General features: G+C 47.8%; 2 protein-coding genes, 2 long non-coding RNA genes, 1 other non-coding gene and 1 pseudogene across 7 annotated transcripts; 1 reads left to right on the forward strand and 5 right to left on the reverse strand.

The window, feature by feature from the left end:
- Positions 1-67,202: 67,202 nt before the first annotated feature.
- On the reverse strand, positions 67,203-69,468 carry LOC138848454 (uncharacterized). The gene is made up of 2 exons (XR_011386251.1): positions 69,350-69,468; positions 67,203-67,397 (listed from the first exon to the last, which is right to left on the reverse strand). It is a non-coding gene; the product is annotated as an uncharacterized lncRNA (long non-coding RNA).
- A 10,229-nt stretch (positions 69,469-79,697) lies between these two features.
- On the reverse strand, positions 79,698-229,675 carry DPYSL2 (dihydropyrimidinase like 2). Of its 3 annotated transcripts, none has more exons than XM_051842554.2 (14): positions 229,056-229,675; positions 151,830-151,918; positions 149,712-149,896; positions 109,588-109,752; positions 106,466-106,527; positions 105,908-105,988; positions 105,399-105,467; positions 99,867-99,987; positions 91,158-91,314; positions 90,681-90,822; positions 88,721-88,891; positions 85,232-85,411; positions 83,644-83,809; positions 79,698-82,229 (listed from the first exon to the last, which is right to left on the reverse strand). In XM_051842554.2, exons 1-14 carry the CDS (start codon positions 229,407-229,409, stop codon positions 82,138-82,140), a joined length of 2,034 nt encoding a protein of 677 aa, XP_051698514.1. In that variant the 5' UTR covers positions 229,410-229,675; the 3' UTR covers positions 79,698-82,137. The 3 variants fall into 3 exon arrangements, with proteins under 3 accessions (XP_051698514.1, XP_002709501.1, XP_069924372.1); XM_002709455.5 differs by lacking the exon at positions 229,056-229,675 and adding an exon at positions 154,973-155,383; XM_070068271.1 differs by lacking the exon at positions 229,056-229,675 and adding an exon at positions 153,752-153,963.
- LOC138848456 (uncharacterized) lies at positions 152,931-153,346 on the reverse strand. The gene is made up of 2 exons (XR_011386252.1): positions 153,222-153,346; positions 152,931-153,071 (listed from the first exon to the last, which is right to left on the reverse strand). It is a non-coding gene; the product is annotated as an uncharacterized lncRNA (long non-coding RNA).
- LOC138848455 (phosphoserine aminotransferase pseudogene) lies at positions 170,442-171,820 on the reverse strand (annotated as a pseudogene).
- LOC127490399 (U6 spliceosomal RNA) lies at positions 173,663-173,769 on the reverse strand. Its single transcript, XR_007918361.1, has one exon. It is a non-coding gene; the product is annotated as a U6 spliceosomal RNA (small nuclear RNA).
- Positions 229,676-229,740: 65 nt separating the features above from the next.
- Positions 229,741-237,707, forward strand: PNMA2 (PNMA family member 2). The gene is made up of 3 exons (XM_008249350.4): positions 229,741-229,838; positions 232,826-232,918; positions 233,556-237,707. Exon 3 carries the CDS (start codon positions 233,905-233,907, stop codon positions 234,958-234,960), a length of 1,056 nt encoding a protein of 351 aa, XP_008247572.2. The 5' UTR covers positions 229,741-229,838; positions 232,826-232,918; positions 233,556-233,904; the 3' UTR covers positions 234,961-237,707.
- Positions 237,708-278,795: the final 41,088 nt, after the last annotated feature.

Genomic DNA, 278,795 nt, shown 5'->3' on the forward strand with positions numbered 1-278,795 from the left:
GTGCAGACTGCTTGCCCCTTCCTAGACACAAGGGGAAGTATGGGCCTGGCTTCCCCTTCAACAAGAGATAAGAAGGCAAGCACTGCTTTTCCTCTACCCCCTGAGCCACAAATGTGTCAAAGCTACACCAGGAATAAAAGATTACCAACTGCCAGAAACTTCAGCAATCATCCTTACTGTCATCATCTTATTGTCTGCAGGAAGCAGCTCATCCCAAGAAACCAGAGTTGCACCGTGTGTTTTATGACCTGCTAGGATCAGTTCTCATATCGTTTTTCTTTTTTAAACACTTATGACAAATCTTCACCATTTAATCTGCCAAGTAAATTTTAGTAAAGTAGAACTGGTTTTTCATGTTCAAAGGATTTTTTTAAAAAATCATTAGTGTTTTGATTAAAATTTCATTCAATACTTAAAGCAATTTGAGGGGCTGGTGCTGTGGCGTAGCATGTTAACACCCTGGCCTGAAGCACCGGCATCCCATATGGGCGCCGGTTTGAGTCCCGGCTACTTCACTTTCAATCCAGCTCTCCGCTTTGGCCTGGGAAAGCAGTAGAAGATGGCCCAAGTCCTTGGGCCCCTGCACTCGCATGGGAGACCCGGAGGAAGCTCCTGGCTCCTGGCTTTGGATCGACACAGCTCCAGCCATTGCGGCCAATTGGGGAGTGAACCAACGGATGGAAGACCTCTCTCTCTCTCTGCCTCTCCTCTCTCTCTGTAACAATGACTTTCAAATAAATAAATAAATCTTTTAAAAAAAGCAATTGGGGGTAATCAGTATCTTTGCTATGGGTCTCCCTTCTGGAACAAGGGGACCTAAATAAACCCAAGGAGCAGATGGGAGCCAGGATGGGTGAGGATGGCGAGCAGCAGGTCCAAGCATAAGAGGTACATGTGGGGAGACCCTGGATTCGGAAGACATACTTCTGCTGTCCCAAAGGAAAGCTTTGAACCTCCAGAGAGAGTGGTTATAAAAACAACTCTCGATCGGTGCCGTGGCTCACTAGGCTAATCCTCCGCTTGTGGGGCCGGCACCCCAGGTTCTAGTCCAGGTTGGGGTGCCGGATTCTGTCCCCGTTGCTCCTCTTCCAGTCCAGCTCTCTGCTGTGGCCCGGGAAGGCAGTGGTGGATGGCCCAAGTGCTTGGGCCCTGCACTCCCATGGGAGACCAGGAGGAAGCACCTGGCTCCTGGCTTCGGATCAGTGCAGCCCACCGGCCATAGCAGCCATTTGGGGGGTGAACCAACAGACGGAAGACCTTTTTCTCTGTCTCTCTCTCTATCACTGTCTAACTCTGCCTGTCAAAAAAAAGAAAAAAAAAGCCCTCAGTCCAAAGTTAAGGGACTCCACTTCTCTTTTCAGAACAGCATATCCCAGAACAGACCGTGGTATCAACAAGAGTCCTATACCCTTAAACCACACTGGTTGCCCACACCTGGCTGAGCCAACTGGAGTTCAGTGTTGGAATGAAGACTGAGATCTATATATTAGAAGACTCAGAGAGTGGTGAGAGCTGGGGAGACTTAACTGGAGGTAAGTTGTTACCTCCAGAAAGTCAAGTGGTCACCAACTCCATCACCATGCAGACCAAGGCTGAAGGCCACCAGCCTCTGGGATGAGTGGGTGGTGGGATGCCCTGCAAGGCAGACTGATGGCATCACCCACCCTGGTGACTGCCAAGCACTGCAGCTGGCACTCCTGAAGGTGGCTAGACACTTCAAGTCTGGAGAGAACAGTCTCCCAGATTCCAGTCCCCCTTGACACTACACTCTGTTCTGTGCTAAGACCCAGGCTCACAGGATGCTCTCCTGTGCACCGACTGTCAAGATACAGCTGCCTCTGCTGGGTCTCTGAGGGATAAGCCAGGACCCAGCCCCATACTCCTGCCTCCTCGCCTTCCCAGCAATCTGTCCTATCCCCCCCAATGGTGAGTTCCCCTCTACCCAGGACTGAAGGCCAGCCAAAGTGATCAGCTAAGGCTCCCTGGGACACCCTTTTCTGTGGGATCTGTGGAAGAAACATTTCAAATGCTCAACCACACCAACCTCATCAGGAGAGAGAGTACCAGAAAGAAACAGCCCAGGCAGGACCTGGAGCCAGGGGAGCAATGGGTCCAACCCAGCTCCATCAACACTCCCTTCTTCCTTCCCAGGGAAACACCCAGCCCAACCCAGTGGCACACAGTCCGGGACTAAATCAGCACTTCTACTGCAAGGGATGGAGGAAGAGAGCAAGTGAGTGCCATTACAGGTTAGAGAGACACTTGTGGGTTGCCCTAGCCCCATAAACAGTCAACAAGAATGAAGCTGCCATTTTCATGGAGAAGAAAATCAATAGCTGCCTGGAAAATCCCACCTGAAACCTTGGTAAGGTGACTCTCCTCTTTACCAAAGGTAGCTTCTGTTCACAAAGACAAAGCTAAAATGGAAAACATAGAAAAACACCATGTAAAGGTCGTCACTGTTCACTGCAACATGGAGAGCCTCCCTACTTTTCTCCATTTACATAGATAGAGATATAATAGAGTAGAAAGTCATTCGCTCAATGCTCAACTGTTCCAGATCAATATTTTAGGAGTTTATGTATCTTATCTTTCAGTAGTTGTAGCCCAGTTTGTGTGTGCCCAAGTGCACAGCTAGCTTTCTGTATCTGTGGATTCTGCATCCACAGAGTCAAACAACCATAGATCCAGTTACTTATTTATTTGAAAATGAGATCTCCAGCCTCCAGTTCATACCCCAGATGCCCTCAGCAGCCAAGGATGGGCCAGGCCAAAGCCAGGTCCCCATGTGGTAGGAGAGACCCAACTACTTGAGCCATCATCTGCTGTCCTTAAGATGCATGTTTAGCAGGAAGCTGAGATCAGGACTTGAACCTAACATTCCAAAACACCCAGTGCAATTGAAATTGTGGAAAAGGAAGTATGGCTTTTCATTTTGACATTATTCCCTAAAAAATACACTATAACAAAGGATTACATAGCATTTACATTGTATGAAGTATTATAGCTTAGAGATCAGTGAAAGCATATGGAAGCCATACATAGGTTATATGCTAATATGATGCCACTTTGTATAAGGGACTTCGGCACCTGTTAATCGTAGTACCTGTGAGAGTCCTGGAAGCCGTCTCCCTGAGGATTTTGAAGGACGACCATGTGTAGTTCCACAAACCCCTGTGGCCCACACTTTCCCTGCCACACAGCCCATGTTGCCTCAGCATCTCTTCGTCATTCCTACTGCTCCGATCACTCTGTCCCCAGGCCCTGTAACTCTACGTGCTTCCTTTACACGGATGATCACGAACAGGATCTTTCAGAGCAATGCCTCTTCTGGCTGGTGATTAGAGTGTTGAATAAATTTTTTCTGTAAACACTAAGTATATTTTATAATACAAGCAAAATATAACTTGCTTTATTCCCTTAGCAATAGTGTAAAATCAGTTCATGTTTCTGAGACTGTTATATGTTAAATATTATTCTAATTACTCTAGTTAAACTAATAATTGCAACCAACCTATGACATAAGGACTACCATATTCCTCCAATTTACAAAGAAACCTAGCCATAGATAGGTTAAGTAACTTGCTCAAGGTCACACAGTCAGCAAGAAACAGAGACCAGGCTCCATGCCAAGTGGCTGACGCCAGAGCTTACATACCTAACCATAAACCATATATTATGAAATAATTCATAATAGCTAGAGTTTTCTGTTCTATGCTCATAGCTTGAGTTCCTTAACCAATGCCCATTGTTGGATATTTAGGGTTTTTCTAATTTTTGTCTGTTATAAGACATTTCCTTTAATAACCCGTAACTAAATCTTCGCATCTATCCACTACTACTTCCCTAGGATTAATAGACGGAAGTGGAATTTCTGGGTGAAAGCAGATGCTTGTTTTCAGTCTTTGATTCAGATGACCATGGTGCTCTCCAGAAAAACGTCACCTTGCTTTTCTGCCAGTAATGTTCAAGAGTACAGATGTCTCCTACTATGGTTTAAATATTTGCACCCCCAAACTCACACAGGAGTTTGGTCCCCAAGGTCTTTGCATTAATGGAACTAAAAGGGTGTAAATGTAATTCAATCATGGTATTTAAAGGTAAAGCCTTTGAGAAGTGGTCAAGATTAGATTAAGTCATTAGGGTGCAGCCCCCACAACCGACTCCTACTGACTTCGTGAGGACAGAGGTGCAGACAGACATGCACACACCCTGTCTCTTCCCCTGGGAGTCTCTGAACTACTTCAAGACGCTGCCATCAAGAAGGCTTTGCCAGGGTCTCGGTTTTGGACTGTGAACTTCCAGGGCTGTGAGTCAGAATCAGCTTATTCTCTCTTTTTTTAAAGCTTTATTTTATATATTTGAAAGTCTTAGTTATAGGAGGAGGGGAGGAGAGAGAGAGAGAGAGAGATCTTCCATCCGCTGCTTTCACTCCCTTAAATGACTACAAGGGCCTTGGCTGGGCCAGGCCAAAGTCAGGAGCCAGGAGCTTCTTCTGGGTCTCTCATATAGGTGACAGGGGTCCAAGCACTTGAGCCATTCTCCAATGCTTTCCCAGGCATAATAGCAGGGAGCTTGACTGGGAGCAGCCACGGCTCAAACCAGCGCCCATATGGGATGATGGTGTCGCAGGCGGCAGCTTAACCCCCTATCTCACAACACTGGTCCCCTAGTCTATTTCCTTTATAAGGCAAGCTTCCTGAAGATACTTTGTTATAGTGATGAAAAGCTGACCAATACATCTGCATACCCTTATTCCACTGTCTATTATCATTCTTTTATTTTTTGTCAATATGGTAAGCCAGAAAGGCATCTTGTTGTTTAAGTGTATTTGATTTCTGATAAAATGGAACATCACTTCATAAGTTTATCAACAGTGTATATATCTTCAATTGTTTCTACATTTTTTTGTCTCTTTTTCCACTGTGTTTCTTTTCCTTATCAAACTGTAAGAGCTCGAGTGTGGCCATTGGTGCAGTGATTAAAGTCACCACTTGGGATCCTACAACCTGCCTGGTTCAAGTCCCGGCTTCTCTGCTTCTGATCCAGCTTGCTGCTAAGCACACCTTGGGAGGCCTCAGATGATGCTCATCTACAGAGTCCCTGCCACCCCCATGGGAGACCCAACTTCAGTTCTGGGTTCCTTGCTTTCGCCTGGCCCAGTTCTGGCTATTGTGGGCATTTGGGGCATGAACCAACAGACAGAAGATCTCTGTCTTTGTATATCACCCTATCTCTCTGCTTTTCAAATAAAAGTGAAAAGAAAAAAAAATGTTCAATTGTATGAGCTTTTTATATATGCATATTATTCAACTCTATTGCATATACTGCAGGTACTTTTTGGTTTTTGCTACAAATATTTTTCAAAAGCTTTGCTTATCTTTCATTTTGTTTATATTGCATTTTGAGATAACATGCTTTTGTCTTGCTTCACTCTAAACTTTTAGGAAGTCAAATGTGCTAATATTTTCATCTAGGATTTCTGATTTGGGTTGTATTCAGACAGTCTCTTGCCACTACATATTTTTTACCTGTATTTTTCTCATTCTTTTGATTTATATTTAACTCTTTATTTCTTTATGGAATTTAGTTCGGTGTGTAATGTAAGCTTAAAGTTCTAATTTTCTTTATTTGTAAATATCCAATTATTCCAGTAAATTTATGTGTCTGCCTCTCAGTTATTGCCACTGCTTCTATAAATTCACATAGAATAAAGGGGGTAGGCATTCAGTCTTCAGAAATTTCTAGATGCCTCTTCTGTTATCCCCAGAAGTCTTAGAATCAAATTTATCCCAGTGTCAATAAATACTGAGCCAAGAACCTATGTCAAGTATTTTCCATGCCCCAATTATCATCGGTTATCTCATCCATCTGAACTCACAGAGGAATTCAGTGTGCTCCAGATATAAAACACCACATCATCCGACACAATTTTACAACTTCAGCTCACTTTTCCATCAATTCAATGGCTTGTGCTTGTAGAGAAACCAAAGTTCTGTCAAATGGACCTCACTCGATGCCCCTACTACCAGCTGCACCATGTGGATCAGAACAGCTCCCAATCTCACATTCAGTGAGTGCATGGCCCCGCAGAAGGGCCTCCCAGGTGCCTGGGCCTGGAGGCTGCTCCCTAGCAGCCAGCGCCATGCTGTCATACCCTTGAACTGACGTGGCTCCCTTAGTCCAGTCTCTCCACGACTGGAGCCAACCAGCGCCAGCACCCTATGAGTCACGCTTTTCTAAAGTTCCATATTTTCTCCAGTCTCACAATTTGGAAAAACAAAAGCAACTTTAGACCCAGACATGACCTTTGCAGCAGCTTCCAAACCAAGCACTGCCTCTCTTCAGGAGAGTTCAAGACTACCCATTTCCAGCACTGGCCATGGATTAGGTGGCCCATGGCGTTTCTTAGAACAGAAAGTAGACAGCAAATGGAGAGAGGGGAGAGGGAAAGAAGTCATGATTTCTCTGTTTCCAAGCAGTCAGCAAATTGAATTGAATTGCTGCTGTGAACTGAAATGTATTTGAGAGATATTGCACCACAAAGGGTTAATATGCACCCAGAATGGATTTTGGGGGGAGTCAAGGGAGAAGGAAAATGAATCAATCAGCTAGAGAAATTAACTCCTCTCTTGAAAAGGAGGATTTCAAATAGCAGTGATTGCTTAAAACTTGTAGTAAATTGTGGCTCTTCCGGTTCCCAGGCCATTTCTGAGGACCCTTTACTTTGTGTATTCCAGATTTGGAAAAGACTAAAACTCCACCTTCCCTCTCTGTCTTCCCCCTTATCTCTGAGTCCCTAGAAGCATAAAGCCAAGTTCAGGATAGGCTCTAATTGATGACACAGTCACCAGCTACCACTTACAAGAAGCACGCTCTAAAATGAAGGCCACCATCCCAGCCTCCTGTTCTTCATGATAGAGCTACGAGGAGTGGAGTGATTGACCTCTCGGTCATTGGCATCAGAATCCAGCTGCAATGCTTACCAGCACTGCATACTAGTCTTTCCTCATCTGTAGAATGAAGGTGATAATAACACCTACTTTGTAGGACTGTTGTCAGGATTAAATGAGACATTATATGTGAAAGGTGTAGAGACATAAGTAGCCTGACATATAACAAGACCTATATAAGTGATAGTCATCATTCCAGCTGTCCCTAAGAAGAAGAAAATCCCCAGCTTATCTAAGCTATGTGCCACTATGACCAAGGGGCCACCAAGACTGTGCCTCCCCCAGAAAATCAGACTATTCTCTGAGTTCAAGTCCTTGGATAGATATCATTAACTTGTTGGAAACATCAACATCCAGTTCTTAAAATGTTTCCAAGTAGACCTCACCTAAATCTATTTCTTACAGAGTTCCCTCTGTCTGTCCTCTGGGTTAAGGAGCAGGATGAGAAGGAGTGGAAAGACAAGGATGATCAATGCTGAGCCATTTCTGACCTTAAAAAACTGCACACTGGAGGTCTTTTTCTTTGAGCTGGGTCCACGGTGGCTGTTAGGTAGGAAGTCAGAAATGTAGCCTATGTGAGTGTGTGAGAAAGGCCTGAAGCCCAGCACCTACTGCGGGAGCTCCAGAAGCCCAGCATCTTGCACTTCAAAGTCCTGCCCAGACCCTGATATCCTCCCAGGTGGTCCCAGCCCTTCCCCAGGGAAAGCTCCCAGGAGAATTCTCTCTCCTCAGGACCAACTGGGTTACCTGACCTGAAAACACGATAAAACCTTCACAGGCCACCTAAGGGAAGCCCCTCTGCTCTGCTCTGCTCTGCTCTGCTCTGCGCTGCTCTGTTCTACCCTGCCCACTGCCAGCAAATCTGGGGAGGAATTTGCTAATTACACCCAGCTAGGACTGCGAGCTCAGCTCTCTGCGCTTTGCGGAGTCGCCCGCGTGGCCTGCCCAGGTGTATTCTCTCTTCAGCCGTGTAACTTCGCTCTCCCGGAGTCTGAGTGGGCACTCTCTCCCTATCCATTCCGTTCTGATGGATGTCCTGTCCCCAATAAAGCCTTATCACTTCACTCTCTGTCTCACGCCTGAATTCTTTCTTGCATGAAGACAAGAACCCCACGGCTTCCACGGCCTTTTCTCCAGTGGCATGGCCTTGGAATTGAGTCTCCCTTCAATTCAGGAGCAGCTCTTGTCTGCTTCACTGGGGAAACTGTCTACAGGTGAGCCATTTGTGCAGCCTCACTCTGCTCTGGTCCACAATTAATCACTGACATCCAGCAATATTGTTGTAGGCAGGCATGTAGATTAAAATCGCTCAGGTTTGTGAGCTGGAAGACCACGCCTTCACCACGCCCCTGAGTGACCTCGTGCCCCCTCCTGGCCACACCTGTGCGCCCACTGGCCAATCAGGCTAATTCACTGCTCCCCTTTGGAAGGGGATTAAAAGCCTGGGACATGGTGGGCTTGCGCTCTTTTTTTGGCTTTTTGGAGGCTTGCTGTGCCCCTGCGCCTCCAGGGCATGTGGCTTTTGGGCCACCCGCCCCGTGCTTCCTGGCCTAGATGCTCCTCTACATGGCTAATTCCTGGTACTCAGTATGAATCCTGACCCCTCTCTCTTTTTAGATAGGGCCCTCACTCTCCTCTGCATCTCTCTCACTGAATAAAAAGTTTAAGACATACCATGATGTCTCGTTCATTTATGCTGGTATTCAGAATTTTTCTCTGAATATTAGGCAAGAACCCACACAGTCTTATTAACACTGGGAATTTGTTAATAGGCACAAGGTGGCCGGCACTGCAGCTCACTAGGCTAATCCTCTGCCTGTGGAGCCTGCACACCGGGTTCTAGTCCCGGTGGGGGCGCCGGATTCTGTCCTGGTTGCCCCTCTTCCAGGACAGTTCTCTGCTGTGGCCAGGGAGTGGCCCAAGTGCTTGGGCCCTGCACCCCATGGGAGACCAGGAGAAGCACCTGGCTCCTGGCTTTGGCTCAGCGCGGTGCGCCGGCCGCGGCGGCCATTGGAGGGTGAACCAACAGCAAAGAAAGACTTTTCTCTCTGTCTCTCTCCCACTGTCCACTCTGCCTGTCAAAAAAAAAAAAAATAGGCACAAGGTGATATCGTATGGCACCCCAGATTCCGATATTGATATCAGTTCTTGCTTTCAACAAGGACCCCCTCTCTTCCCATGAGGATTCACCAGAGACAAGGGCATTTGATCACCAGCTAGCAAGAACGGAGGATCTCTCCTCGCGAATCACCTGGAATGCACTGAATTCTATCCCTGGACAGAGGCGCCAGTATCCAGCACTGCAGGTATTGGCAGGGCTCTGACAAAGGGGTAGTCAGCATCCAGAAACCTCTCGTTCTATTTTGTCCACAGTCATCCCTGCTGTGTTTCTAAGCCATTTAAGCCAAAAGGACAAGGCCAGAAAAGTGACAGCTAACCATTACAAGGATTTGGCCCAAATCCCTCGTGGGTCTTTTGCCAAATCAATCATATCTCTCCAGCTCAAAACCCTCCAATGACTTCTCATTCCTCTTAGGATAAAATCCAGAATCCTTCAGTCCTGAGCCAGACTCCCATTCCCCTCTACGCTGCTCCCCCCACCTCTGACTTTCAGCTCCTTGAACTCAGCTGCTTCCTCCTGCCTATCTGCTCCCTACTCCCCTCCCCATGCCTGCCTAACCTCTCTGTGCTCACCCCCAGATCTCAGCTTAGGCACCAGCAGCCCCTTCCCAGACCCCAAGACTTGATCAGATCCTCTTCATATACATTCTTGGAGCACACTATACTTCTTTGAAGCACTTACTAAACTGTAATTAAATGACTAATTTGCACTTATTTGGCCAAGGTCTGGCTGCCTGGCTAGACTGTGCTCCACCTAGGCAGGACCAGGTCTGCTGGAATTCCTGTTGGAACTCCTGTGACCAGTACAGTGCCTAACACACAGCAAGAACTAAAAGATGTCTGTTGACTGGGTGAATAAATTCAATGCATTCCAGCTTTAATACTAACCCTGAAATTCCAAATTCCCCCGTCCATTTGTTTTTTCTAATTTTCTCCTAAAGGGCAGTCTCAGTTCCCCTAAATGACCAGAATATTTTTCTAGGCCCTCCCTAGCCAGGACTCACACAAACAAGCATTGGGAAACAAGCAGTGAAGCCATATTATTTCAGTTCTCTCATTGTCATTCTGACACTGTTGTTTTCTGTTCCAATCTCTGCAAATCAGTGTCTCCTATTCTTCCCACAAGCCATCAGCATTGACTTTTGAAATGCTACTCTTTTTCCTAGAAAGCTCTTTGTTCTTGAAAGAATGATGGCTCACTTGGCTAATCCTCCGCCTGTGGCGCCAGCACCCCGAGTTCTAGTCCCAGTTGGGGTGCCGGAGTCTGTCCCAGTTGTCCCTCTTCCAGTCCAACTCTCTGCTGTGGCCCGGTAAGGCAGTGGTGGATGGCCCAAGTGCTTGGGCCCTGCACCTGCATGGGAGACCAGAAGAAGCACCTGGGTCCTGGCTTCGGATCAGCGCAGTGCACCAGCCATAGCAGCCATTTGGGGGGTGATCCAGTGGAGGGAAGACCTTTCTCTCTGTCTCTCTTTCACTAACTCTGCCTGTCAAGAAAAAAAAAAAAAAAAAAAAAAAACACAGAAAGAAGAATGAAAGCAATTAGCTTCTCTGTGTGTCCTAACACCTTTGCTTTGCAAAACGAAAGGGCTGTGGATAATGTCTTCACAGGCAAACCCTGGAGCCTGGTCCCAGGTCAGAGGAACGCTGCCCTAGGAGGTCTTGGTATATAAGCAAACCACACCGCTGAGCCAGATCATCTCCACCAGCACTTCCAACAGTAGGACTCCTTGATTATATGGTTGCTCATAGGGAGAGAGAGAATAGAGTAAGCTAAGAGTTAAATAAGGATTTGGTGTCTGTTGGACTTGAATTCTGGAAGTCCTGATCTTGCATGACCTTGACCAGTTCATCTCTCAAAACCTAGGGACCTCTTACTCTGTAATAAGGGGGTGAAAATCCACCTTGCAAGGCCACTGAGGGAACAATATGAAAGGTGTCTATGAATGCTTATGATCATCGCTGCTCCTCAGAAAGGTAGCTGTGGGTATCATCTGCATCAGCGTTGTCCTGATTCTTCTTCATTTAAAGGCTCAAATCTCCTTGGCCAATCCACAGTGGGACTCCTCGTACCTCACACAGGAGCTTCCGTGTTTCCTCCAGAATGATCATGGGGGCAGACCATACTGAAAGGAGTGGGAAACAAAATATGCCAGTTTCGGGTGTGTCTCTAAGGATTCATCCATTCAAAGAAATAGCTAGACCCACCAAATCTTCCAAGAGGTTTGCTCTGGCTGTAATTTGAGTGAGATGTTTTTCCAGAATCCCCTTGGAATAGGGGGACAGTTGCTTTTCCTTTAGCAGCTCCTGAAGCAGGAGCAGAGAGATGGAGAAATATTTATTATTTGTGCCAAGTAACAACACAAACATCAGCTGACATCGTATCTTCCCGGTCTGCATCCCAGATGCAGTGGGCTCTGATAATTTCTGCTTGGGAGGGACTAAGAGATCAAGCTCATAGATTCTGTAAGGAATGTTTGAGATTCCTTGAGAATCATTGAATTGATGCTAATGCACATATCTGGAAGGTCACTTTAACTCTAGTAATAAAAGCCTAATGCCCTGTGCTTTGTACATAACACACAATAAATATTGTTGGATCAGTGACTATACAATATCCATCTTTGCTTTTAGGCTCACATTGCAAAAATATTCATCTCCTATGAATGTGATATTGTATTTCATTTCATCATTTGGGAAAATTTACAGAAGGGAATGACACTTTCATACTATGATTAATACTATGAATGGAAATATACTGAAAATAAAATAAACTTTTTCAGTACAGTAATCTATCATCTGCTGCCTTGCCCCCGGGCTCTAGATAATGTCTTATCAAACATCACATTTTTTATACTTGGCTCAAAAAATTTTCCCTGTGACATCCCCCAGTGTCTTTGAATCCCATTCATTTCAGGATAATTTTATCCTGTGCCTTTACCTATGAATCTCCAACAAAAATTTAATTCATTTTAAGCAAGCACTTCTTATCCCTCTATCACACATGCCGAGCAGTGGGCTACAATTCATTGGCCTGTAAATCAAGAGTATGCCACTTAATCTCCATCTGTCAGTTTCTCAACTGGAAAATAGATATCATTCTAAATAATCCATAGGGGAATATAATACCAGGAATTGGTCTTAAGTGTGTTTTAAAGCTGAAGGGGAAAAAGAGGATGGGGAAAACTGGGAGAACAAAAGAAAGGACAGAATTTTTACCCAAATATCAGAGCGCTGCTGCCATCCCTGGCCTGGAATTCCCAATTGCACTAGGTGCTGAGGTGCTTGGGTATTGCCACTGAGGCTGGAGAAACATGCTGCCCACCTGTGCTGCTGCAAAGCTCCTCTGTGGCTTGAACCCACAGCTGTGTGCTGTCCCACAGCCACCAACTCCACTGCTCTTGCCTCAGCAGGTGTTTTCCATTCCTGCCTGCCTTTCTGGGTATGCCAAAGAGACAAGACTCTGAGCACCAACTAACACAAAATGCTGATGCTCTTGCAGCGTGTTGGGATTGAATTTGCTAGATGCAGTGGATTAGAAGAACAGGACAAATAGATAAATTTGTAACTTTATAGATAAATTATAATTTCAGATAAACAATAGTTTTTTAGCATATACCTACCATAAGTAATAAAGTCCTACGTGTGCAATTCAGAAGTTTTGTGGCTTCTGCCAGATTCCATGAAGCATTCCTTGCCAGAACCTATGAGACAGTAACATACTAACTTATTGTCTTGTAAAGAGGGTAAAAGTCAAATCCAAGATTTCATTTGGGCAGCCCTAAACACCAGAGCCCACCAGCCTTCCATGTCCAAACTTCACAGTCAAACACGCACTAAAAATTGCTGCAGCTAACCAGCCAACACACCCCATTCTCATCCCCAATTACCCAGCGCATGTCTACACATGCCCAGTCATGCCATCACCTTTAGAAGAAACTACTTCAAACAAGTTGAAACTTGAATAAACTAGTTGGTGCACCTCTCGTTCTTAAAATTACTGTTATGTTGTGGTTCAGACAAGCTTAGTGTGACAATTCCCTCAAGCTCCCAGTAGATCATTTAGGCTGGATCATTTGATGCAAGTCCAAGTAGAGTCAATACATCTTAATTGACTCAGCTGGCGCTAGACGATGTGCAGTGTAGCAGAAAAGATCCTGACTGCAAGCAACAGAAACCAACTCTCACTAACTTGCAATGTATTAAAAGGATATCAACAAGTTTGGAAAATCAGCAGGAAGGTTGGAGAACCAGGCTGAGAAAAGGAACCAGGCTGAGAAAAACACAGAAGTCCAGAGAGAAAAATAACTGGGTTCACGCCATGACATCAGTCACGTGAGGATGGTTTCTCTGCTGCCACCAACATTGGGTGTCAGTAGATGACCATCCCTGTGGCTGACTGGCAATGCCACCCTCATCACCCTGAACAATTTGTCATTTAACTCTGTATAGTCAAAGCTCCAGAATGAGTAAGCTTGGGCGTGTGTTCACATCTACCTGCCAGACACGAAGAGGAGTTTCTGACCCTTCAGCTTCCACTTGTGGGGCCCTGTCCTCCGCCAAGACTCACATAAGTAAGAAAATTGATTCAATTACTAGAGAGGCAAATATGGTGAATGGAGACAGGAAGTAGCAGTTAGGATGCCCACAGCCCACTTAGGAGTTTGGTTCCCAGCTCCCACTCCTGATTCAACTTCTTGCTAATACAGAATGTAGAAAGCAATGATGATAGCTCAAGTAGTTGGATTCTTGCCACCCATGTGTGTGACCTAGGGATTGAGATCCTGGTTCCCAGATTATACAACCTCGTCCATAGCCAACTATGGGCATTGGAGTTCCTCTCTCTCTCTCACTCTCTCTCTCTCTCTCTCTTCCTCTGTGTGTGTGTGTGTATCTGTCTCTTTAAGTATCTGTTTGTCTCTCTATAGCCATACTAAATCAAGTTTTTTAAATGTTGATGTATGACAACTGGTCACTTTGGAGCAATGCCCAAAAAATATGACATATATCTTACTCCAAAGTGATTTAACTCTAGTGCCCAAAACAAAAAGCAAACGCAATAATAATAATAATAACCTTAACCCTGGAGAACTAGGTAAAATGATCAAGAGTTATGAGAAAAGGGAGAGATGCCCTGCTGAGCCAGGGCAGCTAAGGAAGTCTCACAGGGGAACCTGGTCCTCATTCAGGATCCAGTTGCAAAAAATAAAAACCATTCATATTTTTACCACTTTAAAAATTATATCAATGCAGAAGTCATCTTTTCTCCTGACTTCCTCCTCCATCACCTCTGAACCAAAAGAAATTCCCCTTCACTACATCTCTTTGCTGACTCCAAAGTTGATATAGCTATATACACACATACTCACTCAAACGTGCATCTATGTATGCATCCACACACACATCTACATATATGTAACTATTTACAAGCATTTTTCAAGTGCAAAAGTAATCCTTCTACTCAGAACAACCTGCATCTTTCCTTTTCACTTCCTAATGTAGCTGTATTAGATTTTTAGATCAGTTATCTCCTTCAGATTATGTCTACATCAGCCACTTTTAATGGCTACGCAGTCCTCCATTCTATGCACACAATATAATTTATGCAGTGACTCCCCTATAAATACACTTGGTTGTTCCCACTGTTTTGTAGTTATGAAGAAGTACGCAATAAACTTATACATATGATATTACCTCCAAAGAATAGGTTCTTTGAAGTGATATTGCTGCATTCTAATGTAGATAGATCTATAACTGTTCATAGTTGCAAATGTGTTTGTTTGTCAGAGATATTTTCTTTTCCCTTTGGACAATTCAATATTATTTACTTTTTTAATGAACAAATAACTTTTATAATATATAAAAATGTTTACTCTTGGCTGGTGCCGCAGCTCACTTGGCTAATCCTCCTTCTGCGGGGCCAGCACACCAGGTTCTATTCCCAGTTGGGGTGCCGGATTCTGTCCCGGTTGCTCCTCTTCCAGTCCAGCTCTCTGCTGTGGCCCGGGAAGGCAGTGGAGGATGGTCCAAGTGCTTGGGCCCTGCACCCGCATGGGAGACCAAGAGGAAGCATCTGGCTCCTGGCTTTGGATCGGCGTGGCACGCTGGCCATAGCAGCCATTAGGGGGGTGAACCAATGGGAGGAAGACCTTTTTCTCTGTCTCTCTCTCTCTCACTATCTAACTCTGCCTGTCAAAAAACAATAATAATAAAAGAAAAAAAGAAAAGTGAATCTCACCAGATGTTCCAATCTGGTATTAAAAAAAAATGTTTACTCTTTTTAAAAGAAGTCCTGATACGAAAACATTTAATCCATCATTTCCAAAAGTCCTCCCACCCTCTCTCTGCTACTTAGTACTTCTCATTTGAGGCATTTTAACATGTGCATGAGTAGTATTGGTCCAGTTCTCTGAGTGATTGGTTAGTTGATTGATTGGATGATTGGTGGTTTGTCTTGTTAGGATTCAATTGTCAAAATGACCAAGAGGGGCTTCTAGAGGCATTAAGTGGGTGGAGCTAATGATGCTGTTATCTTGCCATAGTAGAGTCCTACACCCAACCCCAAAAGTGCCCATACTGAGAAATTTCAAACCTTGTTTTAGAACTTTGGGTCCATTTTTTCCTGCTCCAGCTGTTGGTTTATGTTCCTTTACCACTATCAACCATGAACATGTAAGGCTGATATACAAATGTACAGCCCTCAGAAAATAGAAGAAAACACCAAAATTTCAGACTGTTGAACTGCATGTGTATCTGCCCAAGCCTACCACTGACCATGTGGATGGCTACTCAGCCAAGGAGACGGCTGCCGTTGCCACTGCATGTGATTTGCTCTTGTTAAGATAACAGTTGATTCAATGACTGATTCACTGCCCGGCCCTTGTCCATTATGAGAACTGAAAAGTAAATGAATTAAAAATCGTCAAGTCTGAACTTCAGCACAATTAGGGACTCACACACAGAAAAAGGAGAAAATGTATACCTTAATAGGGTGGCAGTCATACAAAATAGCCCTTCGGCTTCAAATGTAAAGTCTCAGGTCAGGAAGTCAGGACCTTTCCAAACTGAATAGGCTCACAACCTTGAAACCCCTTGATGTAAACCACAATCATAATCCCAAATTTTTTACAGAACAGTGTGCATAACTTATTTCCATCAATATTTCTCAGTCTCAGTCTGCAGTCTGGCTATTTTTAGGCAAACCCAAAACTTTAATATCATTAAATCCCCTGATGCACTCTGCAAGTCCAAAAGAGGCTGTTAAATTAAATTAAGAAGCTTAATTTTCGTATTCCTGGTCTCCTAGTATTACTCAGAGAGTCCTCTACTTCCATTAGAGAATTCTCAGCTCTGAATCTTGTCCCCAAATGCATTTGCTTATGGCTCTGTGGACACTGATGAGCTCCAAGGGCTTCCTCAAAATTATCTGCCACCCAAGTCTGAATTTCAGTGCTCTTTCTGGTACTGCGTGAGGACAGGATTTGAAAGCAAGAAGGGAATTCCACTGAGGAGATGGAAAGAGAAAGGTCAAGTCAAGTGCATGAAGACAATCGTGCCCTTCCAGCCAGCTCATTATAAATGGCCATGAGGCTGTCACTCATCTGGGAGAACTCTTCCACAGGTCCCTGACACAGAAGAAAGCTGTAAGACCCCTACATTTTATCCTCCAAACTTTCTGAGATTCTTGTATAGTGAGTTTGCTTCATGACAGACAGCATCGTATTTAGAATCTTACTATCACAATAGTCCTAGGTCAATGATGACCTTACAGAAAAAGAGCCAGAAGAAGAGACAGTCTTTTGATGGGAATCCTGTTTTTGCCTAGGGTATCTGGCAGCAGTCATAAATTAACTCATTTGGACTGAATGAGTGATGTCTTGCTTGCTTCCCTGTGTGCAAACCCTCAAGTATGGCTATTAGAGGCTCTCACATGTCATCAGATAATGTTCTTTGCCAAGAAAATCTTGTTGCCTATTTTTAAGCTCTTAGAATAATACCATTTTAGGATGTTTCCTATCTGTACTAGATTTTCGATAATTTGCATCACCTGTTTTCCTTTAAAAATGATTTATCTGGAGATTTCACAAATAAGACCAGTGTAAGCAAATAATGAAGGATAGAATTAAAAGGGAGAGAACGATCCTGCGGGGGAAACAGGACACACAGCAGACTCATAGAATGGCCGCACTCCTGCCTCAGAATCAACCCTTGGGACATTAGGATCTGGCTACAAGGTCCATGAGAGTCTCACGGGCATGGAAAGCCATGACACGGTGGCAAAAAACAATCTAAATGAAAGATCCTGGTGAACAAGACCCCAGCAGAAGGATCAGGCCATCAAGGAGAGAGGCGCCTTTCTCTGAAGGGAGGAAGGAACCTCCACTGTGATACGGCCTTGACTAAACAAGTTCAGAGTTGGTGAACTCAAGGGGCTTCCATAGCCTAGACAGCTCATAGCAAGAGTCTCGGGTGATTGCTGACATCATAAATAAGAATGCCAATTGTTAAATCAACAACGGGAGTCACTGGGTACATGCTCCCCACGTAGGATCTCTGTCCTTAATGTGTTCTACTATGAAACTCAAAAACAACACTACTAGTCGAACAATACCCTATACCTTGTGCGGTTTTGTGAGTGCAGCATGTTGAAATCCTTGCTTAGTATATACTAAGTTGATCTTCAGTATATGAAGGTAATTGAAAATGAAACTCGATGAAGGGTGGGATGGGAGAGGGAGTGGGAGAGGGGAGGGCCTCGGGAGGGAGGGAGGTTGGGGGGAGGGAAGCCACAACAATACAAAAGTTGTACTTTGTAAATTCACATTTATTAAATTAAAAAAAACTATATAACAAACAAAAAAAGAAAAAGAAAAAGAAAAAAAACTTAATACTTCACCCTTTTAGTATTTTTTATGTTCTACTTAAAACTATTGGTTGAACTCTGCAATTAATACACAATTACTCTTAGGTGTTTAATTAATGCTGTAACTAGTACTCAAATAGTACTTTACGCTTTGTGTTTCTGTGTGGGTGCAAACTGTAGAAAGCTTTACTTAATATATGCTAAATTGATCTTCTGTATATAAAGATAATTGAAAATTAATCTTGATGTGAATGGAAGGGGAGAGGGAGTGGGAGAGGGGAGTGTTGTGGGTGGGAGGGAAGCTATGGGGGGGGAGCTATTGTAATCCATAAGCTGTGCTTTGGAAATTTATGTTCATGAAATAAAATAAAATATAAATATAAAAAAAAGAAAAAAATGATTTATCTGCTTTCTACGTTGAGTTGCCTTACCAGAACTCCTATTGGAATGTCCTTGGGTCCCTGTCCAATGTTTGTTCTTGTTCATTAAGAAGATCACGGTCCTCATGCTTGTTGAAGAGACGAGTGACAATGGCTCAACAGCTGCTTGGCATTGTGGTAAAGGCCCTGCTTGGGATGCCCGCATTCCATATCAGACTGGGTTTGAATCTCACTCAAACCACTCCAGATTCCAACTTCTTGCTAATGTGCACCCTGGGAATATTGGCTCAAGTGTTTAGGTCCCTGTCACCTATGTAGGAGACCCAGACTGAGCTCCCAGATCGTGGCTTTAACCTGGCCCAGCCCCGGCTATTGCAGGCATTTGAAAAGTAAAACAGAGGCTGAAAGTGTTTCTCTCTCTCTCTCTCTCCAAAAAGAAAAATGGTCAGCCCCAGAGGAATCTTTGGCATGTTGGATTTATTTAATCTGTGGGTATTAGAAGAATCTATGTGTACTCATAGAAGTAAATATACACCCAAAAAACAAATACTACTACATATATTTTACTTTAAATCCCAGTGTCCAGGCCATATATAGACTAATTAATTCAGAATTTTGGGATAGGAGTCATGTGTCCTTATTTTTCAAAGCTTCTCAGGTTTCTAGGCTTCAGTTAATGTCAATAAATGTGAGTCTACATGAGTGATGTTTGTTTGACATGGAAAATCATTGGCTTATTAGTGGCTCAGTCCCCACTTACAGAGGGCAACTCAATCAAGACCTACACCACAGTCTGGGTGGAAGGTCAGAGATTGTGTGATTTGATTCTCCAAGAGATAGTTTTCCTTAGAGGAAGTGTAGGTTTCTGTCTCTAGGGACCCTTCCTGTTGCCTATGAGACACAGAAGAGATAAGAGGGGCCAGCGCTGTGGCGTAGCAGGTAAAGCTGCCACTTGCAATGTTGGCATGCATATGGGCATCGGTTCGAGTCCTGGCTGCTCCACTTCCCATCTAGCTCTCTGCTATAGCCTGGGAAAGCAGTAGAAGATGGCTCAAGGCCTTGGGCCCCTGCACCCACGTGGGAGACCCAGAAGAAGCTCCTGGCTCCTGGCTTCGGATCAATGCAGCTCCTCCTGTTGCGGCCAATTGGGGAGTGAACCAGTGGATGGAGTGAACCAATGGAGAGAGCTCTCTCTCTCTCTTTCTGCCTCTCCTTCTCACTCTGTGTAACTCTGACTTTCAAATAAATAAATAAATCTTTAAAATAAAAAAAGAAGAAGAGGAGACAGGGACCCTGAGTTTCTGGGTCATTCTTAAGTCACTCTGCCCTCCACCGCTACCAATGCAAAAGGTAAAAGGCATTAAGAATTGGCAGACATGATCCGAGGCAGGCAGGTTTTGTGCTGGTAAATTTTGATGGGCCACCCAGTGCTCAAACATTTTTCTGGATGTTGCTTTCAGGTTGGTTTGGGATGAGATGAACATTTAACCAGTAGACTAAAAAATGGAATGTGTTTCATGGAATCACCTGAAGACCTGAATAAAACAAAAGTGCTGAGTAAGCAGAAATTCCTCCTGCCTGACTGCCTCCCAAAGGGGACATCAGCTTTTTCCTGCCTTCAGATTCATGCCAAAATGTTAGCTCTTCCAGGCCTTGAACTCTGTGGCCTTTGGAACAGAATTTACACCATCATCTCTCCTGGGTCTCCAGCTTGCTTTTCAGCCTCCATAATTTCCTGAACCAATTTCTTATAATAAATCACAAATACGCGCCCTCCCCATGTTGGTTCTCTTTCTCTGGTGAACCCTAATGCAATTATCTTACGATAAATAGCCCCTATGCCTCAGGTGTTGCATTCTAAAGGTAACAAGAAGCCACTGACCTGGGTCTTTCTAGAAGGGCTCATACACTTCCTCTATTATGCACTTCTGCTCCAAGACACCAGCTCTCATCCTTAGCACATGACCTCATTCATACCACTACCTCACAATCACAACTCCAAAAATAACAGCAGCTGGGGAAGGAGGGGGATATTTTACTGCTTTTTCCTAGAACATAACGAGTATGTTCTCTTTGGAACAAACTCAGGAAAGTTCATTCGATCAGATCTTTGATTATTGCTTCCATGTCAGTTGCTCTGTGTCCTTCCTGGGAATAGTTAAGATTCTGAGTTTAGCTCTCCCTGTGTTAAACTCAGTAGCGATTATCCACTCTCACATCATCTTGGCTAAAGGTCCTTGTACTTTTCCTCTGCATTCCAGAGATTATAACACGTGCTCTCCACTTCAGTGCCTCCATTGTTTGTGTATCCACCCTGTAGCTTACTGCCTTTGTTATGCATTGTGATTCAGCTGTTACTTTTTTTTTTAATTTTATTTATTTATTTGAAAGGCAGAGTTGCCCAGAGAGAGGAGAGGCAGAGAGAGAGAGAGGTCTTCCATCCGATGGTTCACTCCTCAATTGGTTGCAGTGGCTGGAGTTGGGCCAATCCAAAGCCAGGAGCCAGGAGCTTCCTCCAGGTCTCCCACGTGGGTGCAGGGGCCCAAAGATTCGGGCCATCTTCTACTGCTTTCCTAGGCAGTAGGAGCTGGATCGGAAGTGGAGCAGCTGGGTCTCAAACCAGTGCCCATATGGAATGCCAGCACTTCAGGCCAGGGCATTAACCCGCTGCACCACAGCGCCAGCCCTAGCTGTTACATTTTTAATCACTTTGCATTGGTTCTTGATTTACCAGTGCTTCATCTCCCCCTCTTACATTTTCATTGTAGAATGTTCTCCCACTATAAATCTCTACCCTTTTGTTACTAAAGTGGTGTCTTATTAGACTGTGCAAAACCCTCTAAAATGCAAATGATCCCCTAAAGTGTTCTACTCCTGCAGTAGGATGTTTCCACATTTACTCTCCATCTAAATCTTCCAGGTAATGTGTCCTTGCCTTTCTCTGCAGTAGGATTTCATAAGCCCCATGATGAAATGTTTTCTATTGATTTATTCAGTAAAGAGAAGATACCCATCTGGACTCAATGTTTACTAAAATTCAAGGTGTGGGGAATGTCCTTGGCCCTGAACTCTCTCCACTAAGGCACTGGCTGAATTTTAGTTTCAAGTATGTAACTGGAGAGGAGTTGATACATTCAGCTTCTACATCAATTTTCATGCATAGGAAGCTTTTATCTGATGTGATTCTGTTAAGCCAAAATGTAATCAAAATTTTCTAGTAGCTGGCTCTCTGATATTGTGAATAGATGAAGCATATACTCATGAAAAACTAGAATCCCCAAAATGTGCTGCTATGGAGGGCTTTTAGTCTCTGACTCCCACATCGAGTGTTTAATTTAGGAGTCTGGGTTGGGGCTAGGATAAGCCTGTCTCATGATGAGATGCACCCCTGCCATCTCCTTCCCTCTGCTTTTGAAGTCTGTGAGTAGAGGTAGAATAACAGGCAGTGATGGAACAAGGGTACCCAACAGCCCTCTGGTTGCCTCCAAACACAATGGCCACCCAGCACAGCACTCTTCATTCTTTCTATTACTGGGAGACACTCTAACTATATCCAAACCATAGCAGGGACCTTCAGATGAGTCCACAGCTCCTAGGACTCCAAAGTACACAGCTGGAAAACCAATAAATCTGCCCCATGAGGCATTTTTCTTTCAATATTTTTTACTGGTAGCAGATATTCATCCTCAAAGAGTGGATTTGATTTTTCAGAAACAACCAATAATCATTCAGAATGAGACTAGTTTCTAAAGGAAATGAACAAACTGGGACTAACACTTGAATTTTTTTTTACATGTTAAAAATGTAATCTAATAAGGCTCTTTTTCTTACAAGGCTTTTCACTGGTAGTTTCAAATGGTAGAAACTGAGAAAAAACTGCAAATAGTTTTATAATTTCATTTCAGAATAAAGATATAGACTTCTAAAAAAAATTGAGTGAGTGACTTCTCATATGCTGATTTAAAAAAATGAGGAAGAAGGAAGAAGGAGGAAGGGAGGGAGGGAGGGAGGTAAAGAGGGAGGGAGGAAGAAGAGGAGGAGGAGGATGTGCAGGAGGAGGAGGAGGAACAAGAAGGAGAAGAAGTGGTCCCATGGCTTAAGGAAGCAGTATCAGTGGTAGAGAAAACAAATGTCTTATTTTCAGATAGACTTGAGTTTGAAACCCAGATCTGCAACTCGATGCTTTGGTAACCTTAGGCAAGGCACTTAACCTCTTTGAGTCTAAGTTTTCTCTTGTGTAAAATGGGAGTAAATAGACATTACACATAAGAGGAAATATGCAGAGCCAATAAACACGTGGGAGTGTTCAACATCATGCTGTTCAAGGAAACATAAACTGAGATGATGATGATGGCCTTTATTGCACCAGTCTGGTGAGAAAACACTGTAAAAGTCTTAGATTGCCAGGTGATGGAGAGCATGGGAAACCTCTGAACTTCTTATAGATTACTTAGATAGATGGATAGATGGATAGATAGATAGATCTATGCAACTATTTTGAAAAACCCTTTGGTGTGTGCTTTTCCAGAATTGTACATTCATATACTCTGACTCAGAAATTCAACTCCTGGGAACATACACAAAGGAAAAAATTACCCATGTACAACAAGAGACACAGACAAGAATGTTCACAGCAATATTATAAAATCCTGGAGACTATCCAAAAGCCCATCAACTGGTAAGTGGATCAACCGTGACAGAGTCACACCATACAACATAACACAGCTGACAAAGTGCACTGTGGAAATCCAGAACAAGATGCACAAATCTTAGCAAAATACAATTGGTTATAAAAAGTTGATTTCAAAAGACACAAACTACTTTGTACACTTTTTAATAAGTTAAAATGAGTGTAAGGATACCTACAGTTGCAATAAAATGATATCAAAAGGAACATGAGGATATGATGTGCACAGGATGATGACTTGACTTGTTTGGGAGGAACCAGGGAGGAATGAAGTATAATCCACACCATTGGATGTAGTTCCTGCAGAATCCTAGCTGTTGTAATGTATAAAGAGTTAGGGTGTTCATCACATTAAGAAGCATGTGGGAGGGGCCGGCGCCGTGGCTCACTTGGTTAATCCTCCACCTGCGGCACCAGCATCCCACATGGGCTCCGGGTTCTGGTCCCGGTTGCTCCTCTTCCAGTCCAGAACTCTGTTGTGGCCCCAGAGGGCAGTGGAGGATGGCCCAAGTGCTTGGGCCCCTGTACCCACATGAGAGACCAGGAGGAGGCACCTGGCTCCTGGCTCCTGGTTTCAGATTGGCATAGCTCCGGCCATAGCGGCCATTTGGGGAGTGAACCAACGGAAGGAAGACCTGTCTCTCTGTCTCTCTCATTGTCTGTAACTCTACCTATCAAATAAATAAGTAAAAATCTTAAAAAAAAAAAAAAAGAAGAAGAAGAAGCATGTGGAAATCATGCATTACCCAATGATAAGAATTATGAATCTTGGATTATGATTAACCCAATTCTATGTACCTGAGATCCAACCAAAAAATCAATAAAATAGAATAGAATGAGGACGAACAAGACTTGGTCTACCATTGACCTCTGTATGTCTTTTAAAAAAAAAAAAAGATTTATTTATTTGAAAGACAGAGTTACAGAAAGAGGTAGAGCTAGAAAGAGAGAGAGAGAGAGGTCTTCCATATGCTGGTTCATTCCCCAAATGACTACAACAGCCAGAGCTTCGCCAATTGGAAGCCAGAAGCCAGGAGCCTGGAGCTTCGTCTGGGTCTCCCATGCTGGTGAAGGATCCCAAGGCCTTGGGCCATCTTCTAATGCTTTCTCAGGCCATAGCAGAGAGCTGGATCAGAAGTGGACCAGCCAGGACTTTAACCCGCTGCACCACAGCACCGGCTCCAGATCTCTGTATGTCTTACTAGAAATTTCCTTAATATGCAGTACACTGACATTTATCATTTAATTTGCTTACGAAGAAAAAAAAAACAGAATAGGGCTAATAAGACTTCTTTCCAATGGTTGTTGTGAAGACTTGAATGACTTAATGAAAAAAAAAGTGTGTAAGGCAACTGACACTTAGAATAAGCCCAAGTAATTCAGAGGCAGGCATTTGGTCTAGCAGTTAAGATATCATTTGGGATGCCCACACCCCATAGCAGAGTGCCCGGATTTGAGTCCTGGCTCTGCTCCCAATTCCAGATTTCTGCTAATGCACACCCTGGGAGGCACCAGGTGGTGGCTCAAGCACGTGGGTCCCTGCCTCCCTCATGGGACACCTGGATTGAGTTCCCCATTCATAGTTTCAGCCTGGCCTATCCCTGGCTGTTGGGGGCATATAGAGAGCGAGCCAGAGGGTGAATCTCTCTCTGTCTGTTTCTCTCTTCTTTATCTCTGCATCTGTCTCCTTTCTCTCTTTGCCTTTCAGTTAAATAAATTATCATTTTTAAAAAATTAATTCACTTAATACTGATTCGTTATGCCTTTTAGCAATCCATAGTGTGATGATATTTTTTCATACTTTCTTGCTAAGATACAGAGTATTAAAGGAGAAGACAGATTCAGAATTAAAAGACCTACTTTTCCTAACTGCTAGCCAGTGACCTTGGGAAAATCTTTTTAACTCAAAGAATACAGCTTACTCATAAAAAAAAAAAAAAAGGAAATTAATGTGACTAAATCCCTTGAATGTGGTACTCATATTTGGCTCTGTCCTATAATTTTTATTGCATGCAATAAATTATATTCACTACATTTTCCTCTTTATTGCTCCCAAGAATATCTAAAACAAAGAATAGGATTATTGGTTAATCTTCTTGCTGTCATTTACTCTATGGAAATTAAAATTATGTAGTAATGATAAACAACATCACAATTGCTCAGGATATAAAAAGAAACTGGAAATCTCTATTACACATAAAATTCCTATTTGTGACCATATTTTCTTTTTTGTTATTTTTAAGCTTTTATTCAGTGAGAGAAATGCATAGGTGAGAGTGAGGGCCCTATCTAAAAGAGAGATAAATCTCGATTCATACTGAGTACCAGGAACCAGCCATGTGGAGGAGCATGCAGGCCAGGAAGCATGGGGCCGGTGGCCCAAAGGCCACGCACCCTGGAGGCACAGGCTAGCATGGGCCCACGATGGCAAAAGGCCAAACATGAAAAGAAAAAGAGTCAGGCACACCACACCAGGTCCCAGGCTTTTAATCCACTTTCAAAGGGGAGTGGTTAATTAACCTGATTGGCAGTGGGCACACAGGTGTGGTCCGGTGGGGGCATGGGGTCACACAGGAGCATAGTGGAGGCATGGTCTTCCAGCTTACAAACCTCATTAATTTTATCCTGTGACCATGGTTTCTTTAAACCACTGTAACTGAAGAACTTTAGTACACAAGCAAAGTGAATTAAGCTACAGCAACTCAATTTGCTTATCAGATTAATTAATGCAGGCCAAGGCCCACAAAGAGTGGGATGCAAGCTGAATTAAAGAAGATTAAGTGGATAAAGGCAGAACCAAGAGCGTTCCAAAAATGAAAACATTCTGGGCAGGGGAGACTTGCAGGGGAGACTGAGAATTCTGACGTTGCTGTAGATGGGAACCTGGACAATCAGGAAGGGTGAAGCCATGAAGCAGAGGGCAGGAAGTAGATGAGGGACATCAGCAGATGACAACGATGCCTCAGTTTTCACTCCACAAACTGGGAATGGCTGCTCTGAGCACAGCACAGAAGTTAGTCTCCCACCCTCTCCCCCATAAACACACACACATACACTCTGTCATCTTTTTTTAATCCACAGGCAGATACAGAGGGAGGGGGAGAGAAAGCAAGCTTCCATCCTCCGGTCCATTCCCCAGATGACCACAACAGCTGAGGCTGGGAAGTAATTCGAGTTGTCCCCATTGGTGGGAGAGACTCAATTATCTGAGCCATCGCCTGTTGCCTTCCATGTTCTGAATCTGCAGAAACATGGATTCAGGTCCTCTGGTGTGGGATGCAAGTGTCTTAGCTGGAATCTTAATCCCTAGGCCAAATGCCTATCCCACATACATGCATTCTTTACACACACACACACACACACACACACACACACAACTCTCTTAGACAACCCTAGGGCAGAATAAAATCTGTCTGAAAATGTTCACTCTCTAGCACTCTGACCTCAGAATCAGCCCTTAAGGCATTCTGGTCTAGCTGAAAAGCCCATGAGAGCATTGCAGGCGTGGAAAGCCAAGACACTGTGGCAAAAAGTGCCCTACAGGAAGAACCTCTGTGGGTAAGACCCCACTGAAAAGAAGTGGAAATCAAAGAGGGATGTACTTTTCTCTGAAGGGCGGGGAGAACTTCCACTTTGCTTAAATGGCCTTGTCTAAATACTGACGGAGTTTGTGGATTCAAAAGGCTTCCATAGCCTAGACAGTTAATTTCAAGAGCCTCAGGTGATCACTGACATCATACATAAGAGTGTCAATTGTTAAATTAACAACAGGAGTCACTGTGCATTTACTCCCCATGCAGGACCTCTGTCTTCAAAGAGTTGGATTATGAGAGTTAATAGTAAAACTTGTTCTTAAAACATTTACTTCATTTTAGTGTATTAAGTAGAGGATATTCTTTTTTTTTTTTATCTTTTATTTAATTAATATAAATTTCCAAAGTACGTCTCATGGGTTACAATGGCTTCCCCCCCATACCGTCCCTCCCACCCACAACCCTCCCCTTTCCCACTCCCTCTCCCCTTCCATTCACATCAAGATTCATTTTCGATTATCTTAGTATACAGAAGATCAGCTTATTATACCTTAAGTAAGGATTTCAACAGTTTGTTCCCACACAGAAACATAAAGTGAAAAATAATAGATGATTTTTTTTAAATGATGATGAAATCAGATCAGACCTATTGTCATGTTTAATCCCAGTGAGAGTCAAGTTGGGAATTGATAGTTTCTTTTTTTTTTTTTTTTTTAACAGAAGATCAGTTTAGTGTACATTAAGTAAAGATTTCAACAGTTTGCACCCCCATAGAAACACAAAGTGAAATATACTGTTTGAGTACTCGTTATAGCATTAAGCCTCAGTGTACAGCACATTAAGGACAGAGATCCTACATGAGGAGTAAGTGCACAGTGACTCCTGTTGTTGACTTTACAAATTGACACTCCTGTTTATGGCATCAGTAATCTCCCTATGCACCAGTCATGAGTTTCCAAGGCTATGGAAGCCCCTTGAGTTCTCCGACTCTTATCTTGTTTAGACAAGGTCATAGTCAAAGTGGAGGTTCTCTCCTCCCTTCAGAGAAAGGCACCTCCCTCTTTGAAGACCTGTTCTTTCCACTGGGATCTCACTCACAGAGATCTTTTTGCCAGAGTGTCTTGGCTTTCCATGCCTGAAATACTCTCATGGGCTTTTCAGCCAGATCCGAGTGCCTTTAGGGCTGATTCTGAGGCCAGAGTGCTATTTAGGACATCCGCCATTCTATGAGTCTGCTGAGTATCTCACTTCCCATGTTGGATCACTCTCCCCTTTATTTATTCTATCGGTTAGTGTTAGCAGATACTAGACTTGTTTATGTGCTCCCTTTGACTCTTAGTCCTTTCATTATGATCAATTGTGAACTGAAATTGATCACTTGGAATAGTGAGATGGCATTGGCACATGCCACCTTGATGGGATTGAATTGGAATCCCCTAGTATGTTTCCAACTCTACCAATTGGGGCAAGTCAGCCCGAGCATGCCCCAAATTATACATCTCTTCCCTCTCTTATACCCACTTTTATGTTTAACAGGGATCACATTTCAGTTAATTTTCAACACTTAAGAATAACTGTGTGATAATTACAGAATTAAACCAGTCATATTAAGTAGAACAGACAAAAAAAAATACTATGAGGGATAATGTATTAAGTTGTCCATTAGCAGTCAGGGCTATGCTGATCAAGTCACCATTTCTCATAGTGTCCATTTCACTTCAGGAGGTTTCCTTTTTGGTGTTCAGTCAGTTGTCACCGATCAGGGAGAACATATGGTATTTGTCCCTTTGGGACTGGCTTACTTCACTCAGCATGATGTGTTCCAGATTCCTCCATTTTGTTGCAAATGACTGGATTTCGTTGTTTCTTACTGCAGTATAGTATTCTAAAGAATACATATCCCATAATTTCTTTATCCAGTCTACCATTGATGGGCATTTAGGTTGGTTCCAGGTCTTGGCTATTGTGAATTGTGCTGCAATAAACATTAGGGTGCAGACCGCTTTTTTCTTTATCAATTTAAACTCCTTTGGGTAAATTCCAAGGAGTGGGATGGCTGGGTCGAACGGTAGGGTTATATTCAGGTTTCTGAGGAATCTCCAGACTGATTTCCATAGTGGCTTGACCAGTTTGCATTCCCACCAACAGTGGGTTAGTGTCCCTTTTTCCCCACATCCTCGCCAGCATCTGTTGTTGGTAGATTTCTGTATGTGAGCCATTCTAACCGGGGTGAGGTGAAACCTCATTGCGCTTTTGATTTGCATTTCCCTGATTGCTAGTGACCTTGAACATTTTTTCATGTGCCTGTTGGCCATTTGGATTTCCAAGTAGAGGATATTCTTATATCTCATAAGTTACAGTTATGTCTAAGTGCTCGCAAAAGATGTATCATTCTTGGGTTCTTCAAAGTTAATTTTCTCAAAAACAAAGAATGCTTAAAAATAAAATAAATTAAATGTTAAAATGTTCACTTTCTCCTTAAAAAACTGATATTTTATTTCTTCAAGATATCACTTTAATGGGTACAAGAAATACTTGAGTGTCTTTCAATCCATGCTACAATATGTTTACTGATCCTCTGTTATAAAAATATCACTACTCAATTAGATGAAGTAAGGTATACAAGGAAGTAGAGTACTTGATTTGTGGTAGACAGGGTAGCAAGCCAGAGAGTAAAGAGGAGGGGAAAGAAGGAGGGAGAAGAAATCTTACATACCACCAGTGAGAAAGGAACTTGATGCAACTACTTTGGATATCATTCTGTCATTATCCGGTCGAGTTTAAAATGCATACCCTCGCAGCTCAGCAATTCCATGCCTAAGTATTATCCTCACAGAAATGCATATTGATGCACTCCAAGGTATCTTCATAGTAGCATTATAGTTAGTAACAGCTTAAACTGAAAACAGAATGCCCACGAAATGTTTGGTCAATGGGTTACCATAGAGCATGAAAATGAAGCAGCTACAACTGGATTCCTCACATGGATGAATTTTAAAAGCAAAATGTTGAGACAGGTATCTGGCACCACAGTTAAGCTACTGCTTGGGAGACCCACATGCCATATCATCAGAGATCCTGGGTTGGAGTCCTGTCCCTGCTTCTGATTCCAACTTCTTCCTAATTTTCACTCAGGGAGGCAGCAGGTGATAGCTCAAGTCACTGGACCCCTGCCACCCAAATGGGAGACCAGGGCTGAGTCCCCAGCCCTATCTGTCCCTCTCTCTCTCCTTCTCTTTCTCTCCCTTTCAATAAAAATAAGTAAACAATGCTTTGCAATGTTGAGCAAAACAAGTCAGATACAAAAATACTCATTCTGAACATTTCCATTTATATAAAGTTAAAAATTAGGAAATACTACGTTGTCGCTCCCCCTCTTGGTGGAGGAACAACACAGGACCCTGCGCTGTTCTTTTGTCTGCTCGGCCCTCCCTGGGTTTGCTGCTGGTTCTTCCCGGGTTGGCTACCGTCCCTTCCACCTCCGTGGAAGGGCGGTTCCCCCTGCCACTTTCCCCACTTCCGCGGGGGAGCGGCACACCGCCGGCCGGCTCTCTCGGGGGCTGCTCAGGTGTTCCTTCAGATGTTCCTGGTGCATGGTGTGTCTCTCCTCCTTTATAGTCCTCTTCCACCAATCCCAACTCTGCTACCCACACACCAAGTACGCTGCTCTCCTCCAATCAGAGTCAGCTCCTGCTGCTTATTGGTTGAACTGGAGGCAGCTGTGTAGAAGCTGTTTCCTCCTCTCCCAGCGCCATATTGTGGGAGAGCAGATGCATAGAATAAGTCTTAATTCCAGTAACAGTCTAGTCCGAGTTGCTCCCAGTTGCTCCCCACACTACGGTAATTATAGGGATCCATGCACAGGTGGTGAAACCATAAAGCAAAACAAAGAAAGAAGGAAAGGAATTGTTTCACATCATGGCCAGTTTTATGTGTCAACTTAGCTAAAGTTTGCACAGTTTGCAGATTTTTAGTCAAACACTAATGTAAATGTTGTTTGAGAGGCATTTTCTAGGTGTGACTCATTTAAATCAGTAGACTTCAAGTAAAGCAGAAGACTTCAAGTAAAGCAGATTACCCTGCATAATACAGGAGGGCTTCATCCCAGCAGTTAAAGGCCATAAGAGAAAAATACTGGGATCCCTAGGGGAAGAAGAAACTGCTGTGGATACTTTAGACTCAGGCTGCAAGGTCAGCTCTCACCTGGGTCTCCAGCCTCCCACCTGCCCTGTAGACTGAGATCTGCCACCCTCCATATTCACATGATGTCATGATCTCTCTCTCTCTCTCTCTCTCTCTCTCTCTCTCTCTCTCCTGTGCGTCTCTGTGTCTCTGTGTATCCTATAAATTCTGTTTCCCTGGAGAACTCTGACTAACACAACCTAGAGGCAGCATATAGAAGCCCTTGGGTTGCTAGGAATTGTCAAGGTCTTTTCCTGGGTGGTAGTTACCTAGATTTTCACCTTAAAAATCCGTTCATTCTGTATGTGTATTAACTTTACAATACCGATATTGATATTACTTTCTAGAGAAGTTCACAAATAAACATCAACTGACTGGGGAGTCAGGACAGAAAACCCAACATCACCAGGTCAAGTCATCTTCCAATGACTTGTCCTTGGCTCCTCCTATCCCCTAATAATTCTTTTTGAGCTTGTATCTGTAAAACTCACATTACTTTGCCTATACCTCCTTCTACCTTGATTCTTCAGTTCAACCCTAAGCTCTTTGAAGGAAATTTTGCATCTCTCTCATTTTTTAGCACAGCATATCATAGGAGCTCAATAATGATTTCTCAGGTGAATAAATGAACTAGTTCATTGATAAATGAGTCATACTGTTCTGAATAACAAGCCCCCCACAAGTGACTTGTCATTTTCCGAATAATAAGGGAAAAGTGTGGACAACAACAAAGGAAAGTGTCATGGAGAAGACAGGACCTGTACTGGACTCCTAAGAGTAGTCGGATTCCGGCAAGAAAGCCTAAAGGACAGGCATTTCCTTTAGAGAATTTGCAAAGACTAACATGAACATGAGAGGCTTGTGGAACAGTGGGGAAGAACGTGTGAGCTCAGAATTCGAGAAAAGCCAGTTTTAGGGGGAAAAAAGCCCACAGAAGCCAGGCAAGACGTCTGGATCAGATTCTCTAGGACAGAGTACCCAATTATTACCTTGTGACCCTGTTTGCTTTGCACAAAGACTCAGGTTTGGAAAGGGGGAAACCACAAACCCAAGTTCTGCCTGTGCTAGGACTCTTCCCAATCGGAAGAGCTAAATTTATGTCAACACAATTCTGAAGCCACTGATTGTAAGTGAAACACTTATGCATCCCCTGTGTCTTCAGTGAGAGAGAAATGCAATCAGTACTAAGGCATGAACAGGGTCCTACAAAACACAGAAACAATCCCCTCAGGAAAATGGCCTTTGGTTCCTACCTATAAGCAGAGAACACAAGTTCTTACATTGAATTATTTAGCACAGAATACAAAAGGTTAAGACTCCAAAGTGGTTGGATTGAATGTTTCCCACAGAGTCAAGTCATGTTTTTCAGTGACTTAAGTGGTTATTGTGATATCAAGTAAACTGAACCTCTAACAAATGAGACCTTTGCCTTCTGTGCTTTGTTCATTGGTTCTCATGCCTAGGACAATGAGGAACCACTGTGATGGTGCCAACAGCAGCACACAGAGATTGGCAGCCTTTGGGTAATGGGTTGAACCACGGATTCGCCTGTGCCTGCGCTCTTGTTCTCTGCACACTTCTTGTTGCTTTTCTGTTCTTCAGATATAGATGAACTCCTAAGTAAGTTTTCCTAACTCAGTAGTTTTTTGTCTTTTAGTTTATTACATTCATGAAAGAAAGATAAAGCATCCTTCCATAATTGAATCCTATTTTAACACAAGCAGAAAAAAATTAATGGAATTAAGAAAAGAAGAGAAAATTGGAGATGGGGAAAGTGTCTGAACAAATGGTTGAAATTGTGGGCAGTTTTCCAGTTTGATTTATGCTGCTCTTAATTGCCAATTCCCAGGAGCCTCTTCTGCATGTTCCTTAATAGGCAGAAGGATGAGCTATGCTTTGACCTGGAATGAACCTGCAATGATGGATGGCAGGGGCTTTAATGATTACTCTCTGCGCATGTGAAGGAACTCCCTGCCTAGGCTGAAAGCTGGATGCAGTGGGTTTGTAATCCCCTGGCTCAGTGTGGAGCTAAATACCTCAGTGTCACCCTGATAGGTAGGAAGTTAGAAATTAGCCTCCGTGTGTGAGAGGGGCCTTAGAGAAATGCAATGGCACAGAAGCTGACTTTGGAAGCAGCCCAGCATCTACACTTCAAAGCCCTCCCCAGACCCTGATAACCCTCTGGTGGTCCCAGCCCTCCACCCCCCCCCCACAGGAAACCTCTCCCCTCAGCACCAAGTGGGTTACCTGGCCTGATAACATGTAGCAATAAAAGCTCTACATTCTCCTCCAAGGCAGGCACCCTAGAGAAACACATCACCGCCACCACCCTCAGTGAGACTCCCCCGTCTGATAACATCAGTGGTAAACTTGGGAAGGAATTTTTCTTATGACACTCAGCAAACCCTTTGTCCTGTAAGAGAAGGGGGAGAGGGTAAAGGAAGATGCCCTTAACAAAGACCGCGTGTTCAGCTCTCTGCTCTCCTGCTAAACCGCCGACCTGGCCTGCCCAGGTGTATTCTCCCCATATAACCATGTAGCCTTGCTTTCCCCCAGTCTGAGTGACTGGGCACTCTCTGTCCCTTCCGTTCTGAAGGATGCCCTCTCCCCAATAAATCCTGGCTGCTTTACTCTGTCTCATGCTTGCATTCTTTCTTGCGCAAAGACAAGAACCCCACGACTTCTCTCCAGTGACAGCCCCACCTATTTTAAAGGATGGTGTTTGCTGTTAATTTTTCATCCTGGAATTCACAAAGAATGTTTCATACTCCAACACAAAACTATGGGAGAAGCACATTTGAAAGTAATCATACCATGAAAGGTGTTTTAACATGGGTTTCCCTATATAGAAGTAAAAGTTATTGTGATAAAAAATACAGGTAGGCAAGAATATAACACCTGGTCTGACTACACAGATATAAACATTGTAAACTTGAACTCAGCATTCTTTCCACATATTGTATGTGAAGATGTAGTTATTGACTGAATGTTTGTGTTCCCCCAAAATTCCTGTGTTGAAGCCCTAGTCCCCATTGTAACAATATTAGGAGATTGGAGGGGGGGTCTTTGGGAGTAATTAGATTTAGATGAGAGTACGGACTTGCACCAAACAGTAGAGTTAGAAAGGTGCCAGGCGCGGCTCACTAGGCTAATCCTCCGCCTTGCGGCGCCAGCACACCAGGTTCTAGTCCCGGTCGGGGCGCTGGATTCTCTCCCGGTTGCCCCTCTTCCAGGCCAGCTCTCTGCTGTGGCCAGGGAGTGCAGTGGAGGATGGCCCAAGTGCTTGGGCCCTGCATCCCATGGGAGACCAGGAGAAGCACCTGGCTCCTGCCATCGGATCAGCACGGTGCACCGGCCACAGCGCTCCGGCCGTGGCGGCCATTGGAGGGTGAACCAACGGCAAAGGAAGACCTTTCTCTCTGTCTCTCTCTCTCACTGTCCACTCTGCCTGTCAAAAAAAAAAATAAAAAAAAAGAAAGGTGCCAGGGGATTCCATTTCAATCCCATCAAGGCGGCATGTACCAATGCCATCTCACTAGTCAAAGTCATCAGTTTCAGTTCATAATTGATAATAATGATAGGATTAAGAGTCAAAGGGATCACATAAACATGACACATGACTAGTGTCTGCAAATACTAACCGATAGAATTAAAAAGGAGAGAACAATGCAACATGGGAAGCAGTCCACACAGCAGACTCATAGAATGGCAGATGTCCTAAACAGCACTCTGGCCTCAGCCCTTAAGCCATTTGGATCCGGTTAAAAGCCCATGAAAGTATTTCAGGCATGGAAAGCCAAGACACTGTGGCAAAAAAAAAGACCTAAATGAAAGATCTCTGTGAGTGAGATCCCAGCAGAAAGTATGGGTTATCAAAGAAGGAGGTACCTTTCTCTGAAGGGAGGAGAGAACTTCCACTTTGACTATGACCTTGTCTAAATAAGATCGGAGTTGGCAAACTCAAAAGGTTCCATAGCCTTGGCAACTCATGACAAGAGCCTAGGGAGATTACTGATGCCATAAACAAGAGTGTCAATTGTTAAGTCAACAACAGGAGTCACTGTGCACTTACTCCCCATGTAGGATCTCTGTCCTTAATGTGCTGTGCTATGTGAATTAATGGCATAACTAGTACTCAAACAGTACTTTATACTTTGTATTTCTGTGTTGGTGCAAACTGTTGAAATCTTTACTTAGTATATACTAAATTGATCTTCTGTATATAAAGATAATTGAAAATGAATCTTGATGTGAATGGGATAGGAGAGGGAGCAGGGGATGGGATGGTTGCGGGTGGGAGGGAGGTTATGGGAGGGGGAGCCACTGTAATCCAAAAGCTGTACTTTGGAAATTTATATTTATTAAATAAAAGTTACAAAAAAAAGATTTAGATGAGAGTAAAGCCCTCATCATAGGATCAGTGTCCTTGTATGAGAGCAAGAGACAGCAGGGATCCCTGTCTCGTTTCACTGCACAAAGGAGAAGTCCTGTGAATGCACAAGTAGGTGGTCATTCGGTCATTCCTAAGTCAGGAAGCAGGCTCTCACCAGGAACTGAATAGGTCAGCACCTTGGCCTTGGGCTTTGCAGCCTCCAGAACTGTGAGAAGTTTCTGTCATTTAAGCCACCCAGTCCATGGTATTTTGTTATAGCAGCCTAAACAGATAGAACCCCATCCCTCACACTCCCATCGCTCCTGTACACCTTACACAGGTGAGATGCCTTCCATATCAGAAATAGAGAGGTGTGCCTGACTGGTGCTCCTCTCTATAGCACAGTGGTTAAAAGCAGGGGGTTCAAGCTCTTCATGCTCTAATCTCCCACTTATTAGTTGCACAACATTAAATGAGCTACTTAGCCTCTCTGTGCCTCCATTTCCATAAGTAAAATGGGATTGTACAGTGTCTACCTTAAAGGGCTCTTGTAGCATTAAGTTAGTAAATAGATGCATAGCATTTAGAAAAACACCGGTCAAGTGTCATAACATATTTGTTACATATGTTCAACTCACTGTAAGAATTCGCACCTATAGGCTGACGCCGCGGCTCACTAAGCTAATCCTCCGCCTTGCGGTGCCAGCACACCGGGTTCTAGTCCTGGTCGGGGCACCGGATTCTGTCCCGGTTGCCCCTCTTCCAGGCCAGCTCTCTGCTGTGGCCCGGGAGTACAGTGGAGGATGGCCCAAGTGCTTGGGCCCTGCACCCCATGGGAGACCAGGATAAGTACCTGGCTCCTGCCATCGGATCAGTGTGGTGTGCCGGCCGCAGCACGCCAGCCGCAGTGGCCATTGGAGGGTGAACCAATGGCAAAGGAAGACCTTTCTCTCTGTCTCTCTCTCACTGTCCACTCTGCCTGTCAAAAAAAAAAAAAGAAAGAAAGAAAAAAGAATTCGCACCTATTGTTGAGGACGCCTCAGATGGAGGACCACCAGGAAGGATCTGAAATTTGGAGAGGAGGGCAGAGAAACATGGAGGGAAGAAAGCAGCGGGAGAGAAACCAGAGAAAGAACAGACTTCCAAGCAGCTTTGGAAGATCAGCTCCAAAGAGAGAGAAAGTCTTGTCCAAAGGAGTTATTGTCCTAACTGGCACACACTCGAGGGAGCAAGGGCACCCAAGACTGCCTCCTGCACCTAGGAATCGGAAAAGACCAAAACTCCAGGTGAAAGAAAGGTTGTCCTAAGCCCAGCCTAGGCTTCAGACAAGAGCCTTTTTGTATGAAGCAATTCACCACTTATCATGAAAGGACAGTAGGAATTCGGATAAACTGCTTACACAGTTTTCAGATACACCTTAATGGAATTAAACCTTGTCCTGGGAAACCACAGCCATTCTATTGGTAAAAGGCCTAATAGTCATGTAGGCGTCTGGTGGGTACAGGGGACAATCCCAGGCTCATCTCAGTGAAATCATAATAGTGTGCTTTTGGGGCTCCCTCAAACATTTGCCAATTGTGACAATAAATTTTTTGGATAAGTATTTCCTTCTTTTTATGTATTACATAACTTTATATAAGATTAAAAAGCTATTATCTTTTACCATGCTCTTTTCCCCTAAACTGTGGCTTTCAAAAGTGAATCTTGGGGCCAGCTCTGTGGCATAGCAAATAAAGCCATAGCCTGCAGTGTCAGCATCCCATATGGATGCCAGTTCAAATCCCAGCTACTCTTCTTCTGACCTAGCTCTCTGCTATCGCCTGGGGAAGCAGTAGAAGATGGCCCAAAATCTTGGGCCCCTGCAACTGCGTGGGAGACCTGGAAGAAGCTCCTGGCTTCAGATCAGTGCATTTCTGGCCATTGGGTCATCTGGGGAGTGAACCAGCAAATGGAAGACCTCTCTCTCTCTCTCTCTCTCTCTCTCTGTCCCTGCCTCTCTGCAACTCTGCCTTCAAATAAATAAATAAATCCTGTTAATGAACAACTTAATACATTATCCCTCTTAGTAGTTTTTTTTATCTGTTCTACTTAATATGACTGATTTAGATCTGTAATTGATGCACAGTTATTCTTAAGTGTTGAAAATTAACTGAAATGTGATCCCTGTTGAACATGGTGGTGGGAATGGGAGAGGGAAGAGATGTATAATTTGGGACATGCTCAGGCTGACTTGCCCCAAGTGGTGGAGTTGGAAGCATACCAGGGGATTCCAATTCAATCCCATCGAGGTGGCATGTACCAATGCCATCTCACTGTTCCAGGTGATCAGTTTCAGTTCACAGTTGGTCATGGTGAAGGGACTGGGAGTCAAAGGGAACACATAGACAAGTCTAGTACCTGCTAATGCTAACCGATGGAGTAAATAAAGGGGAGAGTGATCCAACATGGGAAGTGAGATACTCAGCAGACTCATAGAATGGCAGATGTCCTAAATAGCACTCTGGCCTCAGAATCAGCCCTAAAGGCATTCGGAGCTGGCTGAAAAGCTCATGAGAGTATTTCAGGCATGGAAAGCCAAGACACTCTGGCAAAAGATCTCTGCGAGTGAGATCCCAGTGGAAAGAACAGGTCTTCAAAGAAGGAGGTACCTTTCTCTGAAGGGAGGAGAGAACCTCCACTTTGACTATGACCTTGTCTAAACAAGATAAGAGTCGGAGAACTCAGAGGGCTTCCATAGCCTTGGAAACTCATGACTGGAGCATAGGGAGATTACTGATGCCATAGACAGGAATGTCAATTGGTAAAGTCAACAACAGGAGTCACTGTGCACTTACTCCTCATGTAGGATCTCTATCCTTAATGTGCTGTACATTGAGATTTAATGCTATAACGAGTACTCAAACAATATATTTCACTTTGTGTTTCTATGGGGGTGCAAACTGTTGAAATCCTTACTTAATGCATACTAAACTGATCCTCTGTAAAAAAAAAAAAAAAAAAAGAAAAAAAAAAAAGAAATTATCAATTCCCAACTTGACTCTCACTGGGATTAAACATGACAATAGGTCTGCTCTGATTTCATCATCATTTAAAAAAATCATCTATTATTTTTCACTTTATGTTTCTGTGTGGGAGCAAACTGTTGAAATCCATACTTAATGTATACTAAGCTGATCTTCTGTATATTAAGATAATCGAAAATGAATCATGATGTGAATGGAAGGGGAGAGGGAGTGGGAAAGGGGAGGGTTGTGGGTGGGAGGGACGGTATGGGGGGGAAGCCATTGTAATCCATAAGTTGTACTTTGGAAAATTATATGCATTAAATAAAAGTTAAAAAAAAAAAAAACACACACACACACAAAAAAAAAATAAATAAAAAAAATAAATAAATAAATAAATCCTTTTTTTTTTTTAAAAAAAAAGTGAATCTTTAGATATTAAAACTTTTTCCTTTACAACAAGATTCAATTAAAACTTTAACATAGTCTTCACTAAACTTTCAGAAAATATGTTTGTTTAACAATTTGATAAGCAACAGAACGTTTACCTTGTCCCATCCTCCTAAATGTTATGGTTAAAGATTAAGATTGTTCCCAGCAAAAAACAATTAAAATTTGAAATGTAAAACACAATACCATTTACATTAGCAGGAATAAAATTAAACACTTAAGTATAAGTTTTAAAAATGTATAAGAGGGGCTGGCACTGTGGCATCCCATATGGGTGCCAGAGCAAATCCTGGCTGCCCCACTTCTGATCCAGCTCTCTGTTAATGGCCTGGGAAAGCAGTGGTGGATGGCCAAGTCCTTGGGACCCCACACGCACATGAGAGATCCATGTAGGGAATAAGCTCCTGCATCCTGGCTTCAGATCAGCCCAGCTCCAGCCATCGTGGCCATTTGGGAAGTGAACTATCAAATGGAAGACCTCTCTTTCTGGATCTCCCTCTCTTTGTCTGTTATACTGACTCTCAAATAAATAAGTAAATCTTTTTTTTTTTTTTTTTTTTGACAGGCAGAGTGGACAGTGAGAGAGAGAGAGACAGAGAGAAAGGTCTTCCTTTTCCGTTGGTTCACCCCCAAGTGGCCGCTGCGGCCGGCGTACCGTGCTGATCCAAAGCCAGGAGCCAGGTGCTTCTCCTGGTCTCCTATGTGAGTGCAGGGCCCAAGGACTTAGGCCATCCTCCAATGCACTCCCGGGCCACAGCAGAGAGCTGGACAGGAAGAGGAGCAACCGGGACAGAATCCAGAGCCCCAACCGGGACTAGAACCTGGGGTGCTGGCGCCACAGGTGGAGGATTAGCCTATTGAGCCATGGCGCCGGCCAGGAAATCTTTTTTTAAAAGTATGAGAGCTATATGAAGACACTATAAAAATTCTTAAATAAATAGAGAGATATTCCTTGTTCACAGATGAGAAGTTTCAATATTGTTAAGATGTCAGTTCTCCCCAACTTGATATATAACTTCAACGCAATCAAAATCAAAATCCCACCGTTACAGGTGAAATGGCATTGGAGAATAGATTACCTTGGTTCTTTGTCTCACATGGAAGAATTTCCAAGCAGACAAGGCAAAGAGAAAAGCAAGATAAATTTTATTATTTTTAAAGATTTATTTATTTACTTTGAAAGTCAGAGTTACACAGAGAGAGGAGAGGCAGAGAGAGAGAGCGAGAGGGGTCTTCCATCTGCTGGTTCACTCCCCAGTTGGCTGCAAAGACCAAAGCTGCGCCAATCCAAAGCCAGGAGCCAGGAGCTTCCTCTGGGTCTTCCCATGCAGGTGCAGGGTCCCTACAGCCTGGGCCATCTTCTACTGCTTTCCCAGGCCATAGCAGAGAGCTAGATAGGAAGTGGAGCAGCCAGGTCTTGAACCAGCACCCATATGGGATACCTGCACTGCAGGCAGTGGCTTTACCCACTACACCACAGTGCCAGCCCCAAGAAAATATAATTTAAAGCAAGATTTATTTAAGTCAGAGACCGCCAGCCAGAGTGGACTGGAGGGAGGCCCCAAGAGAGGCAAAATCCGAAGGGGCTGGTGGTAGTGGGATTTTAAGCACAATTTTGGGGAAGAAAAAAACTTATCAGCTTGATATCCAGTTATAAGGCAAGAACAAGACCCAACGAAAGACCTGCTCTGTACTCTTCTTTGCCAGGAGTGGGATAGGTAACTTGTTTTTACAGTAAACCGTGAGCTCAGAGGATGGAATCACTGCTCCCTTGCTATTCTCATAATAAAATTGGAAATTCCCGAGGAGTGGGGCAAGTACTTTTGACCTTGCTAAAGGTAACTTTGGGGAAGCAAGTATTCTGCACCTTCAGTTTCCACCAGGACCACCTGACTGCCTATCACCCCATCTGACTCCTCACACCACCCAGTTATCGTGTGGCCATTAACAAACTGATTACAAAGCTTATAAGAAGAAGGAACAGCCAGCACAGTATTGAAAGAGAAGAACAAGTCAGATACTACCTGATTTCAAGACTTACTAGAAGGCTACAATAGTCAATAAAGTGTGATACTGGTGAATGAATAAACAGATCAATGAGTGAGAGCAGAGAGCTTAGAAGTAGATCCATACAAATCCGGTCAACTTATCTTTGAAAAAGGATCTAAGGCAAGTCAAGAAAGAAAAGCTAGCTATAAGGATCCAGTTTGAAATGACAGTAGCTATCTTGATCATAGCAACCATCTCGCCCTTTCGCTGATCCTGACAGTCATCTCAAATTCTACAGGATAAACAAAGCCTTCAAGAAAATCTGACTCGCATTTCGTGCCAGGTACTTGTGGCTGGAATGCCTCTTACCCAGTTCCTGGAATGTTAATACTTCTTGCAAAAATCCAAACGCATTTCACTTATCTGGTCTACCATTGTCTATAAAACCCTTTTTCTCCTGCCACGTGGTGCAGATCTTCATCTTGTAGTCACCAAAATCTGCGCTTCTGCCTGTAGGTTGCACTCTGTGTGATCTTGTATCTGTCCGCCTGTCCCCAGCCTCACAGAACCTTCTGCCTTTGGTGGCCAGCTCTTGTATACTAGGTTTCTCGGAAACAAGAGACTTTTCAGCAAATTGTGCCGGAACAACTGGACATCCATACGTAACAAAAATGAGCCTAGACACAGACATTACATCTTCCTCAAAAATTAGTTCAAAGTGAGTTACAGATCTAAAAATAGAATGAAAAATGGTACAGCCACTTTGCAAAAGAGTTTGGCGGGTTCTTACAAAACAAAACATGCTCATACTACACAATCCAGTAGTTGCATTCCTTGGTATTTATCCAAATGGGTTGAAAACTTGGGCCCACACAAACACCTGTCCATTTTTAGCAGTCTTATTCATAACTGCAAAACTTGGAAGCAACCAAGATATTCTTCAATAGGTGAATGGATAAATAAACTGTGGTGTGTCTATACTAAGGACTGCTATTTTTGTTAGTAAAATGGTGCATTCTTATCTGTGGTGCGATCTATGCCTCACTCGCCATTTTAGGCCCTGCCCTCCCTCCCCCGTCTCCAGTTCTAAGCCCCATGGCCCAATCACTGGTGTCAGCTCCACCCTCACCCTAGTGGGATTTGCTGCTCCTACTTTCCCCGCCTGCCCCCTGGAAAAATTTTAAGAGAACCTGTTTCCAAACAAGTGTTCTCTCTCGATCACTCTCTCTCTTAGGCTCTCCTCCTCTCTCTTACCCTCTGCTCTCTCCCCCTGGCCTGTCAGGCTTCCCCTACCCGACAACAAACCTTCCCTCTAACTCTGGTGTTTGGTGTATTTTGTGGCAGCCTTACAATTTTGCTATTTGGTTATTGAAAGAAATAAGCTATCAATCTCCAAACAGACATGGAGGAAACCTCAATGCATATTGCTAAATGAAAATGCAAAGCCACTCTGAAAATTCTACACTCTGAATGATTCCAACTACATGACATTCTGGAAAAAGCAAACCTATGAGGACAGTAAAAAGATCACTGGTTGCCAAGAACTGAGAGAGAAGAAAGGAGAGAGGAACAGGTGTAGTGCAGGGTATCATTATGGCAGTGAAGCTATTCTGCATGCTACTGCCTTGTTGAATACATGTCACTATAAACTTGCCAGATCTATAGAATGTACAACACTAAGAGGAATTACAGACGTGAATAATAATCATCGTCATCCCAGTATTGGCCCGTCAGTTGTAACAAATGCACCACACTGAAGGTGTTAATAATAGGGGAAATGGAATGGGAGGTACATGAGTGGATGGGCACTCTCTGTGCTTTCTGCTGAAATGTCTGTAAACCACAGTGTTCTATAAATACGGTACATTAATAAAAAATACTTTTTTTTCTTTATGTCAATAAGCTTTGCCAGCACACCTTTCAGACATGTTTCCATAAATGAAATATTAAGTAGACAAAAATGGGATCATATTATCCATGTTCTTTTTTAGGCTTTATCTTTCTGAGACTATGTATTAGGAGGACTTTTCTCATTACTAAACATTCTACATTATTTTGCTGTATTGATTTCCATTTTTACATATATTCAGTTTTTATATCAATTTTCTATTGTGAGATATTCAGGCTGCCCCCAACTTTTGGTAAATGAACAGCACTATAACATGCTTTCAATTTTATCTCCTTCAGACACGAGCGGTTCTTTGGTTAGGATAAGCTCCTAAAAGCAAACTCATTTGATGTTTAATGCTTTTTATACTTATTGCCAAATTTCCCTCCAGAAACAGCTCAGTTTTCACTGATCCCAGTCTGCTCCCTCACCAACCCAGTGTGTTATCATTATACAAAATCAATGCTAACTCCATAGGCAACAAATATCTCATTAGTATTAGTTTTAATGTGCACTTTAATAATAATGAGCTTAAATATATTTTGATATGTATATTAGCCATCTAGAATTCCTTTTTATCATTTCACTGAAAGGCATTTTAAGTTGGCTAACATGTTAAAGAAAATGCTGATCAGAGACCCACTTTTATTTTCAAAATGTTTTAAAAACTAAATCTCCAAATCTATAAACCTTCATATCTAGTAATGGTAATTAATTCAATGTCTGCTTTTAAGTGTGGAAAGTAGATAACAGCAATTAATTTTCTTCCAAAAAGTTTAGAGCTATAATTTCCAATTCAGTTAATGGCAACCTACCGATTAAAAAAGCATAGCACCGGCCAGCGCCGTGGCTCACTAGGCTAATCCTCCGCCTGCAGCGCCGGCATACCAAGTTCTAGTCCCGGTCGGGGTGCTGGATTCTGTCCCAGTTGCTCCTCTTCCAGTCCTGCTTTCTGCTGTGGCCCAGAAAGGCAGTGGAGGATGGCCCAAGTCCTTGGGTCCTGCACCCGCATGGGAGACCAGGAGAAGCACCTGGCTCTTGGCTTCAGATCGGCGCAGCACACAGGCCGTAGCGGCCATTTGGGGGGTGAACCAGCAGAGGGAGGACCTTTCTCTCTGCATCTCTCTCTCTCTCACTGTTTAACTCTGCCTGTCAAAAAAAAAAAGGCATAGCACCAATGAAGCATATTTTTATTTGTTTGAAAGACAGAATTACAAAGAGAGAGAGGGAGAGACAGAGAAAGAGGTCTTCATCTGCTGATTCACTCCCCGAACAGCAGCAACTGCTGGGCCTGGGCCAGGCCAAAACCCAGGAGCCAGGAGCCTCTTCCAGGCCTCCCACATGGGTGCAGGGGCCCAAGCATATGGACTGTCCTCTGCTGCATTCACGGGCATGTTAGCAGGGAACTGGACTGGAAGTGGTGCAGCTGAGAATCGAATCAGCACCCATACTGGGTGCCAGCGCCGCAGGTAGGGCAGATTAACCCCCTATGCCACAACGCTGGCCCCCAGTGCAGCATCTTAATACCGGCTGGAGATTGTTAAATTAGGATTCTGTTAAACAGCACAGCTCATAGAAAAGGATCCATGTATAGGAAGATAACAGAAAGGAAACAAATGGTCCACTGGGGGAAAGCTGCTTCTACATGCTCCCCTCTTCGTTTGCCTGTAGCGTGGTGAGGCTGTGTTGGATGTATAATTTTTTTTAAAACTTTTATTTAATGAATATAAATTTCCAAAGTACGACTTATGGATTACAATGGCTTCCCCCCCATACCGTCCCTCCCACCCACAACCCTCCCCTTTCCCACTCCCTCTCCCCTTCCATTCACATCAAGATTTATTTTCGATTATCTTAATATACAGAAGATCAGCTTAGTATACCTTAAGTAAGGATTTCAACAGTTTGCTCCCACACAGAAACATAAAGTGAAAAATAATAGATGATTTTTTTTAATGATGATGAAATCAGAGCAGACCTATTGTCATGTTTAATCCCAGTGAGAGTCAAGTTGGGAATTGATAATTTCTTTTTTTTTTTTTACAGAAGATCAGTTTAGTATGCATTAAGTAAGGATTTCAACAGTTTGCACCCCCATAGAAACACAAAGTGAAATATATTGTTTGAGTACTCGTTATAGCATTAAATCTCAATGTACAGCACATTAAGGATAGAGATCCTACATGAGGAGTAAGTGCACAGTGACTCCTGTTGTTGACTTTACCAATTGACACTCCTGTCTATGGCATCAGTAATCTCCCTATGCTCCAGTCATGAGTTTCCAAGGCTATGGAAGCCCTCTGAGTTCTCCGACTCTTATCGTGTTTAGACAAGGTCATAGTCAAAGTGGAGGTTCTCTCCTCCCTTCAGAGAAAGGTACCTCCTTCTTTGATGACCTGTTCTTTCCACTGGGATCTCACTCGCAGAGATCTTTTGCCAGAGTGTCTTGGCTTTCCATGCCTGAAATACTCTCATGAGCTTTTCAGCCAGCTCCGAATGCCTTTAGGGCTGATTCTGAGGCCAGAGTGCTATTTAGGACATCTGCCATTCTATGAGTCTGCTGAGTATCTCACTTCCCATGTTGGATCACTCTCCCCTTTATTTACTCCATCGGTTAGCGTTAGCAGGTACTAGACTTGTCTATGTGCTCCCTTTGACTCCCAGTCCCTCCACCATGACCAACTGTGAACTGAAATTGATCACCTGGAACAGCGAGATGGCATTGGTACATGCCACCTCGATGGGATTGAATTGGAATCCCCTGGTATGCTTCCAACTCCACCACTTGGGGCAAGTCAGCCTGAGCATGTCCCAAATTATACATCTCTTCCCTCTCCCATTCCCACTCCCATGTTCAACAGGGATCACATTTCAGTTAATTTTCAACACTTAAGAATAACTGTGCATCAATTACAGAACTAAACCAGTCATATTAAGTAGAACAGATAAAAAAAACTACTAAGAGGTATAATGTATTAAGTTGTTCATTAACAGTCAGGGCTATGCTGATCAAGCCAACGTTTCCCATAGTGTCCATCATGTGTTCCAGATTCCTCCATTTTATTGCAAATGACTGGATTTCGTTGTTTCTTACTGCGGTATAGTATTCTAAAGAGTACATATCCCATAATTTCTTTATCCAGTCTATCGTTGATGGGCATTTAGATTGGTTCCAGGTCTTAGCTATTGTGAATTGAACTGCAATAAACATTAGGGTGCAGACCTCTTTTTTGTTTGCCAATTTAAATTCCTTTGGGTAAATTCCAAGGAGTGGGATGGCTGGGTCGAACGGTAGGGTTATCTTCAGGTTTCTGAGGAATCTCCAGACTGACTTCCATAGTGGCTTGACCAGTTTGCATTCCCACCAACAGTGGGTTAGTGTCCCTTTTTCCCCACATCCTCGCCAGCATCTGTTGTTGGTAGATTTCTGTATGTGAGCCATTCTAACCGGGGTGAGGTGAAACCTCATTGTGCTTTCGATTTGCATTTCCCTGATTGCTAATGACCTTGAACATTTTTTCATGTGCCTGTTGGCCATTTGGATTTCCTCTTTTGAAAAATGTCTATTGAGGTCCTTGGCCCATCTCTTAAGTGGGTTGTTGGTTTTGTTTTTGTGGAGTTTCTTGATCTCTTTGTAGATTCTGGTTATTAACCCTTTATCTGTTGCATAGTTTGCAAATATTTTTTCCCATTCTGTCGGTTGTCTCTTCACTCTCCTGACTGTTTCTTTTGCAGTACAGAAACTTCTCAATTTGATGCAATCCCAATAGTTGATTTTGGCTTTGACTGCCTGTGCCTCCCGGGTCTTTTCCAGAAATTCTTTGCCTGTGCCAATATCTTGAAGGGTTTCTCCAATGTTCTCTAGTAACTTGATGGTGTCAGGTCGTAGATTTAGGTCTTTAATCCATGTTGAGTGGATTTTTGTGTAAGGTGTAAGGTAGGGGTCTTGCTTCATGATTCTGCACGTGGAAATCCAATTTTCCCAGCACCATTTATTGAATAGACTGTCCTTGCTCCAGGAATTAGTTTTAGATCCTTGATCAAATATAAGTTGGCTGTAGATGTTTGGGTTGATTTCTGGTGTTTCAATTCTGTTCCATTGGTCTATCCATCTGTTTCTGTACCAGTACCATGCTTTTTTGATTACAACTGCCCTGTAGTATGTCCTGAAATCTGGTATTGTGATGCCTCCGGCTTTGTTTTTGTTGTACAAGATTGCTTTAGCTATTCGAGGTCTCTTGTGCCTCCATATAAATTTCAGCACCATTTTTTCCAGATCTGAGAAGAAGGTCTTCGGTATCTTGATTGGTATTGCATTGAATCTGTAAATTGCTTTTGGGAGAATGGACATTTTGATGATATTGATTCTTCCAATCCATGAGCATGGAAGATTTTTCCATTTCTTGGTATCCTCTTCTATTTCTTTCTTTATGGTTTTGTAATTTTCATCGTAGAGATCTTTAACATCTTTGGTTAAGTTTATTCCAAGGTATTTGATTGTTTTTGTAGCTATTGTGAATGGGATTGATCTTAGAAGTTCTTCCTCAGCCATGGCATTGTCTGTGTATACAAAGGCTGTTGATTTTTGTTCATTGATTTTATACCCTGCTACTTTGCCAAACTCTTCTATGAGTTCCAATAGTCTCTTAGTAGAGTTCTTTGGGTCCCCTAAATACAGAATCATGTCATCTGCAAAGAGGGATAGTTTGAGTTCTTCCTTCCCAATTTGTATCCCTTTAATTTCTTTTTCTTGCCTAATAGCTCTGGCTAGAACCTCCAGAACTATATTGAATAGCAGTGGTGAGAGTGGGCATCCCTGTCTGGTACCAGATCTCAGTGGAAATGCTTCCAACTTTTCCCCATTCAATAGGATGTTGGCTGTGGGTTTTTCATAGATTGCTTTGATTGTATTGAGGAATGTTCCTTCCAAACCCAGTTTGCTTAGAGTTTTCATCATGAACGGGTGTTGTATTTTATCAAATGCTTTCTCGGCATCTATTGAGATAATCATATGGTTTTTCTTCTGCAGTCTGTTAATGTGGTGTATCACATTGATTGTCTTGCGCACATTAAACCATCCCTGCATACCAGGGATAAATCCCACTTGGTCTGGGTGGATGATCTTTCTGATGTGTTGTTGCATTCTATTGGTGAGAATTTTATTGAGGATTTTTGCATCTATGTTCATCAGGGATATTGGTCTGTAATTCTCTTTCAGTGCTGCATCTTTCTCTGGCTTAGGAATTAAGGTGATGCTGGCTTCATAGAAAGAATTTGGGAGGACTCCCTCTTCTTCGATTGTTCTGAATAGTTTGAGAAGAATTGGCGTCAGTTCTTCTTTAAATGTCTGGTAGAATTCAGCAGTGAATCCATCTGGTCCTGGGCTTTTCTTTGTTGGGAGGGCCTTTATTACTGTTTCAATTTCTGTCTCAGTTATGGGTCTGTTTAGGTTTTTGATGTCTTCCTGGTTCAATTTAGGCAGGTTGCATGTGTCCAGGAATCTATCCATTTCTGATAGGTTTCCCTGTTTGCTGGCATACAAGTCCTTGTAGTAATTTCTGATGATTCTTTTTATTTCTGTGGTGTCTGTTGTTACGTTTCCTTTTTCATCTCTGATTTTATTGATTTGGGCCTTTTCTCTTCTTTTTTTAGTTAGTTGGGCCAATGGGGTGTCAATTTTGTTTATTTTTTCAAAAAACCAGCTCTTCGTTTGGCTGATTTTTTGTAATGTTTTTCTTGATTCAATCCTGTTGATTTCTTCTCTGATTTTAATTATTTCTCTTCTCCTACTAGATTTGGGTCTGGTTTGCTGTAGGTTTTCTAGATCCTTGAGGTGAATTGAAAGCTCATCTATTTGGTGTCTTTCCAATTTCTTGATGTAGGCACCTATTGATATAAACTTTCCTCTTAACACTGCTTTTGCTGCGTCCCATAAGGTTTGGTATGTTGTGCTGTTATCCTCATTTACTTCCAGAAAGTTTTTGATTTCTCTTTTGATTTCTTCTATGACCCATTGTTCATTCAGGAGCATGTTGTTCAATCTCCATGTGTTTGCGTATGCTCTAGGGATTCCTGAGTTGCTAATTTCCAACTTCATTCCTTTATGGTCTGAGAAGCTGCATGGTATGATTCTAATTCTTTTGAATTTGCTGAGACTTGCTTTATGGCCTAGTATGTGGTCAATCCTAGAGAAGGTTCCATGTACTGCTGAGAAGAATGTAAAATCTTTAGCTGTAGGATTGAAAGTTCTGTATATATCTGTTAGATCCATTTGGGCTATAGTGTCGTTTAAATCTACTGTATCCTTGTTGATCTTCTGACCGGATGATCTGTCTATTTCTGAGAGTGGAGTATTGAAGTCCCCCAGTACTACTGTATTGGGGTCTAAGTCTCCCTTTAAGTCCGTTAATAAATCTTTTAGATAAACTGGTGCCCTGTAGTTAGGTGCATATACATTGATAATTGTTATATCTTCCTGTTGAATTGATCCCTTAATCATGATATAGTGTCCCTCTTTGTCTCTCTTAACAGTTTTTGTGGTAAAGTTTATGTTGTCCGATATTAAGATGGCTACGCCTGCTCTTTTTTCATTTCTGTTGGCATGGTATATCTTTTTCCAGCCTTTCACTTTCAGTCTGTATGGATCTTTGTTGGAAAGATGTGTTTCTTGTAAGCAGCAAATAGATGGGTTTTGTTCCTTAACCCAATCAGCCAAACGGTGTCTTTTAACTGGACAGTTCAGGCCATTCACGTTCAAAGTGACTAATGATAAGTGGTAAGTTTGCCCTGCCATTTGCCAAAGATAAGTTCTAATATATGCTTTGAATTCCCTGTGATCTTTTGCTGTGAGGTTTCCTTCCTTGGTTTCCTTCCTTTACCTTCTTTCATATTGATGACCGTGTTTCTGTGTTTCTGTGTGTAACACATCTTTAAGCATTTTTTGCAGGGCTGGACGAGTGGCAACAAATTCTTTCAATTTCTGTTTGCAATGAAAAGTCTTTATTTCACCTTCATTCACAAATGATAGCTTTGCAGGATATAATATTCTGGGCTGGCAGTTTTTCTCTCTTAGTACCTGGGCTATATCTCACCATTCCCTCCTAGCTTTTAGAGTTTCTGATGAGAAGTCAGCTGTGAGTCTGATTGGAGATCCTCTGAGAGTAATCTGACGTTTCTCTCTTGCACATTTTAGGATCTTTTCTTTATGTTTCACTGTGGAGAGTTTAATTACAACGTGTCGTGGTGAGGATCTCTTTTGGTCGTGTTTATTAGGGGTTCTGTGAGCTTCCTGTACTAGGATTTCTCTGTCCTTCTCCAAACCTGGGAAATTTTCTGCTAATATCTCACTAAAAAGGCCTTCTAATCCTTTCTCCCTCTCCATGCCTTCAGGAACTCCTAGAACCTGAATGTTGGGTTTTTTAATAGTATCCTGAAGATTCCCGACAATATGTTTTAGATTTCTAATTTCCTCTTCTTTTCTTTGGTCTGACTGTATCCTTTCCTGTTCTCTGTCTTCTAAGTCTGATATTCTCTCTTCTGCTTCACCCATTCTGTTTGTAAGGCTCTCTATTGTGTTTTTCATTTGATCTATTGAATTCTTCACTTCAGTCACTATCACAGTTTCCTGTTGTACTAGTTGTTTCGTTTCATTTTGATTCCTCCTTAATATTTCATTTTCACGAGAGAGATTTTCTATCTTGTCCATTAAGGATTTGTGTAGTTCCAGAATTTGTTTTTGAGAACTTCTTAATGTTCTTATCAATTTTTTGAGATCTGCTTCTTGCATTTCTTCTATGTCATCATCTTCATAATCTTGAATTGGGGTGTCTTTTTCATTTGAGGGCGTCACGGTGACTTCCTTGTTTTTATTACCTCGGTTTTTGTGTTTGTTATTTGGCATATTGGAGATATTTGGTTTCTTCACTGTGGTGCTTTTTCTTGTTATACTATGACTCTAGATTAAGTGGACTATCTGTTTTTGATGGAGCCTTAGGGCTTGAGATGGGTGTGGCCTGAGAGCTCTGTTTGGTGTGCCAAAGGTGACACTCCCAGGTTAGGCGTGGTAAATCTCTCTCTCTCTCTCTTTCTTTTCTTTTTTTTTTTTTTTTTGATTCAAAAGGGAAGTAATTCTGCACAGCTGAACAAAGTTGGAGGTAGTTAGCAGGCAAATGATATACCCACAGGAGCCAGAGATCAGAAGCTCTTTCCCAAGAACCCCACAGGGAATCTGTTCGGCCCTCAGAGTGGGCTCAAATTCTCCTTCAGCCTCCCACTGGGTTGCCAAAGTTACGGAATTGTAGCGTCTCTGGAGAGTGCTCACATGAATTCCGTGAGTTCTCTCCCCCACCGTCTCTTTTTTCACAGTCTCAGTTCAGTAGCACCACAAATTTACTAGGTCCTAATCTCCTGTTAATTCGCCCCACCCAGAGTCAGGTTTTTCTGCTAGGCTCAGGGCCGGTGCAGATCTGAGGTCGCTCTGCTTATGACGTATGTCCAAGATGGCGCCTGCTCTTTGTCTTGCTCGCCCTTGAGAGGTGAGCGGAGAGAGAGAAACCCGTGTCCGTACTAGTCACCCTTTTTTTTTTTCTCTCTCTCTCTCTCTCTTCCAGTTAGCCTTGTGAACTTCCCCCCTCCGGGGGTCGTTCCCTCTAGTCTCCTCTCTCCGCTTGCCTGCCGGTGTCTCGGGCTATTGAGGTTCGGCTCACCTCGCGTTCCAGCGCTGGTGTGTTGAGTCTGCCGCTGGTGTCCCAAACTGTGGGCTCCCACGCTCTCCACGCAGGTCCGCTGTGAGTCACGCGTTCCGGAAGAGTTTCTTCTGCTGTTTCCTCCCCTACTCTTCCTTGAACCTGCAGTATCTCCACTTTTATTAAACTATCTCTCCCCAGACTATCAGTTTGCTCCCTTCCTATTCCGCCATCTTGCCGGATCTCTCTGGATGTATAATTTTTGATGTGAATCACCAGCATGTACTCCCTGAAGCCACAGAATCATCACCCAAACTACAGCAGGATGATAAATCATCTAGTTTACTTACTTTGAAACTCAGTATCCTTTTAATGGGCTTACAGTGAGACCCTTAAGGTTTTAGGAAGACAATGGATAAGATCATCAGTGTGTAAGGCATCTCCACGCATCTCTGGAAGGTGGGAAGAAATGAACAGAGTGTGCCTGACCGTGAGCCCGGCCGTGGAAGCCGCAGATCTGCTCTGCAGACTCCCCTCTCTAAAAGCAGGGAGAGCAGGGAGGTCGGAAACAGAGGCTTTCACAGAAGGGCTGCCCGTGCCAAGGTTCACCACCCACCCCTACCCAAAGCAAGCAGGGTAACTAGAAACCTGCGGTCTCTTCCCAAACACACAGTATGGAAAGACAAAAAAAAAAAAAAAAAGACACAAACTGGAGAACAGTTGCACAAGATGAACAGGCTGTTTTGCCCACAGCGGAGCAAGGCCAAGGCCAAGGCTTCAAAGGGCACTTATGGAATGAATGGTCCCCTGCCCTCCTGCCCAGATAGAGGGCCACAGCCACTCTCACAAAGCTCCAAACCAGTCCGCTTATTGCCTTATTACGCTTATGTCAAACAAGTAGTCAAAGACATTTGTCCTTTAAGGAATCCTACAACATGAGAGACCGCTTACAAGATTGCAGGAGAGGCCGGCGCCGCGGCTCACTAGGCTAATCCTCCGCCTTGCCGCGCCGGCACACCGGGTTCTAGTCCCGGTCAGGGCGCCGGATTCTGTCCCGGTTGCCCCTCTTCCAGGCCAGCTCTCTGCTGTGGCCAGGGAATGCAGTGGAGGATGGCCCAGGTGCTTGGGCCCTGTACCCCATGGGAGACCAGGAAAAGCACCTGGCTCCTGGCTCCTGCCATCGGATCAGCGCGGTGCGCCGGCCGCGGCACGCCAGCCGCGGCGGCCATTGGAGGGTGAACCAACGGCAAAGGAAGACCTTTCTCTCTGTCTCTCTCTCTCACTGTCCACTCTGCCTGTCAAAAAATAAAAAAAAATTTAAAAAAAAGATTGCAGGAGATACACAAATTCTAAAAATTCCACTGTTAATATCTCCTTTATTTCACTCACTGTGAACAATTATGCACAACTACACTTGTTTACAAATTTCAGTGGACAGCTGGTGCAGCTGCCCTAAGCATACCCAGAGAGTGAGTTTCTGCCCGTATCTGTGACTACTACACCTCGAGGGAATGTGAGGTTGCTACATACATCCATACATTTCATCCACTCTAAATTTGCATGTCATAGGCAATTTTCTGTTGCTATATCAGAATACCCAAGGCTGGGCAAATAGGTTTATTTTGGCTCACAGATCTAAAAGAAAGCCTAAGAGCATGGTGCCATTGTTCTTTTTTTATTATTATTTATTTCTTATTTTTTGACAGACAGAGTGGATAGTGAGAGAGAGAGAGACAGAGAGAAAGGTCTTCCTTTTCCATTGGTTCACCCTCCAATGGCCGCTGTGGCCGACACACCGCACTGATCCGAAGCCAGGAGCCAGGTGCTTCTCCTGGTTTCCCATGCGGGTGCAGAACCCAAGGACCTGGGCCATCCTCCACTGCAGTCCCTGGCCACAGCAAAGAGCTGGCCTGGAAGAGGAGCACCCGGGACAGAATCTGGTGCCCCAACCAGGACTAGAACCCAGTGTGCCGGCACCGCAGGTGGAAGATTAGCCTATTGAGCCGCGGCGCCAGCCTGGTGCCATTGTTCTTAACTTCTGGTGAGGGCTTCCTGGTGGAAGAGCATACAGGAGGGTGTGGAAGAGCAAAAAGGGGAGCCAAACTCCCACAATAGCTAATTCAGCCTTAGGAAAAAAAATCCATTCATGAAGGCTCTGCCCCCATGACCCCAACACCTTCCACCAAGCCCCACCTCCCAACACTGTCACATTGAGGAATTAAGTGGGGACAAAACACATTCAAAGTGTGGCATGGTGCTACTCACAAAATGTTTGTGATCTGGACTCATATTGAATAGCTGTACTCGTGCTTTGATGTTCGGGGAAGAATTAAATGCTATTATTTGAAGCCCATTGGTAAAAAACAAGAGTAATATTGGTTGCCCCTGTGTTGACTCTTGCTGTTGCACGGCAAAGCCTTTATTTCTCTTGACATAGGTCAAATGATGCTACCACTTTAGTCTCAGGGAATAAACATGGAGGAAGGTGCTGTAAGGTTCCTTCAAGTTTCAGGGAGGGAGCTGGTGTTACGGTGCAGTAGGCTAAGCCACTGCCTGCAACATTAGCATCTCATATCGAAGCCCTGGTTCAAGTCCTAGCTGCTCTACTTCCAATCTAGCTTCCTGCTCATGCACCTGGGAAAGCACAGAAGATGGCCCAAGGACTTGGACCCTGCCACCCACAAAGGAGACCCAGATGGAGTTCCTGGCTCCTGGCTTCAGCCTGGCCCAGCCCTGGCTACTGTGGCCATTTGGGAAGTGAACCAGTAAATGGAAGATTTCCCTGTCTCTCCCTCTCTCTCTGTCACTCTGCCTTTCAAATAAATAAAAAAATTTTTTAAATCAGGGTTAAAAAAAAAGTTTCAGGGAGAATTAAGCTCAGGCCCCAGGCACTGAAAGCAATGGTTGGACACATCTATCAAAGCCCATGATTTTTGAGAGACACTAGGAAATGTCTCCCTACTGATGCCTTTGATTCTTGTTTCTTTCTCCTGCTCAGGGACTTAAGCTACTGCTGTATTTTGCTTTTAAAATAGAACCTACAGCAAGTAGCTGGTGTGATTCTTTGACATTTTATTGAGAACCACCACAAACAAATGCTTGTATTTATTGCTTTTTTAAAAGATTTATTGTATTTATTTGAAAGACAGAGTTACAGAAAGAGGTAGAGACAGAGAGAGGGGTGTTATTTATAGCTTAGTACTAGATATTTTGGAGCTCTCTGTCAGTACTCAGTACAACGTTTGCTAAATTGCTTACAACTGAAAAATGAATACAATTCTAAGTCTGGTGCAAATTTCACAACTAGAATACTAATCTTTTTTTGCAGGAAGTAGACTTGAAGCAATGTGAATGAATTCTCAAAAAGAATGGAAAGACACAGTCTCCAGTGTCCTGATTCTAATCTTAGAAAGTGAAAGCACCATTTGGATTCCTCATGCTGCCTAAGCCAGGACCAAATGCAATTCACTAACAATGCCTTCCTTGTGATTGCTAAAAAGATTACAGTACAGTAATCATACTTTTAGAAAACCAAGTTGTGGTTAGCAGTGAGGGGCATAAATGGGTTATCATAAAACCTGGTTAAATTTCCCTCATCCTGTCCCTACAGCATGGACAGAGGAAGACTGCTGAAACCACATCAGTACCTACAACCACGACTTCGTGTACTTTCAACTTATTGTCAGAGAGATGCCAGAGCCTTCACCCCACACACGCCCGGAACACGCAAATCTGCCAAAGAGCAAACATGGCCCAGGCTGCCTCCTCAACGCTGATCAACCCCTACCACATGGAGAAGGCACAGAGAGAAACTCTGAACTCTTTCCACAATCGGACTGGGGAGATTATTTAAAAATAATCTGGTCCAATTCTAAAAGTGCTCTCAGAGGTGCTAAGTGTTAGTGAAGCAGCCAGCACTTCACATATCATTACACTTCAACCACAACCTTCCTCTCTAAGCACAGTAACTGCTAAACGTCAATCTCACAGCTGGTCCTCAGGCTGCAAGGACTCCATCCCTGTCACGAGGGAGACGTTGGCTTGTGACTGAGGAAGTGGAAGAGTTTCTTTGCGCGCTGCAACTTGAACTCATTCCTGATTCTCACAGTTACTCACAGAATCTTACAAAGGTTGGTCTGGATTTCCAGAACTGGAAGTTAAGTTCTAGGGACCCACGAAAGCAAACACTCCAATAGTAGCCATTTGATCTTTCTCTAAGAACAAATCAATAAACATTAGCAAACAAACTCATTGCACTTAGAATATGGCTACAGTGAACATTCTCAACAATAACTCATGTCATTGAGGACTAGAGGCAAACCTCCCGGAAATGTCTAGGAATCTACACTCCAATACCTTGTATTCTTATATTCTACCAAAATATATCACAAGACTGAATTTTCTAGGAGGGAAAATTAAAAATTATGTCTATACAATATTGAAAATATCTTCTTGAGATTTTATTACATCCAGACCAACACTCTTTAGGTTCCCTGGAAGGAGATCTGTATAAATTTTATGATTAAATGGAGTTAACTGCATTTTCCCAACTGTATCATTTTCTGAGACACAAATTTGAATTTTATTGTCTAAAATGTGAATTAAACCCTAGAGCTTGCTTGACTCGGTTCTCCCTGGAGTTCCAAGAATTCAAGACCAGAATTTCACTGAGGTTCTGATTCTCACCAACAATCTGGAGTTTGCAATAGGAACTCACTACAGGGCTCCCAAAGTATCGGCATTCATGAACTAGCACATTGCAAGCAGTGGATTATCTCAGTTCTCCTTGATATCGTGGTTCTTCCTTTCACCTATAGAGAGGTAACAAGACTGTGGATGAGCTTTTAGCAAGAAAAGATATATATTATTTGATCTTCAGCAAGTATAGAAAGAAATGTGCAAATATTATCCTCACTGTCTAAGGACTAAAATGAGAATGCTGGTACAGTAACCTTGAATTTTCACTTATACTTTAAAGCATCTACTGCACATGATCCATTTTGCTTCCCATGAGCAAAGATTATGTTGGTGTTGTTTTCCTGAGTCTCATAGCAGATGTAAGAAGAACATTAGCAACCCTAAAAAGCCAGCTTTCCGTTAGAGCCAGCCTCAAAACTCTGGAACTTCTCAGCGCCAGTATCGTGGTGTAGCAGGTAAAGCCACTGCCTGCTACACCAGCATCCCATTCGAGAGCCAGTTTGAGTTCCAGTTGCCCCACTTCTGATCCAGCTCCCTGCTAGTGGCCTGGGAAAAGCAGCAGAGGATGACCCCAGTATTTGGGCCCCTCAAACCATGTGGGAACTCAAATGAAGCTCCTAGTCCTGGCTTTGGCCTGGCCCAGCCCAGCTGTTGTGGCCATTTGAGCAGTGAAACAGCCCAAAGATCTAGCCCTCTCTTTTTCTGTAACTTTCAAATAAATAAATAAATCTTTTTTAAAAAAGCTCTGCAACTTCTCCTAAGTTTTGAAAAATATTTAACAGTTACCCTAATCAAGTCTCTTAAAAAAAAAAAAAACACAGTTTTCACATGTTGCAGTCTCTCAGATGAAGACATTGGCCTATTTTCTTTGCTCAACAGTCCTAACTCTGATAAGCCTTCTAGACATTGTTCTCACTGGCTAGGTGGGGGGAACAGGTGCAGAAATTTGCTTACTCATTTCTCAAGGGCTCACCAAGGACTGGATTCAGACTGCTCCTTGAAAGGCCACTTCTGGAAATTGACTTAGTAAAGGCAAAATATATGAGGCCATAAAATAAAAGCACTAGCAAGCTACTTTATCAGTCATCAGTCACGTATCTGGTGGACATCAGCTAAGACACCCCAGCACCATTCTCTTGGTCAAGGAACGGATTTTACACTCGGTGACTTCTATCCCCGCAGTAACCTCCAAACTTCCCTGAGTCCTGACTGGCTCCCACAGCAGACACACGGAATTACTGGTATTCATAACACATACATTGCAGATTATGAAAACCTCTAGGAAGGGAAGGAACAGGGTGGTATAAGAAACCTTGACTTGCACCATTTCATAGACCTTTGATGGAAGAGCAGACCAGGTCACTTTAAGGAGGATCCCTATGACCCTGCCACATGTATATGCTCCTCTAAGCCTTCTCTCAAAGGACTTGCAGCCCTCATAAACACTGGCTGTGCACTGGGAGAGGAGGATGGGCCTTTGGAGGACTACAAGACACCAGCTGAGAACTGATGTTTACTCTCAAGGATCCAAAACATCTCTGTGATACACTAGTCAAAAAAGGAGTTATAATAGTCGCTAGCAAGCAGGATCCAAATGACAATGGCCCCAGTATGCCTGGTGAAACTCCTTATAGTCATTCCTCCATTTTCTGTAAGTGTTATGAACAGGCACACTTGGCACCTGGCCAAGTGCCCACACTGGCTCAATGACCCATGGGGTGCGAGCTACTGTGGTGGGAAGGGTTAAGCCCGGCCTTTGCTAGCAGAGCAGACCCAAAGCCGTGCTATATCCCTGGAGGAATGTGTGGAGATCAGGGCCAACATCAAACACAAGACGGAAGAAAGAATTGTGATGCTTCTCATTTTTCTCCTTTAATGATGATTGGCCTGTCAGGAGGTGGGTGGATCTTGGACACTAGGGATTATCATAACCTTAACCAGGTGCTAACCTCCATTGCACCTGCTGCCGTAGATGTGGAAAACTTTCTGGAGAAAATTAGCACAACTCATTGCATCCGGTGTGCATCTGGATGTGGCAGATGCTTGATTTTTCTATCAGTTTCCAAGGAGCACTGGAAGCAATTTCTTTCAGCTGACAGGGCCAACAGCATACCTTCAAGTTTCAACTTGATGGTCTCGACTTCCCACAAAAATCACAGGAGTCTACTCCATACAATAGTATGGAGATCGGATCTGATTCACAAGAAAGAGCAAGCCCCTTAGATGGCTCAGTGGAAAGCCAAATGCAGCCGCCAGGATGAAGAACGAGTCCTGTGGTCTGAACAGAGCTTGAGGGACTATCCTCCCCAAAGAAAAAGAAAGAGGGGGCCAGCGCTGTGGCGCAGTGGGTCAATGCCCTGGCCTGAAGTGCCAGCATCCCATATGGGCGCGGGTTCGAGACATGGCTGCTCCACTTCCTGTCCAGCTCTCTGCTATGGCCCGGGATAGCAGTAAAAGATGGCCCAAGTCCTTGGGCCCCTGCACCCACATGGGAGACCAGGAAGAAGCTCCTGGCTCCTGGCTTCGGATCGGCGCAGCTCCGGCCATTGCAGCCAATTGGGGAGTGAACCATCAGATGGAAGACCTCTCTCTCTCTCTACTCTACTCTCTCTGTGTAACTCTAACTTTCAAATAAATAAATAAATCTTTAAAAGAGAGAGAGAGAGAGATTGCACCTCACACCTCTTATGACTGGGAAAAAAAGAGAGATCCTACTTAATGGATTTTTTAGAGGGAATATATCACATTAAATGTGCTATTCTGCCCTGTTCACCCAGCAGGCTTCCAGTTTTAAGTAGCGAGCAGAGAACAAAAGGGTGACTGAAGCAGTCCCCAACTCCAAAGCAAACTGCTCTGTCACTTGGGCCTCATGACCCAGAAGATCCACGATGCTTGAAGTCTCTATGGTAACAAGCAGTGCAGTATGAAGTCTTTGAGAAGCTGGAGCGGCTTACGGGGCCTGATGGGGACTGAACACCTAAACATGGGACAGCTTGTGCTAATGGGGCCCGGGTTCCCATCATGAACAGGTCTGACACAGTGACTCAAAGGCTTGGGCTCACACCAGGTCAGAACTGCACATTCACAAGCAGGAACACCATGAGGAAGCTGATTCCAGCAGGACCAGAGGTGCAGGTGAGATGCATGAGCAGGTGTCTGAGAATGCCCTACCCCTGCTCTCCTCCACACCCTCTCCCTCAGTCCACTTGGACGGACAGCCTTGTGGGGAATTCCCTCTGGCTCCTAGTTGAAGAGAGAGAAAAGCCCTGAACCTGAAATGGACATCTGCTTGTTATAGCTCACTCAGGAGTGCCCCTGAAACACAGGGGAAGGGTGTCTATCCCCACATTTGTTGTCCTGGTAATCAGAGGTACAGTGTTATGCTGGTGCTTAAAGAGTAGCTCACGGTTTGGCAGATGGTCAGGGACTAGGAAACACAAGAATTGGAAGATTACTGATCAGAGGATCTGTGAAAGATCTCTGAGAATCAGCAGAAGGTGTGAAGATCTGTGTGCCCATCTGAGAGCTCACTAGTGCAGCAGCAGAGACTCGTGACAATTAGGTGAGTACAAGCCTCCTCCCCAGAAATCAGATGGAGATCCAGGCTGGGTAGTGAACCACTGGCTGAGAGTCCTCTCCACCTTTCAAATAAATATAATTAGGGGCCAGTGCTGTGGTGCAGCAGGTTAAAATTCTGGCCTGCAGTGCTGGCATCCCATTTGGGTGCCAGTTCGAGTCCCCGCTGCTCCACTTCCAATCCAGCTCCCTGCTAATGCAGCTGGGAAAGCAGCGGAGGATGGCCCAAGTCCTTCCCTGCACCCACATGGAAGACCTGGAGGAAGCTCCTGGCTCCTGGCTTCAGATCGATTCAGCTCCAGCCACTGTGGCCATTTGGGGAGTGAACCAGTGGATGGAAGACTTCTCTCCCTCTCTCTGTAATTCTGTCTTTCAAATAAATAAAGTAAATCCTTAAAAAATAAAAATTAAAAATACATATGATTAATTGATGAATTAATTTTGAAAGAGAGTCCTAGCCCCACTAAGTACCTCCACCAAACTGCTAGTTTCCAGTAATCTCACCAGCTTTCTGCTTGTCCAGCTCTCCAATCCCTGGTTAGCTGGTCCCCCATATTAAATTTTCTCTGTCAAAAGAACTACTTCAATTTCTGTTTCCTGCCTAACTTTCCCAAATATTGAAGTAAAACATATAAGCATGCCATTAAAAAGTAACAAGCAGTATGCAACTTGAACACACTTGTTTTGGTGTGGCGAGTTTTTTGGGTGCTTCTTTATCTCTCTTCAAATAGTTCTAAAGTCCTGTGATGATGCGGTTTCGTAAGCCGTCCTTTCCAGAGAACAGCGTGTACCCGGGACGAGCTACTCCCGTGAGCCACCATAGGTAAGGAGGCCAATTTAGGTAACGTGCTGTGATTGCCAGGTGGGAGGGGACCGAAAGCAAGTGCTGGGAGAAAAGTGAAGACAGTACTGAGACAGATGCTATCTAATAGAGGGAAAATGTTTTCCAGTAACAGAAAAGCAATGCCAGGGTTCAAAGAGAGCAACATTTTATTACATTATGAGTTCTATCTCTCTTTTCTCTCTCCCTGCCATTTGGAGGCAGATGTGGCGCACAAGTAACCAGCACATCTCTGGGAGGAACAAGCTGTGCTCCGGCAAGCACTGGGCAAGGTAGGCTGGAGTGGCCTGGGAGCTGCAGGGTGAGCATCAGCTCTCCCTGGTGGTCAGGCCGCTGGAGGCAAGGCCAGAGGACCAAGAAAGACCACGTGGAGAAGCAGGCCGCAGGTGGCCTCAGGAGAGACCAGCCCTGCCGCAGCCTGCTCCCGGGCTTCCGGTCTCCGGACCTGGGGGAAACAGGTCTGTTGCGGAAGCACCGAGTCTGCGATACTGCATCCGGCGCCCTCCCTGACGAATGTCCTGAGTCCTTAGTCACGTTGGCCACAGCCTCTCTCACTCAAACCCCTCTGCTGTGGTGAAGCGGGCGGGACCGTGGCTGGGAAGGACTGAGCACCAGGCTGGTCCAGGAGGGAGGCGCCGAAGGCTGTGAGCGTAAGGGCGGGCACCGGCTTTGTCTTCAGGCAGATGCTGTTTCAACCCCAGCCTTCTGCCTAACGTGAGCACACCAGTATCTGCTGCACTGTCACAGACTTGTCCAGAACTTGATGCTGAAACCCTGACTCCCAGAGTTGCTGTATTTGGAGATGAGGAATCGAAGGAATTAGCCTGAGTGAGGTCATGAGCGGGGGTAGGCGTTGAGACAGGATTCATGCCCTTAAAGAAGACGCCCCAGAGATGGGTTTCCCTCTCTGCAAGGACGCACCCAGAGAAAGCTGTGAGGACAGGGTCTCTCGGATGCGTAAATCATCTGGAAACTGTAATTCCTTTATGCACGTCCAAGTACCTTCAACTTTTGCCAAACATAGACAACTATCTGTGTGAAGTTGACTACTGTCATCTGTAGATCATCTCACAGACTGTTAGAACCTCGGAGGAGATGAGAACCATGAACTTGAAGGCTTTCTGAGGCGCCCTCTGGTGGACAAAGAGAATACTGCCTCTTGGTCTTTGCAACGAGTAAAAGCAAAAAAAAATTTGGATCTAAATACAGTTAATGACTAACGAAGTTAAGTATACTTTTCTCTTTTCCAATGTTTATTAGTAAGTTTACTTAATGTTATCAAAGTAGTATAGTGTCTGGGAATGCAGGATTTAAAAACAGCCTGACTTCACTTCCATCAAAGCCACTTTCTAGTTGTATAAATTCAGATTCTATGTTTCTTTTTCCTAACCTATAAAATAATCCATGTAGTATTATGTTCATTAAACGAAAAAATCCATTCAAAGTGCTTAGAATAGTGTCTAACACTAAATAAATGCTAATTCTTTATATTAAAAGACACTGAGAAGTCAGGTGTCTGATTGAGTCATCTTTATAAGAAGCCCACCTTGATCAACCTAACAAGTTTTGATCAATCCTACAATGAGGCAGATTCCTGCTTCTGAAACTGACACAGTCTCTGAGTCAACCCTGCACCAAACTGCACGTTCAGCAATGCCCCTGAATTTGGGACTAGTCGAGCTGGGCCATGCTACCAATCCCATGATAATAACCTCACTCTCTTCATTTTTATCTTATCTCATCTTATCTTGGATATTCCTGATTAGTACAGTGCCCAATCATTTTTTAATTATTTACTAACAACAATTGTACACATTTGTGCACTACAGGGGGGGGGCATTTCAACGTGTGCGTACAATGTGTCCTGATCAAATCGGAATAATCAACATTTCTCCTTCTTTGGAGCCTTGGGGCTCCTGTCCTCTATTTGCTCATAAAATATCCAATAGGTTCCTGTGAACTCCCATCTCCCCACTGTACTGTGTAACCTAGGAATGTGCTCCTTCATCTAACTCTGATTTGCTGCCTGTATCCAAACTCCCTCCTTGCCTACAATAATCAGAGCTCTGTGTTCAGATTGGAGGGGTGGGGGGTTAGCGCCCGCATGTGAGAGACAACATGCGGTGTTTGTCTTTCTGTCTGGCTTATTACACTGAACATGATGTCCTCCAGTTCTTTCCATTTTGCACAATGGCTGTATATATGCCATTGTGTGCATACATCCTAGTTTCTTTTTCCGTTTGTCAGATTATGGACACCTTGGTTGATTCACGATCTTGGCTACTGTGGACAGTGCTGTAATGAACGCTGTGGGGCAGGTGCCCTTTAACATAAAGATTTCATGTCTTTTGGATACACAGCCAGTTAGAGGGATTGGAGTTCTATTTCTAGCTTTCTAAGGAACCTTTATGGTTTTTTTTTTTTTATTTGACAGATAGAGTTAGACAGTGAGAGAGAGACAGAGAGAAAGGTCTTTCTTCCATTGGTTCACCCCTCAAATGGCCACCATGGCCAGAGCTACGCAGATCCGAAGCCAGGAGCCAGGTGCTTCCTCCCGGTCTCCCACATGCAGAGGCCCAAGCAATTGGGGCATCCTCCACTGCCCTCCCAGGCCACAGCAGAGAGCTGGACTGGAAGAAGAGCAGCCAGGACTAGAACCTGGCACCCATATGGGCTGCCAGTGCCGCAGGCAGAGGATTAACCAAGTGAGCCACGGCGCCAGCCCCAGGAACCTTTATGTTGTTTTCCGCAGTGTCTGTACTAATTTTCATTCCCACCAACAATGTGTAGGAGTTGCCTTTGCCACATCCTCACAAGCGCTTGTTGCTCTCTGTCTTTGGGTGATAGCCATGCTAACAGGGATGAGGTGATAACTCACTGTGGTTTCGCTCTGCGTTTTCCTGATGGCTAGTGATGCTGAGCATTTTTCCTTATATTTGAGGCCCACTTGTATTTATTTTCTGGAAACTGTCTATTTAGGTCCTTTGCCCATTTTTTTTAAGATTTATTTATTTACTTGAAAGATTTATTTATTTACTTGGGCTCCTGCACCCACATGGGAGACCCGAAAGAAGCTCCTGGCTCCTGGCTTCAGATCGGCGCAGCCCCGGCCATTGCGGCCAGCTGGGGAGTGAACCAGCGGACGGAAGACCTCTCCCTTTCTCTCTGTCTCTCACTGTTTATAACTCTACCTCTCAAATAAATAAATAAAGTCTTAAAAAAAAAAAGACCCTCTGTGAAATGGTATAAAGTGCTTAGTTTTTTATTTTTGTTTTGTGACTGGATGAGAAGGTTTTTACTTTTCCACTGTCACAGAACAAAAAGAAAAATTTGCAAAGAAACATAAGTGTCTTACGTGGCCAGCACCGCGGCTCACTAGGCTAATCCTCCGCCTTGCGGCGCCAGCACACCGGGTTCCAGTCCCGGTCGGGGCGCAGGATTCTGTCCCGGTTGCCCCTCTTCCAGGCCAGCTCTCTGCTGTGGCCCGGGAGTGCAGTGGAGGATGGCCCAAGTCCTTGGGCCCTGCACCCCATGGGAGACCAGGATAAGTACCTGGCTCCTGGCTTCGGATCAGCGCGGTGCACTGGCCACAGCACGCCAGCCACGGCGGCCATTGGAGGGTGAACCAACGGCAAAGGAAGACCTTTCTCTCTGTCTCTCTCTCTCTCACTGTCCACTCTGCCTGTCAAAAAAAATAATAAAATAGAATAAAATAAAGTTTCCCAACAACAAATGAGAGATATGAAGTTAGCAAGTTTGTGTGTCAAGGTTACAGCAACATGTTTTATACCTACATCCGGGAAGGCACGGGGCCATGGGGAAATGGAGAGCAGGTCTGAGAGCCCGCCCAGCACGCTGCACTGCTGTACAACACGCTTGCTCATCTCGGGGGAAATTCAGAGAACAACATGATGTATGAGGAGCATACTACAGGTTATAGGTCATAAGTTTTGAAAACTCCAAACTCAATCCGAACTGCCTTAGAGTGAATATTCTATAAACAACTGAAATTTATTTCTTACCGTTCTAGAGGCTGGCAGGTTCAAGGTCAAGGCACCGGCAGATTCAGTGTCTGGTCAGAGCTTGCCCTCTGCTTCAAAGATTACTCATTCTCACTGCAGGACAGCAAAAGGGCACCCTCAAGCCTTCAATGAGGGCGCCAATCCCATCCATGTGGGTGGAGTTCTCAAGGCCTCATCACCTCCCGCGGGCCGCGCCTCCTACCACCACCACCTCTGAGATGCATATGCCTTACACGGATTCAGACCTTCATAACACAGCACACACACCATCCCTGGTCACGGAAGGCAGCACCGCGTGGACACCTGAGCACCCAGGGTCCGGAAAAGGCCTCAACATTTAGGATTAGGGACACAGGGTCAGAGTTGCAGTCAGAAGGGAATGGAGAGCCGGCGCCGTGGCTCAATAGGCTAATCCTCCACCTTGCGGCGCCGGCACACCGGGTTCTAGTCCCGGTCAGGGCGCCGGATTCTGTCCCGGTTGCCCCTCTTCCAGGCCAGCTCTCTGCTATGGCCAGGGAGTGCAGTGGAGGATGGCCCAGGTGCTTGGGCCCTGCACCCCATGGGAGACCAGGAAAAGCACCTGGCTCCTGGCTCCTGCCATCGGATCAGCGCGGTGCGCCGGCTGCAGCGGCGGCCATTGGAGGGTGAACCAACGGCAAAGGAAGACCTTTCACTCTCTCTCTCTCTCTCTCTCTCTGTCCACTCTGCCTGTCAAAAATTAAAAAAAAAAAAAAAAAAAAAAAAAAAGAAGGGAATGGAGCCATCGGGTCGTGGGAAGTGGAGGGCTGTGTGAGACCAAGCCAAAGCCACCGGCAACCCAAGGTGTAAGAGAAGCCCCAGAGGAAACCCCACTTCCCGGAGGAGAAAAGCCGGCCTGTGGGGACAGCCACCGATCCCCGAGAGCCCGCTTCCCACACACCCCAGCTGTGTCTCATTGCCTCAGAGGGAGTGCCCAAGAGAGCAAGAATGCTAGTGAATCTGACTCCCCTTCCTCGTGGGTTGCCTACCCCATCCCCCTCTAAAACCAGGACACATGCTCAGGAGAGGGGCTCAGAGAGACCGGATGCCCCTGTAAGGAGAGGACTGGCTCTCCCTGCCTGGATACTTGCTCCTGGCGAAGAAATAGCTCTCGCAGCGGATGCCTATCAGCTGGCACAAAGCAGCGCAGGGTGAGTGAGTTGCTGCAGAGACTTGAAGAGCTACAGGAAATGTGCATACTTCTTGCCTAAAAATCTCTGCTCTGGGAGGCTGCTTGGAGCAGTCCACAGCTGCAAGATTCAGGAGACGCTGGCAGGGCCCAGGGGTGTGTGAGCTTCCCTAGGTCCCATGGGCCCCACAGAGGGCTCCAGCCTGGCAGGGGGCCAGCTGGTATGAGCCACGCCAGCCAGAGACTGGGGGGCACTCTGCAGAGCACAGGGCGGGGGAGTGCCAGGTGCCAGAAGGGCTGTGCCTCCCTCATGTCAGGGACCTGGGCAGCTGTCTTTCCTTGCGGCCACTTCACAGTCTCTGCAGAAGCCACACCTACAGCCCCAGCCACAAGCCGGAATGTAAATGTCAGCCGCCATGTAAGCCAGAGTCAGCCAAGAAAAACTATAGCACTTACGTTGAAAACAAAAATATTCTTTGAGGGGCCGGTGCTTTGTGGAGTAGGTTAAGCCTCCACCTGAGGCACTGGCATCCCAAATGGTTCTAATCCTGGCTGCTCCACTTCCGATCCAGCTCCCTGCTGATGGCCTGGGAAAGCAGCAAAAGATGGCCCAAGTGCTTGGGCCCCTACACTCATGTGGGAGACCCAGAAGAAGCTCCTGGTTCCTGGTTCCTGGCTTCAGATCAGCCCAGCTCCGGCCGTTATGGCCATTTAGGGAGTGAACCAGCAGATGGAAGACATTCTTTCTCTCTTTCTCTCTCTCTTTCTATAACTCTGCCTCTCAAATAAACAAATAAATATTTTAAAGAATATATTCTTTGATCCTTTCCTATAACCTCCCTCTCCCTCCTCTGACTCTGAAAGCAAAAGGCAAAAGAGAAGTGGGAGAAGAAAGAAGAAATAAAGAAAGTGGCCATGCCCCTTGCCTTGCCTTGGGCCCCTGCTAAGGACTGAAAATCCCTATGTTGAAGTGCTACCCCCCAGTGCCCTGGAATGTGACTGTCTTTGGAAAGACAGCCTTTAAGGAGGTCATTAGGGTGGGCGCTAATCCGATACATCTGGTGTCCTTGTAAGGGAGATCTGGATGCACACACTGATGCCATCTGAAGACCCGGGAGAAGCTGCCACCCACACGCCAAGGAGCGAGGCCTCCCAGGAAACCAAGCCTTGCCAACACTTGGATTTCCACTTCTAGCCCCCAGTACTGAAGAACACAAATTTCTGTGTTTCAAACCACACAGCCCCGGAATTTTGTTATGGCAGCCTAACAAATCGTATCAGTCCCCAAGGAAAGCTAGAACTACCAGTTGGATATGGAGTCTGGGCTGGTGCTTTTCCTCGGTGATAGCACGTCGTAACCACCAAACTGAGACTTGTTCTCATTACTGGCAGCAGCCTAAGTGCTACAGGTTCTGGTAGGAGATGCCATCCAAGAGTGGGAAGGAGATCAGTTCCCTGGTTGGAAGGCAGTCATTGGAGGAAATGCAAAGTCATCTCCCGTTTGGGCTCCTCGGAGGGCAGACTGTTGAGCAAGCCTGTTCCACTTAGAGCAGTTTAGCCTCCTTCTTTTGGCCTCTTCCGAGGTTTCTCCTCTCATCATATATTTTTACAAATCCTTTTGCTCAATTTTTCAGCTTCTCAGAATTCTTTAAAAGAGAAAGAATTATTGGAAACATCATAACTTCATAAATATATATATGTATATATATATTTACATCAATTCTGAATGTGTAGGGAGTGCTCCTTACAGGGGAAGTAAAACTTCACATCTCAACAAATTTTTTTATGAGTAATAACTTATAGCAGCGCACTTTTCCTTGATTGAAAGCCATGGTTTATTGAAGCACACATTCAGTTTACAGAGCCACTTCAGGAGTAAATCACATGAATATTAATCCGGACGCAGTACACTCTCACCCACAAAGCAACAACGCTGCTGCTCCCCAGTATCCAGTCTCAGTGATACTCCCCGGGGAAAACGTAACCCAGGCTGCATCGTGGAGGCTCTTCTGCTGTGAGAGACAGAAAGACTAAGTCAGACAAATCCACTGGCACACTCCCTAGATGTCCTGCAAAAGCTGAGGTTGGGCCGGGACAAAGCCCAGAACCCCCTCCAGCTCTTCCATGTGGGTGGCATGGTCCCAGCCTCTTGGCCATCACCTGCCGCCTCTCAAGGTGTGCATTAGCAGGAAGCTGGAATCAGAAGGGCTGGATTCTCTCTCTGCCTCTATGTAACTCTGCCTTTCAAGTAAATAAATAAATCTTTAAAACAAACATACACAAACAGTGTGTGGAGGATGAGGAGTGTGAATTTGATGGATTCAAATCAGAAGGCACTGAGATATGGGGGGCACATGTAGATGTCCCAGGTAGCATCTACACTGCTGTGTCAAACGCTGGCCCTCTGGTTAACTTTTTAAAGGGGGATGGGGAGAAGTTTGTTGGGAATCATTGAGTAACTCTCAAAATCAAAAGAAAAACTAAGGGGCTAAACCTTAGGGAAGATCAACTTCAGAGGCATCAGAAGTAGGCATAGACCGAATCCTTTAGCATGTGCTTTATTATTGTGACTCGGCCCCAACAGCGTTCAGGCTGTTCGCCTCTCTATTCAGGTTTCAAAGGTCTTAGAAAGAGTCTGATGTTTTTTCCTAGTCTTTCTATCACTACATGACTGGAGATCATTGTAGGTAGAAATCTGTTCATCTGAAGAAAGAGATGGAGCAAATGTCCAAGAAACATATGAAAAGACACCAACATAATTAACAATTAGTGAAATACAACTCAAAACCTCAGTAGATACCAGCATCTGTTAGAATGGTTATTATTTAAACACACACACACACACGGAAAGTAGCAAGTGTTGAAAAAGATGTGGAGAAACTAGAACATCTGTGCATTGCTAGTGGGGATGTAAAATGGTGCAGCTGCCATGGAAAACCCTACAGTGATTCCTCAAAAAATTAACCATAGAATTACCATATGAGCCAGCAATTCCATTCATGGGTGTCTGCCCAAAGGAATGACTCAGAGATTCAAACAAATATCTGTACATACGTGTTCATGGCAACACCATTCACAACAACAAAATGGGGAAGCAACCCAATAGTCTGTTGATGAATGAGTGGATAAAGAAAACACAGTATATGCCTACAGCAAAATAATATTCAGGGTCTGGCGCTGTGGCATAGCAGGTGAAGCCACCCACCTGCAGTGATGGCATCCATATGGGTGCTGGTTCTAGTCCCAGCTGCTCCTCTCTCAATCTAGCTCTCTGCTATGGCCTGCGAAAGCAGTAGAAGATGGCCCAAGTAGCCTCTGTACCACTTGGGAGACCCAGAAGAAGCTCCTGGCTCCTGGCTTTGGATTGACGCAGCTCCGGCTGTTGTGGCCAATTGGGGAGTGAACCAGCGGATGGAAGACCTCTCTTTCTCTCTCTCTCTCTCTCTCTGCCTCTCCTTCTATCTCTGTGTAACTCTGACTTTCAAATAAATAAATAAATCTTAAAAAAAAAAAAAGACCCCAGGTTTGGGGGCAGAGGCCGTGTCGCAGTGGGATAATCCTCCCCCTGATGAGCCGGTATCCTACATGGGTGCCAGTTCAAGTGCTGGCTGCTCCTCTTTCAATCCAGCTCTCTGCTATGGCCCGGGAGGGCGGTGAAGGATGGCCCAAGTCCTTGGGCCCCTGTACCCACATGGGAGACCTGGAAGAAGCTCCTGGCTTCGGATCAGCGCAGCTCTGGCCACTGCAGCCATCTGGGGAGTGAACCAGCAGAAGGAAGACCTTTGTCTCTCCCTCTCATTGTCTGTAACTCTACTTCTCAACTAAATAAATTAAAATCTTAAAAACAAAAACAGGTTCAAGTTTCCATTATCAAATACACAAAGGGAACTCTAAGAAACAGGCAACAAGAATCGACTGCCAACGGAGAAGACAGTTGTGATGTTGGGGATGACCAGGCGCTTACCTGGGCAGGCGACCCAGGGACTTGCCGCGGCCTGCTGTCCTCCCCTCAGGCTTTCGGTTTCCGCAGTTCTGGAACCCGCTCTTGCACGGCTCGTACACTGCTGCCATCTAATGGGGAACCTGTGCAATCGGCCAGAGCTAAGGTTTTTACAAGCTTCGATCCAAATTCCTCCACCAAGGTTTTGTCAACTGAGACCCTCAGCAGGTCTTACACCTGTCATCCAGGAGGCACAGGGTGAGGGCAGGCAAGAGCCCTGATTAAAGTGGAAGCAGTCTTTCCAGGCAACCAGGCCAAAGGATACTCTTCTAAGACCCCAAAGGACAGGATGCCCATTTGGAAATAGATGGAAGCTTTCTGGCAGTGTAGGGGCAAAAAAGAAGACAGAGTACTGGGAGGAAGAGTGGTAAGAATGCCAACGAGGTCATCTTTTGTGATATTATGATATTATAACATATCCGGAGCCAGTTTTGGTGCAGCAGGTTAAGTGCCACTTGCAACACCAGCACCCCACAGCCAAGTGCTGGTTTGAGTTCTGGCTGCCCTGCTTCCACTCCAACTTCCTATGAATGCACCTGGGAAGGCAATGGATGATGGCCCAAGTACTTGTTCACCTGTCACCCACTTGAGAGACCCGTATGGAGTTCCTGGCTCCTGGCTCCTGGCTTTTGCCTGGCCAAAACCCCAGCTGTTGCAGGCATTTGGGAAGTGAACTAGTGAGTAGAAGTGTTCTCTCTCTCTCTCTCTCTCTCTCTCTCTCTCTCTCTTTCTCTCTCTCTCCTCTCCCTCTGTTGCTCTGCCTTTCAACTAAATACATAAATATTTTTTTAAAATTATAACATTTGCATACATGACCTACATCAGATGTGCAAATGAGTCACTAGAAACTGACAGGAACTTTTTGAAGAATAAACAGCAAGATCTAAGAAATAGGATGTCTGCTTGTCACTGTAGTCCTAAGACAATTTATGGGAAAAGTTTCAATTTGAGGATGAGTTCAGTGCCCTTGGAAATTCACTTGGGTCACTTCTCTGTGGGACCAGACTTCCTCATCTTTATTACTCTACTTTTATTCTTTAAGGCTCGGTGATTCTTTGTGAAGTCTCTCCCGTCCAGTTGTCTACACCCCGCTCCCCCCACCCCCCCGCTTGGGCCCCTTGTGCTTTGTAGTTCATTACAACATTGATCACAATTATCCATTTGCAAGTCTGCCTTCTCCTCTAGAAACAGACCTCGTTTGACCCATTTGCTATCGTATTGGATGTGCCCCCAGCACTGGGCTTGGCAAGGGCCACCTCTTCATAGACACTCAGCCGAGAGAGGTTCAGGGAGGTGTGAGTGTACACACGCTCCTGTCTTGTGCTATCTGCCAAGTGAACCCCAGGGAAAGGAATATGTGAATGACCCACTGAAGACAATCATGCCAGAAACTGAAGCTATGACCAGGAGAACTCTGGGATGCAGCTGGAAGTCTGGCATACAACACCACAACACTTGGAGGACACATTTTGCTTTTACTTTTTAAAAAATGTTTATCTATATGGATGGCAGAGAAATAAAAAAGAGAGAGGAAGATAGAGAGAGACAGAGATCCTCCACCCACTGTTTTCACTCTCCAATTACCCACCACAGCTGGGGCTGGGCCAGGGTGAAGCTAGGAGCCAGGAACCTCACCCAAGTTTCCCAAGTAGGTGACAGGATCAAAGTACTTGAGTCATCAGTTACCACCTCCCAGGGTGCACATTAGCAGGAAGCTGGGACTGGAAGCAGAGCTGGGACTTGAACCCAGGCACTGTGATATGGAATGTGGGCATTCCCGAGAGGCATCTTAGCTGCTGCACCAAATGCTCAACCCAGGGACCCATTTTTCCTCCTATGGAAGTGATAACGTTATCCTCTAATGAGGGGACATTTGGGTCCTGTACACAGTCTTGCAGGTAATCTGGGGGTATTGGCATCCAGACTGTTTTCCTGCCCAGTATCCCCATTTCCAGTTCTATCGCAGATCCAGTGCTCCGTCCTCCTGAGAGCACAGCGAGGCCTGTATCTCCCAAGCTGTTTGCATGTTGCTGGGCCAGGAGCTTCCTTCTGGTCAATAGAAGCTGAGCAAACCAGGCTTGACCTAAATTGTCCTTTCTCTTCCTCTTCTGACACTGCTGGAGGCCATGCACTGAGGATGGTGGTGTCTGAGAATGGAAGGAGCCAGGGTCACGGGTAACGCCCAGAAGCAAGACACACAGGAGAGCCTGCTGATCTGGGACAGCAACACTGGAGTTTGCATTGTAGAAAGATAAACTGTTGCTGTGTCAGACACTGAGCATTGGAAGTTGTTTGTTCCAAGAGCTTACAATCAGCTAGGGAAGATGAGACCGGCATATTAAAAAGATAAGAACAATAACAGCAAGCCAGTGCTTGTGCGTTCCTGCTGATGGGCCAGTCACTTCACACCTAATCGTTTATCTAATCCTCACTAGGAATTTGTCAAATGGAAAATATTGACAATTCCTATTGTTTAGAGGAAGCACAGAGAGCTTAGTCACTGACTCCAGAGCAAACAGCCCCTAAGAAGACAGGTCTGGGATCTAAGCCCAGATTAGTCAGGCCCAATATCATTCTGTATGCAACGCAGCTTAGTGGACATTTAAGCAGCATGTATTTGGTCAAGAAACTGCTAAATGCTATGGCTGGGGTGGGGGACTTGTATGTGGCATAGCCAGGTTCAGCTACCACCACCTGCAAGGCCATCACCCCATATGAATGCCAGTTCAAGTCCTGGCTGTTCCATTTCCAATCCAGTTTCCCACTAATGCACCTGGGAAAGCAGTGAACATGGTCCAAGTGCCTAGGCCCCTGCTACCCGTGCAGGAGACCCAGATGGAGTTCCCAGCTCCTGACTTCAGCCCGGCCCAGCCCAGCCATTACAGTCATTTGGAGAGTAAACCAATGGACTGAAGAGCTCGAGCTCTCTCTCTCTCTCTCTCTCTCTCTCTGCCTTTCAAATAAATACACTTTAAAAAATTAAAAAAAGAAAAGAGTTGGAGTTGGCATTGTGGCACAGAAGTAGGTTAATCCTCCACCTGCGGCACCAGCATCCCATATGAGAGCCAGTTCTAGTCCCCGCTGCTCCACTTCTGATCTAGCTCTCTGCTGTGGCCTGGGAAAGCAGTGGAGGATGGCCCAAGTGCTTGGGTCCCTGCACCCACATGGGAGACCCAGAAGAAGCTCCTAGCTCCTGACTTCAGATCTGCTCAGCTCTGGTCATTGTGGTCATTTGGGGAGTGGAGCAACAGAAGGAAGACTTTCTCTCTCTCTTCCTCTCTCTCTCTCTCTCTCCCCCTCTCCCTCCCCCCCCCAATTGTCTGTAACTCTACCTCTCAAATAAATAAATAAAAATCTTAAAAAAATAAAAGAGTAAATGTGAGATATAAAAATAAGTCCAGTGACTGTAGACACTTCATCTAGGAAAACTGGTTCCTAAGAGGAGAAGAAAATAGAGTGTATCAGAATAGATGTGTTGAGTCACAAGAAGGCTTTTTAAAAACAAAAGAAATATATGATCCTTGAATATATTTGTGCTCATTAAATCTAATGTCTGCACAAATGATTTTAGAATATAGTACCCAGGAAGAAGAAACATCCCAGGGAGTGGAGAGCTGAGAGAGAGTAGAGTGTGAAATACAAAATTGAAAGTTTGGAACAAAGGTACTGTTGCAAGAGTCTGCGGTAACTACAGCTCTGTTTCCCTGCTGGGCCCCCGAAGAGTGGGGAGCACAGACAAGGAGGAGTGTGTAACGCAGAAGTGGGTTACTGAAAGAGAACTTACAGCAAAAAGGAAAGGGAAAAAAAAGCTCCCGGCAGTGCTTAGAGGGGTCCCTGCAGGAGAGAGCAGTTGAGGGCTGATTGTCTAGGGGTTTTTATACTCTGTAAAAAGGGGAAGTTCTCGTGACTGGTCGGGCAGAGGGGCAGTTTTGATGGGTTCCAATCCAGACTCAACAGAAAACACATTAAACTTCCCCAAAGACACACAGAATTTGCATTCCCTAGACCAGTTACATCAGCACAGAGAAGCCTCAGTTACAGACACTGGCACATGACACCAGCATCCTTCATGGAGGCTGCCTCCTTGCCTTATCTCAGATCCCTGGAGACCCCTCTACAGGTGGTGGGGGAGGGCCCCTGTCCCCGGCTACCTAGCCAGGAGTCTATCTGTCTATCAGTACCTCAAATGCTCATGGGAAAATGAGCATGAAATACACATCTAGGGGCAGGCATTCAATTCAGCACAGAGTTGAGGTCACCACCTGAGAAGCCTGCATCCCATATCAGAGGGCCTGGGTTCAAGTCTTGATTCTGCCTCTGGTTCCAACTTCCTGCTAATGCACACCCTGGGAGGCAGCAGGGGATGGCTCAAGTACTTGGGTCCCTGACACCCTCATGGGAGACCCAGAGAGAGTTCCAGGTCTCCTGGCTTTGGCCTGGACCAGCCCTGGTTGTTGTGGGCATTTGGGGCGGGAACCATCAGATGGAAGATCTCTCTATGTCTGTCTGTCTGCCTGCCTTTCAAATCAAATGAAAATAAAATTAAGATGTTTATTTCGGTGCAAATAGCTCTGAAATCCATACATAATTTTTTCATAATTTGCATTTCCCATGAACTTTTTTAAACCCCCTCCTCCACACAGATGTTGACGTAACACCAGTTGCTAACGGGACTTGTGATACCGAGGGGTCTTGTTCTGTCTTCTGTTGTTATGCAAAATCCCTGAGACTGAGTAATTTACAAGGAATGAAGTAGTGCAGTTAGCTCCGGGTCCTGTAGACCGGTCCATCCAAGAACAGGACCCCAGCATCTGTTGAGAGCCTTATGTCCAGAAGGCAAGAGGGCACAGCAAGAAGAGACCTCCGCTCAGGTTCTCTGGGGAGAGGAAGCAATCCCAGACCGGATTCTGCCCGGTTCTACAAGATGAAAGACACACGCCGGCCTCCAGCAGAGGGAGCCCCAGGCACAGAGAAGCGGAGCCGAGCGGCCTCCTGCCCCACCCTGCATCCCCGGGGACCCGCGGACCCACAGGCTGGGAAGCCTCCTCCGGAGCCGAGGGCTAAGTACCTGAACCTTTGGAATGATGAGAGACCAAGGGGAAGGCCGATCAGTCGGCAGCGGGAAGCCTCAGAAGGGCCTGACCCCGATGAGCAGTGAGCTCTCTCCTCCCTGCTCCCACGCCCAGGTTCTGTGCAGGGTGCCTGGGTCTCCGAAGCCGCAAGATAAACCTGACAACAGTTGGTCCCGGACCAGGCCGTTACTGGAGCCTAACAGGGCCCTGTCCTCCGCCCTTCACCCTGTCCCCCTCCGTGCACCAGGCAGGCCGAGGGATCTGTGTGGCAGAGAGATTTGGCTAGAACGAGGACAGTTGTGTAACTCCCAGATAAGGCCTAGCTGCCAAAACTAATCACGCCAAGAATCTCAACGCAATTAAATCATTGTGGCCATAGAACCTTCCAAGCCCCAGTGTTCATCTTCAGCGACTCTTCCAGCATGCCTTCCTACTTCTCTGAGTAGAACCCAAGATTCTAAAATCCGCCACAAGACCACCGCTGCTAGGGCGCACCCTGGCTGTCACCCCCCTGCTTGCACGAGCGCTCTCTGGTCTCAAATCTTGGTCAAATACTGTAAGGTCTTGCTGTCCCTCTCCAAATATTATCATAAGTATTATTTACTCCTGAGATTCGTATCAAAATCATGTGTTCAAAGAGACTTCAAAAAGTTTGAGGAAAGTAGAATTAAAGGTGTAGTTTGTTTTGGTGCAGTTTTTTAAATCTATGCATAGTTTATTTTTTGTTTTGTTTTGTTTTGGTTTTTGCTTGTTTGTTTGTTTTTTGTTTTGTTTTGTTTTTGACAGGCAGAGTGGACAGTGAGAGAGAGAGAGACAGAGAGAAAGGTCTTCCTTTGCCGTTGGTTCACCCTCCAATGGCCACCGCGGCCGGCGCACCGCGCTGATCCGATGGCAGGAGCCAGGTGCTTCTCCTGGTCTCCCATGGGGTGCAGGGACCAAGCACTTGGGCCATCCTCCACTGCACTCCCTGGCCACAGCAGAGAGCTGGGCTGGAAGAGGGGCAACCGGGACAGAATCTGGCGCCCCGACTGGGACTAGAACCCTGGGTGCTGGCGCCACAAGGCGGAGGATTAGCCTAGTGAGCCACGGCGCCGGCCCACAGTTTTTTCATAATACTCATTTTCCATGAACTGTTTCCCCCAAGTCTTCTCTGTAAAACTACATCACTCACATAGTTACCGTCATGCTTCTTGTCCTCCTCTAGGCCATGTACTTCCCGCTGGCCTTGTGCGTCCTGCAGGCTTCCTCCTCCTTACTGAGAGCCCACGTGTCTCTTCTGAGGTCATCACTCTCTGTAGCTAAACTCTAAGTTGTCCACATTTCCCACCCTGGGCCCACTGCCTACCTGCTCAGTTTTCCCCTCCTCCCTTCTCTCTCCTTCCTCCTCCCTCCCTCCTCCTCCTCCTTCTCTTCTTTCTCATTCATTCAAGAGACACACAAAGGGAAACAGCTCCAGTCCACTGGTTCACTCCCCAAATGCCTGCTACTGGGCAGGGCTGAAGTTAGGAGCCCTGAACTCAGCCCAGGTGGCAGGGAGCCGATCCCTTGAGCCCCCACCACTGCCTCCCAGGGTCTGCAGAAGCAGGACTCTGGAGTCAGGAGCTGGAACTGAGAAGCGGCCCCAGGCGCTCTGACCTGGTAACATGGGCATCTTAACCATCGCTAGGCTCAAGTCTTCTCTTCCACACCCACACCCATGGAAACAGGAGCTTTCTTACAAGAGGCAGCAGAATCATAGCGTCGGTTCTGTTAAGTAATTTGTCCTCTTCTTACTTAAGTGGTAGGTAGGAAGGTAGAGATGGAGATGCACCTCCTGGATCTATTCTGGATTCTCAGTTCTTTTCCATGATCTACTTTATTTATATTGCTGTCATTAGGGCTGATTTAATGATCACAGTTTTATATCTCCTTGCTATCTGGGAGGTCAGGTTTCCTTTTTTGTTTTTCTTTCCTCAAAATATTTTCTGGCTGCTCCCAGGCATTCATGTTCTCAGGTCATTTTTTCTAATTTCCCAAAAAAATTACTTTGCAGTTGTGACTCTGTGTTTATGACAAATACCATTTTGTGATACTAAGTCCTCGTTTAGAAGCAAGAAAAAAAATACCCACTGCAAGAACTGAAAGCCTGGTCTGAGCAAGTTATTTAACTCTCTGTGTTCTGTACAATAGCAAAGGCAAGGTAACTTTTTCATGGGTGAAAAAAGGGCCAATTGGTGTAAGCCCTTAGAACAGTGCCTGGCACACAGTCATGAATGTTAGCTGTGGGGCCGGCGCTGTGGCATAGCAGGTAAAACTGCCACCTTCGGTGCTGGCATCCCATGTGGGTGCTGGTTCGAGTCCCGGCTGCTCTTCTTCTGATCCAGCTCTCTGCTATGGCCTGGGAAAGCAGTAGAAGAAGGCCCAAGTCCTTGGGCACCTGTACCCACATGGGAGGCCTGGAGGAAGCTCCTGGCTCCTGGCCTCGGATCGGTGGAGCTCCGGCCATTGCGGCCAATTGGGGAGTGAACCAACGGATAGAAGACCTCTCTCTCTCTCTCTCTCTCTCTCTCTGTGTAACTCTGAATTTCAAATAAATAAATAAATCTTAAAAAAAAAAAAAAAGTGTTAGCTCTTGTTCCTGTGACTTTCAGTGAGATTGCTCTGTTCAGTGATTGGTGCCACTTCTGATGTCCCACGGTCTGATGGTCTCAACTGAAGACCCCAGCAGTCACCATCAGTCTTCAGCGTTCCGTGTTTCTGGCTGAAAGAGAGTCAGAACCCTGTTTCCAACAGTTTTCTACCGTTCCTGTGCAATCCGCTCCTCTGCCCACATTCCAAGGAAACCCGGGAATAAACCTGTGAACTAAGGTGCGAAGCTCCAGTTAGACCCGGTGGATACCACCATCTCTAGCTTGCAGAGATTAGACAGCTTTCTGACGATACCCATTCTATTAACTTTCCATTAACAGGTGAAATACCTGGGCGGAGCTTCTTACCTTGGAAACTCACACTCCAAGAGGGAGTGACTCCATTGGTTTAGGCACCTGGTGAGGCTGGAGGATGGGGGGGGGGGGGACAATCAATCACACGGCAAGGCAGGCAGCAGACAGAAAGTAGACCCTATTTATGAAACCACCTCTCTCCAGAACTACCTTCCAAGGTCAAGTCCACTAACCTAAAGACTGCCTACCTCCCAGACTCCACATTTAGACCAAGTTGGCACCTATCAAGCATTAACTTTAATCTATTAACCATTAACATAAGACTTTGATGTTTTAATGTCTGCATGAGTTGGGGAAGCCAAATTCTGTTGAAATCATTACACATACCTACTCAGTAGCACTGTCGGGTCTTATCCTCAGCTCAGTCGGTGGGAGAAGCAATAGATCTGCCTTTTCTTACAGAATGTGTGCTAGAGAAACCTGGCACAGAACATAGCTTTCAGTTGTTGACAGTCCTCTTCCCGAAAGATATGCATGGCACTTTTTCTAAATGCTTGAAATTTGTCTCTGGAGTAACTCACACCAACAAGGGGTTCGACAGTTGTCATTGCTGCTTAGCCTGATGGCACTAACTGCCCTGGCCCATCTTCATAGAGACCCACTCTCCGGCTCCCTCCTCCCGCCTGCCCCTGGCCAGAGAACGAGGCGCTCCCAAGGGCCGTGACAGCTCCCAACCAGAGCCTGGACGGCTCCTCTCAAGCCATCTTTGGCCCTGGCTCCCTGCAATCACCTGCTCAAATGAGTCCAAGTCTACTCCTGGCGCTCCCTGGAGCTCCCTGGTGGGTAGGGCCCCACAGCTGCTGTAGGCACCCCCTGGGAGCAGCTGTTTTCTAGGGGTTGGGCAGAAGGTGGACATGTGGGCTTGGGGGCGGGGAGTCCTGCAGGCATGAGCACAAGCCCCGTCTGGGTGCAGGACCAAGTCAAGGGACAGCGGGATGGGCAGCGGGCCTAGGTCCCCATGTTACCTCTTATCACGGATCCCATATTAAAGAGCATCCTCGCCCCCTCTCCTGGGCAGGCAGGGTGGAGGGGGGGGAGGTGCTCTGCCATCAGCAGGGTAAGAGCCAGCCCAAGACAGCAGCACCGTGCTTACTGCTTACCAGGAGGCCACAGGGCCTGCCTGGGGGCTGAGGATCGGGACCCACCAGCTTTCTTCTGGAGGAGGAATTTGTTCTCGCACTCCTGGTCACTGTAAACGCTGTCCCTCTCCCACACGTGCTGGGGAACGTTGAGCTCCCTCACGGCGCACAGCCTGCTGCAAGGTGTTCTGCACAAGCTGTGCTAGGCCCTTACCTTACTCTTCCCCCTCTTATTTTCCCTTCACCCAAACATTCTTGGTTTGTAAAATCTTGGTATCATGGATACACTTTTGTATCCTGTTTGGACAGGGCTGAAAGAGTGGAGGAAAGGAAAGAAAAGGGCCAGTGCCGCGGCTCACTAGGCTAATCCTCCGCCTGTGGCGCTCACACACCAGGTTCTAGTCCCGGTCGGGGCGCCAGATTCTGTCCCGGTTGCTCCTCTTCCAGTCCAGCTCTCTGCTGTGGCCCGGGAGTGCAGTGGAGGATGGCCCAAGTCCTTGGGCCCTGCACCCCATGGGAGACCAGGGGAGGCACCTGGCTCCTGCCTTCAGATTGGCACAGCGCACCGGTCGTAGCAACCATTTGGGGGGTCAATCAACAGAAGGAAGACCTTTCTCTCTGTCTGTCTCTCTCACTGTCTAACTCTGCCTGTAAAAAAAAAAAAAAAAAAAAAAAATCCCACCTGCTGGGGTGGCCAGGCTCTCCGTTGTGCAGCCTTGACACGTGGCTAAGGGTGAAGTCCACATGCTTTATATCCTGAATTCATGCCAGTTGCATGTATGCAATAGGTGCAAGTCAACATTCTTATTCCCTTATCTTTCATGCACCATGGTAGCGTGAGGGTTTCCCCAGGAAAATAAGCTGGAAGGAAGGCAAGAGCTCAGAGGGGTCCCCTCCCAATATGGCCCCACTCCACTGTCACTTCCAACCCGAGGGTGCATCCTGACTCTTCTTGCAGCATCTGTGGCTTCTATGGCTTTCTGGCCTCAGCTTGCCTTGTAGCCTCAGGCTGGGCTCTGCTTGGGATTATACCACAGGCCGTGGCCTGGACACAGCAGCCATGACAAGGACATAGCCCCCAAAACGAGGCCCATGGTTCCCACGGGCGATACCAGAGGGGAGGTTTTGTTGGAGAGCCAGGCCAAGAGCTGCCGCCGGAACATCTCACACAGACACACCCTGAAACAACCACGTTTTGCTTTATTAGGCGTTCCATGGTAATATAACACAGAGTTCTTAAGGAATCATAAACACGAGACTTGTATTTTACCATAATTATTTTGCCATTAAGACAGTGGTTACAAAAAAAAAAAGTACTCTTCGGGCTACACACATTATCAGCGTTAGCACTGAAAGTTCCTCCACTCAGGGGTCACATCACAATTTCAATTTCAAGGATTAAAAACCATCTATTATTCAATCCTACACTGTTTTAGAGCATCAAGTCACTGCAGTTAATCAGTTCTGAGACACTGTCAGTTTATTTTAGCATTTACATATGACATTCATTGAACACACACACAAAGCAAGCCAACAAGTAAACATGCTTACACAGCCTGGGGAATTTTCAGGTTTTAAATCGTTTCTTAAGAAAACCATTGAACAACCAAAATTGCCATGATCTGGTACAGGAAAAAAAAAATAGGAAGACTCAAGTGAATACTGAAGAGCTGCAAGTGTTTCTTAGAATTGAAACAAACTTTTTTTCCAACTTGTTCAAATTTTCTCTAAGTGCAGGTGAGGAAAAAGAGAAGCAAATATATTAAGTCAACCAATTATTTTTTTTAAAGTGCAATTTACCTTTAAAATAACAAATAAAACAACAACAACAAAGTTCCAAACCCCAACCATAACCCCAAAGGCATAACGTGAGGAGAGGCGAGTGGATGGTGTGATGGCCTACTTTTGGATGTTACGCTTTAGGACAGCGGGTCTGGCTTTACAGAAGCCTGCGAGCCCAGCATTGTTCCTAACAACCCGCGGACACAGCTGGAAGGCCCTGCCACACAAGTCAGCAAGGACAGGACTGGACACGGAGGAGGGAGCCGGTGGGAAAGCGTCACTGAGACAAGGAGCCGGGGTCACCCTAGGTCTCTGAGGGGCACACACGTCTAACTGGTAACGTTTTCTCCCCAAAACAGAGCCGATGTGACGTAGTAGCAGTGCTAAAACTGACTTTTCCTCTTGCAAAGTAAAACGAATTTAGGTCAAAATTTCCAAGGGTTTTCTGAATTTATAAGGCCTCCCTATATTGCATTATGTCTTTAGAAATAATTGGACAAAACAAAACAAAACAAAAAAAACTTTTTGTTCTCCCCAAGGTGAGGAGCCTCAGTGTGGTCTAGATACATGCCCAGGAAACTGCAGGACGGGGGAGCCAGACCCCTGCTGGCTTAGCACTCTAAGCAGCTAGTCGCCAGTGGCCGTTGGCTCAACTGGGTTACAAGGCTGGACCTACGGGTCTTGACTTCAACCAATCAGCATTGCCCAGAGGAAACCCGCGCAAGGTGTGCAGCCTCCAACTTCTGCATCCCGGCGCTGTTTGCGGTTCCATTCTAGGCCCATGTGCGATCGCGTGGGCAGCGCAACCCAGCCTGGCCCTGCGCCTGACCCTGCGCCTGACCAGGGTCTCGGATTCAAACGCGTCGCCTCGCGATGGCAGAGGGTAGCACCAGTCTTACATGGACTAGGATGACAGATTACCATGGCGACAGTGGCAAAACTGGAGTCCTTCCGGGCAGGTCCTGGGACCACCGTAAAATGGGAGACTGGGTGAGGTGGAAAGACAGCCAGAGAAGAAGGGACATCCACTGTCTCAGAGACGAGGGCCAGAGAAAACACAACAAGAAGAGAGACGTGAAAATGTTCATGAATGAAAAAGCTAGAGACAGAGAGAGAATGCAGTGCACACACACAAGAAAATGGTGGAGAGAGAAGAGAATCCTCAGAAGATTCGGTACGCAGCAAAATCTAGGCCAAAAAAAGAACACCTGCCCGTTGAACACATCTGATCCAGAAAATGATGGCAGTGGCCGTGTGGAGGCCCCACGCGACCCCTCTGCCAACCCCCTGACTCAGCACGATGGTTATGTAATTGTATCATTAGGATGTCCAGTTCAAACCCCTTGTGTTAATATTAAATTAGACTTTCCAATGGACTATTAAAAAAAAAAAAAGATAACTCTCCCACTCCCAGAACCTCCCCAGCCCCACAAAGAAAACTTTTAATTAAAATAATTTTTTTAAAAAAAAGAAAAGCAGAAGGCAGCTCTGGGCAGTTCACTTTCTCTTCCCTCAGTGAAAAGCAGATGCTACGGAGTACAGCAGAGGTTCGCGATGCAGACCCCTCTTGGTGATTTGCTTTGTGGTGCATGTCTGAGTGTTGGATGCGGTTCTGTGTACGGGTGGGTGGATGCCTAGGGAAGCGGTGAGCGACACCGGGAGCTCCGCGTGGCGGCGGAGCAGGGCCCCACAGGGCGCCCCATGAACTGGCTGCCCCACAGTAACTATCACAGGCTCTTAAAAAAAAAAAAAAAAGGAAAGAAAAGGAAGGAAGGAAGTCTCAGAATGTCCTCAGGTGTCCCATCCCCGTCCCCAGGCAGCCGGTGGGGCCAGGAGCTCTAGCCCAGGCTGGTGATGTTGGCACGGCCGCCGGGGGGCGCCACGATGCGCTGGGTGGTGCGGCGGGGAATGTTGTCATCGATCTGTGCGCCTGGAGAGGGCGGGAGAGGAGAGAGGAAGTGAGGCTTGGGGCGCCCGCCCCTGCTGCAAACTCAGCGCCAGGGCGCGGGAGCAAGGGCGCCGGCACTCTGTGTCCTCCCACAGCCCCACTGCAAGTTCAAATGGGAGAGGGGCCAGGGGTAGCCCCCAAACCAGCCGCGGCCCAGGGCCACCCTTACTGAAGCCGGCTGCGTGGATCATTGGGAGATGTGCAACCACACAGGATCCAGCACTAGGGCTCCGTCGGCCTCCGTCCCCATCCGTCCCCAGGCGCCCTGGTCCACTGGCCTGAGCGCACCCTTTCTGAAGACACACAGCCCCCTCTCTGGCACTCCCTAACCTTGCAGACAATCAAAAGCAGGAGGAACCATGGGCCAGGCTGAGCATCCCTCATCCGGGAAACCCAAAACCCAAATGCTCCAAATCTGAAAGTCTCAGAACGCCGACACAACGCCTCTGGTGGAAAATTCTACACCCAACTTCGCAGGATGGGCTGCAGCCCAAATCCAAGTGCACTAAAAATACTGCATAAAACTAGATTCAGAACACGAGTCTCAGGTACACATGGAGCACACAGGCATTGCGTTTAAACCTGTACCATACTATGCATATGCAAATAGTCCAAAATAAAAAAAAAATCCCAAATAGCCCTGGGCTCAAGCCTTTTGGATCAGTCTTGACCTGTGCCTTCTGTCTGGCCCGGGAGATAAGAAAGCAGCCATCACTAAGCCCATTGCACTTCATGGCCAAAGTAAGGTTTGACATTTCTAGATTCCTTTAAAAATGAATAACCCCTATATGGCACAGATGGTAACTTTCTCAAAATCAGGCATCTGACAAGAAAGAAAAAAAAAAAAAACACCCTCTGATTAACTATTTCTTTTCTAAGCCATTGGAATCAGGATACCCGTCTGTAGCCCAGGAAGCCAGATGAGGAGAGGATTCTCATAGGGGCCATATGAAACATACGAAGTTCCAGGTCAGGAAAGTGTAGAGTCTGGGCCCTTGGCTCTCACCAAGCAGGTGGCTAACAGCTATCAAACGGCTCTGTTCGCAGCACTTTCCATAAATATGAACTCAGTTACTCCTCACAGCAACCCCACGAGCTATCGCTGTGACCCCGGTCTCACAGAGGAGGAGACTGCGCGGGAGGTTAGCCGGCGCTGGAAGGGACGGGCCCTCTTTTCACCAGATGCCGTGCGCGGAGGAGACCGCCCTCCTAACTGCATTGCACGGGCGCCACAGCATTCGCGATGGAAATTCACCTCAAGATTCTGAAACCCCAGGGGTCATTTATTCTGAAAATGCATCTCGGCGGATACTAGGCTTCCCACTTTGGGAGGGATGGGACTGTCATTCCCTTCCACTTCTGCCCCCTTTTCCAATGCACCAAGCTAGGAGCGTACCGGACAAGCTGAATCCAGACTGGTGCAGGTTGCGGACAGGCGGGGCCTGCTGCTTGGCGGGCGACGTCTTGGCCGAGGAGGCGGGAGTGACCGTCTTGGGCGTCACGGACACCTCGCACACGGGTCCGTCGTACAGGCCGCGGGGCACGCCTCTTAGCTCCGCCAGCTGTAAGCACAAGAGCGCCCCCCTCAGGCCACATGTGCAGAGCACACCGCCCTGACAGCCCTCCTGACCCAGAAGGAACAGAGCCCAACACTGGTCTGTTAGACTGGGAACAGGGGCATGGCCAGCCCACCCAGCTGGAGCCCGGTAACCGTTACTCAGCAGGAACTGAAGTTTCTCACCATTTTCCCCTCACGGCCCTTGAACTCTAAACCCCCTAAGAATGCCCTCATAATGCTGTGAAGAGGACCTGCGGTCAGGGTCAAGATCCAGTCCAGACCTTCCTCTCTAATCCCACTCTCCTGTTAACCTCCTCTCAGCCCCTCCTGCCTCCCCCTCCCCAAGCCCCAGCACTGCAGGCCGTTCACCATACCCCAATACGCTATGGGTGCCAAGCTCCTGGTATCCTGCCCACCTACTTCCTGTCTCTCGACTCTGACTTGATAAATTCCTACTCAATATCAAAACCCAATTCAAGGCCAGCACCATGGCTCACTAGGCTAATCCTCCGCCTGCGGCACTGGCTCCCCAGGTTCTAGTCCCGGTAGGGGCACTGGATTCTGTCCCGGTTGCTCCTCTTCCAGTCCAGCTCCCTGCTGTGGCCCGGGAAGGCAGTGGAGGATGGGCCAAGTGCTTGGGCCCTGCACCCGCATGGGAGACCAGGAGAAGCACCTGGTTCCTGGCTTCGGATCGGTGCAGCGCGCCGGCCGTAGCAGCCATTTGGGGGGTGAACCAACGGAAGGAAGACCTTTCTCTCTGTCTCTCTCTGTCTAACTCTGCCTGTCAAAAAAATTAAATTAAATAAATTAAAAAAAAAAAAAAAAACAATTCAAGGGGCCGGCACTGTGGCACAGTGGGCTAAGCCTGCTGCACTGGCATCCCATATGGGAGCTGGTTCCTGTCTTGGCTGCTCCTTTTACGATCCAGCTCCCTGCTTATGGCCTGGGAAAGCAGTGGAAGATGGCTTAAGTGCTTGGGCCCTTGCACCCGCATGGGAGACCCAGAAGAAGCTCCTGGCTCCTTGCTTCGGATTGGTGCAGTTCTGTGCATTGCGGCCATTTGCGGAGTGAACCAGCAGATGGAAGACCTCTCTCTCTGTCCGTGACTTTACCCCTCAAATAAAAAAAAAAAATGAAAATGAAAATGCCCTCTGCCCATGACCCTTTCCCCAGCTATGGTTTCATCTCCTGGGCCCTCACCAGAGACTCCTCATCGTAGCATATACCGTAGCCTCCCTTTGCTCCGGCTGGCTGGGGACACACCCAACTGCCCCCTCAAAACGTCACCTTCCATTCATAGAGTCCAGGTTCCCCTCGTCCCGGCCACCCTCTCTACTCATCTTGTTATTCTGACTCCACCTGCTTCACAATAGGGACCTGAGCTTATCCCATGTTAAAAACAGTCGAAAAGAACAAAGCCACTCACCCTGCTCCTGGCCTTGATACGCTTGTAAACAAAGTCAGGGAAGGGCTTCCGGGGGATGTAGCGCCCAGAGCCTTCGGTGACATGAAGCGTGCCGTCCTCCAGGACGATCTTCCCCTGGCTGATGACCACCAGCGGAGAGCCGCGGCACTCCATGCCTTCGAAGATGTTGTACTCCAGAGACTGCAGGAAGAGAGCGCAGGGAACCTCAGAGTGGGCCCTGCCGCCGGGGCAGGACCCCAGCCGTGCGGCGGCATCCACTGCCCCGATGCCAGACGCCGGGGCTGGTCCCAGCACCCGCCGCCCCAGCAGGCAACTTCATCTGTCCTCCCTGTCTAGAATACAGGATCAGCCTTCCCACCTCTCCCGGTCTGGAAGGAAAATGATGGAACAGAACAACTGCAGTGTGTGTGTGTGTGTGTGCGCGCACATGTGCGCGCAAACATGACACAAACACAAAAAGATATCTCCTATTAGCAGCGAATTCTTCCCACCAGCTCAAGGTCCATTCAGGCTGAGTTCCAGAGGCCTCCTCTGACCAAGTTCTAAACGTGAAGAGGTTTTAACACCGGCTTGCCTGGTTTTCCCATCTGTTTGGGGTGTGGCTAAATTGCTACTCCGTGGAAGCCAGCTGCCCAGGGATTCGCACCCCAGGTCTGCCACTCACCAGCAAGTCCCTGATGCTCCTCTGAGCCTCGCCTTCCTCCCCCAGAGGAGGCCGGGCACGGCCCCCTCTGCAGGACTGATGCCAGGACCCAATGAACCAAACAAACAGAAGCAGCTCGCATGCTACTCGGCACAAAGTAGGCACTTAGGACATGTTCACTCATTCACTGCCTGGCGTACTGCACTTCGCCATCCACAGCGCAAGCCTGCTGGTGTCCAGGACATCATGCAGTGCCTACATCGAGTCCAGCTGTCCATAAAGGAGCGCCTAGAAGAGTTTTGGGGCTCTCGCTCCTGGCGAAAAGCCGGAAGCAGCAGCTTCAGGACTGTAAATGATTTAACAGCGACACACCCAAGGGTCGCATCACAGCTCAGCATGCGCAGAGCCTACCCTGCCAGCTGTGAGGCAGGAGCGCTCCATCACTCATCAGCTGCAGACAGTACTGACCTACATCAACGTGGGTGCCCTGGAACCACCTCTCTGGCTGCATGCCTGGAAAATCCACGCGCAGGCCCAGTGGCAGGCCTGCCAGTGCCAGTTAGCAAGACACTCCCATCACAGCTCATCATTCCTTGTGGGAGGAAACACTGTAGCACCCAGGGCGGGGGGGGGGGGGGGCCTCCTGTAAGCTCCCAGCTGATTCATGCTGCATGGGCATCCTGGGTGCTGGCTCGTCAACAGGTGAGGACAGCAAAGAGGCCCCGTGAAGGTGTTACCTGCAGGGCAGGGCCATCGCTCTGGAGGGGTCTGGGTGACACGTCTGCAGGGCATAGACTCTGTTCCCGAATCTGTTCTCCCTCCACATTCTCTCTTCTTCCAGGCCAAGAGCTCCAAACGCAAGCGCCCACCCCAGCGGGGTCATCTGCAACTTCAACAGTGAGCCCCGCCTGCCTCTTTACCTTAACCTCTGGGGGAAGGGTCACTGGAAGGGGGAAGCACTGTGTCCATGTAACGCTGATGAGAGGCTGCACACAGGCTAGCAGGGAAAAGCTGAACAATTTTGGGTTCTAATTCTGGCTCAACCACAAAATCACCATGTAATATTAGACTGGTCACTTAAGCTCACTAAGCCTCCGTTTATTTATCTTCCCCATTGGGATAATAATCTCAGCCCCTTTATTGAGGAGCCCAGATGAAAGAGCAATTGGGAATGTGGCAGGAAATGCATGCTGAATGGGTAGGGTCCCTGGCCAGGGCCCTAGAGCCCCTGGAAGAAGCCACTGGGGACTCCCAAAAGCTTGGGAGCTAAGTTCCACACAAGTGCAACTGTAAGGCGGCCCGTGGAGGAGGAGGAGGGAACGAAGCCAGCTATAACTACGGAATTCAGCAGCCTTCCAAGAAGCACCTGCCACCCACGCACCCACAGGTGCAGAAGCTGGAGAGGAGCCCACACTCACCCAGCATCTCTGTCCAAATGAGAGAGGAATGGGATATGGCAAGGGCCCAGGGCTGTCCTGCAGAACTGCCAGAAACCTGCCCTGAGCTGTCATGGCACGTGGGGGACGTGTCAGTCACCGGCCCAGGCCGTGTAACGTGGGCAGTCTGGAATCATCTCCCCTACGGAGCCAATTTTCAGTTTGGAATTTCACCTAGAATAGCCTCTCCACTCATTCAGAACTCACTTCAAGATTCCAATGTGTTCCTTCTACCCGTCACCCATTTCTCCTCCAAAGCCTCTACAAAGTCCACGTTCTTCCAGTTTTATACTTACAGTCATACCTCGGTATCCACAGGCGACTGGTTCCAGAAACCCATCCCACCACCCCCAAATCCATAGATGCTCAAATCCCTTATATAAAAGGGTGTAGCCTGCCCACCTCCTCCATTTACGCTTAAAGTCACCTCTACTTCATTCGCAAAGCCTAATAGAAATGTAAATGTTGTACAAACAGTTGTAATACTACCTTGCTTAGGGAATAATAACAAGAAAACATCTGTGCATGGTCAGGATGGCCACAGCTGGAGTGGACCTAACTACATCATACACATCAATAACAACTTCACATTTTCAACCCATAGTTGGCTGAATCCATGGATGTGGAATCCACAGAGAGAGGCTGGATTGCGTGGAATTTTGTGAGGGATCCCTGGAACCTAAAAGCTATGTTTCCAGTCCACTGACCACACAGGTCAGAATCACAGAACACACAGAGTCCTTGGCTGAAACCGCCCCACGCTCGGCTGAGGGGCCTCAGATATTATTCAGTTGCTCAGGGTTCCATTCATTCCCAAGCTCTGAAGCCTAGACAAAGAGGCAAGAGATGCCCCAAACCTGCAGATCCTTAATGCCATGATCAAGTGGCTGGGCAATGTTTCGTTTATTTAGGGAGAAGTCAAAATCGACGCATGCCTTTGGACAGTAAGAGCAGCTGTCATTCATGTTTCTGGACAGCAACACTGGCATGAGAAAACAGTGGCTTAAGGGAGTGTGAGTGCCCAGTAGGAGTAGACCCTGGCCTATTTCATTTAGGTCCCCTGTGCCAAGCACCATCACGCGAGGTGTTGCACCAAACCATGAAAATGCAATGCTGCCTGACTTCCAGAAGCTTCTTCTGTGCTGAGCCACTCTAAAGACTCTGAGGGTCTAAGGACAGGAAAGCCATGGTAACTCAAAACAAGGATGAGGGCTCACAGATCTCACTGATGCTAATGAAATAGCTATCTGTATTTCTTCCTCAGTGACCTGCAGCTTGTATCTTGGGAAAAGTCCATTCTTATCCCATCAAGTTCTTTTTGCAGCTCCCAGGACCTGCCCTGCCCTGCCTCCATCTCTTTCTGGGACTGTGATTCCTTGGGATGGGGTCTGCCCCGTTAACAGGTCTTACACTGTTGTGTGTCTTGGCAGAGATGGTTTTAATGCTGTCGGGGTCCCAGATGACCAGGTCTGCGTCGGATCCCACAGCAATGCGGCCTTTCCGAGGGTAAAGGTTGAAGACTTTGGCTGCATTGGTGCTGGTCACAGCCACGAACTGGTTCTCATCCATTTTCCCAGTGACCTGAAGAACACAGCACATATACACAGGCACATAAGTGCCACAAAAGCAGGTGGAAAGGATGAAAGAGAGAACACTACTCAGCAATAAAGGAACAAACAATCGACGCACAAAGTAGCTGGATGTCCTCTACAACGAAGTACAGGCACAGACCCAGGCTTCTAGTCATCTCAGCTGCAGGTTGCAGCCCCACGACTGGCTTTTCCTGGCACTTCATGGGTGCCAGTCACAGTTCCCTTCCCTACCCTTCTATAAATTCAGTAGAAAAATAGGCAAAGGAAATGAGTGGACATCAAGAGCCAGGAGGGCCAGCATTGTGGCATAGTGGGTAAAGCCACCGCCTGCGGTGCTGGCATTCCATATGGGCGGTGGTTCAAGTTCCAGCTGCTCCACTTCTGATGCAGCTCTCTGCGGTGGCCTGGGAAAGCAGTAGAAGATGGCTCAAGTCCTTGGGCCCCTGCACCTGCATGGGAGACCTGGAAGAAACTCCTGGTCCTGGCTTTGGATTGGCACACCTCTGACCATTGCGGCCAACTGAGGAGTGAACCATCAGATGGAGGACCTCACTCTCTTTCTCTGCCTCTCCTCTCTCTGTTTAACTCCGACATTCAAATAAATAAATAAATCTTTAAAAAGAAAAAAGAACCAGGAAAAATACAAATGGTCTATATGCATATGAAAAAATATTCACTACAAATGAATTAAATTTAGCATGAAAATGGAAGTCTGCTCTTCAAAACCAAACCAAGTTTTTCAAGTATATTTAAGGATGTGGAAACTTTTTTGTGATCTATTAAATTTTAAAAAAAGAAGCTACAAAACAGTATGTGGGATACCAGTGTTACTTACATATCTTGTGCAGTCATGCCCTAGCAAAATGATCATTGTGATATGTGGAACATGGTGATGGTTTAGTTCTGGAATAAGGATATATTATTTATATAATCTGAAAAAATCATTTTAAAAAATGGAAAACCTTTTCTGCTATTATATTTTTAAATATAAAAACAAAAAGGTCCAAAGATTTCCTAAAAGTCAGTACACAGTTGTTGGCATTATGGCGTAATAGATAAAGCCACCGCCTAGGACGCTAGCTAGCACCCCATGGAGAAGCCGGTTCAAGTCCCAGCTGCTCTACTTCCAATCCAGCTCCCTGCTAATGGCCTGGGAAAGCTGCAGAAGATGACCCAAGTGTTTGGACCCACGTGGGAGACCTGGATGAAGCTCCTGGTTCCTGTCTTTGGCCTGGCCCAGCCCTGGCCACTGTGGCTATCTGGGAGGTGAACCAGCAAATGTAAAATCTCTCTTTCTCTGTCTCTCCCTCTCTCTCTCTCTCTGTATCTCTGATTTTCAAAATAAATCAATAAATTTTTTTTTTAAAAAGTCAGTACATGTTCAAAGCAGGACTATAAAAGCCAGTGGTGGGTCAAAATGCTAAATATCCAGAAACCCCCAAAAGACACTTTTAAGGAAACTGATCAAGATTCCCAAGGGGAAAAAATGAACTGTGAAAGCCATCAGGTTGCTAAGTAAGCTTTTATCTGACTAACCAGAGAATCATATAAAGACTGTACATTTGTAGTCTTTACTGTTCCATATCACAATGAGCAATACGCATGTAATATTTAGGAGGAAATGTCTTATGAGAAGTGGGCTTAGATTTCCAAACCTAAGACAGATTGTCACTTAAGATTCAGATTCTAGAATGTTCTCAATTGTTCCTTTCAAGGCCTCAGATGAGGAGGAAGAAGAACACTGAGGTCCACCCATGGGTGAGGCCACTGCTCCTTACCACAGCCTTATCCCAGATGACGGACATCCGCTCCTCAGTGCCGTTGGTCCCCTCGGGAATCAGCGTGAAGTTGTCCTTTCCTACAGCCTTCTGGGCAGTGTTGAAAGTACAGTGGGCACTGCCAGTGACCTGGAGGTCGCCACTGGAAGGAAACGTACAACCCAATACTGAAGCACCATTATAACGCTGGGTACCCCACTCTGTTCCATGGGTGACACTGCACCAACCACAGGGGAGTCCTTCTGATGCCACATTCATCCCCTTGGACTTTCCAGGGGCCCAACTGTTTCATATGGAATTCTCTCCCAGAATGCTGCCAGAGTGCTAATTCCTCATTCACGTCTGGCAATTCTAGAGTGGTGAACAAAGGTCTATGTTGGCAAGCCTTCTCTCAACCACCACGTTGTCACCTACTGGCCCAGTAAGTGTGAGCAAAAGCTTAAGAATGTAAAATATGAACAAGTCATCAGAACTCACCAGGACAGCAAGGAGTTGAGAAAGTCTGGAGTGGTTGGATCTGGGCTCAGGGGTGGGGAAGTGACAAAGGCAGCAGCCTTGGCCCAGTTCTTGCTCCAGTAGTGGGAGCCATCAGTTCCCAAGCTGGCGGTGATGGGCTCGCCATACACCACGGTTCCTGACGAACAGAACACACAAGGCTCAGTCTCACACAATGAGGAGGGCAGGAAACCAGCCTTTCTGGGAGTCGCCACCTGCCTGGTGCATGACAAGCATGACAAGGGTGTCACCATCCCTTCACAGGAGATGCCAGCCTAGTCTCACAGAAGAGGAAGCTGATCAGGTAGCCCCGCTGGCTGGCCAGAGTTGCTCATCAGTCGCATGCACCCTACACTTCACCTTCTGTTCTACAACTCAACACACACTCCCTAGGTGATCCTGCAAGCTGCTGAAGGCTTCCGCATCCTACACTGTTGCTCGTCAGCCCTGTAGCACCATGTATCCAGTGCCAGGTGCTGTCTAGACTCTTCTTCCTGAATGATCGGTAGCACTTTGAACTTGACCTCGCTGTCCAGCAAACACTCTCTCTGCTCACACTTCCCAGCCCCCTTGCAGTGCCTAGTTGTGGCTCAAGGTCTGTGAGAGGAAATCACATGTGACATCGCCAAGTTGAAGTACTGGAGAGCAAATACACAGCCCTCAGACCAACCCCAGAGACAGCCGGGGTCCCCGAGTCACCACCTGAGACAGGAGCTGCCCTGGACAGCCACCGGGGCCACAGCTGACTTTGAAAGAGAGAAAAACTAACTTTGCACAGTGATGCTACTGAGATTTCAGAGTTTCTGGAAGTCTAGTCTAATTTGATGAATACAATATCCAAAAATATTAACTCTCTGACGCCCAGACGTAAGCCAGGGAGTTGGAAATCATGTATATCCCTTGATGGCCAAGGCTTCCGTGCCTGCTCTAAATTATCTTCTGAAATGGGCCTTCAGCAAGTCTCCCCAGAGTTTTGCGAAAGAATGTCAGATTCATTTGTTTTCCCAATCCCTCCCTACATCACCATTCCTTCTCCAAGACACTTCCATGGGGGATATTTATGGAAACCTATCTTTCCATGCTATTCTCTTGCACAAAATCTTCCGAAGCAGCCTCTCTGAATTCAAGGATTAAAGCAACCTCCCCACGGACACATCCTTCCTCTCCAAAGCCCATCTCTTCACCATTACCCAAAATTCTATTCAGGAGGCCAGTCTCCACTCCAGTAAATGCCAATCTTTCTATTTTTTTTTTCCTTTCCTCTTGATGGAAACACCTTGTAGCTAACTTAGCTGCCTGCACTCAATAAATTAAATTCATTAAATAACCCAGTGTCTTATTAATTAAAGGCATCTGAGCTTGAACTTGATCTCAGGTCAGCCAAGTTTGCTCGCCCCCACCTCATGCTAACTCTCACCCCACATCAACCCAGCCAAGCTCCCCTCTTCTGCAAACACAGGGCTCTCAAAGGCAAACACGTGTCAGTGAGGAATGTGTTTCCCTTCCTCTCCACAGCCTTTGCAAAGCCTTATCACTTGATAATACAGCACAGCACCCTCTTGGCCAGCCACTGGAGGGCTGGCTCCACACAGCTGCCCTCTCCTGCCTCAGGAATTTCACAAAGGGGTCCCTGTTCAGTCAGCGAGTGCTGGGGGCCACAGAAGGCAGCTCACTCCAGGCCATCAGTAGTAGACCCCACACAGGAGGGGAGAGCTCCAAAGCCAGGGGACCCATGGCCCAGAAAGAAGACCCAGGAAAAAAAAAAAAAGAGTCAAGTTCAGAATGCCCAGAGGGGTCCCGGGTTCCTGATCCACTCAGGGCCTTCCCAGGCAGAAGGCAGTGCAGGGGCCAGCTGGGTGGCTGCCAAAACTGCTCCCACCCATTTCCAAATGGAAAGCACTACATACTGAGGAGGCTTTGCCCCTGCAAGGATCTTCACGAAATGCCAAAGAACAGCCTGGGATTCTCCCAGGATCTCCGGCTCCCGGCGTTTGACTGGAACGTCAGACTGCTCTGGTCAAGTGTAACTCTCCTGACCCAGCCAGGTCTGCGGGTCCCACAGGCCACCATCTGTCTGAGCACAGAGGTGAAGTTTGTCTAAATCATACAAAAACAGAGGCTGCGCAACCTTACAGATATGCTGGCTTTGTCCCCGTGAAAATGTTCAGGAGACCAAAGGTGCCTGGAGGAAAACAATGGCTGTGTGGTCCCTGAAAATCCTTGGACGAGTGCACACATTTCTGAGTGTCCTGAAACTTGCTAGTGCTTGTCCTCTTGCTCAATCTGCCCCTCAATGGGGCTGCGGGTGCGCACGTACGGCAGGGACTGGTGCTTGGGAAGTGGCCTGAAGCCACGGGCGTGGAAGCTGAGGATGCCGGGCCTCACCTCTCCCCGCAAAACACAACCGGGACTGGGGTTGGGGGGCACGGAGCTGACCGACAAGGGGCTATGTGCACAGGAGCACGCATCTCGCCAGGGAATAAACTTGACCTTCAGCCTCTGGAAAAAACAGAACCAGGTCAGAGCTTCCAAGGCCACAGCTGACCAGAGTCTACCTCCTTAAACTCTTGGATCAGGGCCAGGCCTAGACAGGCGCACGCAGGGGCAGAAGAAGTGGGCTCCAGGGCAGAGGCGTCTGGTGGCTCATTTCTGCTTTGCTTTGTTCCAATTCTCTGAGGGGTCCAGAGGTCCTTCCTGTCTTTTGGTCTCATTCCTTTTCTTCAGCACGGGAGTTAATCCATCATGTTCAAGGCCTCTACCCCCAGGGGTGGTTGGATCCATACACAGGGGGTCATGGAGCGTCTCCCAGGGCTCCTCTCCCCATTCTGTAAACACTGTGCACCAGGGAGCCCAGCAGGGGCTGCCAGAGTTCGATCTGGCCACAGACACCGCTGAACTGTGCGCCAGAAATAATTACCACTAATAATAATAAACCACAGAACGGCTTAATTGCCCTTCCTGCACTTCTCTAAACACATTGCTGATGCTTTCTTGGCATCCGTTAGAGCTTCGTGATTTATTTTTTTTTTTTCTCCAGGAAAAGTCTAAACTGAAGGATGTGACCCCAAAGCAGGCTCTGGCAGGGGACTCTGCAGTGATGTTTATTCACAACCAGCCTGGGCCTGCGTGCATTCATGGGGAATAAATGGAAGGCCGGGGTTTAGAAACGCGTGACAGCTCCTAGCTCTGACAGTTAGTCATCTCCCATGGACGAGAACCAGGATGATAGATCTTATGTGCAGCTTAGAATGCAGCCACAAATGCAGAGCGAAAAACCAACTGGGTGGACAAAGCCACGGACACACACACCTCCACTCTCTTTCTTTTCAGAGAACCCGCGCCGGACCCCATGAGCCTAGGACCCACACTGTCCAATTTTGTCACTGAGGATGGTTCTGGAACAACAAAACCTTGTGGAGGAGTTTTCTGAATTGGTGCTGGGGTTTTGGGAATCAGCTCTCTAATGTGATTCAACTTAAAGGCATGAAAGAGGATATTTCCAGTAGTAAAGAGAGCACTGGTAGTCCACGGCCTGATGGTGCAATAAAGATACACAAATATCAATCCTGCACACTCCAAATACATGTAAGAGGCAAGGTTCTGAGATCCCGTGGATTTGACATCTTAGAACATTTTTGTCAGGACCCAGCATTGTAGCGTAGCAGTAAAAGTCGCACCCCACATGGATGCCAGTTTATATGCCGGCTCCTCTACTTCCAATCCAGCTCCCTGCTAATGGCCTGGGAAAAGCAGTGGAAGATGACCCAAGTGCCTGGGCCGCTGCCACTCATGTGGGAGACTGGGATAAAGCTCCTTTCTTCCGCCTGGCCCAGCTCTCGCTGTTGTGGCCATCTGGGGAGTGAACCAGCCGTTGGAAGAGCTCTCTCTATCTCTCCCTGTCTCTGTGTAACTCTTTCAAATAAATAAATAAATCTGTTTTTTAAAAAAAGCACTTTTGTCAAATCAATGAGTATAACAGTATTAGTTGGTTGGCCCTAATTGTGCTGCACAAAGTAAGGAAAGAATGAGCTCAGGGACCCCATAAATACGTCAAGAACCCCATAAAAGACCCAAAATGTCTATGTCTGCCCTAAAGAGTGCCTTCCTACAGGTGCAGAGCCGTGATGGCTGTAAACAAAACCCAGGATCTCATCCACAAGTAGCTGAATTAGAGTACAAAGGAAATCCTCAACCTCAGGCAATCTGCTGTTAAAGTGAAGCATTGATGGGACAGAATCCGGCCTCCACACAGCCTTCAGCTTCTGGCGGCCACATCACCCTCCCAGGTCTCCAACCTGGTCCACCCTGCAGATTTCACACCTGTCAGCCCTACAAACAGGCAGGCCAATTCTAGGGGGAAAAAAACTCTCTACAACCAATTGATCAATTGATCAATCGATCAATCTTTCTCCCCCACCTACACCTCTCCCTCCCTCCCTCTCTTTGCTTCTGTTTCTCTGGATCGCCTTGACTAATACAGTATTTGGTGAGACTTCATGACATTCGCAACCCAACCCACCTGCTACTCTCAATCCGAATTCTAGGCTCAAGAGTACTATGCGGTGCATGAGCTGAACACTAAGGTCCGTCCTCAGGTTGGAGTGGTCCTCAGAGGCCCTTCTCAAGGTGCCCAAGCCATTCCAACTGGCCCACAGAACATAGGACATCTCATCTGGAACTGGGGCTTCCAGCGCTTAATGGCCCTCAGCTGTCGCTACAACTGTTCTGAATATTTCTGCATCTAGTGTGCAGGGGTGGGGTGGGGTGTGGTAAGGAGGAGGATGAAGATGTCCACCAGATGAGGTCACTAAGCACTGCCCACGGGCTACCATTCACACATGGAAGGCATCGTCGGCCATGCTAGATCTCACACGTGGACCAGATGCAGGCTAAGGGAGCCCAGCCGAGAGGAGAAACTCCCACAGGAGATTCTCAGTGCAAAGACAGCTGACCGAGAGCCTGGAGTCGTGATTCTGTTTCCCACAGGCCGGATGACCAGGGGCCAGAGGCTCGACTTCTGCATTTCCATTTCTCTTCCATGAGATGAGCCTACTAACCCAATGGATGGCGAAGTCTTTTTCAAGAGTACCATCTGGTGCTGGCTGTGTTTTCATTTCCTTATCTGCAAGCGGGGTTGAAGCCAGGAGAGGTGGAGGTGGCGGACCTCTGGGGAGACAGGTGTGCCTGTGACCACAGTGCTTCCTGCTGCAGTGTCTGGGTGGGGAGGCAGCCAGGGATCACTAGGCATTGCCATCCCGTCGTTGTCCCGCCATCGGCAGGATTCTGACTCACAACAGCTAGCAGTTACTGAGGGAGACTGAGGGCTCCCCGGAAGCTGGGGCTGACACTTCTCTGACAGCATGGGTTCCCTCCCCAGCGAGTGAAGGTACAAAGGCCTACAGCATCACCTAGGCAAAGTCCACTGACGAAATGAAGAACCTCCCCACTTCACAGATGAAGAAGTGGGGTGCCAGGAGGCTGGCAGTGCCTCCCATTCGCCTCTGGGGGCCATCAGAACCCACCCGCAGGAGACAGACAAACCTTAGCCAACAGTTCTTAGCCCAGGTCAGCAGGCTTCTGCTCTGCTTGTCTAACAAGCTCAAGGTCATGGCAGGCTGTGGGGAGCAACTCGGACTAGACTAAGTTACTGGAATTAAGACTTATTCTATGCATCTGCTCTCCCACAATATGGCGCTGGGAGAGGAGTAAACAACTTCTACGCAGCTGCCTCTCGCCAGTTTGACTGATGAGCTGCAGGAGCTGATCCTGCTCCTGATTGGAGGAGAGCAGCGTGCTCGGCGTGTGGGTAGCAGAGTTGGGATTGGTGGAAGAGGACTATAAAGGAAGAGAGAGACAACATGCACCAGGAACATCCGGATAACATCTGAGCGGCCCCTGAGAGAGCCGGCCGGCGGTATGCCGCTCCCCCGCGGAAGTGGGTAAAGTGGCAGGGGGAGCCGCCCCTCCACGGAGGTGGAGGGGTCGGCAGCCAACCCGGGAAGAACCAGCAGCAAACCCGGGAAGGGCCGAGCAGACAAAAGAACAGCGCAGGGTCCTGTGTCGTTCCTCCACGAATGGGGAAGCGACAGCAGGCCTTCATTCTTTTATCATGATCATAATTTGTTAACAGTGACTACACGCATCTTCACCAGCATTATCTCATTTAAATAGCATTATGCTGGGAGTGAGCCACCCCTGGGAGACGGGAAACTGAGAGTAGAGATGATACGGAAGCAGCTCCACATCACGAGGTTTGGTGCACAGGGAAGCTAGGGTTTGACCTGCGACAAGATATTGATCTCAGGCAGTAAAACCTTAACACAACCTGGCACTGTTCTCTTGGTCATTTGGGGATCCTTGCTTCGGCATTAGCCAGGCCTCCACTGAGTGTTGGGCTCCAGTTTCTCCCAGGTCTGCTGAGAAAGTAAACCCCGGCAGACACAGCTCCCACGGATTCCCCATATGAAAATACTCTCAAACCACGAGGTCAGACACCAACAGGGCTACCTGGGCCTGAACTCAACGCCCAGCGAGCCAGCCCCAGTTCCACCTTTCACCAGCTCTGAGCTTCCGTTTACTCAGCTGCAAAGAAGAACAAAATGGAAAACCCCTGCCTGGGCTGCCTCCCAACAGGACGAGAGCGAGCCTCATGTGCCGGGGAACTTAGCCCGTTCTTGCTTGTCCACACCGGAATGCACCGGAATTCCTTTCCGGCAGCTCAGGTTTGTGTCGAGCTAAGACTCTCAAGGACTAAAGGGCGACAGTCTGGATGCAGAAGCCACTCTGGGAATCAGGGCGTGAGCACGGTGGGGCTCACACCCGGAAGGTGCTAGGCCAGAACAGAGTGCAGGCGTCCCCTCCTGGTGCTCGGCCTCCAGGACACACCCAGGCTCCAAAGTTCCAAAGACAACAGAGAGGGCACTGGCACCGAGTCGGAGTGCCGGAGCGGAAGTAGATGCTGCAATAGCATCCCCCAGCTGCACACACAGGAGAAAGGGCTCTGGTGTCGCTGGCAGGGCAGCTCCTCGGCTCCACCTGTCCCAGCCGAGGTCTGGTGAGAGGCTGGACCCCTCTGCCCACCAGTTTGGACAGCTAAGTGGGCAACTGAACGTACAGTAAACTCTCCCTCAACAAGGGCAAAATTGCGTTACAATGCTTGGTTTCTTCTTCTCATCTGGGTACAGCATGGCTGGTAAAATCCACAAAATAAGCCACCCCTCCTGACCCCTTTCACACTGCCAACCGTCCCTACGCTACCCAGAAGCAGCAGTGCTGTGACAGCCATCAGTGAAGAGGAGGATCCCTCATACGCCCAGCTGCCTTGCAAATGAGAGCCTGGGTGACACAGAGCTACGGACGGGACGCCGTCAGCATCATAATGTCCCCAGAAAGACAAGGGCAAAGCCGGCTCTCAGTAGATGGCTGGTTTGAGATGAAGGCAATTCCTCCGGCGGCCAGGAGAGGGCAGGTGTCCAAGAAGTCGGTAACACAGGAACCCTTCTCTACAAAGCACAGAGGCCTCTGGAGAGATTCAAAGAAAGGGCTATGAACTGCTGGGTCCGCCTGGAAGCCATCATCTCTCGGGACAAGATGACTCAGTGGTCATTGAGCAATCTGTTCCAGGGCTTGCACCGAGCCACCCGCCAGCCTTCCTCGATCCATGTGGATGACATCCCATGGAGAAGCAGAGACAGTCACAGAGGTCAAATCGCTCCCTTGCTTAGGGACAAAGAAAGAGCCTGAGAGAAATTAGGAGGCTAGGACAGAGTCTAAAGAATGAGAACAGCACACAAACGCAGGGGGAAGAGGCAGAGAGCTGGAGACACAGTGACGACAGGCACAGAGAGGCCAAGCGGTGCGGGACATCACAGGGAGAATGAAAAGAAAGGGGTCATTTAGACAAAGTGCGTTTCAGATCCGGCAAGCTAAGATCCACCCCCAAAGTCAACCGCATGCTCTCGGGCTCTCTGTGCATGGACTGACCACAAGCATGCAACAAGAGGTGGGACGACCCAAATTCATGGTCAGGGGCAGGTGACAGCAGGGCTCCGCCGCTTTCACCAGGTATAAGGTACTCCACGGAACGGCCCTAGGGGACGCACTGGGAGTTGCACTTAGCGAATCAGTTTCCAAGAACATTCTCAATGGACTCCCTGGTAATTAACAGAGAAGCGACTGCAGCCCAGGTAGGGACAGAGCTTATGGACAGGGTGTAAGCTGAGCACCAGAAAACTGCCCGGGACAGTGTCTGGGCCCAGAGCCGCCCCACTCCCCACAGGGCTCTCCTACCTACCTGGGAGGAAAGCACCAGCACACAAGGGGTTCACAAAACCATGCTCCCCACAAGGGTACTAATGCAGACGGAAATGGACGTCATCTGTGTGTGTGTGTGTTTATTTAGGCTGCGTCCAGCTAACCCAACTACTCTATGGGGCGGGGGCGGGGGGCCTGCCCACCCAGCCTTTGCTGTGCGCGTGGCTTTAAATAGCTAGGAACAAGGCCACAGTGGAACAAAGGAAGGAAACAGGAGCTCCCTGCCTCGCCCGGCTGTAATTAGGTTAATGCTGGAACGTGATGAAAGAGGCCCACTTGGCGTGAGGGTCTGGAACAGGAGCCCTCGCCTGGTGCCCTGCGGATTCCCCCCACCCCCGCCCCACCCCACAGCCAGAGAGCCGGGCCCAGAGCGCTCACCCTTTTTCCGGGCCTGGGCGATGACTTCAGCAGCACTCTTGCTCATCACCTTGGTGATGTACAGGGGGCAGTTGGTCTGGTTGGCAATGGTGATGGAACGGTTCACCGCTTCAGCCTCCACCTACAGAACAGCAGAGCAAGCATGAGAACCCAGCCCACCCCGCCTTTATCCCCACCCAGCAAGAGAGAAACCGCTGTGTCCCCGAGGCTCTGTCCCAAGAGGCACTGCAGGGTGGGTGACACTGACTCAGCCATCACCCCCTATTCCGTAGCAGCAACGACCAGGCTGACTTTGTCCTGATCCTTCTCCAAGTGTGGTCAGCGAGCCTGCAGCATCAGGATCAGCCTGGAGTCTCTAAGAAATGCAGATTCCCAGGCCCTGCCCAGGCTCACAGACCAGAATCCCCAGGGGCAGCACCTAACACCGCGGCTGTCGACAGTCTCCGTGATTTTATGTTTGCTAACATTTGAGACCCACCACGCATGCACAGCCACTGGCTTTTGCTTTCGGCATCCCTAGTCTCGAGGCAAGACATTCAGTGATGGGATCTGGGGGACAGGGCTTCCGTCAGATGCTCACCAAAATGCCAGCCAGAGTCAGCCCCCGAGACAACGCGACCTCACAGGGCTCTGAGAAGGCAGTGAGCCCCCTGTGTGTGAAACATGACCCTGGCTGGCCAGCCCCAGCTGGGTACGACCTTGGGCACGAGATAGGAGAACGGTTCTAAACAATTATCTGGTTCTCTAAACCTAATGCTTCAGTCATGGACTTTTCAAAAACCCCAAACACCTAATTAGGCAAGACTCCCAGGACCGAGTCGTGTCGTATGTAGAGATTCAGCAGTGTGTATGACGGGCAGAGGAGAGGATGGTACAGTATCACAAAAAGCCCCTGGTGGCTGGCGCTGTGGTGCAGCGGGTTGAGCCACCACTTGGGAGGTGAGTACGGGAGTGCCAGGTCGAGTCCCGGCTACCCTGCTTCTGACCCGTCTTCCTGCTAGTGCATCTGGGGAGGCAGCAGGTGACAGCTCAAGGCCTTGGGGCCTGCCACCCACGCGTGAGAGCCAGATAGAGACCTGGGCTCCTGGTTTTGGTCTGGCACAACCTTGGGGAGTGAACCAGTAGATGGGAGATATCGCTCGCTTTCTCTTCAAGTAGATGAAAATAAACATCTTTCAAAAGTCATTGGTGGCATGCGCGTGTGGTACAGTGAATGGGTCACACCTGGGACCCCATACTCCATATCAAAGTGCTTCACAAAGTCCTGGACACTCTGTTCCCGATCCAGCTTCTTGCTGGAGCACACCCGGGGTGGCAGCAGATGACGCCTCAAGTACTTGGGTCCCTGCAACTCATACGGGAGGCCTGGGTTGAGTTCCAGGCTCCAGGCTTCCACTTGGCCTGGCTCTGGCTGTTGTGGGCATCTGGGAGGTAGACCTGGAGACAGACAGTCTCCTCTCTCTGCCTTTCAGGTAAAAAAATAAAAATAACGCCACTGGTTTCCTCCCGAGTCCTGGCCAAACTCCGTGATTTGAACTCTGAAGGGAGAAGCTGGGTCTGACTCTTGGTACCTTCCAAGCCCCACCCCAGGAGTTCCCACTGTGGCTCCTGGTTCACAGCAAGTGCTCAAAACTGCTTGCTGAGCAAACAAATGATTTCATTTTATGTTAATGGCACTAAAACTGGGCGGTTCCGCCCAGAGCTGTTATTTTTCACAAAAAATAACTGAGCTCCTGCCTAAATTAACTTAGCTAGGCTATGGAGATTGATCTATAGCTCCCTGCATTAACAAGTAACCTGATCTAGTATAACATAAACTAAGACAAGCTCACTCAACTGCCTTTGGCCTGCTGGGCTCCATGAAGACAGATGTCTAGAAATCCACAGGCCGTGCCAATGGCCCTTGACAAAGCTCACAGAACACCCAAGCTGTTTCCAATTCCTGGAATAGCTGAGGACGGGCCCTCCCTCTCCTTGGCCCCAGCGCCGGGCGGAGTCTCAGCGGGGTGAAGTGTGCCGGGGGCTCAGCCAGAATCCCCAGCACTTTGCAGCCATGCCGGTGATGAGCCGACAGCTTGTCCCAGGACTGACACTTGTGAAGGTGAAAAGACACACTATTAATAACTGTGCATGAGCCACAGGCACACGCCAGGACTGTCAGGCACACTAACTAGGGTGTGTCATGGTACTAACTAGGGGTACAACAAGCAAGGCACTGCTTACACCAGGGCCCTGCCCTTGAGACTGGCTGCCAGGAAGACTGGTCTCCTTGGTGGGACGACTCCGGCTACTGGGATCCCATTTGCTCAGATTCAGCTGGGAGTTCAATTCAGATTCCACTCCCACCCCAAGAGGTAAGAGGCCCAGCACTGGGCAAAGTGGATCCAAAATGCAGCTCATTGGAAGAGAAGGTCCTTTAAACTCTACTCCCCAGAACATCTGACCCTTCTGTGTTTGTGTGTGTATGCCTCAGATACAAGACATACACTATTTTATACAACACTGAACTCTGATCTAAATAATAGCACTTGGAAATTATGAAAATAGTGTGATGGGGCAGGTGTGCCAAAGAGTTACAGTAAGCCATCACTTGCAACAGCAGAATCCCTATGGTGGAGGCCATGTCAATCAGGGCTGCTCTGCTTCCAATCCAGCTCCCTGCTAATGCACCTGCTAGGCCTAGCATGTGGGAGACCCTGATGGAGTTCCTGGCTCCTGCATTTAGTGTGTGTGTGTGTGTGTGTGTGCGTGTATGTGTGTGCGCACACACAGCCATTTGGGGAGTGAACCAGCAGATGAAAGAAAGATCTCTTTCTCTCTCTCTCTCTCTCTCACTGCCTTTCAAATAAATAAATAAATCTTTAAAAAAGTAAACCAGTATGGTAGTTTAAAATAAAATCTCTGCCTTATTACAGAGCTCTCAGGATTCTGCTTTTAAAGATGAGACCACCCAAAGCCCAGAGCGGAAAACGACCTGCCCAGGGAACACAGCAGTACCAGCACGCCACATGCCCCCGAGAGCCCTGCCCCTCTCCACCCCCTGCATCCTCCTTCTGTGAGGCCCCATTGGGAGGTCCCCTCTCCTGTGAAGGACTCTTCAGGACCCCACCTGGAGTCCCCGCTCTCTTCCCAGCCACCAGGGTCTCACAACCATTACCCGCTCCCAGCCGCATCAGGTTCCATCCTGCACACTTCCTACCTGCCTCTCTCCCCCCAGCTCACCTCGAGTCCCTTTCAGAAAGGATGGCTTCTCATTCGCCCCGCTGCACCCATGGGACCTGGCTCTGCCTGGATCAGAAACATGCTCACCCATTCACTCCATCACGGCCAAGCCTGGTGACTAATTCCCACCTTCTCCACCCTCTCCTCTCCCAGCTTCTCAGAGCAACCCAGGGAAAACCCTACCAGGCAGTCTCACAGGGTGGGCTGGGAGGAAAAGCCTACAAGGGCAGGACCAGGCTCCGGAAAGTTCAGATTCAAGTCATCCACCACGATGCCCGTGCTGGACAGGATAGAGGAGTTGCTGTGGCCCATGCCGCCCACGACCACTTCACGTGCATTAGCACAATCTCCCTCACTGAACTGGAAAGCTCACAGTCACTCGGAGTGCTTCCACGTTTCACTCTTTATGGTGCCCGCAGGGGGTTAACACACACAGATTCCCTCTTGACAAACTGAAAAATAATCGCCAGCAGCCGAGGAGAAGTGCCAACGGTGCCTGGGGGTGCCAGTTCTAATCTGGCTCAGCCTCTAAAACTCCCCACTACTCTCCTCATCTCCCAGGGCTACCGTCAGGAGGAAATGACTCAGGCTGCCACAGGTGACTGGTGCCTCCGGATCAGCTGGGAAACAGACTCCCCGATGGAGCCTCCCCGCAAGTGCCCACTCCGGGATTGGTACGCTCCCCCAACTGCCCGCTCTCCAAGGAGCTTCTCCGATTGGCTGCCAGGGAGCTGTCATTTTCAGTGCAGCAATTGCCAGAAGTGAAACGTCCTGATCTGAACCAGGTAAAAGTGGTTTTCATTTTTCTGGTCAAAGCAGCCACCAGAACACCACCTCTCCGAGAGCTTTCTCCTTTCCGGAAACCCCAGGGTGGGCTTTCTTCCTGCTTTTGTGTTCTGCTCTGCAGACAGCAGAAGAAAAAGGGAAGCCAGCCCTGGGACACTCACGCAGGCGGAAGAAGCCTCACGTAGCCGGGTACGCAGCTTTGCTCTTCTCAGACAGCAGCTTCGTCTCCCCTAACTGTGCCATCAGCGCCGCGGGTACAGGCCTCCATCAGTACACTGGACAAAGCCGAGAGTACACTCCCTGATGAGGCCCAGCTGAGCTTGGGCTGGTGTGCTTGTATGTGCGTGTGTGTGTGAGTGGACACCCATGTACATGCACGCACAAGCATGCACTGTGGGAACAGGCACGCAACAGGCTGGACACTGCACTCTCCAGCTCTGCTTAGGTAACCGGGCAGACGCTAAACTTCACCCTCTGCCATCTCCTCACTTGAGGATGGAGGTGAGAGTCCCACCACAGTGCAGCCCCAGCAGCCCCCATGCAGGGCCGGCAGAGGCACATGGTGCAGGCCGAGGGACGGGAGCACTCTGGGGCTGTGTGCAGGAGCTGCAGAGCTGTGTCCCAGATCCCACACGGGACAGCAGGGGAGCTGAAATGGGAACATCAGCACAGTGCCCAGCACAGGCAAGGGGGCTGTGAAAGCTGGCACCATGGAACCCTGCCAGCCCTCTGCCCCCCGAGTCCTTGAGCTCTGATGCCTGATCCCTAAACTGGTCCAAGGCCGAACACAGGACCAACTACTGGGAGGTCTGGACTGAGGGTGCCTATGATTTTCTGCCACCCTGTGCCTAAACATCCTCAGGAGGTTGACTCTGAGAACAGGTGGCTAAAGCAGTCACAGAAGCCAGGCTGGCAGCGGCATGGAAGCCACAGACAGGATCCCCTGGGGTGGGACGTGAGCACCCTCCTCACTGAACCATCAGGGACTCCGCTCTGCATTTTCCTTCCACGATCTTAAACCATTTGCCAACCAAACCTGCTCATTACGTTCTATCCCACACAGGCTTGCCACGAAAAAACGGGTAATTCCCTTAGGCGTCACAGACATTTCAGATCCCCTTCCCGGGTTGTGGTGCTGGTAAGACTGTTGAGGCAGAAAGGCATGAGCCAGCACTCTTCTGCCAGCTTTGCCTCAGACACCCCAGAAAGGGCCTGGAGAAGTAGAGACAGGAACGAGAGTCTTGGGCTGAATGAGCCATCCTGGTCAGTCGAGCACTGCACTTCACCCATGCACACACATACACACGCACACATGCACATGCACACAAATACACACACATACACATCCATGCACACACATACCTACACATACACACACACACACACACACACACACTCACACACAACCCACGGCTTCTCAGAGACACCAAGGTCAACAACACAGGAGCCCTGTTCTCCAAAGGCGCAAGGCTCGGCACAGCGCCCACGGGCACCACGGCACACATCCTGCTCTTGGACATTCACCTCCTCCGGCCGGCTGAGCACGTGTCCTTCAGGGCCGGTGATGCCCAGATCCAGGATCCTCTGCTGCTCCTGGAAGGATTAAAGAAAGCCAGGCGTCAGGGAGAGTCGGGCTCCCATGGGCTCCGACAGCTACAGACCTAGGCCCAGGGCAGCCCTGGCAAGGTGGGAAAATGGCACTGCTGGCCACTCGGCCCTTCTCTGCCCTGTTCCCGGTCCTGTCTGAGCATCAGTTATGGCCCTGCAAAACCACTCGGCTGATGCCCTGGGTGCTGAAAGCTGCTGTCTTCCCCACCCGCAGCCACAGCAAGGGAGGCGTGTGGGGGTTGTTCCAGCTCCCACCCAAGGCAGCTGCAGAAACAGTCCCCCTGTGGAACAGGAATCGGCACAGTCCACCCAACAGGCAGGTGCATATGGTGCCAGCATTCATAGCACGGGAACACTCAGCTGCCTCTGGCTGTCTTGTGCCTGCCACTCGCCCCCCCGCCCCGGGTGATGAAGAAAGCCCATACCTCTGCGATGATGTCACCATTTTCCGCGTGGACTTGGGCGATGGCACCGATATCCCGGATCACACTCAGGACCTCATATATCTGAGAGACAGGAGCACAGGGGTCAGAGACCGGGACAACCAGCTCCCCACCATGCTGGTGAGCTAAGAGACGGTGCCCCTTAGTTGCTTCTGTGAAGCCAGACTTTTTGACGACCTGAGGGTGACATTTCTGGCCACGTCGGGCAGAGGAGGATCCTCTGTTACTCATGGAGGCAATGCAGGTAAAAGGATGTGGGTGAGGAGTGAGAAGCTCAAGGATGAGCCCCCGACATGCACCATGTGTTAGGGGAGGCTTGCCCGGCTGCACTGTGCCATGGTTGGCCCTACCAAGGCTCAGGTCCAGAGCCGGTGGAGCACCAGCCCCAGGGCCAAGGGCACCGGGCTCACACTCCCCTAATGGCTAAATGATATCAGCAACTCAATCCACCAGCCACTGCCCGAGGAGATAAGGGATGTGCCTGCATCAGACACTGCCTCCCACATGACAGCCATGGCCCCAGTGTGCCCACTGTCTTACCTGGGAGTCGGTTAGCTGAAAGCGATCTTTGAAAGCCATGTACACAAGGAAGGAATTTACCCCTGGAGGACAAACAACACAGAGAGGCTAGGTCATGATGTTTAAGAGCAAAACCACCACCCAACACAATCTGGGAAGGAATAAGAAATTTTAACAGTCGTGCAGCACTTAATGGCAAGAATACGTTTGAGAAATGCGTCGCAGGGAGATTTTGTCACTGTGGGAGCACCATGGAGTGAGGCACACGACCCTAGGTGGTGCAGTTATTCTACTCCAGGCTATACGGCATAGCCCACTGCGGCTAGACCACAACCTTGTATGGCTTCCTACTAGGCTCAACACCGCAGCCAACCACAACACAACAGAAGTGTTTGTGGGCCTACGCATAGGAAAGGTACAGGAAAAACACTAAGCTGTAGGAATTTCTCAGCTCCACTATACTCTTACAGAGAGCCATAGTACAGAGAGCCATCGTGAGCCACAGCACTGTTCTACAGCACGTGACTGCACTGTGCATGTGTGTGCACGTCTGTGACTTTGCGAAGGTGGGCAAGGAGGGAGGGCAGCAGAGTGTGGAGAGCAGGGGATGGAGACAGAGAGATCCAGCCAGGGGTAAACACGAAAACCAGTGAATCTGGGGATAGGGTGAAGAGAATTCATTATAGTATGCTTATCATTTGCTATGAGTTAAAACTATATAAAAGTTAAAATGTGCCAGTGCTTATACACCCACGTTCATGGCAGTATTGTTCACAGCCAAAAGGTGGGAGCAACCCACAGATGGATGGACTGCCAGAGTGTGGACCATACGAACCATGGCACACTAGCCAGCCTGAGAAAGGAGGGACGCTCTGACTCGTGCCACAGCCACGTTTAAGTGATCTGTCCAAGGCCACCTTGAGGACAACAGACGAAGTGAAATAAGCCAACCCCAAAAGGCCATAGTATTTATAAAATCTTCCCAATTCTATGTTATGTGTATTTTAACAATTTTGAGAAATAAAAGAAAAACACTCTCTGACCCCAAACTGAGCCTGTTGCACAAGAAAATGAATTAGATATTTCTGTCTATGAAGACAGATCACTAATAAATGTCTTTCCTTGGGCTAACAGACTGCCCTCCATGTTGATTTTTAAGAAACATTTTTTTCAATATGAAAAAACCCATCAGCTTGACAAGCAGATGGCGCAATGCTCATTCTGGCATCTTGAAGTTCTCGCCTCCCGAGGCACCAGACCAAACATCCCTGCCTGACATCCATCACAATTTTAAACAATTGTCCTGACAACCTCAAAGCCTGGGGACTTATTCAAGCCACTGGGGGTCGGGGGAGGAGGCCTGGCAGCTGCCTGGGCTAAGAGCCCCTGGACATCCTGGCCCTTCTCTCCTTGCTAGGCAACAGTAGTCATGGTAACCATGCAGCCTGATTTGGAGTCAACTCTTAAGTATCCAGAGTAAAAATCTCTTGGAGATTCAGTATTCTCAAAAGTAAAAGAGGCCAAAGCTTATCTACTTCCTTTTATGTATTGTCTTCAAGCTGGAAAGAATCTCAGAGGACATCCACTCCAATACCGTCAGGGGAGACACATACATACAATACCCTCAGGGAACGGTGGTCAGCCTAGCAGTTAAGATGCACACATTCGGCAGGTGCTGCAGCGGGCGCTACAGAGCTGGCATCCCTTGTGGTCACCTGTTAACTCCCGGCTGCTCTACTTTCAATCCAGCTCCCTGCTAATGCACCTGGGAAAGCAGTGGAGGATGGCCAAAGTGCTCGGGCCCCTGCAACCAAGTGGGAGACCCAGAAGAAGCTCCTGGCTTCAGATCGGCTCAGCTCCAGCCATTGCGGCCATCTGGGGAGTGAACCAGCAGATGGAAGCCCTCTCTCTGTCTATCTGTCTCTACTCCTGTCTGTAACTCTGTTTTTCAATAAATCTTTAAAAAAAAAAAAAAAAAAGATGCCCACATTCTACGTTGGAGCACCTGGACTCCAGCTTCCTGCGAATGCAGACCTGGGAGGCAGCAGTGCCGATGCAAATTAATTGAGTTCCTGCCTCCCATGAGAGAGACCTGGATTGAGTTCCTGGCTCCCAGCTTCGGTCTCAACCCAGCCTCGGCCACTGGAGGCATTTGAGGAGTGAATCAGCAAACAGGAGCTCTGTTTCTCTCTGCCTCTCAAATAAATTAAAATAAAAACAAGTAAGTGAGACTCACAGCATGTAAGTAATTTGCCCGAAGTCTCACAGCTAGTCTGTCTCAGAGCAGAGAAAGAAACCCAAGATCTAGCTCTCTATTCTGGGGCTTTTTCTACCCTATCTTCAAATCCCTGCCACCCATGTCCACAGATTCCCCTGTGCCATCTCATCACAGCACAAGATCCTTCCGGGCCTAGAAACCCCAGAATCCCAAAGCAGCAGGTGCTTCCCTAAAGGGCAAGACCCCAGCGGTCAGCAAGGGACCCAGCAATCTAGTGTCCCCAGGCAGGACCAGGATGTCCTTGGGCTCCACCACCTGAACCCCCAAGGTTCTCACTGACAAAAAAGCCCTTGAGGTCACCCTCAGGTAATGAAGATTCCTCCAACCTCCCTGTGACCCTTCCCAATCCCTGGAGTCTCCCTTCCCAAAACACTTCTGTGGAACAGTGACGAGTCCCCAGCTGTCTCAGGCTTGCAGCATCTCATCCCCGTCACATGCTTCTGCATTCTTGCGGGTTTGTGCGCTGCCCTGTGAACCCTCTCTGGGACATACACTCTCTGGGACATACACTTGTTATCCTTTGAGGGTGAAGCGCTCTTGCCGCAGCTTCAACTCCCCAGCCTGGCATGAGAACACAGAACCCTCACGCCAATAAGCTGCGAGCAGCTGCGACATGAAGAGCGGGTCCCAGTAGGAAGGCTATGTTCTCTTATGAGCAAAGGCTAATGTTGCTGCACAGGGCTAGGCAGGAGCTTCCACCAAAGCCCTCGCTCCTTGCTAGGGATTCGCCTGAGCATGAGACGCCAGTGGGATCTGTGAGCATTGTTCTCAGAGCTCACCCCACCCCACCCCACCTCACCCCCCACCCCCGCCAACCCAGAATTGTGGAAACAGCCGCAGAGAGTGCTGGGCCGGCACAACCTACCGTGGTCCTTCACCAGGGCTTCCATCTCCTCCTGGATGCCCTTGTGCCACTCGGTGATGTCCACGTGCAGGGAGTAGTCACAGCAAGACTTGCTGTCAGCCCATTCCCTCCACTGGTCGAAGGCAGCCAGCAGGCTGGTCCCGGGCTCGGGAACCACGTGGTCGACTAGAAAGGAAAGGGCACATTGGTCATCCACATGAGCTGCACGGGCCAGGGGCCAGCGAGTGTGTTCCCATCGAACCCATGAATAAGGCTTCTTGGGTTCCAAATCTAGACAGTGATCTCTACAACCAGCTTCTAAGAATACACTTAAGCAAGCTGACTACCCAAAGGGGACAAAGCCGAAAGCAGAAACTTGGCACTGGAGGATGGCGCTGGGGAAACCATGCATGAAATGCCCAGATCTGATTCCCACTCCCAGTCCCTGAATGCACAAACCTGGGGCACGACTCACAGACAACGAGTCCTTAGGGACAATGGCGGTGTCAAGCGACCGGCAGGGGCAGCCAACCTCCCCGCGTGTGAGACGTCCCCTTCCAGAAAGCAAGGGGCCCGAAGGCGCTGGAGCAGGGCCACGAGGACTGAGCCTCTCCAAGGCTCCCGGGCACGCCCGCGCTCTCATGGCCGCTCGGATTTCTGCAGCATAATGCCACTTTGTCATTTACGGGAAATCTTTCATCTTAAGAGCTCAAAGCATTTTAAAACTGTTATATTATTATTGAGGTAGGGTGATATGGAGGACAGATGACACTGGACTCAGGGTGACCTCAGTTTGCTTCTTGGCGCCACCATTTACCTGCAAGGTGCCCTTGGGTAAACTACTTAATCTCCATTGCCCTATGATGTGTCTGTGCTGGTTTAAAATGGGGATAATATTACCTGGCACATACATTTGTTATGAGGATTAATGAAACAGCATGGCTATCAATGTTAGGTCAGTCTTCTATTTAAATCTCCCAATGGCCTCCCCTGGCTCTTCACAGAAAGATTAAAGTCCTCTACAAGGCCAACCAGAGCCTGCCCAGCTCTGTCCTGGCCTACTTCTAGGACATGATCCTGGACCACCTCTCCCTGGCCTCACTCTGCTCTCCAACTATACAGGCTGTCTCTCAGCTACCACAATACCAGCCTGATCCCTCCTACTCCAGGGCCTTTGCGTGTGCTTTTATCACTCCCAGGTTTTGGAGAGGTTTCCTCCATGACAGGAGGCTTCTCAGACTATTATTACCCATCTTCTGCTCAGGGGCACTAGCATACACACTGAAATGATCTGTCTTGGCCAAATCAACTTTGTGCAACAGTAAGGTAGGCAACTGACACAGAAGTTAAGACATTGCTGGGGATGCCTGCACCCCACATCACAGTGCTGGCTTCAAGACCTGGCTCCACTCCCAATTTCAGCTTCCTGCTAAAGTGCATTCTGGGAAGCAGCAGGTGACACCTTTAGCACTTGGCTCTTGAGGGGAGACACCCACATGGGAGACAGGGATTGAATTCAGTCTGGCTTCAGCCTGATCCACCCCAAGCTATCAGAAGCATTTGAGGGGTGAAACAGTAAATGAAGGAGCTCAATGTCTTTCTGCCTTTCAAATAAATTTTAAAAAGAAATAAAAAATTTTAAAATAAGATAAAACCCAATACTCCTGAAGCCTAAAGTGATGAATCATTCTTCATAAATAAAATATTAGCTTTTCAACTCCCAGGTAAGCAGTTCTGAGCTAAGAAAATGCCAGCTCAGGCAATGCTAGTGAGCTCAGATTTCTGAAATGGATCAAATCTTGCGAGTGCTGCTAAATCACTCCGCTGGACTTGGCTTTGTACACATCAGAAGCAAGAGAAATAAGTCCATCTATGCTGAATTATCTTTTGGCAAAAATTTACTTTTTAGAGTATGTATTAACATATGCAATTAAATGGATACACATAAACCTGGTATCTCCAATATAACATTATCTAATGAAAGCAAAAATGATACACCTCTTAAACGCAATGGATGAAATATTAACATAAAAGCCCTGTCAAAACACTTTCAAATTTTCTTCTTACATTGTATCCCTTTCCCCAAAATAAACATAAAATCATCATTGTAGCAACTGGTTTGGACAAAATCTCCCCAGCCAGGAGTGTATACATGTATAGACAGCTGTGTATGTATGTGTGCACAGGTGCACAGGTGTGTGTTATATGTACACAGGTGTGTGTATGTGAGGGGACTGCAAAAAAAGCTCATGGGGAATAGAATTGAAAGATGTTAATTTTAATGCAAATAATTTTAAATCCCCACACAATTTTTTCTGGTAATATGCATTTTCTGTGAACTTGTTGAAGATCTCATAAGTATAGCTAGGTAAGTAACATTCTGTTTTATAGGCTGTCTAAATTTAGAGTTGTGCTCTCCAGCCAATGTAAACAAGGAAGACTTCCATGTCTGCCACATCTCTGTTTCTTTTGGGACTGATAAACAAATCACTTCTCAGGAGGAGGACAGTAACTGCTGACAGCCACTGAATAACCCTTTGCCCTGGGTCAGTTTATGGTGACTTTTACATCATATTTTGACAGGAATACTATTAGATAAAATATTTAATAATATTTTAAATGTATGCACCTCCTGTACCCAGTTCTGTTCCTGGGCTCTTTGCTCCATTCATTTGTTAGTACCAAATGCAGCAGCTTTTTAATACATTCCAGTATGTGATGATAAAGTTCCTCCTGGGGGCTGGCGCTGTGGCATAGCAGGCTGAGCCTCCGCCTGCAGCCTTGGCATTCCATATGGGGGCTGGTTTGTGTCCCAGCTGCTTCTCTGCTGATCCAGGTCTCTGCTATGGCCTGGGAAAACAGTAGAAGATGGCCCAAGTGCACCCGCATGGGAGACCTGGAAGAAGCTCCTGGCTCCTGGCTTCGGATCAGCTCAGCTCTAGCCATTGTGGCCATTTGGGGAGTGAACAAGCAGTCTCTCCCTTTCTCTGTCTGTAACTCTACCTCTCAAATAAATAACTAAAATCTTTTTAAAAGTCCCCCTTACATTCCTCTTTTTTATGGGTGAAAAAAAATCACCTTTCAAAGGCTCATTTCCTCCATAGCATTCTCTTCCCTCCCCCGACCTGGGAAATCCGAGCAGCCGGCATGCAGGAAGCCTGCTCCTCTTCCAAGCAGCTCAGGCGGCCCCCCACTGTGCTGCCTGTGCCTGCCCCAAGTCACAGTGGGGACAAGGAGAGGGCCCACGACCCTAAATCTCTGGGGACGCCACAGCACCCAGAGCTACCCTCCCTGAACTCCAGTGTGCCTGGGTTCCGGCCTCACCACGCAGTTTCTGGCTCTGTAGACCCGGCTGGGCCCTGCTGATCTGCACTTCTCATAAGTGAGTTGCAGTGCAGCCTTGGGCCACTTTGTCAACAACTGAATGCAAACTGCTTCCCTTTTACTTCTCCTCCCACCTCCAGCACTCCCTCAGCACCACGTGCAGCATCCGTCATCCCTTGTGAAAAAGCCCAGGTCCCTGGCGGCCACACCGTAGCTTCCCTCCACACCCCAAAGCCGGCCGCTGGCATGATGAACCCTCGGAGAGTCAGCTGGGCTGAGCGCTGCAGGGACATAAACACGCTCCTCCCCAGAGCTAACGACACTCAGCAACGTGTCCGGGAAGAGCCTCCACATGTTTTCCCACAGTTCTCCCTCCACAGAAGCTCTCCTGGGAAGAGCAGCTCTCAGGGAACAGGACAAAGGGTCACCCACACTTCCGGAGGGAGCAGAGCGTCCCCACTAAGGACATCGCTGCAAAGGACTTGCACGGAACTCACAGGCCTGCTTCCGGGTGACCTTCTAGGGCTTTCTGACCCCGAAAGATGGAAAACTCACTGCCCAGGAAAAGAGGAGGCACCCTGGGGCCAAGGACCTCAAACCCCGGGCTTGGTTCTTGCTGCAGTCCTCCTGTTATTACTCTCCAGGACTCCCACTTCTACTTCTTCTTCTTCTTCTTTTCAAGATTTATTATTTTATTTATTTGGAAGGCAGAGTTACAGAGAGGCAGAGAGAGAGAGAGAGAGAGAGAGAGAGAGAGAGGTCTTCCATCCACTGGTTCACTCCCCAAATGGCTGCTACAGCCAAAGCTGAGCCAATAGGAAACCAGGAACCAGGAACTTCTTCTAGATCTCCCACATAGGTGCAGGGGCCCAAGGACTTGGGCCATCTTCTACTGCTTTTCCAGGCCACAACAGAGAGCTGGATCAGAAGTGGAGCAGCTGGGAATTGAACTGGTGCCCACAGGGGATGCCGGCACTGCAGGAGGCAGCTTTACCCACTACGACATATAGCCCGCCCCTCCCTCACTTTTTTAAAGATTTATGTGTTTGAAAGGCAGACCGACTGGTCACAGGAGAAAGACAGAAACAGATCTTCCAACACTGGTTCACTCCCCAGATGGCCACAACAGCCAGGTCTGAGCCAGGCAGAAGCCAGGAGCCAGAAACTCCATCCAAGATTCCCATGTGGGTGGCAGGAACCCAAGTCCTTGGGCTATCATCTGCAGATTAACAGGGAGCTGGAGGCCGGCGCCACAGTTCACTAGGCTAATCCTCCGCCTGAGGCACCGGCACTCCGGGTTCTAGTCCTGGTTGGGGCGCCAGTTCTGTCTGGTTGCTCCTCTTCCAGTCCAGCTCTCTGCTGTGGCCTGGAAAAGCAGTGAAGGATGGCGCAAGTGCTTGGGCCCTGCACCTGCATGGGAGACCAGGAGGAAGCACCTGGCTCCTGGCTTCAGATCAGCGCAGCACCAGCCGTAGTGGCCATTTGGGAGGTGAACCAATGGAAGGAAGACCTTTCTCTATGTCTATCTCTCTCACTGTCTAATTCTGTGAAAGAAAGAAAGAAAAGACCAGTGCCGCGGCTCACTAGGCTAATCCTCCGCCTTGCGGCACCGGCACACCGGGTTCTAGTCACGGTCGGGGCACCAGATTCTGTCCCGGTTGCCCCTCTTCCAGGCCAGCTCTCTGCTGTGGCCAGGGAGTGGTGGAGGATGGCCCAAGTGCTTGGGTCCTGCACCCCATGTGAGACCAGGAGAAGTACCTGGCTCCTGCCATCGGATCAGCACGGTGCGCCAGCCGCAGCGCGCCGGCCGCGGCGGCCATTGGAGGGTGAACCAACGGCAAAAGGAAGACCTTTCTCTCTGTCTCTTTCTCTCTCACTGTCCACTCTGCCTGTCAAAAGAAAGAAAGAAAGAAAGAAAGAAAGAAAGAAAGAAAGAAAGGAAGGAAGGAAGGAAGGAAGGAAGGAAGGAAGGAAGGAAGGAAGGAAGGAAGGAAGGAAGGAAGGAAGGAAGGAAGGAAGGAAAACAGGGAGCTGGATCAGGAGCAGAGTTACCGGGACTTGAACCAGCACCTGGATATGGTGTGTGGGCACCCCGAGAGGCGGCGTAGCCCACTGTGCCACAACTTGCTCCTACACTACATTTTGTAACAGCTTTATCAAGATGCAATTCACATACTATACAATTCCCTCATTGTGCTTCTGGCTTTGAGTACATTCACAGAGCTGTACAATCATCACCACAATCTAATTTTAGAACATCACCCAAAAAAGAAACTCCACAATCATCAGTAGTCACTCCCTGTTCCCTCCAACCCCTGCTACTCCCAGCCCAAAGCAACCACTGAGCTACGCCCAGTCTCTATAGGTTTGCATGTTCTGGATACGTCATACAAATGGACTCATCTAATATGAGGTCTTTTGTGTCTGGCTGCTTTCATGACGATAATGTGTTCTGGCTCCGGCGTGCTGGGCAGGCCTCAGCACTGCCCCATGTGCTGCTGCAGGTGGTCTTAATATCCAGTTTTCATGCTTATTGGATACTGGCAAAGAGTGCATAAGCTGCTCTTCAAAAATCCAAAACAAAGATCACCTTTGTAGCTTACAGCATTTAAGACTCCAAATTTCTTCAATTATTTTATTTTTCCCATCATTGCAGACTCACGTGCAGTTGTAAGACACACAGATTAGAGGAGTGTGTGGTGAGGCAGTTACAATGCAGCCTGGGATACCCGCAACCTATACCACAGTGCCTGGGCTCGGTCCCAGCTCCACTTCTGGTTACAGTAGATGGAGGATCTCGATCTGCGTGTCTCTTGGGGCCAGCATCATGGTGCAGCAGGTTAAGCCACCACCTGCAATGCCAGCAACCCACATCAGAGCACCAGTTCAAGTCCGGGCTGCTCTGCTTCCAATCCATCTTCCGGCTAATGCACCTGGAAAAGCAGGGAAGATAGCCCAAGTGCTTGGGCCCCTGCCTCCCATATGAGAGACGTGGATGAAGTTTCTGCTCCTGGTTTAGGCTTGGCCCAGCCGCAACTGTTGTGGCCATTTGGGAGTAAACCAGCATACAGAAGACCTCTTTATCTGTATCTCTCCCTCTCGCTGTCACTCTGCCTTTCAAACAAATAAAAATAAAAAATTTAAAAACTCTGAACAGTCAAAATGATACTAAGAATAGAAATTATAAGTGAAGGAGTCTCGCAGCCTTTCCTGCTTTCCAGTGGAAACATTTTATTCATTTGAAAGTCAGAGAAGGAGGGAGAGAGAGGGGAAGGGAGAGGGAAGGGGAGAGGGAGACAGAGAAGCCAGGAGTCAGGAACTCCATCCAGGTCTCCCAAGCGGGTGGCAGGGACCCAAGCACTTGAGCTGTCACCTGCTGCCTCCCAGGGCATAATCAGTAGAGCTGGGACTCAACCCCAGGCACTCTGGTACCAGATGCAGGATTCCCAAATGATGGCATAACTGTTGTACCAATTGTTTGTCCCCTGAATTCGTTTAATTAAGACCCCAAGTTTTAAAACACTACATGTCCGTGTTTCTGGTGAGTTCTCAAAGGGCCCTTCATATTTTAAGCACAGAGACGGGGGCCAGCACCGTGGCTCACTTGTTTAATCCTCCGCCATATGGGATGCGGCACCGGCATCCCATATATGGTTGACAGATTCTAGTCCCGGTTGCTCCTCTTCCAGTCCAGCTCTCTGCTGTGGCCCGGGAGGCAGTGGAGGATGGCCCAAGTGCTTGGGCCCTGCACCCGCATGGGAGACCAGGAAGAAGCTCCTGGCTCCTGGCTTCGGATCGGTGCAGCACTGGCCATAGCGGCCATTTGGGGGGTAAACCAATGGAAGGAAGACCTTTCTCTCTGTCTCTTGCACTGTCTAGCTCTAGCTGTCAAATAAAAAAAAAAAAAATCATAAAAAAAAAAAAAACAAACACAGAGATACCAGTGTAGCCGTCCCACAGTCCATGCTCTGACTCAAGGCAGCCGAGCAGGATGCACACTCTGCAAGCTCATCAGGGGTTAGGGTGGTGCAGCACAGGGGGCGCCCCGCCCAGCCCCAAGCTCCCTGCCCCCAGGTGTACCTGTGAGTACGGAGGGGCAGCTCTCAAACCTCCTGTCTGTCATGTGCACACCTCGCCTTGCTCCTCGGGATCTCCACTCGATCAGAACAGACTCATTCTAAGTCCCCCAGCCTCATTGCCTTAGCCACCATCCCACTCCCTGCCTTTAACTGTGTGTGCGGCTGCCTCTCTCCTCCTCATCTCAGATAAATTCATCAACTTGAATTAAAAGCAAACCATCAGGGAGATGAGCACACAAACCACCGGCAGCGCAGCGGCAGCGGCAGCGGCTTATCTACGTGGCTCTCCCCAGCTGGCAGCTACTGTGCACGCTGGCTGGCGGGTGACCTCATCAGCCAGGCAGGGAATGGCTTTTGTGGGTGGAGAGATAAGAGCCTTTGTGTGCCCCGCCTGCCAGCGAGGATAACATGGTTTTGTCCTGAACAAAAAGGCAGAAAGCAAAGAGCAAGTATCTGCCCTCCCTGGGAACAGACAGGGTGCCCACAGCAGAGGGACTGGCAGAAAGGCCAGAGTCAAATACCCTACGTCCCAGCCAGCACTGCCACTTACTCAGGACATGACTCTGGGCAATGAATTCAAAGTCTTGGAGCTTCAGAGGCCTCATCTGCAAAATGGGACTAACACATTTAACTCACTGGGCTCCAGTGAGAGTATAAACGAGTGATATGGGAAAAACTGACCAAGGGCACCTGCTCCAGAGACCTGCTCAGCAAACACCAGCAGGAAGACAAGGTCATAGTCCTCTGCAAGAAGCATGCCCACGCATAAACTTGTGTGCTGTAGGGTGTTTCAAGACGTTCATGGGAAATGCAATGAAAAGGTAAGTTTGGAGGTGGCGTTGTGGCATAGTGAGTTAAGCTGCCACCGGTGACGCTGGCATCCCATGAGCACTGGATCGTGTCCCAGCTGCTCTATTTCTGAAACAGGTCCCTGATAATGCACCTGGGAAGACAGCAGGTAACAGCTGCCCAAGCACAGGCCCCTGCCACCCATGTGGGAGACACAAATGGAGCTGCAGGCTCCTGGCTTTGGCCTGGCCCAGCCCCAGACACTGCAGCCATTTGCAGATTGAATCAACAGATGGAAGATGGAAGATGGATCAATCTATCTATCTATCTATCTATCTACCTATCTTTCTTTCTTTCTCTGTAACTCTGTCTCTCAATTAAATCTTTAAAAACAAAACAAATAAGTTCATTTTGCTATGAAAACTTTTGAGTTCCAAGCATATTTTATTCAGAACACACATCTTCCATGAATTTCTTGAGGTCCCTCATATGCATGGGCTTCAAAATTCTTTTACACCAAAATAAGCATCTTTTAATCCCATTTTTCATGCACTTTTTGAGGTATTGAGGTGATTCTAAAGCACACACTGCCTTAGAGGGTGAACTAATTGCCTTTTGCAAATACATTTTCTTCTACAATGCAAAGAAGCGATTCCTTAAGAGCTAGAACTATCTAGAATGTCTGTGCTACAAAATGGCAACAATAATGTGCCACACAGCACTGTGACCATTCAGCAGGATGTCTGCAGACTACAAGAGTGCTCTCAAACATGACCAGTTATCATTCACAGTCTCTTCCCATAAAGCACCCCACGGGGCAGGGAGGGATTGGCATACAGAAGGTGCTCACTAAGCACAGGAGAGACCAAACAGCACACCTGCCTCTGGCGAGCAAGGCTCTGGCCAATCTAACACTGCAGCACTGGGGACACAGCCCTGGGAATATCCAACCCAACCTCCAACCTAAGAACCCCCCGAAGTTCCACCAAAGTCTTAGGACACAGCTTTCCTATTGGCCCATACAAACTCACTGGGGTTGCATTTTACATGTTATTACTTATGTAATTATTGTGAAAGGCATACAGTCAGAAAGAGACAGGGAGAGAAGGAGAGAAGAGTGAAATCGCTCCCATCCACTACACTCCCCAAATGCCCACAATGGCCAGAGCTGAGCCAGGCCAACACCAGGAGCCAGGAATTCAACTCAGTTCTCCCAAGTGGGCAGCAAGGACTCCATGACCTGAAGCCATTACCACGGCATCCCAGGGTCTACAACAGCAGGAAGCTGGAGTCAGGAGTCAGAGCTGGAACTCAGGAACTCCAATATGGGATGTGAGCATCTTACCCACTAAGCCAAACACTAACCGTACGGCTGGACTTTGAGCACCAGCCCTCCTGAATGCTGCTCAGGGCCCTTGCTGCCTTTGGTGAGCACAGTCAAGTGTACACTGGAAGCTGGGAGTGCCAGGAAAAGCAGCTCCTACTTCTCAAGCACCTCCCAAGCACGGTTCATCCCATTAATCCTCCCAACAGCACCCTGAGGTGGGAGACGGTGTCGGCCCCAGAAGGAACCAAGAAGCAGCGGGATGAAGTAGCATGCTCCTGTTGCTGAAGATGCACCAGGCGGAGGCCCAGCCCACAGAAGGTTTGCAACATTCATCCCACCTGTGCCTCTGCCCAGGACAGCTCTCGGGAAGATGCTCAGCCAGGCAGGCCTAGCCAGTGCAGACGCAGAACCCAAGCCCAGGACGCGTGACCTCAGAGCACCTGCTCCTCACCATCCCTGTCCAGCAGCAGACCTGATGGGCGGGTTCCCTGAGAAGTGAGATGCAGTCTCATTCATCCTTTCAGTGTTGCAACTCCAAGTGCCCTAACTCAATGGACAGATAGGGAGTGTGCCCTCGACCTAACGGCATAGGACTAGACACTCGGAACTGCAGGAGCCTTCAGCCACTTGAGCAAGTCCTCTTCTCTTTTCCCAAACTTCCTTTCACGTAATTTTGCTTTCAAAAATAAACAAGTATATTCATATAAACCAAGATGAGCCATCAGTAACCGTTCAGCATCCAGCAAGGACTGCTAAAATAATTAAGCCCCAGTCTGGTGGAAGTACGGGCAGAGGCAAGACCCAGTAAAACATATTTATAAAACAAACAAGTGACCTAACGACCCGTCAGCCTCAGAGTAAGCAAGGAGCGAGAAGATATAAACCATGTAGAGTCTAATGAGGAGGAGTGGAGGGGAGAGCACACTGACCAGTGTACCTGTGAAACGATGTTGCTCAGTCCTCGAGCTGTTCTTCCCATCTCCTCTCATCAAGCTCTGCAAAGAGCTGAAAGCTGTTGGCATCCCCCTCCCTCTCCTCCCATGCCCTTGCAGCCCCCTGCACGCCTGCCTCACCCTGCTGGGGCCCAGGCACAGGCTCCCGCTGCACCCCATGCTCCTCTCTTCTCCTCCTTGCCTACCCGGCTTCCAGACAGGACTCCTGCCAGCTTGCCTCCCTTGTGTCTGAACACTTTTCCTATGGCTCCTCTCCCTCCACCCACATTCTCAGTGCCGGTGCCACACAGCTCAGTCCTTTTCACTGGCGTCCACTCACACGGCTGGCATTTGTCCAGGAAGTCTGCAGCGGGGTTCTCAACAGCTGAACAGCAGGTGCTGCCCTGGCTGGCCTGCGTGGGGCTCCTATCTCTTGCCCTAGTCTGTCTTTTCCTCCCTTACACCTTCTTCTTCTCCCTTCATCTGCATCCAGTCTTCCTCAGCGCAGGCCTTAGCCTCAACTCCGACCAGCCAATGGACGGGATGGAGGGCACCTCCCTGCGACAACCTCCTGAGCTAGGTAGGCCCCTCTGGCAATAGCACTGCCTGGGAGGGCACCTGCTGCTCATCACAAAGGAGAGAGGAACGCCAGGAGCAGAGAGGGTGGCCCACACCCTCTGCCACCACTCTTCCTTCCTGTGGCCTGGGCTCACTGGAATGAGGCTGCCCAGCCGCTGGAAGAGGACGCTGAGAAACCAGGAGTCAGAGCCAGAGACTGAGGATGGAAAAGGAGAGATAGGAGGCAGCGTGGAGAAGGCCCGGACCCCAGCTCTGACTGGAAAGGGCTGTCTTGGATTCTCATCCTGCTCTCCCAGATGGACCACCCACTCGACCAAAGCTGCCCACTTTAGGAAGTCAGCTCCACCTCTCCTCTTCAGGAAAATCTTCAAAACTGGGACTGGGACGATGGGGCCATGGTTTAATTTCATACCATGGTTTGCATTTATGTAATAGCAACCACACCAGACTCAGATTGGTAGGGTGCTTTTAGGACTTCACAAGTGTTATTAGGTACTTTCTCTCTTGTGGTGCTCAAACTAGGTAGGCAGGGCAGGTGTAGCTCCTTGGGTCAGAGGCCCTGTGACTCCGGGGCTCGAACCTGAGCCGGCAGCATGGAGCAGCCTGGCCTGCTTCACAGCCACCTTCCTGGCATTTCTAGGAACAGCGTTCACCTCAACGTCCATTCCCAAACCCTTTCCTGCTCGGAAACACATGCAGGCTCACTGCAGTGGGCAGCTAATGGACCGCCCCCGATGGGCAGAGCGGGGGATATCCACTGCAAGGCGGGCACAGTCCACTTAGGGCATCGAGTAAAGAGCTTGTCGACTTTTCTGCACCTCGTAAAACAGCTTTCTTTGAGGTTTGGTGTACATTGCACATGGCCCCTTGCCTGCAAGATCAAAAGCCAGACTAATGAAGTCTGCGTGTGGTGACGAAGGGTCATTTATAAAGTGCGAAGCCTTTCAGAGTGACAAAGCAAACCAGGAGCAGAAATTCTCCCTCTGACTCATCACAAGCAGGCAAGGAGAGTGACACAATGGGCCCATCTGCAGGCAGTATGGGGTCAAGATCCCTCCAGAGCCAACCCCGGGGCATGGGCTGGATGTGGGGAGGAGGCCCACTGGGGCCTCCTGGGGCCTAGGCACACACTCCTGCTGTGACCCACTTCACCAGCAAGGGCTGTGCTTGGACACGGGAGAGCTCGCCGACCCTCGCTCAGAATGGGGGTGCGTGTTCTGAGTACTGTTGACAAGGAGGGTTCAGCAAACCCTGAGCCTGCAGGAGCAGCATTTAACCGGCAGAAGTCCTTAAAGGACTTTCATTGTTTGTGTACAATAAGGCTACTAATTGCCCATGACTCTAACTTGTTGATATAAGCAAGCCTGGGAAACTCTACATGAAGAAACTGAAAGTGGCCGGGATCAGGTTGATGCAGGGACACTTAGAAATTGTCCTGTCACTTTACTGATGAAGAGTCAGAGGCCCAGGAAAGTTTCTAGAGTTGCCAAAAAATACACAAACAGATGCAGCAACACCAGAATTAAATCCAGGTCTGAATCCCAAGTCTGTGCTGTTTCCTTTACTTTATTTCTTTAAATAACAGTAGAAACTATGACCTATAAGCCTACCGCCCAATAGGCACTAATCTTTTCCTACAGTATCTTCCAGATTTGTCATGTCCAAGTACTTTATGAGGGTGTAATCACAGAGCATGCTCATTTTTCAGCACAGGCTTGGTCTTCTTAATGCCATGTTGTCTTAGAGGCACCAGAACTCAATTATTAGTGAAAGCAATTCATGGGAGAATCTACTATGGAAGAAGCTACAGGTTTCTTCCAATTTTCCTCTATTATATATAATAATATTTTATAACGTATTTGTGCAAATAACTCTTCTGCAAGTTTAAATAGCTTTCTCTTGAGAGAGGCCTAGGGTTGGGATTACCAGATGGATTAGGGTTCTTAAAACAGATGAGCACGCTGCATTCCGAAAGCGTCACCACTTCACTCCACCACCAGTCATGCATCAGGATGTCGTCCCCAGCAGCACCAGTATTTCCATGTCGTTTGCTTATTATTTCACTATGCCAGGCAATCTCTGTTTCAGACTCAAGTAGGGAACTGAGCAACACACGAAACACACTGGCGTTCTGATCAACCAGCTGGACCACGCAGTGACGGACAGCAAGAACATAATTCAATGGCTACGAACACCAGCTCAGTCCTAGTCCTCCCTAACACGTTTCCCAGGTTCACCAACCTGCCCCTAACATGATCCCAGCTAAAGCTGCTTATGAAGGTGTCCCCCATCTAGGCAAGTAAACAGCAAATACGGAGTCGGCCCTGCCACCCCCCAGTCCCCGGGCGCCTGGGTACACAGAGAAGCTGTGCTTTGTCTCAGCTCCCTGTTTATGCTCACAGACAGACACTTCATAAGGAAATGCCATCCCCAAAGCAGGATGACGCAACCATGGCAAGGAGAGCCAGAGGTGAAAGCCCCAGCCAAAGCCGTCCAAATGCAAAGCTACGAACCCTGGGTGCATGCAGAATTTCTCCAAGAGATGTTGAAATTGTTGGCCAAGCGTGGGACAAGCTTTCTGTTTCCTGTAATTAGACAAGCATCCTAAAGCCAAGTCTGAACAAAAGCCACGTGTATGGCATCTCAAATCCCAGCACTGAGAAGTCCAATGCACACGTGGCTTCCGGTGGAATTCCTCTCAACATTCGAGTCTCAAGAAGGGACTTTTCCCGTCCCCACCACCAGCCGAGGCCCTCAAACACGCAGCTCAGACAGCTGGGCCGCAGCTCCACCACTCAGGAAACAAAGGGTAGAAGACCAATAACATCAGTGGCGTGTGACAGCAGCCCCAATGCCAGGACTGTCTGCACCGAACTCGCAGTGGGCGGGGACAAGCTGGAAAAACCACCAGGAACGGACTGCAGACGCTCAGGGCTGTGGCTCCAGAACCCCTCCTCTGGGCTTGGATCCTGGCTCTGCCGCTGACCACTTCCAGGGCCCTGGACAAGTTACCTAAGCCCCCAGTGCCTCGGTTTCCCCATCTCCAAAACAGGAATAGCAGCCGTGCCTACTTCACAGTGTAGGGGTTAAAAGCATGAACGCATGGAGTCTGTACCCCATCCACGAAACGGGCAATCTTAGGATCCAGTCTCCACTCTGGGCCTCAGTTTTCTTACCAATAGTACCACTCAATAAGGCTGCTATGAAATAGCATTTATAAAGGGCTCACAATAGAAGGCCCTAGATAAACTTGTGCTAAATAACTAAGCAGCAGAACAAGACTGCCTTGCAAGCCTGAAGCTGCTTGACACAATAGCTGGCATGGGATTAGTGCTCTCCAAATGTCCAGGCCCTTCTTAGGCTGCTGGTACGGAGACTGACACGGTTCTGAGAGCCAGGGGGAGGGCTCGGGGGTGGGCAGGGGAGGCTGCAGCAGGGGGTCCCAGTGAGGAACAGCAGGGCTGGGGAAGGCACTGGATGAAGGCACTACTGAGACGAGCCTGGAGGCCCTGGTGACACAAAAAAGGGCTTGGAACTGCGAGTCATTCATCCAGCAGAACAGTCATCTGCACTCAACTAAGACCCAAGGGGGCAAAACAGGTCCGTCCGGTTCAGGAAGCAAGGAGGCACTGATCACATACGAGCCAGTGCTGGTCCAAGAAGAATCCTGGAGACCCTCACCATCAGCAGCCACAGCCGTGGGCTTGCCACTTCCAGGGCACCCTGGCCCCAAACAGAAAGGATTGGGAATGAATAGCTCACGTCCTATTTTATCAGAAACCAGATACAAGTCAAACCCTCAGCCAGAGCAGATAACACAAACTAATCATCATTAACAAAATGTGTTCCCAGCAAAAGCAAAGAAACTTGATTCTACAGGCTCCTGCAGCTCCCACAAAACATCACCTGAGATCCGTCTCTAGCAGGCTTTGAAAATATTGGGGCTACTGATAACTCTGGAAGACTCCCTGAGATTACGGGGAGCCCAGGCTGGAACAGATGACCTGGCTCTTCCCTGCCCCCTTCCCCCGTGCATGTGCATGTGTGGACAGACAGGTGTGCATGCACACACGTGTGTGCCGGTGTGAGCACGGCAGGGAGGTGGGAGTGGACACTAGCTCCCCACTCTACTCCCCGGAGCCTGATGGTTATAGAAGGAAGTGGAGGAGACTTCCCATTTTCACCGTAAAGTCTACCAGAAGTAAATCCCAGGCTGAACAAACTACAGAAAGAAGGCAGAGCACTGGTGAGCAACAGTGACCATGGGGCTTGAGGACAACCGGAATGTGTTCCACACAGGACCCGGTCCACCGCTGCCCGGCCACACTGAGCTCCGAGGAGCTCCACCTCCAGAGAGGGGTGGCAGCTGGCAGTGTCGGGCCTGATGAGGTGGCTGGAGAAACATGTGAGTAATGGCGCTTCCTCTGTTTGTCTCCGCTTTGGGTTGCCAGGGGCTACAGGCCCACAGATTCAGAGCCGGCTTGCCAAAAATAAGAGATTACAGGGCTGGGAGGAACATCACGAAATACAAAAGTCACGCCACAAAGCTTCCACGTGCAAAGATTGGGTTTGACTCAGTTTTCCTTCCTGTTGGGAAGGGAATTCCACCGCAATCTTAAAGACCTTCAGTTTCTCAGACTGAAATTGACAGAAACACATGTGCTCACATATGTCACCTGCAGGACTATGTTAAAATGCTCCCCCAAAGCCCTAAGGTCATTGTCAATAATGGAGAAGAATGAGCAAATTGATGAAAAAAGGCTGAACTCCGTGCAAACAAACCCTATGATCTTACTGGAGTAAGATTTGATCCCTCCTTCTGTGCAAATGTGGACTGAAATTAACCATGAGATGCACACACCTGTATTGCAGGACATCACTGACTGACACACGCCACAGAATAAATGCATAATTTACCGCAGTGTAACATGTAACAAAGACAAAAGCACCCACTGCCAACAATACCAAGTCACGTGTGCACAGAACGCTCATGGGCAAGCGAGCAGCCATCGTCCCTTGTACAAAAGCTGCTGGGACCCGGTCTCAAGAGCGGGTCAGCTGTTGGACTGGAGCGAACCTCGGAAACAAAACAAGAGAAGTCTGGACTCCATTCTGTTTATTTCAACATTGCACAATTCTTCCTGCATCCCCTCCAAATAAAGTCCAGCAGGGAAGGAAGAGAGGGTGATGTCATATGTTGACTGGGATCGATCTAGAGCCAGCATAATTTGATGGGTGTTTTCCTCCTAGGAACCTGGACTCAATTCAAAAAAACAGCAAAAAACATAGCATGACAGTCCTCGAGTCTGAACCACAGCCACTGTACCATCGTGTGCTTGCGTCTCGGGCTGAAGGCTGATTGTTCAATGGGTCTTTTTTTGTCCCCGTGGATTAGTAAGACTCTGAATACAAGCCAGTACATCTGGATAATAACAGAGCAGTCTGATAAGGGACAGTTGTTCAAGGAGCCTTTAATTACTCTTTACAACTCAGTGGATAGTAGAGAGTCCGGGTTCCACACAGTCGCCAGCCCCACACTACCATCCCTAAACGCAAACACTCGCTCACAAGATGTTCTCTTCCCTCCCAGACACAGCCCAGCGAAGAGATAAAGACCCGGATGCAAAGAGCAGCCCCAAAGGAACTTTCCTTCCAAAAACTCCTCTGATGGAAAAGTATTTCAGTGCCCTAAACCTGGCACACCAGAGCGCTTACACACACACGATATGTGTCTTTTATGGAAGTACCATCATAGCGTCATTGTATGTGAACTGTACTTTAATAAAGCTCTTTTTTAAAAAGTGGCATCAAATTGGACATTGTGATCATGGCCTCTTTTTCCATCAATACCCTGTGGACGTGGCCGTATTAACAAATATTTCCCATAATGGTTGTTGGTAACTGTATACTACTTTTTTTCCCTAAAGATGGCCATAATTTGCTTAAGCTGTTTTGCTCATTTGTTTCTCATTATTCTTCACTATAAACAAGGTTACAATGAACATCCTTAGAACTAAATGTTTGCACACTGATCATCCTGGGTCAAAAGGTATGATTGCTTTTAAATTTTTGAAACTCTTAAATATTCTCTTATTATCCTTCAGAAAGGCCACGTCAAAGTCAACAGCTATCAGGAAGTTACCAGTGCCCATCTCACCACACCCTAGCCAACACCAACTATTACAGCTCCTTTCACTTCATTGTTTTTATTCCCTCCCTCCATGGAGAGGTTTATCAAATTTGCCTCAAAGATTATTTATACAAAAAAAAAAGCAGATTATAGTAAAACCCTCAATCACTGCTCCTTTTTTCAGTTTATTTAATATTTGAAAGTTTTGGGGCCAGCGCTGTGGTGCAGTAGGTTAGGCCTCCGCCTGCAGTGCTGGCATCCCATATGGGCGCCGGTTCTAGTCTAGCTGCTCCTCTTCCAATCCAGCTCTCTGCTGTGGCCTGGGAAAGCAGTGGAAAATGGCCCAAGCGCTTGGGCCCCTACACCCAAGTGGAAGACCTGAAAGAAGCTCCTGGCTCCTAGTTTTGGCCTGGCCCAGCGCTGGCCTTGCAGCCACTTGGGGAGTGAACCAACAGATGGAAGACCTCTATCTCCACTTCTCCCTCTCTCTATCTGTAACTCTGCCTCACAAATAAATAAATGTCTTAAAAAATTTGAAAATTTTGTAGATAAAATTTAGCTAATTGTTATTTTTATTTGTATGTTTATTTTACCACTCATTCATTTGAATATTTTTATACCTTAACATTAAAATAATATCTTTTTTACAGTTTATTTATTTGTTTTTATTTATTTGAAAAGCAGTATGGGGAGATCGTCCATCCGTTGGTTCACTCCCCAAATGCCCACTGCAGCCTGGGCTGCACTAAGCCAAAGGCCAAGAGCCAGGAACTCCATGTGGGTCTCCCACACAAGTATTTGAGCCATCACCCGATGGCGGCTAGGGTGTGCATTAGCAGGAAGCCAGACCTGAAGCAGAGGCAGGACTCAGTCCCAGATACTCCATGTGGGATGCAGGGACCCCCAAGCCGCAGCCTAACCTGCTGCTCCACGATGCCTGCCCCAGCGATTTCTTCTTGTGGAATACTCTATTCATTACTTTTTTTTCTACTAAGGGCTGTCTTTTTTCATTAAAATGTTAAATTTCAATTTTCAATACATTAACCCCTATTTATTACAAATATAATTTCTCAATTTTTGTTTTTCTTTTAACTATTTTGTTTGTAATGATGTTTTCAATTTCCATGCAATCAAGTGTCCCCTCCTTTTGTGATTTCTGCCTTTGATGAAATGCCTAAAGCATGTGTCATGTGTATTTTTGTCTGGTCACCTCGATTTTGATGTTTAAATGTAATTCTTTAATCTGTGAGGAGTATACTTTGGTAAATGAAGTGCGGTAAGGAGTTTTTTGCTTTTCAATAGTTACCTATCCCAGCATAATACTGTGAATATTGTCAAATTCATGAATGTGAAATGTGACCTTTTCCACACACCAAATCCTTAGAAACAGTTACTTCTCTTTATGGACTTTCTACTTTATCCTAGAGATACCTCCCCTGGAGCTAGTGCCACACTGCTTTCATAATATTTCATAATTACATTCCTGTCATGTGTTTCAACAGCCAGTCAGCAACGGCCTCCTAACCTTCTACATGATGAATATTTTTAATATTTTCTTGGCTGTTATCACTTGTATACTCTTCGACCTGAACTTCAGAATCATTTAGTCAAATACAAAAGCAATAAAAAAGGAAAACCCCATCTCCTGAGGTTTTGTTTTCATTAATGAATAAAGAAGTGCCTCTTCACAGTGTTAGATTGTCCCAGCCATCAGCACAGCATATCCTTCCAATTTCTTAGATCCCATTTGTAAGAACAGACACACCTTCTTGTACTTCCTGGTCATTTTATATTGTATGTTGCTATTGTGGGTGGGATTTTTAAATTATAGTTTCCTTTTGGCTGCTTTTGGAATACAAATAAGTTACTTATTTTTAATACATGTATTGAAAATAGCCATCTTAACAAATTATCTTCTTGGAGCCAAGGTTTTTTTCCATCAGTTCCTTTGAACATGTAAGATAACTACCTAAAAAAACGTACAACAGCCGGGGCCAGTGCTGTCTGAGGCACCAGCATCCCAGATGGACGCCAGTTCAAGTCCTGGCTGTTCCATTTCCAATCCATCTCCAATCCACCTGGAAAAGCAGTGGAAGATGGCCCAAGTGCTTGGGCCCCTGCACCCATGCAGCAGACCCGGATGAAGCTCCTGGCTCCAGTCTAGCCCAGCCCTGGCTGGGGCAGCCATTTGGGGAGTGAACCAGCAGATGGAACATCTCTCTCTCTCTCTCCCTCTCTCTTTCTCTCTCTCTGCCTCTGCTTTTACTTCCCTGTAACTCTTTCAAATAAATAAGTCTTAAAAGAAAAGAAAGAGTAATGATTTTACTTTTACTTTCCAGCACTTTTCCTCCGTATTTTTCTTGTCTTATTACCCCGGCTAGGGATTCGAGAACGGTTTGTTACTGACGGTGATGACAGCACGCACACAGCCCCTGTCTCATCAGGAAGGGATGTGCTGAAGCAAGTGCTGGGCCAGCCCTAGGGCTCCTGCTGGAGTCCCACGGCCCAGCGACCGGAAGCACAATGAAAGTTCAGGCAAACGGAGCCAGGAGCTCCTCCACGTTGTCCGTAACGGGACACAGTGGCTTTCAGAAGCACCCAAGATGATTCGATACTAAAGCAGAGCAAATGATGATAGTGCTAATGACTCCCCACGGCCAACACAAGACTGGGCAGGAGTGGAGGGAGCTGGCACAGCAGTTAAGCTGCCGTTGAGCAACCCTGTGCACTATAGCAGAGTACCTTGGTTTGAGTCCCAGCCCTTGCTCCCAGTGCCAGCTCCCCACCTTCGCAGACCCTGGAGGGCAGCAGTGATGGCCCAAGTCGCTGGGTTCCTGCCACTCATGTGGGAGAACTGGACTGAGCCCGCAGTTCCCAGCACTGGCCTGGCCCAGTCCCTGATGTTGTGGGCGTGTGCAGTGTGACCCAGCTATCTACCTAACTGGGTTACTCTATCTCTGTCGCTCAAATAAATAATGCATTTTTTTACAGAAAGACTTGATAAGGAGAAGGTTAGGGTGGGGACAGTTCACGGCACAATTTTTGTTAGTTGTACTACAAAGGAGTGTGCAGGGCATGGTGGCAGGGAGCCAACGAAGCGGTCAGCGGCTGATTTCCCAGCTCTGTGCATTCTCTCCTGTCTCAAGAGAAGGAACACAGGTTACCGCACACATTCCTTCACCTCCTTCTTCCCCATATGGGTCCAGTACCTCTCTTCCAGGAAGCCCTCCAGGCCTCCCCAGATGGAAACCGGCCACTAGAGCTTCAGACCTGGCAGCCTATTCACTGGCTTTCACCTCCGTCCTGGTGTGACACCTGGACATCCACATCTGGCCGTCCGACAGCCCAGCCACATGGAAACAGGGCCTGCGTTCGGTCAGAACAAGAGTGGCCAGGTTGCTCTCGGGGAGGGGCGGCTGCAGCTCTCCCTCAGAGCCCACGAGTTCCGACTTCCACACAAATGTGGGTGCTGAGATCATCCGGCCCCCATGCTGAGGGAAGACATGCCACGGGAATTTAAACCAGGCAGGGTGGGAGCCAGCGAGAGCCACTGACAGCAGGGAGAGAGGGAGAGGCCAGGAAGGGAGGAGGCAGGAGAAGGTGGAATGGAGACCAACACTGCCAACTGCCACGGACCATCTGCAGGAGCCGCTCTGAGCACCACATTTGGAAGGTGAGCACAGCGTTACACAGATTCAAAATGGTAACACGGGGGCCGGAATGGTGGTGCAGCAGGCTAGGCGGCCACTTAGGATGCCCGCAGCCCGTATCAGAGCGCCTGGTTCAAATCCGGCCACTCTGCTTCCAATCCGGCTTCCTGCCAGCGCTCACCCTAGGAGGCAGCAGACGACAACTCCAGTACGCGAGTCCCTGATGCCCACAGGGGAAGCCTGGATGGGGGTCCAGGCTCCTGGCTTTGGCCGGATCCAGCCCTAACTATTTCAGGGGAGTGAACCAGCAGATGGAAGTTCTCTCTCTCTCTCTCTCTCTCTCTCTCTCTCTCTCTGTCTCCCCCCCCTCAAACAGAAAATAAATAGTAAATACCCATTGTTTTTTTAAAAAAGGAATGCCAACTCATCAAGAAAGACATAAATTGTGCTGATTCCTTTCCCTTAAAGCCATGCACCACCCTTGAAGAGGTATTTTTCATTAAACCAGTTAAAAGTGCTTTTGTTTCGAAGGGTAATATTCCAGGCCAGGGTGGAAGGGGCCTTCCAGGAAGGGACTTCGCACTGTTCCGTGGCAGGGACACGACACGCTCAGGATTTTGCATAACCTATAATGGAAGCTGTGCTGTAATCTTGAAATTGCAATACTAATCAGAAAATCTCAGAATCACCATCCAATCCAACAATCCCACTTCTGGGCATCCATCCAAAAGAGCAGAAAGCAGAGACTCAGACATTCGTACACCCACCTTCACAAAGAGCCCGACAGGTGTCAGTGACAGACGAATGGGTAAACAAAACGCAATCGACACAGATGGCGGACTATTACTGAGCCTTCAAAAAGGAAGGAAAGTCCAATCTCGCACCACAACAGGGATGACCCTACAGGACACCATGCTGAGGGCAATCACAAGCCAGCCACAAAGACAAAAACCGTGGGATCCCACTTAGAGGAGGTTACCTAGGGCAAATTCCCAGAAAGTGAAGAGCAGCATCGGGACCCCTGGGGGCTGGGGCAGAGCAGAGGGGCCAGTCAGGGTTCCACGAGAGGGCATTCCCATGTAGGCAAGATGAGGACCCCCTGGCGCTGATGTCGCCACATGAAGTTCATGTGAATGCCACCAGACTGTACCTTTAAAAGTGGCTAACATGACACATTCTGTTACATACGTTACCATGATCTTTCTGAAAAGTAAAGGAAACTGTGCTCAGAGAAATTGGGAACAACCTGCCCAGCTGGCAGTGAGCAGTGAAGGCAAAACTCAGGCCCCTGTGGCCAAATTCCCCCCGCACTGGGCCTCCCCAGAGACTTCCCTGCCTTGTACAACACCGGTGTCCCGCCCTCCAGGAAGCCCCGCTCCAGCGGGAAGAGCCCTCCGGATCCTGGCAGCATCCACCACCAGCCTTGCCTGCGAGGCCCGGCACAAGCATCCTCTGGGAGACAAGGGGCGACTTCCTCATCAGCTTTACATGGGGCAATCTTGATGACAAACAGCAAGAGCTAGACACGGGCGAGGGAGTGAGAAAACAGGTGCCAGGGCTCACCTTCCGCGGTGCAGAACGATGAACAGCACCCTCGGGCCCGCCGACAGGACAACACCCACGGCAGCCCCTCTGCCCCACACCTCCCAACACGGCTTCCCAGCAACACTGAGGGACTTGTGAATCCTACAACACACCCAATGCTCATTTGCTGAACTCCATGCACCTCCAGGCCTCTGGCTGCACAACCCCTCCTCCTACCCTCCCTGCATGGGGCCACAGGGCAGAATCCGAACCTGCTCTCAGTGCTGGCTCACCCAGGACCTGCTGGATGAAGCCTGCACTGACACTCACCGGCAACTGTTGGAGATGTCTCTTCTCTCCCCTCAAACCTTAGTCTAGCAATTACCACACTGTACTTAAATCTTTTCTTCCTATCTTTTCTTCCTAAGTCTCTCACAACAGACTTCAAGTTCTTTGGGTATAAGGACCAAACCTTTTCTTCTAATGCCCAGATTTCTGTTCTCTCTCTCTCTCTCTCTCTCTAAGAGAGACAGAGAGGCAGAGAGAGAAAGGCCTGCCATCGCAGGTTCACTCCCCAAATGGCCACAATAGAAGGAGCTGGGCCAATCCAAAGCCAGGAGCCAGGAGCTTCTTCTGTATCTTCCATATGGGTGCAGCAGCATAAGCACTTGGGCCATCTTCTACTGCTTTCCCAAGTGCATCAGCAGGGAGCTGGATTGGAAGCAGAGCTGGAACTTGAACCGATGCCCAAATGGGACGCAAGCACCACAGGCGATGACTTTTACCCACTACTCCACATCACAGGCCCTGTGAACGTGTTTTCTTAGCTGTGGAAAACCTCAGTGCCAATTTGCATTGTTTAGGCAAAGCACTGCCTGTGACAGCTCTGTGAAGAAGCTCACGCCCCTTCCTCTTGTCATCCCCTTCACCCACCCACATCAACGCCACCTCAGCCGTCAAACCCAAGATCCTCAGTTCCTAGTGCCAGCACAGGCTGTGCTCCTCCCTATTCCGTAAGAAACATCCAGAAAGCAAGAATGGAGTCCCCCTCAAATGCAGTGCACACACTGCAAACACACTTCATTTCTGCTGTCCCCTAATGCTGCACTGCTCAGCAACACGCCACACAGGACAAGCACGGGCCAGCAGCCAGAGGACCAGGATCCAAGTCCCCACGAAGCCTCCTACGGGCTGGAGAGCCTTGGGCAAGTCCCTCGGCCTCACCATGACTCAACTTCCGCACAGACATTTTCCGTCCTCTTCATCTCACAAAATGAGGGGCGGGTTCCAGACGGCAGACGCCAGGAGCAGAGACTCTGCGAGCTACAAGTGCAGAAGGGGCTCCCATCTGAGTCAGGAATTGGCCGGCCCTGGAGATGCCCAGTGCTGCCCAAGAACCCCCGGGGCCGGCAGGCTGCAGCAAGTGTGCCGTGTCAGAAGGGAGACACTGGAGGAAGTGGATGCCGGGTGCCCTCCCCACCCACAGAGCCATCTGCCTGCCCCCCCCCCCAGCAGAAAGCAGAAAGAGGGATGGGCGCAAACTCAGCAAAACAGGCCTCACTCTGGGTCACTGGTGAGACCACAGGAGGCAGTCACTGTAGCTGCCAGAGACATGAACGCCAGAGAGGGGGCTCCCAGGCCCCCGGCTGATTTCAAGGACAGTCCCGTTGCCAGGGAGGACAGGGGCACATTCTGAGAAATGCAACCCTAGGCGATTCTGTCACTGTGCGAACATCACAGTGCACACTGACGGTAACACATGACGCCATCACTGGTGCTGTAATCTTACAGGACCCCTCCCACAGGAGACTGGTCATTGACCACAACATCTTTGTGTGGCTGTGACATATTCTGTCTCATGTCTGTGGATGTCCTTGGACTGGTCACATCAGATGTACCCAAGCAGGGTTAGGAAAAGATACTCAAAACCAAGTTCTCAAAACAGCAACCAAAAAAAGACAAGTTCTCAGGGCTGGTGTTGTGGCTCAGCAGGTTAAGCCACCTCCTGAGATGCTTTCCATATGAGCACAAGGTCAAGTCCCAGCTACTCCACTTCTGATCTAGCTCCCTGCCAGTGTGCCTGGGAAAGCAGAAGATGGTTCAAGTGCTTGGGTCCCTGCACCTGTGTGGAAGAACCAGATGGAGTACCTGGAGGAAGGGGTTTAAACTGGTAAGAAAGACTCTTACTCAGCATTCTTTCTTTAAAAAAATAGAAAACTCAGAAAGAAGCAAGAGCAGATGTCTTAGATGAACTGCCTTAAAGAACAGAGGATGGGGACTAGCATTGTGGCACAGTGGTTTAAGCTACCACCTGTGACATTGGCAGCCCATATTGAGTCTTGGCTGCTTGGCTTCCAATAGAGCTCCCTGTTCATGCACCTGCAAAGGCAGCAGATGATGGCCTAAGTACTTGAGCCCCTGCTGCCCATGTGGGAGACCAGGATTGCATTCTGGGATCCTGGCTTTGACCTGGCACAGCCCTGGCTGTTGGGGCCATTTGAGGAGTGAACCAATGGAAGGAAGATCTCTCTCTCTCTTTGCAACTCTATCTTTCAAATAAGTAAACAAATATTTAAAAAAAAAAAGAATTAAAAATAGCAGAAGACGGGAAAAGAAAGAATCAAGCTAATACATCAAGGGGAAAAGCAACCAGGAGAAATGACATCACCCGATACAATCAGAGACGGAAAACCTATCCACTGCTCCAGGGACGCTTTGAACTGGCAAGGATGCTATGGGAAGAGGTGTGCTGTCAGGGAAGCAGCAACGTGATGCAGGACAAGGCTTCTGGATCATCTGGCTTTCAGAACCAAGATGCAAAAACAGTTCAATGCACCTGCACAGAAGGCAAAGGCCCCAACAAACAGAGCTCAGTGGGAACTTGCCATCTCCTACTAAACAGTACCTATTTCTTTCCTATATATCCGCTCCGTCAGTTCCTCTTTCTTGAAAAGGCATGGCCATTTAATGTGCACCACACTTCAGCACCAAATGGATGAGAACACCTTCGTCATCTCTTCTTTAGGTACTGGAGCTGAGTTTTTGCACAATGCAAAAGCTTCCTTTATATCGTCAGCACTCACTGTGGGTGGGAGCTAAATGCACAAGCAGCACAGCACCCACAAAGATGTAAACACGCACAGAGAAGCAGCCTTGGTGCCGGAAGTCACTCCCCCTTTCTGGGCTTTAGTGTCCCCCTGCAAAATGAGGGATCCCAATAAACAAAGCCCACGTCCCAGACACAGCCCTCACCTGCAGCATGCAGCCAGGTGTCAGGCTCCCAGCCAGCCTCAAGATTGTGGTTCTGGGCCAGCGCCGCGGCTCACTAGGCTAATCCTCTGCCTGCAGCGCCGGCACCCTGGGTTCTAGTCCCGGTCGGGGTGCCGGATTCTGTCCCAGTTGCCCCTCTTCCAAGCCAGCTCTCTGCTGTGGCCCAGGAGTGCAGTGGAGGATGGCCCAAGTGCTTGGGCCCTGCACCTGCATGAGAGACCAGGAGAAGCACCGGCTCCTGGCTTCAGATCAGCGCGATGCGCCGGCTGCCGCAGCCATTTCGGGGGTGAACCAACGGAAGGAAGACCGTTCTCTCTGTCTCTCTCTCACTGTCTAACTCTGCCTGTAAAAAAAAAAAAAAAAAAAAGATTGTGGTTCTGAAGCTTCAACCTGAACTTCAAGCCAACTAGTCTTTAAAAGCATGTTTCTGTCATCTAAAGGGAGAGAGTGACCAGACACCTTGAGTCTCCCATAAACACATAAACAGGAAGCTGAGACCAGCAGAGAGGGATGCTCGCCGAGGCAACAGCACATCAGCCGCCTCCAGGTGCTTCGTCAGCCCTAGCACTCTAAAACTTGAAGTATTAAATGCATCTAAAGAGCCTCCTTTTCCAGTAAGGAAAAGGAAAAATGCTTCTGGGTTGGGGGCTGAAACTAAGGGGGCTTAAATGCAAATGCGCCCCCATTTGGAAACGTAACCCCCAAATTCCTATGTTAATGGTATTTGTAGGTGAGACCTTAGAGGGGTAATTAGGATGCGGATATGGAGCCCCGGAGGGTGGGGCTCCAGGATGGAGCTGTGGCTCTCCAGCAAGAGGAAGAGGCTGAAGCTCGCACACCTGGGCTGCATCTCTATCTCCACGGGACGCCCTCCGCCACATCACCATAGGGCAAGGAGGCCCTCAGCAGACGCAGTGCAGATGCCGGGATCACGCTGGGACTTTCCAGCCTGCAGAACGGTGATCCACATTCAAGTATTCTTAATAAATTACCTAGGCTCTGCTATGCAGCTAGAAGAGAAACACAGACCCCGACAAGCTCTCTCCAGTACGCAGAGATGGATGCTCTGAGCATGAAAAGAAATCCAGGCGACACTCAGGGAGATCATTTTGGAGAGCGGCTGACCACTTTCCTGGATTCTCAATGACAAAAGGGGGAGAGAAGAGGTGGACGACGAAACCAGGAAGCTGCAGAAGACGAGCACGGGAAACCCAAGGGAGCCCTTCAAATATTTCAGTAGCCAGGCTTCATGCTAAGTTTCAACTGTTAGGAGCAAAACTGGGCTGCAGGGTCCACTCCCCGTTACAGCCACCACCTCCCAGAATCCTTCCTGCAGCTCTTTTAGGCAAGAAAAGTGGATCTGGCTGCCGCTGACAACTGAGAAAACCAAGACAGGGCCGTGGGGCAGCCTGCCGGAGCTAATAAGCACCAGAGCTGACTTCAGAGTCAAGGTCTCCGGATTCCCAGCTCTGTGAAGATGCGTCCCCGGGAAGGTTAGGCCTCAAATTCTTTCCGTTACACCTCATGTTTCTCCTTGGATTATCTCCATCCCGGTAGGGGGCGGGGGAGCCATGCCCAGAGCAGCCATCGCAACTCAAGAGAAATTGTCTGCTTTTTCTCCCTGAATCTCTGTCCCTCTTCAAAAAATGCCATCTGCCTGAGGTGTTTCGCAGCCAAACACAGGAAGCGCTGAGCCGGATGAACCCACAGAGGCCGCTGCAGCGATCCAGAGGAGGAAGAAGAGGGATGGACAAGGCAAGGAGAACTCGAGGCGCCTGCTAGACACAGCAGCTCAACCTGGCCCTGCGTGGAAAAGGGGCCCCCAGGCTTCTGAGAAGAGACTGGGTTCTCCTGATGAAGGCATGGCATCAGCTACCCCTCTTGGTTGTTCTCCAAATCCCCGCCTGGGACCCAGGGGAATCCAGGTCACCCACCCAGGGCTTTTGTTGGGAGACCACCATCGGGTGACCAACTGCCATCACTGGAGCCAGCCTCTCACTTAGTGGCAGATACAGGCTATCTGATCACTCTCTCCCCTCAAGTTACATAAAAAGCACTTTTACATATTGGTTAGATCAAAAGGCAGGATAAAGCCTGAACTTCAAGAGCTTCCTTGACAACAAACTCAAGGTGGGGGCCACGCCAGGGACACAGAACAGCAGTGCATGAGCTGGGCACAGAACAGCAGTCATGAGCTCACTTTTTAATAGCTAAAAAGCAAACTACTCTTCGACTCTGTGACCTGCGAGTGGCACTAGCCCAGAGCCGGGGTCAGAGTGCCGACCCTCACATTCGCAAACTCCGCGACCTTACGCAAGTCTTGTGGTTTTTCTGGGCTTCCCATTTCTTCATGCGTCACATCCCTAGGGTGAGAAATGGTGTGTACAGGGCGGGTTTGGCACAGATTCCCAATGCATGGTATCGAGCATCTGCTCCCTCCAAATGGCCTGTTTCTTTTAACCATCACTCATGGAAAGGATGGAGTTGCTCCGTTCCATCCTGTGATTCCTGCCAGGACTGTGGAGCTACAAGGTCCCTGCCCTGCACAGCTCAGGTGAGGCCTCAATGTGAGCGTCTCAGAATGCAGTCAGGGGTGTGTGCACCGTTGGCCCAGAGTCATGAGCAGCGGGATACACGTGCGGATCCGTGTAGACAATCACCTGAAGGCCCAGCCTACCAACAGAGCTGAAGCCCCACTTAATTGTCTACAATGAGACAACAAACCACCAATACTGTGACCAAGCTTTCACTTTCTGTCGGGTTTCCGTCCAAAACTCTGAAGCAAAAGTTGCACTTCTTCCCAAAATATGAAGTCCCCTCTCACTGGGCTCCGAGTGGCTCTGAAATTAAGTGCCTTGGGGACAGTTTCACAATGGCTCTGTAACGCCTGCTTTCTGCCCCCTATGCTTTGTGCAGCCAACGAGCTGTGGCAAACAATACAGAAAGAACAATAAGGACTCCCTGCTGAAGGAAAGGGGGTGAGACATGCCTGTCCATCAAAACAAACTGTTTGCCTCTTCCAGAACCGGCCAGTGAGGGAGTGAGACAGTGGGTCAGTGTGTTCCCCTGCGAGAGGGCCACTTGGTCCCTTCACCTGTGTAACAGGAAAGGGCCGCTCACACGCACACTTCGCAAGCCACCTCTGACTAAATGCTTCCTTGGGTGAGATGCCGAAGCATTTGTCACCAAGGCTGGTAGAGGAAGGACCCCGGGGCCAGGCTCCACTGCCAGGCAGTGGGGCAGGGGATGTGGGTGCCGTCACTGAGGACCGCAAACCTCCTTGCAGACCTGGCCATGCATCCACCAGAACAGGGGCTTGGATGACAGTGCAACCATGAGCAAAGATAGAGTTTGCCTCATCTGAATTCCAAAAAGGCCGAAAGCTCAGACCCAGCAATCATTATTGACTTGATGAGTTATTTCGTGGTGACATCGCTTCCCATCTGCAAGGCCAGAAAATTTAGGCTCCAAATTCTCCAGGGATTATTTGGAAGGCAGAAAGAGTGAAAAGAAAGACTTTTTTTTTGTATACCCAGGTATGAGGCTTCTTATACACACTAGTTTTTCTTGCTGGTTCGAAATTTTCAGCCCTTTACCTAGGCTTAAGATGAAACAAGCCCTCAACTCAACATTCCTCTTGGTCTTAGCAAGTGATACTGAGGTGAGAAAACCCATCTAGGACCTGTTAGCATGCACTGCATCCTTTATGTAGGAGAAATGAACAGATGAGAGAGAGAGGGAGAGAGAGAGAGAAATGCAGATGCATAAGTAAATACATGATAGGTAATTAGCAGATTATACAGGTGACAAATAGATGATGATAAATGACAGATGGACTATATAGATAAGATACGATAAACAAATTAATTTTTTTAAATCTGAGAGACAAACAGAAAGAGAAAAATAAAGAGATAAATAGAGCTCCTTTCCACTGGTTCATTCTCCAAATGCCCACAGTGCTGGGTGGGAGCCAAAGTCAGGAGTTGGGAACTCGGTCCAAGTCTCCCACATGGTGGCAGAAACCCAGTGACTTGAGCCACCATAAGGTACCTCCCAGGAAGCTGGAGTCAGGAGCCAACGCCAAAGTCAGGAATCAAACCAGGCACAGTGGGAAGTCTGGTTTGGAAGTATGGGAAGCAGACATTTGCACTGCCAGGCTAAACACACGCCCCTGGATAATAAGTTAAACACATTAGAGATGATAGGTAGATAATATACCTAGATTTGATATATAGATTAAAGATTAGATATATATATATATATATATATATATGGGTAGATTTGATTGATAAATGATAGGTTAGATAAATGATAGGCAGGTAGGTAGGTGAGATGGGTAGACTATAGATGATAGCTAGAAGAAAGATTAGATATAGAGAAAAACAGCTCTATTCACACACGTACTGCTAGTGTCATGGCTCTCGTTCATAAATAATATGGCACAAAAACATTTCACATGTTACACAACCCGAAGAAGTACGAATGTATGGTCTCCATTTTACACATGTGGGAACTATGTTCCAGAAATACATCAGGAAGATCATGCTACCACAGAAAGCATTAGGACAGGAAATTAAACCTAGCTCTTCAATTCCTGAGCTCTCCCATCCCGTGCTGCTGGGAGGCTTGCAAGCCCATCGCCTGAAGTGTGGTCCAGCACTCCCACCCAGCTGCGAGACAGGGGCCGGACGGGGGATCTGCGTCCATGATTCTATGTCATTACCAGGCTCTTTTGATTTTTTCCTCACAGCTCCCCACAAGGACAGACTGCAATCCTGACCTATCATTAGAGGGAGATTAGGTCATAAACACTCCCCGTGCAACGTAGAGACAGGAGGGTTCTCTCAGGGCAGCCAGCACAGCAGGTGGCCCACGGGGGCTCCAGGCAGCAGTGTGACTCCAGCTCCACGCGGCCTTTAGGACCCCATCCTGTCCACCACCACGGCCTTCTGCTCATCACCCCTCATCCCACTCCTGTGAGTCCTCACCAGTGCCCTGTCAGGGAATTAGCCAAGCAAAACCTCTCAGGACACCAAGGACAGCCACTGAAGGGGGAGGATCTTTTCTGAGACAATGAGCTCAGCTCCACACCGCTTCCTATGCTTCGAGATGGTGGCTGGCTGTAGAACTCACCCACTATAGATCATGACAGAGGGGTCCCATCCTATGCAGAGAGGATAGGAAAGAGCAGGGAGCAGAGGGCAGCTCCGACTTCTAGAAAACCCTGGCAGACATTCAGTCCATTTCAACAGAAGCCCGACTGATGGAACGAGCTCTTAGACTCATGGTTCTTAATCTTGGCTATCACCTGGGAACTTTCTAAACTACCAATGTCAGGCCCACCTTCACCAAATAAGTCAGACGTTCCAGTCTCTGTACTTTGTTAGACTCCCCCAGGGGACTCTGATGTGCAGTCGACAATGTTAACGACTGCCCTAGCTGCCTGCAAAATTCCCATCCCTGCAGAGCAGCCTCAGCCACCGCGACCCAACCCCGGCTGCATCCTCTCTATCATTAGGGGAACATTTAGTCACATTCAAAGAAAGCTGCCTCCCAAATGGGTTAACCAGAAAGAACTCTAATTTCTACTCACTGTAACTCCCCTTTATCATTAACCATGGCAGTTAAGGCCAACGAAAAGCAAGGAATTTGAATAAATGGCTTTACCTAACAACAGCAGCAAGTCAGAGGCACAGCCCACACAATTCAAAGAAGTAATCATTTATGATTGATTTGTGTATGTGTGTGTGTGTGTGTGTGTGAGTGTGTGAGTGTGTGAGAGAGGGCGATCCCATCCTTTGGTTCACTCCCTAAATGCCTGCAAGGCCAGACCTGGGAACTCAATCCAGAGCTCCCACATGGGTGGCAAGAACCCAATTACTTGAGCCATCATCACTGCCTCCCAGGGTCTACGTGAGCAGGAAGCTGGAATCAGGAACTGGAAATGAGAATCAAACCAAGCACTCCAATATGGGCTGTGGGCATCTTAGCTGCTAAGTCAAACACCCACCTCAATAATCATTTCTTAAGAAACTGGAAGTTCTGTTTAAAGAGGAAAAGGAGGAAAGAGGGAGAAAGGGCACTTAATGGAGTTACTTAGAGCCAGAGGGCTGGACAATAAATAGGAAAATGCAAATCCCTTGGTCAACTCTTTGGTAACAGAGCCAATGTTTCCAGTCTAATACTGTGTACTGCTAATTTTTTTTTAAAGAAGGGAAGAATGATCACTTATTACAGGCTTTCATGAAAAGCAAAGCAAACTAACCCAAACCTAGGCAGGAAAAAATGAATGAGTGCTAGATCCTAGCCCCTGTGTTGAACAGGAGGGATATTCAAGAAACCCACTGAAAACGTACAGTGTGGTTAGGAGTTTTCTTAAGTGACTAAGTGGGTACATCCCTGCTTATTAAACATCGTTTTCCCTGCAACTCAACATGGAAGCGGTGCCAGCAGCAGTCTCATTGCCCAGCCTGGGAAAGCAGGTAAGCCACAGAGGAAGGGAGTGATGGAACATGGTGGTTTCCACACTGTGCTTCCCCAAGCCTGGGTTCTCCAGAAGCAGAGGGGCTGCCAAGAGGAGGAAGACAAGAAAACAGCAGCCCACCCACCGCCTGCCATTCAACCAGAATAGCTCTGCTTCATCGGTCTTACCTGTCAGGTGGAGGGCATCTGGGTAAGACCTCATGTTGCCCCAGGGTAAGGACACTGAAGCTGGTAGGAGTTGCAGCAGCAACGGTCTCGGGCTCTTATCAGACTCCTCCGGGGGCTCATCAGGCAGCCAGTATGGCCAGCCTCTACGCAGGTGGGGCTGCATACAAATGCAGAGGGCACAATCTCTGCCCTCCCAAAGTCTATGCCTCGCTCACTCATCCTTGCACCTGTGTACGTCGTGGAGGCAATGAAAAACTCTGAGACCACGGAATGCTGACCACTGAAGGCCTGTCCCCCACTTCTAAAGGTTAGAAGCCCAGCATGTCCATTCTCCCCACCACCACTCCTGGCTGGAGCGGTCACTCTGGCCAACAAGAATGACGGAACGTTCCCAACAGTCTGAGCACCCTGCACTATCAACAGAGACAGGCTCAGTGAGCATAGAGTACTGAGACTAGCCAAGCTCTGTTAGCAACACCCATAGGCAGAGCCAGCACTGGGGCCAGGGAGGGCACGTACAACTCTGGAGATGAAGGCCCACCCCTCTTCACGAGCTAGGCTGGTTTCCAAGGCTGGAACTCCCAGGTCTCAGGGCCAGAGTCCAGGCAAGATGCCCTGCTGCATTATGGTTCCCGCTGATGTTCATGAACTAGAGTCTAGAGACCCACTCAGGAATGCCTCTGCTTCTGGAAGGGACTAGTAACCCCTAAGCCCCATTAGTCACTAACGCCCCCTAGCTGGGCCAGTCAAAGTCAACCCAACAACCCCTTCACGAGAAAGGCAAAGCATTCCACAAACTGTGTGCGACTGCTGGGCAGAGCTGTGATTTCCTCAGGATGCCCCATTCCTTGCTCCTCTCTCACTCTGCTTGGTGCCATGTTTCAGGAGGTCACTCCCAGCTCTGCCAGGGAGTGGACAGACCCTCCTAGTCCAGTGATTCAAGGCTGAGATCTGCAGGACACCTGGGCAGGCCCGTGGCATCTGCTGGCAGAGGGCACTCACATCCTGTGGAGCCTGGAGAGACCAGAGGTGGAGAGCAGAGCGAGAGCCCACACGGACAGCCTATCGGATAACGTGGCTCTCTAATGGCCAGACCACGGGCAGATTCTGTGGCGACAACTTTGGTCCTGGACTTTACAGCTTAGTCTGATGTGGTTGGGTGTTTTTGTAAACACTTTCTAACCCTAGTCAAATGAAGGCTGCAAAGGGAATAATCAAAGTATCAATTACAGACACATTCATATTATAGTGTGTGTGTGTGTTCACACATGTGTGCTTCTCATAAGCAGGGAGCAAACCCAAATGCCACATGGATGAAAAAATGACAAGCAGTGGATGTACCGCAGCAATGCGCTGAGCCACGTCCCCTCAGGACAGCCCCGCACCCTTCTCCCAAGCTCCTGTCTCGCTGAAAAGAGCTGGGACAAACCCAAGGGCTTTCGGGAATGACCGCTGAGTCCACCATGGTGCCTGGGGCCACATGACTTCTAGAACAAGACGGGACCGTCCGCACTCAGAGAGCGAGCTCTCTCATTACGAGAACCAGCCTGACAGCCGCTGGCCACACCCGCCTCTGAGAACAACCCAGACAGGAGCTGTCCCCGTCCATGACCGCAGGACAACATCTGGGCTCTGAGCTTTCCCCCCTTTCTTTCTCCGCCACCGGCGGCCAGAGCGGGGGTCTGGGGCAGCACAAATTGGGGAGGAGGGCAATGTTGAGGCAGCAGCTGCTTCCGTCATGCCGAACTCAGTGAACACGGGACATACGAACCTCCCCTTCCCCAGGACACTTGGCTGTGTGGCATCCCTCAGACAAAGCAGGAAACCAAGTCTCGCTGGCATGTTCATCCACTCATTCATTCAACCACAGGCATTAACAGAGAGCCCCAGAGGAGTGACACACTGGCGGGGGAGTGGTGGGTACGAAAATGCAAGAGACAGAGAGAGGGGCCTTGACTGAACCGCAGCATAAGGCTGAAGGCCACAAGAAAGACGCAGGGCCGCCACTGTGGTGCAGTAGGATAAGCCTCCGCCCACGGCACCAGCTTCCCAGATGGGTGCCGGTTCTAGTCCCGGCTGCTCCTCTTCCTATCCAGCTCCCTGCTAATGGCCTGGGAAGGCAGTAGAAGATGGCCCAAGTGCTTGGGCTCCTGCACCCATGTGGGAGACCAGGAAGAAGTGCCTGGTTCCTGGCTTTGGATTGGCCCAGCTCTGGCCACTGCAGCCTTTTGGGGAGTAAACCAGCAAACAGAAGATGTATGTCTGTCTGTAACTCTGCCTCTCAAATAAATAAATAAAAACATTCAAAAATGAAAGGAAAGAAGGAAGGAATGGAGGAAGGGAGGAAGGGAGGAAAAGAGGGAGGGAGGGAGGGAGGGAGGAAAGGAGGGAGGGAGGGAGGGAGGAAAGGAGGGAGGGAGGGAGGGAGGAAAGGAGGGAGGGAGGGAGGGAGGGAGGAGGGGCAACAGATCACAGGGAAGGCCTTGCTGCCTAGGAGCCTGTGATGGAGAAGACACCTGTGCTGGGAAGGGCACGCCTGGCTCAGGTCACAAGCACAGGGCAGTGGAGCGGGGCCACGTCACGGAGACTGACACTTGCATTGCTTTCTCTGAGCAAGTGGGAGCCACAAAGGCTGCAGAGGAAGGAGGCAGCAGGACCAAAGCTGACCTAAAGCAAGAGGCTAGGATACCAATGAGAGGCCACTGAGGGCCAGGGCAGAACTCCAGTAAAACACAGCCAAGGTGAGAACAGTGGGGAAGAGAACGTGAGGCGCAAGATAATGAGCGTTCAACGTGGCTCCATGGGTTCGAGCCGCCATGACCAGGAGAGCAGCCCTCTTTGGGATGGGCTGCTGGAAACACAGCAGGTGTACAGAATAGGGGAAGTCTGCTGGGGGACAGGTGAAGGGAGGTACACAAGGCACGGACATGGAGCTACATCCAGGGAAGTAACAAATATCGAGGTCAGGAGAGAGGCCCCTTCTAGCCCTGCAGTGACCGCCCAGTCTCCAGCCCTGCTGTTCGATACCGCCCTGGGGTGAGGAAGGCCCCTGGCACTGTGGTACCTGGAGCCCACGCCCTCTAGGATGAGCCTTCAGGTCAGGTTAGCAGAAATGACATTCAGAACAACCCTTGAAAATCAGAGTCTGTAGATCTGGTGCAGACCCGAGAGCTACCCAGATGGCCCTCCACACCCACACGCTCCACATCTGTGGATTCAACCACCCCAGATGGAAAATATCCTAAAAGAAAAAGTTAAACTAGTACAGAACATGTACAGACTTTTCTTGTCATGAATCCCTACACAGCACAGTCCAACAACCGTTTACAAAGCATTTACACTGTATTGGGTATTACAAGTAATCCAGAAATGACTTGAAATAATGGGCAGGCATTTGGTGTAAGGGTTGAGATAAACATATCCTTCATACTTCAGAGTGCCTGGGTTCAATTCCCAGCTCTGGCTCCTGACTCCAACTTCCTTTTGAGGCAGACCCTGGGGGGGGGGGGGGGGCGGTCAACAGCGACGGCTCAAGTAATTGGGTGCCTGCTACTCATGTGGGAGACCTGGACTGGGTTCCTAGCTCCTGGCTTCCACCCAGCCTCAACCACTGAAGGCATCTGAGAAACTAACAAGTGGATGGGAACCCCTAACTGATACGTAGACAGACAGACAGATGGTATCTGTCTCTGCCTCTCAAACAAATAAATGAATAAACAGATCTACAACATATGAGAGGATGTGTGTGTGTTACATGCAAGTACTATGCCATTTTATACCAGCAGAAGGGACTGAAGCATCCACTGACATTGGTATCTGCAGGGGTCCTGGAACTGATGCCCCTGGATACCAAGGGACGGCTGTGCTTTCAAACAGCTCTCCAAGTGCCTTGGACAAGCACCAGGTGGAAATACAGACCCACAGTTCTCATGAGCTACTCCAGCAGGTTCAGTGGGATCCAGGGAGTGGGCTGTTTTAAGATACACCTGCCCAGGAGACACAGAGGCGCCCCTGGAGCTGCCCTCAGCTCATGTTCAGGCCAGATCCTCTAGCACACGCAGCCTCTTTTTTTTCTGCCTCTGCAGGGAGGGTAGAGCTCCAGAATGTAACAGAGATGGGAGGCTGGGAGGCTGCCGGAACCCAGTGCAGGATGGAATGACAACGCCGAGCACGTCTGAGAACTGACAACCAGCCAGGAGCAGTGCTGGTGCCACCACTGCCTGTGTGTTACAGACGTTGCCATGTCACAGAGGAGGCGACTGAGGCTGAGGACGGAGGTCAAGCAGCTGGCAGGTGGTGGGGCACAGCTGCAGATGTGTATCGCGGACGGGCACCTGTCCCCAAGTCGCACCCTTACTTGGAGGCTCAGCCTTCCCATCTACAAAGCGGAGATAACTGTTCCACCAGCTTCCTGAACACTCTCTAGTCCTGCCAACTCTGATGGCCATAAAGCCCCTGGGAAGTCCACCGTGGTTTCCCCAAGCAGCAGTGCCACCACCCCTGTGACCCCCTGGGCAGGTCTGCATGTGGCCTGCGGGCTCTGTCTGGATTCCCTGCCCACCCACCCCTGGATAGAAAGGGCAAAGGGCGCTCCCCTGCCCTGCCCCAAGTGCCCCTCACAAAGCCTCCATTGTGTAACTGTCAATAGCAGGCTCTGTGGGATGCCAATAATATTATTTTCTGCTACTGACATGTCAGCTCCTTTTTCAAACTGGGAATATTCGGCCACATTTTCCTCTGCACACAGCCTCTGTGGCCTGTGACCTGGGCAACACACAGCCAGCAAGGGGCCAGGTAAAGACTCGCCGGTGAGTGCAGGTGACCTGGCATGGGGAAAGTCAGAAGATGGAAGGGAAGAGGGCGCTCGCGGACTTTGAGCCAATTTACTTCGACTGCTTGTTCCAACAAGCAGCCGTGGGCACGTCAACTCTCCACTTGCATCTGTTCCAAGTACCCTAAGCATTTCTTTCTGGCTGCAATCGGCACTAAAGATAGAGTCTCACTGAAGAAGCAGGTCACAGGCAGCAACCAAGTCACATGAGCCGCGCATCTTCCTGAAGCCTCTTTCTCAGGAAAGCACATCCCAGGCACTCATGAGCTCACTCAGAGCAAGGTACAACGTGGGACCAGCAAGGAGGAAGAGGAAAATCCTCCTGCCCCACCCCCCATCAACAATACTCAGCTCTGGAAGGAAAGGTCGGCCAGCAGAAACCCTCCAGGAGTGATTCGCAAGATGTGATGGGGCCGGCGCCGCGGCTCACTAGGCTAATCCTCCGCCTTGCAGCGCCGGCACACCGGGTTCTAGTCCCGGTCGGGGCGCCGGATTCTGTCCCGGTTGCCCCTCTTCCAGGCCAGCTCTCTGCTGTGGCCAGGGAGTGCAGTGGAGGATGGCCTAAGTGCTTGGGCCCTGCACCCGCATGGGAGACCAGGAGAAGCACCTGGCTCCTGCCATCGGATCAGCAAGGTACGCCGGCCGCAGTGCACCGGCCATTGGAGGGTGAACCAACGGCAAAATGTGATGGGGCACATCCCCCCCATTCCTTCCATTCTCTGAGGTTTGCCTGTTAAATCCCCTACTCCTTAGCCTGACTGCATCAGCCCACATTAAAACGCCACCACCTCCTGTCCCAGAAAGCAGAGCAGGTAGTCCGACTTCTCAGCCCCTACTCCCGATGATCTGTAGGTAAAGCCACCTGTGACTACTCCAGGCTCCCTGGGCCAGGTCCACGGCTCATGGAGAGGTCCCTCGTGCCTGTGCAGGAAGAACCCACCTGGAGGAGTGGAAAGAAGCCCTCAGCACCGAGGCAGAAGCCAAAGAGGAAGTCAAAGCAGCGACAGGAAAGGATCTGACCCCCAGGGAGGGGGACAGAAGGCAGGAGAAGGCACGGGGCAGAGCGAGGGGCCAAAGCCTGGCGCCGGCGTGAGGAGCGGAGCAGCACTAGGACCACAGGGTAGGATGGGACAGACAGATGGGAGAGGGGAGAGTAGGGCCCTTCTGTATGGGCTGAGCAAAGTGCACCTGATGAGAGTGGCGTGAGGAACATCCAGTCCACCGGCTGTCCAAGGCCTGTGAAATCACTGGGTCTGGCCCTGCCAAGGCAAGTGGGGCTCGAAATTCTATCTATCTAGAGCAGGCTCATTTTTTAAGCTGATAATTTTGTACGGCCCACAAATGATGTTATTTCTAAGTACCCAAATGGCCACTGGCAGAAAATGGTTCCCTACCCCTGGATCAGAGGCAAAACCTCTCTGAGCTCAGCAAAGCACCAAACACGGATGCTAGAAAGGATTTCCACGGTCACCCAGTGCAAGCGCCTCACTGTGCCCACGAGCCACTCAGGTGCAGGGACACGAGGTGACCTGCCCAAGGTCACTCAGCAGGCTGGTGTGTGAAGGGGACCAGAGCTCCAGGCTCCTGACTGCCAGGAGTCTATGCCCCCAGCGATTCCCACTGGGCAACCCCTGTGATGAGTGATGTTGCTGAACACAGACCCAAGAAATACCATTCATGGCTTACAGACTCTGTGTGACCGAGGCAGGGCCCCCAGGGCCTCCACGTGAGCTCGGAGCTGAGGCAGAGTACCACCGTGACTTGGCCTTTCTGGTGGTCAGGCCAGCAGTCCATGCTCGCCCCGGCTCAGCTGTTGCTAGCAAGCGGCCCCCCACCCAATTTCTGGCTCGGACCAGGTGAGTCCTGCACTAGGGACAAAGCAGCAGGCTTCTGGACTAGCTGGGCCCTGGGGTGGGCGTGAAGGGCCCCCCTGGAGAACGGCACCCCCTAGGCCAAAAAGCAACGGGTGGAGCAAGACACAAGCAGTCCATACTCCAACAGGGAGGCTCACGACGTGGAAGTGGACACGGGAGACCTGGGTCTCTCACACCACAGAGGACAGAGAAGCCACGGGGGCGAGCAGGCGCCCACGGGGAGGAGAAGGCCGGGGAGGGCAGGGCGATGCTCCTCCAGCTCAGGGCAGTCCAAGAAGAAGCTTCCGGACAGACTCAGAAGCCACAGGTAAAAAGACTGTCGCTCTGGAAAACAACCAGCAGGCTAGGTTTATCCAAAGCAGAAACAGCTAAGTTCTTTCTCCTCGCAGAACCAACAGACAACACAGGGACTTCCACTCTTCCATCAAACCTATTTTTAACACCATGAATCTGACGAGCTCTGTGTAGCTTGCCCATCTCATCAAGAACCAAATGGCATTTGTCAAAAGGCACTCCGGAAGCTGAGCGTTCACAAGCAAAGTCTTGGCATGTGTGCTGTGCCCAGTGAACACACTTTAGATTTGGCTCAACAGAACCTGAGGAGCAAAACCCGAAGGGCGCCCAGCTGTGGATGTCGGAAATTTTCACACCTAAAGGAAACTAATCTCTGAGGGTCCTCGTCCAAGAGGGCTGCCCAGATCCCTCTTAGCCAGGCTCCAGTGAGGAAGTCTCTCTCCCCAACCTTTGGTTTTCCTACCAGTGGAACCAACTCCCAGTCCAACATTACACTTGCTGTACCCCATCCCCATTCTGCAAAAAACCACCCTTGTGAATTTTTTTTTAAATCAAATACTTGTGAATAAAGGAGAACACTGACAGTTTTGAAGATGACTCCAAATACTGTGTTTTCACAACCAAATCATACATTGTGTTCAAAAAAGGCTGAAGTCCTCAAACAGAGAAAGCAAGAAGTCATTCTGGTTCTGCCAAAACCCCCTCCAATGTCCGCTCAAGCTCAAGTGGAGAGCTCAAAGTTCAACAGAAAAATGGAGATAAGGAAGTAAGACAAATGGTTAACACCCCACCCCCTGCTCTGGCGGAACAAACACTGCTCAATTCAGCAAGCTTTAGAAGGAAAGATTCAAACAGCACAGACTCATTTTCAAATATTCTTAATTTTCTTACTGATCATGGTGGTCCCCCCAGCCAGGGCCGCCTTAGTCCCTTGGAAGAAGTCATCAGCAGATGTCATTCCTTGGTCGGGCATCTGGAACCGAGTGTGCACGTCGATTCCTCCCGGGATCACCATCCTGGAATGGGCTTCAATGGTCTTCACCCCTCCTGGCACAATCAGGTTTTCTCCTATTTGCCTAAATAAACAGGGTTGGTGACAGGGTGGTAAGTGCAACGTGGAATCAAACAGGATCAGCCAAAAACTATCTTCCAGACACAGAATAAGTGAGAAACAAAACTCAAACAGGCTTCAGAGGCTTCATTGAAAGCAGTTTAGCTACCAAGAAATGCCTAAGATGAAATGATAACAAAGGCCCCAAAATATTTATATAAAATGTCACTCAACTTTCTGCAACACACACATTCAAGCTGATTATCATATAGTAATGTTCTTCAGATCTGCCTACGCTTTCTAAACATTTATTTTCAATATAGCCTTTTCAACAGAAAATAGGAAGAGTGGAGGGAGACCAAAAGAGCTAAAAAAAAAAAGTCATGAACACTGTGAAATGTGTTGGGGTGGACCTTTGGCACGGCAGTTTAGACCCCGCTTGGGACACCTGCATCCCGTATCAGGGTGCCAGGGTTCAAGTTCTGGATCCACTTCAGATTCCAGCCAGCAGACACCCGGGAAAGCAGTAGCTGATAGCTCAATACATGGGCCACATCCACCCACGTGCGAGACCCAGATTGAGTTCCTGACTCCTGTCTTTGGATACCCAGCTCTTGAGGGCACTGAAGAGTGAACCAGTGGATGGGAGATCTCTGTCTCTCTCTGCTCTTCAAATGAATAAAAAATGAAAGAACAAATAAAAGTGTGTTTGATGTGGAAGCATGCTCCCAGCAACTCAGAGAAACAAAGGCAGAAAAACGAATATTCATTATGTTGGGGCGCATGATTCATGTCCAGTTTCTTAAAAAAAAAAATAGTGTTCATACATCTTTCTACCAATTTTCTAGAAAAGAAAATTAAGGAAGAGGGGGGTGATAAGGATCTAAGACACGTTAGTGACAACTAAAAATAGCATACAGGCCTGCTCCCTTCTAGGCCAATGTCCTGCCAGACCAGACTGTACGCTGGCTGCCTCCTAACCGAGGGGGAAATGGAACATGAAAGTCACAGCACTGGGGAGCTGGCAGCTGAGACTGTCACAAGCAACGCGAATGGAGAAGACATTAAATACCCGTATGGAAATCTTACAACCTACGTAATGTTCATAAATCGGGATGAGCTTCCAGGCAACGGTCATCTCCACTCCAGTTTTCCACTCCTCCGGACTGGCTTGCTGCTAGCCCTTGATGAATGCTGCTTATTTAAAAGATGTCATTTGCTGAATGTTTTTCTTTAAACAGATGTGCTATCTCTCCAGAGCCCTGTGAGCTGTCCCAGTAGGAAGGGCGCAGGGCACTGGTACATACTCAGCTCATTTAACCTCTGAGGCCAAAAACACCCAAATGCAGCAACTGCTGCGTTGTTTCTCCTTTGCAGCATAATACACAGTCAACACAAGGGCATTCCTGCTTGTGCTAGCTGCCTCTTAACGCATGAAACCTAGAGTGCCCCGAGGATTAGGCAGTGATTTGTGTGTGCTACTCAGTAATTAGCTTGGTGTTCTTCAGCCGCTCCAGCGTGGATTTCTGAGTGAGAAGACAGACGTGCTATCTCAATAGAAAAGGCCGTATTCCACATCTGTGCCCCAGGACGGGGCAATCCAAACAACTACATTCTAGGAAAACCTTCAGCATGTACCTGAACATGTACATGAGCCATGTATTTGAGCTGGCAACAAGAAGATATTGTGTCACTTCCACTAAAAATAGCAAATCACACAACACTCATGTATAATGCAATGGATGTGCATTCAATAATGGCTTTGAATTCCCTCAATCTGAGGTTTCCTGAGTTCACATATCCCCATCATCAAAATGGCCTTAAAGAAAATACTAAATTGGTCACTTGTTAAAGACATTTAAGCTTGAGACTCGGGGGGTGAATGGTAGCTAATGCTTATGAATGAATACTGGGACTACAGGCTGCAAACACATCTTTGCACAATGGGCTACACTTACTTGATCAACCCATCTTCCATGTATATGTCTGCATAGAAGGACTGGTCATCGTTAACAATTTTACCTCCTTTGATCAGAAGACGATCACTCTGAAACAAAGAGGGAACAAGGTCACAATGCGTAACTGACCCCTGAGAAACACAGGGCCAAAGATAAGTGAGCCCAGGGTGTATTTCACTATTCAAAAATGAGGTTCAAATGAGCCAGTGTGGGGAGGTTCAGTGACAAAGGTGAGCCGGTGTGTTGTAACCTATTCATCAGCACCTGATGAGTCACACGCTGCCAAGGCTTCCTGTAGATAAATGAACCATCTTTCTATTAGACCCTAAAAAAAAAAACCTCCTATTGAAGAACACTGAAAACATTTCAGATAAAGAAGTCAATGCTTTTTAAGTGGCTTTTGGCTAAATCTCATTTAAAAAAAAAAAATACACCCACACATAGGAAAGTCACATCTCCCTGAGATCTGTGTCCAGGAAAATCGACCAAAAGTCTGTTGTCATGGGATCCACTACACAAACATACTTGGTTCAACCACAGCAAGGTTTCAATTCACTGTGTCCTTCATTCACATTTATCTTTGAGGAAAATCATGGCAAGTGTTGTGGAGTGGGGGTGGGGCAGGGATACCACAAAAATAGACCAGTTCAACCAACCTGTTAAGAAAACAGTAAAGCTTCATGATGAGATATGAGAGAAGGCAAATCCTAACACTACTATAGGTTGCTGGTCCACTTGTGTTTTCATTGGTGATATTTGTGCAAAGCCAAGAATGTACCGACATGGGACACCATGACTCATCGCTATCCCACATGCTGTTGGTAGAACGGAATGCTAAAATCCTGTTCAGTAAATATGCACCTGCGTTATTCCAGACTGGGCTTAAACCTTACAAACTAAGCCATATATTATTCTTTTAACATGCAACATATTTCAAAAATCATTCTGCCAATTAACTCAGAAGTCAACTACAAAATAATACTCAGTAAGAGCTATTTACGTCTAGTAGCTGCCAAGAAACAAATATCATAGAGAATCCTTTTGTAAACATGTATAAGCGCCGGGAAATCAAATACGTTTGCACACAAATGCACAGGCACGTGGGTTTAGAAAGTATTTATTGTTTCTCTAACATACTGAAAGCCATCCATCGATGGTTTTAATTGTGTACACTGTGGGATTCTTCATCCTGATAGAGACCTTAGAAAGTCAAAGGGGAAGAGGCGACAGCAATTCCTGCACCTGTAGGAGGTAAACACGAAAACCTTCACAAAATCCTGTCGGGTATATTACCCCAGCACAGCTTCCAGTGAGGCAGATGGAGCCAGATTCTATTCCCCCAACACATAAGGAAACAGGTCCAGAGACGGAACGCCATTTGCCCCAAGTCACCTGAGCCAGGGTTCTTTCCTGGGTCTACAAACGTGAGCCAGATACGGCCTGGGAGCCAGGGAGGGGCCTTGCCCCTCACGGCCAGGCCCCTCAGTCACTGCCGCGCCCCAACCAGAGAGCAGCGAACACATCACAGTCTTGTTCACTCTAGAGCCTTCTAGAAGGCTTCTTACATAAGAGGCTGGAGAACGTGACGGAGGGAGGGAAACCGAGATATAGGTCCTATGAAATCGCAGCCAGATTTTTTTTTTAGGGGTGGAGGGGGCGCTCTTTTAAAGAGTGGTCTTGTCGATTGTTCGCTTCAATGTTTTTTTCCCTCCCCACCCTGTCAAAACGAAACTGCCTTGCTCATCCACGAGGACAAATTCTTGGAGCCTTGCATCTCTTCTGCTCCCATCACCCCCCTCCTCCCCCAGCTCGGGAGAGAACACAGAGCAGGGTCCCCTGCGCCCAGCCCTTTGGGGATCTCGGGTCGTTTGCCTTCAAGGAAAAAAAAGAAAAAAGAAAAAGAAAAAAAGGCAAGTACCCACCCTCGCGGTAGAACCACCCAGCTCATCCTAGGAGCCGCCGCGCACACGCCCCCTCCCCCGTGCGCTGGGTCCCACGTCTGTCTCCTGCGGATGGGTGTGCCCGGTGCGCATGGCGACCGCGCGTCCTCGAACCCAGCCCCAGGCACCTCCCGGCGAGGAGAAGGATCCTTTCCTTCTCGGCCTCAGCGCCGGGTTCTTCCCGGGAATCAGCTGGTCGGTGGCCACTGCACAGCATTATGTAACAATGAGTTTCCCCGGCGCTCCTCCCGCCCTGGGATGCAGAGAACACAGAGCAGGCGAGATGGTTCCAGGAAACGATGGGGAGAGGCTGGGAGTGAGAAGGCGCGAGCGGGCAGCGAGAGCCGGCGCTCCTCGCTGAAGCAGCGTGGATGCGTGGCACGGATGTGCCCCGTGATGTACGGAGGCACTGCCCCGGGGCCCGGGGCCGCTCGGATCATTGTCTGCGCGGCGCGGCGCACAGCGCCATTACCTCCCGGGCCCGGCTCGCGCGGCCCCCGGCTCCCACCCTCCCGCCCGCTTTGTATGCGCAGACACGGACGCCTCCCGGGCGGCGGAAGGAGCAGAAAGGGGCCGGGAAAAGGAGCCCGGAGCCCTGGCAGGGCCCCAGCCCCCAACGCGAGGGCCACAGAACGCACAGGGCCACCCCGAGGGTCCCCGGGCTCCAGAGAGGCGCTGCTTCTCCGCTCGCCCCACATCTCGCCGCGGCACCCAGCCCTTCCAGCATCCGTGCGCTGTCAGGAGCCTCGGCGCAGAGCCCGAAGCCCGAGGGAGGCTCCGGAAAGCGCTCGCCGGCGGGGGCGGGGGCGGCGGCCCCGGGGAGGACCCGTGCCCCCCGGCCCCCGGCGCCGAGTCCGCCCCGCAGCGCGCAGCCGGGAGAACAATATCCGAGCTGCAACCATGCATAGTCAATCTGGCATCCATTTGCGTACGCCCCGCGGGCCAGCGCCGCAGCATCTCGCGCTGACAATGAAAGGAGACAGCGGACCTGGCGCGCTCCCCAAGGCCACCTCCGGGCGTTCTCGCGCCCGTTTTAACGCCCTGCAAGTGTCGTGGCGTCACCCACCGCCTTCGCCACCGCCGCCCTCGTTAGCAACAGAGGGGGGCTGGAAAAAAAAAAGTTGGGTCCACGTCCCCCGCCCAGATGCTCTGTCGCACAAAGGCTGTTGGCCGATCGCACATTCCCCCAAGTCCCAAACTCACCGTGATGCGTGGAATATTCTTCTTCCCCTGGTAAGACATCTCTCTCCTGGGAAAAAATCAATTGCAAGAGGGCAGCTTTACAGCAAGAACTGCCGGGAAGGGGATTTGGTATGTGTATATATATTTATATATATAATTTTTTTGTTGCAGAATTGAAAAAGATGCAACCGCCTATGTGGTCTTGTTCGTAGCAAGTCTCAGGAAGGTAAAGGACGAATACAAGCCTCTCTCTCTCCTTCTTCCTCTCCTCCAACACAGCCCCAGCTAGGGCGGAAAAAAAGAGAGGAGAGAGAACAGGAGGGAAGGGGGTGGAAATAAACTACAGCAATAAAAGCCTCGGTTCGAGTCGGCCAGTTCGGCGCATGCGCCGCCAGCCACTCCCTTTCCTCTCAGGCTAGAGCCATCCGCTTCGAGAGAGACGAGCGCGGATTGGTCACGATCGCGGAGTATGCAAATGAGGGAGCGCGGGGAGGGGCGCGGCGCGAGCGCGCGAAATGCTGCAGTGTGCGGCCGGGGGCGGCGGCCGGTGCGTGCGCCCGAGCGGGGCGCGCGCCTTTCGCGCCCTTTCTTTGGGCCTGGCCAGCGAGAGCCAGAGCTAGCGGGAGCCCCCGACGCCAGCATCCGCAGCGCCAGGACAATGGAGGAGTGGTCGTCGCGGGCGGGGAGGGGAGGGGGCGGCACCTGGAGACCGAGGGGCTCCGGTGCAGCCCGGGCTGCACGCACACGCTCGCGCGCTCCCCGGTGCTCGCCCGCCCGCGCGCCAATCCGCGGAGGCCGCCGCTGCAGCCCCGCGTGGGGTGACTGCGCCGAGCCAATGGCTTCGCGGGCGGCGAGCGCGCGACTGTGCGGCCGGCCGGCGGCGCGCGGCCCGGGAGGGGCGCCCGGGCCCCCTCCCCACCCTCGCCCCGGAGTCGGCTGGGGAATTCAAGCGGCAGCGAGCGGAGGGGAGGGCTCGGCGCGCGGGCCACGCCCGTGCACGGCCCAGCCCCGGGGAGGGCCCGCCTGCGGCCAGCTGCGGGGGCCCGGGGGCGCGGCCCTAAGCGGGGCTGCAAAGATGCGGGCGCGCGCGGGGCTGCGAGCATCCGTGGCCCGGCAGCTTGAAGCGCGAGCCTGGAGGAAGCCCGCCCGAATCCGCGGAGGGCCGGGATGCGTCCGGGGAAGGCTGCAGCGCGCCGCGGCTGGACACCCCGCCCCGAAACGTCCTTCTGTGCCTCGCAGCCACGAGGAACCGGGGGAAGGGCGGCCGCGGCGAGTTGAGGCCCGAGCGGCCTCAGCTGGGGCCGGGTGTCCGCTGACAGCCACGCCCACCCAGACCCGCCTCGGGGCTCGCGCTGGGTGGGGGGCGGCGGCGTGTTCCGCCGGTGCGTGCAACTCCGCTGGGAAGCCGCGGGGATGACAGCGTCGAGGAGCCCCGCATCGCAGGACCCCAAGAAAGAAAACTGAATCATGAGGAAACTCAGGAAGTCTAGGCACAGAACACGGCGTTCAAGGCCTCTCCGTGGGCCCGGCCACTGAACAGGGATGTGACCCCTCAGCTTTGCTCTCCAAACCGCCCTAACTTCAGAACCCTGTGCGAGAGGAGGGGTCCAGCGGATCCCGGGCCCTCCATGGGGGCACAACCACGCTGCTACATCTGGGGTCGGGTCCGTGGCTTCGGGGTTTCTCTGAGATCAAACAATACCTAGAATCCTACATAATCTAGGCCATCAGATGGCCACGGCAAGAAGAGAGCATCCGTTTAAGTGGCTCACACCTGCTCAGCAAAGATTAGCTGTTACATAAAGAATAATCCTGTGTGCTCTATGTTCCAGTGTTTGTATGCACCTGCCCACTTTGGGGGATGGTCTGTCTGTCCACCATTTCATTCCTGTACCTATAAAATCAAAAGTCCCAGAAAGCTGTTGGGGACACAGAAAAAGCTTCACTACTGACTGGTTCAACTTAGCTTTGTATCAAAATACAAAGTGCCGCCCTCCATCTATATTTTGTTTTGTGATAAAGCTCCCAAGAGCTTTTGTTTAGTCTTAGTTCCACAGCCACTGATAGGAGTTCTCGGTCCCCGGTAATTGACATTTCCGCCTGTAAATGGCCAAAGACTGCATTGATTTGTTTAAAAGAGTACTTGGCACATAGAAGACACCAAACAAATAGTTATAATTGACCACGGCAAAGAACGGTGTGCCATCTGCATTTTTATCATACTTACCGCTCACTGCAATATGGAAAAGGCAAAGGGGGTGGGGGGAGAATTTTCCACCCACTCTGCACTGATAGACTTACTAATATAAATGATGGATTTTACACTCTCTTTAGGGGAAAAAGAAAGCAATGAAAATATACTGTAAAATTACAAATCATTATTTTTGAACCTATTCTCAGGCATGACTTCTCCAAATTCTTAAAAACTAAACACGTCTTACATGCAAAAGATTCCACATCTGAAGCCCCTTTCCCATCTCACTGCCTTCCCATACTCCTCCCCCAGCACCAGCAAAACGCAAGCTGGGGTCACGTCCCAGGCTTTCCCGGCGGCTGGGCGGAAGGACTTGCCCAGGCAGTCTGAGAGCACGAGTGTGGTGTGTTTTAAGCAGGTGCCAGTCCCGAGTGACCCCGGTCTCCCTGCGGGTGCTTACACCCACCTGCCCCACGCTCAGAGGGTGCACGCAGATACCCACACAGCTTCAGGGCAAACCTCTCAGTGCCCCTCCTCACATCTGTGCCTGGCCCCGTGCTGTCCTCTCCCTCCCTCCCCTTTCCCAGGACACTTCCCAAACTGAAATGTCCCCTCCTGTCCACCCTACTGAAATGATCTGTCCATTTCTTTCCTATTGGATCCCAACTCCTAGAAGCGGAAGAGCCTTGCATTCCTCTGCCAGTCACCAGCACATTGTGTGGTCCGTAGCAGGTGCACTCGACTTCAAGTGCTCAAATAAAACTGCTGTCATTGGTACGACAAGGACAGAACCCTCCACATCACCCACATGGCGAGTGTTGGTGTCAGAAAGCCCCCAGCCCCAGCCTTCCTCTTAGCACTGTCATTCTGCTGGACCCTCCTCAGTGACGAGCGAACGCATCGTCCCCAGGCCTCGAAAGCTGCAGGAGAGCCCTGTGACACTGCAGTTTAGTGTCTCTGCAAGGCTGCAGCTGCCTAAATGTCGAACTACGCCTCCCCTAACAAAGCTGGATGTACCATCAAGCCTGGTAAGTCAGAGAAGAGCACTCAGTCCTAGATCAAACCCCAGTTGTCATACAAGGCATTGCTATAACTGTTCCTCCATACCAAATTCTGAAAGTGCTCTGTCCTCCACCCCCTCCCCATTTTTCTTTGTACGTGCCTACACGATAGCCTTGATCATATTACACCACCTATACCTTTCAAAACCTGAGCTCACAGAGGTGGGAACTCTTCCAAAAGTCTTACTCATCCTTCCCCTTCGGATGTGGGGAGGGGCGCAGGAATGGGCACACCCGACCGGGGTTTTAACATGGCGACATCAATCATACAGCCTGCTGGAAAAGGCGGGTAGATGAGGACTGCCACTGCGACGCTGTGGGCTGCCGGCGGCTTTCAGTTCCTCAACATCTGCCTAGCATGAGTCCTGTTCCTGGTTTCACCTTCCCATTTCTGCCTCTGGGGCGCTCCGGGGGCCTCCGTGGAAATGTACTGTTCTTAACACCACAGAGCAGGGGCGCTCGGAGCCACTGACTGCTGCCGGGAAGGACTGAGCCTACAGGTGCAAAAGGGAGCATGGTCCAAAGCCGCACGCTGCTGCAGTTCCCAGCCAAGGGCTGTGGCCTCCAAGTCATCCTGCAGAGGAGGCTGAAATGAATGCGGTGGTCAGAAGGTACCAGAATCCTTCTTTGCCAAAAACGAAGGGCATCGACTAGGACACTTGAGCTGGAAGTGACGCTTTCCTCGCTGCAGATGGAATCGGGCAGTGAGGACCGTTCTCCTTGTGTGGATAACCCCAAAGGGGCAGAGGCTGCAGAGGGACAGCTGAAGGGCAATGGCTGGAGACTGCCCACCACCTTCCCCAGTGGGTGACAGGTGAGGCGCTCTAAAGCAGAAGACACTGCCTTCGCTACAACTGGAGAGATGACTGGCCACAGGCACTGGGGCTCCAGAGGGGTCCTGGAGAGTCCTCACTGCAGGAGGACAAGGACACGAGGCTGATCTGTCCACCTGCTGCCAGACATCAGGGCGCAGAGGAAAGTGTGCACGTCACAGCATCCAGAAGGCTTTCTCCTGTTGCCTCCACTTAGCACACACGCCCCCGACATCACACACACCTCACATTACACCCCAACCAAGTCACACCTTGCATCCCAAACTTGGGATGACTGCAGATTTTCCTGGGGGTCCCAGCGATAGACTCAGGGCACTCGCCCTGCCCATTGTGCCTCAGGCCTGCCCTCTGGTGGTGAAAGAGGAGTGTGCGTGTGCTCCCCACCATCCTGGTCCCCGCAGGGTAGCCTGGGGCTGGGAGCCCGCCTTGCTGGCTTGTTCTGATGTTCCCAGACTTGCCTGTCATACCCAGGAACGGTTCTTTACCTAGTGTGCCTCTGGGCACGTAGCTGCCCATCCGCCCCCCACCCCCATTTCTAGACAAGGAAGGTCTCACTCCCTGGCCAGTACCTTCTCCACTCCCTGAAGTGCACCATGGCCTGCTCTTGACCCAGGGGAGCCACGATTTACACAAGAGTGGGAAATGCTATCACCTGGGTTCTCCTGTCTGCCTTCTGGCAACAGTGCAGTCCACTGAAACTCTGTTAAGTGATCCAGGGGGAGGGAGGGGACAATTACTGTGCACCTGCTGTCATGGAGTGCTCTGAACGCATCTTCTTTCATTCCTCCTGCCCACCACGTGCTACCAGGTAAGCCTCATATCCTCCTGTCACAGCACAGAGACCCTCGTTCCAGGTCCAGCTTCACACACAGCAATACCAGGGCTCAAATCCAGGTCTCTGTGACGCCAAAGCCCACGAGTCCTTTGCCTGTCTCAGGCCCCATTCCTTAGATGCTGCCCCTGTTTCAAAATCAATTCTGCTTCTCCTTCCTTCCTCATCACCCAACAGAATGCAGTTGCACCCGGTGGCCTGGCGCCCTCCCCACACAGGACACGGAACTGACAACACCAAGATCCTAGAGACTGATGCACAGTTTAGCGTGCTACCCTCTCTACTAAGAGTTTCAGAGGACAAGGCAGGCTTCTTGTAAGTTAGTTGCAAACTGTTTATCAGCTCCGCCAGCGCCATCTGACCCCTCCCTTCCTTTCCAGCCTCGTCCTCGGCTCCCTCTTGACATCCCGCACACGCCACAGCACGCTTCACGCAGCCTTCGTTGCCATGTCCCCTCTTCACTGTGCTGTGGCCAGTTCTTTCCATCCCTGCTTCCAGGAAGCCCTCCCTGGCCACCACCTCAAGCCAGTCCACTCAGTAGTGACGATGACAGCCTGGAGTACTGTTGCGCACTGCTTACCTGTGTGTTCGCTGTCTGCCACTACCTGTCACCGGCAAGACCTACACAGCCTGTTGTCCACCACCACCACCACCCCCCTGAGGACCTCACAGCACTCACTAAACAGGAGACGAATGGACAAATGAATGGCAGAACCTTTCCAAGGACACATGGTTTCCTTGGGCTACTTCCCAGCATGGGTGACCACTATGTCACATGCTGCCGCTTCCTCCCTGGGGTGCACCTGCCACCGTCCAACCCTGACTCACCCAGATGGTGACAATGTGGCCCACTGGCTAAGCCCAGGTGGCCCAGGCTCTAGTCCCCGGTGGCCAAGCATGCAGATGTAGCTCGGGAGCATCAGGCCTGAGGGTCACATAGCCCAGCTCTGCCTGCAGTCTGGCTGCAGTCACTGCACGTGGCTTCCTCTTTCCAAGTTCACACTGAGGCTGGCGCTCCACCACACCCAGCAAACACGGCAGATCCACAGCAGCTGTGTCCTCCCTGATGTAGACTCTGTCAGTTCCCCAGGGGGCTAAGAAAAAGGCTCCCTGCTAAGGGCCTGGGGAAAACAGCAAAAGATGGCCCAGGTGGTTTTTTTGTTTGCTTCAATTTTTAAAAAATTTTATTTAAGTTATACAAGTTTCATATATTTCATATATACAGATTTAGGAACATAGTGATACTTCCCAAATATCTGAGCTCCTGCCATCCAAGTGGGAGACCTGGAAGAAGATCCTGGCTCCTGGCTTCAGCCTGGCCCAGCCCAGGCCACTGCAGTCATTTGGAGAGCGGACCAGCAGATGGAAGATCTCTATCTTTCTCTCTCTCTCCTTCCCTCCCCCCCACCCTCCCTCCCTTCCTCCCTCTCTCCTTCCCTCCCTCTCTCATTCTCTGTAACTGTGCCTTTCAAATAAATAAACAAATCTTAAAGAAATCTGAACCTGGACAGGGTAAATATTTCAGGAGCTTAAGCCTTTTAAAACCATCAGCCACAAACAGTTATGAGAACTGCCGTTACCCAAATCCATTTCATGGCTTTTGCCCATATTCGTTAACTCAGTTTCCCTACAGAGGCCTCTCTGGGGCCAGTTTGCTCCCGCAGTCTGAATTCTTGGAAGTAGTCCAGAGAGTGCAAGGATTTAGCAAAGTTCTGAATTCTCCCTGAATCAGGTCTGTTTCCCCCTCCTCCTCCCCCAGCCCGAGCCGTCTGTACAGTGTGCGAGTCTGTAACCCAGCCTGTGTGCAGAGGGCACTGGGAGGGTGCTGTGTGGGGAGGTCAGGCCTGAGGGTGCGTGGTGCTGCACACGTAGGGCTTCGCCAGCTGCAGGAAGCTGTGCTTCCAGACACCAGGGCTGGGTCTGTCTGCCCCCCCCAACCCCCACTCCTGAGAACCAGCAGTCCCAAGGCTGCTCTCCCTCCAGCTTCTGAGCACACCCAGCATCCCCCAAGAAACCAAATAGGATCCTTACCAGGACAGCCACAGACCAGAAAATCATTGACAAAATGAGCAGCCGGCGTAGCTGTGCTGTGAGCCGACTGCCAGTCTCGCCTGTGGGCCACTGAACTAAATTCCCCTCCTAGAAACAGGGAGGCCGCAGTCAGAGCAATGGATGAACCGGTGCCTGCACTCCCGCACACAGGGGGTCTTTCCATTCTGTTGGGAATGAGAGAGGAAGTAAGACTAGCAAACAGGCCCCTGTAAGGTGACTGGGCATGGACTGGAAGAACGGAACCCTGAGGGCTTGAGAGACCAGGTGGGGGCAGGGTGCATGCCCTTCACCGCTCCTCCTCTCTATCCAGGGCCAGTGGCGTCCCAGGGGCATCATCTTTGCCTTGTCCAGAGGTGTAGGGCAGCTTGTGGCCGCAGAGCCTAAGTACACACACCTGGCTTCTGTGTTCCCCCTCTGAGCCTCCCACTGTCACCTGCTCTGTGCAGCCATCCGAACCCCAGGCTGAGCTGGCCGGCCCCTCTGCCTGCCCCGGCACAGACTACAGCAGAGCACCTGAAGCAGTTTCCCATACCATTCATCACCACACAGCGCCTCCCCCTAGACAACAGCTTCTTGGGGACTTCTGGCACCCACCATGGGTTGTACATACAGTAGACACACAAACTCTCAAAGATGGATGGATGGATGGATGGATGGATCCATAGATAAAGGGATCAATCGCAGAGGATGATAGGTGGGTACATGATGGGTGAAGGGTGGATAGATAAATAAATTAATAAACTCTTTGGATAAAAGTCTCAATGACACAATAGAGGCACACTGGGACTGGAGTTCAACACACTCTTCCCAGGCACACAATGCGCAGCCAGAGCCTGTCTCAGGTCCTGTGTTTTAGTTAAAGTTCCCGGGAGGACCACAGCGACCTCCTTTCTAGTCTCCATCTCCTCATCTTTTACTCCTTGCCCTTCCTGTCAAGCTGGTGAGAGATTTGTTGTGGCCGTGGTTAGTGTCCTAAGCCTACGAACCCCCAACATCTGTCAATCACACTTGGTCCAGTTTCCAATAAAGTCCATGGGGGGCAAAGGTCACAGGGCTCTGGAGTCAGAGATTTGTTATCTGGTGGTTTTCCCCTAAGAACGACTCAGCATTTGACCACAAACAACTGGGGGGCTCTCCCAAGCTACCATTCCCCTCCTACAGAGATCCACTGGGGAGAGGGCTCTTGTGATTTCTGAGTGTACGTCCAGGCCCCTTCCAAGAGCAGGACATCAGTCGGAGCCTACCCATCCCCCTCTGAGACTCAGGTCCTGCCCAGGCCCTGGCAACCCTCGTGTTAAGTATGGCAACCCCATCCCTGACCCCAGCCCAGGGGACTCCAGGCACTGGCATATGATACACACGGGTAGACCTCCCACACAGTGCTGACCAGAGTGCCCTGCTCTTGGTTCCCCATGAGTCTCTGCACCTCAAAGCTCCCTGCCCACAGTCAGCCACTACCAATGCCACCCATTTGGCCTGGAATGCAGACAGCTGGACTGTTCAATGCACTCTACCTGCCCAACTAAACCAGCAGCCTCAACCTCCTTCAATATCCGTCCTGGCATAGAATGACCTAAGGCAGATCATGGCCCTTCCTTCCCACTGCAAGAACCCAGAGCCTTGCCTCCAGGGTGTTAAATATAATACCCCCTCCCCATACAGGGGGTGTATCTCAGCTTGTGCACTCGGACTACAGAGCCAGGCAGAATGGATGAGTGCACTCATCCAGCACTGTTAGATCTCAACAACTCAGAGCAACATCTCCCACTCGCTCCTAGACAATAGCAAACTGGGCAGGAGTCTCCCCCATGACCCCCTTCCTGGCTCAATAGACGGTCCGTGTGTGACAACACCTAATAAATCATCACAGACAGGACATAACCACATCTGTGTGTAAGAAAGGGAAACTTTTTCTTTTTTTTTTTTTTTTTTTTTTTTTTTTTGATAGGCAGAGTTAGACAATGAGAGAGAGAGAGACAGAGAGAAAGGCCTTCCTTCCATTGGTTCACCCCCCATTGGCCGCCACGGCCGGCGCTGCACCGATCCGAAGCCAGGAGCCAGGTGCTTCTCCTGGTCTCCCATGCGGGTGCAGGGCCCAAGCACTTGGGCCATCCTCCACTGCCTTCCCAGGCCACAGCAGAAAGCTGGAGTGGAAGAGGAGCAACTGGGACAGAACCGGCGCCCCAACCTGGACTAGAACCCGGGGTGCCGGCACCGCAGGCGGAGGATTAGCCTAGTGAGCCGTGGCGCCAGCTGAAAGGGAACCTTTTCTGATACCACGGAGCCTCTCTTTCAAGCCCCTTTCATTCAGGGAGCAGCACTTAATTTAATAACTCTCCATACTACCCAGCCCAAGTAGCTACTGGGTCCACACGGCTCTGGAGCACCTGAAACATGGTGAGTGCAACTGAGGAACCGAATTTTTTTTTTTTTTTTTTGACAGGCAGAGTGGACAGTGAGAGAGAGAGACAGAGAGAGAAAGGTCTTCCTTTGCCGTTGGTTCACCCTCCAATGGCCGCCGCGGCCGGCGCACTGAGGCCGGCGCACCGCGCTGATCCGATGGCAGTAGCCAGGAGCCAGGTGCTTGTCCTGGTCTCCCATGGGGTGCAGGGCCCAAGCACTTAGGCCATACTCCACTGCACTCCCTGGCCACAGCAGAGAGCTGGCCTGGAAAAGGGGCAACTGGGACAGAATCCGGCGCCCCGACCGGGACTAGAACCTGGTGTGCTGGCGCCGCAAGGCGGAGGATTAGCCTAGTGAGCCACAGCGCCGGCAAGGAACCGAATTTTTAATTGTATCTCATTTAAATTAAATTAATTTTCATTTAGAGAGCCACTCGTGGCTATGGTTGTCATAGTGCATAGCACAGATCTGCAAGCCAGGGCTATAGCTGGACCTGAATAGATGCAGAACGTGCAAGTTCTGAATGAGCCAGATCAGCCCAGAGCCATCCTGTGTCCTACACAGTGATCTTAACTGACCCTGAGTTTGTAGCCAACATTTTTTCAAAAAATGTATTTGAAAGGCAGAGTTACAGAGAAGAGAGAGAGAGAGAGATCTTCCATCTTCTGGTTCACTCCCCCAGTGCCCACAATGATGGGATGGGACTCGAACTTCTGCCTGTATAGAATGCTAGCATTGCGGGCAGTAGCTTAACCTGCTGTGCCACAGCCTCGGCTAAGCGGCCAACATTTAACAATTAGGGAACTTCACGGGAAATCTCCACACTGCCACCTTCTCCTGGAGCCACAAGCTCTCGGTGACTACACGGCACCAGGAGGCAGGAGTGGGGAGCTGCCTCTGGAGAAGGGGCTGGTGCCCCCTGCTCCATTCCCCACAACTCTGCCCAAGCTGACACGGAGACTGAGTTTCAGTTCCCTCTGTCGCTTTGTAGACCATGTGTCTACCTCCCTGACCCCTGGGGGCCTTCAGGGAGGGCCTGCTCTAGCCAATCACAGACCTCCTCCAACATTGTGCACAAAGCTCTCCATCTGCCTTTGACTTTGGGGATCCTTACATAAGTAGGCAAAGAAATGTAATTTCTATTGAAGAGCCGCCATTCTGAGAATATCCACACTCATTATCCTTCTACACTGAGGTCAGTGATATTCAGTACCATTGTACTAAGACAAAGACTAGAAGTTAAATAACCGGGCTGAGATCAGACTTCTAGAGAGTGACAGGTCCCACATTCAAAGTCGGCCTAGTCTGAGTCCTGTGTCCCTCACCTGTCCACCTCACAATGTGATCTCCAGGCCATCACAGTCCAGTCACCTCTGGCTAACGTCATCTCTCAGTCCCCAGGCCACTTGTGCACATTTATTCAGGCCCTAAGTCTTTCTCTTTATGGTTCTGTGATATGACAAAGGCTAGCTATTCATGAAACCCATGTCCTCCTCTTCTCCCAGGGCACGCACGTGGACTGCTCTTCTCGGCTTCCTTAGCAGCTACGTATGACAGAGTTCTGGCCAACCCACGGTGTCTCCTGGAGGCCTGAGACAGAGAGAACCCTGCTATGTCCTCCTCCACGTGCATTTCTCCTAGATAGATGAGAGTGGCCCAGCCAGCCTTGGAAGCTATGTGTTAAAGACGGTAGGTCCAGTCTGAGTCTCTATTTAACAGCACGGCACGGGGACCTCGTGTCCAGTCCTGGCTGCTGAATGGCAATACCCTTGGAAATAAACTCCTCCTGTGCTTGCGCCAATATACACACTGGAATCTGTTGTTGCCACAGCAATAGTCACTCAACCCAAACCCCTATCATAATCCTGTTCAAAGTCTAAGTTCTGTGACATGCACATACACACACCTCAGTTCCTTCACCTTCTTTTAAAAAAAAAATATTTCTTTATTTGAGAGAGTTACAGAGAGAGGGAGACAGAGAGAGAGGTCTCCCATCTGCTGATTCACTTCCCAAATGGCCTCAACAGCCAGAGCTGGGCCGATCCAGAGCCAAGAGCCAGGAGCTTCTTCTGGGTCTCCGACATGGGTGCAGGGGGCCCAAATACTTGGGCCATCTTCTACTAATTTCGCAGGCCATTAGCAGGGAGCTGGATTGGACGTGGAGCAGCCGGGACTCAAAGTGGTGCCCACATGGGATGCCGGTGCCGCAGGCGGAGGCTTAAACTACTACGCCACAGTGCCGGCCCCAAATTTAGGAATTCCTTCAACTTCTTGACCTTCTCAGTGGTCTTGGCCTCCCCTTATCTTCACTCATTCACTCTCAGGGCTACCCCAGCCCTCCTCTCCTCACCACATCATCAAGACAAGAGAAATCACTTTTCTGCACTCAGAGCTGGGCCCCTGGCCCATCACCAGAATGGCTGTCAACAGCAGTATCCTTCTGTTACGCACACCCTGCAACCTCCCTGTACTAGAGCAAACCTAAGATTCGCTATCGCCTTCACACACGCTGTTAGGAGCAGCAAGAGAAACCTTGGCCCACCTCAAAGGTTACCCCAGAGGAGCCTTCCCCGTGTCCCTCTCTTGGTCCTCCTCACACCGCTCAGCAGCGGTCACAGCTGCTGCCATTCTTCCTGGCTCATACTCACTCCCGCCCCGCTGCAATTCACAGTCCGGCTGGCAATGCGGGTGCTGAACAAGGAATTAAAACTAGATGGAGTAGGACGGGGAAGCAGGCCTTGGGCCCTGTGGTTAAGACCTCACTTGGATGCCTGTATCCCACTCCGGAGTGCACAGGTTAGAGTCCCCTCTCTGGTACTGATTCCAGCGTCCACTAATGCACACTCGGAAAGGTAGCAGCTGATGGCTCTCGTAGCTGGCTCCTTGCCACCTGTGCGGGAAACCTGGATTGAGTTCCTGGCTCCTGGCTTTGGGCTAGTCCAGCCTATTGGAGGCACCAGGGAGTGAACCTGAACCGGCAGATGGGAGATGTGTCTGGCTCGTGTTTCTCTGCCTTTAAAATAAATAAAACACGAATGGAATGGGTACTCCTAGGAGTGAGTCCTGCACACTGATCATTTCTCCTGGAAAAGTCTCACAGGAGCAGTCAGTCTGCTCCCGGCATATTCCCCTCTCTCTGCTGATGCTCACCTCCTCTCTCCTGGATCTCCACCTCTTCCTGTCCACTACTCACCCCTGTGAGTCTGACACCCTCCGCCAGCCTTGCCCACCCCCTCTTGGGCCCGTGTCCCCCACTAGCTGTTGTCTGGGCATCTTTTCTTCAAGCTTAAGCTTTTGGACAATGTGACCTACACCTGGGTCTCCACGTCCTCACCTTCATTTTTCTTCTCAAGTCACTGCACTTGGCCTCTCAGCCTGACTCCCCTGAAAGAGCTCTGGTGACTACTCCAGCAGACCTCCCTGTGCATCCCAACATTGTTCCTTCCACTCCCCCTCCCTTGCTTCTGGGACACTTCCCCTGGCTCCACTCACACTTTATGACTTTCTAAATGCTCGGTGTGAGCTCCTCTTACCCTACCCTAAACAGTGGCAATCCCCGAGATCCCCGCCTAAGCCTCTTTCTCTGCCATGGTTTCCACAACCACTTAGATGTTTGACTTCCCAATCTTCATTTCTGACCTTTCTAAACTCCCTTCAGCAAGATGACATTAAAAGTGTCTTTGATGAGCTAAAGAACAGAACAATGATAAGGCCGGCACCACTGCTTACTAGGCTAATCCTCCGCCTGCAGCGCCAGCACACTGGGTTCTAGTCCAGGTCAGGGCGCCGGATTCTGTCCTGGTTGCCCCTCTTCCAGGCCAGCTCTCTGCTGTGGCCCGGGAGTGCAGTGGAGGATGGCCTGGGTCCTTGGGCCCTATACCCGCATGGGAGGCCAAGAGAAGCACCTGGCTCCTGGTTTCAGATCAGCGCAGCAACCTGGCCACAGCGGACACTGTGGGGTGAACCAACAGAAAAAAGGAAGACCTTTCCCTCTGTCTCTCTCTCTCACTGTCCACTCTGCCTGTCAAAAAAAAAAAAAACAAAAAAAAAAAAAACAAAAAAAAAAAACAATGATAATAAACTACGAACACTCCTGTCTTCACGGAAGTTACCTTCTACAAGGAGTGATCATTTGATAAACAGGTCAGGAAACAAACGTACAAGGTAACTGCAGACTGCAGGAAGTGCCATCAAGGAAACTAACAGCTGACAGGTAGAGAGACAGGGTGGCCTAGGAAGGTTTCTCCAGGCAGCTGACATTGAACTGGTGATTTGGTACCAAGAGCAAATACTCGGACTCCCCCCAGGGAGGGAAACGGTGGACATGCCTCAGGCAGCTCAGGTCAGGACTCAGCCTCTGCAGGAGCCGTCAGAATGCGGGGCCTGGCGGCTGAGCTCAAGACTTCAACTCTGAGAGGAGGCACCGGGGCCCCCACGCTGGCTGCAAAGTTTCAGACTCGGTCTGTGAATAAAGAATGGAGACTTGGTCTCTGGGTTAACAGTAGGAGAGGCCAGCCCTCTGGGAGAAGGCAGTTTATATAAGAAGACACAGGAAGGGTAGACAAACTCTGAGGTTAGGATTAGGTGGGTTTTTTGGAACAGAAACGAGTCTTGGTATGGAAGGCAGCTCAAAGGCACCGCAGGCCGGTGCCACAGCTCAATAGGCTAATCCTCCACCTGCAGCGCCAGCACCCAGGGTTCTAGTACTGGTCAGAGCGCCGGATTCTGTCCCGGTTGCTCCTCTTCCAGGCCAGCTCTCTGCTGTGGCCTGGGAGTGCAGTGGAGGATGGCCCAAGTGCTTGGGCCCTGCACCCCATGGGAGACCAGGAGAAGCACCTGGCTCCTGACTTTGGATCAGCGTGGTGCGCCAGCCGCAGCGCACCAACCGCAGTGGCCGTTGGGAGATGAACCAACTGTAAAGGAAGACCTTTCTCTCTGTCTCTCTCTCTCACTGTCCACTCTGCCTGTCAAAAAAAAGGCACCGCTGCAAATCCCTGACATCCTTCTGTGGAGAGATGGATCTGGGTGTCCTCCTCTTGAATCTGGGAGGACGTGTGATGGCTCTGACCAGCACAGTGTGGCAGAAGAGAAGCGATGCCCTTCTGAGAGCAGGCACAAAAGGCACGGTCTGAGTTTTGACCCACCCCATGAATTCTCTAACCACCCCCAGACTACCATGCTGTAATGAAGCCCAAGCTACAAAGAAACTCCAGTGGCCAGTCCCAGAGGAGCCCAGCCTTTCAACCATCACCCCAAGGTGCCAGACAGGTGGATGAAGAAGGCTCCAGATGACACCACCCCTGTTGTTCAAGTCACCCAAAGTCATTCAAATTTTCCCAAATAAGTCTCTAGACTCTTGAAGCAGAGAGAATACATCCTTGCTCTCCAGTGTTGGTCCTGACCCTGGGGTCCATTAGCATAAAAAGCTGGTTGGTTTTTGCCAATCTGGGGCTGCCTGTTACCCAGCAGCACTCGTCTTCGACAACTGAAGTCAAAGCAGTGGGCAGGGACCACACGCACAAGACGTGCTAGGACACGGGAACACACTGAGGTTTTATTCTGTGTTTGGAAGGAAACCATTTAGCAGTCATCATCAGAGAGAAACTTAATCTGAGTCATACCATGTGTGTAGCATTCTGGATGCATTGTGCTGACAGGTTTGCTAGGAGGCAATCCAGGAAGAAGGTGACAGCTGAATGTGGCTAAGACTGGAGGTGAGAAGAAATGGACAGAGAGAAATGCTGTCACTTTCTCACTAAGTACTGTGCCAGGCCGTGACCTAAGCACTTTGCACCCATTAACTCTGGTTAATCCTCATCCAAACTGCATGTAATCCTCACAACCCCCCTGTGAGGTGGAAACAGAGACACTGAAGAACTTTCTCCAGGACACAAAACTCAGTAGTGGCAGAGCCAGGAATCAAGCATCTGCAGATAAATGTCTCCTCTTCCACCAGCTCTTCCTGGATGTGGGTGAATGGAAGAAAACATCAAGTAGGAATCCCAGATTTGCAGTTTGCATTGCCATGAATGGCGGTTCTCTCGAAATGCTAGAATAGTGGGGGTGTTGGACGTGGGACGCTGGTCAAGAACAGGGAGATTTTTCTCAAAAAACTTCCAGTTTAAGTCAGAATGAAGGTGGCCATTGGCCAGGGGTCCCACCAGTGCTGCTGTCTGAAGCAAGAAAAATCTATAATAAGCATATGCACTATTTGTTAAGTTGGGTGCCACTCCCCAGCTACTTTCTATTTTATTCACAGTTCAAGGGCAGGGAGTGTTCATAGCTCCTAACGGCTTCGATGGTGACAGCATTATAGAGAGACCCAGATGCCTCCTATGGACCTGGGTGCTTTCAGGGAGATCATATGGAGCTCCAGAGCTTTATTGAGGAATCATTTTTTCTAAAGCTTCGTCCCCCCTGGTGTTGCCGATATGGGATGGAATATTCATCATGCTTCCATTTCGGGGCTCCACCAGGCAGAGGTAGAATCCTTGCTAGTTATTGATAATTTCATAAATCTTTTGAGACTTGATGGTGCTGAGTTTCTTTGTGGCAGCTGCCCCACCATTGTTCTTAATCTGCTCCAGGACCAAGCTCACGACACAGATGCTAAAACACGGGGCGTGTTGTACAAGGAGTTGCTTGTGGCCTGCACTGTGTACTCCAGGACAGAGGGGCAGTCTCGGAGGGCGAACCCCAGCAGGTCATCGCGGACAATCACCACCGTGGCTCCTGCAGAGCCCACGTTCTTCTGGGCACCAGCAAAAATCACACCAAACTTGGAAACATCTGCTGGCCTGGAGAGGAAGTTTGTGGTCATGTCACAAACCAGAATGGCTCCCTTGACATCAGGCACGAAGTCAAACTCCACGCCGTGCACTGTCTCATTTGCGCAATAGTACACGTAGGAGGCATCTGGATTAAGGTTCCAGATGCTTGGACCTGGGATTTTTGTGTAACTCCACAGTTTAGGGTGGATGATAGTCACAGTCCCAAACTTCTTAGCTTCTTCTGCAGCCTTTGCTGGCCAAAGTCCTGTCACCACATAGTCAGCACACCTTCCGGTTTCAGGACAGTCAGGTTTAAGGGGACAGCACTGAACTGGCCATGGCCACCTCCTTGCAGAAAAATCACCTTGTACTTCTCTGGAACGGCTAACAATTCCCCCACATGATTCTCTGTGTTGTGAACAATCTTGACAAAATCTGAGAACCTATGACTCATTTCAAGGGTACTAATGCCAAGTCTTTTGTAGTCCAGTAATTCTTCCTGTATCTCTAACAATACCGGGCACGAAGCTTGGCGGGCCCGGCCTGAAGTTGACAATCAGCCTCAGAGAATCCATGGTGCCGCGGTGCGGGCAGTGAGTCAGCTACTGAGGAGCCACAGTGTGTCCAGCGGGTGTCCCCGGACGCGCCGCGCCAAGTGTGCGCCCAGCGCTGGCTGCCTTCCCCCTCCCTGCCCTTCTCATTTGTGGCCTCACTTCTTCCAAGGTTGCTGGGGGCAGGCAGAAGGCGACGGCAATAGTACAACATAATAACCAGGGGCCACAGCGCTCTTGCAGTAACTACTCTTCCTCTGGGAAAAACCTAGCTCAGCTCAAGTTCTCTTAAGGCCCAGAGTCTGCAAAAACATGCATCCTATAATTAATACTGCTTCTTTCCTTTCTGGTGAAAACTAAGTGGGCTCTACAAACTAACTCCAGTGGCTCGCACTTACACAGAGCATACCAAGGTCCACATGTACCTTTCCTGAGAATATAAATTATCCACAGTGCAGAAACAGAGCCTGCAAGGCCCAGAAAATCCTTACAGAAATCTCCCTGTGCCCCTAAACCTGCTTACTGTTCTGGTATTTTCAGCAAAGCACCGAGAGGTTCTCGTGGAATCTGGCCCACTGTGATCTCAGGCTGCAGAAACACTGATGTTCACCTTCAAGATCGAGTATATGGAGTTCAGACCGTCAGCCAGGCTAAGTCCACACCATCAGCAGAGGGCTGTGATCGTAAAGCTAACGGTACTCTCAAATACAGGATGAAGTGAGCAAATCCTTTGGCACAGCTCCCAGAGTTTCTTACTGCTCATTCGTACATAACCCAACTGAGGTCTGGTCTACAGGGCGGGAATACACCTGCTTTTGAGAAACTTCGGAAACACACTCTCAGGGTGGGCTAAGGTATGCCACCAAGTGTGTCAAGAATGGTCATATCAGGTCTGGCATTGAGAAGCAGCATATTAAGGCACTACCTGCAATGCCAGAATCCCATATGGGAGCCGATTCAAGTCCTGGCTGCCTCACTTCCAATCCAACCCCCTGCTAATCCATCTGGGGAAGCAGCAGAAGATAGTCCAAGTGCTTGGGCCCCTGCCACCCACATGGGAGACCCGGATGGAGTTCCAGGCTCCTGGTTTAGGACCAGCCCAGCCCATCTTGTAGCCATTTGGGGAGTGAACCAGTTGATGGAAGATCTCTTTCTCTTTCTGTCTCCCCGCCCCCCCCACCATAACTCTACCTTTCAAATAAATAAATCTTTCTAAAAATAATAAATAAATAGAATGTTCCTGTGTGCTTCTAATAATTACACTTTAAAATTTTTTTTATTTATTTGAAAAGCAGAGAGATAGAGACTAAGGCAGGGAGCGATCTCCCATCTGCCGATCTACTCGCAAATGCCTACAACAGCCAGGGCTGGGCTATGCCAAAGCCAGAAGCCAGAAACTCAATGCAGGTCTTCCACATGGGTGGCAGGAACTGAAGTACTTGAGCCATCACTTGCTGCCTCCAAAGATGTACGTTGGCAGGAAGCTGGATGAGGACTTGAACCCAACCACTCTGATGTGAGATGGAGGTTTACCCGCCATGACAAATGCTTGCCCCTACACTCTTTTGAGCTGAGCCATATCTTCATTCTTACTTTATTAACAGAGTATCTCCTACAGACAAACTATGGCAAAGCTGGAATGTGAAGCAAGGAGAAGTGGAGAAGGGGCTATTGAGAATGGGGAGGTGGTCTCCAGCCATGCTTAATAACTTCCAGTACGAGCAATGCTACTCCTGAGTCATCACAGAAGGCTGCAATCCCAGGGGGCTTCCCCTGGTGACCCCCACCCCCTGTTGGAACTTGCTCCGTGTAATTCAAGCCAGAGCTTAGAGAACTTGGGGTGGCTGGAGGATAACTAGAGAAGCATGACAGCACAGCAAGGCACCAGAAAGAAAGAAATCACTAGAGCTGATGATACGGCAAATGTAAATATCACTCTTTTCCTTTTTTTCTTTTTTTTTTTTTTTTTGAATTTTAGAGAATACAGAATTTATTAGATAGTCAATCTAAAAACTAAAAATATGGAACGCTTCACGAATTTGCGTGAAATCCTTGTGCAGGGGCCATGCTAATCTTCTCTGTATTGTTCCAATTTTAGTATATGTGCTGCCGAAGCGAGCACTAAATATCATTCTTAATATCACACATAAAATTCAAAGGCAGGTGGTAAGTCATGAACAATTATTTGGAATCCATGACAATAAAGAGTTTCTATCATTCATTAACTCTTTACAAATCATAAGTTAAGGATGAACATTCCACTACACTTAAGAAAAGGACATAAACAGGCAATTCATAAGAAATAAGACAATCAACAAATATAAGAAAATATATTTAACTTTGCTATTAATCAAAAGGGAAATTTTTAAAAATTGAGACAGTATGTTTTTAATATATTTTACTGAATTATTTTGTTTTATTTATTTATTTATTTGAAAGGTAGATTGACAGAGAGAGAGGGAGAGAGATCTTCCATACACTGATTCATTCCCCCAGGTGCCTGCAACAGCCAGGACAGGGCCAGGATGATGTCAAAATCCTAGAACACAATTCAGGTCTCCCATATGGGTGCAAGGACCCAAGTACTTGGGCCATAATCTTTTGCCTTCCCAGGTATGTTAGCAGGAAGGTGGAGTGGCTAGGACTCAAACCAGCACCCCCACATGGAATGCAGGCATCCCAAGTGGCAGGTGAACCCAATGCACCATGACACCTGTCCCAACATGTTATATTTTAGCTGTCAAGCAGGTGAAGCTTGAAAAGATGGAAATACCAAGTATGTGCCAACATGTGAATGAACTGGCCCTTTCATTTCTTTCAAGGGATGTAAATTGGTACAACCTTTATGTAGGAAAGTACTGTTAAATTCTTTAATGCAACTGCCCTTTGATACAGAAATTTTTTCCAGAAACTTATCCTAAAGAAATAAGGGATAAATATTCATATTTGGGGATGTTCTTCACAGTACTACTAGAAATAGCTTAAAAAATAAAAACAGGGGCCGGCACTGTGGAGCAGTGAGTTCAGCTCCCCTCTGTAGCACTGGCATCCGATATGGATACGGGTTCAAGTCCCAGCTGCTCGACTTCCAATCTAGCTCCCTGCTAATGTGCCTGGGAAAGCAGCAGAAGATGGCCCAGGTACTCGTGCCCCTGACCCATGGGGGAGACCCGGATGAGGCTCCTGCCTCCTGGCTGTTGTGGCCATTTGGGGAGTGAACAAGCCAATGGAAGACTTCCCTCTCTGCCTCTGCCTCTCCTTCTCCCTCTCTGTAACTCTGCCTCTCAAATAAATAAATAAATAAATATTTTAAAAACAAGTTAAAAATAATAGAAAATTATTTAAATTCATAGTACATCCAACCATATAACTATTAATTTTAATACATGTACAATTACACAGATTAATTACAAAGCAGTTTGTATATTGCAATTCTATCTTTTAAAATGAACAGACTTTATTTTTTAGTGCAGTTCTAGGTTTACAGAAAATTTGAGCAAAAACTAGCAAAAAGGTTTCCATATAAAGCCCCCCACACACAGTTTCCACCATCATTAGCATATTAACATCTTGCATCAGTGATGCTGTTGTTAAAACTGATGAGCCAATACTGATGTGTTGTTAAGTGAAGTCCATAGTTTACATTTTGTTATTTTTGGTATTATGTATTCTATGAGTTTTGAAAAGGTAGTAAATGGATCCACTCACTACAGTATCATAAAAAAGTTTCACTGCCTTAAAAATCCTCAGTGCTCCACTCACTATTACAACCGCACGCACCTTCTAAACTCTTGGCCACCACCAGCTTTTCATTGATTCCAAAATTTTGTCTTTCCCAGACTATCATATAGTTTAAGTCATACATACAGTATACAGCACTTTTTTTTTTCTCATCTGTTAACTCTCTTCTTCCCTCACAAGTACTGTGCCAATTGGAACTGTTAATTATGATATGGGAATTATGGTCTTCTTTTTTTTTAAAGATTTATTTATTTATTTATTAGAAGACAGACAAACAGAGGGAGAGACAGAGAGAAAGGTCTTCTATCTGCTGGTTCACTCCCCACACAGCCATTAACAACAAGGGCTGGGCCAGGACAAAGCAAGGAGCCAGGTTGCAGGGAAATTAGGCACATGAGGCAATTCAAAGATGGCGCCCAAAGGAAGTAAGGTGGGTGGAACCCAAAGTTGTTTACCACCACAGCTAATTGGCCACACAACATCAGGCCAGGTGACGACAACTGATGACAAGTGTATGGAGAATCCTCAGAAACCTGAATATAGCACTACCACAGGACCCAGCCATCCCACTCCTTGGAATTTACCCAAATGGAATTAAAGGGGAGAAAAAAAGAGCCATTTGCACCTCAATATTTGTTGCAGCTCAATTCACAATAGCTAAGACATGGAATCAACCTAAATGTTCATCAACGGATGACTGGATAAAGAAACTATGGGATATGTACTCTATGGAACACTATACAGCAGTAAAAAACAATGAAATCCAGGCATTTACAACAAAATGGAGGAAGCTGGAAAACATGCTGAATGAAATAAGCAGTCCAAAAGGGACAAATATCATATGTTCTCCCTGATTGACGGCAACTAAACGAGCATCTAAAATGATACCCATTGAAGTGAAATGGACACTATGAGAGACAATGACATGATCAGCCCTTGTCTAGACTGTTGAGGAACAACTTACTATTTTATTCCTTTTAGTATTTTTGTTGTTGTTGTTGTTGTTGTTGCTCTGTTTGTTCTACATAAGACCACTGGTTGAACTCTGTAATCAATGCACAATCATTCTTAGGCGTTTAAAAATTAACAGAAAAGTGATCTCTGTTAAAGATAGGAGTGGGAATAAGAGAGGGAGGAGATATATAGGTTGGCACATGCTCACTCAGACTTACCTCCAATGGTGGAACTAGAAATGTGCCAAGGGATTTCAACTCAATCTTACCAAGGAGGCAGGTACCAATGTCAGCGCACTTGGTAAAGTGATAAGTATAAATACACAACTGATCAAAAAGATTGGGTATGTGTCAATGAGATTTCACAAATAAGACCAGTGTAAGCAAATAATGAAGGATAGAATTAAAAGGGAGAGAATGATCCTGCGGGGGAAACAGGACACACAGCAGACTCATAGAATGGCAGCACTCCTGCCTCAGAATCAACCCTTGGGACATTCAGATCTGGCTAAAAGGTCCATGAGAGTCTCACAGGCATGGAAAGCCATGACATGTTGGCAAAAAACAATCTAAATGAAAGATCCTGGTGAACAAGACCCCAGCAGAAGGAACAGGCCATCAAGGAGAGAGGCGCCTTTCTCTGAAGGGAGGAAGGAACCTCCACTGTGATACGGCCTTGACTAAAGAAGTTCAGAGTCCGTGAACTCAAGGGGCTTCCATAGCCTAGACAGCTCATAGCAAGAGTCTCGGGTGATTGCTGACGTCATAAATAAGAGTGCCAAGTGTTAAATCAACAACGGGAGTCACTGGGTACATGCTCCCCACGTAGGATCTCTGTCCTTAATGTGTTCTATGAAACTTAAAAACAACACTACTAGTCGAACAATACCCTATACCTTGTGCAGTTGTGTGAGTGCAGCCTGTTGAAATCCTTGCTTAGAATATACTAAGTTGATCTTCAGTATATGAAGGTAATTGAAAATGAAACTCGATGAAGGGTGGGATGGGAGAGGGAGTGGGAGAGGGGAGGGCCACGGGAGGGAGGGAGGTTGTGGGGGGGAAGCCACAACAATACAAAAGCTGCACTTTGTAAATTCACATTTATTAAATAAAAAAAAAACTATAAAAAAAAGACAAGTGTATAGACATATGGTTGGTCCTGTTAAAAATCGCCGCCCTGTAAAATGACCTTTTAAGTAACTGGTTGGTCCTTATGTCCTGTGGTTTCGTGCTTTAAAAGGCTTTGCTACGCGCGCAATAAACGAGTTCTTGCCTGACTTGACTCCCCACTGCATCTGACTGTCTCCGGGATCAAGGGAGGCTGGGGAACGGCTGAGCAGTGCACTTACATTTCCTCGGACCCAGTCCATCCTCGTTCGGGTGGACTAAGACCCTATACCAGGTGCTTCTTCCGGTCTCCCACATGGATGCAGGGGCCCAGGAACTTGGGCCATCTTCCACTGCTTTCACAGGCCATTAGCAGGGAGCTGGATTGGAAGTGGAGCAGCCGGGACTCAAAAAGGCACTCCCATATGGGACGCTGGTGCTGCAGGCAGAGGCTTAACCTTCTAGGCCTTTGAGCCTACTCCAGTATGTAGCCTTTTGAGATTGGCTTCCTTCACTGAGCAATCAGCATTTAAGGTTTATCCACTGCTTTCCATGGCTTGATAGCTCACTTATTTTTATCACTGAAAAATATTCCATCATCTAGATGTACTACAGACTGTTTATCCATTCACCTACTGAAGGACATCTTGGTAGCTTCCAAGTTTTCACACTTAGGAAAAAAGCTGCTGCAAACATTCCTGAGCAGAATGTTGCATGGGTATGTTTTCATGTCATCTGGGAAAATGCCAAGGATGTGACTGCTGGATCATGCGGTAAAAGTCTATTCAGTTTCATGAGAAACTGCTGAACTGTTTTCCAAGATGGCTGACAATTTTTTCCCTCAGAAATATTTTATTTAAGGAATACAAACTCATACATTTCATAATTAAAATTTTAGGAACATGGTGATTCTTCCCACTGTGCCCGCCATCCCACCCACTCTCTTACTACTCTTCCTCCTCACTCTCCTATTCCCACTCTCATTTTTTACTAAGGTCTATTTTCTTTTCCTTTCTTTTCTATTCTTTTCTTTTATTTATTTGACAGGTAGAGATATAGATAGTGAGAGAGAGACAGAGAGAAAGGTCTTCCTTCCATTGGTTCACCCCCCAAATGGCCACTACGGCCAGAGCTACGCCGATCTGAAGCCAGGAGCCAGGTGGTTCTTCCTGGTCTCCCATGCAGGTGCAGGGCCCAAGCACTTGGGCCATCCTCCACTGCCTTCCCGGGCCACAGCAGAGAGCTGGACTGGAAGAGGAGCAAGCGGGACTAGAACCAGGCACCCATATGGGATGCCAGCACTGCAGGCAGAGGACCAACCAAGTAGGCCACGGGGCCAGCCCCCACTAAGGTCTATTTTCAATTAACTTTATACACATATGATTAATTCTATGTTAAGTAAATAGTTCAATGAACAGTATGGGAAAAAAAGTTTTCCTCAACAATTGAGACTTGTCAAAGTCATCACTTCTCAAGAGTGTCGATTTCATTTCTACAGATTACCTTTTCGGTGCTCTATTAGTTATCACAGATCAGGGAGAACATATGGCTAACTCATTTATATGCTGATTTCATTTCGTTTGGGTAAATTCCCAGGGGTGGGCTGGCTGGGTCATATGGCAGGTTTATATTCAGATTTCTGAGATATCTCCATATTGTCTTCCATAGTGGCTTTACCAGTTTACATTCTAACCAGTAGTGGAATAGGGTACCTTTTCCCCACATCCTCACCAGCATTTGTTGTTTGTTGATTTCTGTAGGAAAGCCATTCTAATGGGGGTGAGGTGAAACCTCATTGTGGTTTTGATTTGCATTTCCCTGATGGCTGTGATTCTGAGCGTTTCTTCATGTGTCTGTTGACCATTTGGATTCCCTCTTTTGAAAACTGCCTGTTTAAGTCCATTTCTTCACTGGGCTATTTTGTTGTTGTTGAGTTTCTTAATCTCTATATATTCTGGTTGTTAATCCTTTATCAGTTGCATAGCTTGCAAATAATCTTCCCCATTCTGTCAGTTGCCTCTTCACTTTGCTGTTTCTTTTGCAGTAGAGAAGCTTTTCAATATGATGTAATCCCATTTGTCATTTTGGCTTCGATTGCTTGTACCTCCGGGGTCTTTTACAAGAACTCTTCACCTAAGGCAATGTCTTACAGGGTTTCCTCAATGTTCTCTAATAATTTGATGCTGTCGGGTCAGTGGATTTTTGTGTAAAATGTGAGGTAGGGGTCTTGCTTCATACTTCTGGATGCTGAGATCCAGTTTTCCCAGCACCATTTGTTGAAGAGACTGTCCTTGCTCCAGGGATTGATTTAAGCTCCTCTGCCAAAGATAAGTTGGTTGTAGATGCATGGAATGATCTCTGGCGTTTCTATCCTGTTCCATTGGGGCTGACCATTTTGTATCCTTACCAGTCGCAGATGAGGGGTCCTGTTGCTCCACATCTTCAAGAACATCTGCTCTGGATCTGGGCCATTCTAATAGGTGTGCATTGGTATTTTGTTGTTGTTTTGATGACCTACAATGTGGAGCATCATGCACAGGCTTATTTCCCATCTGGGTATCTTCTTTAGTGAGGTGTCTCTTTTAGTATTAGGCACATTTTTTAATAGATTGTTTGTTTGCTTATTGTTGAGTTTTAAAAGTTATTTGCATATTTTGGATAACAGCCCTCTATCAGATGTATCTTTTTTTTGAAAACTTATTTATTTTGAAAGTCAAAGTTTCAGGGAGAGAGGGAGGGTGGGAAGGAGGGAGAGAGAGAGACAGAGAGAGATCTTCCATCTGCTGGTTCACTCCCAGGATGGCCCCAAAGACCAGTGCTAAGCTAGGCCAAAGTCAGGAGCCAGGTCCTTCATCCATGTCTCCCATGTGGGTAGCAGGGGCCCAAACACTTAGGCCCTCCTCCACTGCTTTCCTAGGCACATTATCAGGGAGCTGGATCAGAAGTGGAGCAGCTGGGACACAAAACAGTGCCCATACAGGATGCCAGCATGTCTTCACCCACTATGTCCCAACACTGGCCCCTATCCGTTGTATCTTTGACAAACATTTTCACAGCCTGCAATTTATTTTTTTGTTCTCTTGATAGTGTTCTTCACAGAGCAGATGTTTTAATTTTAATGAAGTCCAGCCTACCAGTTGTTTCTTTCATGGATCATGCCTTCAGTGCTGTATAAAAAGTCACTGCCAATCCCCAGGTCATCTAGCTTTTCTTTTATGTTATCTTCAAGATTTTACAGATTGCATTTTAATCTCAGTTTATGATCTATTTTGAGTTAACTTCTCTGAAAGGTAAAGACAATGTCTACATTTATTTTTTCCATGTGGATGTCTAGTTGTTCAGCACCCTTTGCTGAAAAAGATATACTTTCTCCTTTGAATTGCCTTTGTCCTTTTATCAAAGATAAAATGACTATGTTAGTATAGATCTATTTCTAGGCACCCTGCTCTCTTCCAATGAACCGATTTTCTATTTCACCAATTCAAAACTGTCTTACTACTGCAGCTTTATTGTAACTCTTCACTAAGGTAGTATATGACTTGCCTCATTCAATTTTGTGTCAACTGTTTTGAATCTTTTGCCTGTCCATATAAACTTCAGATTCAATTTATTGATTTCTTCAAAACAGCTTGCTGTGATTTTGACTGCAATTTTAATTGTGTTGAATGTACAGATCAAGTTGAGAATTAATGCCTTGACAATACTGAATCTCCCAATTCATGAAATGGGATTTATTTTTATTTTTTTTAAAGATTTATTTCAATTATTTGAAAGTCAGAGTTACAGAGAGAGGTAGAGACAGAGAGAGAGGTCTTCCATCTGCTGGTTCACTCCCCACATGGCCACAACAGCCAGAGCTGTGCCAATCCGAAGCCAGGAGCCAGGAGCTTCTTCCGGGTCTCCCTCACAGGTGCAGGGGCCCAAGGACTTGGGTCATCTTCTACTGCTTTCTCAGGCCATATCAGAGAGCTGGATTGAAAGAGGAGCAGCTGGGACTAGAACCAGTGCCCATATGGGATGCCGGCGTTTCAGGCCAGGGTTTTAACCTGCTGTGCCACAGCGCCGGCCCCTATTTATTTATTTATTTCATTCTTTCTTCTTTGATTTTTTTTAATCAGAAAATTGTAGCCTCCTCATATAGATCTTGCACATATTTGTTAATTTATGACTAAATATTTCATTTTGTGGGTATTGTGTTTTATTTTAATTCCACTTACTCACTGCTGGTATAAAGGTAAGTATTGAACTTCTGTGTATTATCCTGATATCTAACTGCTTATTATTCTAAGACCTTTTTTCAATTATTTTCAATTTTATGCAAAGATATTCATGTCACATGCTCATTAAGTATCAATAATATTAGCATTATGGTGTAAACTGTTTAAGGAGTTATTTTTTAATCATACACACAGTTTATTTATTGTATGTATATACACTGTGTAAAGTACATTAGAGAGCTTCCAGTTTCTGGTCTGACATGCTAGCAGCTTTCATTCTCATAACAAGAAAAAACCTTCAGAAACTGAAAAATCAACAACTTTTCTTCCCTTATGAAAAAGAAAAAAAGAAATAGAGGGGGGAATAGTGAGGACTATTGAGATGCTAGCAATATTTTGATCTTAATTTGGGTATTGGTTAAGGGTGTGCTCAGAGGACAAAAAACACATTTATCTGTACAGTTATATGAATTTCTTGATATGCACACTGTATTTCAAGAAATTTTTAAAAAAAATAAAGAAAGAAACTTCTTAGACCATCAGATAATTGAGGCTGAGGTCCCAGGACAAACCACTTTACCACAATGCGTGAGACAGGATAATACAGAGAATCAGAGCTTACTGGAGAAGCGGCCTACTGTAGAAGGAAGCACAAAGTCCCTTACAAGGCTTGCTGAAAGGCAAGAAAACACAAATTAATCATTAAATTAAATGTACCATGAACTTAAGTAATTTTCCATTGTCCTTCCCTTTCAGAGAAGTTAATTCAGAATAGATCATAAGCATTACAATCAGACCCCGATATAACAGGGATTTTGTACTGTCAAGAAATTTAAAATAATTATGATTGCTGTGAAAAATATCTAACATATATGTGATTGAATACTGGAGGGAGAATAAAGAGTGAAAGGAATAGGAGACATGTTTGCAGCCAAAATCAGAATTTCTCAAAATTAATGATGGATACTATACTGTAAGTCCTGGAAACACAAAACATCAGCCAAGGTAAATACAAAAAAAAAAAAAAAAAAGGTTTGGGCATATCATATTCAAACTACAGAAAATCAATGACAAAATTTAAATTTTGAAAGAAGTCTGGGGTAAACGACTTTACATATAAAGAAGCAACAATCAGCGTTACTCTAGTCTTTTCTTTAAACTCACAGAAGCAGAACAGAGTGGAGTGAAATATTTGAAGAGCTGAAAAAAAAACACCACCAGCCTGGGATTCTGTGGGGACACATCAACTGAACCAATAGATTCATTATGAGGCTCTCAAAATGAAATAATAGAAATAAAGACATGGGAAACTTATTTAAAGAAATAACGTCTGAAAATTTCCAAAATTATGGTAGGTTGTGATCAACCAGATTCATGAAGTTCAAAGGTCTCCAAAGAAGATGAACCCAAAGGAGTCTAACCCAAGACATATTATACTCAAATTGTCAAATGTCAAGAACAAACAGAGAATTCTGAAAGCAGGAACAGAAAAGCTACTTGCCACATAAGGGAATCTCCATAAGACTGTCAGTGGGTTTCTCAGCAGAAACAGTCATTCTATATAAGTGTAGGATAAGATGCAGGGAAACTCCAAGATGGCAGACTGGGGAACAACATACAGCAAAAAAAAAAAAAAAAAAAAAAAAAGTGTAGGGAGTACACTCTCAGGAGACAAGTGGAGGGAAAACCACACTGGAAATCCTGCAAGAGGAAAAGGAACACCATGGGCCTGTATGGAGGGTGCCGACGCGCAGCACGAGCCCAGTACAGCTGCAGCAGCTGAGAGCCAGAGCAGGCGGCAGCTTAGAGACGGAGGTGAGACTGGACCGCAGCAACCCCTGGTGACACAGCCGGAGGGAGAGCGTGGTCTGAGTCCAAACTGGACTCTTGGGGGTGGTGGTTACTGGAAGTTGCCCACAGGCTCAGTGGAAGTAGAGGGGGCACATTTATCTCACCCCAACTTCCCCACAGCAGTGCCCACTGCCTGGCAGGTGAGAAAGGGTGGGCACCATTTTGGGTTTGGGCAGGAGCTGTGGGAGAGAGACTCTGTGGCACAGCAACCGGCTGAGACAGGCCGCCATCTTCTCAGCAGTCCTGGTGGCAGTGGTGGGGAGAAACATTTGGCCAGTGGCTCTCGTGTACGTGTGTGAACCAGAGATTCTAGAGGAGGGAACAAGCCACAGGCCCCACTGACTTTGAGCCTGGCTGGGAGGTGACCGTGCAGAGGCGCCCACACCCTCCGAGGATCAAGATGCCTGGGTGGAGCTGTCTCAGGGAACATCTGCCGCTCTGTTGACTGGACAGGCTGGCAGGGCAGAGAGAAACCTCTGCACCCAATGACTGCGGGAGCCCTGTGTGCTGAGACTGTGGGGACTCAGTGGTTACGTGAGAACGTGCAGGGTGCAGCTTGCTCTCTGGGCAACCACTGAGTGCAGCTCCACACGCTTGGAGCTCCTTGGCTGCCTACAGCAGATCATTGCCGTGGAAACTGCTCACAGTGAGGACGGCACAGATCACTTGTGCAGTTCATACAGTGGCATGGAACACACTGGGGCTAGCACCCGGGCAGTGAGATCTACTGCACCCAATGTGAGTGCCACCCTGGATACTCGCCCCACCCTCGAACACTGACCAATGCTCACTGGCCACACCCACGACACACCTCTTGGTATTCACTGGAAGTGCAGACATTTCACTAAGCCACAGATGCATAGCTCAAAGATAAACACCATCAGAGAAAAACACAAAAATCAACTCCACAAATACCTAAAAACAAATGCAGTAATTCAAGACACAAGAATACAGAAGATACCACGACCCCCCTGTCAAGGAACATAACAATATTTCAATATTAGAATGCAAAGATGAAGAGACTGAGGAAATGCCAGAAATGGAATCCAAAAAATTAATCATAGGATTACTCAAAAGCAACCAGAAGCAAACCCACAAGTAAAAGAAAACCATAAATGATATGAGTGAAAATTTCTCCCATGAAATAGAGATTTTAAAGAGAAACCAAAATGAAATATTAGAAATTAAGGATCCAGGGCTGGCACCCTGGGATAATCTTCACCTGCAGTGCCAGCATCCCATATGGGCACCGGTTCAAGTCCCGGCTGCCCCTCTTCCAATCCAGCTCTCTGATATGGCCTGGGAAAGCAGCAGAAGATGGCCCAATTGCTTGGGCTCCTGCACTTGCATTAGAGACCAGGAAGAAGGACCTGGCTCCTTGCTTCAGATTGGCACAGCTCTAGCCACTGCAGCCATCTGGGGAGTGAACTAGCGGACAGAAGACCTCTCTCTCTGTCTCTCGCTCTCACTGCTTGTAACTCTACCTCTCGAATAAATCAATAAAAATCTTAAAAAAAAAAAAAAAGAAATTAAGAATCCAATAGACCAAATAAAAAGTGTGGTGGAAAGCCTAACAACAGACTTGGTGAGTCAGAAGAAAGAATATCCCAACTAGAAGACAAATCTTTGGAAATCTTACAGTCAGACCAAAAAAAATAGAAAACTTAAAAACAGTATTAGAGATTTATGGGATACTATCAAACAACACAATATACAGGTTTAGGAGTTTCTGAAGGCATGGAAAGAGGGAATGAACTAGAAGGCCTATTTAGTGAAATAATTACAGAAAACTTCCCCAGTTTGGAGAAAGAAAGGGATGTCCAAGTACAGGAAGCACATAACTCCTAACAGAAAAGACCAGAAAAGATCTTCACCACAACACATTGTAGTCAAACTTTCACACTAAAACATAAAGAAAATATTCTAAAATGTGCACAAGAGAAATGCCAGATTACTTTCAGATCTCCAATTAGACTCACAACTGACTTCTCGTCAGAAACTCTACAGGCTAGAAGGAAATGGCGAGACATAGTCCTAAACTTAAAAGAAAAAAAACTGTCAAACCAGAATACCAAACTATGCAAAGCTCTCATTTATGAATGAAGATGAAATAAAGAAATTACATAACAAACAGAAATTGAAAGAAATACCATGGAATAAATTTAACCAAGGATGTCAAAGATCTCTATGATGAAAGCTACAAAATACTAAAGAAAGAAATAGAAGAAGACATTAAAAAATGGAAAAACCTTCCATGTTCATGCATTGGAAGAATCAACATCACCAAAATGTGCATACTACCAAAAGCAATTTACAGATTCAACACGATCCCAATCAAAATATCAATGACATTCTTCACAGATCTAGAGAAACTCATTTGCTGAAACCCATTTGGAAATACAAGAGATCCCGAATAGTTAAAGCAACCATATACAACAAAAACAAAGCTCGAGGCATCACAATACCTGATTTCAAGACATACTACAGGCAGTTATACTCAAAACAGCCTGGTACTGGCACAAAAACAAACTTGTAGACCAATGGAACAGAATAGAAACTCCAGAAATCAATCCATGCATCTATAGCCAACTTATTTTTGACAAAGAAGCTAAAATCAATCCCTGGAGCAGGGGCAGTCTCTTCAACAAATGGTTCTGGGAAAACTCGATGTCCACATGCAGAAGTATGAAGCAAGACCCCTACCTTACACCTTACACAAAAATCCACTCAAAATGGATCAACGACCTACATCTACAACCCAATACCATCATATTATTAGAGAATGTTGGGGGAACTCTGCAAGACATTGGCATAGGCAAATATTTCTTAGAAAAGACCCCAGAAGTACAGGCAATCAAAGCCAAAATGAACAAATGGGATTACATCAAGCTGAGAAGCTTCTGCACTGCAAAAGAAAATACTCGGCAAAGTGAAGAGGTAACTGACAGAATGGAAGAAAATATTTGCAAACTATGCATCTGATAAAGGGTTAATTTCCAGAATCTATAAAGAGCCCAAGAAACTCAAGAAAAACAAAACAAACAACCCAGTGAAGAAATGGGCAAAGGACTTCACTTGATGTTAGCCAAAAGGCCAAGAAACAACAGGGCAAAGGACTTAAAGAGGCATTTTTCAAGAGAGGAAATTCAAATGGCTGACAATAAGTGAGAAAATGCTCAGAATCACTAGCCATCAGGGAAATGCAAATCAAAACCACCGTGAGGTGTTACTTCACTGCAGTGAGAATGACTCTCATACAGAAATCAACAAATGACAAATTCTGACAAAGACGTAGGAAAAATGGTACCCTGATCTGCTGTTGGCAGGAATGTAAATTGGTACAGCCACTGCGGAAGACAGTGAGGAGATACATCAGAAATCTGAATATAGACCTACTATAAGATCCAGCCATCTCACTCCTGGGAATTTAACCAAATCAAAAGAAATCAATATATGAAAGAATGATCTGTACCCCCATGTTCACCGCAGCACAATTCACAATAACTAAGATATGGAATCAACCCAATTATCCATTAACTCTTGACTGGAAAAAGAAATTATTGTACATATACACTATGGAGTACTACTCAGCTGTTAAAAAAAAAAAGAAATCCTGTCTTTTGCAACAAGATGGACAAATTGGAAATCATTATACTTAGTGAAATAAGCCAGTCCCAGACTGACAGATACCATATGTCTTCCCAGATCTGAGGTAACCAATAGAGCACCTGAAATGTAATGTATTGGAATGAAACAGACATTTTGAGACTCAATGATTGTTTACAGCCCCTGTTTCTTCTGTTGAGGTTTAGTGGGGTTTTTTGTTGTTGTTGTTGTTGTTGTTGTTTTGCCTTCATACTATTTACTGAACTCTTTTACTTAGTGTAAGGTTAATTGTACAATCATTAAGTAAGCTGAAAATAGATCTTTTTAAAAATTAAGAGTGGGAATGAGAGCGGGAGGATGAGGAAGGGTTAAAGCATTGGCAGGAGGGTGGGTGAGGGAGGGAGTGTCACCATGTTCCTAAATCTGTACATATGAAATACATAAAACTTGTATAACTTAAATAAAATTTTAAAAAGATTCAAAAGAGAAAGAGGGAAAACATATTGTACAAAAAAAAATCATCAAATAACAAAGGAAGAAAGAGAGCAGTGACAAAACAACTGCAAAACAAATAGAAAATTATTAACAAAGTGACAACTGTAAGTCCTCACTTATCCATAATTACCTTAAATATAAATAGATTAAATTCAACAATCAAAAGCCATAGAGTGGCTGAATAGATTTTTTTTTTTTTTTTGACAGGCAGAGTTAGACAGTGAGAGAGAGAGAGACAGAGAGAAAGGTCTTCCTTTTCTGTTGGTTCACTCCCCAAATGGCCGCTATGGCCAGTGTGCTGCGCCAATCCGAAGCCAGGGGCCAGGTGCTTCCTCCAGGTCTCCCGTGCGGATGCAGGGCCCAAGCACTTGGGCCATCCTCCACTGCCTTCCCGGGCCACAGCAGAGAGCTGGACTGGAAGAGGAGCAACGGGGACAGAATCCGGCACCCCAACCTGGACTAGAACCTGGGGTGCTGGCGCCACAGGCAGAGGATTGACCAAGTGAGCCGCAACACCAGTGGCTGAATAGATTTAAAACAAATAAACAAGAGCCAATGATATGCTGCATAAAAGAGGCAGGGTTAAAAATAAAAGGCATGGGGCCGGTGCTGTGGCACAGTAGGTTAATCCTCTGCCTGCGGCACTGGTATCCCATATGGGCGCCGATTCTAATCCCGGTTGCTCCACTTCCAGTCCAGCTCTCTGCTGTGGCCCGGGAGGGCAGTGGAGGACGGCCCAAGTGCTTGGGCCCCTGCACCTGCATGGGAGACCAGGAGGAAGCACCTGGCTCCTGGCTTCAGATCGGCGCATCTCTGGCCATTGCGGCCATCTGAGGAGTGAACCAACAGAAGGAAGACCTTTCTCTCTGTCTTGCCCTCTCATTGTCTGTAACTCTGCTTCTCAAATAAATAAATATAATCTTAAGGTAAATAAATAAATAAAAGGCATACATAGGCTGCTACTGAAGGGATGAAAAAAGATATTTCATGCAAATGATAACTAAAAGAAAGCAGGAGTGCCTATACATATTACATCAGACAAAATAAACATTTAGCCTATAATTATCTCTAGAGACAAGTCATTATATGATAATAAAATTTCAACTCAACAGGAAGATATAACAATAGTTATCAGATGCACCCAACACCAGAGCATCTAAAAACATACAGCAAATATTGAAGGGTCTGAAGTCAAAACCTGACAGCCATATATTAATGGCAGAGTACATCAATACACTACTTATGATAAGGGATAGAACACACAGAAAACCAATAAATGGCTGAAGTGAGCAATACTATAGACCAAACGGACGTAACTGACATATACCTAACTCTCCATCCCACTGCATCGGAATGCACACTGTTCTGAAGTACATATACAGTTCATTCTCTAGCAAAGATCACATTTTAGGTCACAAAATGAATTTTCACAAATTTAAGAAGTTCAAAAATCATTCCAGGAACCCTTTTTGACCACAGCGGAATGAAATGAAATCAAGAACAAATAGGACAATTAACAAACCAGTGGAAACTAAACTACACTTATTGAGCAACCAATGAGTCAAAAAGTAAATCACAAGAAAATTCAATGGGTATTTCAAGTCAACTCAAAATCAAAATATAGCATACCAAACCCTAAGGAATGCAGCAAAAGTAATTCTTAGAAGAAAATTTATAGCAATAAATGTCCACACTTAAGAAGAAGGTAGATATCAAATAAATTACCTAACTTTACATCTCATGGAACAAGAAAAAGAAAAAACTAGGCCCACAATTAGCAAAAAGCAGGAAATAATTTAAATTAGAGTAGAAACAAATAGAAAACAAAATCAATAAAAAAAAGACAGACGATACAGATATGAATATAAATCCTATCATTTTCCACAACATGGATGGACCTGCAGGATTTTATATTAAGTGAACTAAGCCAGATACAGAAAGACAAATACTGCATTATCTCACTTACATGCAGAATCTAAAATAGTCAAACTCATACAAATAGAGTGGACTAATAGTACCAGGAGGTAAAGAAACGGGGAAATGGAAAGGTTCTAGTCAAAGAGATAAATAAGTTCTGGGAATTTATTACACAATAAAGTGACTATATTAATAATATTTTATTGTATAGTTGAAATTGGCTTGGAAGATAGAACTACAAACATATACACAAACACAAAGAAAAGAAAATGGTAACTATCTGAAGTAATTATGGTGAATATTTCAAAATGTGCATTTATATTGAATCATCAAATAGTATACTTCAAATATACAAAAAAAGATTGTCAAATATACTGCAATAAAATAAATTAAATCTTGAGTTTACTAATTAGTGAGTAACTAACAATTTGTGGCATGACACTTCTAGATTATATAAACATCAGGCTCCTCATCAAACTTTAGCATCCACTCATGACTCTGATTTGAAATAAATATTATTATGACTGCCAAAAGGATACAGTTTTAAAAAGTTCATCATTCTTTCTATATTTGTTGGTTGTACCGTAAGTTAGAGAGCCTACTTTACTTCCACGCTATTCATTTATGTAAACATTAACTTATGAATTTATATTGTACTCTATGAATTGTAATTCACTACATTTATTACTTATTTTGGTGCTCAAATAGTCCCAGAATGCTCAGTGAACAAACTCAATGTTCATTTAAAACATTGTACTAAATACAAAATTGGGAACTATTTTTCATTATTTCATTATTTTATTAATATTTAATTTTAATTTTAAGTCATGATTGGGTCATGAGGCCTCTGTCCCCCATGAATGCATTAATGTCATTATCATGGGAGTGGGTTCCTTATGCCAGGGTGGCACAAAGCAGCTGGGTCTTCACCAGATGGAGACCCCTCATCCTTGGACTTCCCAACCTCCACCACTAAGAGTAATAAATCTCATATTCTGTCATAGCAGCACAAAAGAAACACTGTCTTCCTTCCCCAGGTGACCAAGGTGAGTTCCCCCCACCACGTCCACCACCTCACTCCCAATCTCCCCAACCTCCCCGCACCCAGCTGCTGCCACTCACCCTGCACTGGGACCATTCTCACAAAGACCCAGCACCCACCAGCTGACCAGCAAGGGCCTGTCAGCTCCCACCTACTTCATTTCATTCTGCCTTTGTTGAACATCCTGCACCTTCTGAAACGTCCTTCTCCCCCTAGCCTGACTTTTTAAATATTAACTAACATGACAGCCCATGGTTAAACACATACTAATACCAAGCATTGTATTCCTACCAACCCTAATCTGAATACCATGGAATAGTTCTATTTTTCTTATGCAGTGCCAGGGTCCAGGTTAGTTATAACTAAGAACTGATTCATCCCCAGCTCTAGAAGACTCCAATCAGTTCTCGTTCTACCATGCTGTCGCTTGCTTTTGCAAATGGTCCTACTCTTCTGGCAGATCCTTCATCTCTCTTCAGGCCTCTCTCCTCTTACCCACTGATTAAGGGCTACTCATTTCCCATTAGCTTATGGTTAACTCTCTTCATCTGCCCATACATTCTTCCTCAACAGTCTCATCCACCCTTGATTTTGGGTACTACCCCCATGCCAATGGCACATATCCCTACCTCCAGCCCCAAAGTCTCTTCTGAGCTCACTTCCAGCTGTGGTCGGGGGTTGGGAGACAGTCCCTGCACTATCCAGGAGTCACCGCTCGGCGTTGTGAGAACACCCAGGAGCCCTGGAGCTGCCCTTCCACGGGGATCAAGCAGGAACGCCACCATGTTCTCATCAAACGCCCAGTCTCCAACCTCCTCGACTCCTGCTGTTCCTTCTTTCCGTACTGTGGTCTGAATGTGTTCCCCAGAACTCTGTGCTGGAAATTTAATACCCAATGCAACAGGGTTGGGAGGTGGGGGCTTAGGGCAGCTATTTAGGCCTTGAAAGCTCTGTCCTTGTAAATGGGTTTGTGCTGTTATGAAAAGCACTTGCAGCAAAGGGTTGTGTCTTTCTCGCTGCTCCCCCCCCGCTTCCTTCTGCCACATAAGGACGCAGCAAGGAAGCCCTCATCACATGCAAGGGCTTTGATCTTCAACTTTGCAGCCTCCAGAACTGCGAGAAAGCAAATTTCTATTCTTTATAAATCACTCAGTCTCAGGGACTTGGATACGGCAGCACAAAATGAACCAAGTCCTCAAAGCTGATCCTGGCACCTCCTTTAACTGCACCCAGCCTTGGCGTTTCAATGGTCACGACCAGCATAAAATGTTCATTTCTTGACTCACAAACAGGATTTGATATTTGACTGCTCCTATGTTTGAACTGACCTTCGTTGTGAAGTTGCTTCACTTCACTGAGAGCCGGTGAGTGACACCAGGTAAATGTCCCACAGGTACCTCACACTCAAAACATCCACAGCAAACCTTTGGCTTATTGGCTCTCCCCAAACGCCTCCCCATCCTGCACCCCAACTTTGATCCATGAATCTCGCTTTATCTAAACTACAAACCGAGTGACTGTCAAGTGCTCCTACATCTTTATCACCACTCTCCGCATCAAATCTCTCACCAGTTCCTTATCTGAATCTAGACACCTCTTCTCATCTCACTGCTCCTTCTCAGATCCCAGCCACCCCTAACTCTCCTGTGAGATGTCACAAAAGCCTCCTGCCAATGCTTCTACCATTGCTTTCCCACCAGCTAGAGTAACCCTTTTATAGCCTAAGTCATAACATGTCACTCCTCTTCTCTAAATCCTGCAATGGCTCCCTCATGTTCATAAGAGCAAAAGCCAATGTGTTTAGGATGAACAACCCACATATCCTGGCCCCTATTACAATGCAGACCAGCTCCTCTCCCCCGGGCTCATTCTGCTCCATCCACACAGGGCCCTTGTGGTTGCACAAATGTTCCAGGCAGATTCTTCCTTCAAGCCTTTGCACACTTCTGACCTTTACCTAGAATGCTCTTCCCCAAATAGCTTCCTGGCCAGACTCCTTCACCTACTTCAAGCCGTTGCACAGCGCTTGCCTTCTCAATGAGGTGCCTTCCTGTATGACAGCCCATTCCCAGCCACTCTGCTCTACTCTGCTTTGAATACTGCAGCAATCATTGGCCAGCATGTTATTCGACACATTTATACATTTCACAGATCTTTCACTAACATGTCCCAACAGCCTAGAACAGTGCTTATGTCAGACACTCAATAACTATTTGCGAGATGAAAGGGCCCCTGGAAAGTCTATCTGTCAGCTGGCGCTGCGGTTCAATAGGCTAATCCTCTGCCTGCAGCTCCGGCACACCGGGTTCTAGTCCCAGTCGGGGTGCCGGATTCTGTCCCGGTTGCTCCTCTTCCAGGCCAGCTCTCTGCTGTGGCCCGGGAAGGCAGTGGAGGATGGCCCAAGTGCTTGGGCCCTGCACCCCATGGGAGACCAGGAGAAGCACCTGGCTCCTGGCTTCGGATCAGTGCGGTGCGCTGGCCGCAGCAGCCACTGGGGGATGAACCAACGGAAAAGGAAGACCTTTCTCTCTCTCTCTCTCACTGTCCACTCTGCCTGTCAAAAAAAAAAAAAAAAAAGAGAGAGAGAGAGAGAAAGTCTATCTGTGAGGTTTCTTAACTCCATCCCCAGCTTTCCATTTCCACACATATTCCTAGTTCAGAGCCTCCCACTCCTCATCTGGACGGGTGCTACAGCCACCAAGTGATCATTCTGCCTCCAAATTCTTCTCACCTCTAAGAAGTTCTCCACAGTCCTGCCAGAAGCACATCTTCCAAACAGACAGCTAAATGTGTCATTTCTGCTGCGACACTCCAGGGAAGTCCCAGCAGAGCCTCAAAGAACAGGGGCACGTGATGCTGCTGACACCATTCCAGAGCAGAAAGAAGTGCCTGCACGTTCCAAAAGATCAGCAAAACATCCTCATAAAGCCTCTGGAAAGCCCAAGTAAGGAAAGAAACAAGGGGCAAATGTTTGCCTTAGCAGCCAGGCTGCCACTTGGGTGTCCACATCCCGCACAGGAGTGCCTGGTTAGAGTCCTGGCTCTACCAATTCAGCTTCCTGCTAACACACTTGGAAGGTAGCAGACGATGGCTCAAACACTTGGGTCCCTGCTACTCACATGGGAGACCTAGACTGAGCTCCTGGCTTCCAGGTTCAGCCTGGTCCAGCCCCAGCTGTTGCAGGCATTTGAGTGGTGAATCAGTGGGTGGAGACTGCTCACTTTCCTCTTCTCTCCCAAACAAGTGAGATAAAAAAAATTTTTTTTAAGTAAAACAAAGTATACAGAAATATACATTAAAACAGAAACACCACCAGCACCTTCAGCACCACCCCTCTACAAGCCACACGGTAAAACCCAAACACCTCAGCACAGCCACGGGTCCTGCACAATCTACTTCTTGATGGTTCTCCGCTTCCTGCCCCCTCTTCCCTCAACTTTCTTTCACCTGTTAGCCAAAGAGAGTGTTTCCTACAGATAATACGAATTCCCTCAACTCCATGCTCTGTTTGTCCTTTCTGCCTGCTATGGTTACTTTCTCTTCATAGCCAAAAAAGAAAAAAGAAAAAAAGAGAGAAAGAAAATTCTACTCTTACTTCAAAAATCACATAATCTATGTGCTTGACCCCACCCCACCCCTGTCCATCCATCCATTTCATTCATCCAACAAAAATATACTTAGCACATCTGTGTCTCAGGCTTGGGAGATTCAGAAGTCAACACAGCAGACATGGCTTCTGCCATCAAGAAATGTATAATCTAGGGGAGGAAGAGCAACACTAAACAAATGAATAACTAAGCTAACACTTCTGTTGACACCCCATCTCCAGGCACGGTTTCAGGCTTCTGGCATCTTCACAACAACACTTTTAGCTGGGAAATGCTCACATGCTTGGTTTATGGGTAAGGAAACCAAGGCCCAGAAACATGAACGCCACAGATCACACTGCAGGAAAATCGTGGGAACAGGGTTTGGACACGGTTGACCTACTTCCAAAGTCCACATCCCAACTTTCCTTGCTTGCCGAATGACAACTGCTCTGAAGGAAATAAACAGATGTAGTGGGGAGAAAACAGAGAGTGGGAGCATCGCCTGAAGGTTGGGATGTCGGACAGTTTCCATGGGCCACGTGTGGCTAATAACACCAGACCATGACTCGTCCAAACTCAGATGTGTTCTAAGTGTACATGGAACACGCACCAGATTTCCAAGACTTAGCATGAGGAGAAAAAGAATGCAAAAGATGTCAATAATAAGTTTATACTGATTACAAATTGAAATGACAATATTTCAGAGATATTGGGTTAAATAAAATGTGCTATTAAAATTAACATCATATTAGGGGCTGGTGCTGTGACATAGCAGGTAAAGCCTCCACCTGCAGTGCCAGCATCCCATATGGGCGCCAATTCGAGTCCTGGCTGCTCCACTTCCAATCCAGCTCTCTGCTGGGGCCTGGAAAAGCAGGAGAAGATGGCTCAAGTCCTTGGGCCCTTGCACCCACGTGGGAGACCCAGAAGAAGCTCCTGGCTCCTGGCTTCAGATCAGCCCAGCTCCAGCCTTTGTGACCATCTGGGGAGTGAACCAGCAGATGGAAGACCTCTCTCTCTGCATTTCCTTCTCTCTCTGTGTAACTCTGACTTTCAAATAAATAAATAAATCTTTATAAAAAAATTAACACCATATGTTTCTTTTTTATTTAATTGTGGCTACTAGAGAATTTAAACTTTTTTTTTTTGACAGGCAGAGTGGACAGTGAGAGAGAGAGAGAGACAGAGAGAAAGGTCTTCCTTTGCCATTGGTTCACCCTCCAATGGCCACCGAGGCCGGCGCGCTGCAGCCGGCGCACCGCGCTGATCCGAAGCCAGGAGCCAGGTACTTCTCCTGGTCTCCCATGGGGTGCAGGGCCCAAGCACTTGGGCCATCCTCCACTGCACTCCTGGGCCACAGCAGAGAGCTGGCCTGGAAGAGGGGCAACCGGGACAGAATCCGGCGCCCCGACCAGGACTAGAACCCGATGTGCCGGCGCCGCAAGGCGGAGGATTAGCCTAGTGAGCCGCGGCGCCGGCCAAGAATTTAAACTTAACATATGAGGCTTGCATTGCAGCTCCCATCATATTTTGATTGGTCAGTACCACTTTAGCTAAAAGGAGGCCTTTCTTTAGGAAGACCTCATTGTCAAGATGACACTGGCATTGAGACCTGGGGTATAGGAAGGAGCTAGTCATGCAAAGAGCGCTGGAAAGGGACAATCTAAGCAAAGGAAGAGACCACGTGAAGAATGAGAGATGAGACAGAGAACGCCATGATCAAGGAACAGAAAAGAAGCTCCAGTGACCACAGCCTAATGAAGAAGGGGATGAGTGGTGTGAATGAGGGTGGAGAAGACAGACATCAAATCACAAATCTCTGGGAGAAAACACTAAGCCCAGAACAAGTGTAGGCAGCAGAATGATGCCATCTAATCCGCATTTTTTAAGAGTCACTGTGGATGCTGTGCAAAATGTGGTTACAGTAGCACAAGAGTGACACTGGCAACAGTCAGGAGGCTATTGCTGTGGTCTAGGAAAACATGATGGCACCTGGGACTAAGGGGCAAAAGCAGAGATGGTGGAGAGGGTCAATGATTATGGGGTGATTTGTGGATAAATCCTCTAGATCTGCTGACAGGATGAATGCAAGAGATGGGGACAAGGATGAGCCTGTGATTTTCACTTGAGCAGCCGAGTAGGTAATACCATACACTGAGTAAGATGGGGAGACAAAACAAATCCGAGATGTCTATTTGAGGTTATCAGTGAAAATGCTGGGTAAGCACATCGGTAAGTCTGAGTTGAAGACATAAATCTTAAGTCATTAGCACACGCATTGAAAGTCGTGGGACTATACGGCACCGTCTATGCAGACCAGAAAGATCTGAATACTGAGGCACTCACACCAGCAGTGGTTATGGGGCTCCCAGGAGAGCAAAGCTATTATCACGATAATTCCAAGGTGCAATTTGTCCTTTTCAGTGTCATTTTCTCAGGAGTATACAGTGGAGCTTCCCAGAGTACATGATAGCTGATAAGATATGGCCCAATGGCTTCAAAAGATGTCTTGTGTATTTTTATGCTTCCTAGAACTTTCTAGAGTACCAGAGTTGGGTTATACATATATATGTCTTAAAATAATAACTCTGTTCTCAGACTTATACTCTGGTCTTACAGCCCTCTTCTATATACCTGCTATAATCTCTGTAGTCTCATTATCATCCAATAAACAGCTATTTTGAAATCCACAGTTTTCTGAGTGTATGTGGAAACATAACTAAGAACTAGGTGCAAATTGTCATCTTGCTTTGCAAAATTTTTTAAACTTTGAAACCATTTCAAAGTTTAAAAATTTTATCTCAGATTTTCATCATTTAGAATATTTTGCTCTAAAATAAACTTTATTTATAATACTTTTCATATTTGAAGATGGGATTGTTAGCTTTAAAATTGGGTTAGCAAGACTGAATCTCTAAACAGAGAGCTGTATTTTCTTCATTTAAAGATGAGGAAGAGCCAGCGCCGCGGCTCACTAGGCTAATCCTCCGCCTTGCGGCGGGCACCGGCACACCGGGTTCTAGTCCCAGTCGGGGCGCCGGATTCTGTCCCGGTTGCCCCTCTTCCAGGCCAGGTCTCTGCTGTGGCCCAGGAGTGCAGTGGAGGATGGCCCAAGTGCTTGGGTCCTGCACCTGCATGAGAGACCAGGAGGAAGCACCTGGCTCCTGCCTTCAGATCGGTGCAGCATGCAGGCCATGGCAGCCATTTGGGGAGTGAACCAACAGAAGGAAGACCTTTCTTTCTGTCTCTGTCTATAACTCTACCTGTCAAATAAATTTTGAAAAATTAAAAAAAAAAAAGAATGTGAAGCATCCTTAGAGCAAAGAGTGACAATCACGGATTTAGAGGATGAATAGAAGCGCATGAGTCAGCAAGAAAGGCTGAGAGGCTGTGGACCTGGAGGAGAGCCAGGAGAGTGTGGCATCGTGGAAGTCAGAGAAGGGTGTTGGGACAGGCACCTGGTACAGCAGGCAGGACGCTGCCTGGGATGTCCACATCCCCCATCAGAGTGCCTGTTCAAGTCCCAGCTCCTCTGCTTCTGATCCAGCTTCGTGCTGTGTGTACCCTAGGAGACAGAAGACAATGGCTCAAGGGTTTGGGTCCCCACCACCCATGTATGTAGGAGACTGGAGTGAGTTCCAGTCCCCTGGCTTCAGCCTGGCCCAGCCCTGGCTATTGTAGGCATGGGGGAACTGAGGAGCTTATGGCAGATATGTATCTGTCTCTCTGTCTTACAGATAAAGTGAAAATAAATATATAAATACATTTTTTAAAAAAAGACACTGTTATACAGGGTTAGGGATGGCCCCTACATGTTGGTCCCATATCCTTTACTTCTTCACAGAGACAGGAATTGTTGACTCAAACCCCCACAGCACCAAACTCAAATTTTCACACATCCAATGGCTTTAAATGTAACCCAAGCAAGCATATTTTAAGCCATCTAGTGCCTCCTGCTTTGTATGCTCCACAAAATTGCACCCAACGTACACTAGCCAGAAATAAGCTTTGTAACTTATTTATGAAAGACGTCAAGCCCTTGCTGCCCTGGGACCTCTTTGACCCACTGTGCTGCTGTGATGGCACCTGGACATGGACGTCCTCACCCCACCCCCTGTGTCATGTCCCTTTCCTCCAGGGATTCCTATGCTCCTTGCCCCTCCGTGTGGGTGGCAGCCTCACAGTTCTGGCTCCGGAAGGTCTCCAGTTGCCAAGGACTTCCCTCTCGGGCAGTCTGTCAGAGCACCACCAAAGCTTGTTGTGTGGTCTACCAGCGTCTCACATGGTGCATTTCATCCTGCTGTCCTCAGACCCACAACAGAGGGCACAGTCATAAAGCACTGGGATACAGAGTGAGGTAACGACGCAGAAGGAGCTGCTGGATTCACTACATGGAGGCTACCATGACCCAGACACGTTCTGGTACAGATACAAGCCCTCTTGGAGTGCACTGAAGAGTGAGTTTTGGTATCCAAAGAGAGTAATGAACCACTCCTTAAAACCAGCATGAAAAAGACAAAATATTCCCACAGAAAGCAAATGAGCATAGATTATACACAGGCAATTCATAAAAGAAATGCTACAAATAGTAACAACATGAAACAATACTTCAACTACTAGAACTGGGGCAAAGACAAATGAGAATGATGACAGACCATGTTAACCTCTGGAATTAGTATGGATTAAAATTAAACTGTGATGTCGGTGTGGGTGAAGTCATAAGGAAACAGGAATGCTGGAGATCCAAGACGGGGGAATAGGGAAGGAGCTTATGGCTCTAGTCTAAGGAAAAGAGTGGAGAGAGTGCAGTCTCAGGAAAGAGGGAGAAAATGGCAGGAGAAACTTTGCACAAATTAGAGGGACACTGTGGACCCCCACGGAGGTTGTGGACACACACAACTCAGGACTCCAGCAGCCCAGAGCCCCAGCACCAGCTTTGGAAAGTGAAGTGAGCCCAGTCTACAGCAGCTTAAGGACTGGCAATAAAGCTCTGGGAAGAGCCTGGAGTGGGCCCAGCTTGGAGCCCTGGGGGACAGGGTATCTGTGAAAGTAGATGAGAAGAAAAGGGGGTACACTTTTTTTTAGAATTATTTATTTATTTTAAGGTCAGAGTTACACAGAGAGGCAGAGAGAGAGAGAGAGAGGTCTTTCATCCACTGGTTCACTCCCCAAGTGGTCACAATGGCCAGAGCTGCACCAATCCAAAGCCAGGAGCCAAGAGCTTCTTCCGGGTCTCCCCCAGCGGGTGCAGGGGCCCAAGGACTTGGGCCATCCTCCACTGCTTTCCTAGGCCATAGCAGAGAGCTGGATCAGAAGTGGAGCAGCCATGGCCGGTGGCTCACTTGGCTAATCCTCCACCTGCGGCGCCGGCACCCCGGGTTCTAACCTGGTTGGGGTGCCAGATTCTGTCCTGGTTGCTCCTCTTCCAGTCCAGCACTCTGCTGTGGCCCGGGAAGGCAGTGGAGGATGGTCCAAGTCCTTGGTTCCCACACCCACATGGGAGACCAGGAGGAAGCACCTGGCTCCTGGCTTCGGATTGGCACAGCGCGCTGGCCGCAGCAGCCATTTTGGGGATGAATCAATGGAAAAGGAAGACCTTTCTCTCTGTCTCTCTCTCTCTCTCACTGTCTAACTCTGTTTGTCAAAAAAAAAAAAAAAGAAGAAGAAGAAGAAGAAGAAGACGAAGAAGAAGTGGAGCAGCTAGGACTCAAACCGGTGCCCATATGGGCTTTACCCACTATGCCACAGCACTGGCCCCTAGGGTACATTTCTATCTCTGCAATCACCCACATCGGTGTCCTGTAACAAGCCATTAGAGGGTGGGAGCCCTATGGACACAGGTAACAGCTGAGCCAGGTTGAGTCCACAGGCCAGGCAACTAGGCAAACTGAGACTCCTGAGTCTGGTGGAGAGAACTGACAGAGGGCTGGGAGCTCGTAACTGTGGGAGGCTTGTGTGCCAGGACTAGGAAAACACTATGGCTGTGTGGGAGGCTCACGGTGTGGCTGAGACTTTGGGCAATCATTGTGGGTGGCTCCACACACTCAGGGCTCCCTGATACCCTGGTGAGGGACATTGTTGTAGGATCCATGCTTATACCAAGGACTGCACAGATCCTTTGTGTGGCACTTGGGGCAGTGCAGACAAATATTGTACACACTCGGGTGAGCACCCAGGCACTGGTCTCCTTTGAGGAGAGGAGGTGACCAGGAGACAAGGCAATGGAGTAGAAAAACCTCCCCTCTGTTTAAAAAAAAAAAAAAAAAAAAAAAAGGAGATTTGCCATGCTGAGCCTGGGTGTCACCTTGTACATTCCCTTCACTATGGAGCACTGAAGAGAGCTCCCTGGCCACACCCACCACACGCCTCTGAGTATTCACTAAAAGAGCTGGCACTCCACAAAGCCACAGAGACATAGTCCAAAGATAAATGTCATCACAGGAAAAAAAAAAAAGTATCCCCACAAATGCTGAATAATAAATGCAGCAATTCAAGAAACAAGAATAAGGAAGACAACATGACATCCCCAAAAGAACAGAACACTTCAATAGTAGAATGTGAAGATGAACAGATGAAATGACAGAAACGGAATTCAAAAAATTAATCGTAGGATTACTTAAAAGTAATCAGAAGCAAATACATGAACTAATGAAATCCATACATGACATGAAAGAAAATTTCTCCCATGAAATTGAGATCCTAAAGAGAAATCAAAATGAAATTTTGCAAATGAAGAATTCAATAGAAAAAAATAAAAAATGTGGTGAAAAGCCTTAAGAAAAAATTCGGTGAAGCAGAAGAAAGAATATCTTACTTAGAAGACAAATCTCTGGAAATTTTACTGTCAGACCAAAAAAAAAAGAAGAAATTAGAAAACACCATTGGAGATACACAGGATACCATCAAACAACTCAATACACAGGTCTTAGGACTTCCTGAAGGCGTGGAGAGAGAGAAAGGATTAGAAGACTTTTTAGTGAAATGATAACAGAAAACTTCCCTAATCTGGAGAAAGAAAGGGACATTCAAGTATTGGAAGCACATAGAACTCCTAATAGACATAACCAAAAAAGATATTCACCATGACACATTGTAGTCAAACTCTCCACAGTAAAACATAAAGAAAAGATTCTAAAATGTGCACAAGAAAAATGCCAGATTACTTTCAGAGGATATCCAATTAGACTCACAGCTCACTTATCAGAGGAGAGAATGGTGAGATATGTTCCAAGACTAAAGAGAAAAAAAAAACTGTCAACCCAGAATACTGTACCCTGCGAAGCTCTCATTTAGAAACAAAGGTCAGATGGGGCTGGTGCTGTGGCACAGTGGGTTAACACCCTGGCCTGCAGTCCAGCATCCCATATGGGTACCATTTCAAGACCTGGATGCTCCACTTCTGCTCCAGCTCTTTGCTATGGCCTAGGAAAGCAGTGGAGGATAGCCCAAGTCCTTGGGCCCCTGCACCCAAGTGGGAGACATGGAAGAAACTCCCAGCTCCTGGCTTTGGATAGGCTCAGCTCTGGCCTTTGCGGCCATTTGGGGAGTGAACCAGCAGGTGGAAGACCCCCCCCCCGTGTGTGTGTGTGTGTGTGTGTGTAACTCTGATTTTCAAATAATAAATCTTTAAAAATAAATAAAAATAACAAAAACAAAGGTAAAATAAACATCTTCCATAACAAACAGAAGTTGAAAGAATTTGTCACCAACCATTCAATCTTACAAAAGATACTTAAGGATGTGCTGTACACAGAAACAAAGAAACATGGTCATCACTATGTAAGAAGGTAAAGGTAGAAAATCACCCAGTAAAAGTACAAAGGAAATCCAAGATAAACAATAGGAATATTTATGGAAAATTGGCATGGCCGAACCCTTACTTATCAATAGTCACCTTGAATGTAAATGGCCTCAACTCTCCAGTTAAAAGACACAGGCAGGCTGAATGGATTAAAACATAAGATCCATCTATCTGCTGCCTACAATAAACATATCTCACCAACAAAGATGCATGAAGACTGAAAATGAAAGGATGAGAAAAGATATTCCATGCTAGCAGAAACCAAAAAAGAGCTGGTGTAGCCATCCTAATATCAGACAAAATAGACTTTAACACAAAAATTGTTAAAAGAGACAAAGAAGGGCACAACATAATGATTAAGGAATCAATTCAAAAGGAACATGTGACTATTATAAATGTATATGTATAAGTGAAGAGGCAACCAATAGAATGGGAGAAATTACTTGCAATCTATGCAAATGATAAAGGATAATAACCAAAATATATAGAGATAAAGAAACTCAACAACAACAAAACAAACAACCCAGTGAAGAAATGTGTAAAGGACTTAAACAGGCATTTTTCAAAACAGACACATGAAAAAAATGCTCAGAATCACTAGCTGTGAGGGAAATGCAAATCAAAACCACAATGAGGTTTCATCTCACCCCCGTTAGAATGGCTTTCATACAGAAATCACCAAACAACAAATGCTGGTGAGGTTGTGGGGGAAAAGGAACCATAATCCACTGCCGGTGGGAATGTAATCTGTAAAGCCAGTATGGAAGACAATATGGAGATATCTCAGAAATCTGAATATAAACCTGCCATATGACCCAGCCATCCCACCCCTGGGAATTTACCGAAGAGAAATGAAATCAGCATATGAAAAAAGTTATCTGTAACCCCATGTTTACTGCAGCTCAATTCACAATACCTAAGATTGGAATCAACCCAAATGCCTGTCAAGTGAATACTACATAAAGTAATTATGGAATATGTATACCATGGAATACTACCCAGCAGTTAGAAAAAATGCAATCCAGTCATTTGCAACAAAATGAATGAATCTGGAAAACATCATACTTAGTGAAATAAGCCAGTCCCAAAGGGACAAATACCATATGTTCTCCCTGACCTGTGATAACTAAGAGAGCACCTAAAAGGTAATCTTAGGGGCCGGCACTGTGGCTCAATAGGCTAATCCTCTGCCTTGTGGCGCCAGCACACCGGGTTCTAGTCCCGGTCAGGGCGCCGGATTCTGTCCCGGTTGCCCCTCTTCCAGGCCAGCTCTCTGCTATGGCCTGGGAGTGCAGTGCAGGATGGCCCAACTCCTTGGGCCCTGCACCCCATGGGAGACCAGAAGCACCTGTCTCCTGGCTTCGGATCAGCACGATGCGCTGGCCGCAGGATGCCGGCTGCGGCGGCCATTGGAGGGTGAACCAACGGCAAAAGGAAGACCTTTCTCTCTGTCTCTCTCTCTCACTGTCCACTCTGCCTGTCAAAAAAAAAAGGGGGGGGGGTGGTAATCTTAGAAATGAAATTGACACTTTGAGAAACAATAACTTTGAACAGCCCTTGTCTTGACTGTTGAAGTTTTTTTTTCCCTATGCTATTTGTTGAACTCTACTTAACATAGAGTTAACCGCATGTGTATAAAGTTAATTGAAAACAGATCTTAGTGAAAAATAAGAATGGGAATAGGAGAAGGAGGAGGAAGAGGGTTGGGAGAGTGAGTCGGAGGGTGGGTACAGTGGGAACAATCATCACGTTTCTAAAGTTATAATTATGAAACGTATGAAGTTTGTATTCCTTAAATAAAAGGTTTCGGGGGGGGGGGGGCGGGGAGAAAAACAAAAGCAACAACAACAAAAAAGACAGGAATTCGGCCGGCGCCACGGCTCACTAGGCTAATCCTCCACCTAGCGGCGCCGGCACACCGGGTTCTAGTCCTGGTCGGGGTGCCGGATTCTGTCCCAGTTGCCCCTCTTCCAGGCCAGCTCTCTGCTGTGGCCAGGGAGTGCAGTGGAGGATGGCCAAGTCCTTGGGCCCTGCACCCCATGGGAGACCAGGATAAGTACCTGGCTCCTGCCATCGGATCAGCATGGTGCGCTGGCCGCCGCACGCTGGCCGCGGCGGCCATTGGAGGGTGAACCAACGGCAAAGGAAGACCTTTCTCTCTGTCTCTCTCTCTCACTGTCCACTCTGCCTGTCAAAAAAAAAAAAATATCCTTACACCATGACCCAGATTTTTCCTTACAAGCATGCACAAGCATGTGCAGGATGTTCCCTGAGGCTTTGTTTATGATAAATTAAAAACTGGGGGCCAGCGCTGCAGCTCAATAGGCTAATCCTCTGCCTAGTGGCGCCGGCACACCGGGTTCTAGTCCCGGTCAGGGCGCCGGATTCTGTCCCGGTTGCCCCTCTTCCAGGCCAGCTCTCTGCTATGGCCCGGGAGTGCAGTGGAGGATGGCCCAAGTGCTTGGGCCCTGCACCCCATGGGAGACCAGGATAAGCACCTGGCTCCTGGCTTTGGATCAGCCCAGTGCACCAGCTGTAGTGCGCTGGCCACGGCAGCCATTGGAGGGTGAACCAATGGCAAAAGGAAGACCTTTCTCTCTGTCTCTCTCTCTCTCTCACTGTCCACTCTGCCTGTAAAAAAAAAAAAAAAAAAATTAAAATTAAAAAAAAACTGGGAACAGCAGAAAAATGTGAGTGCCATGGCACATTCACACTACAGAATGATACAGTAAGCACATGGACTCTAGGGGTGGGCACTGTGGCATAGCAGGTTAGGCCGCCACCTGCAGCGCTGGCAGCCCATATGGGCGCAGGTCTGAGAACCAGCTGCTCCTTCAGATCCAGTCCTCTGCTATGGCCTGGGAAAGCAGTGGAGGATGGCCCAAGTCCTTGAGCACCTGCACCCGCGTGAGGGACCCAGAGAAAGCTCCTGGCTTCGGATCAGCGCAGCTCCGGCCAGCCATTGTGGCCAACTGGGGAGTGAACTAGCGAATGGAAGACCTCTCTCTCTCTCTCTCTCTGTGCCTCTCCTCTCTCTGTGTGACCCTTTCAAATAAATAAATAAATCTTAAAAAAAGAAGAAGAAGAAGAAGAACAACAACAACAACACAGGCTGTGGAGTCAAATGCCAGACTTTATATACTGACTCCATCACCTACACGGCATAAAACCTTAAACAAGTTATCTAGCCTTTTTATGCCTCAGTTTCCTTGTGTGTGTGTGTGTGTGTGTGTGTGTGTGTGTGTGTGTGTGGAGTTAATAAGACCTGCCGTGAGGCCGGTGCCATGGCATAGTAGGCTAAGCCTCCGCCTGCAATGCCAGAATCCCATAGGTGAGCCATTTCCAGTCCCGGCTGCTCCTCTTCTGACCCAGCTCTCTGGTATGGCCTGGCAAAGCAGTAGAAGATGGCCCATGTCCTTAGGCCTCTGTACCCGGGTGGGAGACCCAAAATAAGCTCCTGGCTCCTGGCTTCGGATCAGCCCAGCTCCACTGTTTTAGCCATTTGGTGTGGGGAGCAACTCGGACTAGACTAAGTTACTGGAATTAAGACTTATTCTATGCATCTGCTCTCCCACAATGTGGCGCTGAGAAGGGAGAAACAGCTTCTACACAGCTGCCTCCAGTTCAACCAATAAACAGCAGGACCTGCTCCTGATTGGAGGAGAGCAGTGTACTCGGCATGTGGGTAGCAGAGTTGGGATTGGTGGAAGAGGACTATAAAGGAGGAGAGAGACAACATGCACCAGGAACATCTAAGGGGAACATCTATCTGAGGGAACACCTGTGCAGCCCCCAAGAGAGCCGGCCGGCGGTGTGCCGCTCCCCCGCGGAAGTGGGGAATGTGGCCAGGGGGAACTGCCCTTCCACGGAGGTGGAAGGGATAGTAGCCAACCCGGGAAGAACCAGCAGCAAACCCGGGGAGGGCCGAGCAGACAAAAGAACAGCGCAGGGTCCTGTGTCGTTCCTCCACAAAGAAGGGGAGCGACAATTTGGGGAGTGGACCAGTGGATGGAAGATACCTCTCTCTCTGCCTCTGCCTTGAGTCTCTGTCTCTGTAAGTGTGCCTTTCAAATAAATAAAGAAATCTTTAAAAAATAAAAAAATCTACTTTCCAGATTCATTGAAAAACCTAAAAAAGTAACCACACGTTAAGCAATGAGGCAGTTATTGGAACATGGCCAGTTTCAATAAACTTTAGTAATTTTTGTTAATATCAGTATTAAAAGGGGGTAAATTTATATAAATGACTATAAGTCATATATACTAAATATATCCCTGAAACACAAAGAAAGAAGGTATGGGCTGCTGATACAGATTTATAGAAAACATACAAATAATACTACATACATAACTATGCAATTCATAGCAAAGAAGGAACATTACCAAAAAATAAATAAACCTGGTCATCTGTGGTCAGGAAAAGGGACCAGGATAGAAATAGTGGCCAAAGTAGGCATAATTTGTATCTCTCTGTTTAATAATATATTCTGGGATTAAGTACATAAGTTGATTTTCTGAAACAGTGAATGGAAATGAAGAAACAGGAGAGCAAGTAAGTATGTCTTCAGAAAAGTGTGCTATGAAGAGGAACAGAGCCACTGCAGGATTTTCTAAGTGGTGGTGTTGTTTAATGGAGAAGAATATTTGTATCCTGAAAGATATGGTCAAGGACAGGCCTGGGCATCAGGCTCCACGCTGAGGACACCTGCATCCCATACTGGAGTGCCAGAGTGAGTCCTGGCTCCTGACTCCAGCTTCCTGCTCATGCATGCCCTGGAAAGCAGCAGATGATGGGTCCCTCCATCCATGTGGGACATCTGGATTCCTGGCTCCTGGCCTTGGCCTAACCTGGCCCCAGCCACTGCAGGCATCTGGGGAATGAGCCAGCAGACGGTGGGCTCACTGGCTCATTCTCTCTCTCTCTCTCTCTCTCTCTCTCTGCCTCTCAAATAAATAAATACATAATGTGATAAAGTAGAAAATGATGATGGGGGTGGTAGTTTCAGGAGGTAGGAAATGATGGTATTCAAGATGACATGGGCAGGATGGTGATCAGCAGAGGAGAAACCCCTCTGCTGTGATGCTGTGAGCAGTGAGCTTGCAAAAGAAGACAGGCCCAGCGCTGGGGAAGATGAATCCCATGGTGAGAAGATAACGGAGTCCCCTGTGCTCCCCCCACTATCCACCATGAACAAAGGCTAGCCGTCCATGGAGGGAAGGTAGATGGAAGCGTGCAGAAGACAACGAGAAGAGGTAAAGCGTTTGTCTTCACACTGGAAAGAACTGAAAGTTCATTTGCAGTCTGAGCTCATAAATTAAATCCCATAGCATCCCATAGCAACGCTTCCACACCTTTCCTGTCGGCCTCATCGAATGATGTCCTAGTTATTTATACTCACGTCCACCTCTGACTCACTCACTTCACGGTGTTAGCAGGTGAGCTGCCTGAGCCCCTACTCAGGCCAAGCGTTTCACCAACAATATTCAGTCTTCACTACAACCCACATTATTGTGACTGTGATGTCCTCTTTTCAAACAAGGAAATGGGCGACCCACTCAAAGCCCCATCTGGTATCACAAAGAAGCTCACCAGAACGCGTGGAACTCGCCCTAATCTTCTGCACACCAGATTCTGCAGTGGCATTCAAGTAAGCCACAAGAATGAAGCCTGAAACACAATACTGAACTACTTTTCTCACAGAAGCGTATCTTTTCCCAACTAAATGGACAGGAGAATGGACAAGGAGCAACTGGTGATGATGTTAAATGTGAAAGGTCTCTAAAAACAAGCCAAAGCGCTCCCGGGCCTAAGAAGTTTAAGGACTAGCTCCACGTGGCTCTGCATGCTTCCAAACCTGGGTGACTCCATGCAGAGCTCAATTACTGACTACTCCATGATAATGTCAGGGTCTCACCCAATTAGGATAAGACTAAAACTACCACAGACCAATCAAAGACTATTACAAGAAATAACATTACAACGACACACTTTTGCTGGTGTGCTATTGTTGAGCTAATATTGCTAAGACAAAGAGCTGCTTACGGTACTCACTGTTACTAGGTGGTCAGGAAGGAAAGCTAACCCTTCCAGGAAATCCTGGTTCTGCTAATTCCTTGAAAACAGTTAGAGGAGATTTAGTGAGCAGAATTGTAGGTGACAGGGTGTTTGTTGTTTTTGATTTGTTTCTAACTAATTGCACTAAATTTGGCATCATCAAACCCCTATAAAAAATTTAGTTCAGGGTCTGGCATTTGGTTCATCAGTTAAGATGCCACTTGGGACCCCCACCTCCCATATCAGAGGGCTGGGTTAGAGTCCCAGCTCCACTCCAGATCCCAGCTTATCACTGATGCACAGCCTGGAAGGCAGCAGGTGGTGGCTTAAGTAGTTGGATCCCTGACACCCACATGGGAGACTCTGAGTTTCAGGCTCTTGGCTTGTGCCTGACCCAGCCTTGCTTACTGCAGGCATTTGGAGAGTAACCAGTGGAAGGGAGACCTCTCTCTACCTGACTTCCAAATAAAATTTTTTAATGTGAAAGTATTTTAAATTTAAAAACTCAATAAAAAGATGATTCCCAAAAAAAGAAATTTGGTTCATTTGTAAAATATTTACAATTAAAATTTAAAGATCCAAGCCAGTGCCGCGGCTCAATAGGCTAATCCTCTCCCTGCGGCACCAGCACACTCAGGGCGCCGGATTCTGTCCCGGTTGCCCTTCTTCCAGGCCAGCTCTCTGCTGTGGCCCAGGAGTGCAGTGGAGGATGGCCCAGGTCCTTGGGCCCTGCACCCGCATGGGAGACCAGGAGAAGCACCTGGCTCCTGGCTTCGGATCAGCACGGTGCGCCAGCCGCAGCAGCCATTGGGGGTGAACCAATGGAAAAGGAAGACCTTTCTCTCTGTCTCTCTCTCTCACTGTCCACTCTGCCTGTCCAAAAAATAAAAATTAAAAAAATAAAAAAAAATTTAAAGATCCAGCAGTTTAATGGATAGGTTTGACCTCCATTGGTTTCAGTGATGTGGCTATAACTCTAAACATGTATCAAGTTTAGAAAAGTAAGATGATTGGGGCCAGCACTGTGGCACAGTGGGTAAAGCTGCCACCTGCAGTGCTGGCATCCCATATGGGCACCGGTTCAAGTCCCGGCTGCTCCACTTCCAATCCAGCTCTCTGCTATGGCCTGGGAAAGCAGTAAAAGATGGCCCAAGTCCTTGAGCCCCTGCACCCATGTGGGAGACCTAGAAGAAGCTGCTGGCTCCTGGATTCGGATCAGCACAGCTCCAGCAGTTGCAGCCATTTGGGAAGCGAACCAGCAGATGGAAGACCTCTCTCTCTCTCCCTCTATCTCTCTCTCTCTCTCTGCCTCTCCTCTCTTTATATAACTCTTTCTTTCTTTCTTTCTTTCTTTCTTTCTTTCTTTCTTTCTTTCTTTCTTTTGACAGGTAGAGTTATAGACAGAAAAAGAGACAAAGATAAAGGTCTTCCTTCCATTGGTTACTCCCCAAATGGCCACCACAGCCGGCGCTGCACCAATCCAAAGCCAGAAGCCAGGTGCTTCTTCCTGGTCTCCCATGTGGGTGCAGGGGTCCAAGCACTTGGGCCATCCTCCACTGCCTTCCCGGGCCATAGCAGAGAGCTGGACTGGAAGAGGAGCAACTGGGACTAGAACCGGTGCCCAAGTGGGATGCCGGCACCACAGGCGGAGGATTAACCAAGTGAGCCACAGCGCCATCCCATAACTCTAACTTTCAAATAAATATAAAATAAATCTTTTTAAAAAAGAAAAAGAAAAGCAAGATGATGGTTTTCCAGATTTAAAAAGATAATTTGGAGATGGTATTTGGCACAGAAGTTAAGTAGCCACTTGGGACGCCTGGTTCAAGTCTCAGCTACCTCACTTCTAATCCAGCTTCCTGCTAATGCACACCCTAGTAGGCAGCAGATGATGGCTCAAGTAGCTGGATCTCTACCACCAACATAGAAGACCCAGATTGAAGTCTGGGCTCCTGGCTTTAGCCTGGACCAACCTTGGCTGTTGTGGGCATTTGGTGAATGAATCAATGGATGGAAGATTTCTGTACCTGGCTCTCTCTCTCTCTTTCAAATAAAATAAGTAGAAAATAATAATAAATAATTACACATATTTTAAAAATAGCAGCACTTGGGGCTGGCACTGTGATATAGTGAGCTAAGCCACCACCTGTGGCACTGGCATTCCATATGAGCACTGGTTCTAGTCCTAGCTGCTCCTCTTCCAATCCAGCTCTTTACTATGGCCTGGGAAAGCAGTAGAAGATGGCCCAAGTGCTTGGGCCCCTGGACCCACATGGAAGACCTGGAAGAAGTTCATGGCTCCTGGCTTCGGATGCAGCCATTTGGGAAGTAAACGAGCAAACAGAAGACCTTTCTCTGTCTCTCCCTCTCTGTAACTCTACCTCCCAAATAAATAATAATAATAAAAACCTTTAAAAATAATAGCAGTTGATACAACAGTATTTTCTATAAAAAGAATTTAGCCAGGAGCTCCAGAGACAACACTCCAACAACAACTTATTGATGAAAATCATAAAAATACAAAAGTGCCTGACAGTTTTGTAAAACTAGACCAACAGACACCTAAGGCCAGAATTCTGTAATAATCTAAAGTCTGCTATTGCCAGCTAGTGTTGCTGTATTAATCAGGCCTGTTTATTTTCTGCTTTTCTGAGGCCTTGCTAGCCTGGACGGTCTGCTCCTCCAGGGACTGGCCAATTCTTCAGCTAGTAAAACAGCTCTCCTGGAAGCTGCTCTACCAGTCCAGAGCTCACAATCCCATCTCCCTCTTTTCTGAAGCTCTGGAACTCAGGGCCACTCGCCACATGCCGTAACCACTGCAGGATCAGGGACCAGGTAACTAGGGACAGCCTCTGTGCCCGTCAGAATTGTAAGAACTGGCAAACAAAACTGTGCTCGCCTTCCTGTGCCTGCCCATGGGGGCTCTGGCACACACTTCCCCCCGCTTTCCTGCCTGGCCTCGCAGGATGTGCTCTATCACCTGTCCCCAGCGACCTGTGAGAAAGACTTCTTCCTTTGGGCGGGCAATGCCATATTTGTGCATCTTGCCATACTTGATTAACACAAATCCCAGGGGCTGGCGCTGTGGCATAGTGGGTAAAGCCTGCAGTGCCAGCATCCCATATGAGTGCCAGTTCGAGGCCTAGCTGCTTTACTTCTGATGCTCTCTGCTATGGCTTGGGAGAGCAGAGGAAAACGGTCCAAGAGCTTGGGTCCCTGCACCCAGGTGGGAGACCCAGAAGAAGCTCCTGGCTCCTGGTTTCAGATCGGCACAGCTCCAGCTGTTGTGGCCATCTGGGGAGAGAATCAGCAAATGGAAGACCTCTCTCTCCCTCTCTCTGCCTCTAACTCTGCCTTTCAAATAAATAAATAAATCTTTTTAAAAAAATCCCCGATACATTTTACTGGTCCACAAAGATCCATATTTCTTCATCCAACAGAGACACCAACTCCTAGAAATGACCCTGCAGGAAAAGGGGCTGAGGGTAGACAAGAAGAGCCAAGACAGGTGCCACCTCAACCAAGGCAGATCTGGAAGCTGAGACAAAGTTTCACAAATCTGGGAATGAGAAAAATAAGGACAACACATTCAATTTTTCATAAAGCCCAACTTATGCATATTTTTAATTTCTATAGTTAATTTCCTTTTACAGTTTAGTGCTAAAATGTCCTTGATTTTATGAGATGATTCTAAATGGTAATTGTTTTAAATATCCTTATTTGGTAACATGAAAAGGAAGCATCCCTTAGGTTGTCCCCCAAATTAATTTTTGAAGTGCGACTATGTCTGAAAGCCAGAAAATGGGAGCTGGACAAGGTGCTTGAATTGACTGGGACCTTATGTCAGAAAGTAGGGTCAGAGGGCCCACGCCCCTCCACTAAAAGCCTGGATTCCAAAGGGGACAGCTCCTAACATGAAGACAAACTTTCAGGAAACCATTTGGTATTTTGAGTGGAGGGTAGGCTATGTCTAAAACAGAAACAGAAATAAAACACCAGAGACTATAACCTGTCACAGCTATCTCTGGTTGTAACAGTCCATTGAGAAACCAAACAGATGCCAAGAGCTGATCTGTCACTCACAGTGAGGGCTGGATATTGCCCTGCTGAACCTAAACAATTTCACAGAACATCAGCATCAGACAAGGCCACTCCTGTCCAGGATGGGTCAAGGTAAAAACAAGACCACTCCATAGTCAAGTCTAATAAAACAAAACATTGTCTAGAGCCGGCGCCGCGGCTCACTAGGCTAATCCTCCGCCTAGCGGCGCCGGCACACCAGGTTCTAGTCCCGGTCGGGGCGCCGGATTCTGTCCCGGTTGCCCCTCTTCCAGGCCAGCCCTCTGCTATGGCCAGGGAGTGCAGTGGAGGATGGCCCAGATGCTTGGGCCCTGCACCCCATGGGAGACCAGGAGAAGCACCTGGCTCCTGGCTCCTGCCATCAGATCAGCGCGGTGCGCCGGCCACAGCGCGCCGGCCGCGGCGGCCATTGGAGGGTGAACCAACGGAAAAGGAAGACCTTTCTCTCTGTCTCTCTCTCTCTCACTGTCCACTCTGCCTGTCAAAAAAAAAAAAAAAAAAAAAAACCATTGTCTAGAGCACAAAATACCGAACTCCCAATACCCTAACTGATACAAATGCTTCTTGTTCCAGCTTTAGTCTTATGCCATGAGAATCATCCCACTTCTGACAGCACCCAATTCATGGGAAATTCTCACTTCCTTGGGCCCCCAAACTCACACAAGCAGAGCTCAAATCTTCCTCTAACACCCTCTCACAGAGACGCCCCACAGCTTTCCATGGTGTGTGTTCTCTCTTTCTGAAACAAGTAATAAAATGCAACTGACTGAACTGGGGGTCACTGGTTACAGGACACTGACAGTGCGGCAGAAAGCATCTCTCTCAAACATGCTGGATAAGAACAGGCCCTCTGATTAAAGTCAGAAACCAAACAAGAAACTCAGCACCACCATGGTCCTGGTGGTTCTAGCTGATGTACTCAGGAATATTATCCACAAAAGATAATAAAAATATCCAGGGGCCAGCATTGTGGCACACAGGGCTAAACCACCATCTGCGATGCTGGCATCTTATTTCAGAATGTCAGTTCAAGTCCCAGCCCCTCCACTTTCCAATCCAGTTTCCTGCTAATGCATCTGAAAGCCAAGTTAATAAAATTAGAGTTGAAAAAAGGAAATGTAACAACAGACACCACAGGGGGGAAAAAAAAGAATCATCAGAAATTAATACAAAAAGCTATATGTCAACAAAGCAGGAAACCTAGACGAAATAGATTCCTGACCAAGGATGTCAAAGATCTCTACATTGAGAATTACCAAATGTTAAAGAAATAAATAAAAGAAGATACCAAAAAAAATGGAAAATCTTCCATGTTCATGGATTGGAAGAATCAATATCAACAAAATGTCAATACTACTGAAAGCAATTTACAGATTCATTACAATAGCAATCAAAATACCAAGGACATTCTTCTCAGATATAGAAAAAATGATGCTGAAATTCATATGGAAACACAGGAAACCCTGAATAGCTAAAGTAATCGTATAGAACAAAAACCAAAAGGAGGCATCACAATACCAGATTTCAAGACATCCTACAGAGCAGTTATAATCAAAACAGCCTGGATCTGGCACAAAAACAGACTTGTAGACCAATAGAACACAGTAGAAACTCCAGGAATCAATCCAAGCATCTACAGCCAACTTATCTTTGACAAAGGAGCCAAAAATCAATCCCTGGAGCAAAACAGTCTCTTCAACAAAAGGTGCTGGGAAAACTGGATCTCCATAAGCAGAAGTATGAAGCAAGACCCTTACCTCACACCTTACACCAAGATCTACTCAAAATGGATTAAAGACCTAAATCTATGACCCAATATCATCAAATTATGAGAGAACCTTGGGGAAACCCTGCAAGACATTGGCATAGGTAGAGAGTTCTTGGAAAAGACTACAGAGGCACAGGCAATTAAAACCAAAATTGACAAATGGCATTACATCATATTGAGAAGCTTCTCTACTGCAAAAGAAACACTCAGCAAAGTGAAGAGACAACTGACAGAATGGGAGAAATTACTTGCAAACTATGCAGCTGATAAAGGATTAATAACCAAAATATACAGAGATCAAGAAACTCAACAACAACAAAACAAACAACCCAGTGAAGAAATGGACTTAACAGGCATTTTTCAAAAAAGGAAATCCAAATGGTCAAGGATCAGGATCACTAGCCATCAGGGAAATGCAAATCAAAACCACAATGAGGTTTCACCTCACCCCCATTAGAATGGCTTTCCTACAGAAATCAACAAACAACAAATGCTGGAGAGGACATGGGGAAAAATGTACCCTAATCCACTGTCGCTGGGAATGCAAACTGGTAAAACCACTATGGAAGACAGTATGAAGATATCTCAGAAATCTGAATATAGACCTACCATATGATACAGCCACCCCACCTCTGGGAATTTGCACAAAGGACACGAAATCAGCATATAAAGAAATATCTTTACCCTCTTGTGTATTGAAGCTCAATTCACAAGAGCTAAGATGTTGAGTCAACCCAAATGCCCATCAACTGAAAGGGTAAAGAAATTATGGGATAGATACACCATGGAATACTATACAGCAAAATAAATAAATGAAAAATTTTTAAAAATGAAATCTGGTCATTTGTAACAAAATGGATGAATCTGGAAAACATCGAACTTAGTGAAACAAGCCAGTCCTAAAGAGGTAAATACCATATGTTCTCCTTGACCTGTGATAACTAACAGAACACCTAAAAGTACATCTCTAGATGTGAAATTGACATTTTGAGAAGCAATGACTTTGAACAGCCCTTGTCTTGACTGTTTAGGAACAGTTTTGGGTTTTTTTTTTTTATACTAATTGTTGAACTCTTTCTCTCTCTCTCTCTCTCTCTCTTTTTTTTTTTTTTTTTTTTTTTTTTTTTTTTTTTTTTTGACAGGCAGAGTTGAAAGTGAGAGAGAGAGACAGAGAGAAAGGTTTTCCTTTTCCGTTGGTTCACCCTCCAATGGCCGCTGCGGCCGGCGCACCGCGCTGATCCAATGGCAAGAGCCAGGTACTTATCCTGGTCTCCCATGGGGTGCAGGGCCCAAGCACTTGGGCCATCCTCCACTGCACTGCCGGGCCACAGCAGAGAGCTGGCCTGGAAGAGGGGCAACCGGGACAGAATCTGTCACCCCGACTAGGACTAGAACCTGGTGTGCCGGCGCCGCAGGCAGAGGATTAGCCTATTGAGCTGTGGCGCCGGCCACTAATTGTTGAACTCTTAACATATAGTTAATCATATGCGTATAAAGTTAATTTAAAATAGATCTTAGTTAAAAATAAGAGTGGGAATAAGAGAGGGAGGAGGAAGGGTGATGAGAGTATGGGTGGGAGGGTGGGCATGGTGGAAAGAATCACCATGTTCCTAAAGTTTTAATTATGAAATGTATGAAGTTTATAACTGTAAAGTTGAATAGTTCTACATACATTCCTATGGACTTACTTCTAAAGGTACAATTTAAAAACTTGCCATGGGACCCCAAATCCCCTTAAACTGGGTGGTAAAAATACCATCTTAAGTGTTATAAGTGATCATATGGATATGATTAAGTTTTAAAGTGATCATATAAATAGGATCAAGTGTTACATTGATCATATAAATAGGATAAAGTGTTTGGTAATAATAATAGATAAAATTAAAAAGGAGAGAGTGTTCCAACATAGGAAGCAGTCCACACAGCTGACTTTTAGAATGACAATAGCTTTAAGCAGCACTCTGACCTCAGAATCAACCCTTAAAGCATTCTGGTCTGGCTGAAAAGCCCATGAGAGCATTTCAGGCATGGAAAGCCAAGACACTGTGGCAAAAAATATCCTACATGAAGAACCTCTGTGTATGAGACCCCATTGGAAAGAAGTGGTCATCAAAGAGGGATGTACTTTTCTCTGAAGGGAGGAGAGAACCTCCACTTTGCTTATGGCCTTGTCCAAATACTGAAGGAGTTTGTGGATACAAAAGGTTTCCATAGCCTAGACAGTTGATGTCAAGAGCCTCAGGTGATCACTGACATCATACATAAGAGCATTAATTGTTAAATTAACAATAGGAGTCACTGTGCACTAACTTTCCATGCAGGACCTCTGTCCTCAAAATGTTGTATTATGAGAATTAATAATAAAACTTGTTCTTAAAGATTTACTTCATTTTAGTGTTTTAAGTGGAGGATATCCCTTTTTTTAAGATTTATTTATTTATTTGAAAGTCAGAGTTACACAGAGAGAAGGAGAGGCAAAGAGAGAGAGGTCTTCCATCTGTTGGTTCACTCCCCAATCAGCTGTAACGGCAGAAGCTGCGCCGATCCAAAGCCAGAAGCCAGGAGCTTCTCCCAGGTCTCCCACACAGATGCAGGGGCATCTTGTACTGCTTTCCAAGCCATAGCAGAGAGCTGGATTGGAAGTGGAGCAGCCGGGACTCAAACAGGTGCCCACATGGGATGCCAACACTGCAGGCAGCGGCTTTACCTGCTAAGCCACAGCGCTAGCCCCAGAGGATATTCTTGTAAGTTAAGATTATGTCTTAGTGCTCGCAAAAGATGTATCATCTGTGCATTCTTCTTTAATTAAGTTTCTCCAAAAAATGCTTACAAAAAAAATTAAGTGAAATTAACTTAATGCAATGACTTTGAATAGCCCTTATCTCGACTGTTGAATAGGTTTTTTTTTCATACAATTTGTTGAATTGTTTACTTAGTATAGAGTTAATATTCTGTGTATAAAGTTAATTCTAAATAGGTCTTAGTAAAAAAAAGAAGACTGGTAGTAGGAAAGGGATGAGAAAGAGGGGTGGCAGTGTGGGTGGGAGGGTAGGTATGGTGGGAAGAATCACTATGTTCCTAAAGTTGTATTTATGAATGCATTAAGTTTGTATACCTTAAATAAAAGGTTTCTTTGGGAAAAAAATAAAAAGACATAATCTGCAGAGTGAAAAGGCAACCTACAGAATAGGAGAAAATATTTGCAAATCATATATCTGTAATGGGTTATTATCCAGCATATACAAAGAACTCTTACAATTCAATTTTTTAAAATTTCAAAAATAGGAGGTCAGTGCTGTGGTGTAACAGGTACAGCTGCCCATGTGGGCATCCCATATGGATGCCAGTTGTAGTCCTGGCTTCTCCACTTCCAATCCAGCTCCCTGCTAATATGCCTGGGAAGGCACTGGAAGATGTCCCAAGCCCTTGGGCCTCTGCACCCACTTGGGAGACCCAGAAGAAGCTCCTGGCTCCATCCATTGCAGCCATTTGGGGAGTGAAGCAGCAGATGGAAGATCTCTCTCTGTCTCTCTCTTTTCCCTGTAACTCTGCCTTTCAAATAAAAAAATAAATCATTAAAAAAAATAGGCAAGGAATTTGAACAGATAGTTAGTTCTCCAAGGAAGATATACAAATGTCCAAGAAGCTCATGCAAAGATGCTCAACATCATTAATCGCCAGGGAAATACAAATCAAAACCACAGTGAGAGACTGCATTACTCCATTAAGACAGCTACTATCAAAAAAAATTAGGTTAAGGGAAGCTGTAGAGAAATTTGAACCCTTGGGCATTGCTGGTGGAGACATAAAGTGGTACAGTCATAATGTATAACTGTATGTCAGTTCCTCAACAAATTACTACACAATTCAGAAATCTACTGATTGCTGGCATTCCACGTAAAAGCCCCAAGTTAAGCCCCAGCTGTTCCACTTCCAATCCAGCTCCCCGCTCATGTGCCTGGGAAGGCAGTGGAACATGACCCAAGTGCTTGGGTCCCTGCCACCCATGTAGGAGAGCAGGATGGAGTTCCTGGTTCCTAGCTTTTGCCTGGCCCAGCCCTGGCTGTTGCAGCCATTTGGAGAGTGAACCAGTGGATGGAAGATCTCTGTCTCCCTCTCTCTTTCTGATGTTCTCTGTCTTTCATATACATAAATAAATCTTTTTTAGAAAATGGCAAATACTGAATTGTTCCACTTATGAGGTATCCAAAACAGTCTACTTCAGAAAGAGAGTAAAATGGAGACTTTCGATGACTGGGAGGAGAGGGAAACGCAGAGCAGTTGTTTAATGAGTAGAGTTTCAGTCCTGCAAGATGAAAAGTTTTCCGATGATCAGCTGCAGCCCAGTGCAGACATAGTTAACACTGCTGAATTGCACAGTTCAAACCATCAGGATCATGAATTTATGTTATGCATATGTTACCATAATAAAAACTTTTTCATTGCCTTAAATTAGTTACTTAAATGTATTTACTATATGTTCAGCTTGCTGTCTTCCTCAGCACCATCCCTGCAACACCAAAGTCTCTGGCTTAGAATGTAAATTTTTGATTAAAATATATATATATATATATATGTAACACAAATGTATTATATATGCACACATAGGAGGAACTTTCTTCATATGAACAGGATCATAAGATAAAAGGGTCAGGCTTACTCAGTGAACAATACTCAAGAATACTGAGCATTTGCAAATGTTATTCTAAATGAGTTTCAAACTCTCCAAGGATTTAGTTGCATGAACAGGATTCTAGGAAATGCATTCCTGGAACTCCCTTGCTACATTTCAGTTGATCCAGCCATTTTAAGAACAGCCAGGGATAATATAACACCAAATGCACAATAAACAAAGGAAAAGATGACCTGGACTTCTTCAAAATTAAAAACTTTTGTGCATCAAAGGACACTACTGAGAAAGTGCAAAGACAACCCCCACAGAATGGTAGAAAATATTTTCAAACCATTTATCTGATTAGGGACTAATATTCAGAATATATATATAAAAAACTCATACAACTCAACAACAAGACAAATAAACTAGGTTTAAAAAAATGGGAAAAGATTTGAATAAACAAAGACATACAAATGGCCAAAAAGTGCATGAAAACATGCTGAACATCATTAGTTATCAGGGAATGCAAATGAAGACCTACTTAATTCACACATACTAAACGGTTATACTTGAAAACAGGAAAATAACAAGTTTTGGTATAGTTACCATAGAAAACAGCTTGGCAGTTCCACAAAAAAGGATCCAATAAAAGGGAAAAAATATATATTTAAAACCTTGTAAATAACAGTATTATTCAAAATACCTAAAAGGTATAAACATCCCAACTATCCATTAAACAGACTGAATAGAAAAACAAAATGTAATCTACATAAAAAAGGAATGAAGCACAAAGACATGCCACAATGTGATGAGCCCTAAAAACATTACACCAAGGCACCTGCACTGTGGCATAGTGGGTAAAGCAGCCACCTCCAGTGCCAGCATCCCATTTGAGCACCGGTTCTAGTCCCAGCTGCTCCTCTTCCAATCCAGCTCTCTGCTATGGCCTGGGAAAGCAGTAGAAGATGGCCCAAGTCCTTGGGCCCCTGCACCCGCATGGGAAACCCAGAAGAACCTCCTGGCTCCGGGCTTGGGATCAGCACAGCTCTGACCACTATGGTCAATTGGGGAGTGAACCAGTGGATGGAAGACCTCTCTCTCTCTCTCTCTCTCTCTCTCTCTCTCTGCACTTCTCCTTCACTCTGTGTAACTGACTTTCAAGTAAAATAAATAAATCTTTAAAAAAAAAAAAGACCTCTCTCTCTATGCCTCTCCTTCTCTCTGTGTGTAACTGATTTCAAATAAATAAATAAATCTTTTTAAAAAATTACACTGAGTGAAAGAAGGCCTACACAAAGGTCAACGATTGTCCAGAAAAGGCAAATCCACAGAGACAAAAGCACATCAGTGGTTGCCAGAGGCTGAGGCTGAAGTTGTTAATACGAGTATCTGCTTAATGGGCACAGAACTTATTTTGGGGTGATGAAAATGTTCTGGAATTCGATGACGATGATGGATGTACAACATTGTAAAAGGACTAAAATCCAGGGCTGGTGCTTTGGCTGCTGCCTGCAGTGCCAGCATCCCATATGGGTGCCAGTTCGAGTCCCAGCTGCTCCACTTTCAATCCAGTTCTCTGCTGTGGCCTGGGGAAACAGTAGAAGATGGCCTAAGCACTTGGACCCCTGCACCCATGTGGGAGACCCAGAAGAAACTCCTGGTTCCAGGCTTTAGATCAGCGCAGCTCCAGCCGTTGTGGCCATTTGGGGGGTGAACCAATGGGTGGAAGACCTCTCTCCTCTCTCCCTCTCTCCCTCTCTCCTCTCTCCCTCTCTCCTCTCTCCCTCTCTCCTCTCTCCTCTCTCCCTCTCTCTCTCTCTCTCTCTCTCCTCTCTCCCTCTCTCTCTCTCTCTCTGGAAGACCTCTCTCCCTCTCTCCCTCTCTCCCTCTCTCCTCTCTCTCTCTCTCTCTCTCTCTCTCTCTCTCTCTCCTCTCTCCCTCTCTCTCTCTCTCTCTCTGGAAGACCTCTCTACTCTCTCCCTCTCTCCTCTCTCCCTCTCTCTCTCTCTCTCTCTCTCTGCCTCTGCCTTTCTGTAACTCTGCCTTTCAGATAAATAAATAAATCTTTTTTAAAAAAGTACTAAAATCCACAGAAATGTACACTTACTATAGTTAACATTAAGATTTCATGTTATATGATTTTTGCCTCAATTTTAAATCAAAAAAATGAAAAGAGCAGCCAGGAATACCTTAGCTTTCTTTCGGAGCCTTCACGAACATGGACAGAAGGAGCCGTAGAGATTCCTGTCAATACCGATGCCAGCTCCAGGTCACACAGCGGTGCTTGCAGCCAGGCTTCCTGGCTCCTGACTCAAGAGCTCTTTCCACTAGACAGCGCCCTCACAAGCAGTCTGTGCAAGGTGTCTACAAGTGCTGGCAAACAAACCCCAATGTCCTTCAAGACCGGCAAGGCAGCCCGAGTGTGCGCAGCTTTGGCCCTTGCTACCCAGGTACCAACTAACGAAAGTCAAATGGCCCACAGCCCCACCAGCCAACAGTCTTATTGAGGACTCCCTCAGCATTTGCGTGTATTTCACAGCTGCTGTGGACCGCAAGTTTGTTAGCACCCAAAATTCATGCATCGAAACCCTGATCTACGATGGGGTGGTACTGGGAGGTGGGCCTTTGGGAGGATAAAAGAGCCACGGAGAGCCTTCTTCCTCTCTCTCCACCACAGCTTTACCACGGCCATCAACAAAGCAGGAAGAGGACCCTCACCAAACACTGCATCCGTCAGCATCTTAGTCTTGGACTCCAGCCTCCAGAGCTGTAGGAAATAAATGTCTGTTGTTTAAGCCACTCAATCTTTAGTGATTGTTAGAACTGCCTGAATTGACTAAGACAATGATTTACATCAAGTTGAAAAATCATATTGTCATCACATTGCTCTAATCTTAGAATGGAATGTCATTCAAACTGTCAGAGTTGGCCTGTGTCCCAGGAATATTTGATGACATGCCTTGTGTAGGAAAGAATGAAGGACGGAATATCAGCAGTTGAGGGCACATTCATAAAGACAAATCAACAGGCCATGTTACAGATGGCTTCCAAGGGTATATTACCAAAAAATTTTTTAAAAAGCAAGCACTCAGACCTTTTTTTGCAATAGTTAACTCTTAGGAGAGCAAATAAGAAAAAGATAATTAATACAGAAAGCAATTCATTATTTCACGTGACCAAGGGGCTGTTTACATAATCCTGGGTTCAAATCCTGCCTCTGGTTTTTCATCAGCAAGTTGCTTTGCAAGTTTTCTTTACCTTCAGATAGTTCTTGTTCAAAATAAGATCAACAGTAACACTATTTATCAGAGCCATCTTAGAATTAATGATTTACACTGAGCTTTAAGCACAGGACCTACATCACGGAAAGCATAAAATGAGATATAAAATATTTTGCCCATAAAACCATATTGTGGCCGGCGCCGCGGCTCACTAGGCTAATCCTCCGCCTTGCGGCGCCGGCACACCGGGTTCTGTCCCGGTTGCCCCTCTTCCAGGCCAGCTCTCTGCTGTGGCCCAGGAGTGCAGTGGAGGATGGCCCAAGTGCTTGGGCCCTGCACCCGCATGGGAGACCAGGAGGAAGCACCTGGCTCCTGGCTTCGGATCGGCGTAGCTCCGGCCGTAGCGGCCATTTGGGGGGTGGACCAACAGAAGGAAGACCTTTCTCTCTGTCTCTCTCACTGTCTGTAACTCTACCTGTCAAATAAATAAATAAATAAATCTTTAAAGACAAAAAAAAAAAAGGAATTCAGTCAGTACACACACAGCATTCAACTTCAGTTTCTTTATTTACAGGAAGAGGGGAATACCTATATCAGAGGGTATCAGGAAGATTTTTTTTTTCAGGGAAGATTTTAAAATAAAACATTCTATACATTCTGAAGTGTAGACCCTGGGGTGTAAAAACATCGAGTTACATAATGCCACATACATCACAAGGTTTTGCCAGTAGATAACTGCAGCAGGCATGAGTACAGGAGACCTCCACCCCAGTGTGGGGACAGCACCTGAATTCCATAGCAGGACACAGAATTCTGGGCATCGCTTTCGGCACTGCTAAACCACTACAGATCTCTTTCAAGCTCTGACATTCAACATAACATACATTCAAATGCATGACCAATTCTGAGTTTCCTTCCTTCTCAAGGAAACAGAAGTGACATTTGAACCAAAGGACCTGTGAAAATTCCCAGCCAGTCTTCACCAGGGCTGGGAAAGTTGCCCTCCCCGCCCTGATTTCCATGCCCAGACCCATGCACCTGTGAGCTACAGAACGTGTAAATGGTCAAGGCCAGCCGCTGTCACTGGAGGGTCAATAACAAGAATCCTCCTGGCCATCCTTGAGCTACAAGGGGAAAGATGGCAGAAGCTGGCTAGCTTGTGAAAGTTTTCTTTTACTCAGGCCTTAGGCTTCAAACACAACCCTTCTCACTTCCACAATTAATTAGAAGCACACCTACTAATTCAGAAACATGTTTTTAACTTATTAATGATTTGTTATAACAATATTATTCAGCCTCAAAAAAGGAAATTCTGACACATGCTACAATGTGGATAAACCTAGAGATTATCATGCCAAATGAAATAAGCAGGTCGCAAATAACAAAAGCTGCAGGGATTCGGGCACCATTTGGCACAGCGGTTAAGATGTCACCTGCATCTCAAAATGGAGCACCTGAGTTCAAGCCCCAGCTCATCTTCCAGGTCAGCTTCCTGCTAATGCACATCCTGGAGCCAGCAGGTGACGGCTGAGCAGTTAGAGACATGTCACATACGCAGGAGACCTGGATGCTGGCCCAGCCGTGGCTGTTGCAGGCAGCTGGGGAGTGAACCAATGGACAAATCTCTCTGTGTCTGTTTCTCTTTGTCTCTCTACCTTTCAAATTTAAATAAATACTGTATGATGTCACCTGTATGTGATAGTCAAATTAGTCAGATTCATAGAAACAAAGAATACAATGGGGGTTGCCAGGGAAGGGGAGGGGGAGGATGGGGATTTAGTGTTAATGGGTATAAACTTTCAGTTTTGCAAGATGGAAAACTTCTGGACTGGGGCCAGCATTATGGTGCCAACACCTGCTATGCCAGCATTCCATTCGAGCATGGTTCAAGGCCCACCTGCTCCATTTCTAATCCAGCTCTCTGCTCACATGCCTGAGAAGGCAGTGGAAGACGGCACAGGTACTTGGGCCCTTGCCACCCACATAGGAGACCCAGATATAGTTCCAGGCTCCTGGTTTCAGCTTTGCTCAGTTCCAGCCACTGTGGCTATTTAGAGAGTAAACCAGAAGATGAAAGATTCCCCCTCTCTCTCTGAACTCTGCCTTTCAAATAAATAAAATAAATCTTTAAAAGAAAAAAAAAATGGGGCCAGCATTGTGGAGTTCTGGGTAAAGCCATTGTCTGTGACACCAGCATCCCATAGGGACACCAGTTTGAATCCCAACTGCTCCGCTTCAGATCTAGCTGTTAATGACCTGGGAAACCAGCAGAAGATGGCTCAAGTGCTTGGGTCCCTGAACCCACATGGGAGATCCAGGTAAAGCTCTTGGCTCCTGGCTTCAGCCTGGATCATCCCTGGCCACTGCAGCTATCGGGACATTGAACCAGCAGATGGAAGATTGATCTCTCTCTCTCTCTCCCTCTCTCCCTCTCTCTCTCCCTCTCCCTCTCTCTTTCTCTCTCTGTAACTCTTTCAGATAAATAAATCTTGAAAAAAAATTATGCATGGCTGGCACTGTGGCATAGTCAACTAAATCTCTGCCTTTGCCACCACCATCCCGTACGTGTGCTGGTTCAAGTCCCGGCTGCTCCCCTTCCAATCTAGCTCCCTGCTAATGGCCTGGGAAAGCAGTAGAAGGCGGCCCAAGTGCTTAGGTCCCTCCACCCATGTGGGAGACCCAGAAGAAGCTCCCGGCTCCTGACTTCAGATCAGCCCAACTCTGGCCGTTGTGGCCATTTGGGGAGTGAAAAGGGGATAGTAGACCTTTCTTTCTGTCTCTCCATCTCTCTGTAATTCTGCCTATCAAATAAACAAAAATGTTTTAAAAAATCATACAAAATTCTGGAGATGGAGGGTGGTGAAGGTCACACAACAATGTGAATGTGCTCAACACAACTGAACTGTGCAATTAAAAATGGCTAAGATGGTAAATTTTATATCATGTGTATTATGTCAATTTAAATTTTTTCAAATACTTATTTTATTTATTGTAAAGGTAGAGTGACAGACACAGAGTGAGAGAGAAAGAGAGAAAGAGGTCTTCCATCCATTGGTTCACTCCCAAGATGGCTACAACAGCTGGAGGTGGGCCAGGCCGAAGCCAGGAGCCCAGGACTTCATCCGAGTCTCCCATGCGGGTGGCAGAGGCCCAAGCACTTGGGCCATCTTCTGCTGCTCTCCCAGGTGCATTAGCAGGGAGCCAGATCAGAAGCAGAGCAGTGTTCCGATATGGAATGCCAGCATTGCAAGGAGCAGCTTAACCCACTGTGCCACAATGCCAATCCCAAATTTTTGTCAAATTTAACTAACTACATGATTGATTCAATAATCAAGAAAATCAAGAACAAGCAATAAGTATGGACTAGCATCATTTCTTTGCCCTCTCTAAGTCTCCCCCCAACCCCAATTTCCTCTCTTTGAACTCAGGTGGCTCTCAGGTTTTTTGGAATCCTGAACAGACAAATGTTCATATTTGTATCTCCTCTTTTAAACCAGTGTGGCCTCCACAGTATTAAATTATTTCTAGGCTCTGAGCCAAATCTCCACCACACATCCCACTAAGGACATATTCATTCTGTTTCACGGGCTAGTCTGTTATCAAACAAGCATCTCTGGGGACATGTGATATCAGTCATTCACTCAAAGGATAGACGACTTTAATCACTGAGATTTCTTTGCAGTAACTGAGAGTAACACAGGAAAGAATTCTGAATGGGAGAAGGGGGCAAAGGGAAAGACAGAGATCTTAGAATCTGTTGCCCCTAAGATGAAGAAGGGACATCACTTTGAGAATGGGTGGTAATGGCACTGAACAGTGAGGGGCAGCAGAGCTCTGGCATCCCGGGCCTAGAGAGAATCTGCATGGGAGAGGGGAGAGGGGATGGGGACGCAGAACAGAAGGGAATATCAGCAAGCATTTCATGAACCAAGTTCAATAGCACTCTGTAGTTCACTGATGTAACCTGCCCTGGAGAACAGAATCACTTCCCTGTCACTCTAGCCTGTGTGGGCTGCTTGCTGCTGGGAAGAGGGCCTGGAGACCCCTTCAGAAGGCATGTCCAGGATCCAGTAACCTAGCTGAGCAGCTGATTATGGCTAAATCATGTCTGGGGTGGAAGGAAGGGAGAAGGTTGGAGCAATCATGGGCATGGCGAGAGAGGAAGAAACCAACAGAATGGACCTTCTGCTCGCCATTGTCCCTCACAAGCAGTAGTAAGCAATGCAGCCTCACTGCAGCCCGATGTGGACTTACAGGCAATGCGAGAAACTTTTCTCTTTCACTTCTGCTCTCTCCTTCATGGAAACCTGACACCCCAGGTCAAGCCACACCATTGCTTTCTGGTGCTGGCCTGCTCAGAATATTGCATTCAAATGCCCAATTCAAGCCATAAATCTCCCACATCTCCCATAAACCATATGGCATTTGAGCTAAGCATTGTAAGAGGAACAGCAGGACTCCTAGTACATCAGGTTAGCAAGGTCACTGCTGACCATGCATCAAGAACACATATCAATACAGTTCAGGGAGGAGGAAAGGCATGAGTCATGGCCTCGGATCCACCTACTCTAGTCCCCCTCAACTCTGTGCCAGGGTTTGCAGGAGGAGTGCCTGTAGATACTGTTGTCATGCTTTAGTTTTAGGTTAGCTAAAAACTAACTAACGATTACTCAATTCAGTTAAAATGGTGGGCCCAAGTGTGCATTTAGAAACTACTATTGTTGGAATCGGTGTCATGGTATAGCAGGTTAAGACGCAGGCCTGCAGTTCCAGCATCCCATATAGGCACCAGTTTGAGTCTAGGCTGCTCCACTTCCAATCCAGCTCCCTGATAATGTGCCTAGGAAAGCAGCAAAAGATGGCCCAAGTGTTTGGGCCCCTGCCACACACTTGAGAAACCCAGATGAAGCTCTTGGCTTCGGCCTGGCCCAGAACTGTTCGTTGTAGCCATTTGGAGAGTGAACCAGCGGATGGAAGATCTCTCTCTGTATGTCTCTCTTTCTCTCTCACTGTGTAACTTTACCTTTCAAATAAAAATAAATAAATCTTTAAAAAAATTACTATTGTTATACATGTATACATACGTGCCTTTTCCCTCTTAGAAGGACATAAAATATTCAAACACTGTAAGCACTGTGACAAATTGCTTAGTCATGCATGACAAAATTCCACAGGAATGGCCTTTATGTGATGAGGCAAGGTTGAACATGAAAATCAAGGAAGCTACACAAAGGCCAGGCTAGATTTCCCTCTATCACTAACAACAAGGCAACAGGGGCAAATGTGCCTTTGCAGAGGCTAAAATAGCCTGGTTTTGGATTGGATGTTCTACTCTTCAAATGCCTCTCTCCTCCCACATGCACAGCCATAACTTTACAACTTATAATTCCTATGAAATCTGGGGTATGTTTGAAGAAGTAGCTTTAATGATCAAACATCTGAGTTTCAAAAGGGCAGGAAGAGAGATGAGTTATTTAACCCAGTGAGACTATGCCTTTCAAATTTGAGCTTCAATTCACTGCTAGGATAATGATGGTGGCCACTCTCCACCCTGAGCCCTGGTCTGCCATTTCAGCATGGTCTCCTCTTGATTCTCAGGGTGTGTTTCTGCTTCCTCTGGGGCATCAGTGTTACCAGCACAACTTGCCATTTATGAGCTACTCACACAAACACGATGCTTCACCATCTCGGCTCTCACTCAAGGTTCACTCAGGAAAGTCCTTCATACTCCCTCTGCTTTCTGTGTAAATCACATTATTGGAAACTTTTATTTCAGTTGTCTGATTGCTTGGAACCAAGCAAGTATTTTATTTTTTAATTTAGGTTCTTCTGGTTGACTCAAAGAGATATATGGATATGAGACATTCCCCAATACAAGGATGGGGCCAGGAAGTGGATATAAATTAAGTCATTAGTTGCCTTGGCTTTTGAAAATAATACCAATTTTATTTTTCCTACAACTATGAAAGTCAAAAGCTTCAAAGCTCTATGCCATATCAGGAAAAAGGTAACATCATGGCTTAACCACTATCACCAACTCTTAATTGTCCTCCAGCACTTTCGCTGTACGTATGCAAACCTGATGGGAAAGAAATGCCATGGAATCCCTCAGGGAATAGCAGAGACCACTCCCAACTATGCTGGAAGCCCCTGTAGAAGAAACCTCTTGAACTTTGTATAAGTAACCTTCCCCCACATGACAGGGCAAGACACACAATAGATATTCAAGAAATAACTATTCACTGATTGATCTTTCTTCATCTTCACCCATGAGTTTGGAAGAGAAACAGCAAAGAAGCGTGAAGATATTTCGCACTGGAAATTATCAGTTGAGAAATGAGGCTGTGAAAAACTGCACAAGGGCAAAGGTCATCCTGATGGAGAAAAAACTGTGTGTGAGACAACTACTGGACTTCCAAGGCTCGAGATTCGTATTTGCCAGTGGACGGCAAACATTTCCTAAAATCAAGGTCGACCAAACTGGCCTTCTTTGTTTCCACATGAACACAGTAGAAAGGGTCTGATCTGACAATCTATCTCAGCTATGAGGGGTGGGGTTCTCCTCCCCTCCCCCGTATTCTATTTTTTTTTTAACCCTTTGAATGCAATCCACTGAAGGCCTGCCCCAAAGTGCCTCCCAAACAGCGGTGGGAGCGCTCTGGGAAGCCCTTGCGGAAACACTTGGCGGAACTTTGTTCTCCTCACGGACTATTTAGCAGCGGTTTGGTTTCCACCGGGGGATTCCACGGCCTCCTCACTCTTCTCTCCAGGCAAACAGGAACCAAGCGTGGTGATGCTGCCAGGCGGGCCAGGGAGGCGCTGGCCATGGTCCTGACCTCCGAGCTCGGGACCTGGGCGGAGAGGGCGCCGGAGCAGGTGCGGCGCCGAGCGGCGGTCCGAGCCCTCGCCCCTCCCGACCCCCCGGGAGCCCGCGGGCCTCCACGCCAACCTCCACCGCACGCTCCGAGCTGCATCAAAAAAAGGGTGGGGCTCCCAGCCACAACTGCAACCCGAAGCCGCCGGCCCGGGAGGACTTAAGAAGAATGGAACCGCGGCCCACCCCTCTCCCAGGGCGACCCCCTCTCCTCCCAGACCCCGATCGGCCAGTCCCTGACGCCCATCCACTTCCCAACCCCCGAGCCCGGGGAAGCGCGAGCAGCCTTTGTGGGCGCACGGCCGCCCACCGCCGCGCCCTGCGCGCAGAAGGGGCGGGCAGGGTGGGGTGCGCGTGCGGAGGCGGAGAGGCCGCGGTCGCGGCAGGGCACGAAGGCAGGCGCCCAGGCTGCAGGGGCGAGGGGCGAGCTGGCGCCCGAGCGCCCGCACCCACTTACCTCCCCGCACACACCCACCTGGTCGTAGATGTTCTGTAGGGCTTCCTTGCCCGAGGCCCGCCGTATCTCCACCTTCCTGCCGGATTCAACAGATGGCTCCCCGCCGGCGCGCCGGCCCTGCCGCGAGTACGGCGTCTGAGGGTCCGGGCCCAAGTGGGCGACGTCCCGCTGCTGGGCCACCACCTGCCCCGAGCCCCGGCCCACCGACAGCGAATCGAAGTCGATGGTCTTGTTCTCCGAGGACCCTTCCACCGGGCAGAACATGCCACAGAATTTCTGCCGCGGCTTGGGGCTGCCCGAGCCCAGATTTTTAAAAAAGGCAGGGACCTCTTCGTCCTCTGCCGCCTTCCCGGACTGCTTCCTCTCGGCCATGGCGCGGGGCTGGGGAGGGTCCCGTCCGTGCGTGCGTGCGCTGGTCCTTCAGGCTCCCTCTCCGCGTGCACAGACCGCGCTGCCGCTCTCTGCCCACCGCAAGGTGCACAGAAAGGAAGGCGGGCTGGCGAGCGGGCGACCCACCCTCCCGGCCCCGCCCCCTGACCCCGCTCTCTCCCCTCCCTGCCCACGCCCCCCGCGCAAGCTAGCGGCAAAGTTGAGTCTGGGAGGGCCGCCGCTGCGGCAGCCGGAGCCGAGACGCGGCCGGTTCCCGGCAACGTGGGGCGGGGCGGGGCGCGCGCGGGACCCGGGCGGGGGGGGGGGGGGAGGGCGGCGCCTCGCGGAGCCCCGCGCTCCGGAAGTGAAGCGGCCAGACCCCCGGCTAATGGATGCGGAGCGCAGGGCGCGCTCGCCGCTCTCGGCGCCACCGTAAGTAGCAGGCCGAGCACGCGCGGAGAGGACCCATGGGCGCAGCCCCGGCGCCCCGCTCCCCCGCCACATTGCGGAGTGGGTCGGGGGCGAGGCCGCAGAACTCTCCCCCCCGCCCCGCTCCGTTTTACCCGGGTGGGAGCTGGTGGAGGGGGAAGGGGCGACCAGCTTATTTAGGCACCGGGATTGTCACAGGGAAGGCGTGGCGGAGAGGGTGGCAGTAGGAGTGGGAAAGGTGTGGCGCAGGCGGCGCCGACCGCACCGGGGGACCCCCCAGGCTCGCCGACGCTAGTACTGCCGTGCACCGACGCCGAGGGGGGCGGCAGGAAGCAGAGACCCGCGAGAAGGTTCTCGCAGGTTGCACGTGGTGGAGGGTGCGGAGGCGCAACAAGGCCGGGAGTAAAGCGCAGGGGCGTTGCAAAGTGGAAGACGGGGTAGCGTAGCGAGACGCAGGTGGACGGTTTGTGTGAGCGTAGGCAAGACTGCAGCCTGCACGTGCCAGCCCAGCGGAATCTGCAGAGAGAGGTTGCAGAGTCGCTGTATTGCCTGAGGGCCGCCATGCCGCCTCTGCGCCAAGATTTGGTATCTTCCATCTCCCCCGCCAAAAAAAAAAAAAAAAAAAGGTGGGGGAGAAGCGGGGTGAGGGCCACTCCCTAAGCCTTCAGCCTGCTCCCGCATCCGGGCACTGTGTCTGTGCCCCCTCCCCTCGCCCCTGTTGGCGCAGTGCGCCAGAGCGGCGGGCGGAGGAGGTGCCTCGATCTGTGCGGCGCCCCGCGGAGACCAGGTGCGGACCGCGGCGCCGGCGGCGCGGCTCTCCGGGGCGCATGGCGATTCGTGTGGATGAGGCTGGCCCTGCCATGCTCGTCTCCACGGCCTTCCCCCGTTTCAGCCCCTCCTTTAGCAGTGTGCTGAGGGAGGTCGGCGCTGAGAGAGGCAGCAGACCACGGGCCCGGTGACCGAAGACTCAGCCCGCACCCCCAGAAGGATGAAATTAAACCACGCTTCCCCACAGGGCGAGGCCCGGTCGGTCGGCTGAATAAAGTTTGGAGGAGAACCAGTCAGTCTGTGGGGACGGCGTCTCCGCCAAGTGGGAGGGGCCGAGGAGCCAGGCAGGCATTTTGAATCCCCGCACCAGATGTGCTTTGCATTTGAATAAAGCGCTTCTCTCTGAGTTACATCATTTCCTACTCACCGCAGTCCTGGGAGAGGACGGGTTTTATCACCAGGGCTTTCCAGGTTAGGAAACTGAAATTCAGGGAGATTGGAGGCATGCTGCCCAAATCTAGTGAAATGACCCAGTAATAACAGTGTGGGGGGGGGGTCTTCCGGCTCCAACTGCGGGTGTGGTTCCCTGAAATGTGAAAAAACTCAAGAGTCGGACATTTTTTCCACATCCAGGGGTTTCCATCTGGGGCCCTATTCCACGTTAAATGCATTGCCCTCGCCATCTTTCTAATTGAGGGGCAAGGAGGGATGGCACTTGAGAGAGTGGTCCCAAGGTGACAGCTACGTGGGTCTTAGAGGTGTTGCTTTCTGAGCGTTCAAAGCCTTTCCTCCAAGGGGCAGGAAGGCCAGCCCCATGGTGTAGAAGGGAGAAGTTCATCATGGAAGAGCCAGGAGTCTCCAGCCCCCGGAGCTGCTCAGCGCAGACTTCCCTGGCACCTTCCAGATGGACGCGGTATGTCTGCCGCTGGTATAGCTGCAGGTGACTTCTGTGGCATCTGGACGGCTGATGGAAGTTTTCAGGCCAAAGAGGAAATGATCTTAGCTCCCTGACACACCCTCCCCAGTGCTGATGATCGCAGTCCACAAGCAACAGTGGTGGTCTCCCCAAGAGTGTATCATCATGACCATCCTGGTTTGTGTCAGTCACTCAGTGGTGTTCACCCAAGGTCCAGATCACAGTGCCTTTCTCTGAACAAATCTTCACCACTAAGCCGCACGTGACTGAGGGCATTAGGAACTCTTGCCTCCCCAAGTTCAACGCTGGGAAGAAAGTGTTGTGTTAATAACTTACTCTTATCAGCCCTAAAGGTGTTCATATCTGGCTAAAAAGCCTATGAGAGTATCTCAGGCATGGAAAGCCAAGACACTGTGGCAAAAAATGACCTAAGTAAAAGATCTCTGTGAGTGAGATCCCAGCGGAAAGAATGGGCCGTCAAAGAAGGAGGTACCTTTCCCTGAAGGGAGGAGAGAACTTCCACTTTGATTATGGCCTTGTCTAAATAAGATCAGAGTTGGCGAACTTAAGAGGCTTCCATAGCCTTGGCAGCTCCTGATGACAAGAGCCTTGGGTGACTACTGACGTCATAAATAAGAGTGTCAATTGTTAACAACAGGAGTCACTGTGCACTTACTCCCCATGTAGGACCTCTATCTTTAATGTGTTGTACTATGCGAATTAACAGTAAAACTAGTCTTCAAACAGTACTTTACACTTTGTGTGTCTGTGTGGGTGCAAACTGTTGAAATCTTTACTTAGGATAGAGTTGATCTTCGGTATATAAAGATAATTAAAAATTAAAAATGAATCTTCATGAAGAATGGGGTGGGAGAGGGAGAAGGAAATGGGATGGTTTGCGGGTGGGAAGCTGGGTGTGGTGGGAAGAATCACTATCATATAAAAGTTGTACTTTTGAAATTTATATTTATTAAATAAAAGTTTTCTATTAAAAAGAACTTATTCATAGCACAAAAAAAAACACCTACTTGTGCATTTGCAGAGCCTCACCAGGCATACTAAAAGGGAATTAATTGATAATTCCAAAGTAACTCATTCATCCCTGAGCTTTGTCTAGTTCTTATACCTATATTTTAAATGTACACGTGATTCTTGGTTGGATTTTTTTTTTATCAAGGGAAGCAACAATATTACTGAGTAGATGTAATTGAATTATGAAGGGTTGTCCTTTTTTGAGTAATTGCACTTTAGAATCATCAGCACTGGATATTAGCGAGGCCTAAAAACATGTTATTTATGTGTAAAGGTCTGCTTGACGTGGCTGAAGCACCACTGCAAAGAGGCGACTGACAGCTTCCTGTGCTTGACTCTCAAAGAACATTCTGGAACACGTAAGCAGGTATCTAGCCACATCTAATTTTGTCTTTCATAGGAAAAATGAAAAGTCCGTTCCTGCCCACAGCTGGGATTCAGACATATTTTTTTAAAGATTTATTTATTTGAGAGGTAGAGTTACAGACAGTGAGAGGCTGAGAGAGAGAGAGAGAGGTCTTCCTTCTGTTGGTTCACTCCCCAAGTGGCCACAATGGCCGGAGCTGCACTGATCTGAAGCCAGGAGCCAAGTGCTTCGTCCCTATCTCCCATGTGGGTACAGGGGCCCAAACATTTGAACCATCTTCTACTGCCTTCCCAGGCCATATCAGAGAGCTGGATCAGAAGTGGAGCAGCCGGGACTCGAACCGGTACCCATATGGGATGCCAGCACTGCAGGCAGCGGCTTTACCCACTGCACCACAGTGCTGGCCCCAGGGATTCAGACATTATAATCAACATATCTGATGAGTGGATGGGGGGAAGCCAGATTGCAGTGGAATCCCCAGGAGGAGAAAAGTCAGAGTAGAGCAAAGAAGAGGTCTGACAGTGGGATGGACACTGTGACAGTGTGAGGGAGGACGCCCTGCTGCTCCCCAAACTAGAGTACAGATGCTTCCTAGCAAGAAGAGGGCTGTGTGGTAAAACAACCTTGTCTCACCCAGAGTCTGAGCCGCCCTGCAGTGAGGCTTCTCCAAGAGTGCTGGGTGCCAGAGAGGAAGACGCTGTCCCACCAGCAGAAATCGCTGTGCCGGTGAGAAACAGCTGCAGAGCCACAGGTGGTGCCTGGGACACCATTCGCCCACCGTGGGAGGTGCTGAGCTCATGCCAGTTGGGAAAGCAAGGGCCATTCATTAGTCCAGAAGCCTTTGAGACCACTAGTGGAGTGCCCTAGCCTGAGACTGGGTCACGTGTAATAGCTCGTCCGGGACACTATCAACCCAAAGATGGTGGGTATCCACATCACCAACTAGCGGGTACCCACTGAGGGAGGGTGAGTGACTCTTCGAAGCCATGGCACTGGCACTGTTCGAGGACTGGTGCAGGATAATGAGTGTGGAGGAGCAGAAATCCCTGATGGTTACAGGCATACCCCTGGACTGCACTGAGCCTGAGATCCTGGAGGTCCTGCAGGAGACTTTAAAGTGTCTGGGCGGGTTCAGACTGCTTGGCAAGATCTTCCGCAAGCAGGAGAATGCCAGTGCTGTCTTGTTAGAGCTTATGGAAGACGCGGAGGCCTCAGCGATCCCCAGCGAGGTTCAGGGAAGAGGGGGTGCTTGGAAAGTGATCTTTAAGACCCCTAACCAGGACACGGAATTTCTTGAAAGACTGAACCTCTTTCTGGAAAAAGAGGGGCAGACGATCTCCAGTATGTTCCGAGCCCTGGAGCACAAGGGATTGTCTCCGTCCACTGGGCCCTGCACATCGCCTGAGTTATTGGCCCATTTTCTGGGACAGGCAATGGCCCATGCTCCTCAGCCCCTGCTACCCATGAGATACCGGAAGCTGAGAGTGTTCTCCGGGAGCACTGTGCCAGCCCCGGAGGAGGAGCCCTTTGAGGTCTGGTTGGAACAGGCCACTGAGATAGTCAAGGAGTGGCCGATAGCAGAGGCCGAGAAGAAGAGGTGGCTGACGGAGAGTCTGCGTGGCCCGGCGCTAGACCTCATGCGCATAGTGCAGGCAGACAACCCATCCATCAGTGTGCATGAGTGTCTGGAGGCGTTTAAGCAAGTATTTGGGAGCCTAGAAAGCCGCAGGAGCTCCCAGGTAAGATACCTGAATACCTATCAGCAGGAAGGAGAGACGGTCTCAGCATACGTGTTACGCTTAGAAACCCTGCTCCAGAGAGCCGTGGAGAAACGAGCCATCTCGAAGAGCATCACAGACCAGGTCCGCTTGGAGCAGATCTTAGCCGGGGCCAGACTCAACCAGGCACTCTGGTGTCGGCTCAGGGAGCTGAAGGAGGAGTGCCCACCGCCCAGCTTCCTGGAGCTGATGAAGGTCATACGGGAAGAGGAGGAGGAAGACGCCTCCTATGACAGTGAGAGTATGGAGGAGCAGGATGACTGAAAAACCACCTGGGAGCAGGACCCAGCCTGGGGATCCAGCGACATGCACTTTAGGCTGTGACCTTCACAGTTTGTCTGCCTTCTATGTATGGATTGAAATCCAGGCTTTTCAGACGATTATTGAGTTTTCTAAGAAAAAAATATCAGAGTTCCTTAGACCTGTGTAGGTTAATGATAAGCAAAATATTATATTGCAAATGTTAGATAGTAAACCTAAAGGAATCAGAAATGCCAGTACTTCCTGTTTCCTTTAAATATCCCCAAATAGACCAAAGTTTACCCATATCATAGAAGAAAGAATTGACATTAGAGAGAAAAAAAAAGAGATAGCTTTTGGAATTGTTTGAAAACAAAGCTGATTGGCTTGTCACGTGGTCTCATGTCTCAGATCAGATTCTCTGAGTACAAAACCAGAGCTACTACCTATGGCTAAGTAGTTATAAATCTACAAAATGGGCCATGCCCTCGGAGTTTCCAGTTTAACGAAGAATTGGCCTAAAAGCTTAAATAACCATATGGGGATTCTTTTAAAAGTTTTGGGGAAATCTCTGTTATCAAACTATGCAAGGATTTCAAAAATGTTTTTGTACCAAAATATACTTACCTTTTTAATAATAATTTTTTTTTTACTTGAGAGTTGCTGAGATAGAGCAGCCATCCTCAGGTTCACTCCCCAGGTGCCCACAGTGGCCGGGGCTGGACCTGCCAGGGATTGGAATCACAGTCCAGGTCTCCCACATGTGTGGTGGGAACCCTGTCACTTGAACCATCACTTCTGCCTCCCCAGGTCTACTTCAGCAGGAACTGGAGCTGGGAATTGAGCCCGGGTTCTCCAGTGTGGGACATGGGCATCTTGTTGTTGTTGTTGTTGTTAAGAAAACACTTTTTAAAATTTTATTTTCATTTTATTTGAAAAATAAAGAGACAAAGACAGAGATCATCTATCTACTGGTTGACTCTCCATATGCCCTTAATAGGGCTGAGCCAGGAGCCCAATCCAGGTCTCCACGTGGGCAGCAGGGGCCCAAGTACTTGAGTCACCACCTGCTGCCTTCCAGGCTCCCATTAGCAGGAAGCTGTATTGGAAGCAGAGGAGCCAGGACTCAAACTAGGCACTCTGATATGGGATGCCGGTGTTGCAAGCAGTAACAACCACTAGGCCAAACACCTGTTCCCATGTTCCCAGGGACTTTTCTAAGACCCCTCACATGTAAATAAGTTCACAGCCCCAGTAGAAGTTTCCTGGTCAAATGAATAGGGCCATCACCACCTTTAGGTTTCCTTTGGGTATCTGGGAAGTGCTCCTCCCACCTCTCTGCCGGATGTCAGATAGATGGTTCCAGAATGAGATGCTGTGTCGGGTCTTGAAGACGCAGATCGCTTGGCCTAATCCCCCCTTTCAAGAGGTCCACTGCTTTCAAGGTGCCCTCCAGCTCACGGTGGACATTAGGGGACAGCGTGCATGAGAGAAGGGGTGTCCAGGAATGTTTGGGTTTAGTGAGCAGACCAGTCTGCTTAGGGTAGAATGGTCTCAGTGGTGACAGACGAGGGGACCTGCCGTGTGGAAGACATCTCATGCATACCTCGTTTTGTGTGTCCAGCAGCCCTATTGTGGTATAATTTCGCTCTTCATAAGGAGGAAGTGCTCTCCTCAACACCCAAATGCAAGTGACAGTCTAGACAGAAGCCCAGAAACTAGTGACATGCTAGCCCACTCTCCACCATCATGCTGGCTTTCAAATTGTGCGGTGTAGTTAGACATATTTTTCAGCAGTTCTGTCTTCCAAATGTACTTTAAACTCTTTAAGTAACTAGTAATAACAGACTCAAATGTTATTTGATAACCAAAATTTAACACATCGACGTTCACCAACAGGTCTGCTTGTATTTGCTTGTTGGCTCATTTTGTGTAGGCTTTGAAACAAAGCTGCCTTTAGGGTAGCTGTGCACGCATACTCTTCCTCTAGCTTTTCATAGCTTTCAAAAGCTGTAGCACCTCATTTTAAACCAGGCCCACACAGATCATGTCAGGTATGCTAGGACAGCATAAGTGAGCACCATTTAGTTACGTGATTGGCAGAGCTCCCAGCCAGTGTTGTGTAGCCTTACAGTAGGTCTGTGCCTCGTGTATAAATTGCTTAGCTTCTCACAGTTTCTCAATGAAAGATGGGAAGGTTAGGGAGTGGGTTGTGAGGATCAAATGACATCATACCTTTTCAGCACTTGGCATGATGCCTATTGTGGATAGCCCGCAATAGGTTGAGGCTCTTGGGATTTCCATGAAGCTTACTCTCTGCCCAGTGCATGCTTTCATTCTGATAGTTCTGCAGCAACAAATAAGTCATCTTCCGGCCAAGTTGTGCTACCGTTGAATTATAAACATTCCCATTCTTACTGTAAATTTGAGTGTTGTCTCAGATGAGTACTCCAGCAATGGTACATGATTGTTGGTACTTTGACTTTGAAACAATAATTTGTTCTTTCTGATTGTGGGTCAGTTAACTGAAGAATATCCTGAGATTGTTAAGAAAAGCATTTTTAAATGCTACCATTTGTCATCATTTATCTTTCTAAAGTGTATTTCTTGATACTGTTTGACCACAGTGATATAATTGTCATCCCTTGCACTTGGAATTCCTGTGTTTTTGTGTTCATGAAAATAGCTTTATTGTCATTTATTGATGATCTGCAAATTAAAATGTTTTCAATGTGAAGCCATAAAATAAATATATACTAATAAAACCCTAAGTTGTGTTAGGATTCTTTTATTGTGGTCTAAATAAAGAATATATTATTTGAAGAAAGAGGCTAATCACTTAAGAGAGAGACAGAGAGAAAAGCTAAAGCCAAAAGGTCTTGAACTCCTGTAGATGAGAAAACCTGAGAGCAGCCTGGTGGACAGAATACTTGGCTGTCTCCAGGGAGGTGAGAGCACAGTCCACCATCATTGATTTCCCTTTTAGACAGAAATAACAGACCGGTTCTCTCCAAGACCACCAACTCATTTGCTTCGGAAAGTAGCTAACCAGATAAATCCACCAGCCTCCATTCTGCTAAGGGAGAGATGACCTAAAGGAGGAATGCTGCATGTCTGGGGCTGAAGTCAGCTTTGACCGTATAGAGATGGGGGTGGGGGGGGATTCCCTTACCTTTGGGAATTTCTATAGCACAGTGAGGGCATATTCCTCATCAGGCCACACACACTGCAGACCAGTTTATTAGGATGAGTATCCTGAGGGATGCCCAACTCCATCCCCATCACTTGTGCAAAATCCTCCATGCATGGAGTCTCCCTTACCACTTCCTGGGTTTCCATCGTAGATGCTCAGTCTGATCTCTCCATTATGCACTCACCACTGCTGAAGATTACCTTCCACCTGGTGTAAACACCATCACCTGACACCTGCAACCAGCCATTCCTGCCCTGCCTCGAATCCTATAATCTTCTGCTGTCTGTCCTAATGTGGAACCCTGATGGGCAGGTCTCTGCCTTACCCTCATTTCCATGCTATGCTGTGCTGCCAACGCATCCTACCATGTCCTAGACATATGAGCCCCCACCTGTGGTCTTGATGCAGTATCCCACCTAGGTATTCCTGAAATGAACTCTGCTCTTCCTAGCATTCTGTCACCCTGGCTACTCGGGGTCCCCCAGCTCAGGAGACCGATGGCAGCGTTTTTTCTGCTCCACCTTCACGTGCCCACTTGCATATATGTTACTCCTTCCTGGCATATGCTCACCCTCTGTACCCCGCCACACACTGTGGAGAGGTACTGACAAGCCTGGACAATGACATGACAAAGAACAGGGACAAAGCAAGCCCTTGTGGAGAGGGGTCCGTTTTGCACTGAAACCGCCTGGGCGTTATCCAGAGCAACAGAGCAGGAAGGGAAATGTAATGAATATAAGCTGGGTGCAAGGAGTCCTGGAAGACTGGGAAAACGAAAAGGGTCCTAGGGGCTGGTGCTGTGGAGCAGCAGGTGAAGCTGCCGCCTCCAGTGCCAGCATTCCATGTGGGCGCCGATTCGAATCCTGGCTGCTCCACTTCTGATCCAGCTCTCAGCTGTGGCCTGGGAAAGCAGTGGAAGATGGCCCAAGTGCTTGGGCGCCTGCACCCGCATGGGAGACCCAGGACAAGCTCCTGGCTCCTGGTTTCCAATCAATAGCCCAGCTCTGGCCATTGCGGCTCTTTGGGGAGTAAACCAGCGGGTGGAAGCCTCTCTCTCTGCCTCTGCCTCTCTGTAACTCTGCCTTTCAAATAAGTAAAGAAATCTAAAAAAAGAAATGAGGGTTTATAAGCTAGCGTTCTGAAAGAGCAGAATCTGAAGGAAAACACAGAAGAATAGTGAGAGGGTCTGAGGCATGTACTGTCAGACCGGCTTTACCTTCACCGCCAACAAAATCCCTGGAAGTCTAAGGGCCCAGGGTCAGGCAGATGTCTCTCCCCTCCCTTCTTGGTCAGGTGATCCAGGAGTTCCTTTGGTTTTCCCGAGGAAGATTTGCCCTTGTTGAGTAGCGCTCCAAGTGGAAGATGATGCCCTTGGGTCCAGCTCCTCAGAAGCCAGCCTTCCCAGCTGACCAAGCCCTGGAGCTGTCCTGGTCCACACCTACAGGGCACCACTATCCCGCTGTGCCCAAGTGCTCCTTGACAGCTCAGGTGGACCTATCCTTGTATTAGAGTAACTACAGAAGGCTATGCAAAATCAATTTTATTGCAAGAAAAGGGGTGTAGGCTTTCAGTCTGGCTTTCAGCATACCTGCTGGAGCCACGCATTAATTGTCTGCACTGCCTTAAGCAGGCTTTTTTCTGATCTGTGACCCTCCCCTTTGAAGGTAAGAGTTACCAAAGGAATGGGCTTACTGGACTGTGCCATGGTGCTGAGAGCACTCAGAGCCACTGCAAATAAACCTCGTACCATTCCACCCAGACCTGCCCCTGCTCAGTGTGGCCTAAGGGCTGTCCCAATGCAGGCCTGTTCTGACTTCAGCAGCTTTCCCAACAAACTCAGTTACTAAAATGAGATCTTTCCTGAACCAACACACAGTTGTCACAGAAGTCAACTTTATGCTGTAAGTGACCAAACACAAGACCACGGAAGCCAGCTTGTAGAGTGAGGGAGGCTGAGTTGTACTGATGAGCCGTCACATTTCACCACCTGGTCACCTCCCGCTCAGAGGTGTCAGCCTCTGACACTGAGACTGGGGACCTTGCTCACTAATCCACGAAGTGATTGGCAGACAGTTTAAACATTCCGTTTATGAAGTTCCTATATGAGCCTAAGGCAGTCGTAAATGCATGTGCTAGGTGTGCTGCCATCTTGGGGAAAAGCATCTGCCAACCCAGAATGGCCAGAGACATTTCCAAGTACAAGATGACTTATGGGTCTAAAGTTAGGGTAGCAATTCATAGCATTACCGAGCCATATCACTGGTCTGAGTTTGTGTCCCACAAGTAGCAACGAAGGATAAGAAACAAGGCTTTGTTAAAGTAGGAAGGGGGCTGCTTGACAGAGACAAGAAATCCCTAAGTCGTGTTTCCCCATGGTTCCATCAGCAGAATTCCTTGACTAAGCCTGTTCTCGGGTTCTTTGATGTTCAGTGACATGATCTGAAATGTATTCACGGAATATTACATTAATGCAATTTAGGAATCCATCAAGGTTACAGTAGGAGTGGGCATTTGGCCTAGCGCTTAAGTCACTGACTCAGATGCCTGTGTCCCACATCACAGTACCTGGGTTCAGTTTCCAGCTACAGCTCCTGTCTCTAGCTTCTTGCTATTGCCCACCCTGGGAGGCAGTGATGATGGCTCAAATAATTGGCTCCCTGCTACCCACATAGGAAACCTAGGCTGAGTTCCCATCTCCCAGCTTCAGCCTGGCCCACTCTGTTGTAGCCATTACAGGTACTTGGGGAATAAACCAGTGGATGGGACACCCTGCCCCCAAGCACCAATCCACATGCGTTTGTTTTTATTATTCATGTTTGAAGCTACTTGTACCACTTCGTGTGTGAGTATATTGTGTGTATGCCTTCTCTTTACCGATCTTTCTTTGCTTTACTCTTCCCTCTTCACATTCCTTCTTCTCTTCTACAATGAGAATGTCTAATTTCTTTATTCTCTTCCCTCCTGTGCTAGTTTTGAAGCCACAGTATACAGTTCTGTTATTTTCCAATGGTTATTTTATAAGGACATGAAGCTAAGTTTTCGCTAGGAATCTAACATTAATCAACCTTTCACCCCCCTCTGGCAAAAATGCTACAACTGTAGATAATAATCCAGCATTATACAGCGTCTCTTCCTCTACTTTCTTTCCCACCTTCTGTCTTTTGGAGAAAACAACTTCAGAAAAGCAACCATTGGGGATGACGCTGTGGCACAGCAGGTTAAAGCCCTGGCCTGCAGCACTGGCATTTCATGTTGGCACCGGTTCAGGTCCTGGCTACTCCACTTCCAATCGGCTCTCTGCTGTGGCCTAGGAAAGCAGTGTAGGATGGCCCAGCACCCATGGGAGAGACCCGGAGGACACTCCTGGCTCCTGGCTTCGGATCAGCTCAGCCTGGCCATCGCAGTCATTTGGGGAGTGAACCAGCAGATGGAAGACCTCTCTCTCTTTCTGGCTCTAACTCTCTCTCTCTGTAGCTCTGCCTTTCAAATAAGTAAAATAAATTTTTTTAAAAAATAAATAAAAAGCAACCATCTCACTGATAAAAACGACAGAATCTGTTTTTTTCTGAACTGACCTAGAAATGGTGGCATGGTTGCCTCAGGGTTTACAAAACCAAGGCCTTTACCTTGTTAAATAGATAGCTTAAGTGTAAATTTTTTTTTTTGACAGGCAGAGTTAGACAGTGAGAGAGAGAGACAGAGAAAGGCCTTCCTTTTTCCGTTGGTTCACCCCCAAAGTGGCCGCTACGGCTGGCGCATCGCAGCCAGCGCGCTGCGCTGATCCGAAGCCAGGAGCCAGGTGCTTCCTCCTGGTCTCCCATGTGGGTGCAGAGCCCAAGGACCTGGGCCATCCTCCACTGCACTCCCGGGCCACAGTCCAGAGAGCTGGACTGGAAGAGGGGCAACCGGGACAGAATCCGGTGCCCCGACTGGGACTAGAACCCAGGGTGCCAGCGCCGCAGGTGGAGGATTAGCCTAGTGAGCCGTGGTGCCAGCCACCTTTAAAATTTTTTAAAGGTCTGTTTATTAGTTTGAAAGGCAGAGTGGCAGGTAGAGATAGAGACCTTCCATCCACTGGTTCACCTTCCAAATGGTCACAGTGGCCAGGGCTGGACCAAGCCAAAGCCAGGAGCCAGGAATGCTATTCGGGTCTCCTACATAGATGTCAGGGTCCCAAGTACTTGGGCTATCATTCATTGCCCTCCCAGGTGCATTAGCCAGAAACTAGATTAGAGGCAGACAGCTAGGACTAGAACCAGCACTCGACGTGGGATGCTGGTATTGGAAGCAGCAGCTTACCCTGGTGTGCAAACAATGCCAGCCCCATAGGTACATATTTATATGTGTGTTTATTGCACAATTTCTACAGGATGAATGCAGTATCAAACTGAATGAAAGTAAAAATACAGCATCAGCTATATTGTCAGTTTCTTGGGCACAAATCCAATCCTGATGTGAAACTGGATCACAGAGACTGTGGAAGTACAATGTGGCCTTGGGCGTGGGCTATGGTTTGGATATGGTTCGAGTGTGTGCCCCAAGCATGCATGCAGGTGTTGAAATTTCCTCTGCACTGTGAGTTACTAAGATGGGAACTTAGGGACCGGCGCCATGGCTCACATGGTTAATCCTCCACCTGCGGCGCTGGCATCCCATATGGGCATCGGTTCAAGTCCCAGTTGCTCCTCTTCCAGTCCAGCTCTCTGCTGTGACCCGAGAAGGCAGTGGAGGACGGCCCAAGTGCTTGGGCCCTGCACCAGCATGGGAGACCAGGAGGAAGCACCTGGCTCCAGGCATCGGATCCGTGTAGCTCCGGCCATAGCGGCCATTTAGGGGGTGATCCAACAGAAGGAAGACCTTTCTCTCTGTCTCTCTCTCTCTCATTGTCTAACTATCTGTCAAAAAAAAAAAAAAAAAAAAAAAAGATGGGAACTTAATGTGGCTGTGATGTGTAGAGGTGGGACCTTCGCAAGGTGATTAAAATTAAATGAGGTTTTCAAGGGAGAGCTCCTATGTTTGAGGAGCAGTGGCCTGTAAGAGACAGAGACCAGAGACTATAGACACATACACATGCTCGCACCCTGGCTCTTCCCATCTGACGTCCCGTACCACCCAGGGACTCTACCAACAAGAAGGCTCTCACCAGATGTGGTTCCTTGGCTTTGTATTTCCAGAACTGAGCCAAAAGCAAACCTTTTTTTTTTTTTTTTTTACAGGCAGAGTAGACAGTGAGAGAGAGAGACAGAGAGAAAGGTCTTCCTTTTCATTGGTTCACCCTCCAATGGCCGCCGCGGCCAGCGCACCGCGCTGATCCAATGGCAGGAGCCAGGTACTTATCCTGGTCTCCCATGGGTTGCAGGGCCCAAGGACTCGGGCCATCCTCCACTGCACTCCCTGGCCACAGCAGAGAGCTGGCCTGGAAGAGGGGCAACCTGGACAGAATCTGGTGCCCCGACCGGGACTAGAACCCGGTGTGCCAGCACCGCAAGGCGGAGGATTAGCCTAGTGAGCCGCAGCGCCGGTGACCTCTTTTTTTTATAAGTACTCAGCTTCAGGTATTTTGTTCCAGTAATGCAGAACGGACTAATACAGCATGTGTAATTGTTACATGGCCTATTGTGTTATGAATCTTAAAAGGAAAAACTTGCCTGTGACTTGATACAATTTTCTAGCATGCTTAGGGCAGATATTTTCCTGAATATTTTAATGTGCATATCAACCCAAATCACTAAAATTTACTAACAGAAATTCTGATTATTTCCCCTGTACAAAATCGCAGAGCCCACTGTCACGAGTTCCCCCAACCAACCACTATCATCATAAAAATCAATTTACGATATAACCTACAAAAATATGACTTACTAACATTACTATCACTATATAAATACATTGGACTACAAAACTGCTTTTTCCTGTATTTTGGTTCTACCCAAAATCCTGCAACATTTTCTTTTTATGCCACATTACAGATAAAGAGATAGGGACTCAGAGAAATTAAGTCATTCTCAAAGTTGTGTAACAAGCAGCTGAAACAGATGGGAAAGCAGGCATTCTCACGTCACTTAGGAAGCATTTTGTAGTCTCAGGCGCTGGATATCCAGTTAACGTTAGTTGCCTAGAGCCTGTGCAGGCAGCGGAAACGTACTTCAGTTTACCAGATTTCATCAGTGAACCCAACAGGGCCTGGAGATATCCTCAGGAGGAAGGTTTTTTTTATTTATTCTTTTAAGAATGGGGGGGGCATTCGTTTATTTTTTATTTATTTATTTGAGAGGCAGAGAAACAGGGCAAGTTCCTATCCTCTGGTTTACTTTCTAAATGTCCACCATGGCTGGGGTTGGGCCTGGGCCCAGGCCAGATCCAGGAGCCAAAAGCACAATCCAGTCTCCTACATGGGTGGCAGCAACCCAGTTACTTGAACCATCACAACTGCCTCCAAGAGTGTGCATTCACAGGAAGCTGGAGTCAGGAACTGGAGCGGAATCAAACCCAGGCACTCCGGTGTGGGCCACAGATGTCTTAACCTAGGTTAAACACCAGACCTTTTCTCTCTTTGCACATGGAAATGCAATCACTCCATCACCATTTGTTGAATACACTTTGTTGGGGGAGTGGGGCTAGCATTGTGGCACAGTGGGTTACGCCAGCATCCCATTAGAGCACCAGTTTGAGTCCCTGCAGCTCCACTTCTGATCCAGCTCCCTGGTAATGCACCTGGGAAAGCAGCAGAGGATGCCTCCCTCCCCTGCCGTGGGAGACTCAAATGGAGTGCCTGGCTCCTCGCTTGGGCCTGGCAAATCCCCAGTCGTTGCAGCCACTTGGCTAGTGAGCCAGCAGATGGAAGACCTCCTTCTCTCTCCCTTTCTGTGACTGACTTTCAAATAAGTAAGTGAATCTTTTTAAGAAAAAAAAAATCTCTTCTCAGGGAGAGGGGGTCCAGCACTATAGCATAGCGGGTAAAGCTACCAACTGCCAACTGCTCCACTTCTTTTTTTTTTAACTTTTATTTAATGAATATGAATTTCCAAAGTACGACTTATGGATTACAATGGCTTCCCCCCCATACCGTCCCTCCCACCCACAACCCTCCCCTTTCCCACTCCCTCTTCCCTTCCATTCACATCAAGATCCATTTTCAATTATCTTAACATACAGAAGATCAGCCTAGCACACATTAAGTAAGGATTTCAACAGTTTGCTCCCACACAGAAACATAAAGTGAAAAATAATAGATTATTTTTTTAAATGATGATGAAATCAGATCAGACCTATTGTCATGTTTAATCCCAGTGAGAGTCAAGTTGGGAATTGATAATTTTTTTTTTTACAGAAGATCAGTTTAGTATGCATTAAGTAAAGATTTCAACAGTCTGCACCCCCATAGAAACACAAGGTGAAATATATTGTTTGAGTACTCGTTATAGCATTAAATCCCAATGTACAGCACATTAAGGACAGAGATCCTACATGAGGAGTAAGTGCACAGTGACTCCTGTTGTTGACTTTACCAATTGACACTCCTGTCTATGGCATCAGTAATCTCCCTATGCTCCAGTCATGAATTTCTAAGGCTATGGAAGCCCTCTGAGTTCTCCGACTCTTATCTTGTTTAGACAAGGTCATAGTCAAAGTGGAGGTTCTCTCCTCCCTTCAGAGGAAGGTACCTCCTTCTTTGAAGACCTGTTCTTTCCACTGGGATCTCACTCACAGAGATCTTTTTGCCAGAGTGTCTTGGCTTTCCATGCCTGAAATACTCTCATGGGCTTTTCAGCCAGATCCGAATGCCTTTAGGGCTGATTCTGAGGCCAGAGTGCTATTTAGGACATCTGCCATTCTATGAGTCTGCTGAGTATCTCACTTCCCATGTTGGATCACTCTCCCCTTTATTTATTCTATTGGTTAGTGTTAGCAGGTACTAGACTTGTTTATGTGCTCCCTTTGACTCTTAGTCCTTTCATTATGATCAATTGTGAACTGAAATTGATCACTTGGAATAGTGAGATGGCATTGGTACATGCCACCTTGATGGGATTGAATTGGAATCCCCTGGTATGTTTCTAACTCTACCATTTGGGGCAAGTCAGCTTGAGCATATCCCAAATTATACATCTCTTCCCTCTCTTATTCCCACTCTTATGTTTAACAGGGATCACATTTCAGTTAATTTTCAACACTTAAGAATAACTGTGTGATAATTACAGAATGAAACCAGTCATATTAAGTAGAACAGACAAAAAAAAAATACTAAGAGGGATAATGTATTAAGTTGTTCATTAACAGTCAGGGCTATGCTGATCAAGTCACCGTTTCTCATAGTGTCCATTTCACTTCAGGAGGTTTCCTTTTTGGTGTTCAGTCAGTTGTCACCGATCAGGGAGAACATATGGTATTTGTCCCTTTGGGACTGGCTTACTTCACTCAGCATGATGTGTTCCAGATTCCTCCATGTTGTTGCAAATGACTGGATTTCGTTGTTTCTTACTGCGGTATAGTATTCTAAAGAGTACATATCCCATAATTTCTTTATCCAATCTACCGTTGATGGGCATTTAGGTTGGTTCCAGGTCTTGGCTATTGTGAATTGTGCTGCAATAAACATTAGGGTGCAGACCGCTTTTTTGTTTGCCAATTTAAACTCCTTTGGGTAAATTCCAAGGAGTGGGATGGCTGGGTCGAACGGTAGGGTTATATTCAGGTTTCTGAACTGCTCCACTTCTGATCCAGCTCCCTGTTAATGGCCTGGGAAAGCAGCAGAAGATGGCCCACGTGCTTGGGCCCCTGCACCCGCATGGGAGACCTGGATGAAAGTCCTGGTTCATGGCTTTGGCAGGCCCAGCCCTGGCCGTTGTGACCATTGGAGAGTGAACCAGCAAATGGAAGATCTTTCTCTCTCTCTCTCTCTCTCTCTCTCTCTCTCCCTCTCTCTTTGTAACTCTGACTTTCAAAGTAAATAAATCTTTAAAAAAAAATCTCTTCTCCACTAAATTGCCTTTTCATGTTTGTCAAAAATTAATTGACCAAATATGTGTATGTGTATTGGTGTACTCTTTTCTATCCCATTGATTTATTTGTTCACCTTGGCATCAGTACTCACTGTTTATTTCAAAATTATAGTAAATGTTTATATCAGGAAGAACAAGCCTTCCAATTTATTCTTATTTCTCAAAGTTGTTTTAGAATTTAGGATCTTTTGTATTTTCATATGCATTTTCAAAGAAACTTCTAAATCTCTACCCCCAAAAAAAGGCTTCTGAAATTTTGGGGGATTAACTTTAGTCTATAGGTAAATTCAGGGAGATCAGACATCATGACATTAGTTAATCTGTCCCAGGAGTACTATGTCTTTTCATTTGTTTAGATCATCTTTAATTTTTCATAGTAATGTTTTGTTGTTTGGAGTGTACAGGTCTCATACAGGAATAAATGCTAAGTGTTTTGTTTTTAAGTGATATTGTAAATTTGGTTTTTATTTAAATGTATTACTTGTAGCTATATGTAGAAATACAGTTTATATATAAATATAGGTAGATCTTATCTCTTAACTCACTTATCAGTTTTAGTAACTTTTTTACATAGAAGGCTATGTCATGTAAGGTTAAAGATTGTTTTACTTCTTCCTTTCCTATATGGGTGTCTTTTCCTTTTCTTGCATTATTGCATTGTCTAGAACCTCTAGTAACATATTGAATAGAAAATGGAACCAGAACAGACATCCTTGTCTTGCTCCTGATCTTAAGAAGAAAGCATTAAGTGTTTCACCATTAAGTTCATTGTTAGTAGTAGGTTTTTTGTAGATAGGTACAGTTGGCAGAATTTCTAAAATGCCCTCCCAGGATATTCCTGCTAATCCCTTGAAAGGTTGCCTATCCAGCCAATGGACAGACCATGTATAAAAACAGAACTCTGACCTATAATCTCTGTAGCAATATATCAACATAAACCAGCGTGCTGCCCTAGGCAGTCACGTAAGATGCCCTGCTTTGAGCTTCCCCATTCTCTGATCAGTGCCTAGCGTGAGCCTCTCCTTCTTCCTATCACGAAGCTTCGAGTCTGGCAAATGCGACTGGCAGTGTCTGACTCATCTGTCACAGCAACTGCTGAATAACGAGCCTTAGCTCACGTTCCATTGTCTCGGTCCTCTATGGAATGAGCCCTCAGGAAAGGGGTCAGTGCTGAGACCCCAACCAGACCTCAACATGTGTGTTGAGGACGCAGCAAGAAGGTACCATCTCAAAACCAGGAAGTGGGCCCTCGCCAGACACCCAATCTTGATCTTGGACTTCCAGTGTCTAGAACTTCGAAAGATAAATGTTGTGCATAAACCACCAAGTGTGTGTGGTTTGTTACAGCAGCCTTAGCTGCCTAGGACAGCCTCCTCCTTGCTGGGCCTTCACTGATCTTCTCTTTGCTATCTTCCGTCTGCTGGTTCGCTCTCCAAATGGCCACAACTGCTGGGGTTGGGCCAGGCCGCAGCCAGAAACTAGAACTCCATGAGGGGCTCCCACATGGATGGCCCAAGCCCAAGCACTTGGGCCGTCTTCTGCTGCTTTCCATGTGCAATAGCGGGGAGCTGGATCGGAAGTGGAACAACCAGGTCTTGAACTGACACCCATGTGGAATGCCATCATTGCAGGCTGTGGCGTAACTGGCTGCACCACAAGCCTGGTGCCAGCCTTATCTTTTCTTATAAGGACACCAGTCAGACTGGAGTTGGGCCCACCTTAAAAACCTCATTTTAACTTAATGACCACTCTAAAGACCTTATCTGCAACTGCAGCCACGTTCTGAAGTCCAGGGGTTTAGGGCTTCAACCCAGGAATCTGGGAGAAACAGTCAGGCACCTGGTCAAGCCAGCTGGATCTCCCACCAGGTAGCATGGTGAAGACAGGGGTACAGACAGGGGCAGGGCCAGCTCTCCCCCCACCCCAGGGGAGTACTCTGTGCATGTGCCAAGGCTGACAAAGAACAGGAAAGGAAGGCTGCGGCTTCCAGGGCAGAAACTTGCTCAGAATGTGCAAACGTGGCCCTCTTCCAAAATTAGAGTGCTGTGTGCTGTGTGCTACTGTGTTGCTGTAAATAGTGCTGTTGAGGCTGCTGTCAGCTTTCCTCAGACCTCATCTTTGGTGTGTTTTAACCCCTTGGGGGTGGCCCTGGAGGGAGATCTTGGGCCCTTGTCCCTTGGCCATTAAAAGCCGCCCCCCCCCTCCCCGCGCCACCTGCTGGCTTTGCTGTCTGCATGCTCTCGCCTTGTCTCGTCCCCTCTCATCTTCAACTCCGAGAAGAGAAAGGTGGGGTCTGGTGAATGGGAGAAGAAATTATTTCCGAGACAGCCTGTTGCCATGGGAACCCGTTGTCAAATGCTTTTCTGCACGGGAGGTGTCAAGAGTGGGGCTGAAGGATTTGCTTAGCAGGGCTTGCTTTTGTCTTCAGTTTGTGACAAGAACAATGAATGATTGGAGGTGGGGGTGGGGAGGAAAGCACTCATGTGTCAGAAATGCACCCTGAGAGCGAGCCAGTGGCTGAAGGCGAGGCCTCTGCTAATGGAGCCTTCCAGTCGCAGTGCTCAGGGGGACCGGGTGGTGGACTGGCCGAGGACAGTTGAGGAGGTAGTAAGAAGCCGCCTTACTGTTGCAGAGCGTGTCCTCGGGGTTCTGATTCTACTCAGCCACATGCTAGGCTTTATTACTATGCTAAAGTCAGACACAGCCTGTGGCTTTGGAAAGCTAACAAATCTCAGCGGGGAAGCGGAACCAGCACGCAGAATGAGAGAAGTCACACAACCGATGCACAGTGTTGACGAGTGCCGCTAAGAAGACAGCCTCGTCTACGTGTGCAGTGCTGCCCAGAATGGACTTGGATTCTGAGATCCGCATAAGCAGGACCCACAACCTTCAGGGGCTGCTTCTCTTGGCTTTGGACCAAAGCTCGCACAGCAGGCCTGGGGGTGCTCTGCTCAGACCTTCCTTTAAGGAATCACTGGCCCGGAGCCAATATCCAGAATATCTGAGGAACTCAATGGCAGGGTGGACGTTTGGCACCGTGCTTAAGAAGCACTTCAGGGTACCTACATCCCATATCAGAATGCCTGATTTCAGTCCCAGCTCCTACGCTTCCCATCCAGCTTCCTGCCAATACACACCACCCTGGGAGGCAGCAGGTGATGGCTCGAGTACTTGGGTCCCTACTACCCAGCTTGGAGACCTAGGTTGAATCCCTGTCTCCTGGCTTCAGACTGGCCCAGCCCTGCCTGTTGTAAGCATTTGGGGAGTGATCCAGGGCATGGAAGATCTCTCTTTGTCTCTGTGTGTGCATGTCTCTCTGTCTTTCAAATAAAATAAAAATAAATAATTTGAAAAAAGAACAACTCAATATTAAGAAAACAAATAATCTAAAAAATGGACAAAAATATGAATAGACATTTTTCCAAAAAAGATATACAAATATACAGCAGAAATATGAAAAAATATATAACACAACCTCTCTGTGGACAAGAGAGATGCTTTTACTCTGCTGGCTCAAATGCATATCAAAATGATACTGAGCTAGTACCTCACACCTACTAGGATGGCTGTTAGCAAAAAGGCAAAAGCTAAGTGAAGGCAAGGGTGGAGAGAAAAGGGAACCCTTGCACACTGTTGCCAGGAGTGTAAATTGGTGCAGTCACCATGGAAAATAGTATGGAAGCTCCTATAAAAACTGAAAATAGAACTCCATATGACCCAGCAATCATTCTGTTGGCTGTATAAAATCAATATATCAAAGACATATCTGTGCTCGCTTAGGCAGCACATATCCTAAAAAAGGGCACATCTACACTGCCATGCTCCTTGCAACATTATTCCCAGAAGTCAAGATGTGGAAATAAGCAGAGTGCCCATATATGGATGAATGAGTGAAGAAAATGTGATAAATAATAAATACACACAAGGAAGTTGTTCAACCTTAAAAAGAAGGACGCCCTGTCATCTGTGACCACATGAATGAACCCGGAAGACATAATGCTACAAGAAAGACAAATACCACATGAGGGACTGGTGCTGTGGCGTAGCAGGTGAAGCCAGCACTTGCAGCACCAGCATCCCATATGGGTGCTGGTTTGTGTCCTGGCTGCTCCACACCCAATCCAGTTCCCTGCTAACGGCCTGGGAAAGCAGCAGAGGATGGCCTGGGTGCTGGATACCTGGTACCCACTTGGAAGACATAGAAGAAGCTCCTGGCCCCTGGCTTCAGCCTGCCCCAGCCTCGGTCATTGCAGCCATTTAGGGAGCAAACCATGGATGGAAGATGTCCCTCTCCCTCTCCCTCTCCCTCTCCCTCTCCCTCTCCCTCTCCCTCTCCCTCTCCCTCTCCCTCTCCCTCTCCCTCTCCCTCTCCCTCTCTGATGTTCAAATAAATATTTTTTAAAAAGCAAATACCACATGAACTCACTTACATAGACTCTAAAGATGTCCAGCTTAGAAGCATTGGGTGGAAGGATGGTTGCCAGGGGCTGGGGTTAGAATGGCCAGAGGAGATGTTGATCAAGGGGTACCAAGTTTCAGTTAGGAAGAGTAAGTGCAGGAGGCCTAATGGACATCAGGGTGACTGTAGCTAATGATAATGTAGTATATGCTTGAAATTCGCTCAGAGAGTGGGTCTGACCCCCCCCCACACACACACACGTGAAGTGATGAATATGTTAATGAGCTTTATTGTGGTAACCATGTTGAGATGTATACAGATATCCGCACCTCACATTGTATTCTGTAAATACTAGTTTATAGGATTTTTATTTGCTAATTATACCTCAGTAAACTGGGAAAAAGTAAAAGTACCAAAGGGGCGCTGGCGCAGCCCCTGGGCACATGGTGCTAACTGCGCGCATTAGCTTCCCCAGGTCCCCAAGCTCTTCCCAGAGTGGCACAGACACGGGCGGAGCAGGGTGTGGCTCCAGGGCCACGGCACGCCCCACTCCTGCAGCAGACATCTGCCCTGGAGCCCACGTAGGCCAGCTCTCCCACCTTACCCCAAGTAAGCCTTTCACCTCCTCAACTCATCTCAGTATCTGCTTCCCCAAGGACCCAGCTAGCAAAGCTAAATGTTCACGTGTTCCAAGGTGACCGGGAGAATCCACAGCCAAGACCCGACACGTGGCTTTAGAAAGCTTTTACAAGCAGATGTGCTTGTCCTGTCAGGCTCAGGCACTCCTAAGAATCTGGAACAAAAGCACGCGTCCATGCTGGCGATGGGTAAGGGCAGCAGGTAGCCCCGGATGCAGACCCTAGGGGCAACGGAAACAGCACCCAGAGTCCAGTGTGGAGGCGCCACATGGACGGGGTGTGTGAGCAGAGCAAGGGTGAGTCCTGCCAGTGATACGATTTGTTCTGGACGCACCCTTGAGCCTGGTTCTCCAGCCCTCCACGGGAGTCAGTGAGCTACTGGATGCCCCTTACTCAGTCCCCCTCTTCCAAGTTATCTGTTGATTTACCACTAGGAACTTTTATAACTGGGGAGCGAGGGGACACTGGATCACAGGAAGTGGCTTTTTCAGGGCACTCTGAGTCTGAAAAGCCATGCTTAAAGTGGGCAGAGGCCAAAGCAAACGATTCAAGTGCAGCATTCTTAACCCTGTGGAAGGCTGCCTTAATTAAATGAGGCCTAGCAATCCAAGCAAATACCACCCCAAGCCAATCCCTGCTGAGAGTCTTTGAGAAGGGAAGCATTTGAGTGAGCAGCTGTGCGCAGAGGGGTCTCCTTTCCCAACATGACAAGTCACCGGGCCAGTATCCCCACCTATCTCCTTCTGACCTTTGGGCATATTCTCACTTTATTTCATAAAGAAAGAAGAGTGAAGATGTGTGTTATGGATAGCATTGTGTCCTCCCAAATGGCATGTGTTGAAGTTCCAACCGTGGTACTTCATAATGTGACCTTATTTGGAAGTAGGGCATTATAGATCTAATTAGTTAAGGTGGTACTAGAGTAGGGTGGGCCTCTAATCCAGTGTGACTGGTACCTGATAGAAAAGACACATACACACACTGAAACAGCATGAAAACTGAAGGCAGGGATCAGGCTGATGCATCTGGGAGCCAAAGACCACCGAGTGTAAACACCTTGCAACGTTGGGAGAGACACCTGCACCAGATGTCCTCACAGCTCTCGGGAGGAACCAAGCCTGCAGACACCACAGCCTCCGGAACTGTGGGTTACATTTCAGCACCTGAAGCCATCCACTTGTGGCTCCTTGTTTTGACAACCTGAGTAACTCCTACAATGGGAGAGGAAGAGAATGCATGCCCTTCAAGGTCATTAAGAATTTTTAGTTTAGGAAGGAGCTGCCCAGAGCCCGGTAGTGACCTACTTGGAATGTCAGGCCACTGGGCAACTTGGGACCAGAAGCTTGAGGCTGTGAGTTCTTTCTAACTTAATGACATTCTCTGCGTTTAGTATGCGGTCCCACTGGTGTATTTGGATGAGAGTAAAATTTAGGAGAGGGAATTGGGGGAGTCCAGTTATTAAGTCTTTGTGAAAATCTCTCTCTTACACTTCATCTAGTATAATGTTTCTATCCCTAATAGATTACATACTGGTCCATATACCAATTAAGACAGCTTCAAACACTTTTTATTAAGATTTATTTATGTATTCGAAAGGCAAAGTTACAGAGAAGCAGAGAAAGAGAGAGAGAGAGGTCTTCCATCCTCTGGTTCACTCCCCAAGTGGCCACAACAGCCGGAGCTGCACTGATCCGAAGCCAGGAGCCAGGAGCTTCTTCCAGGTCTCCCATGCGGGTGTAGTGGCCAAAGGACTTGGGCCATCCTTCACCGCCCTCCCAGGCCATAGCAGAGAGCTGGATAGGAAGTAGAGCAGCCGGGACTCGAACCGGCGCCCATATGGGATGCAGGCATTGCAGGTGGCCTCTTTACCCACTATACCACAGCATTGGCCCCCAAACACTGTTTTAAAACTACACCAAAATCCCTGCCACAGGTAGGACATGGGTCCAGGTGGTTGTGAAAAGAGCATGGACTTCAAAACAGGCCCAATGTGGAACGGTGGCATCACCACAGCTCTCCCTCCACCCTTTTCCATTCTCCCCTGGGCACCTGCTGCCCCATCCGCGTGTTGCTCCAGGAAGCCTGAGGTTCAGGGCCAGCTTATGCATTAGGCACAATGCCAGGGACCGATCGGTTTGCTCTAATGTGATTTCTTTTGGACCACAGCTTTTAATGACTCTAGTAATAACGGATATTGAATGATGAACCTCACCTGGATGACATTCATCTTTGTAACAACACATTTGTGAAGTAGAATTTTTAATTTTTTAGGGAGGAAAGGGCCACATTCTGGCACCAGCTCTCTGACACAAACTGAATTTCCTAACATTCAGTTCTGACATTAACCAGAGTGAGCACAGACCCCCACAGGTTAAGAGCTCAATCTGGGGGCCAGTGCTGTGGTACAGGGAGTTAAAGCCCCGGCCTGCAGCACTGGCATCCCATATGGGTGCTGGTTCAAGTCCCAGCTGATCCACTTCCAATCCAACTCCCTGCTAATGTGCCTGGGGGTCAGCAGAGGATGGTCCAAGTCTTTGGGACCCTGCATCCACATGGGAGACTGTGGGGAGCAACTCGGACTAGACTAAGTTACTGGAATTAAGACTTATTCTATGCATCTGCTCTCCCACAATATGGCGCTGGGAGAGGAGGAAACAGCTTCTACACAGCTGCCTCCAGTTCAACCAATAAACAGCAGGACCTGCTCCTGATTGGAGGAGAGCAGCGTACTCGGTGTGTGGGTAGCAGAGTTGGGATTGGTGGAAGAGGACTATAAAGGAGGAGAGAGACAACATGCACCAGGAACATCTAAGGGGAACACCTGTGCAGCCCCCGAGAGAGCCGGCCGGCGGTGTGCCGCTCCCCTGCGGAAGTGGGGAAAGTTGCAGGGGGAACCGCCCTTCCACGGAGGTGGAAGGACCAGCAGCCAACCCGGGAAGAACCAGCAGCAAACCCGGGGAGGGCCGAGCAGACAAAAGAACAGCGCAGGGTCCTGTGTCGTTCCTCCACGAAGAGGGGGAGCGACAGGAGACCTGGAAGAAGTTCCTGGCTCCTGGCTCCTGGCACCTGGCTCCTGGCTTTGGATCAGCCCAGCTCCAGCTGTTGCAGCCATTTGGGGAGTGCCAGAGGATGGAAGACCTCTCTTTCTCTCTCTCTCTACCTCTACCTCTACCACTACCGCTACCTCCACCTCTCTGTAACTCTTTAAAATAAAATAAAGCAAATCTTTAAAAATTAAAAAAGGAGCTCAATCCGACAAGACAGGCCACCATTTCAAAGGCAGCCACAAGTCTTGGGATCCCCAAACTCCTACACTTCCTCCTGGCTGAGTACAAACTTTAGGGCTTCCACCCTCATGTTTGAGAATTCACTAGAAGAAGCTGCAGAACTCAGGGAAGCACTGTGTTTGTGATTACAACTTTATTATAAAGGATGCAATTCAGAAACAACCAAATAGAAGCAGCACAAAAGGCGAAGTCCAGGGGAGGGGCCCCCGGACAGTCAGGTACACCTCCCGACTGGCTCCCTGATGCGGTCACCAGCCCAGAAGCCCTTGGCACCTCCTTGTTCAGGGTTTTTATCACAGTTTCACTACAGAGGCCATGTGACAGAGCACCATCTGCAGCCTGCTTTCCTTTCCTGCAACGTCCCGGACCGTGTCACACTCTAACCGCATGATTGGCTTCCCTGGCCACCAGTCCCCATCCTGAGGCTGTCCAGGGACCTAGTCAAAAGGGGATCGTTGTGTATAGTACAAGAAGCTCCTGGCACTCAGGAAATTCTGTCCCAGGAACCAGGGACAAAGGCCATGTGTCATTTCATGGTAACACAGGACTCCGTGCAGTCAGCAGCTGCAGGGTTCACAGACATCTAAAGCAACCCCCGAGCCGTGGCCCCAGAGGTGGTGGGGTCTGCCATGCTGAGCAGTGTCCACTTCTCCTGTCTAATCCCCCCCATGCACTCAGCCTTCCTCCCAGCCTCCAGCCTCCCTCCTCCACATGGGCCCTTGCTTTGTGCCCCTTCGTCCCCTCAGTCCGGAGCAGTGCTGCACCATGGACTTCTCAGGATCATGACTTCCTGGCCTCACAACCGTCAGGAGCTGCTCCCTAGACTTCAGGCCGCCTTCCCAGTCTCTGTCGCTGAAGGGTCAAATGTGCACATCATCTGTTTAAAGGTTCCCCACATCAGAAGCCATCCTGTACCCGCCTCACCTCCTTCTTGTTTAGTCCTTGGGTTCCACAGGCCCACACTCAGCTGCCTCTAGGCCCATCAGCACAGAACAGCAGCAAAGAAAGGGACAGAGTCAGCAAAATGGTCCAGGCTCCTGCGTGTTCCCAAGGACTGCCAGCTGGCCCTATTGGCCATCCATGACAACCGAATCTGGTTGCATTGGCCAGGAACTGAGATATTTTAATAAACAGAAAAAAAAGGCAATCTTCTAAATTTGAAACTTCAGGCACTGCAACAGCTGGTGAGGGGAGGGAGCTGACGGGAGGCAGAAGATGTAACTCGAATCCTACCCATGGGAGGCTGTTTGTGCCGCCTCCTCATACAGCCAGCCCTGAGCTGAGCGCCACACCCATCTGGAAACCAGACTGATGCAGGCAGGCACTTGGCACATTGGTTAAGGTGCTGCTTGAGGTGCCTGCATCCCATATCGGAGTCCCCAGGCTCCAAGTTCAATTCCATTACAATTCCACCTTCTGTCCTGGTCGATGTGCACCCTGAGACGCAGATGATGGCTCATGTGCGTGAGTCCTTGCCACCCATGGGGGAGACCTGGACTGAGTTCCTGGCTCCTGGCTCTGGCCTGGCCCAACCCTTGTCCTGGGCATTTGGGGAGTGAACTAGCAGATATGTCTGTCTTTCCCTCTCTGCTTTTCAAATAAACAAGAATAGTTTTATTTGAATAGTTTTTTTTTAAAGCTAAAGTGATGGTCAATGCTTTTGTTTTTCCTTAAAATCAATGCCTGTAAATGTTGAGTGGGAGGATTTATGAACTGACACATCACGTGTTTACCTGTCCTGAGGCTCAATGCAGCATAGTGGGAACAGTGAGCTAATTCAGGGAAATATAGGAACATAAATTATCAATGCAATTCAATCCACAAGGGAAGAGAATCTCAATATGCTCTTGCTTAGAGAGTCTGTCTTCTCTACATACTTTCCCCCACATGCTTTTTCTTTAAGTCCCCCCGCAGTAACCTCACCCATTAGCCATCCTCTTACAGTGCAGTAGAGTGGAGGGGACTTGAGCAGAAGCACTAAGATTCAGAAAGCAATCTGACTATGGGATTGGCCAGGGGCTAAGAGGTCCCTCTGTGTTTTGGGGTTGTATTGATTAAGGTTCTCCAGGAAAAAAGAATAGGATATCTATCTGTCCATCTATTTACCTACCTATCTATCATCCATCTGTAAAGAAAAATTCATTATAGGAATTGACTCATAAAATCAATCAGCAGTCAATGAGCTGGAGTCCCAGAAAAGCTAATGGCATAGTTCAGTCCAAGTTCAGAGACGTGAGAACCAGAGGAGCCACAGGTGTAAGTCCCATAACGAGAGCAGAAGGTTAGAAGAGACATCCCAGCCCCAGCAGTGAGACAGAAGAGAAAGGGCTGAATTCCTTCCTTCTGCACTTTTCTTCCTTCGCAGGCCTTCAACAGATTGGACGATGCCCCCAGCCCACCCTCCCCTCCACACACACTGGGTGTTCAGGGAGACGATCTACTTGGCTGAGTTCACCCATCTAAATGCTGATCTCCTCTGGAAGCACCCACAGACGCACCAGAGAAAATGTTCCCCATGGTTCAGTCAAGTGGACACAAAATAAACCATCGCAAGAGCCCAGTTTTCACAAGGAGGTCTGCATCCCAGGCAGCAGACAGTCGGCAGTAGGTTGTAAAGGATGGAAATCTAAGAAGAAACCGAAGGAAAGGAGCTAATACTGAATTAACCCTTCTCCCGTGCCACAACACCACGCTGGGAACCTTGCAGATGTTGCATACAACCTTTAAAACAGGCCACTAACATTTCTCATCCCACAGATGGGGTAACCAACTTTCAGATGTCATTCAAGTAGCAAGTGATTGAGATAACTTTTGGGCCCAGATCCTTTGCTCAAAGCATAGTCTTGTCCTAGGATACTTAGGCATCAGCAAAATGAACTGAAAACAGAGCCCCCATTGACCCAGAAGCTCAATGACGGATTCTAACCCTTAGCAGGTGGTCTAGAAAGAGTTAGGCTGTTGTCTTCCACCTATAGTACCACTTTGTACTGCTGTAACAGATAATTTACAAACAATAGAAAGTTATTTGGATCCTGGTTCTGGAGTCTGAGAAGTTCACAATCAAAGGACCACGTCTGGGGCTGGTGCTATGACGTAGTACGCTAAGCCTCTGCCTGCAGCGCCAGCCAGAATCCCATATGGGCGCTGATTCGTGTCCCAGCTGCTCGTCTTCCAATCCAGCTCTCTGCTATTGCCTGGGAAAGCAATAGAAGATGGTCCAAGTGCTTGGGCTCCTGCCCCCACATGGGAGACCTGGAGGAAGCTCCTGGCTCCTGACTTTGGATTGGCTCAGCTCCAGCTGTTGCAACCATTTGGGGAGTGAACCAGCTGATGAAAGATCTTTCTCTCTGTCTATTCCTCTCTCTGCCTATAACTCTGCCTCTCAAATAAATAAATAAAATCTTTTAAAAGGAGGGGGCACATCTGGTGAGGGTCTTCTTGCTGTGATATCACTTAGTGGATGACATCACATGGCAAGAGGCATTTTGTGCACCTGAGAAAAGTGCTGGAGGCAGACTCATCTTTTTATTGGGTATCCACTCCTGAGAAGACTGGTGCATTCCCACAGCAATGGCATTATTCTCTTCACGGGGGGGGGGGGTTCCCTTCTTGAAGGTCCCACTGCTCTGAGGGTGGGCATTTACCCTGGCATTAAGATATCAGCACCCCACATCAAAGTACCCGTGTTCCATTCTCCATTCTGGCTCCTAACCCCAGCTTCCTGCTGCTGCAGACCCTGGGAGGCAGTGGTGAGAGCTCAAGTAATTAGGTTTCAGCTATCCATGTGGAAGAACAGGATTGAGGTCCTGGCTCTCAGCTTAGACCCCAGCCCAGCCCCTGCCTTGTGGACATTTGGAGGGTAAACCAGCAGATGGACTCTCTCTCTCTCTCTCTCTCTCTCTCTCTCCCCTGCCTCGTAAAAGATATTGCATTAGAAATTAAGTTTCCAATGCATGAACCTTGCTGGACACATTAATCCACAGCAATACTTCAGAGTCGTCAGAGTCTAAAGGGCTGATTGCTGACCAAAGCCTCCTGATGACTCCGTTGTAGCACAGCAGGGATCATCGGCTCCAACCCCCCATGCCTCACGTCTGGATTCACCTGTGACTTACAATTTTCCCATCACTTGTCTTCCTTACCAGGCCGTGAGTGCCTTGTGTGTTCCTTGTAGTCCCAGCCGGTGATGCACTGCTCGGCACCGAGAGGTGCTCCGTAAGTGAGGGCGGGGTGTATGAGGAATGCCCTGGCATCAGCAGCACTGCCATTACTGCTAAACCAGGCAGTGACCAAGCCAAGTAGGTGCCCAAGAGGAACGAGGGTCCCTCTGACACCCTGGGGAGCCTCTGCGGCCTTTTACCAGCATCTTCTCCTGAATTTTAGTTCTTCACTTTAAAAATAAGACATGAGTCTCCTTTAAAAAAAAAAAAAAGATGATTTATTTTATTTATTTGAAAGGCTGAGTGACAGAGAGAGGGAAGGAGAAAGAGAGAGAGGTCTTCCATCCACTGGTTCAGTCTCCAGATGGCCACAACGGCTGGAGCTGGGCCGATCTGAAGCCAGGAGCCAGGAGCTTCATCCAAGTCTCCCACGTGGGTGGGCAGAAGCCCAAGCACATGGGCCACCTTCTGCTGCTTTCCCAGGCACATGAACATGGAACTGGATCAGAAATGGAGCAGCCAGGACTTGAAGCAACACTCACATGTGACGCTGGCGTCACAGGTGGTAGCTTAACCCACTGTGCCACAACACCAGCCACTGTATTCATTATACTTCTAAACAGGTTTGGCATATATGAGTTTTAAACACACACATGTGTGTACATGTGTGCGCACACAGACTCACACACACTTAATTTACTACACAAACACAGAGGATTTTTTCCCTGCATATTAATAGTTGCATGGATGTAATGTTTTATTTCAGCTGCTTACTGTATACGGGGGTGGGGTTGTCTTCTGAACAGTGTTAGAGGCAGTAGAGGGAAGGTTTGGGCTTGTCAGAAACATCGAATACATTGTTCATCCAAGGCCACCAGGAGCTGGAGTCCTGGTACCCCCCTTCTGAGATGTTCCCATGGAAACCAAGCTTGTGCTGCGCATACAGAAGGGCAGCTTGCAGCTCCGCCAGCCCTGACCCCTGAGACAGCGCGCTGCCTGCGGTGGGAACACGCAGGCGAGGCACCCGGAGGAGAAAGCTGAGGTCTGCTGCTCCACAACCAGAAAATTACCTCCCGCCGCCCTCCTCCCGAGCTGCTCTCCCCACCACACGCTCCTGTGCTGGGCACAGATGTCCCCTGGCCTGCGTGAAGGGGGAGACAGGCCTCTGCCTAGGAAAGCTAGAACCTCACTGTCGTGTCAGCCCCATGGGAAAGGGCTGGGGGCAGAGAAGGAATTTTCCACGGGGGCAACATCTGTGATGCGTTCTGCTGCGAGGACAAATGACGATCAGGCAGAACCAGGGCAGGAGGCTACTGCTTGCCTGGAGCACGGATGGTGGCCGCCCCAGCCACCCCGCCCCCACTTCTTCTCACATGGCCCACCGTTATTGTTTAAAAGCCTCTGCACACAGTCCTCGCAATCCCAAGAAGAGATGATGGGTGGGAGATTTCTAGCACAGTCCTGGGCATGAATGGATGTTCCGCCAGCAGCAGGGTCCTCTTCCCTCTGCACTCACACACCCACTTCCAGGACAACTGCCAAGTCTTCCTTTGAAATGTCTCTCAGTGGGCCCCTCCCTGTCCCACCCATCTCTCTGTCTACATGGACCAGGCTCAAGCACTAATTAGAATCTGCTGGAAGGGGCCAGTGTTACGGCATAATGGGTTAAGAAGCCGCCTGCAGTGCCAGCATCCCATATGGATGCCAGGTAGAGTCCTGGCTGCCCTACTTCTGGTCCAGCTCCCTGCTAATGGCCTGGGAAAAGCAGTGGAGGATGGCCCAAGTCCTTGGGTCCCTGCACCCACGTGGGAGACCTAGATAAAGCTCCTGGCTCCTGGCTTTGGTCTGTTGCAGTCATTTGGGGAGTGAACCAGTGGATGGGAGATCTCCCCCTCTTTCTCTCTGTAACTTTGCCTTTCAAATAAATAAATTTTTTTTTGTTAAAAAAAAATCTGCCAGAAGGAGGCAAGAGAGTGTCATAGACTATCAGGATGGGAAACACAGCCAGGCCTCAGAAGAGACTCAAAGGTCAGGGGCTAAACTTGTGTTCTTCCTTATCTGTCTGTCTCTGCATGTCAACTCACGCAGCCTCTCTGTGAACGTGGAAGCAATGGTCTTGTCAGCCCTGACTCCACTGAAAGAGTTCCTGTGCCAGCCCTCAGTTCCAGGAAGATCATCTCAAAGACCTGTATTCAGTAGGTGCCCCAAGGTCCATTCCCTGTGGCCAGAGACGGTTCATAGGTCAGACCCTCCCCTTCTGCAGGAAGGGTGTTCAGAGGAAAGGGAACAGGGTAAGAGGCAGCCAAGAGTATTCTTTGGTCTCCTCAAGTCACCCTTAGTGGATTTCTCACACAGTCTTCGGGCAGATGACTCGGCAGGAGGTTCTGTGGCGCAGACATTCTGTGAACAATGCTGTTTCTTGGATGAAACAGGTTGTGAGTTCCTGGGACAAGTAGAGGTCCCCTCTGGGCCCCTGATGTGGCTGTCTCATCCTGTGAGAGAGGAGACAGAAAGAAGCAGGTTTACAGCCTCCTTCCTGCTACTCTCGTGGTGGGGTATGGACATTAAACCTGCCCCGGTGTCCAAGAGCCTTCTCAAGCAAGGTCTAAGGAAATGGAGAGGATGGAAAATTCAGGCAGCACTTGAGACAGAAATGCCCTGTCATTGTACTGGAGCCTCTCCCAGAAAGGCAAAAGCCATTCCCCATGGCAGAGTTTAACAGGATTCACCCATTGTAGAGTCACCCACATGTTCAGGCAATTTTTTTATCTGCATTGTTCTGCCAGCCTTAGAAGAAGGCAGCCAGAGGACCAGTCCTGAATTGAGTTCTGTAGGGAAGTGATTCACTTAATCACTCATTCATCCAATGTTTGCTAAGGACCCTTTATAAATCTGACAGTGTAGTAAGTATGAAGAATAAATGGTGAGCAAAAGCAGGCAAAATCTCCAGCTTATGCAGCATACAGCTTAATAAAGAAACAGGCACTAAACAAACAGCACATGTTGTGTAAAACTGCAGCCAGAGAAAGATTCCCACCAAGGAGTCAGCTTCCTCACTAAACCTTACTTGGTTTCAGAACTGAATGCTGGCTGGCGCCATGGCTCACTTGGCTAATCCTCCGCCTGCAGCGCCGGCATCCTGTGTTCTAGTCCCGGTTGGGGTGCCGGATTCTGTCCCGGTTGCTCCTCTTCCAGTCCAGCTCTCTGCTGTGGCCCAGGAAGGCAGTGGAGGATGGCCCAGGTCCTTGGGCCCTGCACCCTATGGGAGACCAGGAGAAGCACCTGGCTCCTGGCTTCGGATCAGAACAGCACGCTGGCCATAGCAGCCATTTAGGGGTGAACCAATGAAAGGAAGACCTTTCTCTCTGTCTTACTCTCTCACTGTCTAAATCTGCCTGTCAAAAAAATAAAATAAAATATAAAGAAGTGAATGCTAAGTGTTCCAAAGATTAGAGGCAAGGACAAAGTGTTCTAGCTGGAGGATGCAGTATATGAATGTGGTAGTTAGGAAGGACTGAGATAGAGAGCAATGGGATGGGATGCAGGTGCTGGAACCAGGAAAGAGACCTGAAACCCGCATGTCGCACAAGTCACTCTGGCTGCTGTGCCATGTGCAGTATTTCAGGCAAGAAAAAAAAAATGTAGCCTGAACCGGATTGATACTGGTTTTGGTAGTGACCATGGAAAGAAGCAAATGGATGTGAAGAATATTTTGGAGCTACAGGTGATAGGATTTGGGCAAAGGGATGAATGAGGCACAGGAGTGGTGAAGGCTGACCCAACTGGATAGTGACAGGGACAGGGACTGCGAGAGGGGGACCAGGATCAGGGCCAGGGTCACAGATGGACCTGGAGCCATATTAACACTGAGGAAAACTCCGAGCTGTCCAAAAGATGATGCTGGCCTGGAGCTTGGAGGACAGGTTTGGGCCAAGGACAAGTCCTAGGCCATCGACAGTTAGGTGCAAATTGTAGACGAGGCTGGCTGAGCTGGGTTTAGGAGACAGCATGGGATTGGGGTGTGCCTCAGACCCTCCCTGAGAAAAAGCATCAGGTGGTGTCCAAGTGGCAATGGAGCCAGCACGGGAGATGCAGGAGGAACGTCTCCAAGGCTGGCAGAGTCCAGGGAAATGCTGAGTCGCTGAGGTCAGGAGAAAGAAAACATGAGGAAGGAAGGAGGTGGTTGGCAACCAGGTGCGGCCAAGAAGTCAGGTCCAGTGAGGCTCAGCGTGGGTTACATTTGACATGATGGGCATCACTGGCAAATTTATCAGAGCTGCCGCGGTGGCACATCGAGCAGAAAGCTGGACTGGAGCTGGTTGAGTGAGGAATGTGTGGAAAATGAGGAAACAGATAAAGGGCAAAACTAGCGCGTGCTAGGCATTCACTGTGAAAGGAAGCAGAGAGAAAAGGGATGACGAAGGTTGTTTGTGGATTTTCTGCCAAATGTTAATTTTGTCAAAATAAAACCCTATACATAATGTCAAATGTCAGTTAGTGCTATAATCCATGAGCCCCCTCACCCACACCCTAAAAAGAAATCCCCTAGCAGAGCCCAAGTTCACATTCTTTTAAGCCTTTTAACTTTCTTTCCACCATCTTACTTATCCCTTGTATATTGATGTAAAATTCTCATGCCACATTGCTAATTCTTAACCTTTAAAATTGTCACCAGGGCTGGTGCTGTAACATAGTGGACAAAGCCACCACTTCGGACGCCAGCAACCCACATGGGCGCGGGTTCGATTCCCGGCTGCTCCACTTCCAATCCAGTTCCCTGCTAATGCATTTGGGAAAGCAATAGAGGATGGCCCAAGTGCTTGGAGTCCTGCACCCGGAAGAATTTCCTGGCTCCTGGCTCCTGGCTCCTGGATGTGGATCAGCCCAACTCCAGCCATTGTGGCCATCTGGGGAGTGAACGAGTGGATGGAAGATCTCTCTCTCCCTCACTCTCCCTCTCTTTCTCTGTAATTCCGCCTTTCAAATAAATAAATGCAGCTTTTAATAAAAGTCACCACTATCCATTGACTTGATATGTCAGAGGGTTAGCTCTTCAGAATATCAACCCACTCACCTCATTCTCCCACAGTTTTAATTCAATAGATATTTGGCAAAATTTTAATTAAATAATTATTAATTTTTACCATGTAAATATGGGAGAACTTCAAAATGTTCATAGAAAATGGAATTAGAAGATTAAAATACAAAATGTAAACCTTCTTTCTCAACACAAACTCACTCCAGTTCAAGACGCTTTCGCTTGTGACGACATCAACCATTGAGTCTGTCCCTAAAGAACGGAGGGTGCGGGGGTTCTGCCCACCGTTATTAACTAAAGGGAAATGGATACTCTTTTAAGACTTTTTTTAAAGATCAGGAAATAAAGAGAAGCCAGAAGGCACCTAATCAGGACTGAAAGGCGGGTGCCTAATGATTTCCTATCAGAACTCTCGCAAGATTGTCCTTGTTAAAACATGAGAAGAATGGGCAGGACTATTGTCACAGTGAAGGGGTCTCTGGCGAAACTTTCTGGGGGTGCTTTTCTGCTAAAGATGTGACTGACTTTTTCAAAACATTCTCCTAACTCTTTCAAAAGGTGTCCAGGTGTTCATCCTTGACCTTCTAGAAAGTCAACAAAAAAACACCTTGAGCATCCTAAAGAACTGTTGCCTTGGCCTTTGCTCTTGGCTGGGCCACTTCCGCCGGTGGGGAGCCTTTGGCTTGATTGTGCTTTGTCTACAGGATTCTACCGGTAAAGCCATGCATCATCACCTGTTCCAGTTCTTCAGAGAAAAGCTTCAGCATCTGGATGCCACTTGTTTCTGCTCTTGGCTTCAGCTGATCTGGGTACAAGAATTTTAGTACCCATTGGGCAGAAAATTTCCTCAACTTTCGTCAGTCAGCATCTGCTACTCTAGACCTTATCCTCAACGTTACCTTGTCCCTTCTTTCTTTTTTTAAGGTTTATTTTTATTTTACTTGAAAGACAGAATTACAGAGAGAGTTAGAGACAGAGAGAGAGGTCTTCCATCTGCTGGTTCATTCCTCAGATGACCACAACGGCCGGAACTGTGCCAATCCGAAGCCAGGAGCCAGGAGTCTCTTCCGGGTCTCCCACATGGGTGCAGGGGCCCAAGGACTTGGGCCATCTTCTACTGCTTTCCCAAGCCATAGCAGAGAGCTGTATTGGAAATGGAGCAGCCAGGACTAGAACCGGCACCCATATGGGATGCTGAAGCCTCAGGCTAGGGCTTAACCCGCTGCACCACAGCACCGGCCCCATCTTGTCCCTTCTTAAAATGAATTATTCCTTATAAACTGCAGGTTTCTACAGGGCGTTGTCTCCATAGACTTCTCCTAAAGTACTTATGATTTCAACATTCTGCCACCCAAACTTCACCATAAATGTGATGTTTCTTCTTTCTTCTGTTTTTTTTTTCTAAGATTTATTTGTTATTTACTTGAAAATCAGAGTTACAAAGAGAGAAGGAGAGGCAGAAAGAGAAAGAGATCTTCCATCTGCTGGTTCACTCCCTAGATGGCTGCAACGGCCGGAACTGTGCTGATCCAAAGCCAGGAGCCAGGAGCTTCTTCCAGGTCTCCCCACGTGGGTGCAGGAGCCCAATGACATGGGCCATCCTTTACTGTTTTCCTAGACCATAACCTAGAACTGGATCGGAAGTGGAGTAGCTGGGTCTCGAACCAGCATGAGATGCCAGCACTGTAGGCAGCGGCTTTACCCACCATGCCACAACGTCAGCCCCTCTTGTTTCTGTTTTGACAGAATTCTGCTAGGGGTTCTTTTCAAACTGATGTCTTATCCTTCTCAATGCCTGAAACTAGATCCAGTTCAGACATGTTACAACATTAGTGCAAGTGTATTCTCATGCAAAAAAAAAAATTGAAATCCGTGCATAGTTTTCTCAACATATGAATTTTCCATGAACATTTTGAAGTCCTGTGCACTGCTGATATCAGAATCCTATATATCTGTACTTCCTTTCCTTTACAACTTTTCACTCAGTTTTAATAGGTACCTTTTTTGCTTGTTCTATTTTTTTTAATTTTTGCTTTTACTTTATGAACTGTTGACTAATATTGGCTCCAGATTCTCTAATAAAACAAATTCCTCTCATTATGGTCAGAAATATTCAGAAATGTTTTGGACTTTTTTTTTTCCTTAGATACCCCTGCTAATCTTTTATTGCTGGTTTTTCTCTGGGCCTGTGCCATTATCCCAGGATCTCTCCTGGCCCACTCACATGTCACATTTTCTGTTTCCTCCATCCCTCTTTCTCTCATTTGGCTGAACAAATTCTCCCTTTATTTCCTGAGATACGGTGATGGGAAGTCATTTTTTGTTTTTGACTTTGCATGTACCAAAGCTTCTTCATTTCCACCTTACAACCTGAATATTAATTTGCCTGGGTACAGAATACTGGATTTGAAATCCATTTCCTTCCAAATTTGAAGGCATTGACACTTCCCAGTGTTTTTGTACAGTCGGTTGTGTCTCCGATTCCTATCTTTTGCTATGTGATCTGATTTTTAAAATTTATTTAAGAGGTTGAGAGACAGAGACAGACAGAGCTCCTGTCTGCTGGTTCATTCTCCAGATGCCCAGAACACCTGGGCCAGGGCCAAGGACAAAGCCAGAAGCCAGGAACACAGTGAGGGTCTCCCATGCTGGTGGTGAGAGCCTGTGTATTTGAGTCCTCGCTGCCGCCTCCCTGGATCTGCGTTAGCAGGAAGCTGGAGTCAGGGGCTGGAGCTGGGAAGCAAAGCCAGGTCCTCCAGTGTGGACTACACCGGCTCCCATGAGCTGAGGTTTTTCAAGAAACTTTTACGATATTTTTCTCATTCCTAATGTGCAAATTTCCATGAAGACGTGCCCTGGTGCGGGCCTCTCCATCCACGATGCTGGGACCAGGGTGTTCTTTTGCTCTGGACACATGACCCTGAGTTCTTGATGTGTTTGTTTGTTGTGTGCTGTTTCTTTGATAATCTCTACCCTGTTATTCTCTCGTTCTCTCCTGGAATTCCTCAGGACTACTGCCCTCAGATCTCATTCTTTGTCTCCCATTTCATATCTCTTAACATATTTTTTGGGAGCCTCCTTCATTTTCTTTTCTAATGTTAATTTTTGTTCCTACTGTCATATTTTTAATTTCCCAAACACCTTGTTATTCTACAAGTGTTCCCTCTAAGCTCTCCTGATTTTGTTCTGGGAGTACAGTCATTCTTGTCCAGCTGAGGAGATGAGTGATTATTTTTATTTGTTTGTGCTTTGCTTCCAGGAATGTTTCTTTTCCCTGTGAGTCCTCTGCTCTGTTTGTTTTGGCCTGTGTCTTTTGTGCTGGATGCATTCTGCAAATGTCTGGGAATCTTGGCTTTCTGTACCGTTCAGAATGAGGCACTGGGCAGTGAGTGACCTGTGACTGATGGGCTTCATCCCGCGGGACAGCCAGGGAGCCCAGCCTCAGTCAGTGTGTGCAGGTGTTTCTCTGCACACTGCCCCTTCTCCAGGGAGAAAACATTTACTCTTCTGGCCTCAGGGTGGAGCCAGGCCAGAACAGGAGAGATTTCTGCAACACCAGGATATTAGCCAGGGTTCTCCAGAGAAAAGGAAGCAATTGTGTGTGTGTGGGTGGGTGTAGAGAGAAAGAGTTTTTGAGATTTATTTATTTGAAAGGCAGAGTGACAAAAAGAGAAAGTGGAAGAGAGAGAGAGAAAGACGAGAGAGAGGAGAGAGAGATCTTCCATCTGCTGGTTCACTCACCAAAAGGCCCCAATGGTCAGGACTGGGTCAGGCTGAAGCCCACAGCCCAGAACCACATCTGTATCTCCCACACAGGTCACAGGGGCCCAAGCGCGTGGGCCATCTTCCACTGCTTTCCCAGGCACATTAGCTGGGAACCAGATTGGAGGTAGAGCAGCTGATACTTGAACCAGAACACTATTAAAAGATATTGGCATTGCAGGCAGCCGGTAACCCACTGAGCCACAACACTGGCCTCAATAGTTTTGTTTTAAGGAATTGGTTCATGTGATTGTGGTGATTGGTGAACTCCAAATTTGTAGGGCTGGCTAGTGGGTTGGAGACTCAGCTTGGAGCTGATGTTGCAATTCAAGTCTGAAGGCATCTGGAGGCAGAATTCTCTCCTCCTTATAGGCCTCAGTATTTTTCTCTGAAGGCCTTCCTGTGGTGGGGTCACTCGCCATCAGGAGGGTTATCTGCTTTACTCAAAGCCTTCTGATTGAAACATGAATCACATCTTTAAAATACTTCACTACAGGGGCCGGCACTGTGGCACAGTGGGTTAAGCCACTGCCTGTGGTGCCAGCATCCCATATGGGCGTCAGCTTGAGTCCCGGCTGCTGCACTTCCGATCCAGCTCTCTGCTAATGCACCTGGGAAAGCAGCTGAGGATGGCTCAAGTGATTGGGCCCCTGCTCCCATGTGGGGACCCAGGAAGAAGCTCCTGGCTCTTGACTTCGGCCTGGCCCACCCCTGGCTATTGCAGCCATTTGGGGAATAAACGAGTGGATGGAAGAGATCTCTATCTATCTATTTATAACTGCCTTTCAAATAAATAAATAAATAAAAATACTTCACTGCAACATCTATGCCAATGTAGGTGCAGATATCCAGGTACCACAGCCTGGCTCCCGTGGCACATACAGTAAGCATCATAATGGGTGCACCTGTGCTTCATCTTCCCAGTGTGGTTGTGCAGGGTCTCGTTCACGCCCACTTACACCAGTGGTCCTCCTAAGTCCTGTTTCTCACATTCGTTTCCATGCTTGCCCTTGTCCCATTTACTAGCTTGCCAATCTAATGACTGTGAAGACGCACTCGCTGCCTCAGTCCGCGTTTCTGATTACTAGTGAATTTCGGCATCCCTTCCGACACTTGTCTGGTCATTCTGTCCTCATGTTAACAGTCACCCATTTTTCTATTTGACTTCTCGCCACTCTTTTGCAGATTTGTTCATATATTCTGGATATTAGCCATTACGTTTTTAAAATTACTTATTTGTGTATTTATGTGAGAGGCAAAGATGGATAGAGCAAGAGAGCTCCCATGCACTGGTTCACCCTGCAAGTGCCCGTAACAGCTGGGACAGGGCAGGGCCAAAGCTGGGAGCTGGGAAGCCACCCCAGCTCCCCCATGTGGGTGGCAGAAACTCAACTACTTGAGACTTCAGCACTGCCTCCCAGGGTGTGCATTAGCAGGAAGCTGGAGACAGGAGCCACGCGTCAAACTCCACCATCGGACATGGACATCCAAACTGGTGACATAACCTCTAAGCCCAACAACCACCGCAGCCCCTATGTTTTAGATGTTGGCGATGCCTTTCTTGCTCTGTGATATTACTAGTGCCTATCCATGGTGTCCTTTGTTTGGAAAAAAAAAAACAGCAACAACAACAACAACAAAAAAACCTCGATTTTGAAATATTTAACCATCAGTGTTTTCTCTTAGAGTTTGTGCTTTTTTTTTTAAGATTTTATTTATTTGAGAGGTAGAGTTACAGACAGTGAGAGGAAGAGACAGAGAAAGAAAGGTCTTCCATCTGCTGGTTCACTCCCCAAATAGACACGTTGGCGGGAGCTGAGCTGATCTGAAGCCAGGAGCCAGGAGCTTCTTCCCGGTCTCCCATGTGGGTACAGGGGCCCAAGGACTTGGGCCATCTTCTACTGCTTTCCCAGGCCATAGCAGAGCTGGATTGGAAGTGGAGCAGCCAGGACTCGAACCGGAACCCATATGGGATGCTGGCGCCACAGCCAGAGGATTAATCTACTGTGCCACAGAGACGGCCCCAAGTTTGTGCTTTTGAGTTGTTTTACAAAGCGTCATTTCCCTACCACCAGGTTACAAAGATATTCTCCCACATTTTCTCCAACTGGTTCGATAGCTTTACCTTTCACATTTAGATCTTTAAGCTAATGGAATAGCTGTAATGTGGTCAATTTTCTGATCATCTTTCAATCGTTTCCTCATTGACTAGCAGGCCCACCTTTATCCTATATCAGTTGTCAATCATATGGACAACAGTACTTCAGAAACTGTGGGGAAAGTGAAATTAAAAATAAGTTTATTGTGGTGCAAAAACTTTTTTGAAAATCATGCATAATCTGTCCATAGTGTGCATTTTCCATGAGCTTTTTGAAGTTCCCACACGCACTCCCACCTGCACTGAGCCTGCCTCTTAGTGCTCTATACTGCTCACTGACCTGCTCTCACTGTACTGTGAGTCTTAACATCTGATTGCCTCTTTTTGCTCTTCTTTTTTCAACATGACGTAGCTAATCCCAGATCATCATTCTTCCAGATATATTTTAGAATAATTTCTTGGAGGTCTTCAAAATACCTGGCTGGGAGGTGGGCATTGTGTCACAGAGGGTCAGGCTACTGCTTGGGACACCAATACCCATATCAGCATGCTGGTTTGAATCCTGGCTTTTCCTTTTCCAATTCAGCGCTCTGCTAATGTGGCTGGGAAGCAGGGGGTGGTGGCTCAAGTACTTGGGTCCCTGCCACCCATGTGTGACATCCAGATAGAGTTCCCTGCTTCTGGCTTCAGCTTGCCCCAGCCCCAGATGTTGAGGCCATTTGGACAGTGAGCCAGTGGATGGAAGATCTCCCTCCCTCTCCCGCCTCCTGCCTTTCCAATAAATAAATAAATCTTAAAAGAAAAACACCTTAGAGCTGGCATTATGGCATAGTGGGTAAAGCTGCCACCTGTGATACCTGCGATGCCAGCATCTCATATGGCTGATAAGAGAGAGAAAGAAAGATATTTTCCATCTGCTAATTCACTCCCCAAATGGCTGCAGCAGCCAGACTAGACCAGGCCAAAGCCAGGAGGCAGGAGCTTCTTCCAGGGCTCCCACGTGGGTGCAGGGGCCCAAGCACTTGGGCCATCTTCTGCTGCCTTCCCAGGCCCATTAGCAGAGAGCTGGATTGGAAGTGGAGCAGCCAGGACTCAAACATGTGGCGGCGTTGCAAGCAACAGTTTAACCCGCCACGCCACAGTGCCGACCCTCCATTGATAAAATTTTAAATCATTTTCTTTAGAAGGTTTGTGCATTTTCTTATTTTTGTGACAAAATGTGTTCATCAGAAAGTATGAGGGAGGCACGTCACATAATGACGTGAAAACACAGTCCTCACGTGTGACCTACAAAGGATTCTTAACTATTTCAAGGGCACAGTTTAGGGGCGTTAATCACACACACATTGTTGTGTAATCATCAGCATCATTCATCTCCAGCATTTTCACATTTCCCAACTGAAGCAATGAATTCATTCAACACTGCCTTCCCTTTCTGTCTGCCCCCCAGTCCCTGGCAGCCTGCAGCCTGCTTTTTGCCTCTATGTATTTGACTACTCTAGGTATCTCATATAAGTGGAATCTTGTAGTATTTGGCCTCTTTTGAACATTTTCTTTGCTTAACGTAATGCCTTCAAGGTTCATCTGCACTGTAGCCTGGGTCAGAATTTCCTCCTTTTTATCACTGAATAATATTCCACTGTGTGTGTATACTGCGGGTAGACACTCAGGTTGCTTCCACCTCTTGGCTATCGTGAATAATTCTGCTGTGAACATGGGCATTCAAATATCTGTTGAGTCCTTACTTTCAATTATGTTGGGTACTATGAATTCTGTGTTAATCTCTAGAACCTTTATAGTCTTTTAAAATGAAAGACAGTCTTGGCTGGCGCCGCAGCTCACTAGGCTAATCCTCCATCTGTGGCGCCGGCACCCCGGATTCTAGTCCCGGTTGGGGCACTGGATTCTGTTCCAGCTGCTCCTCTTCCAGTCCAGCTTTCTGCTGTGGCCCAGAAATGATGTGCAGTGGAGGAGTGCAGTGGAGGATGGCCCAGGTCCTTGGGCCCTGCACCTGCATGGGAGACCAGGAAGAAGCACCTGGCTTCTGGCTTCAGATCAGTTTTGTTGTTGTTTTGCTATTGAGAATTACATGTTGTGTTGGGATTCGCCAGGGAAGCAACCATTAGGAGATAAGTGATGATGATGATGACTTATTAGATAGCTAGCTAGATGATAGACAGAAGGAGACTTATTGTAAGGATTGGTTCACATGGTTATGGAGGCTAAGATGTCCCAGGATCTGTCACCTGCAGCCAGAGCCCAGGAAACCAGGAGAGGCAGTGGTGTGACTCAGTCCAAGTCTAAAGGCCTGAGAATCAGGAGCAGTGTCTCAAGGTAGGAGAAGGACGCATGCTCAAGCAGAAAGAGCAAATCTGCTCCTCCCCTGCCCTTTTGTTCTATCTGAGGTCCTCAACAGATTGGATGAGGTCCACTGGCACTGGAGAGGTCCACTTCATGACTCAGTCCACTGGTTCAAATGCTAACGTCTTCCAGAGACACTTCACGCACATGCCCAGAAATGATGCCCAGACAAGTTAATGCAGGAACTCAGCCATCAGGCACACCGTTTTCCAGTATATTCCATTTGGTTGTCACCCTTGACTCTCTCTGTAATGTCCTACATTCAATCTGTCAGGAAAGCTTGTCATTTCCACCTTCAGAATAGGTACAGGATCTGGCCATTTCTTATCCCCTCCACTGAGTCGCACTGACGCAAGCCACATCCCTTCTCTCCTGTGTTATTGCAATAGGCTTTCTCAACAGACTCCTCAATTCCACCTTAGCCCCCTGCATCTTCTTCCCGACAGGACAGTCAAGAAAAGCTTTCAAGGGGCCGGTGCTGTGGCATAGTGGGTAAAGTCGCCACCTGCAGTGCCGGCATCCCATATGGGCACCGGTTTGAGTCCTGGCTGCTCCACTTCTGATCCAGCTCTCTGCTATGGCCTGTGAAAGCAGTGGAAGATGGCCCAAGTTTCTGAGCCCCTGCACCCGCGTGGGAGGCCTGGAAGAAGCTCCTGGATCCTGGTTTCAGATTGGTCCAGCTCCGGCCGTTGCAGCCAATTGCGGAATGAACCAGCGGATGGAAGACCTCTCTCTCTCTCTCTCTCTCTCTCTCCCCCCCCCTCCTTTTCTGTCTGTGTAACTCCGACTTTTAAATAAATAAGTAAATCTACAAAAAAAAAAAAAAGAAAAGAAACCTTTCAAACCAAATCAATTCCATGTCCCTCTTCTGCTCCAGGGCTCCCACGTCACTCTGAGAAACCAGTGACCTTAGCAATGATTTACAAGACCTGCGGGGCTGCTCTCCCTCCCCTGCACTGTCCTCCTTGACATTCCCTCGGGCCTCTGCACCAGCTGCTCCCTCAGCTCCTGCACGTCTCTCCTTGTCTTGGGTCAGGTTGCCCGGAAGCAGAGCATGAGACAAAGATTTCTTCTGAGTGGCTCCCCGGAAAACCAGTCAGAGACTGGGAGATTGGGCGGGAGAAGGCAAGGAGGCCAACCAAAGCCCCATGGCCAATGACTTTGACAGCCTGTGGAGGAGCCAGGACACAGGCCGTGCGGAGTGGCGAGAGCCAGGGCGCAGGGTGTGGGTATGCGGCTGGCGCATGCGCCTGCCCCACCTTCAGGAGGATGTGTACTCCAAGGCAGCGCTCCAGCCTACAGGACAGCCAGTGCGCATGCGAATGGTAAAGGCATCTGCTGTGTTGCTTCCTTGCACATCTCTGCGTGATTTAGAGCTGGCTCCTCCCCAGCAGCTTCCACTTCCTGTTGTACTTTTCACCACGGCACTTACGTCTCCCGCCACACTGCGTCATCGCATTCCTTATGTGTTTATTGTCTCTCCTCCAACACAAACATGAGCTCTCATCTGGTTCCATAGGGGGTCTGCAGCACCAAAAGCAAGGGCTGGTACAAAGCAATTGTTCCATGAAATAGTCTTCAAATAAATGATTGTGCTTGGATAGCTCTTTCTAAAAATCTACTTAGTTTATTTGGAAGGCAGAGATAGGGAGAGACAAAGAGAGCTCTTCCATCCACAGTTCACTCCCCAAATGCCCACAACAGCCAGGGCTGGAGTGGGCTGAAACCAGTAGCCAGGAGCTCTATCGGGTTCTCCCACATGAATGACAGGAACTCAAGCACACCATCTGCTGTCTCCCAGGCACTTTAGCAGGGAGCTGGATTAGAAGTGCAGAATAGCTGGGATTACTCAAATATAGGATGCGGGCATCCCAAACAGCGGCTTAAGCCACTGTATCACAATGGCCTCCCCTGCTTAGGTATGTTGAAAGCTAACAGGAAGTTTCTGGTCAAAGAGGGGTATACACAAGTCGACTGTGGCAGGGGATGGGCGCTGAAGCACAGGCAGCGACAGCTTCAGGTGACAGAGAGTGACGAAAGGCAGCAGGATGCTTTAGGTAAGTGTATGTGTATGTGGCTAAAGTCTCTGGGAAGGACAGCCCAGTCCAGGGTGGAATAGTGACTGTGGAGAGTAGGGAACAGGACAGGGAGCTTGTCCAAGGGACACAGGAGTGTGACCAGCAGCAGGGAGCCCATTGAGGTTGGTGATTAGGATTTATGCTGAGACTGGCATGATATCCTGTGTGGATTTCTCTAGTGCACTCTGAGGGGGAAGCAGGAGGTTATTCCTGAGTCTAGGCTGTAGCAAGAGGGCATACGGATTCCCCCAGGATTGGTTATGTCCTAGCTAGAGTGACAGTACAACAGGGAGCATTGACTGGAAAGCCATTTAAGCAATGCACCAGAGCTGGAGAAAGGAGAAGCCAAAGGGATGGGAGAGAGTTTAGTCTAAATCAGCCTAGTGGCCCAGTCCAACCCATGAAGAATCCTGCCTGTGAGCTAAGAATGGTTTCTACATTTCCAAACAGCTGAAAAACAACCCAAATAATATTTTGTAACATGTGAAAATTATATGAAACTCAAGTTTCAGTGTGCATAAGTAAACTTTTATTGGAGCCCAGATATTCAGTGAAAGACGGCCCGAGTGTTTGTCCATGGGCTACCCTGGCTCAGAATTCAGCTGTCAGTTTGTGCCCAGTTTCAGGTGAATTCTGGGATGTTTGGACACTGTGAAAACCGATATGAATCTTTTTAAAAATGAGTATTTATTTTCAGCTACTGGAACGGCAGAAGAGAGAGAGAGAGAAATATCTCCCATCCACTGATTTACTCCCCAAATGTCTGCAAGGGCCGGGGCTGAACTAAGCCAAAGCCAGGAGCCCAGAGCCATATCCTGGTCTCCCACATAGGTGATAGGGGCCCCAAGCACCTGAGTCATCATCTGCGGCCTTTCCTGTGCATTAGCAGGAAGCTGGATTGGAAGCAGAACAGCCAGGACTAGAACCAGCACTCCAACATGGGATGCCAGTGTTGCAAGAGGTGGTGGCTCAAGTCCTTGTGCCGCAATACCTGCCCCAGTGATACGGACCTTCTGTGAAGGGTTAGGTGTGGAAAGGGGGAACGTCTTGTAAACATGGAAAAATGCCCTGGGGAAGTGCTGATCTCCCCCTTCTCCAGCCCCGCCAGCATCAGCCTCCACGGGTGCCTCTTTTGGAAACTGCCCTCCTGGGGGTGAGCCTGCATTCACGCTCTTCTTTCAAGTGTAGGTTTTATTATTCAGCAAGGCCTATAGAACAGGGGACTGCTGCCATGGGAAAAAAATATATCCAATGGGATGGGGCAGCCCACTGCCTCCCAGGGCCATGCAGGGAAGGCACTCTAGGGTGCGCCAGGAGGCACAGGAAGCAGACTGGAAGTGAGGACAAGAGCCGTTACTGTGGCTTCTGCGGAGGAGCAGACGCGGGTTCACAGGTTCGTGACTGGCTGGTGTGACAAGTCCAGCAAACTCTGCGACACAGGGGCTGCCCCTACTGCAGAGCAGCTGGCCCTGGGGCTGCTGGGGGAGAGAGTGGTGGCCCAGAGTGTGACAGCCCACAAAGGGAGCGGTATAGGGTGGGACCTGCTTGGGCTGGCTTGCATACGGAAGGTGCCATCCTATTGGAATCGCCTCAGTGTGTTTTGCGCTGCTACAGCAGAACTTCACAGGATGTGTTATTCATATAACACTCGACTCGGGGTTCTGGAGGCTGGGAAATTCAAGGGGCTGGCGGTGGTATCTGCTCAGAGTGTGGCGAGGGCCTTTTGCACTGTAAGTCCATGGTGGAAAGCAGAAGGGCAAGACAGCTTGGACTTGTGGCCTCGAGCCCTTTTCTAGTCAGCATCCATCCACTCCTGAGGGCTCTAACATCTCCTGCAACACCGCTGCACTGGGGGTTAAGTTTCCAACACGAGCATTTGGGAGACATATTCACATCGCAGCAGGAGCACTTTATTATTTCTGAGAATTGGCCAACCCCAGGATGGGCGGTCCACACGCTGTCAGCAAGACTCAAGATACCAACGTATCACAGTGCTTAATACACCCATTTATTCACTAACAGTAAACCCAACTTGACCCACACCCTGATCCAAGTGCCCGGCTTTCCTGAATAGATGTGAAGCTGGATGTGATTGGGGCCCCCCTGAGAGGGGTTAAGAAGACCCCACACCCCAATTCAAACCCAAGTCAGTCACCTGGAGGCAGTAGTGTACAACAAAGACTTCTGGCTTTCTGCGTGTGTGGACTCAGAAATATTAATGAGCTTCAGATGACAACACTTTTTTTAAGGTTATTTTTATTTGAGAGATAGTTACAGACAGAGAGAAGGAGAGAGAGAGAGACAGAAATTTGCCATTCACTGGTTCACTCCCCAAATGGCTGCAACTGTTAGGAATGGGCTAGGCTGAAGCCAGGAGCCAGGAACCTCCTCCTGGTCTCCCCATGGGTGCAGGGGCCCAAGCACTTGGGCCATCCTCCACTGCTTTCCCAGGCCATCAGCAGGGAGCTGGATCAGAAGTGGAGCAGCGGGGACATGAACCAGCACCCATATGGGATGCCGGCGCTTCAGGAAGAATCCTAACTTACTGTGTACCGCAGTGCTGGCCCCAGGAGATAACAGTACTTACCAGCCACACTGGGTTGTCGGCAGAACAGGTGATTTCCTTCTTCATAAAACTCTCAGGGCACGTTGGGAAGAGCTCTAGCCTTGACCCAGGGAAGCCTGTGTTTGTGTCCCAGCTCTACCACCTCGGTTTTGTGAGCTGCCACACTTCATGTAACTGCTCTCATTTTCAAAATGGGACTGACACCTGCCTGCCTACCAGAAACAAGGTTGTTGTCAAGTCCAAATAAGAGAGTGCACTCAATAATTTCCACGTGTACACAACATTGAGTAGTACCAACATCTCCACTTCTGTAACTCTTTCCTTGTCTAACCTGGGCTAGATTCATCTTAAGGAGGCCTTATCCCTTTCCACAGAGCTTGGAATAAAGGGCTTCATACATCTGATCTGACTTCCAAGGGCGTGGAAGGGCCCAGCTGTCACCTGGGCTACACATTTTATGAAAAAAGAGCGACAGATGGCAAGTAAGCATGTGGGCAGATGGTCAACATCACATGTCACTAGGGAATTACAAATGAAAGGCACAATGAGATACTACTACACCTATTACAATGGCAAACATCCAACAATCTGACAATAACAAATGTTAACGGAGCAACAGGAACTCACATCCAGTGCTGGTTGGGGATGCAGAACTGTGACAGCCACTTTGGAAGGCAGGCTGACAGTTTCTCACACAGTTAAACACACGCCTGACCACACACTTAAACAACTGTACCCCTATTTACCCAACTGGGTTGAACTGCATTGAAAACTTGTGCACATATGAAAAACTGCCCACAGATGTTAGAGCAACTGTATTTGTAATCACAAAAACTAGAAACAAGCAAGATGTCCATCAGGAGGCAAATAGTTAAATAAATTGTGACACATTCAGACAGTGGGATGTTACTCAGCACTAAAAAAGAAATGAGCTATCAAGCCTTAAAATGACACCAAGGAATATGAAATGCATATTACTGAGTGAAAGAAGTCCATCCAAAGAGGCTTACAAACTGTATGATGCCAATTATATGACATTCTTGACAAGACGAGACAATAAAAATAGCAGTTTTTGACAGGGGGCGGGGAGAAGGCAGGAGGGAGAGAGGAAGACAGGGAACTTTTAGGGTGATAAAACTAGACTTCATGACAGTATAATGGTAGAGGCACAACAGTATGCATTTGTCAAGACTCATAGGACTGAAAACGCACAAAACAACCTTAGTCTAAACTACAGACCTTAGTTAATAACAGCATATCGGTATTGGTTCATGAAC

This window comes from Oryctolagus cuniculus, chromosome 2 (genome assembly GCF_964237555.1).
Source record: "Oryctolagus cuniculus chromosome 2, mOryCun1.1, whole genome shotgun sequence".
NCBI lineage: Eukaryota > Metazoa > Chordata > Mammalia > Lagomorpha > Leporidae > Oryctolagus > Oryctolagus cuniculus.

Bases quoted from the DNA above. Each gene is read 5' to 3' on its own strand.
- DPYSL2 (XM_051842554.2), bottom strand. From the start codon at position 229,409: ATGGCCGAGAGGAAGCAGTCCGGGAAGGCGGCAGAGGACGAAGAGGTC. The intron at 149,897-151,829 runs GTAAGTGTAGCC...CTGTTTATTTAG, and splicing joins ATGGAAGATGGGTTGATCAA to GCAAATAGGAGAAAACCTGA. The intron at 85,412-88,720 runs GTAAGACCTGTT...CTCTTCCTGCAG, and splicing joins CTGCCAAGACACACAACAGT to TCTCTGGAGTACAACATCTT.
- PNMA2 (XM_008249350.4), top strand. From the start codon at position 233,905: ATGGCACTGGCACTGTTCGAGGACTGGTGCAGGATAATGAGTGTGGAG.